This window comes from Calliopsis andreniformis, chromosome 10 (genome assembly GCF_051401765.1).
Source record: "Calliopsis andreniformis isolate RMS-2024a chromosome 10, iyCalAndr_principal, whole genome shotgun sequence".
Classification (NCBI taxonomy): Eukaryota; Metazoa; Arthropoda; class Insecta; order Hymenoptera; family Andrenidae; genus Calliopsis; species Calliopsis andreniformis.
This window is the reverse complement of record NC_135071.1, coordinates 18,755,779-19,012,342: the sequence shown is the minus strand read 5'-3', so window position 1 is coordinate 19,012,342 and position 256,564 is coordinate 18,755,779. Positions and strand designations below refer to the sequence as shown.

The 256,564-nt window shown below is 40.3% G+C and overlaps 28 protein-coding genes, 5 long non-coding RNA genes and 1 other non-coding gene across 58 annotated transcripts; 19 read left to right on the top strand and 15 right to left on the bottom strand.

The window, feature by feature from the left end:
• Positions 1–799: 799 nt before the first annotated feature.
• Muskelin (muskelin 1) lies at positions 800–5,288 on the bottom strand. The gene is made up of 12 exons (XM_076387251.1): positions 5,185–5,288; positions 4,894–4,963; positions 4,593–4,735; positions 4,319–4,523; positions 4,015–4,207; positions 3,698–3,933; positions 3,355–3,635; positions 3,118–3,292; positions 2,844–3,047; positions 2,581–2,772; positions 2,266–2,508; positions 800–2,184 (listed from the first exon to the last, which is right to left on the bottom strand). The coding sequence occupies exons 1-12, from the start codon at positions 5,271–5,273 to the stop codon at positions 1,945–1,947; spliced, it is 2,271 nt and encodes a 756-aa protein (XP_076243366.1). The 5' UTR covers positions 5,274–5,288; the 3' UTR covers positions 800–1,944.
• A 929-nt stretch (positions 5,289–6,217) lies between these two features.
• LOC143184885 (ubiquitin-protein ligase E3C) lies at positions 6,218–10,151 on the bottom strand. 3 transcript variants are annotated; one of them, XM_076387444.1, is made up of 6 exons: positions 9,889–10,151; positions 9,739–9,810; positions 9,209–9,670; positions 8,587–9,119; positions 6,459–8,506; positions 6,218–6,385 (listed from the first exon to the last, which is right to left on the bottom strand). In XM_076387444.1, exons 2-6 carry the CDS (start codon positions 9,747–9,749, stop codon positions 6,218–6,220), a joined length of 3,222 nt encoding a protein of 1,073 aa, XP_076243559.1. In that variant the 5' UTR covers positions 9,750–9,810; positions 9,889–10,151. The 3 variants fall into 3 exon arrangements, with proteins under 3 accessions (XP_076243559.1, XP_076243560.1, XP_076243558.1); XM_076387445.1 differs by having other exon boundaries at positions 9,752–9,810; XM_076387443.1 differs by having other exon boundaries at positions 9,739–10,151.
• Positions 10,152–10,811: 660 nt separating this feature from the next.
• LOC143184737 (uncharacterized) lies at positions 10,812–16,997 on the top strand. Its single transcript, XM_076387187.1, has 4 exons — positions 10,812–11,023; positions 11,508–11,691; positions 11,765–11,958; positions 13,888–16,997. The coding sequence occupies exons 1-4, from the start codon at positions 10,843–10,845 to the stop codon at positions 16,881–16,883; spliced, it is 3,555 nt and encodes a 1,184-aa protein (XP_076243302.1). The 5' UTR covers positions 10,812–10,842; the 3' UTR covers positions 16,884–16,997.
• LOC143184736 (carbohydrate sulfotransferase 9) lies at positions 11,896–13,351 on the bottom strand. The gene is made up of 4 exons (XM_076387186.1): positions 13,319–13,351; positions 12,940–13,259; positions 12,691–12,877; positions 11,896–12,617 (listed from the first exon to the last, which is right to left on the bottom strand). Exons 1-4 carry the CDS (start codon positions 13,334–13,336, stop codon positions 12,105–12,107), a joined length of 1,038 nt encoding a protein of 345 aa, XP_076243301.1. The 5' UTR covers positions 13,337–13,351; the 3' UTR covers positions 11,896–12,104.
• An 888-nt stretch (positions 16,998–17,885) lies between the features above and the next one.
• On the bottom strand, positions 17,886–20,399 carry LOC143184735 (solute carrier family 2, facilitated glucose transporter member 10). Its single transcript, XM_076387185.1, has 6 exons — positions 20,321–20,399; positions 19,669–20,073; positions 19,038–19,589; positions 18,627–18,973; positions 18,319–18,547; positions 17,886–18,252 (listed from the first exon to the last, which is right to left on the bottom strand). The coding sequence occupies exons 2-6, from the start codon at positions 20,012–20,014 to the stop codon at positions 18,005–18,007; spliced, it is 1,722 nt and encodes a 573-aa protein (XP_076243300.1). The 5' UTR covers positions 20,015–20,073; positions 20,321–20,399; the 3' UTR covers positions 17,886–18,004.
• An 829-nt stretch (positions 20,400–21,228) lies between these two features.
• On the top strand, positions 21,229–52,989 carry LOC143184866 (FERM, ARHGEF and pleckstrin domain-containing protein 1). 5 transcript variants are annotated; one of them, XM_076387413.1, is made up of 22 exons: positions 21,229–21,368; positions 22,240–22,515; positions 23,431–23,535; positions 23,606–23,828; positions 23,922–24,045; positions 24,127–24,214; positions 24,294–24,449; positions 24,518–24,678; positions 24,764–24,838; positions 26,283–26,425; positions 27,251–27,472; positions 47,109–47,317; positions 49,192–49,281; positions 49,433–49,808; positions 50,085–50,194; positions 50,270–50,410; positions 50,482–50,636; positions 50,901–51,022; positions 51,089–51,225; positions 51,307–51,566; positions 51,622–51,732; positions 51,806–52,989. In XM_076387413.1, exons 2-21 carry the CDS (start codon positions 22,330–22,332, stop codon positions 51,695–51,697), a joined length of 3,159 nt encoding a protein of 1,052 aa, XP_076243528.1. In that variant the 5' UTR covers positions 21,229–21,368; positions 22,240–22,329; the 3' UTR covers positions 51,698–51,732; positions 51,806–52,989. The 5 variants fall into 5 exon arrangements, with proteins under 5 accessions (XP_076243528.1, XP_076243529.1, XP_076243527.1 ...); XM_076387414.1 differs by having other exon boundaries at positions 51,095–51,225; positions 51,622–52,989; XM_076387412.1 differs by having other exon boundaries at positions 51,622–52,989.
• A 1,525-nt stretch (positions 52,990–54,514) lies between these two features.
• Positions 54,515–55,605, top strand: LOC143184868 (uncharacterized). Its single transcript, XR_013002835.1, has 2 exons — positions 54,515–54,960; positions 55,028–55,605. It is a non-coding gene; the product is annotated as an uncharacterized LOC143184868 (long non-coding RNA).
• LOC143184869 (uncharacterized) lies at positions 55,581–58,509 on the top strand. The gene is made up of 5 exons (XM_076387417.1): positions 55,581–55,736; positions 56,261–57,178; positions 57,263–57,883; positions 58,007–58,115; positions 58,203–58,509. Exons 1-5 carry the CDS (start codon positions 55,673–55,675, stop codon positions 58,348–58,350), a joined length of 1,860 nt encoding a protein of 619 aa, XP_076243532.1. The 5' UTR covers positions 55,581–55,672; the 3' UTR covers positions 58,351–58,509.
• Positions 58,510–60,598: 2,089 nt separating this feature from the next.
• On the top strand, positions 60,599–76,791 carry LOC143185279 (uncharacterized). Of its 4 annotated transcripts, none has more exons than XR_013002888.1 (7): positions 60,599–61,282; positions 73,431–73,500; positions 74,109–74,834; positions 74,924–75,155; positions 75,240–75,330; positions 75,401–75,722; positions 75,795–76,791. XR_013002888.1 is itself a non-coding variant. In XM_076388176.1 (6 exons), the coding sequence occupies exons 2-6, from the start codon at positions 73,449–73,451 to the stop codon at positions 75,509–75,511; spliced, it is 1,212 nt and encodes a 403-aa protein (XP_076244291.1). In that variant the 5' UTR covers positions 60,599–61,282; positions 73,431–73,448; the 3' UTR covers positions 75,512–76,791. The 4 variants fall into 4 exon arrangements, 2 of the variants coding, with proteins under 2 accessions (XP_076244291.1, XP_076244293.1); XR_013002889.1 differs by having other exon boundaries at positions 75,401–76,099; positions 76,311–76,791; XM_076388176.1 differs by having other exon boundaries at positions 75,401–76,791.
• Trnar-acg (transfer RNA arginine (anticodon ACG)) lies at positions 61,984–62,056 on the top strand. The gene has a single exon. It is a non-coding gene; the product is annotated as a tRNA-Arg (tRNA).
• Positions 72,355–77,505, bottom strand: LOC143185135 (uncharacterized). Its single transcript, XM_076387869.1, has 4 exons — positions 77,500–77,505; positions 77,045–77,430; positions 73,014–73,146; positions 72,355–72,814 (listed from the first exon to the last, which is right to left on the bottom strand). Exons 1-2 carry the CDS (start codon positions 77,503–77,505, stop codon positions 77,098–77,100), a joined length of 339 nt encoding a protein of 112 aa, XP_076243984.1. The 3' UTR covers positions 72,355–72,814; positions 73,014–73,146; positions 77,045–77,097.
• A 503-nt stretch (positions 77,506–78,008) lies between these two features.
• Rhogap19d (Rho GTPase activating protein at 19D) lies at positions 78,009–93,722 on the top strand. 6 transcript variants are annotated; one of them, XM_076388170.1, is made up of 23 exons: positions 78,009–78,139; positions 80,381–80,442; positions 81,086–81,307; positions 81,383–83,612; positions 83,778–83,864; positions 84,109–84,369; positions 84,446–84,514; positions 84,599–84,716; positions 84,871–84,978; positions 85,595–85,703; positions 85,772–85,855; positions 85,929–86,141; positions 86,224–86,619; positions 86,697–86,861; positions 86,951–87,331; positions 87,394–87,538; positions 87,626–87,753; positions 87,826–88,731; positions 88,796–88,925; positions 89,356–89,416; positions 90,381–90,790; positions 92,417–92,694; positions 92,772–93,722. In XM_076388170.1, the coding sequence occupies exons 2-23, from the start codon at positions 80,392–80,394 to the stop codon at positions 93,720–93,722; spliced, it is 7,503 nt and encodes a 2,500-aa protein (XP_076244285.1). In that variant the 5' UTR covers positions 78,009–78,139; positions 80,381–80,391. The 6 variants fall into 6 exon arrangements, with proteins under 6 accessions (XP_076244285.1, XP_076244286.1, XP_076244287.1 ...); XM_076388171.1 differs by lacking the exon at positions 83,778–83,864; XM_076388172.1 differs by lacking the exon at positions 84,871–84,978.
• Positions 93,723–95,829: 2,107 nt separating this feature from the next.
• On the top strand, positions 95,830–102,115 carry LOC143185134 (mutS protein homolog 4). Its single transcript, XM_076387868.1, has 27 exons — positions 95,830–95,843; positions 95,885–95,910; positions 96,004–96,148; positions 96,263–96,325; positions 96,437–96,447; positions 96,503–96,580; positions 96,661–96,666; positions 96,711–96,716; positions 96,768–96,934; positions 97,004–97,197; positions 97,275–97,396; positions 97,470–97,687; positions 97,830–98,027; positions 98,082–98,268; positions 98,416–98,555; positions 98,666–98,769; positions 98,847–99,066; positions 99,129–99,344; positions 99,421–99,629; positions 99,705–99,885; positions 99,964–100,772; positions 100,816–100,881; positions 100,975–101,032; positions 101,115–101,308; positions 101,356–101,410; positions 101,602–101,776; positions 101,885–102,115. Exons 1-27 carry the CDS (start codon positions 95,830–95,832, stop codon positions 102,007–102,009), a joined length of 3,987 nt encoding a protein of 1,328 aa, XP_076243983.1. The 3' UTR covers positions 102,010–102,115.
• A 10,128-nt stretch (positions 102,116–112,243) lies between these two features.
• LOC143184852 (uncharacterized) lies at positions 112,244–114,123 on the top strand. Its single transcript, XR_013002829.1, has 3 exons — positions 112,244–112,349; positions 112,614–112,703; positions 113,121–114,123. It is a non-coding gene; the product is annotated as an uncharacterized LOC143184852 (long non-coding RNA).
• A 226-nt stretch (positions 114,124–114,349) lies between these two features.
• On the bottom strand, positions 114,350–118,223 carry LOC143184854 (uncharacterized). 3 transcript variants are annotated; one of them, XR_013002831.1, is made up of 3 exons: positions 117,274–118,223; positions 115,077–115,239; positions 114,350–114,972 (listed from the first exon to the last, which is right to left on the bottom strand). It is a non-coding gene; the product is annotated as an uncharacterized LOC143184854 (long non-coding RNA). The 3 variants fall into 3 exon arrangements; XR_013002832.1 differs by having other exon boundaries at positions 114,350–114,940; XR_013002830.1 differs by having other exon boundaries at positions 114,350–115,239.
• Positions 115,115–117,773, top strand: LOC143185133 (uncharacterized). Its single transcript, XM_076387867.1, has 5 exons — positions 115,115–115,233; positions 116,948–117,095; positions 117,138–117,214; positions 117,286–117,635; positions 117,709–117,773. The coding sequence occupies exons 1-5, from the start codon at positions 115,115–115,117 to the stop codon at positions 117,717–117,719; spliced, it is 705 nt and encodes a 234-aa protein (XP_076243982.1). The 3' UTR covers positions 117,720–117,773.
• Positions 118,224–120,262: 2,039 nt separating the features above from the next.
• Positions 120,263–121,017, bottom strand: LOC143184637 (NADH dehydrogenase [ubiquinone] 1 alpha subcomplex subunit 1-like). Its single transcript, XM_076387013.1, has 3 exons — positions 120,851–121,017; positions 120,585–120,674; positions 120,263–120,376 (listed from the first exon to the last, which is right to left on the bottom strand). Exons 1-3 carry the CDS (start codon positions 120,947–120,949, stop codon positions 120,350–120,352), a joined length of 216 nt encoding a protein of 71 aa, XP_076243128.1. The 5' UTR covers positions 120,950–121,017; the 3' UTR covers positions 120,263–120,349.
• Positions 121,018–121,295: 278 nt separating this feature from the next.
• Positions 121,296–123,310, top strand: LOC143184612 (17-beta-hydroxysteroid dehydrogenase 13). The gene is made up of 7 exons (XM_076386968.1): positions 121,296–121,429; positions 121,623–121,799; positions 121,867–122,043; positions 122,125–122,274; positions 122,344–122,600; positions 122,662–122,787; positions 122,857–123,310. The coding sequence occupies exons 1-7, from the start codon at positions 121,427–121,429 to the stop codon at positions 122,921–122,923; spliced, it is 957 nt and encodes a 318-aa protein (XP_076243083.1). The 5' UTR covers positions 121,296–121,426; the 3' UTR covers positions 122,924–123,310.
• Positions 123,311–123,407: 97 nt separating this feature from the next.
• Sym (symplekin scaffold protein) lies at positions 123,408–128,723 on the bottom strand. 2 transcript variants are annotated; one of them, XM_076386964.1, is made up of 16 exons: positions 128,400–128,723; positions 127,988–128,184; positions 127,681–127,914; positions 127,315–127,601; positions 127,017–127,246; positions 126,759–126,944; positions 126,244–126,686; positions 125,905–126,177; positions 125,645–125,828; positions 125,321–125,562; positions 125,070–125,248; positions 124,835–124,995; positions 124,630–124,765; positions 124,184–124,548; positions 124,020–124,097; positions 123,408–123,937 (listed from the first exon to the last, which is right to left on the bottom strand). In XM_076386964.1, exons 1-16 carry the CDS (start codon positions 128,451–128,453, stop codon positions 123,830–123,832), a joined length of 3,357 nt encoding a protein of 1,118 aa, XP_076243079.1. In that variant the 5' UTR covers positions 128,454–128,723; the 3' UTR covers positions 123,408–123,829. The 2 variants fall into 2 exon arrangements, with proteins under 2 accessions (XP_076243079.1, XP_076243081.1); XM_076386966.1 differs by having other exon boundaries at positions 123,408–123,916.
• Positions 128,724–129,695: 972 nt separating this feature from the next.
• LOC143184611 (ketohexokinase) lies at positions 129,696–131,526 on the top strand. The gene is made up of 3 exons (XM_076386967.1): positions 129,696–129,911; positions 130,129–130,722; positions 130,801–131,526. Exons 1-3 carry the CDS (start codon positions 129,769–129,771, stop codon positions 131,207–131,209), a joined length of 1,146 nt encoding a protein of 381 aa, XP_076243082.1. The 5' UTR covers positions 129,696–129,768; the 3' UTR covers positions 131,210–131,526.
• Positions 131,527–140,110: 8,584 nt separating this feature from the next.
• Positions 140,111–147,643, bottom strand: East (enhanced adult sensory threshold). The gene is made up of 6 exons (XM_076386368.1): positions 143,300–147,643; positions 143,144–143,219; positions 142,417–142,679; positions 142,189–142,344; positions 141,792–142,105; positions 140,111–141,689 (listed from the first exon to the last, which is right to left on the bottom strand). The coding sequence occupies exons 1-6, from the start codon at positions 147,497–147,499 to the stop codon at positions 140,120–140,122; spliced, it is 6,579 nt and encodes a 2,192-aa protein (XP_076242483.1). The 5' UTR covers positions 147,500–147,643; the 3' UTR covers positions 140,111–140,119.
• Positions 147,644–148,485: 842 nt separating this feature from the next.
• On the top strand, positions 148,486–150,245 carry Mrpl49 (mitochondrial ribosomal protein L49). Its single transcript, XM_076386372.1, has 3 exons — positions 148,486–149,029; positions 149,538–149,724; positions 149,839–150,245. The coding sequence occupies exons 1-3, from the start codon at positions 148,925–148,927 to the stop codon at positions 150,111–150,113; spliced, it is 567 nt and encodes a 188-aa protein (XP_076242487.1). The 5' UTR covers positions 148,486–148,924; the 3' UTR covers positions 150,114–150,245.
• A 450-nt stretch (positions 150,246–150,695) lies between these two features.
• On the bottom strand, positions 150,696–153,384 carry Eef1gamma (elongation factor 1-gamma). The gene is made up of 8 exons (XM_076386369.1): positions 153,229–153,384; positions 152,953–153,102; positions 152,559–152,622; positions 152,344–152,486; positions 151,798–152,100; positions 151,412–151,726; positions 151,182–151,334; positions 150,696–151,105 (listed from the first exon to the last, which is right to left on the bottom strand). The coding sequence occupies exons 1-8, from the start codon at positions 153,238–153,240 to the stop codon at positions 150,950–150,952; spliced, it is 1,296 nt and encodes a 431-aa protein (XP_076242484.1). The 5' UTR covers positions 153,241–153,384; the 3' UTR covers positions 150,696–150,949.
• Positions 153,166–155,096, top strand: Rpn12 (regulatory particle non-ATPase 12). Of its 2 annotated transcripts, none has more exons than XM_076386371.1 (4): positions 153,166–153,275; positions 153,872–154,000; positions 154,241–154,313; positions 154,392–155,096. In XM_076386371.1, exons 2-4 carry the CDS (start codon positions 153,893–153,895, stop codon positions 155,033–155,035), a joined length of 825 nt encoding a protein of 274 aa, XP_076242486.1. In that variant the 5' UTR covers positions 153,166–153,275; positions 153,872–153,892; the 3' UTR covers positions 155,036–155,096. The 2 variants fall into 2 exon arrangements, with proteins under 2 accessions (XP_076242486.1, XP_076242485.1); XM_076386370.1 differs by lacking the exon at positions 153,166–153,275 and adding an exon at positions 153,285–153,416.
• A 250-nt stretch (positions 155,097–155,346) lies between these two features.
• Positions 155,347–157,067, top strand: LOC143184557 (uncharacterized). Its single transcript, XR_013002779.1, has 3 exons — positions 155,347–155,694; positions 155,776–155,934; positions 156,671–157,067. It is a non-coding gene; the product is annotated as an uncharacterized LOC143184557 (long non-coding RNA).
• Sgsh (N-sulfoglucosamine sulfohydrolase) lies at positions 156,020–158,750 on the bottom strand. 2 transcript variants are annotated; one of them, XM_076386873.1, is made up of 10 exons: positions 158,558–158,749; positions 158,336–158,465; positions 158,121–158,257; positions 157,911–158,061; positions 157,572–157,810; positions 157,234–157,353; positions 156,923–157,129; positions 156,676–156,845; positions 156,441–156,587; positions 156,020–156,372 (listed from the first exon to the last, which is right to left on the bottom strand). In XM_076386873.1, the coding sequence occupies exons 1-10, from the start codon at positions 158,670–158,672 to the stop codon at positions 156,235–156,237; spliced, it is 1,554 nt and encodes a 517-aa protein (XP_076242988.1). In that variant the 5' UTR covers positions 158,673–158,749; the 3' UTR covers positions 156,020–156,234. The 2 variants fall into 2 exon arrangements, 1 of the variants encoding a protein (XP_076242988.1); XR_013002778.1 differs by having other exon boundaries at positions 156,358–156,372; positions 156,441–156,573; positions 158,558–158,750.
• On the top strand, positions 156,730–160,575 carry Pmm2 (phosphomannomutase). Of its 4 annotated transcripts, none has more exons than XM_076386877.1 (5): positions 156,730–157,009; positions 159,368–159,456; positions 159,530–159,724; positions 159,804–160,071; positions 160,151–160,575. In XM_076386877.1, the coding sequence occupies exons 2-5, from the start codon at positions 159,397–159,399 to the stop codon at positions 160,414–160,416; spliced, it is 789 nt and encodes a 262-aa protein (XP_076242992.1). In that variant the 5' UTR covers positions 156,730–157,009; positions 159,368–159,396; the 3' UTR covers positions 160,417–160,575. The 4 variants fall into 4 exon arrangements, with proteins under 4 accessions (XP_076242992.1, XP_076242994.1, XP_076242991.1 ...); XM_076386879.1 differs by lacking the exon at positions 156,730–157,009 and adding an exon at positions 158,718–158,739; XM_076386876.1 differs by lacking the exon at positions 156,730–157,009 and adding an exon at positions 158,954–159,174.
• Positions 158,789–159,388, top strand: LOC143184558 (uncharacterized). Its single transcript, XR_013002780.1, has 2 exons — positions 158,789–158,872; positions 159,075–159,388. It is a non-coding gene; the product is annotated as an uncharacterized LOC143184558 (long non-coding RNA).
• A 146-nt stretch (positions 160,576–160,721) lies between the features above and the next one.
• LOC143184555 (methylglutaconyl-CoA hydratase, mitochondrial) lies at positions 160,722–162,656 on the bottom strand. Its single transcript, XM_076386874.1, has 3 exons — positions 162,580–162,656; positions 161,481–162,275; positions 160,722–161,383 (listed from the first exon to the last, which is right to left on the bottom strand). The coding sequence occupies exons 2-3, from the start codon at positions 162,227–162,229 to the stop codon at positions 161,224–161,226; spliced, it is 909 nt and encodes a 302-aa protein (XP_076242989.1). The 5' UTR covers positions 162,230–162,275; positions 162,580–162,656; the 3' UTR covers positions 160,722–161,223.
• Positions 162,657–165,303: 2,647 nt separating this feature from the next.
• Positions 165,304–174,337, bottom strand: LOC143184682 (uncharacterized). The gene is made up of 6 exons (XM_076387092.1): positions 174,028–174,337; positions 172,468–172,950; positions 166,389–166,681; positions 166,052–166,273; positions 165,512–165,799; positions 165,304–165,453 (listed from the first exon to the last, which is right to left on the bottom strand). Exons 1-6 carry the CDS (start codon positions 174,335–174,337, stop codon positions 165,304–165,306), a joined length of 1,746 nt encoding a protein of 581 aa, XP_076243207.1.
• A 6,514-nt stretch (positions 174,338–180,851) lies between these two features.
• Positions 180,852–183,607, top strand: LOC143184384 (X-ray repair cross-complementing protein 6). The gene is made up of 9 exons (XM_076386579.1): positions 180,852–181,268; positions 181,353–181,524; positions 181,621–182,062; positions 182,144–182,222; positions 182,337–182,574; positions 182,647–182,808; positions 182,921–183,151; positions 183,214–183,401; positions 183,474–183,607. Exons 1-9 carry the CDS (start codon positions 181,101–181,103, stop codon positions 183,582–183,584), a joined length of 1,791 nt encoding a protein of 596 aa, XP_076242694.1. The 5' UTR covers positions 180,852–181,100; the 3' UTR covers positions 183,585–183,607.
• On the bottom strand, positions 183,604–186,068 carry LOC143184386 (antichymotrypsin-2). Of its 3 annotated transcripts, none has more exons than XM_076386581.1 (8): positions 186,013–186,068; positions 185,218–185,339; positions 184,976–185,155; positions 184,695–184,905; positions 184,413–184,627; positions 184,179–184,358; positions 183,976–184,111; positions 183,604–183,890 (listed from the first exon to the last, which is right to left on the bottom strand). In XM_076386581.1, exons 2-8 carry the CDS (start codon positions 185,293–185,295, stop codon positions 183,727–183,729), a joined length of 1,164 nt encoding a protein of 387 aa, XP_076242696.1. In that variant the 5' UTR covers positions 185,296–185,339; positions 186,013–186,068; the 3' UTR covers positions 183,604–183,726. The 3 variants fall into 3 exon arrangements, with proteins under 3 accessions (XP_076242696.1, XP_076242695.1, XP_076242697.1); XM_076386580.1 differs by lacking the exon at positions 186,013–186,068 and adding an exon at positions 185,435–185,561; XM_076386582.1 differs by lacking the exons at positions 185,218–185,339; positions 186,013–186,068 and adding an exon at positions 185,670–185,727.
• Positions 186,069–186,355: 287 nt separating this feature from the next.
• Vps52 (vacuolar protein sorting 52) lies at positions 186,356–189,221 on the top strand. The gene is made up of 9 exons (XM_076386578.1): positions 186,356–186,706; positions 186,788–186,963; positions 187,045–187,429; positions 187,506–187,688; positions 187,759–187,884; positions 187,954–188,138; positions 188,219–188,303; positions 188,362–188,565; positions 188,646–189,221. The coding sequence occupies exons 1-9, from the start codon at positions 186,473–186,475 to the stop codon at positions 189,069–189,071; spliced, it is 2,004 nt and encodes a 667-aa protein (XP_076242693.1). The 5' UTR covers positions 186,356–186,472; the 3' UTR covers positions 189,072–189,221.
• Positions 189,222–189,708: 487 nt separating this feature from the next.
• On the bottom strand, positions 189,709–205,545 carry LOC143184497 (uncharacterized). Its single transcript, XM_076386772.1, has 8 exons — positions 205,426–205,545; positions 194,966–196,650; positions 194,099–194,658; positions 190,772–190,887; positions 190,571–190,708; positions 190,257–190,458; positions 189,944–190,168; positions 189,709–189,812 (listed from the first exon to the last, which is right to left on the bottom strand). The coding sequence occupies exons 1-8, from the start codon at positions 205,543–205,545 to the stop codon at positions 189,724–189,726; spliced, it is 3,135 nt and encodes a 1,044-aa protein (XP_076242887.1). The 3' UTR covers positions 189,709–189,723.
• Between the last annotated feature and the right edge of the window lie 51,019 nt (positions 205,546–256,564).

The window sequence follows — 256,564 nt, the reverse complement described above, 5'->3', positions numbered from 1 at the left end:
CAACTCTATTCAACATTGTCATCGTCGACTCTGCTGTTATAATGATTGGATTAAATCCTGAGGCAAACCTGATATTTAGGATTTCGATATACATACGCAATATCGTGGAAGTAATGTCCCTCGCTTACTATACACATTTATATCATCCCTAACGTAATATCTATTTGTATCTAACTCTTTCGTACATGAAACAGTTCTCAAATACGGCTGACAATGTCGAAATGTCTTCCCCTGTACATCTTAATCGCGTTTAACTATCCAGTTATCGGAACAATAAGTATAACAGCCTTTCTTTTAAAAATTCATCACTGCCGTTCTCGTCGACGATCCGAGAAAAACTTCGTAACGTCTACAACACGCCTGGCACTGTCCAATTAAAAAAGTTTCGTGTATTTCTTCTCAATTTCTTCACCTTAACGCCCCTCACTTCGTTCTTTTTACAATCGTTTCGCCTATGCCCTATCTTATAACCGAATTGTACAATCTCTTCGTCGTTCCTCGTTAAAGTCGCTCTATTTTTGAAGGTATATACAAAGAATACAATCTGAATACTCTTTCATACGCCTCAGTCCCTTGGCGATAATTACATGCTTATCGCTATCACCTTGCGATTATTTACAAACGAATAAACCATATAAAGCAATGCAGTATGTACAATATGTTCCGTAATGCGCGAGAATGTGCACGTGTCATCGAGTAACGCTTATAGTACATAGAAGTTAACAATAAAATAATTAGTAGCTTTAGCTATCGGTTCTTATAGTTATAGAATATATATACAGGATGGTGAAAACAAAGCTCGCGTAACAAGTTACTATTTTTTTGTGTACAAAGTTCTATATCGTAAGCAAAAGTTGTGTATCACGGTAATGAAATATATCTTAAATAGAGATACATGATTATATAACGTAACTTCTAAAATATATCGAGGGGGAAAGTATATGCACGTGTATATACATTTGTCATTTTATAGCGAGTTCGACTGAGGAAGATTAAACATAATTTTGAGTTATCGCCGTGTGTACATTTACGATTGCGTAGTATTTCTTTGTTATGATGACACCCATCAAGAGGCATTCATGGTAGACTTGCATCGTGGATACGAAACAGCGTCGCTAAATGATCTAACTATTCAGGAAAACGTACAAAGGATGCTGGCGCAACCGTGAACTGTATAAAATAGTTGAAATAGTGAACAGAGCGAAGCTAGCAAAATAGAAGAATATACAATCTCTATCGCATATCCGTCACATTCATCGACTCATTCTCACCGGTATAACTTTGACGAGTTTTCGTTTTGCAAAAGACTGTTCGAAAGCCTTCTGTCAATATACATGCATCAAACGAAAAAAATCTCTTAAAAAATAGTCCCTTTGTAGTCGTCATCTTTCTTTCTCCAAAACAGTAATACAAATTTATATATGTACTCTAGCTTTTCTTCTTATTTTTCTTTCAAATAAAAAGACAGTTGTAGCGATATATAACAGCACTTGGCATGAGTAAGCAAACTATCTCTTAGCAGCAAACTACGAAATAAAATGTATAAATTTAAAGAATCTAGGAAACAAAAACTCAATATGACCGTACAATGTACACGTTTATCTATCGCGCTAACTTTTTATCTAAGTGTATCACAATGAAGTTATATATTAGTATTATTTTTCTTTTTACACGCTAGCTATTTGCAAAGGAAATTAAATTGTATATATATATATATACATATATATATATGTATATATGTATGTCTCTCTGTGTGTAAATCCTCCTGCTTCTTTTAAAACGATACAAACAATTACGCTATATAAAAATAACATTTCCCCTTTTAAAGATAAAATCACATTTTCAATGTTATAGTAAATATCTTCTGCAACAAAAGAAAAGAAAATCAATCTCTTCGTTTCGTAGCTGCAGGCATTACTTTATCGTGTTCTAGTCGATGTCAGATCATAAAGGTAAAAGATCGATCAAGTTAGCGCGCGGTTGCGTCAATGATTCAGGAAAGAATTCCGTCAGCTTATCGTACAACTCAGTTCTCAGGGTGTGAATATCGCGGATGGTTGGATAGTATAACGACGTGCTCGTATTAACTAAATTTCCTAAAACGCCCTCCGAATCGTTCGAATTCGTGGATTCTCCTAATAACGAGTTTTGTTCTCTGAATAGAATAGACGTTAACAATTGAAACTGTAACGAAGAAATGCATAAAGTTCAAAATGCAAAATCAATAAAATGTAGTCACCCGTTACTGATAAAAGATATCAATACCTCTTTCGTCTGTTCCGCATCGTTATGATCGATAATCTCCGACACTTTGGTCTGTAAATATTCAAGTGCTTCGACGCTGTCGTTCAATGCCAGCTCTTCGAACTTGTGCTTCCTTATAAGTAACTTGCACCTTTTTAGAACCTGTTCGTGAGAGGGTCTGCATAATTTCAGTTGCCAGAAATCATCTAGTCGTAAATTTGGAAGACAGGATCTTCCAGGATTTCCTCCAAACAGAAAGTGAACCTAAAAAGATAACGCAATTATTAAAAAATACATACTAATAGGGAAGTTTCTCATAAAAAATACTCGACAAACCTTTTTCACGTGATCATAGACTAATTGATGAGCGAATCGTGGACATGGTTCGAAGTCTTGCATTTTGCTCCAATATTTTTGTCCACCGTTCTCATTTCGATAAATGCAAGACCACTTGTTCTTCTTAATATTATAAACCCAGAAAGAGTTTTGCACGTTGTCGTCTCTTTTATCTTTATTCTTACTTAAACCCTGAACAGAAAGTTTTATGCATCGACTATTGCTATAATTATTTTCAATAATTAAAATTCTGGAATACAAACCGATAAAACATAAATTTCCCCTAAATCAGGATCAATAGTCGTTTTCTGAGTAAACCCAGGCGCCGGAATGTGGCTTGAGTCTTTTGTACCAAGATCATTAAAGTTTATGTGCTCCACTTGATTTGTATCGACTTCATATGTGAAAAAGTCGCTCAGATATTCTTTGCCTCTTTGACCAGCAAAAATGTATAGCTTTCTTGAGCCCTACGAAAGAGAAACATAATTGTAACGTAAACACTGAAAGATGATTATGCAATTATTTCAATTTATCTACCGGATGGAAAAGCATAGAATGGCCAGCCCTGGATTTAATAATTGGAATGTTAGGAGCACTTGGTCTTGCAATGTCACAGGCAAGTCTAGTCCAGGTACCAGTTGGTACATGATAGGAATAGAGTCCAGAAAAGATAGGTTCCGTCGAACTTGGTATCAAGCCGTGCTCATCAGAACTGTAAACGAAGTACACGTTTTAGGACGCTATTCGCTACAAGCATTGCACTGTTGCACTTACTTTGTCAGAGGAACAAGAATTCTGCCGCCAAAAATATAAATTGTTCGTTTTTCGACATCCATAGACATTTGATGATCGAAAATTAATCGAGGTCCTCCTACTGCTCCTGTGTCTTCCGAAATTTGGGTCCATTTGTTCGATTCGATATCATAAACAAAAAAATCGCTTTTTAAATTTCTGGGAATTCTATACTGTGTATCCAGATATCTGCCCAGAGTGAAAAGCTGTCGACGTTCTGGATCGAGGCACATTTTGTGGCAAGATCTTGCGCTTGGGCCACCCTGCAATGAGAATCCAATTGAATCCTCTATCTAATTATAGTCATTCTTCTTCGATTACTTACCACAGTTTCTGTATCTTTGCATATAACAGTCCACTTGTTAGTAGATATATTGTATGACCATAAGTCTGCAAGATCTTGATTTCCATCCCAACCTCCAAAAAGATAAAGAAGTTCCGCAGTCGGGTCGAGCACCATTTGATGACCCCCCCTCATTCCAGGTTTAGGTTCATTAGTCGTCAATTTAGTCCAGACAGCTCTATAAGTTTGAGCATTGATATAGTCGTTTAAAAGACCCACTGCAATATTAGATCAGTTTTTTTAGGATTTCGTTAATCTGTTGTACAGAATCAAATTGAAAAAATAGAAAAAAAACCCACTCATTACGGCGTTACTTATAAAACGTTCAGCTTGTAAATGATCGCCCTTTGTTACCAACAAATCATACAATCCTGTTAATCTGGGATCTTCTAATGGAACTCCAGTAACCCTTTGCAGAGTTTCTACTATTTCTGGTTGTTCAAGTCTTCTGAAGTGTTTCATGCACAGTCTTATCACTTCTTTCTGACGATACTAAAACATGAAATTAACTATTTTTACAAAAAATAAATAAATAAAATTATTGATTAACTATTTGGCATAAAGACTCATTGCATGCATGAAACTATAAAATACTTTATTTACCGCATTGAACCATTCGATACTGGGTCTGACAATTTTGGAATCATCAGTACCAGTTAATCGTACATGCCAAATACAGAAATTAAAGCCAGGACCCCATGACAGTAACGGAAGAATCTTTATGTATCTAACTGGAAAGTAGTTCTGTTCATTTCCTAGTATATGTTTTACTTCAAATGTTTCTGGTACAGAATCATTCTTTAATCCACTGTAAAAAAAATAATCATAGATTAATTATACACACATAATCTCTAAAAATCATACGTTGTAGATTTACCTTTCTAAAAGTTCCATCATATTTTCTGGTTCCAAGCCACCGTATACTTTGAACTTCTTTATATTGCAGACATGTGTTTTTTCATATTTGCCAAATGTAATTGTCTTCACGATTGCAGGGCATTGCAATTTTAATATAAGATACTGAAATATCAAAATTCAGTTACACCTTTAAAATAAATAAACTGCCCTAATAATACAAAATTTTGAATTTGTTCATTCAAATAAATATAACGACACTTTCCCTTAACGGTTCTTCGATTTTGCAAATGCGTATCATATTATTTTTGAATAATGTTTACCTGTGGATGATTGTCAATATCAGAAGACCAGCGCGACGTTTGATCCGATGGCTTATCTACGAGAATATTTCTAGAACAAGAAAACAAAGCGTTACTTTTAAGTTTCGTACGGAATCCGGCGTGATTGAAACCGTTATTTATTTTATAATTCCGTGTATAAAACGTATGTTCGTTTCATCATAACCGTTTCTGTAGGTTAGAGATTCGTTATCAACTAACAACCGTTTTCGTAGCCTCTAATTGCGAAGTTCTATTTGTAATTAAACAGCTAGGATATTGAAAAATGCTTACTCTGGTACGTAGGACGAAGAAAAGCTGGAGTACTTGTAAATTTTGAACTCCAAAACTTTCTGAAAATCGCTGTTCTCGTTGGACGCCATGTTACACAAATGACATAAGCTTTAACACTAAACGTGTGTGTGCCATTTTCATAGTATGTATGCTTAAGGATGAGCACATGTGAAAACATGACCGGGTGAACGGTGGTGGTGGATAACAATACACGACTTTCGTCACCCGTATTGGCTGTTATAGATTCTAATTCTAACGTATATTCTTAATTTTATATTTTATACGTTAATAAGGAAAGAAAAACGTAACTGTATTATAAGTCGTTCAAATTCGAATAGTATATTTACAACACATACGTCTAACATTTGAGAATTTCACTTTGTGTACACTAATTTAACGAATTCATAAATACATATTTACGTCCTCTATTCTCTCATGTATATTCAAAGTAGACATAGTTGTGTAGACATTTACCACGAATACAAAACATAAAAATATACACAATTTACAGTTATAGGCCAAGGGCAGAAAAGTTACATGGAAAAAAAATATGTCTGTTGTATACACAGATACACGCACGAATTCATGCACGTGTATAAGTTGGTATATACCGAGTAGGATAAACCAATATATTCTTACAAACAAAGTACATTTGTTCCCCATGTCGGTAGTATACTAGTTAAATTAGCCACTCCTGACAATATTACACTTCTGTTGTTTCACCCAACGGAGACTTTCTGAATTTCTTCTGCCCAGCTACACGCTCTAATATCAGTTTATCGGCGGGCGTGAAATTCGCTTCAGAAAACAGCAACATGTTACTCTCGTTTACTAAATAAAAAGATATGGTACATTCAGTGTACTTAGTAAACATCAAAACAATTCAATCGCTCATCTCGTTATTAAAATATGCCAGCTTCCTTTTTTGTTTTCTTAGACACACTTGATCATGCTTGTTCTCATATTATGTACGATATCAGGTATCATTGATTCAACTAAAAGAATTCACTTGAAAGTCAAAAAGTAACAAGGTTTAACTCAATTCGAAACCTGCACCAGCTTGTATCGCGTATAAAAGTTTCTCGCGCAGAGTCTTTTCATCTGGAAACTCTGGAAGCTTCAGCAGATTCATACAGGTACTGGAAGTTGGCAATCGGTCTACGCTGCCAGCGTGTTGAATGCAGAACGGTGGATCAAGTTCCTGAAAAATTAAACGTGTTATTAATTAGATAATCTGAAAGTAAAAAAGAATGAGAATAAACAGCTAAACGAACCTTGAATCCAAGCAGAGGCGGTCGACTGCAGCTCGTCACGAATTTGAGCAATTGTCCTTTTTGCTGGTCGTTGAACTCGCTAACGACTTTCCAGAAGGCAGTGATTGTCGGATGATCGGGAGCATAGCCTCCCGTGTAGATAGTATGCAATTTCAAATCATTTACGTCGACAGGAAGTTGTGCACCCGATATTAAAACTTGCAATTCTTTGTTGTTGAACATCTGAAGCCATTCCAAGGGAATCACGTTACCAATACCTTGCTTGAAAGCGTTACATTGCGCTCTGATCTGCTTGTTCAATTTGTAATCTGCCATTAAGTGGATATACTCGATACGATTGTGATTCGTAACGGGGATACTGGCACCGTTCGGTTTTAATTCGTTGATTCGTCGTTCACCCAATTCATCTGACAATACCGTGAAATCCAGGCCAAGATCTGTAACGTCTCCCTTGTAGCTTTTCAGATACAAAAGATTCCTGTACATGACTGGGTCCAAGGAAGCTAGGTAATGAACATCGACGTCCGATTGACGGCCAATGATTTTCGATAGGAAAAATTCAGCGAAGGGAATCTCGATTAGTAGGTTTTCGTACAGAGCCTTGCCTAGGATTCTACCGATAAAGTAATAATGCTTTGGGAAATCTTCAACTAACAATTGTACTGTAGGATTCGGATATAACATATTGTCCTTAGTGAGTCTGAAAAAGCCTCTGTTAGGGTCGAAGCACGTTTTCAATAGTTCTGATAAAAACTCTCTAAATAGTCCACCACCGTCTACCCCAGCCTCTTCCAGTCCAGCTGTATTGACTAGCTGCACGCGCATTTTTAATCGCAATTTTGGTTCATTTTCTGGTGATAACTTCTCGAATGCATCCTCATAGAGGTAGTTTCTTCTTACAGATATTCGTATCGACGGCCCTTGCAGGAAGTGCGTCAGCTCTCCTTGCTGTTCTGTTTTATCTCTATAAATTAATGATTGAAATACCACTACTCTATCGTTAAAGGGTACAATAAACGGTATCTCGCGAAGAAGAGTCAATGTTCGAATCTCCTTTGCAGACAGAGGAGGCTCTTCTTCCTGTTCTTCTCGTGTAAACGCTCGAAGCCCTTGAAAGGGAACATATCCTCTGAGTCTACGTCTGCGAAATGTGAAGTTTTGAGGTTTATCTATTGGTAACACGATATTCGGAGCAATCCAGTGTCCTTCTGGACAGAATGGCCATCTTAAGTCCCGTACGTGTAGTTGACGTAGCAAAGCAACGGTTACTTTAAACAAGTGAGTCCATGTTTGCGTGTCCTGTTGAGTTTTAATAGAACAGGAAGCTCCCAGAACGGCGTCTTTGTAATCATCTCTTACAGTAAGTCGACTATCTGGAAATACAAGCTCAACCAGGCCTGAACACACACCCTTTAAATGACTGGAAAGCTGTATCAGTTCTGTAGTTGTAAATGGCATTGCTTGTTGCTCGTTAGTACCGGCTGATTGATCAGTCGACTGGATAAAAAATTCTGTATCGTGTAACGTTGCAATAAGTAGACTAAATAATGAACAGAATACAGCTAATAGTGGAACTATTTTTTTCGTGTCTTCATTCGATAATACAATGCCTCGCGATATAATCTGCAGAAGAGGCGTTGCTTCACCAAATAACGTCGTTACGCAGGCTGAAGTGATAGCGTTCCATAAATTCTTTAAAAATATCGGTTTAAAAGCGAGCATGTACAACAATTTGTATTTATGAATGGCAAGTTTGTTAGTCATCAGCAAATGATGGCAGAGTTGGCACAATGGTTGTAATACAGCAGCATCTTTTCTCAGGCTCACTGCTGATAGTATTCTCTGAACGTGTTGCTGTTCATTCAGCATTTCTATACACTGATGTAAAATATCAGCTTGTTCTTGATCAATCATGTTTGCATTAGATTCCGTGTCCGAATCATCATCTTGCTCTATATTTTCTTCGACGGTTAATGGGATTATCGTTGAACTTAGAGACGCAAGAACTTGTAGGTAATTAATAAGAAGATCCTTAGACTTGCATGTTGCTGTAATATAAAACAGATTCCATTAACTTTTGTTTGGTTGCTCTGTTTAGTTAGAACCACATTTGTTTTGTTATACTTACACAATTGATTAGATTCTAGACATAAAATTGAATACAGTAAACTTATGGTAGGCTCTACCTGGATTTTATTGATATAATCAATTAATTGAGCATAAGGGAATTCTTCGAATTCAGACAACGATGGGATAATAAACATTTGAATACGATCAGACATTCTTGGGAATAGTATACTTTTACAAAACTCCTGCAAGACGAGCGTGGAAAAATCATCTTCCTGAGGTAGAAATGAAATTAACTCCAGTGGTCGTTCTATCATGACCATTAAAAATTTCGCATACTGAGTTGGCGCGACATAGATTGGTTCCAACATAGGTGGAATCTTCTTGTCTATCAATTTTCTTAATTGATCAAAATATCTGTGTTTTATCAAATATAGAAATATGTTTTCTAAATGTTTGTAACTATTTTCGCGCAGGATCTTCTCTGTATCTTCTCGACTTGTAAATGTTTCTAAAGTTCTTAATGGTATGGCCAAAGAATAAGGTCCATCTATTAAATTTGTGTTGTGTTCTATACACATACGAAGGATCCATCTGCAAAAATATTTTTTTTTAAATTATAAATAATTCATTTACTATTCTTCAATTTTTAAAATTTTTTTATTCCCATTTTTTGAACTTACCTTAATCTCCACAACCATTCAGGATAATACACACACTTTTGTGTAATTTCTTGTTGATGCTTTAAGAAATGTTGTAGCATCCACACTAATCTATTAGCATCTACATTACAATCATAGAAGAATAATAACTTTCGAAAATATATTATCAGGTCATCTAGATTTAAATTTCCACGACCAGCTATTTGTTGCTCTTCATCAAATTCTTTCCTTTTACTTATTTTGAAATGTTTCCTAACAATAAAGCCACGCACAACTGCCTGAATTTTTAACACGGCATTGCTCCTTTTACGCTGTTGTTCCCTTTTTAAACGTTCTAATTGTGCATGTTGCAACAGAACAGATTTCTCATCCCTCTTGCTAACACCAGCTAAATTCTGTTGAGGTTTACGTCTATAATCTCCTTCGAAACTATACATGATGTATCGACTTCTTTTCAGTAAAACAACATCCCTATGTCTAGCTCTGAAAGTAATATAGTTTTTAATTGTCAGTCAATTAATTCAAAGCAACCAGTGCTCTTAATTACATACCGGATGAACATACCGTGTTTTATGTGACAATAATTTTGAATGCTGATTCACAAGCCTAATATGTATTAAATTCTGCAAACAGTTTACACTGAAGTGTCATATCTTCAGAATCACGATATCTTACGTGTACTTCACTGTTTATTTCCATACCTTTCGGGACTCACGCCATTTCACGCAATTCGAAAAGTAATGGCATCACCAACATTATTTAAAATTTCAATTTCCTTCAATGCAAGGTCTAAAGTTTTTTTTCAACATCAGCAAGGTTAACATTTAGTACAATTACGTTTCCCTTAATTAATGTTTCGATGCCTTTCTCATCGAAGAAAGCATCTCAAATATATCTACGGTACGTAGTTTATTTCCTAAGGTATGTCAGCAAAATACAACTGGTTGTAACACTAGATCGTACGTATACGTCCAGTCATCAAATGCTCGCCATATTTTATTTCACAGTCATATTAAGTGTACATGCGTGTGAGTACATAGGTGTGTAATAATTCCATGTGTTTGTGTATAATTATCTTTTTCTTTTTTAAAGGGCAGAAAAAATCTTACACTAATCTGCGTCGGTATTAAAAGAATTAAAATACAATTTTAATTTTGGAGGTTTTTATTTCATTTGAATTTTAATTATAATCAAACAATAATACTAATTTATATTTTACAAATGTTATGAAATACTTCGCTTACAAGCAACACGCGATTAATCGTATAAAAAAATTTGAGGGTAGCATAAAAAATGAATTAAATGAATCGTCAAAACAAACTAATATTTTATGCGAGCCACAAGAATGATTTAGAAATAGGTAAAGTATTTTCAATTGGAACGTATAATTTGAAATTGAAAATTCGGATTAGGGATTGGTTGTATTTGGTGTTCGCGACGGTAATCGCGATCGTGAGATTTTTTTTGTAAGTTATTGAGCTATTTAGTTTTCGAAAGAATGGAATTCTTATTTATTGGTTGATCACATTATATATTTGATAGAAAAATGGGTAAATGAGATTTCTGTTGAGAAATACTATAGAGGAAAAGAATGGGAAACAGACGAATGATTTTGGAACGCGTTCTTTAGTCTATTGTGTAAAATTAAATCAAGAATGGCCGGGAAGATGGCGGCGGCAGAGTTAAAACACGATGATGTATCGTGCTACGAAACTGTGAAAAGAAATGCATCCACAATAACATTGCACAGGGAAATAGAATGTTACCGGTTCCGATTATTAGACTTCATTTATTACTTGATCTCTGTCAGTTTTTTTTTCATCGATATAGCAACAGGTGAACAAAGAATAAAAGTATACTATGTATTTTTTGTACCGCGCTAAAAAACATTTATGATATATAACGAGAAAATTGATCAAATCGTACTGGAGTGAATATAAAAAATGGTGATAAGTTTACAGACTTATAGTTCGTCTACTATAAAAAGTGAAATATAAATATTTTTACAACTTTTTACACATTGTTTATGTTTATACATGTTTTTCTTGTATTGTGATGACAGTTAAAAAAAAAAAAGATTTACTCATTATTTCTCTATGATTCTAATGTGTCTAGTGTAGTATATAATAAATAAAGTTTTATTAAATGATATCCTCTAAGATTACATGATATAACTTAAGTTATAGCTATAAACTTTTTACATGAATTATAAGTATTGTAAGATGAGGCCATAATTTAAAAAATGTTTGAGAATATTGTACATGATGCACATATTTAAGAATTGTATGAATATTATGCAATGTTTTCCTTTTGTTTTTAGATAGTATCGTGTTTATACAATATTTTTTACAAGGCCAATTTGTTTGGGGATGCTTTGCTTTGAGTTTCACAGTTATACCAGCAGCTATTATTCAAACATTTAGTTTGAGATGGTATTACAGCGATGGTTCTGTTAAAACTATCCACTGGTTGTTACATTTTCTCTTCTTGGGTGTAATACACAGGTACTATTTTTTTTTCTGTTAGTTAAGAGTTAGTCCTTTCATTTTGTCTGAGGGAAGATAATTTTATTTTTAGGTATTTCATTTTACTTTGTGCTACAGTATATTCACTACGTAATAAACGTTTTGTGAAGGATAAAGATTGGGTATGTAGACAGGAAAGTGATATATGTATGTTGCAATTATTTGAATCATTCATGGGAGCTGCTCCACAGTTAATATTGCAGCTATATGTAATGGCAGTATTACGTCATACACCATTATGGACAAGTAAGAACAATTAAAATAGTTATTATCCATAAGAAATATGGAAGTAGTTCATTTCATGATAGGAATTATTATTACTCAAGTTTGAGATTAAATGCATTTGGTATCACATTTTTGTTTCTGTTGTTGATGAAAAGTATCTTAAAATATTATATTGGTAAATAAGAAAAAAGTTTAAAATCAGTTTCATAAACTTTGTTAATTCCATCGAGTATAGATCTAGGAACATCTTGCATATACTCCTTAACTAAAGCTGCAGTTGTTACTCCACGTGGGTTTATGTTTTTTAAATCATTCTTTTCATATAAATATTCATTTAAACCTAGCTCTTGTATTAGGAACTTCTGATCTCTGTCAAACGTATCAAATTTCAGAATGTAATTGTACTTAATCAAGCAGGGTTCACATGTATCAACAAATGGTGCCCAGTGTTCATCAAAGTATTTTTCTTCAATTATAAAACGAAGAAATTCTGTAAAAGTAGGCTCTAGTTTGGTTTCATTTGGTTTTCTAAATCTATGATATTTGTGTGTAATATGACGTCCAAATCTTTTATAGTAGTAATCTCTTCCTTCTATATGTTCCAACTTGTCTCTATACGCAGATACGAGACGTTCAAATGGATGACGAACAATCAGGAACTTTTTTGTTCTGTTTAACTTCTGCAAGAAAAAAATTTTTTGTAATTCTTCTTAATACTTCCATCATCTCTGGATTACAGATATTATTACAGACTTGGTATGCTTTCTTCATGTCTCGATCGCGTGGAAATGCCTTCCTAACAATGGTATTAATTTGTAAAATATTTCTGCGAATCAGTTCCATAGCTGTTTCTGTTAGAACACCTCCAAGAGTAGCAAAGTGCTTCATCCAAGTAGAACTTGCTGCTTTGTATATAGGACACCATGATATTCCATGTGTTCTGCACAGTATAAATTTTAATTGGTATTTAAAAGAAATAAAATAGACCACTTCTGTACTTACATATCAATGACCATGTTTGATAATACATTGTCTAAATTTGAGTCTTTTCTACTAATAGTTTTACAGTATTCTTCTAATTCATTCTTTCTAGTATTTAATTGAGTCCTTATGTTTGTCATTTCTTGCATTGACAAGACAGATAAATTAAATTTATTACTAATTCCATTGTTATGCTTAGAATTTTCATTATCTATATAATTTGCAGTCTTGATATATTCACTTCTATGTGAACATGAATTGTATAAGAAATTTAGTAAGAATATAATTGACATAAATACAATAATAACTAAAGTAATCAATTTCACTAATGTAAGTTGTCTCTGTAAGAAGAAAATTATTTTAACAATTGAATTTTATTACATAGAATATGAATACTTACATGTATTCCTGTGAACATGTTATCAGAAACATGAAAATACTTTTCTTTTAATGAGTATAAATTTGCTATTATTTATTCCATAAGCTTTTCCAAATTTATCATCAGCATTTTATACTGTTTATAAATAAATTACACAGCATGTTTCAAAAAGATGAGGATTTGTCCCAGAGGCAACGCAGTTTGGAGTATGTGAGAGAAAACTATAGTTGAGAGGCTACATATTTTTACTTCCTTTGACCCGCCCCCATAGATAACAGAGACAAGAATATCATTGTCAGTCTTCTGTCTTCCTACAGATGGTATTGCTGTTAAGTTGAAACTGGTTAGGTGCTCAGTTGGGGAAGTTCACAGCACTGTAACTTTAAAAATAATGTTGCCTTCCCTTGGTAGGATGGGTGTTTGCCACCCACTAGATGCTAAAAATAAAGTGACATTCAACTGTCACTATTAGCAGTTAAAAAAATTTAAAGAAGTAGTCAGTCTTTTTTTATGCCTCACAGAAATATGCACAAAAAATTTAATAAAAAATCAATCTTATTTAATTTCTTTTTAATTGGATAATTCAACAGGTTTATCCGCCATAGTGTCCTTTTGCTCTTTGAGCTGGGCTATAGGTACATACACAAAAGCAATGCACAAAATAAATACTGGTCATAATGAAGCAGCATGGGTAGCACTAACTCTTCAGGGTCTTTGGCGTGCTGGAATGCTAATATCCAGAATAGCTGTTTTAGTTTTGACAGCTATCTGTTTGCAGGAATGGTTTTTATTGTTTCTTGGTAAGTGTATGCAACTAACACACAGATGGCTCAAAATAGATTTATGTCTTTCACACAGTACGCATTCCTCTCCAAATGTTACAGGACTCCATTGGCTATTTATGACCATTTGGGTAATTCTACAAAACACAGACTTCTGTCCCACAATGTGGGAAGAGCGTATTTATAATTGTATGATAGGATTAATTTATTGCTTTGACTTCTTCAATTTGCGCGTTGGCAGATCTCGGTACAGAGTACTCATCTTTTACACTGTCCTTGTGACAGAAAACATAGTATTTTTAGTCATTTACATATTATGTTTCAAAGACACGATCAAGACTGAGGAAATAACAATAGTGACGTGTCTCATAATTGGAGGGATGATGATCGGCTTGTCGAGTATGTCGTTCTATTATGGCAAATTTCATCCGTCAAAAATCGCTGGAGGAACACCTAAGGACACCAACAAGAGGTCCGAGATGGTAGTAACCAACCAAGTTGTCACTCCCAGATCTTTTAAGCAGTATTATCCCAATTCTCCACGTTCCGTCGACCATTCTCAGGTCTCTGTATCTGAGGAAGTCACAACAGATAAACAATTATTGTTAACGAACATCGTACAAAACACCGAATGCACCGAGAACGGTATCGTCAATCAAAGCTGCAAAATCGAAAACGAATCGAAGACTGCCATTGGCGTTGCGCCGGAGAGCGAGTCGGCGCACAACGTTTCTAAAGACGAAAGCACCTCGTCAAACGTATTGTCGAAGAACCCACTGCCCACGTCGGATGCTGTCCATGAATATCTTGAAATACAAAACGATTGCAATGAGGCTACCGAGAAAGACATTCACCGTCAGAAGCGTAGAGGTATCTGCCTGTCGACTACGCAAGTCTTAGACATAGACAAAGATGTTTCCACGAAAGATTCGAATGCTTGTCTTCCATCACAGAAGAGGAGAGGCATATGCTTCTCGAATCAACTCATTCTCGAAATGGAAAAAGATGTAGATGAAAAGGTAACGATTGATAAAGAACTGGTACCAGATTCCAGCGCGAAACGCGAGAAATTGGAAGAGTGTCCTCTCAGCAAAGTTTGTGACGAATTAAATGGTATCACAGCTTTGCGGGATAGATTAAACACTCCAACGATGTTCAATGATAGCTGCGAAAAGATTACTGAAACAGAAAAATTAACGAAAGAATTGCAGCAAAGGGACGAAACGATGAGTTGTGTCACATCGATACATGATTATGAGAACGTCTGTCCCCTTGGTGTTGCTAGACCACCCTGGTGTATCCGCAGCTGGAAAGGATACACAGACATAGAGACCTACATACACGATGACAGTGTCGTCAGAGACAGGAGGAGGGATACTTTAACGAGCACAACAACTGGGACGACTTACAGTTCGGAGTTCTCCGACACTACGTGCGCTAGCTCGCTGCTGAGAGGAATTCTGAAGCAGGATGACTACCTCGATACGCTTACCTACGATCTGATCGATTCTCAGGAACTAAGGGCGCTGTACAGCGAGGATGTGACCCTGAAAAGGAGCTCTGACGTGGATGAACAGAATGCCACGCTTTATATAGCGAAACCAGTGGTAATAGACGACAAAGGCGGAATGTTTGCATTGGATACCATTTTAGAGGAGCATGACGAAGTTTCCACTGAGGTTTCTTCTGAGGAAAAGTTCGAATATACTCGACCAGGCTGCGATTCTGTTAGTACTCTAGTGAGCACGATAGATCAAATTAGGAAATACACGGCTGATAGTTCGCCGAGACACGTCTACCACACTACGGGCACTCAGTGGGAAGATTTCGACCCCAAGGACTTGATAAAGCGAGCGCAATTTACGAAGGCATTGTTCAAGAATGATCTCAGAAACCCTGCTACCTATAACAGGAATTGCATTAATCGTTTGGATGACACGGAATCGATCGTCCGTGGGAAATGCGAAATAGATGCGATTAGGGACTTGGTGAGATATTACACGATAGAGTCGATTAAGAAGACACCATTGATAGATGCAATACTCTCTGATTCTCCCATTTTGGGGAGCAAGGGGAAGCTGCAGAAACAAGTCTCTATCGCGTATGAGAAAGACAAGTCCGACTCAAAGGAGAACGACTTGTATGTCGAGATGAGTCCTTTAGTACCTGTTGAAAACGTTAAAGTTGTACATAATAATTTATCAGATCCTGTATCTCCTAAAGTCACAGATGCTGAGTCTGTGGACGTGAATAGTAAATGTAAAGACAATATCACTCCAAATGTTTCAGCGACGCAACCAGTGAATTCGAATGCCAGCGATGGAAAGAAAACAGAATCAGTATGCGATGGTAAACGTAAGAAAGCGATCAATTATTCAAAACGAAAGTTTTCTTTGTTAAAGGAAAAGTTCGAGTCTAAGTCCCAGCTGGTTTATGTTGTTACGCCAAACAACGTAATTAAAATAGGACAATCAGCTGTTTCTCCAGATCCAGATGCATCGAAGCGAAATGTTTCAGTTATTTTAAAAAAGGCGTCGGATCTTTCTGTTAGACATGATAAAGAGAATTTAGCTCCCGTAGCATCGTCTAACGTTAACTGTGCAAAAACTGTTCCGAACGATAGATCTCAAGTGAATCGAGAGAAATCTGATTCGATTTACGAGAACGATAAAACTCTGTGCAATACTGGTTTAAATTTGAAGGAGAGAAGGCACATATTTTTGGAACAGGTTCTATCGCCTCCAAAGCTATTGACCTGGAACAAACGAAAATCTTTTGCTGGGTCTGCCGTAAAAAAGTCGTAATCAAATACTCTAGAATACTTAGTTCTTAATCTGCTCGATGTACTTACTCATTCCTTTAGGAATATTTTCTACAAGAGTGATATTTAGATTTAGTTTACGATATTGAAGTCTTCCTGTATTTATTTCGTTGCAATATTTGAAACGAATGATATTTTTATAGAGTGAGAGATGACGAGCAATCGGGAGGAGTGCTATTTCTATACATAAGAAAAGAGAATTGTATTATGTACCGTATCCATTTTATTAAGTATGTAAATCAAATTACATCGTTGCCAAGTATGATATTACATTATACAGTATCATAGATATGTAATAATTATACATATGAAAATTATTTTTATATACAACAATGTTATATATAATAAAAGACTTTTTACATAATGATATATACTCTATCATGGCACCAGAAAATTACATGTGATGGTTACACGCAGAGAAACTACGAGTAAATGAGTATGATAGATGTTAGTATCTAAAAAAGTTTCCTAAAAATAGGGCAGTTATGATAAGAGAAAAAATAGTGCTATTTTTATTAAAACGTGGCATTCGAGATACACCTATTTACCTAAAACAGCTAATGCATTCGTGATGTAACTTTTCAACATAATCTTTTTTCAGTGCATTTTTTACTATACTATAAAATGTATAGTTCGTTCTTTTTTTAATTAGTAATACATCTTTTTTCTTTCTAATTATACATTGTCAGTTACATTTTTCATGGAAGTGATTGCATCATCAGATGATCAATTCAACAAAGAAATACTGAACAAGGTAAAGTGTATATTAAAGACAATATACTGGCAGTGTACACAATTATATGCATGAAAGACTAGAAGAAACTTTAACCATAAACTTACGTGAAGAATTTAAAAAATGTATGAAATTATAAAACTAGTCAGTCTTTCTTGTTGAAACTTGATTGCATATTTAACATTTTTTTCGTTACAGCAGTAGAATCAATTTTAAGTACACGTATACGCATCATTAGCGTACAATGCCTTCTGAACACAGTATTGCACAAAAAAGATGCAAATCTTTTTAATAAATTACATATAGAAAATGTGTAAAGTTGATAACATTTAAGTCGTTTTCTTACTTTAGTATTCAAAGTTGTCTCGTTTTTAAATTAAAGTACCTTGTTCATTGCTTACATTTGCATCATACTTTTTTATCCATTTGATGTAACAAATGAGCGGTAAGCTACGCAAATTATTGCATATCCTTGTACCAAGAGAAATTTTGCGCAATTCTTGAGCAACCTGACGCAGAGATTTACCTTTCGTTTCGGGAATAAATAGAAAAACATAAAATATAGTAACGAGACACATAAAACTGTAGAAGAGATACGATCCAGCTAATGTTAATGACTCTGAAAAAAAATCATATCATAAGAAAGACAAGTTATTGGTTGAAAGTAGATAAAGAAAAAACTTACTGGTCATAGCGCCAACAGATTCTGTGGCAATAATATGAGTTATCCATATTACAATGGAGACGAAACTGATACACTTTCCTCTTATCGTTACAGGAAAGACTTCTGTAAGATTTAATAATGGTACAGGGCCAAGACCTAGCGCATATGCTGCCTCATACACGAGCAAAGTTATTACTGCCAAAATACGTAAGCCACCGGTTAGACCTTCCGAAACAACGATGTTCTGCATCTAAAATTAAATCAATATTATTTCAGTCAGTTTTCTTAATTAATATTACATTCAGGATTATGAAAAAAAGCATATATACTTCGCAAGATGCTTTAACTTGAGTCCATGTCTCAGGACTGGGAGCGACTACAGCTAACGGAGTCGGTAGCAAGGGAAATGGTGGCGGAGTTCCAGCAGGCATGATATTTTGAACTTTAACATCCTCGTTACGATGGTTCTTGCAATGATTATTAACAATATCTAGATTGTCATCGCCCCTATCTATCGTAGCTAGTAAAGATAATAGCGATATTGTTGTCATGCAAATTGTGGCTGATGTGATTAGCGCTGTTCGACGGCCGCATCTTTCCACTATGACCAAAGCTAACATTGTACTGAAAACCTTTACGACTCCAAGAGATATTAAAGCTGTGATTTCAGCAACATCTGCGAAGCGAACAAACAGTAAACATTTTTTTGCACATGAAAGTTAAACGATTATAATACTTACTTGAACAAATTCCCAGTAGTGCAAACAATCTCGGCGCATAGTGCAAAACTTGACGTTTACCGGTGCCTTGTTGCAGTATCAATAAAAAAATCATAATCATTAGTGTCTTAAAGATTGTGAACCAAGCATTTTTTAATATTGCCTTTGATACATTTGGCATTCTTTTCCATAGTAAAAATGGCCGAGATCGTTGCAGAAATATTATAGTACCGATACAGGAGGCTAAAGAGGGAACCGCTGTTATGCCAATGGAAAATCGCCACTGATAGTCTATATTTTTGGCGGCGGCAGCAATGACTGAAACTAAAAATCCAGTCGCTGTGCCTAGCTGATACAATATTATATTGTGTCCACGTTTATTCGGATCAGATACTTCTGCCATGTATATGCAGTGGGCTACTGCTGAAACTGTGCCGGAATATCCGCAAATTATTCGCGCAACGAGTAATAAAATATAATGATTCGCCAGTGCCGATAATGTGGCCCCAAAAGTCAGAAAAACCATAGTCAATATCATCGTCCAGCGTCGGCCAAATGAGTCAACAAGGAAGCCTGTAATTTGTTATTAGAAATTAGTCATTCTTATTAGTAACTACAAATTAAAAGTATTTTTATGATAAATTGAACATACCACCAGTTAAGCCACCCAAAAGGGCTCCCACAAACCAAATGCTGATAACAAAATCTCTTTCAAAACAATTCAAATTAAACTCATGTTTGATTAATGGGGCTATAGGTTTTGCGACTCCCATGTCACACCCAAATGCAATACCTGCTAGAATTGCAACTGTAGAAATAACTGCACTTTGGTCTCCTGAAGTTAAGGGTGTTAAGTTATCATTTTGTTTTGGTATTGGTTTTCTTAGATTTTTTGTTGGTAAACATTGATAATCTTCGTTTGGAACTTTGCTTATAGCTGTTTCTGTAGTTCTTGTTGCACTGTTTAACAATATCGCTGTATCCTCTTCGTCTGACATTTTTCTATAATGTAATAACACTTATACAGGTTTTACATCAAAGTGGTTGTCCTTATGTCCTGAAAATTAGCAATGATCACAATAATAAATAAACAAGAAAGCATTTGTTAAACAAAGGTAGCTGGTTTCATGTCATCAATCAGTCATTGTTAGAAAAACTGTGTATACAAGTATTCTTTCATTCAGCACAAACTAGCTCCAAGAACTTTGCAGATACCAACAATAGTATTGACAAAAGTGCTCTGTATTTTCAGGATATATGACAATCTCGTATCACATAGAAACAAGTTTTAACACGATACTCACCGATCACGCAAAACACGATTACGATAACTACGATTATTGTTTATGTTGGTTTTGCTCATTTGACATTTGCGGTTTGGATTTGCAAGTACAGTAATTGACAGTTCTTGTGACGTCTAGTTCAACGCCATCTATGGTATCTTCAGAAGCAGGACTCAAGTGTGCGCAAAAGCGAGGCATCTGTTCCCTTCCTTTTTAAAATTGAAATTATTTTTCAGTATCAATAATAAGATTCTATTTCCACAAATGAAGTAGGTCGAAAAATAGCTTATATTATACCAAAAAGTCAAAGCTTTATAAATATAATATTCATAAACAATCTTCTTTTAAGAAAAGGGGATCGATCGCAATAGGGAAATAAGCTTGTTCTATTTAAAAAATACTGGCAATCTTACTATAACCTTAAAATTAGACAAATTCTCTGACAAAACAGTGATTAAACAAAATTCAGATGATCGAAGTCCTACTGTACCTACCGGCACAGACTCAAAATCAAATTGAAGTTCCCAAATTTTCCCTCAGGTGCCGCCATTCACCCTTTTCCGCGTGGCTCCGCCCTTGGATCGCGTCGCGCGCTCTACGACCAATACCACTGGCGTAGTTAGTCGGCTATTGGACTCGAGTCGCTCGAGAAGGAGGACTTCATCCGAAAGTCGAGCCCGTCCTTTTCGTGGTAATGGGCTGGCACATTCGGGCATCGCTGTAACACGGTGGGGTTCATCAATGAACAATCAGACGGCTCGTCGCTCGCTGAGAACCACTGACGTTTCCTATAATTCATGTCAAGGCGGAGACGAGCGCTCCGTAGGTGTGTAATGTGGTTCAATTCGGAGACTCGCTCGACCGTCGCTCTGGGATATCCAGAGATCGTACGCGAAATCTATGCCGGAAGTAATGGTGGTAGCGTAAACGGCTTATTAATACCACGATCATCGGGAAGACGATCGTAACGACGGGAGTGTCGGTGGAGCCAGTGTTTTAGTGATCAATGAACTCTGCGTTGCTGTATGTTTGGGGCGTGCTGCCACTGATGCCTATTAAGCCGGCAGACGTACGTACAGTAGATTTATACATCGTTTTCTATTGTTTCGTAATGCGGCTCAGTCGATCCCCTTCGATGGTATGATCCAGGGCCCCACCTTCTTTCACTCTGTCCTCCAATTTCCTCGTACTTAGGTGCTTAGAATGCTTGCATGAGCGTCGCGGATTTCTGCTCTCTTCTTGAAACGATCGTTCGGTCTGTTTATTTTCTTGGAACGTTGCTCTGTGGTAGAAATTCGTTGGGTTACGAGGAGCTAACGAGGGGACGGTTAACGGTACCATTCTATGCATTCGGGATTTGAAAATCGTTCATTGATCGACAAATCACCGTTTCAACCCTTTCAACCGCAGCCAATCTCTTAACGTATTCCATTAGCACTATTCGATAAGTAATGTAATCGGTGTAACGACGGTTTTGACGTAACGTCGCTCTTTGGAGATACGTTGAGACTGGATTGTCGAATGATAAGTAACGTTTTGCACGTAATAACGATGCAATCGATGTAAACAAATGCAGTTAATGGTTTTTTTTCTTTGGTATATAGTACGATAAAAAAGTGCATTGTTGTTTACATGGTTCTTGTCAATAAATTGTGTTCCATATTTATGGGTACAATTCATTTTTGGTTTTAGTTATTCGAAATTATGGAATACCTTGTCGGTAATTAGTTGCGATTAAAGATCATTTTTGAGAAATGACGCGTACTGCTTAGATTTACGTCCTAAAAAAATTTCTGTTCGTTATGATTTTTTAATTGAATTTTTAAATGAGTTGTTTGAATTTTTGAATTCATTATTTGTACTTTTAAATGACGGTGTATTTAAACTTCAGGAATTACATATTTTCTATGAACTGGGATGTTCTTAATCCTCTGTTACAGATGACAACATAATAGGGAATTCTAACTAAAATTATTACTAAGGAATAAAAACGAAATAGTCATTCTACGGTTGAAAGTAGATGACTGAAGATGAACGATATAGGAAGTGTAAGCATGAAGGGCAGCGGGGTATCTAAAATGCCTCATAGTCATTCGACTCCGGCAGGTGTGGATGGAGGCAGTAGAACTCCTCCTACAACACCTAGGAAAGCTGGAAAAATGCTTGCTGTTCGTGTGCAAATGTTGGATGACACGATCACAATGTTTCAAGTTCAGGTAATGGCTGCTTATAATATTAGTAGGATTTTTATGCTTTTTATATATCACTGTGAAGTTTTAAACTTAAGTTAGAATACATATATGAGTTTGTTGAGTTATTTCTACTATAAAAGTTATAAAAGTCTTACATAAACTATTTCTGAACATTGAGAAATGTTGGCCAAGTACCTTGATACATTAGCTTAATTCTGTAATGGGAAGTAATTGACTGTACTTGTACAATAGCACATGTAACAAGCACAAATGAATGTGACATATAGGAACTGATTTAGTGTGAATGTATGTGTCATGAAGGGTTTCAAATTATTAATTCTTGTAATAGTCACTTTGCTGGGTAATAATTTATCTAAAAATTTATTATGGAGAAGTAGTTTTAAATTATATTGCCCATAAAATTGTTCTGTTTCCATAAATTTGCTGTGTGAGCATATCATAATTTGAAACAGTGTATGAGAGCATTTGGTAGATAGAGGTCAAGAGTCATTGATCATAAAACTTTAAATATTACTTACAAAATTAGTTTTAGTTCTGGAAAATTTCTTAGGACAAATTTAAAAAAAAAAGAGTTGTAATTATATTTGAAGTATAATATTATACTAATTACAAAAGTAAGATTTTTTAAATATTCTAACAAATAATTGTAAAAATATCAATCATATGTGTGACTGATGTAGTAAAATCATTTACTGTATGTATACCTACTGTGTACGCGTATACATAACACTTTCAAATGAACTATTGGAGCATGTAATTGGTTCTTCTATATTGTATAAAGTACATGTATAGATGTATTGATTATTCATAAGACCTTACTTAAAGCATTTAAAACATACTCTTAGCTACTTTAAAAAGCATTTTAATATGTCATGAAAATAATATGCTGAAAAAATGACTTGTGCATTCAAATTTTAGGCAAAAGCATTAGGCAGAGTATTGTTTGATCAAGTCTGCAAACAACTACACCTTTTGGAAGCTGATTATTTTGGTCTTGAATATCAGGAACCTAATGGAACAAAAGTAAGCTATGAATAGATGTTTATTGTCAAGAATATTTTCATCTGTACTCATTAAAATTTTTCAATTGCAGTATTGGCTAGATTTAGAGAAACCTGTGTGTAGACAAGTTGGTCTGTCTTTAATTGACCCCCTCTTACGATTCTGTGTTAAATTTTATACACCTGATCCTGCACAATTAGAGGAAGAATTTACAAGATATTTATTTTGTCTTCAAATCAAACGAGATTTAGCTCAAGGTTTGTTACAATGCAATGATAATACAGCAGCACTGATGGCTAGTTACATTGTTCAGGGTAAGTTAAACAGCAACAAATAAGTTTGAAATATTGTGAAATATTAAGGTGAAGGTGTGGAATGCATTTTTAACAACTCTGTAATTATTTCAGCCGAATGTGGAGATTATGTAATAGAAGATTATCCAGATCATACATATTTGTCAACTTACAAATTTGTGCCTCATCAAGATCAAGAATTAGAACGCCGCATTATGGAGAATCATAAAAAACACGCGTAAGATACTTCAATTAATTCAATTCAATTCAGTTGAAAATCGTAATGCAATTTATTGGAAACGTTGTGCTTTTCGAACAGCGGTCAATCTCCCGCAGAAGCAGACTTGAATCTTCTGGAAACTGCGCGTCGCTGTGAACTATATGGAATGAAAATGCATCCGGCGAAAGTGAGTTTTGCAGAATTGAAATTTCGTTCAGTGCTTGCTTACTATATACTTATAATCTGTGTTCATTGTTTTATTTAAGGATCACGAAGGTGTGCCCCTGAATTTGGCAGTGGCACACATGGGAATTGTAGTGTATCAAAGGTTCACTAAAATAAATACATTCAGTTGGGCGAAGATCCGAAAAATCAGTTTCAAAAGGAAGCGTTTTTTAATCAAGCTTCATCCAGAGGGTTACGTGAGTATACTGAAACATTCCAAATACCATTATAAAATTCAATATCTAATCGTTACAAATTATTCCAGGGTTTTTACAAGGACACCGTCGAATTCTTTTTCGAGGGTCGCAACGAATGTAAAAGCTTCTGGAAGAAGTGCGTTGAAAACCACGGATTCTTCCGCTGTTCGGTTGTGAAACGAGTGGTACGGCAGAAAACGCGAGTCCTCAGTCGTGGATCTTCATTCAGGTACGTCGCATCAATGACCATATCATTGCTCAATCGACTACGAATTGAATACGCTAATGAGATTCGACCTTATCGCATTATTTAGGTATAGTGGAAAGACTCAAAAGCAAATCGTCGAATTCGTGCGGGACAATTACGTGAAGAGGCAGACATTTCAGAGGTAAGTTTAATTAGCGGCTTGACATGTGATTTGATAATTGAACGGATTCTTGGGTACATATGTCGGTAATGTGTAGATAGTGCATGCATATCGTTATGTACTGTCCCCCCTTTAATGCTGGTTTTATACCATTGAAGTATATTTTAATTAACGAGCGCACTGATCTTGCGTGGGTAAGATGGGAGGTGGCACGGTCTTGCTTTTGCCGGGACATTAATTGGTATTTATCGTGGTTGCTCCAATTTCCGTAGAATGAAGTGTTTCACTCTGTACGTTTGTCAGTGTTGCCTGCTCGGACAGGGGTGGCGGGGAGTCAGGCTCACCATCAGGCACGATAACCCGAATGATCAATGTACCCTCTTCTTGATAGTGTGGTCACTAATTCTCGTCATTGTAACACCTCTAATGATACACTGCAAAGTACCGTAACTTCACTGTCCCGACAACAATTACCAGTGAGACATACTTTCATCCATAGCCAGTAGCCTACTCTACGATAGAACATAGAATACTCTCCTTATAATATTTTCATCCTTGTACATACAATTAACAGATTTATACAATTTCTTTACATATATGCAATATCGGTGTCTAGTACGGTCAGATATGTTACTAATGCGCTGGTAGTACGAAAAAGCATTGTAATTCACCGATAAAAATTCGTGTACACAATTTGATTGGTAATCTACTTCTGTGCTTGATACGAAGCATGCGGAGATAAGAAGTACTCGTGCACCAGATAATCACACGCGATACTACATTTTTCACGGCTATTTTTGACGAAAATTTTGTACATATCTGTAACATTGTAAACACATATGAAACATTACTACTACTTTTTGATTGAATACAAAATCGTGAAAAAAAGAGGGATAAGGTATAGGGTAGAATGAAGATCTTAAGAAAGTAAAAAAATAGTTCTCGTATCGTTGCTTGTTGATATTATTTACTTTGACTCATATATTTTATACTTAATGTATCCTTTATCGTTTTGAGGGCACAATTGATTGTTCCAATTGATAGTGTATTTTACTTGTTACGTCCCCGTTTACGTTCATAAAGTGCTTGCAAGTCTTTTGTAAACTGAATAAGTCCTGGATTAGTGATCTTGGACTAATATGCTGATGGAGATCATTCTAGACCAATAATCCAGGGCAAAATCCAGTCACTAATTCGGAGAAAAGCATAGGAATTAATGTTATCGTATTTAGAAAAGAGGAATGGTCAAAGACGCGTCGATATCAAAATGTATACCTAACTATAGTAAGAAAGAACCCTTGAAACGATAACGGTTAATCGAGTAAGCACAGTGGAAAGAAGCTACCATCTTAAGAGAGGTGGTAGAAAATTTAGAAAAAGATGAGGAAATCTAAGCTAGTTCTGAACAGGCTTGGCAATTGGTAGCCTAAGTCTGATGCTGAACTTGACTCTCTCTTGCTCGCAGGTCCAATTCGTTCCGGCAGACTAGCGGTGGTAGGGCATTGCAGGGCTTGGAGGGGGGAGGCTATCGTGGGGCCACTCCAAGCAGCTCCCTTATGGGCAGCTCCAGCATCTCTGCCCACCCCCTCCTGCCCCTCGGCGATCCTGGTATGTACCATGACCGACACCAACCTCCACGAGAAACGCTTTCTTTTTCATACCCTCGCTCTCTTTGCCTCTCGTTCATTTCTATCAGTTTCTCTTGAATTACCTCCTTCGTTTCTATCGTTCTTCCGTTTCCATTCTCTTTGCGTTCTTTCTTCATCTGTTCTAGAGCGTTATCGTTTCTTTCTTTTGTTCCAAGTATCGTACTGAAGTATCGTAAGCGTAGAGTAGCTTTAGAGTATTACGAATAGAATGCTTCTGAACGATTACCTGGAGTTCAGCTTGATTACGTTTCATGAGAACTGTAAGACGCTTGGAAATACCATTCCTTGTCGCGCGGCAGACCTGTCCCCAAAGGCTTTCGGTGGTAGAATTTCCTGAAGAGCCTTTGGGAGACGGCTGTCGAGGGAAAAATGAGTAGAGTCGAATGAATGAAGTCACGTTCAAGTGATACATTTGTAGGTACGTTTACATGGTTCATTCATACATGGAAATAATTTGTGTGATCGTACTTCGGAAACAAGATGTGTTTTATTCTATATTTTAAAGAGGAAGCCTTAACAAACCAAAGTGGAGTCGCTCAAAGATCCTAATACTATGTCCTCAAGTTATCCAGTCTAAAAATTTTCAAATATTCTAGAAATCTGTACATACTTGATCTCTAAGCGATTTTACCTTGATGTGATAAGGCTTAACAAATATTTTCCAAAGGATTTGTATAGTGATATCGTTTGAACGTGGCCAAAGTCGACTAATCGACGCGTGTATGGTAGAAATGTGTGTCGAAAGCGAGGGAGGATACAAAACTGAGGGATGAAATGATTTCAGCCCTGGAAACCCCAGCTCTGTCTCTATCATACGGCTCGATGACACTGGATTCTCCGACGACTGTGACGAGTGTCTCGATGGGAGGGACGATTCACCGTCGCGAAGACACAGCTACGTCGTTTCGGACACTTACGTCCATCGACGTCCATTCCCCGGCCACACCCAGCCAGGTCCCAGCACCGCGGCAGATGCTTGTTGCCAGCCAACGGATTTCATCAGCAGGTCGTATCAGCCCCTCTAACAGCAGTCCTCCCGAATTCCCCCCACCGCGACCCATGCCCAGACATCCCTGGCAGCGATCGGCCAGTTGCCGCGAACTGTACGCCTCTAGTTTCGAGGATTCAGGGAAAGCGCGATCGAAGGACGAGAAACCTTCCGGCGAGCAAGCCACCATGCTAGAGCCTTTCCGCTTGCCCTCCCAAGGGGAGCTAGACAATCCCGTGACGCGGTACGACGAGAGCAATCGGTCGTACAGCGCGGCCAGCTCGAAATTGCCCTCGCTGGACCACGACTCGGTGCCCGAGCGTGTCTACAGCAGCTCCTATCCGGGCACTTCGTCCCTCTCCACTGAATCTGGCCACGAGGAGTCTGGCCCCGCGGGAGATCTGTCCCACGACGATCTCTCGCACGACTCCTACGAGCTTCTAGAACGCGAGCACGAATTTGAGTACCCTGAGTCGTACTCGAGTCCTCGAGACGACGAGGACGAGGAAAACGAGCCAGCGTCTGATCGCAGCGACGAAGGAATCGAGCACGAGATGTTCCAAATGGACTCTGAGACCGATTCCTTCGTGAAGCACAGGTCGATCAAGTCCTCCGACAAGCATCAGTTCAAATCCGTGCTCGCGGATCTGAAGAACGCCACCAGGACCAAGTCCATCGATCGGTACTCAGCCGTCGCCGAGAAACCGGAAGGTGAGTTCATCACCGTCGAGTCTAGGATACAGAGATCTAGCACGCAGATCGAGCGGAAGTTCGAGACTAGGCACGCGAACTCAGTGGTAGAACAACAGACTAAATCACTGCTTCCCCATCAGGACTCCGCGCGAAAAGATCCTGTGGTGTTGCAGGTGCAGAAGCAGAAGATGTCTGTGTTGAACGAATTAAAGAACTTCAAGCCGAAGCATAAGATCACACATGTAGATTCAGAGGTCCTGCGGGATGAAGGTATCATGAGGCCCAAATCGCGGATAGACGACGATCTGAGTCCAGTCGACTCGACGAACCGAACGATCGTCGATCAGAGAGCTAGGACAGTCAGGGCGCGCAGTATCGCTAGCATTGAGGATCATGTCCCTCGAGCATATGTAGAGACAGGTAGCTTAGGTAGGGATACCAGGGAGAGTAGCTCAGCTAGGGAAAAGATGACGATGTTGGAGAAGATGGTTGTCGAGCTGAGAGACAAGGAACGAAGGGGCGCAGAGCGAGAGGAGAAGAAGAGTAGCCATGATAGAGACTATTCTAGAGAGTACACGAAGAAGGAGAAGGAGCCACGCGAGCGTCGATCGATTGAAAGACTAGATTCCCGCGACAGGAAGTCTGAGACGCACAGCAGACGCAGTGTGGATCGTTTAGACAGTAGGGAACTCAGAAGCATAGAAAGGCTAGATATGGAGAGGAGCCACGAGCGATCAGATTGGAGGAGATCGAGCCGTGATCGAGGGGATCCTTACGAGCAGCGATGCAAGAGTTACGAGCGTTTGGACTCCTTGAGACGTAGCTCGGAGCAGTTGAATAGAAGCCCTAAGGAGAGGGAGCATAGGTACTCAGAGCCAAGACGGGAGAGCAGTGTTCATCTGCTGGACAAGGAAATACGAAATATAAAGAAGCTGCTTGCGACGGAGAGGATCCACGAGAGATCTGACCCGAGGGAAATGTTATACCGCGAACCGTATGAGCTTCGGTTGAAGCACTTCTTGCGTCTCGGTTCCCTAAGACGCAGCTCGGAACACCTGAACAGAAGTCCCAAGGAGAGGGAACACAGGCATTCCGACCCCAGACGCGAGAGGAGTGCAGACAGACTAGACTCGAGAGAGAAAAGGAGAAGTCCAGGGAGCAGGAGCAACACCATCGATTACAACCAAAGACACACGCTGGAGCGATTCGATTCTGGGAACAGGAGTCCCTTCGAGCCACTCAGCGCGAGGGAGCAGCGAGGAAGAAGCCTAGAGAGGCTGGACTCCCAGGAAAGACCGACCTTCGACTTCGATCCTGTCACAATCGAGCGCTTGAAGTCCTTGGAGCGTTGCAGTTCAAAGGACAGAGGGTACGATCGAAGGGAACCCAGAAGTGCCCCTGAAAGAAAGAGCTTCGAGAGGCTGGACTCTCGTGAGCGAAGGTACGCAGAGCGAGGGGAGTCCCGCGAGAGAAGATTGGAATCTCGAGGAAAGAGCCTAGAGTGCATAGAGTACGACAGTCACGAGAAGAGGAGGGGTAGTATAGAAAGGCTGGATCATAAGGAGACGAGGAAGAGTAAAGGCAGAGTTGAGAAGGGAAAGTCTGAGGAGAAGCCTAGAGAGAGGGATGATTGGAGGAGCTTGGAGAAGGCGAGGAAGGACGACGAGAAGCGCGAGAGGGAACGCCAGGCGAGGTTGTCGCTGGACTCGAGGACGGACACGGTGATAGGAGTGCCTTTGGAGATGGAGAACCTGAAATCGAAGACCGTGTTCACCGAGTACGAACCCAAGATCGTCGGGGGCGTGGTGCTAGGCTTCGACGACACGATCCCAGGCCACACCCCCGTGGAGCGCACCAAGAGCGACCCGAATCCTGCGCGACAGAGACTAGGCTCGAACAGCAAGAGGCACATACTGATGCACCAAAAATCCATTGACTTAACCCCTGCCGATTCGGGAGACGAGGACCCATTCTCGGATAGCGCCGCTTTGCAGAAGACGAACATCGAAATTCCTTACACTCTTCACAAGCGACACGTGATGAATGGTACTGCGTCTGATGAGAAATCAGAGTCCGACAGCGGCAAGGCCAGCAAGAAGACAGCCGTCGCGAAAGATCTCCCCAAGCTACCGCTAAAAATGATCGCAGATATCACTTGCTTCGATTTGTCGAAGCTTTCCTCGATAGAGAAGCCCAGTAATAAGTTATCACCTGATAAGCCAAAGAGTACATCCGTCACACCCACCAGGCCCAAATCGATTCTGAGTCCATCCGATAAGCCGAAGAGCATTTTAAGTCCAACGTCGAAGTTGTCACCGACTGATGCGAAGAATGTGATTTGTAGTTTCTCGCCAACGAATAGAAGTCCCTCCAAGACGAGCGCGAAACCGTCGCCTGATAAGAGCAAGACGGAGATCGTGATTGAAGAGCGAAGTTTTATGAAAGCATCCAGCCTTGATAAGAGATTATCACCGTTGAAATTGTCACCCATTGAGCCGAATGTTACTATAATCTCGTCGATAGAGAAACGATCTCCAAAGGTGTCTCCCACGGATCCCAACGTGACGATCGTTTCCGTGATACAGAAGAAGAAATCGCCTGATGGGTCCAAGAGTTTCCTAGGACAGCGCTCGTTGGACTCGAAAGCGAAGGCTCTGAATTTCGCTGAGGTTGTTGGATTAGAAATGAAGTTGAAGCTGGAGCGCAAGGCCAAATCAGAAATGGAGAAGGACACCCTGAAGACACCTGATGATAGTTTGGAGAAGCAAGATAGCATTGAAAAGATTCCGTTGCCTGAGATTCCAAAGCCCATTGTGGAGAAGCAGGAAGATAAGGAAGAGATTGAACAGGTTCAAAGATCGCCTATGAAAGAATCTCCACGGGTCGAGGAGTTTGATCAAGGGAAGGAACAGGAACAAAAGAAGGAAAGCAAAGAGCCTACTCCATCACCTACGAAGACTACTGTGGCATTGGAGAAGCCGAAGGTTCCTGAGAAGCCGAAGGTTCCTGAGAAGCCGAAAGTTCCTGAGAAGCCGAAGACCCTGGAGAAACCAAGCATCCCAGAGAAAACGAAACGAATTTTGGAGAAGATAGAATCAAAGTTCTCTGAGGTGAACAAGAATTCTGCGACGAAGGTCGCCAGACCGAAGATCATCGACACGGGATTCGACGACTTTGTGGACCCTGTGGCGGATCTGCCTCTGGACGAAGTGCCTGTGAAACCAGCTCTGGAGCTCGATAGTCTGAAAGTTCCTGAATTCGTTCCTTTCATGTCAAGACCTCATGGAGAACCACTGCGCTCGAAATCGCTGTCTTTGGCTGAAGAAAAGGCGCCCATCGATACCCTACTCTCACCAGAGGTTGAGAACAAGCACTTCGTTCCAGATGTGTCGCCAAAGAGAGCGAAGAAGGTTAAGTCTGAGATGAAGAAAGATTTCAAGAAGCAGTCGAAGTCCTTGGAAGGAGACAAGCCTCCCTTGAAGAAGTCTAGCTCAAAGGAGTCTCGTGTACCAACGACTACCTCGAAGATCGACAAGTCAAAGTTGAAGCTGGGAGAGATGCCCCAGGAGATCATCATAATCGACTCCACAGACGTGGCGCCAGAGGTGAGCATTGTACAGAAGGGCAGATCAAAGTCCGTCACTAGGTTACCTGAGAAGGCATACTCTGCGTCGAAGGAGGAGGAGCCGAAGGGTACTCGAGCGAAGTCTGCCTCTGTGGATGAGGAGCTAATTAAGGTAGCAGCAGCCATGAAGACTGAGAAAGCTCGACCAAAATCCCTGGGCATCTCCAAGAGTCTAGGGAGCACAGAGAAGAAGGATTCAGTAGAGAAAGTCTCTCCAAAGAGAACGAAGGCTGGTTTGAAGTCTGAATCAAAATCTAGTGAGGTAAAATCGCCCACTTCGTTGAAGGAAGTGGTGAAACAAGAACTGAAGGCATTGCAGCTGAAAACTGAGGTTACAGAAGGAGAAGAACAGGTGTCTCCTGAGCCCACTTTAGTCGCGAAGGAACAGGAAAGTAAATTGGATGAAAAGACAGTAGAGGAGCAGAGTAGCGATGCCAGTCGGGCGGCAGAGGCGAGTAAAGATGCCAAAGACGCCAAGAAGGTATCTCAGGAGTTAACACAATCGCCAATGGTCTTACGAAAACCTGGCCAAACACCTGTGCTTTTTGCACGCGCAAGGCTTGGCTTATCAGAAGGTAGTGGAATTGGAGCGTTGCAGAGACAAGGGGCGACTCAATCACCGACCGCCCAGAGGCGAGCCAAGTCTCTGGATGCCCCAGTGATAGCAGTTCACAAGCTCCCACCTGCCAACGCGTTCTCCAGCAAAGATGATACTGTAGACATGTCAGAAGATCAAGAGGATCAAGAGAACCGAGAGAACGTGACTGCTGAGGCTCCTCTTAACGTAAGTGCTGTGTCCAAACCGCAGTCGATACAGATAGAAGTATCACCTAATCATAGATCCGACAGCACTGACCACACCACAGTGCCAGAAATGTTCACAGACTCTCTGTCAGTCACTGAGACCTCGGCACAGTACCTGGAATCGCCGCTGACGGAGTGTAATGAGATCATCGCAGCAGCTGCAGATCTGATTCCCTATGAAAGAGACTCAGTGAGGGTGGATTTGGATGGCAAGGAACAGAAGACGACTCTGGACGCTGTTAAGGTAGATGACAGAACGAAATTCATTGACCAGAGTTCTGTGGAGTCTGGTGAGCAAGAAATAGCGATTGAGAGAGCCGCTAGGGCGGAGAAAATCGAGCTGCTGAGTGTTTCCAAGACTCTAAATGGTTCTATTCCTCAAAGCATAGACTTTGCCTCGTCCTCGAAGGATAGACACGCAGGATATCCAGTAATCTTGAGTGGTGTTGATACAGGGTTCATCGAAGCAGAGACTCACACGCCTTCCATCGAATGTGAAGACATTACCGTCTCGCGAACCGTGGTGGAGAACTTGAAGGGACCCACAGAGAGGGAAGATCTGCCTGATGTGACTGTGACAGTGAGCGCTGCGAAGGATGACGATATGTACCCAAAACCAATAGACATGGACGACCAGGATATGGTGAAGTCGCCGATTCAGATCTCCATCGAAGAATGCTCTGACGATGACGTCGATCAGAGTGATGATCAGGACGATCAGGATGACCAGGAGGTCCAAGAGCAAGAGGGAGATGACAATCGACCTCTAGACTCAGTGGATACCAGCGAGGACACCCTGGACGCTCTGGACACTCAAGTCCACATGAGAGGCGTCGACAGTGAGCTAAGTTCTCCAGATTATGGCGTTGATAAAATGGACGAGAAGACTCTGGTAGAAATAGAGCTGACGCCAGAGTACCTAGAGATGAGAAAGGAAGACGAGGAAGGCGCTGAGGAGCTACCAGAAGACGAGCCAGCGCAGGAAACGATGAAAGGGTCATCAGAAACTGCTGTCACTGGCAGTGCAAATCGTCTATCGATACAGAAGAAGCTCAGATTGAGCAGTGAACGATCGAGAAGCGAGGAAACGAACACTTGGACGCCAGATCGTGAAGATCCAGAGTCGAGTTCTTGTTCTATTGCCCGACCACTGGGTATAGGTCAGATCCAACCAATAGTGGATCGTCGAGAGATCGCTGCGATGAAGGATGCTCGTGGAGGAGGTTCCCTGGAGGACGAGAACAGCAGTGGGTCCCTGCCTGGGTCCAAGCCTGAGTTGAGTTCCACTTGGAAACCTTTTCCTCTTGAGAGTTCTGGAAGCTCTAGCACTGAGGATGGCTGGGTACCCCAGGACGAAAGCAATGCTGAGGACAGCAATGGGCAGAACGAGGATAGCTTCCAGGAGATCCTTGCTGACTTTGCTGGATACTTAATCTATCCAGGGCCAGATATCCTGGCTAGCTGTGGCTCCTTCGCGCTGACACGCACCCTCTCGAGGATATCAGAAAGATCAACTACCTCGGAACAGGACAAGAGTGATTTGGAAGACTCTTTCAAGCCCAGTTCAAGATCTCCAAGCCTGGACGATGAGTCTCTGATGTCTAGCGATCACCAACCTTCTCTGTCTTCTGATCCATCATCTGGAACAGCTCTTCCCTCTGTCTCTGACGATCGTCGTACCTCCTCCGAGCTGCCAGACATTCCCATAGACGTTCTAGGCGCACACGATGAAGGAGCAAAATCACCAAAATCACCGAAATCACCGAAATCACCGAAGTCACCGAAGTCACCAAAATCACCCAAATCACCCAAATCACCAAAATCGCCAAAGTCCCCGAAGTCACCCAAGTCGCCAAAGTCTCCCAAGTCGTTTGGCAGATCAAAGCTCCAAGCTCAGAGCTCAGAGGACTGGCCTTCTCCACCCAGTTCACCAGCCTTCGACCCTGCTCCAGTAGTCAGCCACGTGGAGGCGTTCTACACGGAGATCAGGCCTGAAGAGGCAGTGAAAGTGACGGTGACAGACAGCACCGAGACTCCAGGTCGAGTGGATCATGACAGCGATTCCAGTGATGAGAACAGAACCCTGCACGACGATCTGCACTCTACGTTCCAGGAAGACGGCCAGAGTTCCACTTCCGCGACCACTGTCGATGGGACAGTGAAAATGGCGGTGAAACCGAAGTCGAACTCTTATATCACTGGCTCTTCTCACAGTGAGGACACGTCCATGGGTCTCTCGATGTCTGAGTGGTCGAGCTCGAACAACACTGTGCGCCAGTTCTGTCAGTATTCAGGTACAAAATCAGACGACAATTCCTTAGCAGAGCTGGGAGCCTCTATTTCTGATTGGTCAGGCAGTACTACAGTGATTCCTCAGCAATACTACTCTCCAGTGACAGTGGAGAAGAGCCAGAGCGACACGACCACCTCAGACAAGAGTGTTACCAGCATGAGACCCAACTCCAAGTGCAGAACAGTAGACAGTCCAACACCCACTTCTTGTTCACCCCCGCTGCCTCCTCCTCCACCTTCTCCACCTTTGACCCCGCCACCCGACGAGCGTCGTTCATCATTCAGCACAGACATAGTGACTCTGTGTGATGATCGGTGTCCAGACGAAGTAACAAGGGACGAGCAATGGGACGAAGCTCGAAGACTCATTGAAAGTCAGCTCAACGAACAACGAAGACTCGCGACTCAGATGTGCGAGGAAGACGATGAGGAGCAGCAAGGTGGAGGGCGGTCCTACTCTGACATCTCGCCGCCCAGGATAACTCTGCAGAACGAGTTTGATGAAACCATCGACGAGGAGTTTAGAACAATGTCAGACGACGGAGATGCTCCACTACCGATCCTTGAAGAGGAAGAAGAGCTGGAGGATGAGGATAGATTATACGACAACGTGCCTGCCATGAAGTACTCCAACAGCGACCAGATTCGAATGGAGGTGGGTCGAGGGGACAGCTCAGAGGACATGCACGAGAAGTATGCAGATCTGGTTCGAAGCCAGGACGACGATTGGTCTTTCGAAGACGAGAGGGAGCCGCCTCCAGAGAAGAAGGAGGTCCCCACGAAGTCAACTACAGGTAAATTCGAGCGAGGCTTCTCTGAACCAGCAGAGGCGGGCAGGTACCACGAGACCAGGTCCACAGAAAGACCTGTGGTGGTCCCCATCAGGGCCAAATCCACGCCTTACTACTCTACAACAAGTCTAAGTGGCGAGTCCACCACCTCCAGTCCTCCCATGCAAATCAGGACGCAGATACGGACGAAAACGATGCCTTACTCTTCGAGCAGGAGCCCTCAGAGCGAGGGAGACACTTCCTCCAGCATGGATAGCCCAGTTCACACTCCAGTTCGGGGCCAGATAGCCGTCCGTCGACGGAGGCGGGAGAACCTGAAGAGGCGACACCGTGTGGTAGTCGATCTTGAGGTCAAGGACAGCCAGATAGTCTCTAGTACCGATTCCAGCTTCGACGTGGCGACTATTCCACCACCTTTGCTCGCTGAGAGACCTAGTCCTGACGTCGATGACGACGAGGACGATGAATACTCGGAAGCTAAGGATGAGAATCGACGACAGCACCGTTGACGAGACTATCCTTGGACGGAGCAGCCTTAACTCTTTTCTTCTCGTCGATGCGAACGAAACCAGAGGTCCTAGGAAGTGGTGGAAGAGAGCAGGTGGTAATTTAGTAGGAATTGAGGCCACTCGTCGAATTGATAGACTCTTACTTTTGTTGTGTGTTTCTAGTCAACCTCTCGCGTTCCCGAATTTCTTTCTTAGAAGAGGACAAGATATAGAAGCGAGATCGTGGTCCCTTTGGTCCGATCGAAGTCGACGGGAGGAGATGAAACATTCATGCGAACGACAGTCTAGTCTAGCGTATATCTCGTTAAGGGTATAATTAATACGTTTGTTACGCGTTTTAGGAATTCGATTACTTTGGCGTCGCTGCGTTGTGAGAAGCTACTTCTCACAGGGCGCGGACTGGCACGAAGATACGGAAGACACTGTGCATTTATCTAGTCTATAAAGAAGGAAGAATAGGAGACGGAGCACGATGAACGTATGAGATACGTGTCGTGGGTTGAATTAGGGTAGAGGAACAAAATTCTTCGTGAAAAAAATTCTGAGAGGAAGAGGAGTCGCGATGCTAATCGAGTTTAGAACGACAATCATTTGTTGGAAGTGAGGAAAAGCATCGTCGAGAGGATTAGAAGTGGTTGGTTCGAAAATCGAATCCTCGGTAAGAGCGGTCGTGTAATAATTTGGTCGTAGTTTAGTTCGTGTCTCGTTTTAGGACGGAAGACAAGTTGCTCAACGTAGATACTTATATCAGAGATAATTCACGCGTACTTTCGTTGACACGCACGCAGCCTCGTGCGTGGATTGGATGGAATTGCGATTCACGGTGCGGGTGAAGACGCCAAGACGTTCGTCGCCAAAAAATCTGAGGACAAGGTTCGTCTCTCGGTGAAGCGAGTCGGTTTCCAAGGTAGATTCTTCAAGTTAGAGGAGCTGGGATGAGTCGGTCAGTCGGAATACTGGATGGGTCCAAGTGGACCCAGTAGAGTTAGGATACACTTAGGATTCTTCATAGAGCCCTAGTTCTCAAATTACAGAAATAAATCTGAAGAAAGTTTATGGAACTTTAGGAGAGGTAAAGAATGAAACTAAGAAGAATTTTATACACCTTTTATTTTTTAAATAGTTTCATTAACAGTTCTATTTATTACTTCGATTTACTTCAATATAGAAAGTCCAAGAGAGTACCTTAAGAAGATTTCTTAGTTTGAGAACTTTGGGTCTGAAGCATGATTCCATAGATCCTCGGGAAAGTGTCTTCAACGAAGGACGAGTTCGATGGCAATGGCAGTAGCATCAGGCTCGTACATTTTTAACGCTTTGTCATCTGTTGTTTGTGAGAAACAGCTCTGTGGTCCAACGATGCAGCGTTAAGCCACTAATCATCAAGAGTAACCCTTGCCACCTTGAAAGGGGTTAAGGTAATCTCAAGTTATATTCGTCCTAGGTCGTTCAATTCCTCCTGATGTCAATTACAACACGTTGCGTCAATGAAAGTACGTCTTGTTTCACTTAAAAATATCGACGACCTCGTGGTATCGAAAAGCGTAGCCTCGACGTTATCCTCAGTGTCTTGACTCGCCCTTTGACCAAGAATAACAGTCATTCCCGACGATTCTGCAGCAGAGAAACAAAAATTTGCATCGCAAGGATAGGGAACAGTCTTCTCTGCGCAGAAATAGGCCCGCTCTTCATCTATTTCCTTCTTTCCAACCTTCGGTTTACCTCCAAGGAAAGGCCATGGTTGGGTTATTTCGGTGTTCCTCGTTGGATCACTCGGTGCTAAACATCGTCGATCGATCGACGTTAATACATTGGACCTGAAGGGAAAAAGGAGTAAATAGACGACCATTAAGGCGATATTAACGCGAGGTGTTCCATCGACCGTGTAAGGGCGTCGATTAAAAATAAATCCTCGGCTCACCGAGAGAGCGGCACGCTTCTCGCGCTTATGGATTGTAATTGAACTACACAGGCGTTGAGAGAAGAGAGAATCCTAGTCGCAAAAGTCAAAATTTCGTCCCAGTGGGCATGGATCAAGAATCGTTCGAAAGCAATAATTGAACGCGCGCTTATATTCGTAAAAAGCTCCGTCGATCGCAGAGCGATCGAGAAGGGCGCGTTGAGTCGCAAAAGAGGAAGCAAAGGCTAGTGCACTGTTAAGAAAACGCTTTTCGTCCGCACTTTCTAGGGGACAACGAAACTAGGAGTTGCCAGGAGGGTGGGGAGGCGCGTCTTTGTCGAGGGATTTGTTTGCGATACTGGTCGACGAGTTTGTTGCATAGGTCGTCGTTACGAGGTGGGTCATTCCGTTGAACCTCTGGCTGCAGCGCGTAGTAGCTCTCTGGTATCCACGAATAGTCTGACTCGTCCCTCCGATTTTACGCTTATGAACGTTTTCGTTTCTCGTAGATAGGGTAGATAGAGACACCATGGGCATATCGAAGAACCGCTCTATTTTTAATATCGCACCGGGTGTTACCTCGAGGCGAGCGCGTCTCTCGCCTTGTAACGACTCGATCGGACGGTGTTTGAAACGCGACGCCATCGCGGACATACAGTACTGCTCATAAATACTCAAACAGCTTCACAAGTTCGAGAAATCAAAAGAAAATCCCCAGGTGCAATATCATTACGAGGTTTCAAAAGAACGAATCTATTTCGTTAACCAAATTCATACACTCTTTTTTAAGTTTATATAATAAAATACAAGTATCACAACCTTCGTGTACATATGTTTGCATTAGAAAAAGGTACAGAAAACCATTTGAATACTTATGAGTGGTACTGTAAATCAGTTGTTCGTCTGAACGGAAACCGGATGCTTGACTTTGAGCGTTCTTCCAAAGTGCGACGATTCGGGCGCAGAGCTCGGTGACGTCTCCAGTACTTTGCGATCCGAAGTAAGAATTAAGAAACTCGAAACTGAGGTACATGTACACTATCGCTCAAAAGGTTTTTTCCTAAATTAACTATCATTATTTATTACCAAATGAGTACAGTAATCCCTCGTCGATTGAACTAGCTCAATGTTTAATTAACGAGAGATTCATTTAATACGAACCTCAGGTCATTATAGAGTCTCACGAATTCTTGTTTCTTTTTCGCAATTCCCATGCTTATTTATCAATAATGTATCAGGTGCTCCAAGACTTCTGAGCGGAGCTGTACGTAAACGACGGCACGTGTGGCTGGCAGGGAAAGTAGCCTAATTTTTCATCTTCGATTTTGACAAGAATTCTCTGATGCTAGATTTTAGTGTCTAGACTTCTGTCTCTAATATTCTTACAGCATCAGTGGCCTGCACACTATCATCTCGTGAAATTACGTCAAAATCGATGGAAAAACAAGTTGCTTGTTCCCCTCACGCGAGAATTGCGTAGCAAGCCGCGATAATCGTAATCGTCTAAAATCGTGAGCACAAACGATCGTTGATAATCACTTTATCGTTGAATAATCTTTAATCACACCACCGTGACCATTAATCGTCACTCCATTAGCCGTTGTTACGCTATTATCGCTACACGTAATTGATTACACGGTTACTGTTACTACATCGTAGAGCGCAGTGAAGATTACGAACGAAGCAAAACGCTAGTATCGAAAGCTATATTAAGAGGAGACTAAGAAACCAAAAAAATAAAAAAAGAAGTATAAGTTAGTGGGCGACAGCTGAGTGCCGATAACGATGGCGAGGTACAAGTTGACCTTTTCCGACGGGTCGAACCCGTTGAATCGCGATAGAACTCTGTTGGAAACGGGGCCTTTTGTTCGGTTGCTGGAATCACGATTCGGCTGACTCCTTTTTAAACGATCTTCGAGGATATTTCCCGCAATGGGAGAAAAGAAATAGTTACAGTTGGTCCAGAAATATAGTGTGGTTTAAAAATAATCAAACGATAAAATGAACTTGCTTGGGGCACCAGACAAGTCTGACAAGTGAAGTGGCAAGAATATTGAAAGATGAAATGCTTCAGCTTCTTGCAGGACCACGATTTGTTATTCTCTATTTATACTAGATGGGATTTCCATTCGATGTCTCAATTTACCACATTATATTTCTGATCAAACTGTATAGAGTCCCTCAATCGGGCCGAATCGCGCTACCTTCGTTCTTTCCTCGCGCAAGTTATCGGAGAAGATCCAAGAGGTACGGTCCTGGCGATCGACTCCAAAGCGAAACACACCCCACCCTAGATAACAGAGGAAGAGTATCGTCGTACCCTCGATCTTTCCGTACGAGTTCCTGTATCGGTCTCAATCTTCACTTTTCCTCGTCTTGCATTTGTGCATCGTCAATCCTCTGTCCTGCCATCGATATATTACATTACACACGCACGCGTCTCTTCGAGCACCGTTTTGTTTTCTGTATTTGTTTCGCTCTCCGTTTTGTCTGTGTCATCACATCATCATCATACCCCCCCTGCGCCTCGAACCCCCTCGTCTTTCTCTCACCATTTTCACCCCTCGACATATATTTTTATTTTTTTAGTATCTTCTTTTCTTCTTCATATTCTTCATCGTACGCGTGCGTGTTGCTCGACTACGCAGCGCGTATGTACCTTCGTCTGGCTCGAAGTTTTCTGTTCAGGGATCCTTTGGAAATAGTTGAATCTTTTTTAGGAATCTTTTCTCGAGAAAGGCTTAAAGGTTGAGATAGATCTTTGGTCAAGAGTCAAAACAGACGTTTGGTCAGGGGAGATCTGTGATTCAAAGAGATTTGGTACGAAGAGATCTTTGCTTCGAAGAGATTTTTGGTCAAAAGGGATCTTTGGTTCAAAGAGATCTGGTACGAAGAGATCTTTGCTTCGAAGAGACCTTTGTTTCAAGGAGATCTGTGGTTCGAAGAGATCTTTGGTTCGAAGGAACCTTTCCTTCAAAGAGATCTTTTGGTCCAGACACTTTCGATCAAGAGCAGGGATTCTTAACAAGGGCGATATTATCCTGTAGAGGTTTCAACACCGAATTTTCGAGGCCACGTGAAGAAAAGGAAAAGGGGGGCAAGAAAAGAACTGGAGATGAGTGAAAAAGAAAAGGGAAGGGGTTCATAGAGCTGATCAATAAAGGTCAATACAGACATTATCTCGAGAATAGAATTCCTTATCACAGCTAGTCCTCAAAGAATCGACAGGAGACCGGAAAACCTCGAGCCCGACGCGGGGCCACACTTGATATCTCAGTTAATATCAACATTAGCGAACGACTGAACGTGTATTCGTTATGATTGAACGCTATACCGATTGTACGCGAGCGTGCCCGCGTGCATTCCACGAGCACGCTCCCATACGATATGTATACGTATTTATACTTAATTCTAGACGTAAGAGTTAGTTATGCGAAGATCGTGATACCTGCGATAGGGATCAAGGTATTAGAGAACGTAACATATATGTAGATAACTTGTACGGTCATGCGTACCCCTTCAGTTCCCTAGGACCTCCTAGGACCCCTAGGACCTAGGAACTCTCAGTCCTCCTTTTTCGTTTCTCCATCCCATGCTCAAGCCTTCGGGAGCTTTCGAAGCGACTCGAGGATGCGTCGCCCTGGGGGCGAACCCTGTCCTCCCACGTGGAGCAGAGAGAACGAACCACCCAGCCCGCCCACGTTTCCCCTGTACTCTACGTGTGCTTTTCGACAGGTGGTGATCACAACAATCGTTGGAGCTACGCGAACGGCTATGTGAACTCGCCGGCTTGGCACGTGCCGCTCCGTGTGGCGCAGATTCGTAACGTAATGGCTCACGCAACGCCACGCACCCTCACCAATCGATTCATACCGGCATACCCACGTTGAGAACACTGCGGGACAAACAAAGAAGTACCACGCTGCTCGCTGCGAACCCAGAGAAAATCGCGAGCCGCCCTCCTTAGCACGCTAGAGAAAAGACACGCAGAGCGGACAGAAACGAGACAGTCACAGCGGAGGAGATGCTTTGGCTCTTCCAAGCGTTCGCAATTTGCGGTTTATAGACTGATGTAGACCGAGGATGAGGAGGAGGAGGAGATCTCGCCACGTGCGATTAGACTGCTCGGTAGATCGTAGGCGACGCCGACGAAGCTCGGGATCGAACCGAGAAGAGATTTTCTTTGAGGGAAATTTCCTAGATCGCGTCATGGATACTTTGTCGTGCTTCGGCGGATTCGTTTCTATCGCCTAGCTGCCCTTCCTCGTTCCGATTTCGTTAGGCACGTTTAGTTATCTACGTTCCACTCGCACTGCCACTTAGATACACAGAATGTTTGTAAAAAGATGGTTGAGATGGTTCTAGGCTTTTGTGGTACTTGGGAGAAATACCTGCTTTGTATTGACGAGGAGAGATGTTGAGAAAAGTGAAGAGGCTTCTGAAGTTTTGTAAATTAGAAATTTGAATGAATTCCCACACTCGAGAATTCTAATTTGAGGATATGAATATTAAAAAATTTCACACTATTTGTATCTCTGCAGTTATCGTTGCAGTTAATACACTTGTCGAGTTCTCCTCATCAGTCTAATGAGTACAACGAGCCTAGGAGATTCAGCCACCTTTTTTCTAACACACTGTACCCTGCAGAATATTTGACGCGCGACTAGACTCGCGTCAGATGTGCACAGGTTTCTCACGATGTTCATAACAGTATAGAACCTTTCACGCTTGCACTGCACCTTTAGAAGATAGAAGAGAACGGTAGTTGGTTAGTAGATCCGTTTTCAATATACTGATCGAGTACAGATCGTCTGCCATCGATCTTCGTAGCGATCCACATTTGTCCCTCGACTGACAAAGTACCTCCTAGAGATCCTGCATAGTATATCAAGATCCTCTCGATGTCCCTGTTTGTTCAGTTAGTTGGCTCCACTTCGATTCACCGCAAAACGTTTCTCTTGCATTTTACTAGTAAACGTCAATCAGAGTCGATGTCGAGGAACAACTTTTAAAGTGACTGAAAGTGGAAACGAATTACAGTAAACTCTCTTTATGTATTTGTTAGATTTTATTCGTTACATGTTCATTCCTCTTCTCATTGAGGGGTCCTTTTGGTACCAGTCAAGTCCTATTCTTCATTTGTCGATTATTTAAGTGATACCTCAAAGGATCTACCCTGTACACAGTACATGTGCAATTATAAAAGTCGTTTAAGTAAAAAATCCAAAAAATTGAACTTATCACTTATGTTTTAGTGTAAATCAATACAGCATCAAATAAGCGATAGATTCAACTTTTTTAGATTTTCTATTTAGATCATTTTTATAATTATCTATGCTTTTAATCGATCCCGAGCGATGAACATGTAACGAGCCTTTACTGCAGCACACCTCGCTTGCCATACGATTCACCCTGTTCTCACCTGTATGTTTCGCGCGCGGAGATGTGAATTTTTTCGAGAATATCGTCCTTCGTAGCAGCAGATCTGTTAGTTAACAGGAAGAGGCGAACAGAACCGTACTCAGAGGCAGAAGACGCCATAGAATCGTGACGCGTTGACCAAACTCACATCTCTGATTGCAGCGTGGTACTCAATCCTCCCGCATCGTACACTTACACAGTCGGGCGTCAGTTGCTCTCTTCTGCTCACCATAAGAACCTTGTGGACCATTACGTAGCGAACCCTTTCACGATTCACCGCCAACGATCTGATCTTTGTCGCCTGTCACGATCTCACCTGACACATCTGTACCGAAAACCTCTCGCAAAAGCTCTCTCACCCCTTCCTGGGGACTCGTGTCGCCGTTCACACGGTATAATGCACTCTTAAACACACCCACACTGAGAAACACTTGCAAAACCACCACACAAGCAACTTGACTAGTATCTATCTGCAAAGTATGAGAACCGTGAGATGTATGTTCTTTCTAGGGGTGGGTTGGAATCGAATTTTTAGATTCCTGGAACTGGAATTTGAAACTTTGTGAAACTTCGAGGGCCTTGAAATTCTTGAAGCTTGAAGGACTGATTTTGTTTTTTTAAGAGGAATATTTTAAGAACTGAGGTCTGAACAAAATGTTTGCATAAATCTTGATCCTAGTTAAACACAATACAAGCAAAAGTTTAGGTGACGTATAGGAAAAAGGGTAATCTAGATTTTTGTTCAGAAACAGTAAGGGTACGTGTCCACTTGAGAGTCGAACTATTGCAAGTTGCTCTCGAAAGTACTCTCAGATAGCGTATTTACTATCAGACACTGCGTTTAGAGTAACTGAGAGTACTGACCGCGATGAATACACTATCTGAGAGTACCCTTGAGAGCAACTCGCGATAGTTTAACTCTCAAGCAGACACGTACCCCAACATCTTAACTCTTTCTGGACCTTATCTAGAGTAAAAGTGCCAATCACTGTGTGTCGACTGATCACTGTGCTCCATCTTTCATTTTCCTACATAACAAGAAGCTTTTCTGGGTTTCAAGAATTTTAAATCACGAGGAAAAGGCAGTGCTTCAAATTCTCGAAACTTTCTGGTTTCGAGGGGTTTCAAGAAACCCATCCCTAGTTCTTTCTCTTTCATCCCCCTACCCTTTCAACGTTGTCTATAATGTGGCCTTCTTCCAGGTGTTCTTTTCTACATGCTCGTTAATTATCTGGATGTGTGTCCCCCTTGGTCGCGGCCACGCTTGACTAAAGTCCCGCGTTCACCGACAAGTGGGAAAGAACGAATATCCGAGTAGAATAAGACGACGAGCTTTTGGATCGAAGTATCACGATACTCTTTGCGCCGTTTCTTGGATTTGGTTTTTCAGTGCCAAATTCCTTTTCCTAGAGTCGGTACGATCGATCGCGTTCCAGTTAGGCGAACGTCTGTTCTGCCCGATGAAAAACGGTACGTTTCGTTTCTCGACGATAAATGGAGACCCTCGTCTTCCACGACACTTTAGTAGAGATACCTTTTTATATAAACTTTTTATACGGGGAGGAACTAGTCACCGTGGAGACCTACCCTCGACGATCGAATGAATTTATCCCGCGAAAACGTAGTTTCCGCGTTTGGTCAACTTTCTTCTCTCTCTTTCTCTCTTTCTCTCGTTCCTTTTTTTTGTTTCTTATTTTTCAACAGAAACGAGCAAGTTTCCCCCCGATCGGGGGACAAATACGATCGATAGGAATGGATGTTGAGGATGACGGAGGGAAAGCGAGGGTTGCTTCGATGAACAACGCGTGTCCGTCGTGTCGGTGCTCCTCCAATTTGTAATTTGTGTATCTTTTTTCGATCGTTTATCGACATACCGTACTTGTTAACTCTATATATATACATATACATACATAAACATATACATATATACATATTATACATATGAGTATATATAAATATACATACGATCCGAAAATACGCGGTGATTTCCCCCCGAGAGAAGGAAGGAGGATTCCCGATCGCTCGTGGTTCGAGGAACACACGGAGATGGGAAAGGGGGAATTATAAAAAGGGAAAAAAAAAAACAAAATAGGCGGAAGGGGAATCACGGCGTTCCGAGGGAAGGGAAGACGACACTCCAAGCGTAGGAAATCTATTGTACATTGATTATTGATACATTAATTATGATAACAATAAATTATATACAAAGTCATATTGTGGTCAGAGGTCTTCTGTGCGTATTCTCTATTTTTCGTTTCTTTGGACGTTGAGTTTCTTCAGCCCGTTTTCCAGTCGTTCGTTTTTTCTCCGGATTTTACGATTTTTTCGACGACTTTTCTTTCCATCTTATAGAGAACGATTACTGACTTTCTGTCTCTCTGTCTACCCTACAGACCCTCCCCAACCCCTTTCAGTTCGATTTCAGTTTCATTACTATTAGATATACTTATCGTATTTCCCTGTCTCCCTCGCGTCGTCCTCTTTCCGTTCTTCATTACCGTATCTTTTTATCGCACTCCCGGATTCGTTGGTCGACCGGATGACAATACCATGCGTGAGTAATCCCTAACAGTGCCTATCTTTACTGTCAATAATACTTTTTATTATTAACGTTATTATTTGCCGTTTGCTGTCTCAACAGTTATTTGTTCATTTGCTCGGTAGCAGCACCTCTCCTTTGTTACGTTCACGCGTCTGGATGTGAATCGTAGATACTTCGGACAGTCCAGGACCTAGTTCTGAACTGGTTCGCGAATTGGTGGACAGAAGATACGATTCAAATCCAGACCAGCTCGCGTGTCGTCATTTTTTTTATAGTTGTCCGAGGGCACGAGATGGAATGGCTTTCTTCGTTTACCAAAAGTTTTGCCATTTTCTGGGTGGAAACACTTCTGCGTCGGGGACACGTAGTTGCACGTCGTAGGACAGAATTGGAGAGCCGCGAGATTCTCAGCATGTCCAGAACTGTTCTGTTTAAGTTCCGACGAGCACCGAGTTGAACATGCTTAAGAGAAGAATTTCCTTTTTCTGTTGGGGGAAATGTAGAAAATCAATTTCTTTAAGATTTTTTATTAATGAAACTGTGATCTTTAAAGAGAGGCTGAGAATAACTTATTATATAGCTTCTTTGATAAAAAAGCTTAAGGAAATTGATTTTTTATCAAGAGAAAGAAATTCTTCTTTTAAAGAGCATCGTTTTGCCTGAGTTTTCGCACGGTACATTCTGTAGTAGCTGAAATTTTTTCTTTTGGGAATGTAGAAGCGTTTGTTAGCGCACACTGAAATTCGCGAAACTGCACGTGCATTCTAGATTAGCGATCTACCATCCGAATGGTCTTGTTCCCTTCAAGTTGTCAGAGATTATATGAGAAATCCTTGCTCGGCTTTTTTCTCTTCTTTGGTTCCTTTTATATTTGGATCTCACTTACATTAGTTACGGGGGTGAAAGTCGACCAAGTGAAATGTCGAGAAAGACGCTGATCCAGTGCACCACAGCATGCGACTCGAGCCTATATACTTTCTCCTCGAGCGTTTGTTTCACCATTATTTTTAAGCCATTTTCGCTGTTTATAGCGAGACGCCCAAATGAGAATTAGTTCTTACCAGTATTCATTTACAGATACCGAGACAGATAAGCAGGGCTCGCCGAAGAAACAGCAGGAGAACAATAATTCCGTTTTTGCGAACGACAAGTCGCCGTTTGAGAAATGTGCCACGAATGGAATGGTCGATACTAGCAACACGAGCATCATTAACACCCCTGATCTCAGTCCAGTGAAGAATGTGAAGAATGGGGAGGTCGAGGATGCTGAGGTTCGAAAAACTAAGGTGAGCAGAATGGCCCACAGATTACTGATTAATAAATATATGTGTTATTCTAAGCAATAGTATAAGTATTTGGATACATTTATGTTATTAGGTTTTGGAAATCCTCCTAGGAAAATTTGCAGGTGAAAAAAATCGTAGGATGCTCTTTCTGGTCTCGTTCGAAAGAGGAGGGTTCTAACTTTAATTTCCCCCTAAGAGAAGTCGCGAAAAAAATTTATCGAGTTCTTGAGAATCGTCTGAAGTTGGAAAACATTCGAGGAAAAACTACCCTCTCCCTCTCGGTGTGTCGTGGAGTCAAGAATTTTTTTCGGAGAAATTCAATTCAGGAATGTTAAAGTAGAGGCTTTGTCCTTTAGAATGAGACCAGGCTCACCTCGCTGCGATTTTTTTTGACGGAGTTACAGCAGCTCGAAGATTGGCTATTTTTTCGGACTCTAGCTGAATGCGGTATTCTGATGGTGGAGGACCACTTTTCACTCAGAGTGCGATATCTCGGCGAAAAAAAATCGCAGGTTGCTCGTTTTGGTTTCGTTCGAAGGAGGAGGGTTCCAACTTTGATATTCTCCTGAAAGAAGTCGCGGAAAAAATTTATCGGGGTCCTGAGAGTCAGCTGAAGCTGGGAAACATTTGGGGAAAAACCACCCCTTCCTTCTCGGCGTGTCGTGAAGTCAAGAATTTTTTTCGGAGAAATTCAATTCAGGGATGTTAAAGTAGAGGCTTTGTCCTTTAGAATGAGACCAGGCTCACCTCCCTGCGATTTTTTTTCGCAAAGTTACAGCAGCTCAAAAAATGGCCACTTTTTCCACCCCTGGATCACTGGAAGATTCTGAGGCTGGAGGACCACTTTTCACTCAGAGTGCGATATCTCGGCGAAAAAAAATCGCAGGTTGCTCGTTCTGGTCTCGTTCGAAGGAAGAGGGTTCCAACTTTGATATTCTCCTGAAAGAAGTCGCGGAAAAAATTTATCGGGGTCCTGAGAGTCAGCTGAAGTTGGGAAACATTTGGGGAAAAACCACCCCTTCCCTCTCGGCGTGTCGTGAAGTCAAGAATTTTTTTCGGAGAAATTCAATTCAGGGATGCTAAAGTAGAGACTTTGTCCTTTAGAATGAGACCAGGGTCACCTCCCTGCGATTTTTTTTGACGGAGTTACAGCACCTCGAAGATTGGCTATTTTTTCGGACTCTAGCTGAATGCGGTATTCTGATGGTGGAGGACCACTTTTTACTCAGAGTGCGATATCTCGGCGAAAAAAAATCGCAGGCTGCTCGTTCTGGTCTCGTTCGAGGGAGGAGGGCTCTAACTTCAATTCTTCTCCAAGAGAAGTCGCGAAAAAAATTTATCAAGTTCCTGACAGTCGTCTGATGTGGGGAAACATTTGGGGAAAAACGACCCTCTCCTTCTCGGCGTGTCATGAAGTCAGGAATTTTTTTCGGACAGATTCAATTCAGGGGTGTTAAAGTAGAGACTTTGTCCTTTAGAATGAGACCAGGGTCACCTCCCTGCGATTTTTTTTCGCAAAGTTACAGCAGCTCAAAGATGGACCATTTTTTGGTCCTCTGGATCGTTCTGATATTCTGAAGTCAGAGGACCACTTTTCCTTCAAACTGCGATAACTCGGCGAAAAAAAATCGTAAATCACTCGCCGTGGGCTTGTTGGACAGAGGAGAGTTCAGACTTGAAATCTACCGTAGAACCAGTCGTGAAAAAAATTTATTGGGCTCCGTAGAGTCGTATGAATTTAGAGAATTAAAATGCTTAAAAAAGTATACTTCTTGCATTTCCAATAATGTAAAAGTATCCAAATATCTATACACAGTAGTATATAAATATATACGTTAAAACAAATAACAATATTTTATTATATCTCCAAACAGAGGTGGCCCACCGATAAGGCGTACTATATAGCGAAGGAGCTCCTCATGACCGAACGAACTTACAAGAAGGACCTCGACGTGATAAATGTGGTAATGTATTCATCTTCGTTAGACATTTAGAGTACCTCGGTTTTTGACTAGAGCCAACGATCCAAGTGGCCAGCTCGACTCATTATCCGTAGCCTGAGGTAGGGAAGGGAAATTGCCGCGGTAATCTCATGGCCCATTTTTTCCTCGACAGTGGTTCAGAGAGGAAGTATCTCGAGAGGCGGAATTGGAGGGCGAAGCGGTGGTTTCGCTGATCGAGCTTTTAGCAGATGTCCACGGGCCTTGTCTCCAAGAGATGGAGGCGAGATTGGCACGATGGGAGAGTAACGCGCGGCACAACATCGGTGATTTTCTTTACAACACTCTGCTGAACGTGCTGCCGCTTTACGATCAATATCTCGAGAATCTAATACCCGTCCTCGAGAAGATGGAATATTACACGAGGACGTCGCGGCGCTTCGACCAACTCTGTCGAGATTTCGAGGCGCAGAAACACTGCTATCTGCCATTGACATCATTCCTGTTGAAACCATTGCAACGATTGCTGCATTACAATAATATTATCGATAGTACGTTGATCTTTGAGTAACTTTTGAGACCCAATCTGACCTAAGTCTTATTTTTTTGAAGAGCAAAAAAGTAGTTCATACTATAACATCTCTTATATTTATAATATAGTTTAAATAGATCCTTACTACTTTAATAAATAGAATAAGGGAAAAACAATAAGATGGTGCATGAAACTTAATTTTGAAAAAAATAGACTTGGGTTAGTCTGGCTCTTAAATACAAATATTATTATATAAATATACTTATTCGTGCTTTAATGGATCCTTTATTTGCAGGATTATTGGATCATTATCCAAAAGATCACACAGACTTCGAGGACTGTCTTGCAGCTAGGGACCGCCTAGGAGAGACGTTGCTTGAAGGACTTAGCATAATTAATCAAGCGGTAGATTAAACTTTCTATTACTCTAGTCCCAAATAGCAAACCTTCAATTATCTTTCTCTATCATTATAATTGCAGGAGAACTTGGTTCAACTTTGTGAAATACAAAGGGATATCAGTGGCTTCGACAATTTGGTTCAAGAAGGTCGCAGGTTCATCAGACAAGGATGCCTGCAAAAGTACAGCCGAAAGGGTTTCCAGCAAAGAATGTTCTTCCTGGTAAGCCATTAATCATCTGATAATTCAGTATTATCATAATTATTTTCAGTAACCTTGAATTTTCCTTCCAGTTTTCGGACGTACTGCTTTACACGTTCTGTACTCAACAACCCACTCAATGCTTCCGCGTTCATGGTCAACTTCCGTTAAAGGGAATGAAAATTCGCGAGGGCGACAACAAAACTGGATCAGAGTTTGCATTCATAATCGACGCCCAAGGAAATCAGTGAGTGCCATGAATAGAGTAAAATTATTAAACGTAACGAGGTGTTAAAAGGACGGTCTGAAGCATCGTTAAAAGGTCAATTGGCTTTAGCAAGTTCACTCGAAGTGCCCTCTATTCTCTGGACATAAATGCGCTCGTCAGTGAACAATTCGGCGACGAGCAATTGGCCACAAAAACTTTCTCCTCTTTCTTTATCCTCGCGCGCTATGTTGCATTGAAAACCCTCTTTTGAAACTGCGTTGATCAGCAACCTTTGCGCTTTAGGTCTCTAACAGTCGCTGCGAGCAACGAGGAAGAAAAAGAGAGATGGTTAGAAGACTTGAACATGGCTATCGCACAAGTTGACGCCGATCCAAAGATGCCATACTTGAACCTCAAATCCTGTAGTAAGTATTATCAACTACAGAACCTCAGGGAAGGCCCAACAGAATTATTATTCGTGTACCATTCAGTTTTAGGTTCGACTGACGAGGTGGGCGATGGAAGCTGCGGAAATGCCAAGACTTCTCAGAGAAGTAACACGACAGTGCACGTGTGCTGGCATAGAAACACCAGTATTAGCTACAGTGATCACTTGCGAGCGTTTCAAGTACGTGAAAGTATCATACAATATCTCATACACAGTTTTGAGCAGTGAGTAAGTACTTATTCTGTGACTCACTCGTTTCAGAACCAACTCAGTGGATTTCTATTACGGAAATTCAAGAACAGTAATGGTTGGCAAAAGCTCTGGGTCTCATTCACTAACTTCTGTCTATTCTTCTATAAATCACATCAAGACGACTTCCCCTTGGCAAGCTTGCCATTGCTAGGGTATACAGTGACCACGCCAACGGAGAAGGATGGTATTAACAAGGACTTTGTATTCAAGCTGCAGTTTAAGAGTCACGTTTACTTTTTCCGAGCTGAAAGCGATTACACTTTTGGAAGGTAAAGAGAATCGGTGACAGTAGTAACATACAAAGTACATATGAATGTTTTTCAGGTGGATTGAAGTGATTAGAAGCGCGACCCAGCAAGGCAACGTGCCAATTAGCTTTAATGGAAAGGAAGGATATTAACGCGTATCGAAGAAACGTTTGAACGATTACTTTATGTACACATTGTTTCAGACTCTTTTCGATTATCGCGACATGTAGTATTAAGTCGACGAATCTTAATGTTCTTAGGACGAAAATTCCGTACTGGGAATGAAATGCAATATAACTCTGCGGCCTTATTGGAGGACTGAAATCAAACATTCTAGGATCAAAATTTCATTTGACAATCAAGAATCAAATGGTAGAGGAAAGGAACGAGAAGACTAGACGCGGCATCTATTTTATACTAATTTTTTGGAGCATTGCTCGAGGAAGCGTCGATATCAAAAGAAATGACGGTCGTTTTCGTTTTCCCGATTCTTTGACGCGTTCCCGAAGATAGGCGTGCCAAGGGTGAGAATTAGAATGTAAATATGATTATTTACATCCAAGCATATCGCATTTGTTTCAAATTTTTATGAGTCTGACAGAGCCGAAGTGTATTCCCGTTTGTCGATAAGGATTTGTTGTCGCTGGAATGGCAAAACCGTGCGATATTGATAACGGAAGAGTTAGATGCATTAGCGTAAACCTTGGACCAATTTTATAGATAAAACTTCTTTAACGATCCATGTCTTCAAAAAAGACAATAATTTTGTTAGCGTTATAACATTGTTCTTCCATGTTATTAAATTATGTAATGCAAGACACTCGAGGAGGAGATTCTTTCTTTTCTACTATTATTACTAAAAGTAAGAACCGTCTAATAACGTTATAATATTTTTTGTTACGTATTACCGCGGACTTTTTCGAAACAGTATCCGATTCGATTGCTCGAAAGCTGTCTTAACGCGATCTTCCATCGCGAGGAGACGCTTCAGTTAAGAGAATCAACATAATGATTCAAATACGCATATCTGTGTAAACGACTTATGGAATCGAAAAAGAGAAGCAGTCAGTAACTTAATGGTTATCTGTTTTTTGGTTACTACGATTGTTTTGTTATAACATAGAATTTAATTAATATATATATATAAATATACATATATTATATATATACAGATAAAAAAACAAGAGAAAAAATTAGTTTTATACTCGAGGAATCGTAGCCACTGGCAAGTTTTAGACGCGTCGTGTTGAAGTAGTATTCTCTTGGAGATGTTTTCAAAGTAGACGCGTAGAAACTTGCAAACTATACGTACGTTTATTTAAAAAAAAGAATAAGCTGTATCGTTTTCGATTAAAATACGTTTCATAACGTAACCGAGAAATAAGTCGTTATGTAACATTATTATGTATCGATATTCCGCAATAAACGTACATTAATACTTTTAGATCCATCTTCGAATCGGATGCAAGATTCGTTGGATCGCTGCGAAATTTCGCTCCCGATTTTTCCAGCACAGTGCGCAACCGAGTATAAAAAATCCTCGATAATCGCGCTCAACCTTCGCAACGATGTTTTCATCATCCTCATTAAAATCTTTAGATATTGGTCGTGAGAATGAAGCGCTCTTAATGTATGCAGTCGTTTTCAAATCCGATGAGTTTCTGCTAATGAGTTTAATGAGTACTATGCGGCTTCACAGACGCAATTTACCATGTATAAATTAATCACTTCAGTTTTCTTTATATTTTTGTCGATTTCACCGTTCAGTGAGCCTGTTACTCATGCTCTATAAAAAAAAGTATGTATTGCGTGCGGTTCTGTTTTTTCGTTTCATTAATTGCACGTATTAAAAGATGCTGGAAATACCCATAACAAAATCGCAGCGATCGCGAACGATATCCGCTAATCGTTTCCTTGATATCACTGTAGCTGATCAATGATAGATAATTCTGAACATATTGAATACCATAAGCCGGTCAGACAGGTATTTAATGCAAACTTTATCCTTGCGAGCTGAGTGAATCCAGCTAGCTAATTGTGATATTGTATTTAACTGGAAGGATGATTAGATCATGATCTTTTGGTGGTCGTAAACTCCAACCGCTGGGAATCTGGAAAAAATGTTAGAGAGAATTGTACAATTCTGACTGTGATTTATATACAGAGCGATTCAAATCTCTGTAGAATATGTACAGGTTGTTAAAAATGATGGTACTATATGCAACTTAAAAAAAAAATGTAAGTTTTGTAATGTACACTGCTAAAAAAACCAATTATGGCATAGAAAAATTTTGAGCAAAAATTCGTCAACTTTGACTGACGATAATTCCGCGAAAAATCATCGTAGGTTCATGATCTTTTTTTTTAAATTAGAGCTTGAAATCTTTACTTTAAGATGCTATGACTCAATTTAGAGTTTAGTGCACCTCTATTACTGTAGCCCCTAAAATCTGAGGGCATGTTCGTCACATGAAAAACTGCAAAGTTTGGCGAGATGCACAGACTTGTTAAAATTTTTTTCAGGGATGCTGTTTGCAGTAGCATAAAGCTTGGACCTTCCCCTTTAATTTAAAAAAAAAGATCAAGTCGCTGCGATTTTTTTTCGCGAAGTTACAGCACTTTAAAGTCACCCTTGCATTTTTGTCACGTATTAGCACTATCCAAGGTGCTGTAAAAATGCAAAGGTTTCTTTAAAGTGTTGTAACTTTGTGAAAAAAAATCGCAGCGACTTGATCTTTTTTTTAAATTGAAGGGGAAGAATCATACTTTACACTACTGTAAATGATTTCTCCGAAAAAAATTTTTGCGAGGCCGTGCACTCGGTCAAACTTCGCCATTTTGAGTACGCCAAACATGCCCTCAGATTTCGAGAACTACAGCAGTAGGGGTGCACTAAACTCTAAATTGAGTCATAGTATCTTGAAGTAAAGATTTCAAGCTCCAATTTAAAAAAAAGATCATGAACCTACGATGATTTTTCGCGGAATTATCGTCAGTCAAAGTTGATGAATTTTTGCTCAAAATTTTTCTATGCTATAATTCTTTAGAACATTATATCTCTAAGTAGCTCATTCAACTTTTTCATATGGAAGTATATGTAGCATCTAAAGTTTATGATGTGAAGTACTGAATCATCCTGTATAATGTATAATGAAACTATAATGTTGTTTAATGCAGGTCAATGTCGAACACTTGAATCACTTGGGGTTATCGATCATTACGTCCACGAATCATTGAAGAAGCTTTTTCAGCAGTGGAATTAGAAATGCATTCATTTGTGGAAGAGTAAATAGACGATGGATCCGGGAACTCCACTCAAAACTCCTCAGCAGAACCAAAGTTCCAATGACGCAACGAACAATTAGCAGAATCTGTCAATTCTTATCATTTGGATTTTCTCTTCCGGTTAAATAGGGTGATTCCCCATTTGATAACATGTATAGCGCACTGCAACTTTGTTGTAACATTATTTTTTGTTACAGGTCAGAAGCAAACAATACAGGAATTCCCATTTAACACATAATGGATACATAGAAAGATTTATGAAAAATGCCTGAGGGTAAAGGATCCTTGAGAAAGTAGGAGGTACTTCTTTGGATTACTTAGCTTCAAGGATTTCAACTTGCGAGTACGCAGGATGATCATCGACCGCTTTTCTGTGAAAATATCCTCTTGCAAATGAGGATTATTGTTAAATTCTATACACACAATTCTCATCACAGTAAGCGAATCACTTCTCAACTGAACATTATTTCAGGAGAGCCCACCCAAGGTGAAGCATTTTTAAAGAGCAAGACGACTAAATTAAGGACCCTTTGTATCATAAAAATGAAGAAAACAGTAAATTCAAGGCCAACTTCGGAGTTCAACGACGTTTACGTCGCTGGAGGCAATCGATACGTAACAGAAATGCAAGCATGACCGGATCGAGGATTCGCGGATGATTGACGGTTACCTTAGCCTTGGCCAACGCGTGTTTTTTTGCCCCCGTTGCTGCTTCACGCTTAGATCTGCGTTCGAAGAAGCGACGGTGGTTTCAGGAAGAACTGCGGGAAATCAGAGTGGGAGGGACGATATAAATACGGGCGACTGGGAGATCTGCGGAATAGAAGAATCGATCCGACATCATGTGGCGGTATCGGACAATCGGGCAACTTGCCCTAGTGGCCCTTCTCTGCGTTCACGCTCAAGGTATGTTTCCCTTGATATCTACTTTGCTGCTTTTCTTTAGAATACCTATTCCTAAGAATACTCCTAAAGTGTGAGGAAATTTATAATTCTGCATCTTGAGAGAATCTTGAGAAAAACTAGTGATAGATATATTAATTTGAGTACCTTTGAGTGCTCACTTTATGAGCAATACTTTTCTGTACTAAGATAGGACGGAAAAGTTCTGCTCAAGAAAACCTAAGGGTAGATATTTTTCCTGATCGATTCACCATTTACAATTGAAATTTCAAGCTTCGGTTATATGAGCTCTTTAAACTTAGAACAGGTTTCTTGACAATCCTTTATCCTGACAAGCTATTAATAGTAGTTTGTATCTTTTAATATCTCAGGTCTTCCCTATGATTATCGAATCTCTTGCCACTCACTTGCATGATGAATCATCAATGGATATAGAAGTACTTTATTACCATCTGTATATATTCCTAATTACATGTACTCGCTAAACAGTTCCTAAAACCTACTGACTATTTACTCGATTCATTTAGATGCAGAAATGAGACTGAAGCGCAGCCCATTTGCGCCTAGTGAAGCACAGTTCTGGACGCAACCTCTAGCAAGCCCAGGAATTGGTGGATTAGGAGGTGGACTGGGTGGTGGATTTGGCGGAGGATTTGGTGGAGGCGGTGGCGGTGGAGGTGGTGGAGGCTATGGTGGAGGATATGGTGGTGGTGGCGGCGGAGGCGGCGGTGGTGGAGGCGGTGGAGGTGGTGGATACGGAGGAGGCAAAGGTGGTGGCTTTGGCGGCGGACTCGGTGGGGGCGGCGGTAGTTGCGGTGGAGGAAGTTGTGGAAGTGGCAGCGGCCTTGGCGGTGGTAGTGGCCTTGGAGGAGGTGGTGGTAGCGGCCTTGGAGGAGGTGGTGGTAGCGGACTTGGAGGAGGTGGTGGTAGTGGACTTGGAGGCGGCGGCGGCCTCGGTGGTGGAAGCGGACTTGGCGGCGGCCATGGCGGTGCTGGCGGCCATGGCAGTGCTGGCGGTCATGGTGGTGCTGGAGGCCATGGTGGTGCGGGCGGACTAGGCGGCGGCCAGGGAGGTGCTGGCGGTCTTGGTGGTGGTCATGGAGGTGGCCTCGGTGGTGGAGGCGGACTTGGAGGTGGCAGTGGTCTTGGTGGTGGCCATGGAGGTGGCCTCGGTGGTGGAGGCGGACTTGGAGGTGGCAGTGGTCTTGGCGGTGGTAGCGGCCTTGGTGGTGGTAATGGCCTTGGTGGAGGTCATGGAGGTGGGCTAGGCGGCGGTAGTGGCCTTGGTGGTGGCCATGGCGGCGGCAATGGGCTTGGAGGTGGTTGTGGTGGCAGAGGCTGCGGCGGAGGTCCTGGTGGATTTGGAGGGTCTGGTACCGGAGCCGGCGCTGGAGGCTATGGCGGTGCTGGTGGCCATGGAGGTGGACATGGTGGTGGTCACGGAGGTAAGTTAGAAAATAAACAAAACAATTAATACCAATTTCCTTACGAATACAAACAATAAATCTATTTCTTTCCATTACCTTCAGGCGGAGTAACCAAAACTGGTGGTTACGGTGGAGCAGGAGCTGGTAGTTATGGCGGTGCTGGCGGAGGAGCTGGCGCAGGTGGCTATGGAGGAGCTGGTAGTGGAGCTGGAGCTGGTGGTTATGGTGGTGGCGCTGGAGGCGCAGGAGCTGGTGGTTACGGTGGTGGCGCTGGAGGTGCAGGAGCTGGTGGTTACGGTGGTGGCGCTGGAGGTGCAGGAGCTGGTGGTTATGGTGGTTCTAGCGGTGGAGCAGGCGCTGGTGGCTATGGAGGAGCTGGTGGTGGAGCTGGAGCTGGTGGTTACGGCGGTGCTGGCGGTGGCGCAGGCGCTGGTGGATATGGTCCCAGTAAAGTTGGAGGTGGTGGCTACGGTGGTGGGGCTGGTGCTGGAGGTGGAGCAGGCGCTGGAGGTGGAGCGGGCGCTGGTGGATATGGTTCTGGTAAACTCGGAGGCGGCGCAGGTGGCTACGGTGGTGCAGGAAGTGGAGCAGGCGCTGGTGGATACGGTGGTGCAGGAGGAGCAGGCGCTGGTGGATACGGTGGCGCGGGAGGAGCAGGCGCTGGTGGATACGGTGGTGGCGCTGGAGGAGCAGGCTCTGGTGGATACGGTGGTGCTGGCGGTGGTAACTGCCCAGGAGGATGCGGTCCAGGTGGATTTGGAGGAGCCTCTTCGAGCGCTAACGCACAGGCAAGCGCTAATGCACAAGCAAATGCTCATGCAGTTGCAAATGCCAATGCTCTAGCAGGCGCAGGATCAGGTGCGACAGCATCTGCATCCGCGAATGCAAACGCTGGTGGCTTCGGAGGTCTAGGCGGTTATGGCGGTTATGGTGGTCACGGAGGTCATGGAATAGAGTAAGTTTGACTATGCGTACATATTAAATGAACCAAATTACTATAAATTCAATGAACAACAGATTAATTCTATAATTATTATTTTAGCCTTTTCTCTCGTATGGGAGACATCGACGAGGGCGTAAACGAGAGCGGTAAAGTAGATGGTGCGAAAGGAGTTTATAGCAGTAGCGCAGCCAATATCGATTCCTCAGGAAAAGGCACGTACAAAGTGGCGGCGGGCAAAACCACGTAAATTACTGAAAATGTAAAGGATACATAATACTTGTTCCATCTGCAATCGGTTTTATCTAAATTAAAACTGAAAGTTTAATTGTGATGGATTGCGGTATTAAACGATAGCTCCATGTATCTGATTTATATAAAATAAAGTAATATATTTATATACCACTGACTTAGTAGGCACGTGTGCTGTCGACGAGAAACATCTCACGCTAAAGATGACGCGATCTCCTAATTACGCTAATTGAACGTTTTTTCCTCCTCTTGATTATTTAACTTATATCCATAGATCTTAAAAGCGATTCTTGTTGTTGCTTCTCATTAGAAGTTTCATTTGAAATATTACCAGTGGGGATCAAATCTATGTACCCAAATAAAGTACTGTACTTTTTAAAGTAAACAATTAATTTCGCATTTACGGCAATAATGGGTCTTTAAAGTCCTGCGATTTGTAGTGCGATAAAATTGTGTTCCCGAGGCTATTGACTGCATTAGCGATACACATAGAGGTAGATGCATCTGACATGTGAATCAAAGATCTCTTCCCAACTACATCATCTATAATTCATTAGTTAGCATGTAAGTGCTAATCTTTAGATCATGCGGGTGACATAAGTGGTATTTCCATGTAGATACAACGTTATTTCTGTCTACTAAGTACACTGATATTAGCATACTGATATTTGAAGCTGATATAATTACGATAATAATTTTGACGTAATCGAAGTGCATAAACATTATTGTCATAAACAGTATAGAATCTGAATAAACCTGAATCCAATCCAACTATTTAAAATATTTACACAGCTCCTCCATAATTTATTATGTGATAATATTAAGCAATAAAAATTGTTCTTGTAAATTTATTGACTCTAGTCTAACCTAGCGGTAGCCTTTGAACTACAAAAGTTTAAAAATTCATTATTTACGAATCTACGGACAATCTAACGATGCAGAATCATTCTAGAGAATCTCTAAATCATTATGCATGGATAAAAGTCCATGGGAATTGTTTATTTATTGCAAACATAACTCAAAAAATCTAGCCGAAAAATGATACTAGTTGCGCCATCTAAAGGTAGTAGCTTAGAACTAAAAATTATACAATTCCTTTAGTTCCTAGGTTGCACCGCTAGATGGCAACAACAGTCCCGTTGTTTCCTGTCAAATTTCCAAATGCTGTTTTTGTAATAAATAAACAAATTCCATGGATTTTGATCATTGCGTAATGATATATTGGGGCTCCAGAATAATTTTAAATAATTAGATTACTTGCCGATTAATAAATATTTTATTTTTCAACTTCTAACCTATGATAAAGAACGTGAAATCAAACAAAATTGTGACTTATTGCTTTCTCAGAAAGTTTTTTAATAAAAGTTGTAAACGAGGTAATGAGGGAAGATTTATATGTCTTGCTAATTTTGCCGAGTTTGATATTTAGATTCCCAAAGCTTTCTATCGGGTATATAGAGGGCGTAACGAAGGCGATCATTTTTCCACAAAGTCGGTATTTCAGACCACGAGACACAAACTCCCATAAAACGCTAGGTTTGTCCTAGACCTTCTTTTTCAATATGATTGCAACACTATTGATTTCCAGAATTAAAAGCTAATACAATAAAGAGGGACTGCAAAAAGGAATCGCTTTCATTCCCTCTTAGCTTATTCCAGACCTCGCTTAGTTTCAGTTAAATAATCATTCAAACAATCATTCAAACATCTAAAAAATAATACATCTTTTATTATAGTCAATAAATCTACTACTTGCTCTAATTACTCTAAAAACATTACCCACATCTCTCTTCACAAAATATTTCTTATTACTTTTCGATCCAAAACACAAAGTCGTTAGAACCAGAGACGAAAAATAATTGTTTGCAAAACATAATAAAACATAAATTCAATTGAAAAGTATTTTCAACTCGTAGATAACTGTAAATCAGTTTCATCCTCGAAATATCATAAAACGCATTTAACTCTCAATATTCTGTACATTTCCGCATGTCACGTGCAATGCCCAGAAAAATTTCCTACAAACGCATATAAATCCGCAGTCCAGTTACAACAGTGCTCCAGGCTGTCGTTTCAGCAATAAAATTTGAAAAAAGAGATGAAAACAGTGCGAAATGTAGCTTTGACAGCGATGCATTGCGGACGCCACTCAACTCCCGGGCAGCCACCTGTCGCGCGCATGCGCGCGCACGCTGATACACCTCGCTGCTCGTTCCTGAGTGCCAGTACAAACCAAGATGGCGAGCGCGACGAAGGCTCGCGACAGTTCCCGCCGCGTTTCGCTCGTGTTCTTGTCATTTTGAACGGGACGCGTGTGGATATCTGTCTCAGGTAATTAATCAAACGACAACGAGTATTTCTCAATCAACAATTCATTCGTGACGAAAGACGAAACATAATTTCGACGATTATCCACCACCGCATCGACATCCTCTCTGAACAGTAGCGCGCGGGTTGACATCGATGTTGCTTTCTCTAATTCGAAGTGTCTCCCTCTAATTAATCGTGAATTCGTGAAAAGTGGAACTGAATTTTATCTAACATCGATTCCCTTACTAGTGACAGAGTAATAGAGTTCCCAGTGGAAGGTGATCCTTTTTTTTAATGTCAAAAAGAGATAGTTCGGTGTAGTGTCGATTATTGTTGTTCTGGACAAGTGTCACGAGGTGTGTACTTATTGTTTCGAAAGTCCCTCGGTGCTTGGAACGTGCACCGATTACGTTTCTGTGTTCTATAAGTTCCCGATCGTTGGGGCTGACCGCGTGTGAGTTGATTTTTAACGTTGTAACGTTTGGTCACTGTGTTGGACACAGGATGAATCGCTGGCTTCGGTCACGATGACATTAAACGTGTAGTGTTTTCACTACGATCGTGCGTCCTCATCGACATTCAACGGATATTTTCCAGTGTTCACGGGATTAAGGTCGTCGGTAAGTTAACTGTTCTGTGTTTAGAAGCGTTTAGCTTGGAGCGAAATGTCACAGCATGAGTGGCAGCGCTGGGTGAAATTTGGGTTTCGTAAGGTAAACAGTGGAGGAATTATTTTGCTTTGGAATTTCAGGGGAAACAGGATTGGAGGTTATTGAAATTAGTTTTGTATTTAGATAAATATGAAAGCAAATTGGTTTGCGATTTATCTCTTTCGTGACTGAACGAAATTTTTCTGTATCTTATTTTTTTGTTAACTCGACTTCCACTGTCATTCTAAGTGCGATAACAGAAAGAAAGTAAGTGGGACATATGTCCTACTAGTCACGGAAGGGTTAATTTGGAAATAAAAGTGCATAGTTTTGCACGATAGTATTAAAGTGAAGTAGTATTTTTTAAAACGAGATTCTGAAATTTTCCTAACTGTTGCAAATTGTATATTCTGCATAAAATGCTTGCGTCTTTAAGTAATTTCTTTCAGAAATCGTTCCAAAGAGAGAGTCATTCCTTTTTGTTTCGTTTCGAATTATCTCTTGTCGTGTAGCACCAGCAGTTTATAAATATTGTGTTTATTGCGTGCTGTGATAGCAGTAGACTTATTACCTCTTATGAAAGAGTAGGCATTTAATTTATAAACAATAGGAGCGATATAAGCACCCTTACTTTGCTACCTATTTCCGCATTAAAAGGTTCGTAACAGCACGGTCCTGTGGCGCAACGGATAACGCGTCTGACTACGGATCAGAAGATTCCAGGTTCGAATCCTGGCAGGATCGAAGGTCTTTTTTTTTCTTTCAAATTCACAAATAATCTTATCAAAAATATCATCTAGTATTTAACCAGAAAACAAATTTAAAAAATTTGTTTATCCTTCTGTGCGAAAAGCATTAAAAAATTAAAGTACAGACTTTCATTTCTTCATGCATCACAATTTTTCGTATTCCTCTTTCAGTGGTTGCAACCTAGTGTGTAAATAATGAATAATTGCGTTTACATTACTTGGCTCAGAAAACGCAAGCTTTCCAATGACATAATTTTCATTTCCATTTGCATACAGTTTCTGTAAGTGAAAATACTTTATCCTTGAATGAGTTAATTGATATGCTCGCGAGGATATCATCGCCATCGCTAGAATTGTTGTATAATTTCTGTTCTAATTACTAAATCGACCCAGTGCATCGAAATGCAGTCGAGTAATGGAAAGGGAGCGCGACCAGTAACAAGTAGTTTTTCGCGAACAAGAGCAACGCGTCCCAGAGGAGTCTCCAGGAATAGTACGCATTCCAGGCGGGCCAAGACAATGCACTTTGTTTCTCCTTTTGCATTCCCCGCCTCGAAGGCTCACCCGGAAGGTAAACAGTCGAGCGACGAGTCTCACTCCTCAGGAAATTCACTCGTAACCGTTACCTCTTCATGGCTGGGAACAGTGGGAAGAGCAGGGGAAAAAATTAGCTTCGCTTTATATTTCCTCTATGTAATACCTCCTTTATGACACCTAGCAAACCAATGTCACTCAGGGTCGTAATACTAAGATGGCCCGCCATAAGCATACCGTACATTTGCTTTAGAAAGAAATATAATTTATGTAAAACTGTTTCATAATCGTAATTTGTCGTAATTCAAAGATTAAGTTCCTTAAGTTAAGTCACTTTTGAAGCAAATGTTTGATATGACTTTCGAAATATGTCCTCCATTATTATTTGCCAGTGAATCATGAGTATCTCAAGAAAACAGTGTATTCGCGTAACGATATTAATTAATATCGAGTGAAAGCATTGAATTTTATTCCTCAAAGACTTTCTCCCTTTTCAAATGCATGCTAAAATAGTCAGCGTTTCGGAATAGAACATTTTTTCATAGTTTCCTATTCCGTCGCGCCATCTTCTTGGAATTCTAGAGCTAGGAGTGAAGACACACGTTTTGTACGCTCGTTTTCTTCAATTCCAGCACTTAATTCGAATCGACGCGTTAAAAGCGTGGTCGATCGCGATCGATCCTTCTGCTCGTCTTTCACCAGCGATTCGCCATGGCTCCTCCCAGGCGCTAATGTAACTTTACCACAGAATTATGGTAGACAAATTGACGTGGCTAATCGCCACGATTTGGCTGGACAAAATTGGAATTTGCGTTATCGATTCCTGTCGCTTGACAAATTACGCTGATCTGAATATTAGGTTTCCTGTGACTCTCAAATGAACGCAATTTATGGGGAGAATATTAAACAATAATCGTAAAGGTGTATGTCTCTTTTTTATTTCGTTTCCTATTTTCTATTCGTACACGTGCAATTTTCATGTTTTTTAATTGTATATTTGTTTCATTTATGTTCCTAAATTTTCCCCAGTCCTGCTCTTATCAAACGCGTCGAATAATCTGCGCCAGCCATCGAGAACCACACATGTATATCTCGTTCCCGGTCTCCCTCGAACTTCCGGTCCAGGCTCGTGAATTCCCATCGACAGGATGCTCCTACTCCCTTCATAGTTCAAACGAGCAGAACGAAGCTCGATTATTTCTTTCTCTATCTCCCCTTCTCCCCTGTCCCACCTCCCTCTGATCAGGGCAAACACCGTTTCCTGAGGCATTCACTTTTTCTCTTTTCGAGCGTCACGGTGTTCTCCTCGTAATTCGACACTTGCGTATACATTACGGAGGCACAGTTATCTCCCCATTGCAAATTCGTTTTCATAACTTGTTAGATTCGAGGAGGAAAGTGTGCTGGAGCGATCACTCGAGGTATCATCTTCGTGAGTATGCTGAAGTGGTTTATTTATAGTGACTTTTGTCTTATTGAGCAGTAATAGCGAGACGTTTTCTTTGTAGAAAATAAATCTTACGAACAAGTTCTGCGCTAGAAAAGTATCTATAAGGTGTTTCAGGTTAGGGGAATTTTTCGTGCATGAGATCTTGGGTTATTTTTCACTAGATTTTCATTGGATTTTGCAGACATATAGGGTCTTCTTTAGCATAGAATTTTTGTGTTCTATTGTAGTAAGAAGTTTTAAGGAATCTTAGAAAAGATGTTCCACGCTAGAGAATTGAATTTATATCTATAACGAGATTCCATTCGGAGACATTGTGTGTTAGAGAGAACTTAGGTAACTTTGCACTACCTTTTCACTAGATCTGCATAGAAGGTCTTTTCTACCACAGAATTTTTGTCTCTTTTCTATTGTGGAACTTCTTTCTCCGCAAACATAGGGGTAGAAACACAGCATGCGCCTTCCGCTGAATCTTCGCCATTATCCTCGGGATAAAGATACTTATCTAGAAGAGGAGCGAAAGTGAAAGGGAACTTCTTTCGTTCGTCTTTCCACATAGACAATAGACAATAGCGATAGAGGTGCATCGCGAAATGCCGCGGCCTTTTCTTCTCCCAGCTCCGTGGTTCCATACAATCGACTGACCAAGAGATAGCAATTACTTAATCTCGGTAATTTGCACCGTGCGTATACGGGCACACGCCACGCCACGTGTCCGACTCAGACCCCTTTATTTGCGTTCTCTTTTTGCGATCTGGAACTATATCTCGACTTCTCTCCAAGCGACCTCGCTTTTTCACCTCACTTCTCGTTTTCTGTCTCTTCTTTTTTAATCTGCCTCACCCACTCCTATCGCCCCCTTTCAGAATTATCTCGAACCAGATTATCCTCAATTCCAGTTTCCTTTCACAGGGATTTTCCACGAATTTAGCTACGCCACCCAATTCCAATTTTTAACCCTTACTCTGTAAACGCAGTTTCAGTTTTTCAATGATCTTACTCTGAAAAATAGGAGTAATTTGTATCTGATATGTATCTGAATGGGTAACAGTCTTCGAGAAAATCTGAAATAATTCTTGTAACATGTACAAATATTCCAAATTGAGATTCGAATAAAAAATTCACTGAGGGAACTAAAGGTTTGATTCATATTTGTTTTAGAAAAAGACTTCTGTTACAGAGAGTAAAGGTTAATTGAATTTCTCTGAATTTCCTCGGCTAACGATTTTAACGAACTGCTCTTCTTTCCCCGATTTCGCTTAGTTTCGCGACACAGGATGTCTCGTAATTCGTGATGCAACCGCTGCAGTGGTACAACTTGCCTCCCAAACGCAGCGGGGAGAAACGTTCTCGAATGGAAAAGAGGGAGCAGTTCGATAGAACCGAGTGAACTTTTTGGTGGTCGAAAGAGGTTTTCGCGAAAGGGTCGTACATCTGTCTTCTTCTCTCTTAAATCGCTCGACCGACTGCTGTTTGTTTGCCGCGGTAATTTTTATCGCGAGCTAAAAATACCTCTGGCCTGGTCTTTTCCAGATGGGAAAACCGTGATGCGTACAGCAAATCGCATTAATTGCGCCGAGAGAAGTTGCAGGTGGCCAGTGGGCGAGCGAGTGGTCGTACGAGCAGGAATCATTCCGATGCCCATCGTCAGTTTTTTTGGCGCCCATTCGATTGATTTATATAGATTGGAACATGCAATCCCCTCGTAAAAATAGATCGAAATAAAATGACCGAATGGCTATTACCGACGCGGTCGATATACGATTGAATTGGCGAAGACACCAGATCCAATTTAACTTTGACCATTTTTCGTTTAGCATCCTCCGCTGGTCCAAGATACGATCAGTGTTTCTATTGGTTTCTAGTAACGATTTCTACAGTGTCTACAGTGGAACATGTTTTGGTCCAGCAAGCAGAATAAATTTTTTCTCGATTCTCGTCAAGTTGCAAAAATCGAGATTTATCGTGCAAGGCGAGTCTTTTAATAAACAGCGAGGAAAGCGGGGTCCTGCTTTCTCGATGGATTTGCATGATCGCGAGCGTGACTACCAGTTGCATTAGAAGCTTTCGCTTTCAGAAACGTACGCGTTACATCTTATTAGCCAGGCACGAATCCCGCGTGTTGCAGCCGCGTGGCAAATTACGTGCGCGCTTTTATGTTTTCTCTCCGCGGTACATGAACCTAAGTAATTCGTTAGTGATACTAGGAATAATTAAGAAGGGGTTCGTTCAGGTCATCACTCGAAAGATGTTACACTCGAGAGCTATTTACCTTCTGTGAAAAATTATCGAGAAATTATTTATTGTCGTTTAAGAGTAATTTGAGGCGAAGTGGGACAATTTTTGAAGTAACAGATTTGAATACTTGAAATACTTGAAGTACTTGGAGTACTTAGAATACATGAAGTACTTTGAGTGCTTGAAGTGCTCGGAGTACTTTAAGTGTTTGAAGTTCTCGGAGTACTTGGCGTACTCACAGTACTTTGAGTGCGTAGAGTACTCAGAGTACTCAGAGTGCTCGAAGTCCTTAGAGAACTTGAACATTTCAAGCCCCAGAAATCTAAATATTTCAAACCTGAAAACTTCTCACAATGGCTTTCGACCTCATCTTGCTAAAAATTCCAAAATTAGAATAATGAATCTTTTATTGCCCCGTACAAATACATCGCAGTTAACTGAATTTACGTAGACCATGGAAGCTGAGGCGCGTTTCACGATTCTCCAGGCTCGTTAAAAGTCAGCTCGCGACCGAAGGACGCTGAAAAACGTCCCGTTGTTCGCGCGACGCGACATGGCGGTGAACCCTGGCACAGCGTGAAACAAAACGTGCAAAAGCACAGACAACAGGCGCGAGAGGTAGAGGAAACAATTAACGCCGCGGCCGCGTGTCTCGTTAGTGACGGCCAGACGATTCGTTATTATTGCGGTTACCAATTATCGCTGTTGCGTCCTCGACGCCTCGAAGAGAACAAAGTCGATTTCGCTTTTAACTAGCTGGCCATCGCGACAGTGAAATGCCTATTAAAATTGTGGAACTAGTAACGCGGCCCTATGAACACATAGTGAGACACACAGGGTGTCTTAACGATTTTTTTCTCTGCCAATTACTACAGAAAAAAGCGCAGAATCGTAAAGATAATTATGATGACGATATTGTTCGACAGCAGGGTCGAACAATATCCATGAGATTAGATAGAATGGAGATAAATCGTATCAGCGTATTTATGATCGATACTGCGAAGCGCAATTTCAAACAAATGACTCACAGTCGATGGACTGGAATTCTCATCGTTTGGTGATTTTAGGAAAACAATTATCCTAAGCGATTATTCTCTGCCTTTGATTGTCGATGTCGAGAGCTTTCAGCACCCTGAATGAAAGTACTTCACGCTTGGTCAAGATTCATCCTCAGTTTCAGAGGATGGTCCTCGTTATCGCGACTCACTAGGATGCGCAAATCTCGTTACAGGGCGTGCTGGGAAATTGGATTAATTCAGAAACGCTGCTCTGATTCGGAATTACGATTTATCGAGTTACAGCAGCGCGCAGCCCACTCGAAGAACCTCCACGAAGGCTTTCGGTCGTTGCGATCGATGGGTCGTTAGATTAGAGGGACTTTGGGATCGATACTTTCTAGGGTTTCGTAAATCGAGCTTTCCAATTCTGGGGAAACTTTATACTCTGTTAGAATCGGAAAACCGCAGATATTGGAGGCGTTCAAGAATTTTCTTGGGAGAAAGTGAAACATGCAGAGTTTGAACATTTTTCATGTTAATGTTGTTATGCTCGAGGTATTTTTCTGAGTTTCTTTTTGGTGGTAATATTTTATATTATAGTAGAATAAGTAGAAAATTAAGTGAAAGTTAGACTGTAATTGAATAATGGCTTACTAAAAATAATCAAATTACTTATTAAGAAGATATTGCAGATTTGCTATTCTTAAGCCAGTTACTCAAGCTCCAGTCTACTGTATTATGAATCTGAAGAATTCTGCGTCTCCTTAAGCACTTCTGCTACAATAATAAACGTGTTAATGGGATATACAGTAATGAGAACAATTCTGTGGCTGTAAGGCAAAGTGGCTTAAGTCACCAGTTCCTTTCTTTGGTCGAAATATCTCTCTTATGGATCTGTGTTCTCACGAACCCTTGCTTTTAATTAAAAAGATTCTTTGAATGTCCCTTATTCTTCCCCAAGATCTAAATTCTATATCCTAGGCCAAAAAATGTGGCGTAGGTCGTTCTGCCACAGCCACAGAATTCATTATCGCCCATTAAGCCGCGTTATCGCCTGCAAATGCGACAAGCCGATGGCACGAGTGCATTATTAAACCTCAACGTTGGCTTCAGCTTCCGAGGCAGCTGGCCATGAACTGATTAGCCCAGCGAGGCCGAGGCTCTCTCTTTCTGCCGTTTGTTAACAGCCAATCCGACCCGCCTCGAGCAAAGGTTAATTTTAGCGATTGACACCGCGCTCTCTAATTGCTCGTTAATCACGTTTCCCAATCGAGCTGTTGCTCTCGCTTCGACCATCCTCCCTTCTTCTGTTTTCGTCAGAGCGTCGCGTTCCTAGAATCCAGCGACGTGGGAGGACGCTTTCTCGTCGAATTTCCCAACGACTCGGGCCTCTTCCGCGCGGTTCCCTTTGCCATCGACGCCCACGCGCCTCGTCCTCTTCTCCGCGCTTCCGCTTCCGAGGAAAGACGAGTTCCGCTCGCAACAAGTGATCGTTAACGCGCCCGCGGTCATGTGGGTCAGGACGAACTCTTGCTCGCGAGTCCGTGAATCGCATCTAGGTCGTGGCTTTTTTAGGTGAAGAGACGCTGTGTTGTTTCTTTGTTGATCTAGTTGCGAGAAGAAAAGAATTAACTTGCTGCTGGTGTAGAATTTTTGTTCTTAGTCTTTGGAGATTGTTAGCACAGTGAAGACCCATGATCTCGTTGGGTCAGGGAATAATTTTCCTTGTTAGCTGAGGTGTCCTCGCAAGCCACGATAATTTGTCATTCAGTATACTTAGATTTTTCTCGATCACTGAAGACCTTGGCAAAATCCACTAATCTCGAATGAATGCAAGATAGTGATCACGATTGTTTCCATTCCTTTTGGCTTTGAATTCTCGTATTTGGCTCGGCAACGCTGCTTTTTCCCCTTATCGTGTCGATACAAGAAACACGATCGTTTCCCCACACAACTAGGACAAGAGAAAAGCGACAACCACGGATTGTTTGAATTACCGGATTGCATAATGTCACGGCTGGTCGCTCTGTCACCTCGCCTATCAGCCAGAACTGGTTTTGGAACGAGACTCTGCGATCTATTCGTTAATATAAAATTAAAGAGCCATAGTCTCGCTGGGAAAGAACTAGTGATAAAAGTATATCGGTTCTGGCACAGAGGACCATTCGCCAGATACGTGCCCACTGTCTATATTGAATTTTATTTTTATAGGACTTCGATACACCAGGGTATATAAATAAATTAAAGTCTCTCTAGTTTCATCTAATGTTTATTCAAATGTTAATAAATAAAGTTTGTGATTTGACAAGGTTTCTTTGTAGACTCTTTTATACTTCAAAGCAATGACTTCTTGGAATCGCTTCCTGCACGAAAGAAATTCTCGGTTGTGTTCGTTTCGCTGAAACATCCTTCCGTGACGAGCAACCGACGAACGATAAGCATCTTCTGAGAATCTCGGTCACGGAAGCGAGAAAACTAGGTGAGCTCCTTCTCCCCCGCAATAAAAAGTCCAAATTTCCAGCGAGAGGAGCTTCGTTTCACTTGGTCCTACGTGATCTTCTGATCGCACGTCTCGTATATCGAATTCGAGAGGGGCCCAATTGAATCGCGGCTCGTTTCACTTTCGCGCCTCGTCGCCCATCGTTCAAAATTGTCTTGGTTCAATAACCGAGCGTTTTCTTTCCTGAATTTGACCGATGCGCGCACAGAAGCGGCATCCTGCTTTCACCCGGAAAGTGATCGCATTTTTCTTTTGTTTTTTTATCTGAAATAAACGAATTTGAAATGTAGGACTTTCGACGGTAAGGGGACTAAGGATTATTTGCAGAAGAGAGATCTTTTATTACGAGTATTTGAATATTTGAATTTTTAAATCTTCGAATGTTCGAATTTTTAAATATTCGAATATTTGAATTTTTTAATTTTTGAATATTTGAATTTTTAAATCTTCGAATATTCGAAATTTTAAATATTCGAATATTTGAATTTTTAAATTTTTGAATATTTGAATTTTTAAATTTTTGAATTTTTAAATTTTTGAATATTTGAATTTTTGAACTTTTGAATTTTTAAATTTTTGAATTTTTAGATATCGAGAAATTGCTTCCTTCTTTATCCTTTCCAGCTCTTTTTTCTTGAAAGCCATTCGGAGAATTCCAGTGCAGCTGGTAGGGCATTCGCTTCCAGCAGAATTTCCAACCGAATTCTATTCAACGATCCCTGAACGCCAACAGCTCTCGCAGCATTTTACCCCATTTTGTGCCTCTCGTTGTCCCTGTCAGGATACTGGTCCATTATTCAGCGGGATAGTGCGAATATCGGACGTCAACGTGGACAGAGTGCTCGAAACGTGGCGCTGGACCAGACACGCTGCCAAGATTGATTTAGAGCTCGATCTAACGCCCGTTAAATAGCCAGGTTGGCTTTGCAATTTATCATGAAAGAATTAGATAAATTACGAGGAAAACTATTGGACAATATTCTTAAGAATAATCGAATTTCGAATTTGCCCTTAGTTCTTTTGTCTCCCACTGAATATACATGAAAAAATGTCTGAATACTGGCGGTGATGGATTGTAAATTATCCATAAATTAGGCAATTCTGTACTGCTAAAATCGCTGCTAGAATCACTGTTAGAGTCGTCATCTACTTGGGAAAGTACAGTTGCGGTCGGCTGCTCTACCACGATCACTTCATCATCCAGAAAATCGGTTTAAGTGAGTAATCGCCAGGTTGCACAATCACAGCCCTGGAGGTGACTCACTGTGTAAAGCATGAAGGAACGAAGTTTGGAAACTGCTTGGACCGATAGCTGACTATCAGTGTTTACTAGAATTCACCAGAATTTATCTCTATAAGTAGCTTTCTAGTAAACCTAAAGATCAATCAAAGTAAGTCCACTTCAGTACGATAAAAATGAAACTAGAACACAGGAATGACTCATTAATATTTCGTCAGATATTGTATTTTTCCCTGTATCTTTATTCGAAAATAAAGTAGTAACGTGTCTCCAAGAGAAACGGGGAACGAAGGGTGAAAAGCTAACCCAGTACAGTTACTCGCGAGCCAGTCACGCTCTCTTGGCTGTGACCAGTTGCACCTGGATGCACCGCGACGTCGGGGCACGTTGTGTCGCAATTTTGCCGTCTGCTTGGTCCTGCCTTAACAAAGATCCCGGAACAAACGCCAGCCGCTCCCTTTCCGCTTACTAAACGCCTCGATTCGATCCCCTGGATCGTGACGTCAATGTTACGCACTCCAAAACTCTGTGCTCACGTTTCAATGGACGTGTGCCTCACTAGATTCTCGGTAAACGTGTTTTCGTCACAGTTGGTCGCTAGAATCGACTCGACATTCGTTAGAGTTTGGTCCAGTGCCTTCGATAGGGTCAGGATAATTTTAGTTAGGCACAGTTCATCAGATTTTGATTGAATTTCTGAAGAAAAAAGTGTGTACCTGGATTTTTCTGATGGTAGTTGATTTTTTTCATTACTTTTTAGTGGAAATTTTTTTCTCTAATGATTTCGCGAAGTTTGGTGAATTTTCGAATATTTCAGATGCTCTAAATTGGAAAAAAGACGATAAATAATCGTACAGATAAGATTTACTCTTCTCTCTAGTAGTTCCAGTGTTAATAGCTCCGTGTCTGAGTGCAGTAGCGATTGGTAGATGCTGGCGATTGGATTAATGATACGTCAGGGCTTTTCAGGTGTCCGTAAAAACATGGCTAAAAGGGGCTCGTATCTGACACTGACCTGTTTCGATTCAGAAAAGGATCCTCGCTCTTGCTGGCTTTGGAGGATCAAAGTATTCTTCTTATCGGATCGCAAACACGCGAGTTATATAAAAGCGAACGTATCGATGAATCATGCGGATAAGGCATGCGATATAGGACACGCGAGAGGAATTGCGTTATTCACGATGACTGGGATGCAGAAATGGATTGCAGGAAGGTGTGCTAGCTGAAGTTTGGAAGAGTTCTGGGGTTGCTGCTTTGTGTATGTTGAACAGGGATTGGGGTCAACTCAGAGGGGAGTATTTCGATAAAACATGAAAACAGGATTCGGAGCGAATTTCTATTGAGTTTATTTTTAATGATCAATCGCGTTGCATGCATATTTTACACGTTTTTCTTCCTGAAGTATCGCGCCACTTCGTTTTTAGACCAGATACTCCTTCGCTGCACATTATTCGCTCTCATTCGCTAGATCGTTAATAGTAAACCGTGATTATTCCTTGAACATGAATCAGATGTCGAGAACTCAGTCGTTGATGGAAAACGTTGTTGCAATCTGTAGCAATTTGTTCCACTTGGTTTTCGGAGTGAATCAGAACTCATCTAAATGGAGAGTCATTTTTCAATTCTTATCTCCTGGAAGAACCTGATTTCTTCATGGTTTTACTTTTAATCTGCCATAAACATCTGCAGAAAAAGTTGAAATTTATCGTCGAGTGGTACATCCTTGTTCTTCTCTACGTTTTGACCCAATAGGATTCAAGGAAGTGAAGAGGACTCCTCTTCACAATTTCATTTCACTGTGGAAGGGTTAACGGGTTTTCAGCCGAAAGAAAAGAAAGAAGCAACGTCCTGTCGCGTCCTGTCCAGGAACAACGAAAAGGTATTTCCTGAACGACATGCAACCTCTCGAGGTGGCTCGCGACAAGAAGCATTGCGCAACTGCATCCCAGGAACTCGTTTCCTCGAGCCTTGCTTCATTCCACTTTCCATACTTACCCATTGAGGCTGACCTTCGGCTGGATTTTACTCGAACATGCTTGAAATTCGACCTCGACGAGCTTCGAAAGCTGCTGATGCGTTCCTCAAATACGAGGCGTCAGCAAGATAGGGTGCAACTCGGGGGATGATCCTATACAAAGAAAATTAAATCAAAATAAAAATAATATATTTTGTTTAAGGCTTAACTGACCTAACCCAGCTCACAATAATTTATATTCATTCAACTTTCAATCTTTAATATAAAAAGTATCGAAGAATTATGGCTCTATAAAAATGAAATAACTGAGAAAATCATGGTTCAAAGATTACAAGTATCGTTCAGCTTCCATCACTAAATACCCTGCTCACTTCCGCGATCATTGCATAAGCAGAATTGATCTATGATTCCTAACACGAGGCTGTTCTCTGTTGCAGGTAGACGCAGATGACGCGATGACGTTGCATTGGTGGATGCACTGGTTCTGGGTTACTGCTCAATTTCTCGGTGCGTTCTGAATAGTAGCCGGATAGAATGAAGGACGTCATCTCGCGCTTTTTCACACCTTTCACGCGCGTTCGCGAGCTCGTCTCGTCTATGAACGCTAAACCCCAGCTAGAGGCTTGGTGTTCACGGTCCAGATAAAATTCGTGGCGGAACCGTGGACACGCAAAGTCACGAGGGGCCTTATTCCGTGAAAGATCAAGGCCTCTTTCAGATTCAGAGTGATCCTTAATTCTTTTCACTCGTTTGAGATCCTTATATGGCGCTTGGAGTAATGTATAATTTACCGACTAGTCTTCAAGTAATGAATTATGAATACGATATGAAATTCTAAAAATAGGGGAATTTCAAAATTAGGAGAATTTTAGGTCAAGGGGAATCCTAAAAATAGGAATATTTCAGAACTAGAGTAATTCCAGAGATCTAGAAAAACTTCAGGGCTAAGGGAATTTTAAGACTAAGGGAATTCTAGAACTATGGGAACACTAGAAACATCAAAATTCTCAATTTTTCGAATCTTTTCTTTTCTCTGTGAACCTTCAGAATCGACTAAAAATGAATCATCATACAAATATGCATCTGAAACGTAATTCTTCGCCTTCTGTTAATAGTAATTTTAGGGAGCCCAGTGCCATCAAGCACAGCGGAGCCCCGAGACCAGGTGCAGGATCACCTGAGCCCTGACCCTACTTCCGAAATATCCTACGTGGACATAGGAGGAAGGCCAGAGACACATCAAAGCTTCCGCGTGGCCAAAGCCATTGGTCTTCATCCGCCCACGAACGCAGCAATGGTCCTGGACAGACAGTCGACAACCACGATAGCATCGACTGCTGTGGAGCTTCGAGGGAACATGGTGATAGGAACCAGCGCGAATCCTATAGAACAGAACTACCCCAGAAACGTTAGTAATACAACGAGCGCCGATTCAGGTAGATCTACTCCCCCAAGGGTGCTAGATAATATGGATAGGGTTCGAAATCCAGTGACGAAGAAAGACAGCAAGATCACGTGGATCCTGTCGACTAACAAGAGCAGCAGGTCGAAGTATGAGCAGGAGGAGAAAGTGGATGATAATGGGAACCGAAACAGTAGCGTGGACCAAGTCGAGGATCTCACGGTGCTGCCTCTTCAGGAAGAGGTCTCTAGAATCAGGCTGGTACTGAACAAAACGAAGTCTTCGACGTTCCTCTCCTCCTCGTCTTCGTCCTCCTCCCTTTCTTCGTCCGCTGGCAGTTCTGGTGTCAGGACGTTCAACAGATCCGACGACGATGTTGAAATAGACGAGGAATTCGTCGAGCCCCAGCTCTTCGCCACGGCTGCATCGATTCTTGAAGGTAGCTCTAGGATGCTAGTGAAAAAAGAATTTTCGAATTCCACATGCAATATCCGTGTAATACTGACTGTATAATTTTGAATATTCCAGTTGGAGTAAGCGAATCCACGCGGCTGAGCAGAGCCAGAAGCACGTTCCCTAAAGATTTCCAGAGAGACCAGGTGCAAGAGGACCACCTTTCCGATTACAACGGGAATGGCGAGAACTTGAAGCAAGAGGGGTCCTCAAAATCAACGGTAGATATCGCCGCTATTACCGGAAGCTGCTTAGCGACCGTAGTCTTGCTCAGCACAATGGGTAGCCTCGGATTCATTATGTACAGGTAATTAACTCGGCTACGACCGTTTGCTGACTCTCGAATCGAGAGGAAAAAAGAGAATCCTGATAACAAATTGGCGTGTTGCAGGCGTAGGTACTTGAATCCACCACAGACGCTGAACAGCGACAAGTGCAGCAATCCTGATAGTTCTGGTTACATTGATGATTCCACTATTCGTGTGAGTAAATTAGTAAAGACAAGATCGAGTTATCTAAGGAAATGTGCTCACGTAGTCTTTTTTTCTGCAGGATAATTCCGAGGAAATGTACAGCTTAGATAATGACTCGTTCCTAAACTCGCTGGAGGCGATGACAATACAGAATTACTGGACAGACAGTGTGAAGCATACGAAGCTATGACAAAAAAAGATAATCCAGCCGGGAAAGAGAGTCGAAACGTTTAGTATTTCCGATGGTGAAGCTCACGAGCAGATTTCATTGTTGGAGCAATAGTACTTACTCGATGGGTGTTAGGTGGTTTAAAGTGAATGAAAGAGAGCGTGGGAAGAAAGCGTTCTACCATTTTTTTTTGTCAATAGCGTGCAAAAATGAGCGAACAAAGCGTTTTTAGGTATTCTTTTAGATTTCTAGATAAAATAATCGCTATATCGCGAAGGAAATTGACGATGTATCAAAATTGCAGGACGCCCTATGCATTCCTACGTCTTTCGTGTTGTTCACCGTGCATGCGTTTAGAAAATTGCATATTGCATCGCATAAACGGTATGCAACACGAAAAAATTACGTGACAAGCCTGAATTTTGATTTCGTCATTTGCATCGTTCCCTTATATTTTTCTACCACGACTAAACATTGGCAGAAGTCAAGTTGAGGATTAGAGGAGTCGACCATCGCGCGGTCGCTTTCGTAGAAGATTAAAACTAATCGGTTAGTGCAATAAAACTGTACTTTATCGATGCGGATGATTAACGATGAATTTTTAGAACAGTAAGTACAAATAAAACCATTAACTTTTTAGCTAGAAACTATAATTAGAGATGAGAGACGCGTGTAATTTAATAAGAACGAATTCCTACGAATTTCCAGAGAATACTTCCAAGCTAAATATTATAATATAAATAATATATACTTGTACGATGAATTTCAAATTTGTACACACTGTACTTACGATATAATCTCTTTTTAATTCGTGATCAAGCTTCGACGGTTCTTACTGTCTCCGGCCTCTTTGAAACGATAACATAAGTTATTCGAAATAGGATAATTAGAAACTGACGTTCTATACTCGCTTGCATACACTGGATCTGCTTGAAAAGATATTTTTGAAACAGGATCGGACTAAAAAAAGAATCGGACCAAATACATATGTAGTTTGTAGTTCGACGCCTTTACGACATATCCAGCTAATTGAACGAGGAGATTCGATTCACGTTTTCCACTATACTTCTATATAGCTTGTATATATGTACATGTCCATGCATTGTACAATAATTATGTATCTTATGGGTGTGCAAATTTTTATGACGATCCCGCCCGTCATTCTCGAAATAACGATTTACGTTTTAGTAGAATGTTAGCTCGTGTTTGTTCACATATATTTCTATACGTGCCTCGTGCTGCGAGGAAGAGAGTTTATTGTGATAGAACGTAGCGTTTAATAAATATTAAATAACCATTGATTTTTTGTGGTCACGCATGTGAATAAACCCTCTCATATATTACTACGAATTTCGAACATCACTTGCTTCTACTAAAAGAAGAAATAATAGCAGATAACGGTACATGAGTGTAGAAAATTAGACTCTCTTTTTCTTGGAAAAAATGAAAGATAATTACAGTTAACAGGTGTTAACCCTTTTTTACCATTTTTAAGTCGATAAAGCAATTACCTAGGGTCACAAAAATCCCTAAATCGATAAGTTTGTCTCCTACCTTATCCCTAGTAGAGAACACACATTCTATTTTATCGACATCCAGTACATCAGTTAATATTCTTCCCGAGAGAGGTCGTTGTCGCATCTTCTGATAAGACACCAGACGCGACAAGTGGTGGGAGACACTTTAACCGGGAAGGGCGAGGAGGGTGGTTGTCGAACGGTATGGTGGGGCGGGAAGGATGGCCTGGAGAGAAAAGAAGTGGCGGAAAGGAGTGGAAGCACTGGAGAGGAAAGAGGAGGTGAAAGGAAGAGGAAGACTGCTCGGAGTAATGGCGGGCGCAGAAGTAACGTTCCTTGACGTTTCTTGACGTTTCTTTCCCAGTTAGTGGTCACTGAAACCCTCGAAACCGTGCAAGTGCGCGTCGCGGGCACCGAGGATAACTATCCACCAATGTCCACTGGTTATCTTCACGAACTGACTCGTCGTCGGTATGCTCGGCTCAGTTAGGCCGCCATGTTACTGTACCGTATCGCGCTGTGTCGTATTGTGTCTCGCGTGAAGTGGCACTCTCTAGAAAGGAGCGAAACGGTGGAACCTAACATGTGCAAGTTTCTTGTTTAACGAAATTCAAGAGAGAACAGAAGGTAGGAGTGGAAGCTCAAGCTGACCCGTGCAGGTGAACTGTAGCGTCGATTCGATTGACGTGAGTGTCGCCTTCGACCTGCTATTTATTCCCTCGACTTAAGCTCGAGAGTCAGGCTGGTCAAACTAGTGTCAAAGTGATCGTAGATGAGTACTTGGTTCGCGAGCGTGCTCGTTCCTCTGCACGAGCGGTTCCTTTAGGAGCCATGTGTTGTTCAAGAAAGGCTTTAGAGTAAGGATTGGCCCGATTGCTCGTTGGAAGAGCTCGTTGATTATGCTCTCGAGGGAAAGAACCAGCCGCCGAGAGACTTTATTCTACGGTGGGCGAAGGGACACGGGACGAGTATCGGGGGCAGTTTTCTTTGGCTCGTCTGGATGAATTTTCCAGGGAAGGGCGAAGGAACGAGTGGAATTTCATCAGAGTAGATCATTTGTCGCTGCATCGCGGAAGAACAGCCAACGACGGAGGCGCTGCGAACACTCGACGCGCAACACTTCCTAGCAGAGGTGTGTACCCGACGTAGCTGCAATCCCGTTTTTGCTCTTTCATTTTCTCCCACCGAGATCCTCCCTCCTTTTTCTCGTCTTTGACTTTCTTACGCGCGCGCGCGTCCGGCTTGTTTCAACGAGACCGGATGGGTCAAAATGACCCATTTGCAATTTTTTAGAAATATGTAGGATTTCAAATGGTTAAGCTGTAAAGGAAAGAGATTATAATGATAGAATAGTGATGGATGGAAGAAATGTTCGGAGTAACGAAAACCGTACGGCAGGGTTAAAATGACAGTAGTTTCATTTTTGGTAAAAACCTTGCTTCTTTTATTCAATTTATTTATTCTCGTTTTCTGTTCTTTTTGCAGTGTTGAGGGACCTTGGAGTACAGTTTTATTCGGTGAACAAATTACGGATGAAATTCGAGTCGTTCTTTGATTGCAATTCATTAATCATTCACTATTGTTCCTTATTTGTTTAGTAGACGTGATGTCAAACTACAGACTTCTTAATTTTTCAGAAGGTGTAGCACCTTGAAGGTCTAGAAGCATAGGTAAATTTATAACTTCTGTCGTATGACATTTATTGAATAAAATATCAGGATTGTTTGAGGTTACTTCAAGTAACATTCCAATCTTATTTTTTCACAGTTTTTATTACTTAAATTAACGAGATGGAAGAGTGATACATTATCCACTGCCATGTTAGGATCTTGTCAGATGGAAACCAGCAGATCCTCAAAACAGTTCATCCAACTAGCTTCACATTTGGCAGCTTTGTTTTTTATAAAATACCTCTATATTTTTTACCCAATTTCTAAATCAAATTAATAAGTAGTCCTCCCTTTTTGCCTAGGTCTCCAAAACGACGAAAACACGTGCACAGATATTGCAAACAAATTTTTCGAATTTCCTTAAAAAAAGAAATAAGATATACTGAGGATTGATTGGAGGTTTACGCTGAATTATCGTCGGCTTATCGCTGGAAGATAACGCAATTCGATCGCTGTATTTCTTGAAATTGATTCAGAGCACGGGATCAGTTTTGCTGAGGCAGGAAAAAAGGCAGAGGAATTACGTAAATCGCCTGTCGCGTGTAGCGATATCGAGACGTCTGGGAGTCGCGGTGAAACGTGATTTTCGCGATTTCGTCATCGGCGAACAACGAAGCGAACGGAAAAGCGTAGAGTCAGGTGTATTTCGGTAGCCGCGATACCGATGGTAGACGGAACCCCGTTTATATTTAGCCGTTTCAAAAGAGTCGCTATTGCGCGCAGAACTACGTAATCTTTTCCACAAGCTGTGGTAGCGGAAGAGAAACAATGACGCCTCCCCTTTCGTCCCTTCGTTATTTTCCGGCGCCGCGAAACGCGTGGAACAGAGAAAGCAAGGAGAGAGAAAGTTGAGAGCATAGGTGCTACGTGAGATGGAGATATCAGCCAACACAATTTTTTTGCTTCTGAATAGAGTAGAGTCTCGATTAACTGAGACATAATTATCCATGATATCTGATATCCACGATCTTCGATTATTCTCTGTATTAACGACAAGAGCACAGCAGAATCTTGGCTAGTACTGTTACCAGACATTTATATTCAGAAGACGATAAACGGCAGCGTTTCTTCGTATTCTATTTGCATACAAGTCGGAAAATCTATTGGAGATGTAGGAAATATTTAGGCGCATGCAAGGAACGCGTAGCTTTCCACGTTCTGTTTCTTTTTGTTTCTTCGTTGAAGCATCCGACTATTCGTGGAAACTGTTATTCAGGGAATAGAAGAGAGTTGAAGCTATCGTAGAATTCTTCTTTTCGCACGATGGCAAAAATAAATGAAACTGCAGAAAGAAATTTGGAAAATATTATCTGGAGTCGTCGCGAATATCAAGAAAGTATGTCGAGTTGCAGAGAAAGTAGAATAGTTCATTCAACCTTTCGACGGGTGTACGTATATATATATGTATTATATGTATATATATACATATACAGACACATATGGGTGTATTTAATTACAGCCATATGTATGTGTTAGACGAGACAGAAATTCGACATAACGTTATAAATATAACAGACGTTTATATATATATATTCATACAAACACTTTGCATTAGTAGGACCACTGAACGAATGTCACGAATTCGAACGCAGTGTCTCATGACACTCTAGTGGTCGAATCCAAGTCCCCAGTTCCGCCAATCGAAGGCAGACCTTTATAATAATCTTATTTTATAATTATATTAAATTATTGGTCATTTTTAGGGGATAGCACGATGGCTGAGGACCGAAATAATTCCCAAGGGTTTGTTGGGCAGGCGCACACGGTACGTAAAACTAAATGATCGTGCCAAACTTCGATTCGGTTTATTTTAGTGAACGAAACCGGGAGACCTGCTCTCTTGAGGCGAAACGGGTCGAGAGGGACGAAACCTAAATGATTGAATCAACAAGACCGCCTTGATTTCGATTTTGAAACCACCTGAACCTTTTTCCACACGATTAAAACTCTGTTACTCTCATACTTTTCCCTTAGCATCATTAAGTCGTACAGATCTGCATCAGTTTTCGTTTGCTTTCTTCCCCACTCGACTCTGTTCACCAAAAAAAGTACAGGTTCTGATTCCATTGATGTTAATCGGTACATTGCATCTAGAATAATTGAAAAGTGGAAATAAACAAGTCTGTAAATGCCATTTAAAGAAAGAATTGGTTTTTTTCCTCATAAAAAGAATGTTTATATAAAGGCCAATATCAGTAAATTGTTTTCCTCAGAACTTTAACTTTGGCACTTACAGCCTTTTTGATTTCTAACAAAAGAAAAGAAAATAATCTATTCTCGTCAATTTGTTTCATCCTTGCATCCCTTTCTGGGTACCATGAAAAAGAGAACAATCGACAAGAATAGACAAAAGAGTTCCATAGAATTGTATGAAGAGAAATATGACTGACGAGTAAAAATTGTTTCAGATAGAACACGGTTCACCTCCACCCCCAGCACCAACGACATCAACGACAACAGTAGCAAACCCAGGGGTGGGAGCGATCGGTGGAACGATAGCTCGAATCGGGAGCGGACAAAGGGACGATTCTCCGCCTCGTGGACCACGAACTTTGTTGTTACGTCGTGGCGAGACTGGATTTGGTTTCACTCTTCGTCATTTCATTGTCTATCCCCCCGAATCCTGTTGCGTAAGCGTTCGATCCAAATAACTCCAGCTATTGTTATAGGCTTCTTCTATAGACAAATATCAATTTCTCCTTTAGATGTTGCCTGGACATGAACGAACGAGGATCGAGGAACCGATGGACACAATATTCGTGAAACAGGTGCGCGCTAATTCGCCGGCAGCTGAAGCAGGATTACGCACTGGAGATCGAGTAGTCTCTGTCGATGGTAAACCAACACGAGGCGAACAGTACGCCAAAGTGGTTCAACGAATCCAGCAAGCAGGGCCTTGGTTGCGTCTCCTCGTGGTCTCCAAAGAGGACGACATTCTGCAGAAGTATTTCGGTGAAACCGCTCACAATCCCGAGACGAATCAGCGGCCGCGACTACGTTCTCCAGACAGGAGCAGTCAGAGACAACGTCGGTCCGTCAGCATGATTCCTGGTTTATCACCTAGGACAAGGCAATCTTGGGTTTGCTCTGGCTCGAGTTCCATGCCTGTTTCGAGCTCCCAAGCTGAGTTACTTGAGGATACCATCCCTTATCAGGAATTCAAGGAAAACCAGCAACTAGTACGAACAAATATGAACAAAACCCAGTCGCAATTGCAATCAGAATCGTCGACGTCGTCTTCTCCGTCGCCACCACCTTCGGCGACAGCCACGGCGACGACGACGACGCTGGCGAAGGCTACGATGCATCGATGCAAACCGTTTCAGAAGGTCCCTGGCCGCTATGAACCCATCGAGGAGAAGGTACGATTAAGGAGCCAGCAACAATCGTGTGCAAAAGATAGCTTAAGTTCACCTGGCATGCAGTGCGAGAGGTCAATGCAGTCGGATTCGAGGGCTGATAGGTACGATGTTTATGATAGGACACGTCCTGAGTCCATTTACTCAAGGACGAATAGCGAACAGATTTATGACAGAATCAAAGATCCAATATATGAGAGAGTTCGGTTTGGAGAACCGAATCGAACAAGTATTGAAGAGCACCAACGTCAACAGTATTATCAATCCCTTCAGCAGCCGTGCTTAACGCGATACCCTCTGTCCAGAGCAGAACCTCAGGTACCTATTTATCGGCCCGCGATGAGGAGAGTCACCTCGCGGCGCGCTAGTGAAGGGAGCACTGGCAGCTCGACGATAAACAATTTCGACGCAGCCAGCTATGCCAGCACGGACGCCCTGCGATCTTGCGCTCCTGGATCCAGATTTAGCATTGATTCTGGGAGGGACAGTTCTCCATTACGCACTGACGATCCTTCTGCTTATGATTCTACTTCTCTTCGATTTGGAAATGGAGGTAATGAGAACAGGAGTGAAGGAAGACGCGGAGGCTCAAATGGAAGTAGAAGCGGGAATGGGAATGGTGATGATCGTTCTAGTATCGATGATTCTGTTATCATGACGAGGCTTCGTAAGAGCTTTGAACAGAAGGAGGAATTCCTGAGAAGGCCCAGTCATCCGATTGGATGGTTTCTACCAGAGGAGAGGTCAGGGTCTCCTGTGAGGAGCAATGGATCTACTGCAATTCCTCGTGAGTTTTACGCCAGGCCACAGAAACTTCAAAAGCAGATCTGGCCACCGAATGAACTCAAGCAGGATCAACAGTCCCCTGCTTCTAGAGGAAGTCATGAGAAGAATTTTGCAGCGAAGATGGGTTTAGATAAATCATCCCCAGCTTCTAATCAGACTTTGCAGAGGCTTCAGAGTGACCCAGTTAGTGAAGCTGAATATTCTAATTCTCGAAACGATCTGCTCGAGGAGTCCACCAAGATGAATCGTTCGTTGGATGATCCACGACTGCAGCAGACTATCACTGATCGACTGTGTTCGCCTTCCCTCTACGATGATCATCGCGAGAACTCTGAAATGAAAGAAAATATTGATAGGCATCAGCAGCAATTGCATCGAAACTCTGGCAAATCAAGCTTCGTTGGAACTTTATCAAGGATACACGAGAACATCAGCAATGCAACGGCCCTGCTTTCAAGTGAACGACAGGATACAAGAAACGGAGCTTCTTCTCTTCCATCTTCTCCAGGACCCGATAAGAAGGCTAATGATAAGTTCCCAACGCTTCCCCAGGGTCTGCAGATTGTGTCCAAGCGCGCGAAGCAGTTTGAGTCAGGTCGCTTGCTCAGTGATGACGATGAACCGACTGGGGATCGAACTAATCTTTACAAGAGCGAGCTGTCGAGATTGTCGAATAAACGTAGCGTACCAAATGTTGCTGTTCGAAAGAGGGAGTTCGAGTCGAAAGCTGAAGCTCAGGAACCCAGAAGGATGCCCATTCCTGGGAGGGAGACCAAGTCTCTGGATACTGGTGAGTTTCCTCTTTTGTTTATGGGGAATTTTTCTTATACCTTTCCTCTCTATTGTACGATTCATATTAGATAGGTTCGAATAACTCAGTCCCTGTTAGAATTCTAGACTCTAGACATTCGATGGAATAGCATCTGTCCTTAATACTGTTACTCTAAACATCTAGGTAATGGATTAAAGGGAAACAGAGTAATACCCATAGGAAGCAGACGCATTCATTGTGAACCACCCACCGACTATAAGCCGATCGAAGGTAGAAAAAAAGAGAGGCGAGTTAGATAAGTGTTGTGTTTCCAGAAACGTCCCTTCCTCCCTTCTTCTTGTCCTCCTAATCTCTCGCGTTCTTTAACGTTCGCACAGCCTTTAATGTTGTAGCTTTGCTCTGGCGAAGCACGATGAACTGTCTCGTCGGCACATGTCGATATTGTCGATGTTTGTGTACATCGAACGAATTTTAAGCCAAAAGTTATTCATTGGTTTTGTGTGGCCTTTGACAGAGAACATGAGGGTCACAGACGACGAGGTCGCACGATCCAGGATTCGTAGCAATAGTGCAGAGTCTTGGGAGTCATCGAGTGTCAACTCGCAGAGTCTTAGGCACGAGTGGCTGCAGCGTCAGGAAGACAGCGAAAGGAAGCAAACTGAGAATGACAGTTCGTCGTACATTGACACTACGAGTTCTGTTGGCGATGACAAGACTATGGAGAGGGGATCTAAACGACATGATAGTTATGTGCAAGGCATTGAAACTGAAAGTGGTTAGTCTACGTTTTATCCTTCGAATTTTTGACATATTTTCTTGCAGGCCGCTAATGAGAATTTAATGATTCGAAGGTACGATGACAGACGACACTGTGCATAGTAACGGAGTTGTGTTCAGGCGCCCGAAGAACACGCAGATTGGTAAGAGTTTTTGACCAGTTATAAATCTTAAGATCTTTCTCTAAATGCTTAACTCGAAGCTTGTATTTTTTGTTCTTTTTTCAGCGGATGAGGATCGTGCGACAAGAAGGGTCTCGTATTTAAAGGCAACTTGGGGCGAGCGAATGCACGTCGACAGTGATTTAGAATTAAGCGATTCGGAGCCCATTCACGCTTCCAGAGGGTGAGTTAAAAATTATAAAGCCAAAAATGATGGTTCTCTCTAGGTGCCTCTTGTATCGCGTGCTCCCTTTCGTGTGCGGTGATGTGAGGTGAATCCGTTGTGTAGTTACTTGTCGCGAGTATACATCAAGTTCTGCCTCCATCCATATTTTCAGCATTCATAAAAGGTGGCGACTACCGCTGTTTCCAAACGATATAGCATCGCTACGACGCATCTTCGAGGACATGACTCAGTCTGCATCCTTAAACAGAAATATTTATCGGTGAGAATAGTACATATTGAGCACGAAGATGCTGCATACTATTTTTTCGAACATTTTTTTCTTGTATTCGCGTTGTTGTTACCGCCGCAATCGTTCTTCTCGTGCCACCTCGTTCTTGTCATTGTCGTCACTCTATTATTAATCAAACGATCTTCCTTCGTCTTCCTCCCCATAAACGCCAGGTTAACCGCTTCGCCTTCTCTGACTAACCGTTCGCGTTTGTAGATTCGAGTTAGTATATGTCTTCCCGTATTTCGCTGTATGTGTTTGTAACCGATAGTAAGTATCGTGGCTTCGATTGCACACTCCTGCGATTGGAGGTGTCAACGAAGGGAAAGAGTTGTCTTGAAGCTAGCGGAATGTGAGCTCCTTTCCCACTGATCATCAGTTATTTTGGTCGAACGAGGGAAGTCTCTTCGACTGATAGTGTAACTGAGTTATCACTAGAGTGCGGATATTTATGCAATTTCTTATTTTTAATGGAAACTAAACAGAACTTTTTGCGCAGATTTCAGTTCTCCATAATTGCATAAATAATCAGTCTAGTAATCACAAATAAGACACAAGATATGTGCAATTGTATTTTATATCTTCAAAATGCCTTCCATTTTTTCAGCAACAATGCTTGTGCTGGACGAGAAGGGGCGTCTGGTATGGTGAAAGATATTGAACAGGTCGAACGAGAGGGTCTTTTGCATGTTAAGTTCACAGTACTTGATGGCAAGGTAAGCAGACTTAAGAATCTCCCTCGTCTAGGCGATATGTTAATGCCTACTTTACTATTTCATTCCAGCGATCTTCTGACCGCTCGTGGAAACAGGTGTGGGGCGTTCTTCGAGGACCGATTCTCTTCTTTTACAAGGATCGTCAAAATCAGGTAAGCCACACTCCTTAATTGCTGATACGATCTTATCTGTATTTTATCGTTAATCATTGGACGTTCCTCGAAGGTTCCTTCGTTGGCTAATGATGGCGAAAACGTGACACAATGCGTGGATGTGAGATGTTCCTTAGTAGATATTGCGGAAGATTACACGAAACGTAAACACGTCCTACGATTAGCGAATCCGAGTGCAGAGGTTCTTTTACAAACCGAAGATGCTGCGTCCATGGCGCTGTGGTTGCGAGCGTTGCACGAGCATGCTTCCGCTGACAAGCCGTCGGTGAGTTTAATCTACTATTTTATTATTCGCAATCAACACTCCTTTCCTTTCTACCTTCATTCACGATCATATTTCGCTGCAGGAGAATACATACAATAGCACACTGAAACAGCAGGCTGTGCCTCAAGCTCCAGGTCCTACCAGTAGTCCCACAACCTGTCAGACAGTAACAAGTGGCACTGTGTCGGTATCGAACGGCGCAGGGCAAAGGTTGAGTCCTCTTCCAGGACACAAAGGTATCAAAAAGCTAACTTCCTTCAGGAATAGATCTCCGACTGGTCAGTCGCCGATAAACAAGACGCGCAAGCCGAGTCAAACAATTGAAAGTTTAGTTTCTCCAAAAACAAAAACGTGGAAAGGCAGAGTCGCGAAACAGCTCAGAAGAATGCATGGACAGACTGGGCCACCCTCTTCGCCAACGACGCAGCTACCGCCTGAAGGCGCCACTTTTAAGGTGCCACTGGAACTCTGTCCACCGGTAATTATAGACATGCATAATTTTATTCATGCATAGGTGAATGATGTGGTGATTTGCTATTTCTGTATTGTGTGTAGTCATCGTTTTCGGAATACGTGCCACTGATCGTTGAGATGTGTACGCGTATCGTCGAAGCTAGAGGCCTCGAAGTTGTTGGTATTTACAGAGTACCTGGTAACACTGCCGCTATTTCACACTTGACTGAAAGTGTCAATAAAGGATTTGAAAATATCGATCGTCAGGTAGAGGCCTACTTTCATCTCGTTATTTCATTCTTAAGAATTTTTTGAAATTATTCGATTCCTGAATTTTTTGTTTGACAATTTTTTAGGACTCTAGATGGAGCGATGTAAACGTGATATCATCTCTTCTAAAATCCTTTTTCCGCCAACTTCCCGATTCTCTACTTACTGCAGAATTGTACCCTATGTTCATCGACGCTGATAAAGTAGAAGATCCGCAAAGGAGGATGACAACAATACGAAAGTTGCTCAGGGACCTTCCGGAACATCATTTTGAGACTCTTAAATTTTTAATGCTACATTTGAAGAAAATAGTCGAGCATAGCGAAGTTAATAAAATGGAAGCGAAGAATCTTGCCATAGTGTTTGGCCCTACTCTGGTTCGAGCTAGCGGTTCGAGGGACAATATGGTCACTATGGTTACTGATATGTCACATCAGTGTCGGATTGTTGAGAGCTTGTTAAACAATGTACGTATGAAAGCACGGAAAGCATGAAAAACATTGATATTAATTATTGGATTGCATCGCAGGTTGATTGGTTCTTTTCGGACGATGATCTAGATGATCTGAGTAGGCTAAGCGTGAATCTTAGCCTTCCAGCTGATAATAGCGAAATCGATACAACCCCGAGCAATAATCATAATCTTTTGCTGAACAATATTCAGAAAGTTGAAGGTACGATTCAACGTTAAAATACTTTACTGATCTTCTCAAGTTGTTTCTCTATTAGTCGTTTATTTGTGTGATATCTTACTCTAACAGGAGTTCGTGAAATGGCTTCTGCCAAGGATATTGTTTCGTCCATCATATCTGCAGCTAATCGCAAAATTCAGAGGAGAAGAAAAGGGCAAGATGAAACGGATAACGAGAGTCACCACGATATCGATAAGGTTCGTAGATTATCAAATATACACTACTTGTACTTTATACAAAATCAGATTATCCATGATTCTCTAATCCAGTTGAAGGTGAAACAAGAGGCAGAAGGCTTGCCAAACCGACGAAGCATGGCCCTGAATGAGCGACAGTGTTCCGTCAGCGAAATAGTCTTAATGCACGAAAACAAGAATCAATCAGGCCGTTCTGCCGATCGATCCGATCGAGCTCCGTCCATAGATTCAGGCGTTATGGGTAACGTTTCGACTGTTGGCAACGGTGGAATCTCTAACTGTGTCAACGAGCATGCAACCGACATCAGCAGCAACGATGGCGTACTTTCGGATAGATCGAGGCAGTACGCGAATCAGCCGGCAGTCGAGTCGATTCAATCGATTCAACCGACTCATCGCTCGGCCGTCTCGTCGGCTTCTGAGTCCTCGCGACTCTCTAGCGAGACTGGCTTGAGCTTCGATGCAAGTTCGACGCTGTCCAGCGCTTCGAACGATACAAAACAGAGCAACGACGAAGTCGCGATAAGAACGTACGCTGGATTGAGTGCAACCACCCAAGAACGAATAAGAAGGTTCGAACAGGAAACTAAGGCGATGCTGCAGAGGGATCAGAATCGACAGAGGCGCGAGGCCGAAAAGAGGGAAGAGGAACGTAGAAGAATTGAAATGGAGTGGCAGCTAGCGAAACGTGAAATGGAAAATGATGATCTACTGGATAATATAGTTGACACTACTGTGACGCCGAATTATCTCTCTTCGGGTTCTAGACTTTCTGCCTTTAATGATAGGCTTGCTGATAAATCCTTCATGGATATAGGATCTCGTACGTCTACAAGACTTCCGCCTCTTTCGATAGCCGTACAGCAGCAGCCTACTAATGTTAGACGAGTTTCTCAGCTCGCGGACGAGTCTACCTCAATCCTCCCTCCAGAAAATACTACAGATACTATTATAAAGAAATTAAAGACTGATCAAGAGGTAAGTGTGAAAGCTTGTATTTAGATCTAGCTTCTTAATACATGTTTCTTATTTCCATTTGTAGTCGATAACTTCGACATTGCCACCCGTTCGTTATGGCAGCTTGGATTCCCTACACGAGACACATGACGTTTCTGAATCATCGCCAATCCAGCAACAACGAAAGCCACTTTCCAGCGATGTCTCGGATGATGGTTAGTATTTACTGATTAAATATTTTTTCTAATATTTTGATCGTCAGTGTCATCGTTCTCGTCGTCGTCGTCGTCAGTAACATTATCATTGTGTCGTCGTCGTTGTCAACGTTGTTATCGTTTTCGTTGTTGTCGTTGTCGTCGTCATCGTCATCGTCGTTATTCTCTTTTTCACTATTGCCATCGTCGTCGTCGTCATCGTCGTTGTCGTACTTTATATTTGGCCACTTTTGAGAAAAAAGTGAAGAGATTTATGTAATTTAATTATGCAAAAGTGCACGGGAAAATACTCTCCTCTAAAATGAATATTGTGTGGTCAGTTTCTAATGTTATAATTATAAAATTTATATTGTTATTCCGTCTATGTATCTATTTATTGTTTTTATATCTTTCTCTATGTAACGTCGCTTCTGACGATCGGTGAGTGTAGCCGGATCTTGTTTTCTGCAATGGACACAGAAGATTTTGACCATTAACAAAAAGCTTTCTAGGTACATTTCTTCGCTATATTATCTAAGCGATTTTTACGCGCAACTGCCCGATGTAAGATAGATTTTCTTTCGTTGACAGTCTGACAGACCGTCGTTCATTTACTTTTTCTTATCTTTTTTTCATCTGTTCTGCGATACGATTGCCAGATCGAATCAGTAATGAAACCGTAGAACGATGGAACGTTAAGCACCATATTTATTGTAGTTGAAGCACGATCTTTCTCTTCGGTTGGCACCTTCACGATGCGCAGAGAAGATCGCATGTATCAGTGGTGAAAATGCATTGATCTTCTGTTTGCATTCTCGTTTCGTGCATGTGCAATTTCATTTATGTCTGTAATTTTCAAGCTCTTCTTGGGCTAAGCTTGGATCGTACCTACACTCAGAATTTCCCGATTTTTCATATCCAAGCTCAGCCCTTCGATGTCTCCAACCCATCACTTTTATTACAATCTTTTCCGCGGCATTTGCATGTGTTTTAGTTGATTTCGCGAGAGCATTGAGTCGATAGAGTCGTTGATTAGCGTTGACCAGCTTGACACACTTGCGCTTGGATGCTCACTCTCTTAGCCTTGTTGGCGAGACTGCCTCCTGCTCTTTCTTCAAACGAGTCTTACCTGAAATCTTGATCTCTAAATCTGGGAATGTCTTCTAGAATTTAGAAGTTCACCAAAATTTCTCATATTTTATTCCTGTTTCTCCCCAACACCTCCTGCAATTTATTTCAAACATTCAAGAGACTAGATCCCTCCAGGGTAATAGTAAAACAGAAAAAGAAGGTAATAGGTGAAGAATGAAAAGGGAGAGGGCCGAGACGATGGAAAAGGGGGCAGGAGACTCGCTAATAATGTTCGTTGGATGGTTGCTCTTTTGTTCACTTGCTCGTTCGCCACTGCCAACAGTTGTTAGCACGTGTACTCTCGAGGTGTCGATTATGACGATGCGAATACGTTGACCACCTTAGGCAAACGGCAAGTCCTGGTTTCTGGTGGTACATATCGTCCCACCTACACGGTACCGCAAGCCCCACTGGCCCCGCCTCGAAGACATCGGGCCCATCGCCAATGTCGATGCCAATACCAATGCCAATGCCAATGCCAATGCCAATACCAATGCCAATGCCGATGCCAATGCCAATGCCAATGTCGATGCCAGGGCGAATGCAAGTGCCAGGGTCAGTGTCGGACACGGTCGGTGCCGATACCGTCGATTGCGCGCGACGATCACCGATACACGTCGCCTCCTCCTCGGGAGTACCGGCCTCGGAGCCCTCCGAACTCTCTGAGTCTATCGAGCCCGTCGAACAGTCATCGCGAGGCGTGTCGGGCTCAGGGGCCGGATTGTCTTCCAAGACTCTAAACAGATTCCTTCGAGGTAAATTCCTTCGTCTACAGACCGAACTACCAGTCACAAGCTGCTCGACTGCTATTAAACCATTCGAAACACGGCTGGCTCACACGAATGGCTTTACACCTTTTTCAAATTGTCGTTTTCTTTTAGGCACAATCAAAATGTAACTGGGAAAGTTATGTAATATTGAGGATTACTGAGGAGGAAAGAAGGTACAATCGTAATTCAACATTCCTCTGGAGTTCAATGCACTTGCGCCAGCAGGAAACCAGCTATCGAATGACAGAAGAAAAAACTCTTCGTTAGCTACTGAGGCATTCATGCACAGCAGGCTGAACATTCTCATCAGACTTGAAGTTGTGGCTTCGCAGAGACTCTTTTATGGATCCAAGTACTGTCTTCGAAACAAATTTTTATTGGCACCAGCTCATTTTCAGCTTTCGAAGAGTCCTTGCGAAGCCACAACATCAAGTCTGATGACTAGACTGCGGATTTTTATACATTTATAAGAAATTTATTTAATTTAATATTTGAAAGGTTATAACAAGTATTTATGAAAATAGATTGATGAGTATATTCAGTCAGCGGTGCATGAACAGGAAACAGAATTCTTTTCTTTTGACATCCAAGCGTAAGTGCACTGAACTACAGGAGTATTGTACCTCTCTTCATTTTCTTACTACACCTCAATATTGCATCACCTTTCCTGTTATCTTCTAACTGTGCCTAGTACACTAACTAGGAACACTATTTGATTACAAAATCGTACAGCTTTTCTTGTATCAATTGTGTTCCTAGCGCACGCTAGCGATACTCCCTTCCTTGATCCTCTATCCACTCGACACACTCGTCGTTCGGTCGTTACTCAATCACCCAGTTCATTGACTGGCTAACAGTTGCTCCTATCGGTTCTTCTCCCACCGAGGGTTGCACCACCTCGATGGGAGTCTCACACGAAACCCAGTTCGCTTTCTCATCGACAGTTTGTCGCGAATGCATATTATTCTTTGTTGCGTGTGTGTAATGTGCATCTCTTCTTCGTGGTGTGTTTGCTAAATGCTTTTCCTCTCCTAAAAGAGAACATATAATCACAGTTGCAAAAATCTCATCGCTCGTTGTTGCCTACATTTTTAAGCTTCTTGTTTGTTTTTCTCTCGTTCTACATTGCGTTTAATATCATACTTCTCCACACGCTCTATTTCTCTCTGTACTTCTTTCTTTCTTCACTGTTTCTTCCGCTTGCAATGAACTTTGACCTTTCTAAATACTCAACGCATTTGCAGTGGAAAGTTGAAGGGGACAAGAAGAAAGGAGTATGGTAAAGTGGCCGAGCACACGCGACAGCTCTTACCGATTTGGAGCTGCCACTGTGGCAAGAATGCGTTTTTATATTGTCATTGTTAATAGCTCTGTAGCCGCTGCCTCGCTCATCGATGCCTCTCTAACGAACATTTCAATCACACAGACAGTTTGCGTTTTCTGTTACACGATCGGCTGCAAGTTTGTCTCGAGAACGTTTGACCATCATCGATACGATGCTTTGTGTGCCTTTTGGTTAAGTCGTTCGTTTTCCAATATATTCGAACATTTCACAGACAGTTTGGGTACCCCAGAGGACGTCGATTAAAACGACTTGCTGTTCGGTTACAGGTAGCGATCTTTTAACCAGCTTGACGACCACGTTTGACCGCAAGTGGAGGTCCTTGGTGAACTCCACGAACCAGACACTTCGAGGATCCAACGTAGAGAACACTTCTCTCAGCGATGAGGACGTCTCAGTGACCCAAAATTTGAGAAACCTGCGAGGTGTGCGAGAGGACGAGCGAAAGACTGTTGGTCAATCTATGGGTCAGTCTTTGACTGAAAGTTATCGGGATCCGAGCTTGCATAAGACGCTCGAGAAACCTCAAGTCACTCGTCAGAAGGATGTAAGTGCAGTAGAAAAAGAAAGCCTCCTCGTTTCTTCTATAATATTTAATCTACTAATATTCTTGTCTTTTTCCAGGACGCTCCAGAAAAGGACACAGATTCATCAGTGACAGAGAACAGCAGCGTGGATCGACTGGACGCCAACGTACCTGATAACGACAGAAGCGCGATCGTGCGAAGGAAAATCGAGTCGAAGGAACAGTTGCGATCAAGCAAAGAAGCGATTGAATCAAACTCAGAATCAAACGAGACACAAGAATGCTGCAAGCTGCCTGAAAGGGAAGGAACCTTAACTCAGAATGGAAAACTATCAGCAGACGATTCAAAAGATTTTCGCCACGACATGGACTCAAACTATTCGAACAAGCTAGAAAAATTCGAAAGTTTAACAAGCTCCGAGGTGAGATCACGTTTAAAAAGATCAGAGTCCCTGAATAAGAAATCCGAGAACACTTCCTCGAAATTGAAAAGGTCTGAGAGCCTGAACAAACACTCGGTCGAAAGATTGTCGTCCCCCACGAGCGGCAAACTGAAAAGATCCGAGAGTCTGAACAAACATTCAGAGAGGTCCGATTCGCCGAACAGTAAACTGAAGCGATCGGAGTCGTTGACGAAAACGGAGAAGACGGAGTGTAATATTAGCAAAAGGCGGCAGTCTGTTAGGAAAGATAGCGCGACAAAATTGAAACGTAAGAATGGTATGCCAGAGCGATCGATTAAACGAAGGCATACTGTAGGTGGCACCAAGGATTTTGATAAGGTACACTGGCTAGATAACAAACTGCAAGCCGAAACCGAGAGGGTCGTGAAGAATGAGTACAGGCCCAAGAAGAGTCAGCTGCGAACCAGTTCGCCAGATCTGAGTACTGGTCGCATCGGTCTCACCGATGCTAGCTTTCTAATCGAAGTCAGCTTTCGTGGACCAAGCAACGTCGTCCTCAACGTAACCAACGCTCGTCCACAGTCCTTGCCGGACACAAGCTTGGCTTCCAAAGTCTTTAAAGTACCTCTTGAAAGTCACGTGTGAAACCAGCGGCCGAAACCTTAGAGAAAATTGATCTTTCATTCTCTAAGGGCTGAACCACGGCGCAGTCGTGTTTCTCTTTTGTACAAATCATTTGTTTCGCTACGCGTCAATTATTCGTGCGTATCATACTCGTAACTTTGCGATCGTGTGCAATCTTTTTTGTACATAGTACCCTTAGATTATACATAATCGTCGAGCGATATGGACGTTGATGTTAATAACGTGTTACTGCAACGGGGCGAGCGTTTAACGCTCGGCGTTTGTATTTTTTGAATAATCGATTATAAGAGATTTACAGTAAATAGATTAGGCTGGATCGAATGCAATCGCGACACAGGCTACGCGGCATTCATCGATCAAAGATCATTTGTCCCTTCTATATGCTTTAGCCTTATCACAAAGGTTTTTCACAGCGAATGGTTTTCTTGTTCAAGAGCTACGTCACCACTGAAGGAGCAACGAGAAAAGTATCCTTGCTGTTACTTCACTGGAGACATAGCTTAAGATTCCAATTATTGGAGTCGCTCATCACTTTCTCTTTTTCTCTTGTTTTTTGCGTACTGTGTACCGATCGAGGTAACCGTAAAATCGTTGAAATCATGACCCCGGGCCTGACAATCGATCTTTTTACGCTTGTATATGCGCGTGACAAGCATGTGTAAATGCGTATAGGTGCGTGTGCGTGTAAATGAGTGCGAAGGACCCGAACGATATAAAGCGATATTTATTTTAAACTCGTAACAATCGTGATAACGTGATTATTTATTGAATGTGTCGCAAGCCCGGCGATTACGGAACTCTGCATCATTTATTACGGACGCAGGTGTCGAATTTGTAAATAAATCTTCTATATTGCTAATTTAAAAGACCCGCCGCTACTATTCATCATTCCCGCTCTTTTTTTGAATTTCAACGAGCACACAGGTGGCGCTGCCTGTTCTGCTCCACCACTACGTAGATTCAGTTTCGAATTCGGCGTCCCTCATCCAACACGCGACGATTTATCCAGATTTATCGCGACTGAATTGCAAATATGAACGTAATGCAGAATGAAAATCTTTTCCAACCCCCGAGAGAACGGAATGAAACTAGACAGCGGGAGCAATTTACTTTGAGAAATCGTAGGTAGCAATTTTATCAAATATGCACCAAGCAATCATTCTTACCCTCTTCCTTCGTTCCTGTTCACGTACTCTCTTTAGAATTTGAACCTAATAGAAGACAGTGGAATTCAAGTTTTATGAGGAGTCCGTTTCTTCGAGGAATAGGGCGACGAGGTAGGTCCACGACCTCGTCGTCTGCTTTACCAACTTCTTCGCGTAACCAAGTCACCAGGTAAGTTGAAATAAGTTCAAATGTAATAACCTAGTATTAACTGTGAAATGGTTCTTACGAGTTCCTTAGGTCAGGCACTAGAAGCACTGCACTTGTTAGTTCGAGCGATTCTTCTGGGAACATTCTTGGTAAGCAATATTTGGTTAGTGGACAACTGCTGTGTTACTTCAACAGGTGTTGAAAAAGTTCTTTTTCTTTTCAATTCAATGCTGTCAAATCTGTATCTGATAAGCAACGTAGTCCAAGTCCATTTCTTTCGAAATAACGTTTCAGAAGTCACCTTACTGTTTTCTTTTTTTTATAAATAATAGAATAGCTGTACGGAGCTTAATGAATTTTTTTCACGACTGGTTCTACAGTAGATTTCAAGTTTAAAGACTCCCCTATCGAATGAGACCTTAAAAATTAGTCTACGATTTTTTTTCGCCGATTTATCGCAGTTTGAATAAAAAGTGTGACTTTGACATCGGAATCACGCAGTGATCCAGAGCCCGAAAAAGTAGTCAATTTTTGAGCTGCTGTAACTCTGTCAAAAAAAATCGCAGGGAGGTGAGCCTGGTCTCATTCTAAAGGGCAAAGCCTCTACTTTGACGTCCCTGAGTTGAACTTGCTCGAAAAAAATTCTTGACTTCACGTCCCGCCGAGAGAGAGAGGGTTGTTCTGCCACAAAAGTTTCCCAACTTCTGTCGTCTGTCAGGAACTTGAAAAATTTTTTTCGGGACTTCTCCTGGGAGAATATTGTAGCCTGAACCCTCCCTCTTCGAACGAGACCATGGCGAGCGTTCTGCGATTTTTTTTCGTCGAGATATCACGCTCTGAATAAAAAGTGAGCCTCCAGCCTGGGAATCACGCAGTGATCCAGAGCCCGAAAAAGTAGTCAATTTTTGAGCTGCTGTAACTCCGTCAAAAAAAATCGCAGGGAGGTGAGCCTGGTCTCATTTTAAAGGGCAAAGCCTCTACTTTAACATATCTGCATTGAACTTGTCCAAAAAAAATTCTCCACTCCACGGCAGGCCGAGCGGCAGAGGGTGGTTTTTTCTTGGATGTTCTCCAACTTCAGACAACTATCCGGAACTTGATAAATTTTTTTCGTGACTTCTCTTGCAGGAAAATCAAAATTGGAACCCTCCCCTTTCAAACAAGACCAGAACGAGCGATCTATGATTTTTTTTCGCCGAGTTATCACACTCTGAATGAAAAGTGAGCCGCAAGCCTCGAAATCACAGAGTGATCCAGGGATCGAAAAAATTGCTAATCTTTGAGCTACTGTAACTTCGCGAAAAAAAATCGTACAGCAGTGCGCCTGGTCTCATTTTAAAGGGGAAAGCCTCTACTTTCAACTCCCTGAATTGAATTTTCTCAAAAAAGTTATGTATTAGAAAGGAAGGTGGTGAATTGAAGGTGGTGTTTTTCCTAAAACATTGTACAACTTCAATCAACTCTAGGGATCTCAAAAAATTTTTCTAGCAATTCCTTTCATAGTGCATTTATAGGGAGAAGTCTTCCCTTTAAAATGAGACTAGGTAGATTGTTCTACGATTTTTTTTCACAAAGTTACAGCAGTTCAAAGATCAACAATTGTAGTGGTCTTTTACTGTAGTAGGCGAAGGTATATTTCGAAGCAAGAATATTAATAATCGCATTAAAAAAAAGAAAGAAGTAATGTAGAAACTTATATATTAATCAAATACAGTAGTATTTTAATTTAAGTCGAATTTTATCAATTAGCGATTACTACTGGCCGAGGGGAAGCTAGGACCGAAGTAGGAATGGCTGCGTTGGATATTCGATGTCCACATCTGATTCTCTGCCAAATCAGTGACTCCCAGACATATAAAAGCGCGCTGAACAAGTTGTACTTATTCGACCCCATAGAAGTAAGTTCTCCTAAATAGGTGTCTTACATCCAAACAATGGCAGAACCCAGAAAATGATAAACCTTGTAGGTTCTAATGCCAGACACGATGTGTGAACATAATGCAAGTAGAAATGTCCTGTATCGTTCCATCATGAGCAAGTTTGTCGGCCTGAGAGTGACACCCGTATCTCGAATTCATTTCAACGACGCGAATGGTCTGGAACGAGTTAAAAATCTCTGTCTAGCTGAGTATTCATCTGTGGAGCTATTCGTGAAAGAAAAGTAAAGGAAAAAGAATTGTTTGCAAAGGAAAAATAATATTTTACATCCATTTCTGTTATACTTAGAATATTTAATAGGTACTATGCACTAGCTGCTGCAGCTGCTTTGATGAAGTACGTCGAATACGTGCAACGTATACTTTACATTCCCAGATCGATGAAAATCGAATTTCAGGGATCTCCCAACGCCACTGTTATAGGTGAGTCAAGAAATGGTCGCACTTTGCATTTTTTAAGCGTCTCTTTATAAAAAGCAACTTTGGTTTAATATAGATTTGGAAAGTGCAAGGAGTCTAGAGCTAGTTCAGTCACAATGCAGTCAACGAAATATTAGTTTACTAAGCATCTTGGATACTTGTTCCACACCAATGGGTAGGAAGCTTTTACGAGCCAGTATCCTTCAGCCTTCATGCCAAGAAGGTGCCATTCTCGAGCGACAATCTTCTGTCGCTGAGTTGGTATCCAATCCCTCCTTACGAGCTATTCTTCAGGTTCTACTCTCTATTTTGTGTACAGTAGAACCTCGATTATGGGAACTAGTGACTGCAGATAATAGATGTTCCGATAATCGAAGTCCTAATATATTTTAGCTCCCAACTGTTTTCCTTCTTCATCCCTAATACTCATTTACAGACAATCGTACGGCGATTGCACGGCGCAGACAGACTCGTCGCCATGTCCACGGCTCCTGTTTTACATGAAAATACTGTGCAATGTGCAGAGCAAAACTTGAATTATATATTGCTTTTGAAGAATTTATTGGATGCTATTCCAGAACTTAAAGCAGCCCTATCCACTGGCGAGAGTAACATCCTTCAAAGAATAAGAGAGGTTTGTGTAAGCTCTCACATACCACTGTGCAATATTTCACCCTTAACATTTCAGAAATTGTACGATCCCCGATTTTCCTTGATGAAAGAACGAATTCTGGAAACGATACACCCAGATGCAAGGTCCGTGACAGGATACACGTCGTCAAACATGCAACGCTGTTTCGCCATCAAGGCAGGGATTAATGATTTACTGGACATCGCTCGACAAACGTATTGCGAGTTGATTGATGATATGAAATGTTGGTAAATCTCTGTATAAAACGTGTGAGCACTGTTACTGTTCAAGTATGGAGAAAAATAGGATAGTTGTCTTCCTCTATAGTTGGGCAGAGTTAAATTTTGCGGAAGGAATTCTTCTCAATCTTCTTCTATCTTCTTTTTTGTAGCTATGGTAGAGCATCTTGCAGCCAAGTACAAATTAACATTATCCTTGGGATGCAACGCATCGCTGGGATACCATATCCAAGCAGTATTTCCACGCAACTGGAACGCAGATAATTTCGAACCGCCAAGCGAATTCATAGAGGTACTCGTATGAATAAAAATTAGCAAGTAAAAGAATTGTTTTAAAAAGTCGAGAAGAATTTATTTATTCATATCCAATAATCTAAGTCGTATTACGTATATTCATTGCAGGTACGGAAGTACAAACGTGTCCTCACCATGACCACAAACAGGCTGGCAGCCTTGAGCCAGCAATGTAAGATCGCGTCTGAAGAGCTGCATTTAATGAGCAATGTGTAAATATAACACCATATAAACTTGCAATGTTTCTGATTTAATATATTCTAAAATATTAATGATTATTGAAACACAGGCTTCTTTGTGACTTGTTACAAAATCTTCGAGAGTACATCATCTGCTTCTTTCAACTGAGTGCCGATGTGGCAGAGTTAGACCTAATAATATCCCTTGGTCGAATCAGTTCTCTCCAGACATACGTCAGGCCAACGTTCGGGCAAAAACTGGATTTACTTGAGTCTAGGCATCCTATACTGGAAACTTGTGGCTTTGATAGTCCTGTACCCAACGACGTTGTAAGCTACTTTATTTTTCTTCTTCTCTTTACTTTGTGTTAACATTCTGTTTCGTTTTGCAGCATGCATCAGTACCTTGGAACTTCCATGTGATTACTGGACCCAACATGAGTGGTAAATCGACTTACCTTAAGCAGATAGTATTGCTCCATATAATGGCTCAGATCGGCTGTTTCGTGCCAGCTAAGAAAGCAACGTTTCGTATAACCGATCACATATTCTGCAAGATTGCTGTTCGAGACGATATCGAGTGCAATGCTTCTACTTTTACTCTGGAAGTCAGTCACCCATTTTCTCTTCTTCTGTTATACACTCTCGGAGCATCTACTAATTTTATTTCTTTTCTTTGTTCAGATGAAAGAAGCTCAACATATCTTGCAATCTGTCACACCTACATCATTAATCGTTTTGGATGAATTGTGTAAAGGTACCTCAGTTGAAGAAGGATCTTCGATCGCTTGGGCTATCTGCGAGCGACTCTTAAATACAACTGCCTTTGGATTTATCGCAACTCACTTTGTCTTTCTTACAAAACTGGCAGATGTGTACTGTAATGTAACAAAGTAAGGCGGTGGAAAATGACTAATTTACTGATACACATCGTACTTTTTTTAATCAGACAATATCTTACATTTTAGTCACTTCTTCGAAACGATAAATGCAAGAGGAGAAGAAACGGAGAATTGTCAAATAACATACACCCATAAGTTGAAACGTGGCGTGGCGCCCACCGATGATTATGGAATTGTTTTAGCTGAATTTTCAGGTCTACCGAAGTCTGTCACAGAGAAAGCTCGACAATTTGCTTCTGAACGATTGGTCCGCGCCAGTCTTTTTCTATTCACTCATATTTTAATTATAAGTACTGTCACGTAAAGATTTGCTTATTCCTGACAGGTTCTCGATCGAGTTACATCCAAGTCGAGTGCTTTGGAGAGTAAGTGCTACAGTATTGTCGTTCGAATGTACGAGCTTTTAGAAACAAACAGATTTGATAGAAAACGCATGGCCAGTCTTCTGGAGCGCATTGCGAAGCTTCAAATTCAAGAAGGAAACGAAGATGACACAGAAATGAGAAATGACAAAGAGGAAAGTACCGTGGAAGAAGAGAACGAAATCAGAGACGTGAATAATTCTATATGTAAAACAGTGACTTCTCCAGGAAGCTTAGCTACAACCATCAGCTCCCTGGAAAGCATAGTTCCTCATGATTCTAACTTTCAAAGGACCCTTACTGCCTCGTTAACTAATAATTCCTCGTTGAGCAATATCAAAATTTCAGGCGAGGTGCCCCAAACGCGAACCAGCACCATGCTCTTTGGAAATGACTTCAATTTAAATTCCACTTTAGAACATCGCGCGTCTTCCCGCCATTCACCTAATTTGTTTGATTCCTTCTCCTTCTGTTCGACGACTACGAAAAATCGTTTGAACGAACTTGAAAAACATTTATCGGGTCTCAGCAATTTGAATCCTGGATCCGCCAAAGAATCCTGTGATAATAATCTGTTACCAATAAGTGGCTCCCTGCGTGGGCAGCCAGTCACGTCTCCCTCGTTTAGTCATGAATTAGCATCGACGCAAATATCAGTTGCGACAAATCAGATAGGGACATTATATGAGTACTGTTTCTCAGAGGATGATTTTGAACCACTAGACATGTCCAATGCCTCTATTTTTACTAATGATTCGTCATTTGGCAATAAGTAAAGTTTAGGAGACATATGGTTTAATGAATCGTTTACTTAGTTTACTTGTTAATATTTTATTTCATGGAATTCATCAATCTTTTTGTAACATCATTTTGTACAATGTGTATTAAAAAACATTAAGATAGGAAACTCGGTTGATGGAAGATTTATCAACATTTAAAATACAGATTAAGTACATGTTGTGCAGACATTGAAGGTGTTATCGACTGGCAGAATATGTGATTCTCGAGTATGAGCAACGACAGATACGCCTCGTATTCCATTCTGAACAATTATAAATAATTGACTTGAATATTATTTAAAGAACCTTATTATTTTATACACTTAGCGAAATAGCTGCCATTGAGACCACAATCTCGAGTAAAATCCGTTCAAGCTCGATTTAAGTACCATAAATTACTGTTCCTTGTAAACGCAGCTTCAAAAAGTAAAAAATGTATCGAAATGATTGTACAAATATTAGGAACTAAACAGTGTCTCGTTACTATAACAAAACTCGTTGCTTCAACCGCTTCCATATATAACTCTCTGTTACACTATTCATTCGTCTTTTACTAACTTCCATTTCTTCATTGAGATACGCCTACAGTAAAAAGAAAAAGGAAAATAACAGAAAAAGAAAACAAATAGCAGTACTTTGTTAACGTTTAAAAAATGATCTTTAAAAACGAACGAAGAGGTAACAGACTTTTCTCTCATTACATATAAATAAATAATATACGATGATAATTAATACAAATACGTATTTATACGTATACTTGTGTATATAAATATAATCACACACGTACATGTATACATATATCTACAATACGATTCCATTCAGTGCACAAAGAAAGAAAGGAATACTGATTTTCGCGGTGAATTAACATCAATTATTCTTTTCCTTTCTTCTTTCCTTCTTCGACTCTTTCGCTGGCAAAGTGTCACGTTGTGCCTAGAAAAAAAGAAAACACCATCTAACAATTTATTCCCATTTCAGGTCACCTCTGGAGGAAAATGTAAGAAAAAAGGGACTCAACTTCTGAGAGGACAATTGCCCAGGTTCTCAATATAAACGAAACTCAATTAAAGGAACTTTCACTGAACTGACTAAAAGACACTAAAAGGTGCCGAAGAAAGGTTGCTCGTACCTGATACCACAACCCAGGATTCTCTTCGATCAGGCAAAGTCACTCAGTCACTCAGGTGTTCTCCGGCTGGCTCAGATTACTGTTCAACAGCTCCGTGTTAGCATTATTCGCGTTCAGCCTCTGCTCCTCTTTCAGCTTCTCTTTCCGCCGCTTGTTTCGCTTGTGCACGCAGAATAGGCCAACGAAGAGGCAGAAGAGAAACGCTGAGATCAGACAGGCAACCATTATCCAGGTGTTCCTCGCCTTCTCCGTCTCAATCCTCAACCGCAGGATTTCCGAACATCTGTCATAGAGCTCTGCAGTCCTGTTGCTAAACTCTGGCTTCGAGGAGCACCCATGTTCCAGCTCCTGGCTACAGTTGAACACAGGATACGCACGAATTCCTCGAACACTCAGCCAGTTATTGAACGTCTGACACTCGCAAGCACTTGGGTCGAACTTGATATCGTTCCTAGATAAGTCCAGGACCTGCAGAGAGCAAAAAGGGGCCAGATCCTCCGGCGAGACGGCGATAATGTTATTGTCAGAGAGGTTCAAATGCATCAGCGTGGGGACAGGACCCAGGCGAGGGACCCTGCAGAGTCTATTGTTCGACAGCTGCAGGAAACTCAACGGCGACCTGACGTTCAATCCCAGGAAGACATTGTCAGTTAAGCTGCTGTCGCAGAGGTACACTTTCCGCAGATATGGCAGCTCGAAAAGACTCCTTGGCAAACTGTCGCAGCCGTTTTTCGAGAGGTCTAAGACCTCTAAGTATTTCAGGTTGTCGAATGCTGCCTCCTCGATCTTGCGGATGAAATTGTCGCCCAGGTAGAGATAAGCGAGATTCTTGTATGGGGCCAGACTCTCGTTTGTCAACACTCGTATCCTGTTTACTGAGGCGTCTAAGATCTGTGGGAAAAGGTGAGTCGATTGTACATTTGTGAATTACTTGTTGAGGAAAGCCAAAGGAAAACGAGATATAAATTTGTAGGCTTAAATTCTGATACAGTTGTTACTCCTCAATTCTAATGACCCAGATTCACTACGCATTATTTTGAGGGTCTACGTAACCCAAATTTACTGAAACCTATTTGAACTTGAGCTTTTTCTGGAACAAAATCTCTACCTATCAATTTCAACGAGGACCCCCTATTCTACTGAACTTCAAGCCTGTACTATTACTATATCACCACCAAGGTGCAAATCCAAAGCTCACCTGAATATCAGTCTTCAAATTAGTAGGAATCTCCACCAAACCCAGATTGGTGCAGCGAACTTGCAGCATAGAGAAGGCTTTGCTGTAACGACAGGTCTTCAAGGGTATGTCCTGATCCATAACCAGCGTGGAACCAGAAGAACCGAGCACCATCGCGTCCGGCATAACAGCCATGACGAAGCCCAGGATCAGCAGACCACCATTGACAAAGAACACCATCATGTCTGCAACAGAGAAAGGAGCATTTTGCGCTGAGGACTTTCATCGTAAGAAGCCAGCTAATGAATCCGCCTGAAGCAAGACGACGATCGAAACACGACGATTCGAGACGAATCTTGAGGAACTTAACCAAAGGAGGAAATACGTAAACGCAAGTACACATAAAAAAGAAACAATTTGTTATTCGAAACGGTACACGTTTTCCAAGGCTAACGAGGTCTGAAAAACGATCCCACTGAATGTTTATTGTATCAGGTTCTGATGGACTGTAGAACTGCATCTCAACGTAAGCGAAGTTTATTCTCGTGGTAAGGAGCAGATTGACGAAACACGATACACTTTCTGCATTGTTCCTCTCTTTTCTTCTTCGCCGTGAAACTTGATCTATCAACGAATTCGTGATTGGATTAATACCTGGCCATGAGATACTAGGGGAGGCAGTAATTAGAGCTTGGTTTATTTCGAGGGGATGCAGATAAATTGGTGAAAACAGAGGAGAGGTCGTGAATCAGATTTTCAACGAACTTGAGTTTATGCCTTAATTGAAATCCACAAGATAAAATGAAGACTGTTCAAGAAAATCTCGAATAGGTAATAGTAGATCACTTGGTGGTGGATTGTAAGATGAAATCATTCAAATTTCTGAAACGTAAATTGCTAAAGTTTCCAGCCCGCCGCTGAAAGACGTTTCAGAGGAGTCTGCTGGCTAAACGAGCGAACCAAAATAGATCCTGTTATCGTGAAGGTGCATACATTACGCGGCAACAGGTCTGCGAAATGTAACAGAAGCTCGAAAGTGCGATCGGTGTTTACTTCGTGTCTGGCCACGCGTGTTAATCGTAGCTAGCGTGTATCCCGTCGTAACTCTTTTATAGAACTCTTTTTATTGTTCCCAACATTTTTCAGGTTGAACTTGGAACGCGTGGACTGCTCAGGAATAATTAAACGTCATCTATGGTAACCAGATTAGATGCAAAAAATTCCATACTTCCGATAGATCGACTCTAACAGGTTTGATTGAATGGTGTTCACAGTAGACAAAACGCAAACGAAAGTTTCCTTCTAGCCGATTGTGCGCGGCAAGTAAGTCATTAAACTGCTTGGCAATAAAAGCCTGCAGTCGTTTCGTTCCACGGTTAGAACGATTTCAGGCTGGGTGATCGCTGGATCGCGAACCTTTTCATCCGCGATTCCGCGTTTCCCTCTTTTTCCCCTCTACACCACGCGCCAGGGGGAGGAAACATGTGTGAATGCACTTTACGAGCATCGTGAGCGTACACGGTGCATCTAAACGAGCGTTGCACTTGTTCCATCTTATTCTACTTCGCTTTAGTGTATTTTCCTTCGTTCGTGACAAATTCGCGAGTACTTGAGCCTTTGTCAGTCTTGTCATCAGATGAGAGATCTCAGTTTTCGTGAAAATAAAAAAAAGTAGAATGAAAGTAATTCTCAAGTATTGGTAGTCTCAAGTTATAGAATTCTCAAGTATTGGAAGTCTCAAGTTATAGAATTACCTAGTATTAGAAGCCTTAAGTTATTGGAATTCTCAACTTATGGAACTCTCGAGTATTGGAATTCTCAAATATCCAGAGACTCAGATGGTCAAATTTTTAATATAGAATAACCAGAGAGAATAACAATGATAATGCACTCATTTCAAATATTCTTCTTCTTTGCTTCTCTTCTAATAAGAAGAGACACTAATATACTTGGCTTCTCCGTAGATAATACGTTATCTACGCCGTTTGTTTTCTGTTTCGACACAATTCCAAGAGTGCTTGACACAGTTGTAATCATCCGCCGCAGCATGTTATCACTCCCAAGTCATGATCCAAAGAATTTCCTCTTGGAAACAATTCTTCACGTAATCTGTTTGCACAGAGATCAAAGATATACTATCGTGTGCGCCTTGCACGTACTCACTCAAAAGCTTTTCTAACGTTGATTACAGATAAGGAAACATTAAAACATTTTTGAGGCAAAAGATACGAGGATCAAAACGAGAAAAACACACCTATCAGGTTCTGTCAAATTCAGCCCTCTTGGTCCTTCATCCTGAGGAAACGATAAGAGCACAGGTATTGCCCGAGCAAACAAAGTTGTAGACCTCGCAACTGGCCATTAACGATCGGCCTGGAGCAGCTTTACAGAGAAAATAAATTGCAGGAGAGCAAGGAAGCCGTCGACGTTGATATTCGCCGCGGAAACAGGACAGCCAGCAAATAACATCTGCAAAAGTTGCTGCTGTTGGAGCACGAGATCCTCCTGAATTCTCGCGATTCCTGCGCGACGTAATTCGGGCATTTTCACTACTATCGTCGTTTATCACACGGTCGAGTAGCGTCGCAATTGGTAAACCCTGTGCCTTTCACTTATTCTGCCTCCAGGGACCATTGATCTCTGTCAAGGAACGTCACTTTTCAGAGAATTGCCTTGAAGACGACAAAGGGTAGAGCTCGAAGAAGGAAAATTCTAATTACAAATAGCTATAGGGAAAAGTAGCCAGAAGTATGGCAGCCTTTCATCACAAAGTCGCGTGAACCTCTGAATAATTATTGTTCTTATTGAAAACTTGAGCCAATAACTTGGATTGGAAACCGAATTTCTCTGTTGCGTTTGAAGTTTTACCTTGTTCGATAGCTATAGATCTTGCCTCTTCCCTCGTCCCATTATCCCACGAGGAAACTCTCACGAGAAGGTAGTCAATCCCTCTTTTCTAATAATAAATAATTAAACTTTTTGATACGTTCTTGCAAACGACAAGAAATCTCCAGTCGATGTATCGCTGTGAGAGACTCCAGAAGGAGAACAGAAAATAGAGGAAAAGATACCGCGGAGATTTGTTTTTCACGTATTATATTGTTGAATATTTATGAGGATGATGGATCGATGAGTCAAAGTCTGCTTTAACTTTCAAGTTGCGCCGATTACGCATTGCTCTCAGTCAATGTAACGAATGCATAAAAAATTCAGTGGGACTGATACGCTTCTCGTGTCCGTGATCCTTGGGAGACCAATGAGAAAGAGAGTTACGATCGATCTTCGAAAAAGAGAAGAAAGGGAAGAATCGAGGGAAACGTTTAAAGATAGCTGCAAGAAGCAAAAATTCAAGGCGGCGCGTAATTGTAGCAGAGACAAAGGCAAGGTGGATTCCTGTCGTTTTCAGCGATGTGGAAAACCGAGGCGTTATGGAAAAGTGGGTAGAAACGAGGATGGAGAGGAAAGAGACAGAGGGAAAGGCAACCGCGTCTTCTGCACTCAGGGCAAACGAGTTAATGGGCAGTTATGAACTTTCTTCATCAAAGTTCCGACGACTTTTTTGCGTATAAATTGAAATTTTTATCGGACATTCTGCGCTCCTTAACGAGCATCTCTTGACACCTTGTTCGAGGGAAGTTTCGCGATCCGTGTAACCACTGGATTCCATGACACGTCGATGCGTCGAGAGAGGACGGAAATTTTCATCTTGAACTTTTCTGACCCAATCTTGACAGTTGCGAGGAGCTTCGAAAATAAAAAATCGATTGAGCTTTTAGAGTTTTTAGAGCCTAAAATGCAGAGCTTCAGGATTGGAAGACAGAAGCAGGAATAAATATATAAAAATGTTGAATATTCGAACATTTAAAAATTTGAATATTTGAATGTTTGAATATTTGAATATTTGAATATTTGAATGTTTGAATGTTTGAATATTTGAATATTTGAATGTTTGAATGTTTGAATGTTTGAATATTTGAATATTTGAATATTTGGCTATTAGAATGTTTAGTTATCTAAAAATTTGAACATTTGAAACTTTGAAAATTTTAAAATTTAAAACTTCTTACGTAGGAGCAACAGTCCTGGGCTCTCTAAGTAACTCTACCTTGGTCTAATTGTAACTTTTAATAAGGTCGCGTACTCTACTTAATTTTAATCTTCAAGCAGTCAAAAGATGGCCATTTCCTTAATGTTGTAAGCTTGCTGTAGATGCTTAAAGAGAGAAGTTGCGCAAAGGGGAATTTTCCACCTAAGGATCAGTCGCGAATTCGTCAAAGAAACCAGCTAGTGCGTCATCGTTTCGCCCCGTCATTCAGACGTCAGTTTTATTTGCTCCGTCTCGAAGGGCGCTCTTTTCCCGGCGATCGCGCTTGCTCCCCTCGGCCCGGAAACGAAACACACGCTCGAGAAACGTGCTCGCCCCGTGTATCTCTCACTAAAAATAACAACCACTTCTCCTGTACTCGCACGGACACGAGGTGGCGCGCCTCTGATTTTATTTATTTGATTCGGCCCGCGCCTGAGCGCGCGTCAAGACGTCGAGATACCTCCGCCCCTGCTCTGCCCTTCTGGGAGCTCTCGCTCTTGAAGTTACTGAAAACTCTGCTCGCAATTCGATTGCTTTTGCGTCGAATCAACCTCGCCTTCACCCTTCGCTTTACACGCCACTCTCCAACTCGATCGCGAGTGTCGGTCCTGCGTCGAGTGTTTATACCCTCGCGGATGCTCTCTCCTAGATGGTCTAGACGTACTCTGTTTTAAAATTTTGTTTCTGTGTTTTTTTAGGAGGAAAGACGGGAGAGGTTTGGAGCCCTTGGTGAGTCTTGACCTGACTCGAAATCGGTGCATGAAATTTGTGGACCACCTTGTGCGTGTTTCTGAAGACGATTGCGAAAATAGAATCCAGAGAGAAGAGGCACATTTTTCTTTTTTCGTATCGTTTCGTAAGGTAGACAGAATGGCTGTGACATCGACCGACTGCCCTCCACTTCTTCGAATAAGTTATTAGCAAACCAGGAAAGAGACAGGATATTTCAAGAGTGGGTCAAGTTTATCACACTTGACCGCTTGGCGGTTCTGTGCGCTCATGAGTAATGTCATGTTTTTAATTTTAAGTAGTTTCAAATATTTAAGTACTGAAATTTTCAAATTTTCTAATTTTTAGGTACTGAAGTTTAGGTGTCCTCAAGTTTAGAAAGCTTTTAAGTTTGAGAAGTCTCTAAGTTTAGAAATCCTTAAGTTTAGAAGGCTTTTAACATTGAGAAGCCCTCAAATTATTAAATTTTCAGTTTCCAAGTTTTCAATAATAGTAAAAAGGGACAATGCCTTTCCGAAAAAAAGTTCAGGCCTAACACTGAACGACGAAAGGTAGCATAGACTATAAATAAAAGAAAATACGCGGGGATACTTTCCGCCTGAAAGTCCAACTGAATCTTGCTGATGATTTATCGCGTCAATGGAACAAGAATCGGCAATTGCAGATCCTCGATCCCCCGCACCCTTTCATGGGCATTGTTCTAGCAACGAGAGCCGAGAGTCGTTATCGCAAACGATAACAGGCATCGTTACAAGGAAACGATGCGACCTGGTATCGACATGATCGTAGACGAGATCGTCACTTGGAAACAATTTTAACAACGACCTGATTCGAACACGACTCTCATTGAAATGCATCAACTCTCGTGCACGCTTCGTTAAACGAAAATTTTAAAGAAAAACTGCTGAAGAACTGTGAGAGCCTGTTTGTTACGAAACGAAGAAGTACCGAAGCGCAGTGGTATCCTCTTGCAGGAGAATGGATCGCTCTATTTACTCGCAGCTGCTCGATCGAATCGATGTTCCGCGAAGTATCGACCCAGAAGGAATAATCGTAAAAGGAAGTGGGTCTGTAAGGAGATCGCCTCGCGGTCGAACCAAGGCGAACGTCTAACATTACTGTGACACTGACTTTCATATCGATTGCATAACGTAACAATTAGTCAACGATTCCGGGGCAAACTAGTTTCCTGCCCTCGAGAACGAGCTGTCCTCGAATTGGGAAACTCAACACGTTCGATACGATCGGCTTCAGTTGTCTACCTCTAGCCTCCACCTTCTTGCTCTGAAATAAGTCAGCCTTAACACTTTGAGTGCTATCTTAAGTTCACTAATAATTTTTTATTCACCCTCTTAGTGCCAACATGTCGATCTAATACTCTTCTAACTCTTAACCTTTTTTACTGTAAAATCTGTGGAAGAAAATACACCTGTCTTTGGTTGATCTACTCAGAAAGGATTTGTCAACGCGTGGAAAAAATTGTATCTTTAGTAGTAGCTAAATACTAGGTAAATATTTTTTTAACAATTTTCGCTATACCTATGGCTAAGAGGCTGACAGTAAATATCATAATATCATTCATAATCGTGTGAATTAATATTATTTACAGCCCTGAAAAAATTATCACCCACCCATGGATGACATGGCAGTCAAAGTGTTAATCCTACTCATAGTAGAAGCTCTCAGATCACCTTCTTCCTTACTTTCTCAACATTGTTCGCGACAAGAGTGAAACATCGATTATCGACAAGTCGGAATTCGCTAAGACGTTCCTTCAGTCCCGTTTATAATTAGCAGCCTCGAAGAGAGGAAACGCGTGTGCGGTCGCGGCGAGCGCGAAAGAGCCGAGAGTAACAATGCCTGCTTCTTGTCAGAGTGACAGGCCCACTCTATAAATCGACGGTTAAAATAATATTTGGCGTTTCCATATTATTTCCGTCCAAGTAGCTCATCCTGCGGCTGGGATATTGCGAGCTGATGGTGCTGGTTTCCTCTTCCCACTCCTCTCAACGTGCGAGGATCTCTTCCCTGCATTTCTGATAATGGGATTTTCTATCTCAATCGCGATTACGCGAATTTCTTGTAGAAGGAAGATGCAGGAGAGACCTAGAAAGGTGTTCCAGAGCAAGAAGTGGAAGATCGTCGCGGAAATGAAGTCTGATCAGGACATGGCGGCAGGAAACATGGCTTAAGGAATCTTGAATCCATCGGAAGGATGTGTGTTTTAATATATTAAGTGTAAATAGTGGGTAATTGCTATGCGATATTAGTCGTTATATTTAAATGTTCAAAATATTTAAAAATTCAAATTTTTAAATACTGGGACTTGCACCTGTTGAAATTCCCAACGACTGGAAATTCCAAATATTCAAATTTCTCAACTTTGAGCTCTTCAAAAAACGAGAATTTCAAACATCTATTCTGAAGCAACAATTCGTGCAGTACAGTATTCGCTATATTTATTACTTCTTACAATTCGACTCGTTATAATCTCATAAAAGCGAGTAACGAGCTGTAAGAAAGCTCCCGGTGCTTCTTTAGTGCTCCGAATTACTTTCGCCTCGTGACACATCTCAAACAGATCACGACAGGGTCTTTAACTTTAACCATCTGTATAGATATATATAATAGAGTTGAAGGGTCTTAATGCAGAAAGGGCAGCCTGGAAAAGCACGGTAAAAGGGTCAAAGGAGTCTCCCGGTTCCCTTTTACGCGACAGAAACTCCCGTCTCCATCGACAGCCGCTGAGAGGAAGGGAGACACAGACGTTTTCTTGACCCTGTTCGTCAGGATGCTCTGCATCGAACGGATACGTCGCCAGTGGCAAGGTACGTCATTATAGCGTGACGAAACAACATCCCTGAAGATCGTTTGACGCGGTTCTCGATGAACCGCGGATGCCTTGCACAGAGGATCACAAAGCTTTCCGCGAGCGATTTCTCGTTCATCCACGCTGGAAGCTTCATAAATATTCGCGAGCTCCCCGTGGATATTGTACGCGGTGTATCCATTACCGCGGCTCTACCGACTTGGACAAATGAACCCGTGGAATTTCTATTACAATACCCCTTCTCCCGCCCCCGCGCCCTCTCAGCCTCCCTTTTATTCCATTTTCTACAGCCTCCTTGCACGCACTCACCGATGGGAAAATCACCCTCGACACTCGTTACCATCGCTGTTTTTCCACGCTTTTTCAAAGTCTCCGCCATTCGACAGCTGCAGCGAAAGCAGTAGGGACACGTTGCTCGAATGTGGAGTGAAGGCTTTGGGGCGAAAAATCAAATTTTTATCTTTCATAATAGTTCATGCTGTAGGATGCTAACTAAAGAGGAATATAGCGTGTGGGTATGTACATGAGTCGCCTTGGTACTTTTGGTAGTTCTAGAGTGAACAGTGTTATTTCCTTGTACAGTAATATTGTATTAACCCAGATTATTCTTGGCTATCGATGCGGTATATATGTAGACAGAGGATGTTGAAACCTCGTGCTGTCATTTGATATTAATAATGTAATGTATTCCAGATAGGAATGGAATCAATCGGATCAGGTGGACGAAGATAGAACGCAAGGTTCCTCCGCGTTGTCTTCTGCAATCGGTGTTCCCTTGAAATTACGCAAAGCAATTCCTCATTATCAAATTTCACTGATTAATTGTTATGCATCGAGTTCCTGAAATTGGTAAAAGAAGATGGAGATCTAGGACAATGAATTCTTCAAAGTGGAGGCCACAGTTTTATTAGAGGTAACCATAAGTGGTCAATCTTTTTTAAATAAATACATTAAATCGATATTTTTTATAAGAAAAGAGTTGAAAATTTACCAAAAAAGTGATGTAAGACCCAGATAAATTTGTTATCCTTTTAGGAGGGTGATTTCGAAATCATTTAATTTTAGAGATTATGTCAAAGAGTTAACAGAAGAAAGGCGATAGACTAAGAAAACTTAAGAAACGGTGATCTAAAAAGGAAGACAGTTCGAAAGAAATAGCGATCCAATTCGCCGTGCAACCTGTTCGCCGTGGGCGCAGTTTCACGAGGACAGAATGGTTTTTGGGTCAAGATGAACGAATTAAATCGAAGGACACTCGTGGGCTAAATTTAAGCAGCCTGGAAGAAATCAAACTCGTCTCGTTCTTCCGCTTATATTAACACTTTTTCCAAGTTCTTGGAAAATCTGGATTTCATTTGTTCTTCTTTCATCTGTTTCTAAGAACAAGACGATTGAAATGTTCGAAGTTAATCGAGTCCACTGAATCAATAGCTTGAATTATGCGATCACAAACGTTCCCCTATTTCATCGGCTATAAACGTAGCATTTAGAGAGAACAGAGTTTATCTAAACTTTTCAGACTCTAGTAGACTTCAATAACAGAGCTTGCGTTAGGAGAATCGATTTCAAGTCGACCCACGTGTTGCGTCCAAATAATTCAAAATCAGAGTTTTAGAAGGTACTCAATTCAAGCGATAGCGAATTTCTAAACTGTGGATTTTTGTGCATTTCAAAATGCAAAAAAGTATAAAATATTAAAAATTACATGCACCTTAGAATTAAAATATTAGGAAAGTGAAAATAATATCCAGTTAGGTCGAACTTCTTTAATTGTGTTTATAAAAATAAGAATTCGCACAAGTATCCACAGTCTAGTAAACTGAATCTACTAATTTAATTCCCCTAATGATTGAAAATACTTTTATAAAGAAATTGCTTTTAGCTTCATCAAGGAAATTGCGATTCTAAGACGGTCCTCGAGTTTCCAGTCAGGAGAAAAAGGAAAAAGAGATTCCTCCATATTTCTCTCAAGGTATTTCAAGTCCCGCCACTGTATATTAACACGTTGACTGCCACGTTAAATTCACTAATCACTTTGGCAGTAATTCAACCTTAAAAAATTCTTTTACTGTCACTAAAATTCTCTCCACCATTATCGTTTATAATTTATTCAGAATCATCTAAAAACTACCATCGACGTGCAACTGACATGGCAGTCAACGTGTTAAACGAATCGATGAATCGATTGCGAGCAAAACGGCAGTACTCAGAATTTTATTCTCGAGCGATAATTAAACAGCTGGCGAAAACGTCAGACGTCGCAGATTCTCTTTCACATTTCGCCGACCATAGATCGTCTTAGCAGAACTTATCGCTGCGTTCACGATTGCGTTCCATAGATACCACCGACAGCCTTGGAACAAGTACTAATCATATATTCATCGACTAGCAATGGTACTTCGTTCAAAAGAAGCGCAAGCGAACGAGAACACGATTTTGCAGAGAGGAGCCTCTTCCTCTAATGGCGATCTCTGTAACCAAAGCGCTCGATCCTCGCCGATCTTTAATTCCTGCCTACCTTACTTGGATATCTCTGCCGATGAAACGATAGTGCATGGTAATTCGAGGCGTGCTTCACCTCGCGAGCTACATCACGACGACAGGATGGTAATTTTAATGATGATTTGTCATTTGACCGTGAAAGGATGTACACGAGATTTCATCGAGCGCTTGTGAAACACTTGAAGACGGGATAAAACGTGCGAGAAAAAAGGGAGTTATCTGAGTGCTTGGAGATAGCGAGTCAGTCTGTTAGCAATATAATTATGCTGTATTTTTCAGAGTACAGATAAAATCTGCTGTAGGAGTGCAGACTACTTGTAGAAGACCCTCTTAAGGGGTTAAAACATACAACCAGAGGCTCGCAGGAAACTTACAAATTCAAGAATTAAGAAAAAAAATAGATAAAGAAGTCCTTGACGATTTCATGATCTTACTTTTTTCAATTTTATTTTTTATTCTGTCTAAGAACGATTTTTCACAATTTTATTGGACACTTCTGTAGCCAAGAAATGTATCTTTCAGTGAAAAAACATTCGTAACTCTCCAATCCCGAGCATACCGATTCCAAGAACGAACGAACGGTTTGGATCGCGGTTCAAACCAGAAACAGTGTTCCCAGAAGGAAAAGCATGCCTTCCAGCAGCGGCGCAAGAGACAAAAGAGTGTAGAACGCGTGCCTATCGCGTTGCACAACGAACCGAAAGCAATTATTCCCTGGCGCCCTCCGCGAATGGGAAACCGACCAACGCACAAGGATTATTGCATTTACCCGTGATGCAACGTCACTTAATTATGCGTTTAAATACGTGAACAAGGCCTGCGGCACGTGTGGTGCGTAGCAATCGCCCTCGGTGGCCCTCAGAATTTTGCTACAATCGATCTCGACGTTAGAAGGAAACTAATAGCTTCTGTCGGAATTATTTTGGTACGCTCTGCAAGTCCACTCTGTATATGGGGTTCGAATCTAGAAATCTCTGGCTGTGTCTGGCGATGAGGAAAATTCAATTCTGATATATGAATTTTCAGCTGGCTTGATGACCAGTTTCACAACGCAATATAGGATGAGATTAATAGAATTTCATTATGAAAACTGATTGAAAACAGTGTAGAAAGGATTCATAACTTCTCAGTTTATTTGTCTCTCAGAGTTATCCATGGATATTTCCTATGTACATATTAGAGTATTATTTGTTATTGGGGAATTATCAAGCAGTTCTAATGAACCACTTTGCTTAAACTCGTACGAGCTAATATTAAAATATAGAAAATTTCAATATTTATTATAGAAATATATTACATAAATTATATTGTGTTTCAGGGAAAGGGAAGAGCAACTTCGTGTAAGGATCCCAGGTGTACTGTTACTGACATATTTTTGATAATTGCTTATCACTGGAGAGTCGTTGTCTGTCTCGAATATGCGCAATCGATACAGGTCCCTTTACAATCTGCTGCAGTCCGTACAATTGGTATTGTAAAAGCCAGTCTTTGATCGACCTTTCACTCGTGACATTTCAAATACAAATGTGAAGCTGGAGAGCAAGGTAGAATCCAGAAGCGCTGATCGTTTCGACTGTTTCAGGATCAAATGCTCTTCCACCGAGGAAACTCTTTTCCTCCCCTCCTTTTAAATTGGGAAAATCCTACAGCTTGTAGAGTCGTAGTCCCAAGTAATGAGCTTATAGCGAGTCAGTGTTGTACGTCAACCTGGTTTCAGCGTTAATTCCATCAGCCTCAACCTCAGTGGCAAGCATATATTTAGACGGTAAACGGAGTTTGTTGCAATTATAACCGACCAGCGCCGTTAAACCAGTAACGAAGCTGGCCGAGCGTTCGGGCGTACCAGGATTTTGGAAAAGCCGTAAATTCGATGGGTTCTAAATGCTCGAACGCGCGATCGCTAAGCTGTACTGCTACGGTCTGTGCCATAAGCCATTGTTCATCGCTGGGAAATCCTTCAGAAGACTTAGTCCCATAACAACGTGGCGTTTGGAAAATCTGTGAACCTTCAGCATTTTAATATCCCTTGTAGTATATGAGAAAATATTTTGAAACGAAATTCGGGCCAAGGAGGCCATAAAAAGTATAGAGAGATAAGAGTAGTACCAAAGTACCTGGCTATTGTCAGGAAATATTTAAATATTCAAACTCTCAAATTAATCCAGTTCTTAAATATTTAAATTTTCATCTATCTTCTTGCGAATAATATCCTGAAAACTCAAATTAAAAACAGGCATCTCAGTACACGTATAGATATACGTACATTTTTGTATTAATTCTTTTTTAATTATCGAGGGCCATACGATTATCAGAGGATAAGGCGGATAAGCTATTAGCATCCGCGTCGGCCAATCCCATTTTCACTGCGCTCAATTCCTATACATATATTTATTTAGATGAAAAACTGTGTTTGCCTAACAAACGGCTGAAAAAAAACAACGCTGCGCTAGTACAAAACCCGCCGACAAGAGGGCAATTTATCAACGTTCTCAAGCAACGAAGATTAACGCTCTTCGAACCGATAGCACGTTGCGAGCATGATTCTCTCGCGCCGTTTCCAAGGTGAAGCAATTCGAACTCTATAATCTGATATCACCTGCTGCCCTTGCAAAAATCCGTTCCGTGAAACGTTCGCGAACATTTTGCGACGAAATTCGAACGTTTGACACGGAGGATCTTTGCAAGATGGATGAAAAGCAGGGGATAACTTTTTGCCAAGTGAGGAAAGGTAATTCGTTAATTGCGCGGCAACTGCCGAGTGACTGGCGGACTGAAACGTTTAAGAACTCGCCGACCTTGGGCCGAAAATATCAGTCAACATTTTACGCGTCGTATTCACGGTTAAAACGCATTTTTTTCATTGACGGTCGTATGCAAATGGAAGAGCGAAAAGATTGCAGGGACAGAAGTTGCTTTTGGTGGCGAAACAGGCTACATCGATGCTTGGAGGAGTCGGGCGCGATCGATTTTTCGGGAAACAAGTCGCAATTGCTTTCTGCGTCGGAACAAGACGCGTCGTTCTTCATACGGTGATCATTAATACTTGAATGCTAATATGATTTTGATTTCTAACCTAGATGTTTTGAGTAACTGTGCAAGGAACAAGGGAAATATTGCGGGAAATGAAAAATGATTGTGAGAAAATAGTAGTGTGTGTCTCAGTGATTAAATCTGTGGCTATAAAGCAAAATGATTCATGTATGTAATATTTTTGAAGAATCTGAGTTGAGATCTAAAGTATAGAATTTATAATTTCAGAAAGAGGAAAGGATTTTAAAAGAAAAATTTTCAAATATTCAAATTTTCAAATATTTAAATATTCAAATTTTCAAACATTCAAATATTTAAATATTCAAATTTTCAACATTCAAATTTTCGAATATTTAAATATTCAAATTTTCAACATTCAAATTTTCGAATATTTAAATATTCAAATTTTCAAATATTTACAAACATTTTTCACTGAAAAATAAAGCTTTGATGAAACTACAAATTCATGGTAGCCAAAGCTGAAAACTTCATACACCAATATTTCGAAAACAAAGACACGCCACTTAAGCCATTTTACCTTAGAGCAACAAAAATATAACAGTAAAGATTAATTTTCTTAGGGGTACAGTAATCTTCAGCAACATTGTTTATTCTCTAGGTCAGAAGACGATAAAGTCTCTAGGGTTTCTGACACCGAATTTTCGGGGTCACGTGAAAAATAAGAACACAGGAACAAGCAAAAAAGATGGGGGTAGGGAAAAAAGAAACAAAGAAAAGTACCATGGATATAGCCGACGTTCGAAAGGAATCCATAAACCATAAGAGGTTGAGAAACCCTGCTCTAATTTTACAAACCATAAATTTGTATAATGCAGCAATTTTCAGAAACTCAACGAGCCACTGCGTTATATAGAGATCACCTGTTCGACTACACGTAGTTCCCATGAAAAAACGAACGAGGGAAATGAACACATATCTACGATTCACGCGGTAAATGTAAAGCGTCGATCGAAAAGTAGCCAAAGTGCCAATTTTCGCCACTGACTTACCTATCTTCTCAGCACTGCATCCTTGAAAAACGGCCCAGTATCGCCGCATGGTCCGCGTCGAATTCTCGATCGTCCGCAACGTTTTCTCACTCCAAAAATGTTCTACAACGCAGAATCTTGTAAGCGTCGAATTTTCGAGTACTTTTTCATTCCATCGTTTGCAGATCGGCTCGCACAGTGCGCGACCGAACGAACGATCATCGGAGCAGCGTATCCTTTCCCTCAACAGCGAACAGGTTTCGCTACATCGTTAATACGGTTTCCCAGAAACAGTTCCTCCGAAGCTGCACGAACGGGTTTATTGTTCTCACATGACCAAGTTAACAGCAGGAGAAACTTTCGTCGATACACTCAACGTAAACGTATACACACCGAATGTTTAACTACTTTCTTTCTCTTTCTAGCGGAATTGTATTACGAATTCTCCCTTTCCAGAGAAACAATAACGCGATGCAGGAAAAGGTAGCACAGAGAGAAATGTGGTTGCGTATATTCCGAGGAACTTGTTGCGGTGCTAGAGTCACGCGTGTGTTGTTTAAGGAGCCGAAGTCCTGGCTCTCCCTCGTTCTCTTGAAGAGACGCTTACTCCCATAAGCGTGTGGTCCTCGGGAAGCTGTAGACGCGATTGTAATGCGAAACGTTTTTTTCCCGCGTGTTTAGAGTGAGGGATTCTTTGTAAGTGATGTGTGTAGGTGGTGAGGAATTGGTTTGTGTAGGATTGTGGTTTTAGATGGTTCTGTGTGGAGTGAAGAGAGAAAAGGGAAAGGAAATCGGAGAGAAATTATGACGAGCGATCGGGAGCTCATGAAACGCGACGCTGCTGCGACGATGTCTCGCACTCGACTGCGAGACCGCTTCGCCGAGACCGAAGAACGATTTAAAGCTCCGCCATGGGGTATAGGATAGAGCGATTATTCGTATGCTATCTATATTAATTCTTAATTATTGGACTGTGGATCTTTATGCATTTATAGGAAATTTTAATATGCAAATGATGTAGAATCTGTATAAGATAGAAAAATGTAGAAATTATTGAAAGATGAGTATACTTTATAACGTTTAGAACGTGAAAGAAGTATCTAATTAGGTTCTATTTTTCCGATTTTGTGTATGATAATAGGGGAATTTGCATAATAATCCGCAGGCTATTAAGTGTTCAGTTTTATTTGTTAATATCATTATTTAGGTCGGTTTTAGTTTAATCTAGTTTGTTTTATTTTGTTTTATTTTTAGTTCCCTGTTTTTTTCCTTTTATCTACATTTTTTTTCTGTCGTTTTTTATTCCAACGGGTTTTCTCATTTAATTAAAAAATTAGTGTAATATCGATTTCTCTGTTCTCTAATAGCAGGAGTTCAAATTGAGGATGCTCTCACAGATCGTAGATAATAGTTAAATTTTAGTGAATAATGGTACGTTACAGTTGGACGAAATTAAATGGTAAATACGTTACAGTTGGATGAAATTAACGTTGACGATAAATCAGTTTTTTTATATATCTATTGTGCAATATATAAGGAGTTTCACTTGTCACGATTTGGAGATATTTAATAGTTGATTATTGTGTTATCTGGGAAGTACCTACACACTGTTTCTGCTTTCAGAATTCTCGTTTAAAATGAAGTGACGCAATTTCATGTTAGCTAACTGTGCAACATAGGGGAATTAGGAAAAGGTCCACTACCTGAGGAATTATTTTTAATAATTTATGGGCTACGGTTTATTGCCTGACAGAGAATTTTTCGAAACAAAAAGGTCTCTTCGCCCCGATTGGATGGGTGCCTCAGGTAACGCTCTGAAAGGGAAGGTGAATAGCTGGATCGATAAATCCTGTTTCAGTTCAACCGGATCTGCAGTACCGGCCGCAAAGGAAACGTTTTAAGATCCGTTAGAATTTCGTGTGCATACAGGGTGTCACATTATATCCTCTCTCAAGATTCTCTTCAACTCTTCGTTACTCGAAGAAATATCTCATGTCAAGCTTACTTTATTTCAAAAAGTATTTTTTTATAAAAAAATAGAGTGAGCTTCGTTCAAAACTTACTTTTTGAATAACGATATTTAGGAAGATAATCTCGTGATAAGATCAAAATGAGACACCCTGTATTTATATACCTGGTCTTCAAAGTGTTTTTAATATACACGGTGCATTGGTATTTGAAATAGTACTTCTCTAGTATCAGCGACGATAACAATTCTCAAAGTAACAATCTCGTCGATTATTCAATAATGTCATCATCGTCAATTTTATCAAACGAAAATGATTGTTTCGATACAGTATCACCTTTCCTGTAAACATTTCATATCTAAAAAGTCTGAGATTAATTGCAATTTTATTGTGCTTTGACTCATGGCATACTCAAGAAGTTTCTACGAAATTTAAAGAAACCAGTCATTTGTGTTCCCTTCTCAATTTTTTCTCTGTGCGTATCAGACTTTTTATTAATTTCGAATCCAGTTCCTAGTTTCCCGAAATAGAGGCATGGAATTGGAAATTTAGAAAAATACCTGTACCGCCCTCACGCAACGGCTTAATTAATCCCAAGGTAATCTGTACATTAACTTCTGTCTTTTTATCAACGATTCTAAAAAGAAAGCATGCACGTGTATACCTGTAACGCCCTTTATGTTCCCTGGTTCAAAGGCCTGTCCCCCTCGGCTGCCTATTGTTCGTTATCTCCGTGTCTACGCATACGGGGCGATCTTATATATTTTCGAGGGGTTCAGAACTATAATGGCGTGAAAACAAAGAATATCACGCCATCCGGAACATCTGGAGCTCCTTTTCCTTTTAAAATGCTCCCTCTCTCTCTCTCTCTTTCTGCCTATTGCGAGTGCCGCGTGGATTTCACGTGAATGCGAATTTCGGTGCGTGAAGGTGTACGTAGAGCGTATTGGAAAATTAGGAAGAACAATGAGTACGAAAAAATTTGCGCGGAAAAAAAGAAATTTTTAACTCGAATAGACTGGGATTATTGAAAAATAATGTCATAAAGGATATTATATAGTTTTATATTTTATATATTATTTACAGTTATATGCTAATTTAGCTAGCAGTTCTTATGCAAATTGATGATTTTATTTGTCAGGAATGTTCTCCAAACCCTAGAAATAATAAATATTATAGAGAGAGTTAGATATATTTTTCCAATAATTAACTACATGTATGTAGTACAAAACGTAACAATCAGTAACCTCTTAATTGGAAAATTACTTCAATTTCAGTACAAATATGACTGAATTTAATATCTCGCCCAATTAAGGGATTAGATATGATTTCAGTTGTTTGAAAGAATTTTTGAAAGAATCTTACCACTGTTTTCCAAGGAGCACCATTAGATATTCTCTCATCTCTTTCAAACATCATTGAATCCCACGACGAATTCAAATTTCTGCGCATTGGCTATAACAAGAAAATAAAGAAAGATTCATTGTTTAGTAAACAATTAAATGACTGGAACTGAATGACCGTATAACTGACAACACAAACACAGAATGATTCTAGAAAACAGAAAAGATGGGAAGACAATTATTACGCAAACACCCGATCTTATAGGTTAGGATACAAAAAGTACTTACATTTCCAAACACCCATGAATTCCCATAATATTGAAGTATTTGTGGTAATGACAAACAAGTTGCCATTATACCTACACATGGCAGAATCTCGTACCACATTTTGAATAATTTTTGTTGGAACTAAAATACACAATTACTGTTCTCCCTTTAAAGATGTCAGCACAACTCACATGTGTATATACATATGTCGTCAAGAGATCGAAAGAGGATGATAAAGGCGGTTTACGAACTAAGATTTAGGATTTGGAACAAAAGAATTTAAAAAACTGTATTGAATTTGAAAAATTGTGTGGTAGGTATTTTTAGAACTTAGAATTTTGCTCATTTTTGTGGAATTTTGTATTCCTTAATTGTATTTCTGTTATGAAATATTGCATTGGAGCAGTACAATTTTTGAACAAATTCCTTTGGCGGTAATGCGATATGTTATCATTAAGTTCGCTGTGTTTACTTGATAGAAAATATATATCTATACTTTGATTGAATATAAAGTTCTTTCTCGCGCTTAAATGATTCAAATTGCATCGAAAAACGAGCCGGTTCGCAAGTAATTCTAATTATTTCGTTCAGAAAATAATGGTAAGCTTGTTGCAAAAAAAATGGGAATGAACACGTTAAGTAATTCTTCAACTTTTAATATCTAGTTTTGGTCAGGCTTTCCACAGAAAATTAGATTAGATTATCTTTTAGATCTAAATTCTGTAACATATTTTTTTGTAGCTTTTTAAGTATGACTTGAAAATTTAAGAGTAAATTTAAATTTATGTTTCAGGAAAGTATAAAGAAAAGTTTTAGACCTCCAAAGATGCTAATCAAACTCTATTGTTTTTTTGTTCTGATAGTAGATGTGGTAGCACTTTTAGGTGGAATTGTCTTTGCTATATTAATTGCACTATATAGAACGTTTAGACCTCCACCTTTAAAAAGTCTTCACAGAGAAGTTGCAATGGTAATAGGGTTATTTATATGAATTTAGAAATATTTTATTTTATTGACAAGATATTTCAATGTGATAGGTTGTTGGCGCAGGAAGGGGAATAGGTAGAGAATTAGCCATACATTTGTGCCAATTAGGTGCTAATGTTGCCTGTGTGGATATCGACAAAGAAAATTGTGAAACTACTGTGCAGAAGGCCTTACAAACTTGTGGAATGGCTAAAACATATACTTGTGATGTTACAGATAAAAATAAAGCAAGTATATTATTTGTGAATATTCCATTTGCATTGTCTAGCGGATAATATATTAGTCTTATTAGAAATTAAATATAATAGGTGGCTCGTACAGTGAATAATATTCGATCAGAACTAGGAGAAGTAACAATGCTTTTTCATTGCTGCAGTATACCTAGTCCTAGAGCACTGATTGAAGATAAGCAAGAAATAAGGCATACAATTGATTTAACAGTCATTAGTCACTTCTGGGTAACTTTATTGCACAATATATTTTGTATATTAGTACCTGCAAATTTGGTGAATAATATTTTCCATTAGTTATTAGAGACAGTTCAACCCTGTATGGAGCGTGCTGGTAAAGGGCACATAGTGGTTTTGTCTTCTGTAGCTGGCTTATCTGGTGGTGCCTCTGGACCAAGTAGAGTTCCTTTAACAACTGCACAATTTGCTATTCAAGGATTAGCTGAATCATTACACACTGAACTAAGGCATACAAATAGTAATATTAAAATCACCTTAGTCCATGTTTATCCATTTATCTTGGGTGCTGAAGCTCCTAAAGATATTCGCTTAAGGTGAGTGATTAAACAAAGTTCTGTTTATACAAAAAACTTTATTCTTTTACTTTTCATGAAGAATACCAAGTTACTTCGGCACAATGCCTGCCGCCGAAGCCGCTAAACGAATTTTAAATGGCGTTCGTCGCAACTATGCGGAATTCAGTGTACCTGGCTACTTACTTTATGTAGGACATGTTCTTAGGCAAGTGGATATTATTGTGTAGATAACAGTTTTGGGAGAACTGGTTTTAATCTACCTATTTGTTTATAGGATACTTCCAAAAAAGGCTTCGTTTATGTTGCGTGATTTACTAGACACGGGAGTGGATTTTGGGTGATATTTAGTTTCATTTAATTTGATTATCGTGCAATTATCGCGTAAACTACAGAACGTGTACAAAAAAAATTTCAGATTTATATGAAACTACTATTTTATATTCGACTAATTTTATTTTATGTCTGACTGACACTTGTACTTGAAGTTTAAATGTAAGACAGTCTAATACTTACTGTTTAAGGCTTATACCTGAAAGGATGACCGTAGTTTCGAGTAAAGTATTTTTTTAATAACATATGTATGCAATATAAAGCATATGTATTTTGCAAAACAAATAGAAAATATGACATTTCATATCGAAAAATGGATTATGTACATGAACTGTGAATAGTGACGCGACAAAATATTTATTTCACGTATTTAATGAAGTATACTTTCTTTCATAAACGATATTGCGTACAATTTATGTACAAATTTATGAATGTATATCAACATTTCGGTTTATATCAACAATTTTGTATATATTTCACGAACAGTATCTCGTATTCTTTTTTTATAAATATAAATCTCTGCCAATATTTTCTTCAATCTCTCGTGAAATATAAAATATTACATAAAAGAAACCAGAATCGTCTGTCTCCAAAAGTCTTGCTGTGGATCTGTGCTCTTTCACGAAAGTAACGTATGTATTTACATACTCTGACAAACGTGCAAACTTCTATTTACAAAATCATAGAATAGGTGAAGAAGTTATCAAAACGCTATAATCAAGTAAGGTTTCAATGAAGTAGTAAATAAAAAATATCTACACTTTGCACGTGACTTGATAAATACATGGATCTAACATTTCAGGTTACCACGAAATATATGAAAAAGGAAAATAATTTATGATTTACAATACGAATTCGTTAAAGTTGGGACAATCGGTAGATGACGATACAGATCCCAATACCGGGATAAGGTTATGCTAATCTAAACCAGGAGGAGCTGGCTCTGAAACATCAATATCCATTGTATCTGGTTTTTGTTCGATCGGATAGTCACCAGGTGGTGCCTGCAAGAAATTCAAGGAAAGCTGTTTGGATCAGTTCATATATTTATTTTGTTTTTACGGTAATATAAAAATCGATTCTTTATATACAAGTATTTTTACTCACAATATCAAATTCATCATGCATGTCGCAAGGTGATTTACCCTGAATAACATCCATTATCGATTGTGGAATGTGCGCTTTCTGAAATGTACCATCATTTTCTCGCATAAATAAAATTTCTCTTTTTCAAAGGAATTATTCATATTCTATAGTAATGATAAAGTTACCTGATTTTCAGCAAAGGCTTCGACATGTGCCAGTAGAGGGGCTCGCAAGTTGCTGGCCATTTTTAATGCTTCAGCCAATTGCGTCGGGGGCAGTTGCAAAATAACTGCGAAACTCTGTGGTTGTGTGCGTTCACAGCACTTCACGAAACCCTCCCAAACTTTCGGTTGCTTCCACACTTGCTTCAGGATCAACCTTTGGAGTATATTCATAACGAATCCGCTCAGCCTCGGGTACAGAGCTAAACTTTGTATCACCGTGCGCATCAGTAACGTGGGAAGTGGTGTCATTTCCATGAGGTGTTGCATTACGACAGCTACAGTTTCCTGTGTGTATACTTGCTTTTCCGCAAAGCACAAAGAAGTAGCTGCAATGTACCAAAAATCATCGAAGATATGCCTACGTCTAGCAAAAAGTTAATTCAGTTTTGCAGAATAACGCATCATACCTTTTATAATTGTCTTCAGTTCCGCTTTACTTGGATCTATATTATGTAGAGCTATTAATAATTCAGCAGGCGTGATAGGAGACGTATGAGGAACGCCACTATCGTTATTGTGAGTTCCTAACAGTCTGTTGAACACCTGTAATGAAATCATTAGATGAACGAAGGGTTGCATACTTTCGACAGAGGTTGACGAAGATGTATTTACCTCTTTGACAACAATAGGATTCAATTTTATAAGTTTTGGCAGGGCAGCTATGACTTCCTTTTTCGTTAAACCATTTAGGACTGGTATTAAGAACCGCACATCGGAAACTCTGGTTTGGTAAAGTTCTCGTACTCTTGCCACTAATTCCGCACTTGGTGCAGCTAAATAAAAATTAACAGATGCAATATATTCAGAATAGGATATGTGCAGAATAGAAAATCATAGGCGTACGTACATTTTTCTGTGAGAATATGAATAATTCTTGTAACTAATGTCTCTGCTCCTTTAGGACAATTTTCAACAAGAGCCAATAGCTGTGGGCTTCCCATTCCTAGAGATCTTACAGGCCCTTCTACTAATCTAAGGACAATACGTTTTACATCCGCGCTCATCGACGTGTAAACTCTCGCCAATCTGAAAACATACTGTTCATAATAGTTTGCGCTTTAGTATACGTTGATTGCATCTACTAGAATTGTAACTAACTCAAATATTAGATCTTGATGTTCGCTCAACAGAGCTAGGTATAATCCAAGGCAAGCTCTCGTTGTAGACTCAGTCCACTGATTTTCTATTTGTGGCCTGCCTCGGTCTTGACCAAAGACGATCTCAGGTGGAGTATGAAGTCGTAAGAAACCTAAGTAAAGAACTGCATACTCTTCTATGAGTTTACTTAACTCAGGACGACTATAAAGCTGGCAGACCAACTGTATTGCAGCTTCCCTGATCTGTTTGCCAACAAAAAATTAAGATGAGTATTGAAAAGACTTGGGTCTATTTTTTAAAAACGTCAATATATTCATCGCTCACCGCATTGATTTCATGACCAGTATGGCACAGTAACACGTTCAGGAAAACTAACTGTTTTGTCGGTCTGCGAATAACCATTTCTTTCAACAACTGTAGCGGTGCTAGGCCTCTTGTCTCATCGGAAGAGACCATTTTCAGAGCCTCGACAGCGTCTTCAGTGATTAAAGGAGCTTCTAGATATAATCTACTCAAAAATATGGAAATGGTTAATGTATATTTGCTTCGATATTGAGTGATATTTTGTTGAACTCATTGATTACCTAGATAATAATGTGTCACGATCTTTACCCTGGACCAAATCTATCGCTGACACCAAGGTACATAGCAGGAAATTATAAGCCTGATGTGGAGCTTCTTGAGGTTTTGTGCACAGCGAAGTCCGTCTTTGGAAGCCTTGAAGTAACGCGTATTCTTCGTACAACCAGCCTAAAGCTAAGTCCAAACGATTTCTCATGTCATCTGTGATATAACGTAATACTGCTTCCTTGATGTATGGATTAAATGTCGCAGCTAGAGTTGTTAGAATTTTCGACCTGGAAGTACGTAAAGATGAGCCAAATTTTAGTTACAGTGAACTCTGATTCTGATAATTTATTTACCTGATGGCTGCCACGCCACCAAAAACGGCTGTCTTCTCAGCAAGAAGAATTCTATTAACCGCCATAAGTAACATCTTTTCTTTCATTTCTTTTGGCAAAGGCTTTGTAACTTCGGATAATTTTAAAGCTTTCAAACGATTTCTAGCTTTCACGAGTGACTTCTCGTGAGCCTCCAAAGATGCTTTCGCCTCCTTTTCTTTTTCTCTGTCTTTTTCACGCTTTCGTTCTCGTTTTGCTTCTGCCACGCTAATAGTAGGATTCTTGATCAAATCTTCCATTACTGCATCTTCATCTTTAGCATCCTTTTTCTTCTTCGCTTTAGCTTGCTTTATTTGTACCGCTAATAATTTGGCAATTGTTTGGCGTTGAATGTTAATGTCAGTTGTAGAGGTAGGTTGATACTCCCTTTGGAAGATTGTAGTCATTGTGTCTGGGACCCATGCCTATTAATGACAAGTATTGAATTAATGAAAATTCGGAGTAATCTGCATGATATTCATAAAAATACAACCTACCATACTATCCATTACTAAGTCTGTAGCAATTTCTACGCTCAATCTTTCAGCGATGAAACTTTCCGATAGTTCAACTAGTTCTGGTAATTTTGGAGGAGGTACTGGAGTCGGTACAACTTCTGGATCATCTGGTATTAAAGGCGTTTCAATTTTAGCACGTTTTGCAGCAGAAGCAGCTGCTGCTTCCTAAAATTGTTGAAATTGTCGATAAATAATGTTGTCAACGGCAGACACGTGTCATCTTAATTACATATTTACCTGTTGACGCTTTTTCATCCGACGAATATCTTCTGGTTTCGGATAAGCCTTAATTATTTCCTGCTCTTTTGCTCCAAGCTGCGTCAATTGCTTGGCTATGGTAGACGCAAATTCTATACTAGCTGGATGTTTCATTAATCCTAACAGAGTTAACTTTAATTGTTTTTGTACACTAGTTACTTGCGAATCAGATAACGTCGGAGGCAAATCGTGCTGTAACCTTTGCAAAGCTGAAAATTAAAACCCTTCAGTCGTAAGTTAAGTAAAAGTATACTACTTGTTTGCAAACATTATGCACCTTGCATCACACCGGGCATAAATTGAGGCCTTGTTTTTGCAATCAATGCCAAAGACCCCATACATGTCATTAAATTTACGCTGCTAACGTGCGGAGATCCGTGAAATTTAATTAATAAATCCATCACGTCGTTCGCTTCTTCTTCCAATTTTCTCCTACGAGCTATTTTTAATGTTAGTGGAATATCTTCTAGGGAAAAATCATCCGGTTTTTTTGGTGAGTCTGGGTCAGGATATGTTTGTATCAAGACAACACCTTCGAGAAATTTCACAGCTTGTGTTCTGATACTGAAACACAAATATAATGAGTAATCTTGAAGTCAATTGATATAGGAAACTTATATGTTAATTAAGATTATTTGTTTACCCATCATTATCACTGTCAATCATATTTATGATTTGAATTTTGAGAGCACTCAGTTCACTCCAAGCCACCTCCATCTCTGGAGTAACTGTAGTGGCACTGGCTATCCATTTTAATGCTGCTCTCAGTATCCTGCCACTAGCTCTAAGAGCCCTTTTGGCTACAGCTGATGATTCATCAGAAACTAATCTTAATAATATTTGAACTACCCTTGGAATTATATCTGGTTGTTTTACTCTGCAAGGAGAATAAGACTGACATAATAAAAAATCTCATGCAATGATGAGAAGGTATGCTTTGGGATCATTACCCTGCTTCGTCTATAAAACTGGTAACAGTTTTCCTAACTTCAGCACTCCTATCTAAAGAGAATTGCAATGCTTCGTCCAAATACAATGGAAGCAACTGTGGTTCTTTATTTACTAAAATTTCCTGTACTTTACATAAATTCCCAACTTTCACATCCTCTGCAGTACTTAAGGAAGCCTCGTTCAACCATTCAACTACCTGTAAGATTGTATACGATTGCCTAATTATTCCCAATTTCTATGATAACAATCATTCAAGTGCTTACAAATAAACAAAGTTTATTTACAAGTTGCTCCAAAATACTGGAGCAACAATTGTCATAAAACTCTGTTTGTACGTCTAAAAGATACGGATGCTTGTTTTCTTTGGTCATAAAATATGTAATTTGAAATCATTAAGGTTACAACACTGACCAAATCACCCGGTCCCTTTTCTGGCTCTGTTCTTCTATGTATTCGGGGATCCATTCTATCTGATAATAAAAGAGCTAAAAACGAACGTAAACAAATACTACTGATCGAAAAAAGTCTGATAGTTATGCGCCGAAACTTCGATATGCTAACCCACGCTTATGCATACATGGGTATTTGTCTGCTCAAAAAAGCTACCTAACAATTTTCCTATAATTTAACGAAAAAATTTGCGTTTTTCTAGACGATAAATTCCCCGATATCGTGCTCGAAAATTCTAATCAACCAACAATCAAATCTATCGTAACATCCGACGAGACCGCTTGCGTTGCCATCTTGTCATCTTTCACTGTTTGCTTAGCGCTATAATCGTCTTGTATTCCAAAAGCGGGAACTTGAATACTACTCAGTATTTTTCATTAATGATAGTAAGAAATAGTAAGGAAAAGCATATTAACGAATCTTTGGAATTCCTTTCTATAACATTAACATGAAGAAACAAAGTTCAATGATGTATGTAAATTCACTAAAAAGAGAAATGAATGAAATGTTGCATTTATGCAACTTTGAGCCTCAATGGATTATAGTTCTCCTGATGCTCAGATTTATGAATATTCAAATTTTGAGTGTTCAAATATTCGAATAATTACGCAGGCCAAGTTCGAGTGATAACGAGTATTTTGAATACAGACGGATATCCGGATACTGAGGGGTTCAAATCACGCTCGCTGCCGCTCTGCAACAACGCACGATTTCTAAATTGCCAGCCATTCAGTTCACCATGAGCTGAACATGGATATCCAACGCGATAACGCGTGAGCGGTTACTTGTAGGAGAAGTGTCATCACGCGCCAACGAGTGGTCGGCAGTGAAGGTGATATATCATACATTACCGCCATTTTCATTGATAGAGTGTACGTAACCGAGTTTGAATAAATAATCCGTTTTCCATTCATGGAACGTCAAAACATTCGCCTCATTCTTTTCTTAGATATCGCCTGTTGCGGAACAAGGAAAGCTTCACACGATTAGATTCAAGAAATTAAGTAGAAACGAATGCAAAGAACTTAAGCTGTCGATAAGCTTATTTATCATTATTTTTGGCGTGAAAGGTAACAGTGGGATTAAAAGTTATCTTTTAAGACATATCTTCGATTCTAGTGTTAAAGGTCGAGTAGACTTAAACAGGAGATATACGGATATCAACATAATTCAACCGATGGCTAGTTGTGTAATCCAGACGGAAATACAGGACGTATTATCAAAATACGAAATTTCGTTGGTGAGTATGTGAACTTGATCGATTAGAATTTCTTTGCCTGTCGAAACGGAGAAACGCTATGAGACTCGACTGTTCGAGTCAGCGAGCGATATGATTTCGAGCTTTTACGGAAAGATCGTCGGTACGTCTTCTGCAAGTGGGTCGAGCCAGCAGAAAATTCTTTGCGTTGGTTTGACCTGTTTGGATATCGTGCAGACATGCAGACAATATCCGGCGGAAGATTCTGATCAAAGGTGAGATCTTCTCTCGTCTGCGATTGCGCAATGTTGTGTTTCGTTCGCTCTATTGTTGATCAACAGTGATTGATGCTTTTTTTATTTTGGTCGATGAAGCCTGAGTTTAGACTTGTCACTGTCGCTTTACTAATCACAAACCCTTCATTGAATCCATTAAAAATGAAAGCTAGTTCTATACACTTTTTTCTGTATATTTTGCTTGATTTGTTTTCAGATCCTTGGAATGCAAGTGGCAAAGGGGAGGCAATGCATCAAACACTTGCACAGTTCTTTCTTTATTGGGAAGCTCCTGCGAATTTTTTGGTACCCTGAGTGTAGAGGAGCACTTACACTTCCTGCAAAATGATATGAAGAAACATAACATTGACTTTTCTCATTGCCCTATGGTGGCTGGCATTGGATGCCCAATATCTACTATTGTTTTGAGTCTGAGCACTGGTACTCGTACAATTTTGCATCACAATCCGTGCTTACCAGAGTTAACACTGAAGAATTTTCAACAATTGCATCTGGGAGATTATAGTTGGATTCATTTTGAAGGCAGGAATTTTAAGGAAGTATTGTCAATGTTGCAGTTTGTGGAAAATTATAATCATACGTTGAATTATAGACCAGCTGAGAATAATGAAACTTGTACCAATCAAATGCCAATTACAATTAGTGTGGAACTAGAATCGCCTAAAGAAGAGCTATTAGATTTGTTGCCTTATGCTGATGTGGTTTTTATATCAAAGGATTTTGCACTATATAGAGGGTATAGCAATATGAGTGAGACATTGAGGAGTATTAGTGAGGAGGCTAAATCTGGGTAGGGATATTAATGGGAGAATAAATAAAAATTATATATGTAGTATTTATATATCATTGAGCTTGTGATTTTTTTTAGAGCAACTTTGATTTGTGCCTGGGGAGATCGAGGTGCTATGGCACGAACTCCAGATAATATTACAGTGCAGTCTCCTGCCTTTCCACCACAAAAGGTTGTGGATACTTTGGGTGCTGGAGATACTTTCAATGCAGCAGTATTACATTTTTTAAATAAAGCAAAATTTGATTTCATAAAAGCAGAAATACCAGAGACAACTGAAAAGAGTGTTGCACAAACACACGAGGAAGTAAAGCATGAGAGAAAGAATTATAATATTGAGAGTACAGAATTTAGTCATACAGAATTTATAACTCAGTCTGTTTTACAAGCAGCTGTGACTTTTGGCTGCCAAGTAGCTGGTGCTAAAGTTGGCATGAGAGGCTACACTAAACTTGATGAAATGTTTAAAAATTCATTGAGAAGTTAATATTGAAAATCTGTTTCCGAGATGTGTATATTTTATGTTTTGATAAGATTATAATGTTTTCGATAACGTTAAATATTTTTGGAGAGATTTTATCTATTGTTTTTAAACGCTTTTGATATTTATAAAATTAGTATTGTATTTTATAGAAATTTTATAATACTAACATTTTATACAAAATTGAATATTTTAAATTCTTATATACCTATTGATATTAAGCATTGTAATACTGTAAACGATTATTCATTTAATATGTTATTTAAAATTTAGAAAACGTTGCTATTGAGGCTGTAAAATTCATTCTGTAACTACATAGTACAATAAAGTTGTTTATTTATCATTATACATTAATTACGTAAGTGTTTTTACATTAATTAACATTCACAGAGACTGTATGATTTACTTTGCAATAGAATAAACGAACGAAATTTGTTTATTGCAAAAAAAGCATTCAAAGTAGTCAAAACATGGACCTCAAAATGCCTAGCCATCTAGCGGCAGCATCTAAGAACTAAAATTACCCTCTAAAGTCTAAAGCGACATACTGGCGCCATCTAGCGGCGCGATTCAGGAACTAATCCTTGAAAATGAGAATTGCTAGTGGCGCCATCTATTTTGACTTAATTTTTTGAGTTGTTCCCCGCGCGCCCCTCGCCCTAGCTCCATTACGTCGACCCCCCTCGGTTAGTTCCTATGTGTTACCGCTAGATGGCGCTGCATTCGCGGACATTTTTAGTTCCTAATTGTCACCGCTAGATGGCTAGACATTTCACTCCCCATGTTTTGACTACTTTAAAATAAGTAACAAAGCCCATGGATTCCTTCTTATTTCATTAAATTCAATTCAATTGACATAAATAATTAAGCTCTATTCTTCGATTCTATTACGAAACATATTGTTGTATCCTTATAAATGCTATAAATCCGTATATTACTTATAAATACGTAAATAAATTAAATAGAGATTATCTAATAGCGATACTTTTTGCGACTATTATATAAAAATAAGTAAACAATTTTATTTTGTTGTATTATTGGCGTGATTTGTAACGAATGGAATCAAGGAAAGTAAGGAATTGTAGACAACCTAAATAAAAAAAGCAGCATACCTGCAGAAACTGTTTTTGGTACGTTTTTTATTGAGTGTTGCGAGTATATACAAAGGATGGCGAACTAATAACTATTACATTAGAACCAAATAAACAAAGGTTATCATAATAGTATTTAACGTATGTTAATATTCGTTTAAACAACATAATCGTTCACGTAACGGGTATGTGCCGAATTTCCGCGAATAACGTTTGTGACTGCGCGCGCCAAACGTTGCGCCCTGTCATTTGTTCGTTTAATTATTCTCGCGTTTCTTTCCTTATAATTGCTCTCACGCTGCATCGACGTCGCTTCATGATCGATTGTCAAAAAAAATGAATGGTAAAAAAAAAGGTAGAGCCGAGGTCGAATTCAGGCATCAAGAAATCGGTAATGAAAGGTCTCGCGTTCGAAGAATCTTACGAATCCACCGATGTATCGAAACATTTTCCACGTGTCTCCGTAACATAACCACAACTGAATCGATAAGTTGACAAACAGTGCAAAGCATTTCAAGGTTATATCTGGACCCTAGAACAGAGGTGTTAAATCACACAGAAAACGGGTGGATTAACCCTTTACTGTCTCGTGTCTAGTGTCTCTCGAAACAGACTACGAAAATAATTATAGATCGCAAAGGATTAATATATTTTGGCTCTGGGGTCCAGATAATATGCACAGAATTACATCTTGAGATTATATATCTCAAAAAGTGGTTTCTGGACTTGCACTGTTCTTCCACTCATTGATTCAATGAAGGGTTAACCCTTTATGCACTGTTCAGGTGACAATTACGTACAAGTATAAATTAAAATCGTATAAAATAGTATAGATTATACTCTCCCCTAAGAATGTATGCTTTGAATACTGTTATTAAAAGTTAATGAGTTTTATATCAATTGAAGTGTTTTTAAAAAACTACTAGAGAATAAGTTTCGGGTTAAATTAACCCGAACAGTGCATAAAGGTTAAATCGATGGGATTAGTACGCGTTTTTGTTAGTAAAAACTATGAATCGTTCTCTTTGAAATGAAAATCGTACAGGACACGGTTTCACGTATCGCGAATCGAGACACGTTTCCATTTCGCGCACAGCGAGTGCGTGTTAAGTATTAAAAAGTGAAAAATTTCTCTCCTTCGTACAGTTCTCGTTTTCCACACTTGTGCGTTGAATGAATCGCGACTCATCGAACCCCGTTCGCGGATGTATAGAGCCTAGGAATCGAAAGTGCTCGACTTACGTAGATACAAAATCGTGTATAAAATGTGAACACGTTTTTCCTTCATCGATCGATCGGTCGATAACGCCTAAATGATCGCACGTGTCGACGCGATTATCGAAACACCGATTCGCGACTGTGAAAACGTTCGATACGATTCGAGATTGAAACGACTGAACACGTTCCGCTGCCCACCTAAAACGATGCACCGTTCCTAAACTGCCAGCCACGCAGCTCGCCGTTTACTGAACACATGTGTCTCACGCGATAGCGCGTGAGCGGCTATTTGCGCAAACGACCGCTTCACGCGGTATCGCGTGATCGGCAGCGAAAGTATCACGATTTTTTGATGGATCAAAACACATCCTTGAAGTAAGGGGAAAAGCTAATGGAACAAATCGATTTGCCTACCTTGTATTTAGTCGTACGAGTATCGATTGATTCGCGAGCGTAAGTTTACCGATGTTCAGTCGAGAAACAGCAACGATGTATCGGTGGAGAGTCGAGAAAAATACCACCGAAATTTGCGTATTGACGTCTGAAAACCTAGTGCGCGCTAGATACTTCTATTCTCTTTTTCTCGTTTTTATTGCTTCTTTTTCTGTCCTCATTGCTATTCAGCGATCGTCTCGCTCTCGTTTCACGTAATAAAATAGCATCATCTAAAGTAAACCGATCGATCGATCGGCGCGATTCAACTTCCGTCGCTTTTCGACCTAACCTTTCTTTTTCCTATCTTTCAAGCTAAACAGATGCTTTCTTATTGCAGGGAACGTCGAATGATTTTTCGTTCAAGTTAACAATTGTGAGCAAGCAGTACCGATAATTATATTTATACATGATAAGATGTAGCATGAATACTAGTAGAAGGAGAATTTAATAATTATTTCGTGGTATAGTGGCCATAGTCAAGAGTTTATAACGAGAGAATATTGAATCTGAATAATTGATTTGAGTTTTAGTTAAATATTTAAACAAATGAGATTTTAGAATATTGACCGCAAACTCGCCGAACTCTGTGTACTTGTTAAGTATTGAATAAATGTTTGGAAGAACTGATTGAAATCATTTGCATAGGTAAAGGTCTGCGCGATTGTTTGCTGCCAGTAGAATCACCACTGTGCGCTGCCAGACACTTATCCTCAGAGCATTAATGGTCTTCGGCCGTTCTTGATCATCTGGATCTACTACTGGCGCCTCGATCACAAGAGGCTGTTCGCGATTGAAGAAATTGGACTAGATTACAGTATTCTCTCTTTATAAGATTCTGTTAATTTGTCACAGTTTGAAATTATGTAGAGCTTCGATGAGACCAAAGTGGATTATCATGAACATTACTTATTTTTTCAGTATAAACTGATCGATGGGCCCTGAGTTTATATCGATGAAGTGGCATTTTTCATTGAAAAGAGAAGAAAAAACGAATTTTGGAAACATGTTACTCCTGCCAAAAATCATTAGACGATTCCTGCGTCGCTTTGACTACAATTAATTACACTTTTCCCTCTTGCTTGATCACAAAAATAGAATTCTTAAAACTTAAATTCTTCAGTCCACTCGTGGGTCTGTTTTTCCTCTCTCTCTCGCATCTGCATTCTCTCTCTCTCACTCTCTCTCTCTCCTATCATCTCATTTCCTTCGTGTTCTTTTAATTCACACAGGAGCGATCCGTTTGCCGAGAAGTGCGCAGCGTTTTGCTTCGAATTTTCGTTGAAGAAAGAATCACAGGTAATCGAATGATTCAGAGGAAAATGTATATTTTAACGCAAAACTGTAATCAACACACAAAATCTTACAATGATACGTATCGATTAAATGTTTAGTTGTCATGTTGAAAAAAGGAAAAAGAAAGAAAAGGAGAAACTTAGTGAACGTAATTAAAAATTCTCGAAGAAGGAACCTCTCGATTGGCTCTTGACATCATTGTCGCCCACAATCGCACGCGACGAAGAGGGACTGGAATAATTATTCTACAATAACGGTTCATAAGTTTGGCCTCGTTTTCGTCCTCGAGCGCGTTCCTTCGCCTCGAAAAATAAAATGACTGGACAACCTGATCATCTCAAAGCAAGTAACAATAAATAAAAGAGTAACGATCCCTCGGCTAATCGAGAAATCAACTGAGCAAAATTGCTATTACTTTTCATAGGCTATAATTCCACAATACGATCGTTCTCTGAAGAACATCAATTCTAAAAGAGGGAAAAAGTAAACGAAACATGCTTATAACGCTCTGCACACAGCTCAGTAAACATTATCGCGACCTAAAACACCATCGTTCGTCGATAACAATAATTACATTGATCATAGATATCGATATATCTATTCGGTCTGTGATTCGCTTCTTTAGTATTTCGATATACATATATTTATATTTTATAGTTTATATATAATATATAGATATATCAAAAATATCCTTAATAAAATAGAGCATTTTATATGTATAACGCGTACCGTCAAGTACTCTTTTTGTATGATAATTTTTTTTTTATCCACTATGTATATAATATATATTCATTTATAACGCTCGGTATTATATATATTCGATATACATATAATACTCGTGTCGCGACATTCTTTTGCTATCGTTCCATACGCACGCTCTCCATGTGCACGGCTACACGTCTATAGTACCCACGGGTACTTGCATATGTGTGTACGCGTGTTAACCGATGTGTGTGCACGTTTTTACGTGTCGCCACGTGAACGTTTTCCAGATTAGATTACGCGCACGTCGGGTTCTCCTGGGTTCCTTCGCTACCTCGCGTTCCATGGACACATTGGTTCATGCTGTTTCTCGACTTTCTAAAAAATTCCATCCTTCTCTGTCTACTCTCCCACCTGGGGAATCGCGCTTAAACATTAAATTAGTAGAATTGTAAACACTCTGATGACCCATTAGAATCTTGCTTCACCCTCTAACGTATGTACATCCGTCTTTCACTCATGCCATCAAAATTTATACTCCCAGAGGTGCTTAAACCTGTTTGAAATTCCTGTCTATGAGCTCTGTCCTCGTGGAAAATGATTCCAATATTTTATAAAACTCTGTAAACTCTATCATAGGATATCGTAGTTTCAGAGGATCACAATTTATCTAAAAATTGTACCACTGTCCAAGTGGTGCTAATATTTCTAGAGAGTTTAGAAACTGTACTATGATATGCTATGGTAATTATTGAATTATGAAGAATTTTGTGCATCGCAGCATTGTACTAGGTCAACAATCTGGATGCACTAATATTGTAGTATACTTTAGTATCATTAAAAGTCTAAGAACATTCCACCTACAGTATACTACAGAATCGTTTAATTACTAAAGCTCTAAGAATTGAGATACTGTAGTATACCTTAATATCATTGTATTAGCAGGTATCTAAAGTCTCTATCACAATATGTTAAAGTACCACTAGCATCCCCAGAGATTCTGAAGATCGTACTACAATTTACTACAACATCAGTGTATCCTTGATTCTTGGTACCAGCTGCAACGCATACAAAATATTCAAATCATTTAGCAGTAGGACATCGTTTACATTCAAGTCTTTTAAACAGTTTTAAGCGTTTTAATCACAAATGTTTCGTTCTGTTCTACAAGGAAATCCAGAATCTGTCGAAGAAACACGGCATGGGAAAAAGTGAGAATGACTTTCACAACCTTTTACGAATTCATTCGCCAATGATTTACAAATCAGGATAAATTACCAGGAATAGACCCGAGTAACCAGTGTTTTTCTCTGAAAATTCCTCGTTTGCCCGCAACTGGAGCAAATCTTGCTTATTCGGACCGTTATCTCGTTTCAGCACAGCCGGCAGAAAAGTTTTAAGTAGTACACATGCTCTTGAACCGATTTCGCGTGTCTATTCGAATGGAACGTTATTCAAGTATTAGAATCTTCTTCGTGAATGTGTAACTAGTGCAAAATCGTGTAACGACAATAATGATTTGAAGGGGGAAAAAAAGAGAACGAAATCTAATGAAACAATGAAACGATACATAAGAAACTTTCGAGTTTTTAACAATGATCAGCAGAGAGAAAGCAATTATCAAGTAGAAATATCGAAAATTCAACAGACTCCGTTAACAGAGCATACATATTTTTAAGAAAAACTAATATATCGGTGTCGATTTCGGTTCAAAAGTAATTGTCAAAGGATACGCTGCTCATTACCTAACTAATCCTTCTTAGAACCACTCCTCTCATCACAAGCTAATTTACAAATATTTTCCTTTTGTTCTCGAAATATATACAATCGATAACGACGCTACACCCGATAGCGTATTTCTTTTTTTAAGGCAACGATTTGAAACTCGTATTTGGAACGAGGGAAGTCTCCCTTTCCCTTAGAAAATTCTCGGGGGATCGGTGCGAAGTCTTTCGACGCGGTTCTTTTCTTTTCACGTGGCGACAGTGCAAAGACGATTACTATTACAACGATGAAGAAGAAAAAGAAGAAGAAACCGACCCTCTACGTCTGAAAAGAACCTCTCTGTTGGCTATCCACGCGATCGTGTTACACGATTCGTATAAGGAATCCTGACACGACGATTCAATTCGCCGTGAAGTGTAATGTTCGAATGATCCCGTAATGAAATAATAATATTAATAATTATAATCATCGGTTACCAACTAGGAAAAATAATAATTATCAAGTTATGTACAATGCAATATGATATATATATATGTATATATATATATATATATATAATATAGTAACATATAATAAATAAGCTCGAGGCGTAGATCTACACCTACTCAAAGTTGTATTTACCAAATTTTCACACGTTATAACACTTAATTGTATTCCGCTCGTAACAATCGCCTGTTAATTATATAATTAATTACAAGTCGTCATTATGCGCTCCTCTGGCGAGAGCAGGCCCAAAATATATATTTTCTAATATACAATTGAATAGAGGGGGAGGGTGTCAACGCACCCACATCCCTACACTAAACGTTGCCAGGTAGACAAAATATACTGGCGCGAACGGGACATACAGGCTGTTTAGTATAACTGAATCATCCAAAATATTTCTATTGTTCTCTGTGGTACGAAAATAAAAAGAAGAAGAAACCAAATATCGAAGGGACGAATATAAATATTCTCCTCGATGAATGAAATTACTATAAAAAATTCATGCGCTCTATCAGAACTAAATACCATGAATAGTGAACAAATAGCTACTACTGTACACGTATTCATTTACTATACTTTTGAACGGCTGAGACAATGCCACTTTGAATATTTTCGGCATTAGTAAAGCATCACTATTCAACGATAAAAAAATACATCTCTTCATAGTCCTCCTTTGGAGGACATCAACAACCTTCAAATTCACACATGCAATGAAAGAAAATGTTGCTTATCGTAATAACATTTGTTCCTAAAAAAAAAACAAAGAATGGCCTTTTATGAAGGCAACACGGTACCATTGAAAACAATGGAAATATTAGAAATGATTGAGTGAAATAAGACATCCCGTACATGGCGAAATACACTTGCGCCATGTGTCGCGTTTATGCTCGATCTTTTCCCTCGGACGCGGTAAAAGGAACGAACTACCGATCATTTTGATCGTTCTCCGAGCGCTCCACGATCGTCCAATCTATCTCTTGTCTCGAAGAACGTAGAACGATATGTCTAATAAACAGCAAGGCAAATCAGCTTCGTCACTCCTGGGAACCATCGACCCCGACCCTTTTTCCCAGAACGGATCGTGAAGAGTTCATCTCTAGGGTCGGCAGATCTTCTCAGGGAACTTGAACAAGGTGGAAACAAAGGGGAAACCGGACTATACCTATGATTCTTCTATCCCTTTCCTTCCTTTCCTGTTCCAAGGACCAATCGCCGTCAGAATCAACAGCTAATTCTTCTCCCTTGCGTTTAATTTATTCAACTACGTATATACTGTGTCTCGAGTCCGTTCAACATGTTATATTCTGTGTCATTAAAAACTAACGACTTCGTTTATGTCGCACTTTAGGCACTTTTCCCCGGAAATAGGATTCAGTTTCTGTCTCGTCACGTTTCATACCGATGCTTTGGTTGTTAGTGTATAATCGTTAATTAGCTCAGGTGTTGTAAGTGGAAGAAACATAAAAGCATCAAGTGCATGGTAAAGTGACCTATAAAAGGGACATCCTGGATTCTAAGAGCCATCGACTGTGCCTATCACTGGCATGCTTGGCTCTTCAATGTTCTCTCATCCGGAAAGTGTGTATATCACACCGTGGCTTCTAATCAACTTAAACCACTATATTCCTTCCACTCAAAACTCCCAAGGCTTCCATTGTTACTTGTACTTCTACCTACAAACCGTGCGTTTACACGTCTAATCAAGATCACAATTCGAGTAATCGCACATGTATTTATCTTATAGCTCGAGCTATATTGCTTCCGGAGTGCTCGAAGCACCCAACCGTGCATAAGGCAGATATCTCGCTTCTCCCTTCAATCGCTATCAAAGAATAGGCGATCATCTATTCCACGAAGTCCACGAAGAATCATCTCCGTGAAAAATCGTCCTCTCTCTCTCTTAAGAACTGTGGTAACGTGTCTGAACTACTTACTGTCCCTCCGTTCGATTGCGCAGCTCCCCGTCTCATTTTTCAGCGGGTCTGGTGACGGTTTGCGGGATCACCGTCAGCGATTTCGGTATCTTCGGCAATATCGGTATGTGATTGGACGTTTTGGTGGTCACCTGTATCGATTTTGGCAGGTTGAGATTGTGCAGCAGGTTTTGGGTGGGACTGTTCTCGTTCGCCTGTGGGCGAATGTCGCAAATGAGCGGCTCGAAATCGCCTCTGCTTTGCCTGTTCAGCATCTCTTGCTGCATCCTCAGGTGCTTTTGAAACTGCGTATGCGCGGCGAGCTGCGCTTTCTGATACTGCGCGCTGCTGGGCTTCAGACTGCTCGAGGAACCAGAATTGCCAGAGGCAGTGCCAGGATTCACCGACTGCTTTTCTGCGAGCAATTGCTTTTGCTTCTTCAAAGACTGCAGCCGTTTGAAATCTGGCTCGCTTAATTGAAATACTTTTCCGCCAGAAGAGGCCGGCGCCTTCTGACCGTCCTTCCGCTTCACGTTTCCGTTGGCGGTTGTACTAGTGGACGGCAGGTTCAATCGTTGTAGATTGGGCGGCGGTTTCTTGATAATTGACACGCCTGGGTTGAGTTTTAGGACTCTAGGAGGACTACTCTTCGATTGAGCAGCGCCTGGCGCGGTTTTCGTCGTGCTCGTGCTGGGGAGAGACATTCTGTCCCTTTCGAGGACGTAGCCGCCACTCAGGCGACGAGAATTGTGATATTCCGATGCGATTGGCTCCATAATCGGCTCATCCATTTTCTCTGGACCCTCGTACGATATTAATCTATTCTGAACGGATGTGGAGTAGTTAATCGCATTTCTGGACGCGTTTGGAGCCAACACCAGGTCACCAGACCTGTAATATTTTTCTAGGAGGATCAAGTGTCTCAGGAACGAGCTCTGATTCCCGTAAGGTCTTTGGAGCTCTTGCCAGAGGAGCTTCGTGTCCCTGTCGTACTGGATCATGGTTGCGCACTTCTCCCATCCCTGTGGCGTGATTTCACGAACATTCGTGAACTCTATGTTTGCGTGAAGGTTCATTTCCTCCTCCCCAGGGAACAGAGTGCGAACGCTGATCGAAGGATTGGCACCGAGTCGCTGCACCACGGGAGTTATGTCGTTGCTAGTCCTTGGTCTCTTTGGCAATCTGGTTAGAGTTACTTCCTTGTCCATCGCGAGGATCTCGACCACCTCGTTCGGACTGTCGCAGGATATTGTTGTGGCTGAGGGGTCTGGCGTGGGGTACGAATGCATCTCGAGCAGTTTGCGTTTCTTTAGTTTCTCTATGGTGCTTTCTATGCCGAGGAATTGCACGTCGGTGGGTACAGTCTCGTCTGTTGAGGAGGAATTTACTTTCGTTCCACGGTTATCATTGTCCATCTCGGGAATGGTACCCTCGTTTTTGCTTGGCTCTGGCGTGGATTTTTCTGATGTTGAATTGGTTGTACCGTCTGGCGATTTCGAGCTCCCGCTTTTTGGCTGTGCCTGGCACTTGGTCTTTTTCCGCTTGTCTTTGTCTTTCGATTGGTTTTGCGACGAGTCCTCATCCTCGTTTTCCAGGACTTCGATGTCGTGATAATGTAGGATTCTAAACAGAAAAAGCAGGTATTTAAACATCCTATATTTCGTGATAAAAAAAGAATGTAAATTGATTTTCTCTTAGGGTTTAGTGAAGAATATTCCTTCGTACCTCTTTCTATAACTCTTGGAAAACGACCGATGACCCGTGCTCATATTCTCCACATCCTTGTACTTCAATTGCAACTGTGTGAAGTAACGACACAGTTTGCAAACGAAGGTCCCAGCAGCTAGAACGACAGGAATGCCCTGCTGTCCAAGTATCTGATTCAGTTCTTCTGTTTCCGTACTCGCCAGATGATGAGTGTGATTCCTCGCGAGTCGGCGTTTGCAGAGGGCGCAAGTTAAAAATCGTTCTATCTTTGAGTAATGATTGACACAGAACGACATGGACGTGTGTTGACTCGACTCCCAGTCAATATCCACCTACGCTCGTGAAAAGTATTTGTTACAATCAAAGTCATTCATCGAGAATGTTTCTTCTTCAAGTGCATTTCATGTGCATTCACCTGATTTTGTAAACCAGCCTTTATCTTGAGCAACCATCGACGCTTTACGTGATGTCGTGCAGCATCCCTACAGTCTCGAGCTGAACACTTAGACACCATCAATTGTCTATGTTGTTTCTGGGGCTTCGCTTGCAAATTCGTTGGACTTGTGTTCGCCTGAAAAAGAATACAAGTGGTATTAAAAAATTGCAACTCAGAATATGATGGATTCTAAATAAAAGTGTGTACCTTTCTATCCACATGCCGGTAGCAAGCGTCACATAAACATGAGTCCTTGGTAAGGTGTCTCTCGATGTTCAGAATCTTCTTCCGTCTCTCGTCTGACTTCATTTGAGCCAAATGCATCGGTGTGTCCAAGGAACCAAACTTCCCGAAGCAGTAGCAACACACATCCGCGCACAAACGTCCTGGATGAATGGAAAATGAAGAGGACTTCTCTGGTATGACGAGGGACTGTCGGTCTTTCGGTGCCGTGTCTTCATTATCTTCGTCTGCGAAGAGAAAACACGATTGAACGATTAAGATAAAACCCTTGTAATGTGAGGAAAGTGTAAAAGATTTAGTTCGATCTTTTTGGTTGAGATGAAATAAGTTTTAATGAGACGATGATTTTGGAGTTAGAAAGAAATCGTGGTTGTCTTTAGTACTTGAAGCAATAGCACGAGATAACATGCTTGTTATAAAAACATGTAGTTGTAAGTACGAAGTGCAGGGTTGATGATTTGTGAAGGAGAATCATTTTTGTGCGCTGAAAATGGATAAAATACTTGTAGTAGTCATATTAAGAGTACCATTTACAAGTAGTAGCACATCATATTAAGCTTTGAAACGATTCTCGTCACATATTCTGAGGATTATTAAACTGTAAGGGACTCAGAGAATGTGTGTTCATTTTAATCAAGCAGAAGGATAAGGGAATGATTAAGAATGTAGTTATTCCCGCAACCAGGATTACCGCAAGAGTGTCTGTGGTTAGTAGAGAACTTTCGGTTCGCACCAGAGCTGCTATCGCCCAAACCACTGGTTCCAAACTGAAAAAAGAGAGAACAAGATAATGATTGACAATTTTCTTTAATTCTTTTACATATTTTGCCATAGTTTTGTTACTTACCTCCTTTTGAATGGTGTAAAACTCGGGAGAATCGCCTTCGCCATCCCCACGGCCTTGTTTGAGTACCATTTTCAGCGGAGACCTCGACCGCCTCTTATCCTTGTCCTTGTCCTTTTGAACACGAATCACTGTCTTCAATGTACCAGTATACTGTTCCTTCTTTGCCTTTTGATTACTCAATCTCTCAGCAGCCTTTTCCAAAGATTCTAAACCGAGCAATCTCAGGATAGATTCTTTCTTCGCCTTGTCTTCTGGTGTCTCTAAGATTTTTGGAGTCACATTCACACTGCTGGAAGATTCGCCAGATGTGGACGTCTCATCAGAGTCCTTCTGCAAAGTCTCTGGTGTCTTTCGCTTACATTCGCCATCCAGAATATCGATATTCTCCGACTGTTTGGTCATATGGTTTTCTGAGAGATTTCTGGAGAATCTGTTCTCGCGAACGATCTTGCCAGGCTCCTTTGCAATAATTAGATCATTCTCTGACTTGCTCCTGATATTATCTGTGCTGTCTTGGTGCTTTTCAACGCTGCCTCTTCCACCCTCGGAGAAACCTCTGAAATTGGCTGTGCACTCTGTCCCATTTTCATACTTGTTCAAAAACGATCTGTTATTCTCATTTATCGTAGCGACCTCGTCGTCCAACAGAGTCTCCTCCTTGTTCTGCTGATCAGATTTTCGAACTTCCCTCTTGGCTCGCTTGTTCTTCAAAGTCACCAGATCCTCCTTACGTTTCTTCATTTCTTTGCTGCGTCTGGTCCTAGCTTGAGGCTCTGCTCCATTTGCATCTACTTCGACATTGTTTTGAGTTTCGTCTATGTCCTCCGAAGTTAATACATTTTCAAATTTTTCATCCGATACATCTTGTATGTCTTCTGTCTCGTCTGTTTCCTTCGAAGTTTGTTTCTTCGGAACGCCTTCTTCTTCTGTTTTAACCTTCGAAGGAGTATCACGCTCTTTGCTGGAGGACGTTTGTCCTTTCTCAGCCTTTTTCGTCTTGTCCCGAGCTCTCAGTACCCTCTTTTTCTCTTCGCCAGGAGATTTGTGTCCTTCCGTCGCGGGATCGGTCGACACCTTTTCACCTTCTTCCTCAAATGCAGTGGATTCGCTACGTTCTATATTTTTATTCACAGCTGGTCTCTTCTCAGTGGATTCTACACATTTGGCAGTTATTGTATCATTGCATTTACTGATTTGTTTCTCTTTATCGTCTTTCACGTTGTCATTGAGACTTTTCTTAGTATTCTCAATAGGACTACAGGTATTGGTAAGATTTGAATCAGAGTTAGGAGTGACTGATGTGTCACAATTGCTTTTGCCCTTTTTTGTATCTTGCACTGTATCCAAAGCACTAGCTTCAGTTTCTTCACTGTTTTCTGTTACTTCAGATTTGTCTTCTGTATCACCTTTTTCTGAATCCTCAGTTACTTTATGAACAGTTGGTTCTTGTTCTATATTAGCTGGCAATGCAGAAGACTCTGTAGAACTTGGAGCAGTTGATTCTTCCTTAGCCATCTCATCTTCTGTAGTTATTTGTGATTGATTGTTAGACTGATTTTCTAATTCTAATCTTTCTACTTCTTTGAAAGTCTTCTCTAATGTTTTCATATCTTCGACTTCCATGGAAATATTTGAAGAGGTCTGAACTTCGTTTTCAGTAACCTGATCTGTTTTTGTTTCTTCTTCTGTAAGTTTTTCTTCTACCTGTTTACTTGCGTTTTCTGTATCATTATCTGAAGATTGAGAAACCACTGTTTTGTTTGCTAATTCGTTCCTAAGTGGTTCACTGTTTGGAGTTGTATCTTCAGTTGATTTATTTGCATCCTCTTGTGAAGCAAGCTCTGCACTGTTTTCAGGTTTCTGGGCTACCTTATTTGTTACTCTATTCAATTTTTTCACGGGTTCATTACTTGTATTCTCAGGAGAGCTTTTGTCAATTATTCTTAGCGATTTTCTAACAGTTATCGATTTTTTACTATCGTCTACCGTTTTCGTCTGATCGTCTGTTAATTGTTCTGAACATTTTTCTAACTTCTCTGTTGTACTAGAATCCCCATTTGGTTCCTCTTCTTGGTCTACAGTTTTACAATTACTTTCATTGTTTTCAATAATGTGTAAAGCTTCAGAAGCATTGTGTGTACTATTGCTTCCATCAGTATCAGGAGATTCACTTTCCTGAATATTCTGGGAATGAGTTTCTCCTGGTTCAATATCACCCATGACTAGTTTCTCAATTTCTTTGGCAGTGTCAGCCACTTTTGGTACAGAATTTTCTGAGCTGTCTGATTTGATTTCATTTTTAGAGATAGTGGACTTATCCTCGTCTGTATTTTCCTCTAGTCCCAATTTTTGAGACTCTGCACTTAATGGAGCAATTATTTCTTCAATTTTTGGTACCTCAAAATTCTTGCTTAATCCAAGACCTTTCTCTGGTCCGAAAATTTTACTTTCTATGGACTTTGCAATTGTGAGCTTGATATTTTCTATCATTTGATCTATCTGAGATTTTGGATTGCCATCTGATTTGTCTGTAGTATAAAATGAATTTACTGTCTTTTTCATGTCTATATTTAAACTACTTCTTCGACTTTTGGACTTGTCTGTGAACTTTGCTAAAATAATTTCTTTTCTAACTTGATCTAAATTGCTTAGTTTCTTTACATCCTCCTGCACTTCTGTGTTTTTAGATACTATTCTTGAATAATCGACTTTAACACTGTCATTCTTCATTTCTTCTGTACTTTTGGCTTTAGTTTTTGAACGCAAAGTGGGTCCTACTTCATTAGCTCTATCTACTCTGTCACTGTTATTATTGTTCTCTGTTTCTAATCCAGCTTGGGATCTTTCTTCACAATTTTTTACTGTTTCCTGCTTCAAACAAGATTCATCTTTGGCTGTTACCATAATTGTCTGAGAGTCATTACCACTAGATTCAGAGAAGCAGGATTCTGTGTCTGCATTACTATCTACAGTGTTATCTATTGAAACCTCCAAACCACCAGGCTCATCAGAGTTTAATCTTCGACGTTTCTTGAAATCTAAGTCAGAGGAAATACTGGAATCTGACTGTCTTAACTTTCCATTTCGTAAACTTCTTTGACTAATAGATGTACTTGACCTCTTCCTCAGCTGAATAGCATTTTGGAAGGACTCTGTTTCCAGGTTCTCTCCATCAGATACAATTTTTGTATCCTCAGTGTCAGGTTCTTTCTTAATTTCAATATCTGGAATTAAGTTTTCTTCTACCAGCATCTTCTTACTTCTTGTAACCTTTCCCTCAACCTTTTCTGTTGATACTTGTTGATTATCTATCTCTGAATCGCTCAACATTGAAGCTATCACTTCGTCTATGGTAAGATCTATAGAGCTTTTGGAATCTAAAATTGATTTAGAGAATTTTGTGTCCACAGTAGATCCTCTACTGCAGTCTATATCTTTATTGTTGCTTTTTCTTCCTTTTGTATACTTGATATCCCCTTCTGTATTTTTACTACAACTATCCCTTTCTCTGATATTGTTCCTCTTGAATCCTGGAAACTTTCCTGACTTGATGCTTTTGGATAAATCTGAACTGTCTAAGCTTTTCCCTTTCTTGTTGAATTTTGGGCTGTTCTTAGTATTAGATCCAACACCAGAATCTGTGTCTGTATCCTGAGTATCCTCAGTTTTTATCTCCACACTATTTCTTGATATAAACTTGGTCTTTTTGGTCCTGAGAGTGTTCTTGGCACTTCTATTAATTGTTTCTATCCCTGTATTTTCGCTTTCTGTGTCATGCACACGATGGTCAGAAATTCTAGAATTACTATCAGCTGTTTTAACTCCACTTTCCTCTGTTAATTTAACTCTTTTTGTCCTGACACCCTTCTTAATGTCAGATGATAGTCTGCAAAGATTCCTATTTGCTACCTTCCTTGTGACTTTGGACTTGATGAGATTCACCTTGGCTACTCTCAACTTCTGCTTACGCTTAAGGTTCCTTAGGACCTTCTTCCTTGGCAGGCTTGCCTCTAACTCCGGAGGAAGTTCACTCCCAGTTGCCACAGCTTCCAAAATATCACGCGCAAGTTGCTGTGTTTTCAAAGTTGACAGTGACTTGCCCTTTCTGCTTCTGATTTCGTTTGATGACAGACTGCAATCATTATTCGCCTTCTGTTTTGCTTTGGAAGGCACTAAGGGTTTCTTTTCCCTGGATGCCATCTCACTTCCACCCACATTGGGCTCCTGTAATTTTGTTCATAACATAAACTTACGAGCTAAATACAGTCAACTAAAAATTAATTTCTACAATTTGTCAATTGTCCTGCTAACGAAAAAACAGTACATGCTAGAAAAGCAGAAGAGAATAATTTAAAAAAAAAAACAAAAATAAAAAAACAAACTATACACAGAAAAAAAAGAAACAAAGTATTTCTATAAGGATATTCAATATAAAAGTCATTCAATTAACAGACAATTTTATTTGAAGAGAATATATCACAGTACAATAATTGAATAATACTAGGAAAAGATAATACCTTTCCTCTTACAAGCGAGACAGGAACAAATTGACTATACACCAAGTAGAAAAACTACATAATTCGTGTTTAGTTGCGAGAGTAGGCGATCGGCCGGCCGGAACAGTGGGGTTGATAGATGCGGCCCTGGCGGTCAGAAAAATTACGTGACAAACTTTGCATTTACACGGATACACACGGAGCGCCTCTTCCTCCCGTCCGTAGAATCGCTTTGAAATATTTCACGCGATATCTGCCCGATCGTACCGCCGATCCCGCGGAAACGACGCGCGAAAGAAAGCCCGTGTCACGTACTAACTACCGAACGAAGAAATTGGGGGTTGAACGGGCAGGAACTGGCGAAAATCACGCGACAAATCTCCGTGAAAAAATCGCCACGAATAAACAAAAGGTCGGGCCCTCGACTCGCGATTTACGAGGTTTAGTACAGCTCCGATCGGCCGCTACCGATGGAATTTCGTGGCTGAGTAGTCGGTCGGGCGCGTGTACTTACCTCTCGGCCGAAAAATTGCCGCCGAGAAGCGTGGCCTTTGCGGGAAAATGCGGAAAACAAACTCCGTGAAAACACGATCCCGTTGCAGGGTGTCTGTCTCTCGTACGCTGTCCCACTGTTTTGAGGCTACCGCCACCTGACGGCGGAACACACGACCTCTCCCAGGTCCATAGTCCGTTCGCGGTAATTCCCACGCGTTATTTCCCTCGGATTCAACCCCTCGCGGATCGACGCGAACCGGCGTCCGCGACACGCTCACCACCTCGAACGTTCCTGCTTGCCCCCGAGCCGAAAATCGCCGACCTAACCTACACGGGAACGCTTCGGTCCTCCGTCGAAATGAGGGGCAACGCGACACTTCGAAATCTATACAGTATTCGCGATAACTAACCCTGGCTCGGTTATTTGTCGGATTTTACGGTACTCACGATCTCACGGTGACGCGTTCGTCGTTTGGGATCGCGAGCTAGCGCGACGGAGGTTCTCCTAGGAACGGGATAACGACGGAAATACGTGCTGGTCGCGGAGAAAAAGTCGATCTGGCACGAGAACGAAAAGGAAGACGCGCCCGTGCGCACCAATGGCGGCCACCGACCCTTATTTACCCAAGTCAAAATGGCCGCCCTTCGGCTTTTCACGCGCTCCAAACTTTCAGCGGCTGTTATTCGGTCTCTCGATCGGTCTGAAACGCTGAACAGGCTCGCGCCGATCGCTAGTCAGGTAATCGTTACTCGTCGATGTTTTTCGTCTTTGAGCAGCGGAGTGATAAGCTCCAGTGGGCTCGTAATCCTGGCCTCACGAAGGGCCACGCGCTAGTGAAGTCACGCTAGGCATGTCTGTCGTTAATTTTTACTGAATTTTGGATCTCGAGACGTTTGTCTGTATTTTTCTATTTTTGCCTGTTTGTAATTTACACTAGCGATGGTTTTGTGAAAGAGAAACGGCAAACGAATAATTGAATCGCGTGGAAATGCGAATGCTGCAACGTCAATTATTAAAGTTCGAAACGTAATGCATACTTGTTACGCCATATTATTCTAATGTTAAGTAGAGAAGGCATATAGTTTTTTTTTCTTCGGTACTGTTTTATATATGTTTGCAAAGAGAAAGGAATGTTATTTTTTTTTTTTTTTTAAATGATAATTGGGTTTTGTTTGGAAATATGTATACACTAATTTTTGTAAGCATTTGGATCCTGTGAATTTTGAGTATTTTTTATTTGTGCTAGATTCAGAAAAGATGGGGATCTTACACCTCTTCTCCTGTGTACAAAGACCCTTCGAGCTATACAGATTATGAAGTGACACAGGATCCTAAGGAATGGGAATATGTAGAGCGGTTACTTAAACCTATGGTTATACCCATACCTCCTTTAGAAAATAAGGACTTACCATCTGGATGGAAACCACCTGTTGGTGAGTCACGTTCAATGTTTTAAAAAATAAGATGCAGAGGTTTATTTATTAAATTTCTGTTGAGAGTGATACAAAGTTGTCAAATTTGTATTTTATTAACTTAAATTTGTACAGCAAAACCAAGAGAATTTCCATATTATGTAATGCGCACAAGACATTACATGATTCCTGTCTACCTGATAATATCATATCGAGGAATAAGGAGATTGACCCAAATCCGTAAAATTCAAGGAGATATTTGGACATTAGAGGCTGAATTAACAAAATATTTAAAACAAGAAACAGGTAGAAAAATAGGTGTTCGTGTAAATGAACTTATAGGTGAGATTGTGTACAGAGGTGATTATGTATCTCTTGTCAAGAAATGGTTCATTGATAAGGGATTTTAAATTGTTGCAAATATGGTCATAAGTAAGGACTGAATGATTTGTAAATGTATAAAACAGTACATACATGTTTCTACCATAATTGTTAAACTACTTGTTAAAAGAAAAAACGAATAAAACAAAGTGTGTAATCTGTTTTCTAGTATTAAGTATTCACTTTTTAATATTGTCATAATAGATTTACAAAGTTTAATTTAATGGATGAATGTATAATAGCTTTATTTTACCTTTGAAACTTAAGTCTAAACTGATATGAAAAGTGATTTCTAGTATGTCATATATTTCTGTCTTTATATCCAAATATAAACCACAATATAGACTTTCCTTTTTATTAAACAGCCAGTAACAAATGAATAAAGCAACTTCATTTCTTAAATCTATTATTTGTATTTCTATACGATAGTTTAGAACAATTTATAAATTAAATAATTTAACACAAATGCTTGAAATAAAAGTTTGTAAAAGTATGTATGCCAAAGTAAATATCACACCATTTTGTTAAAAATTAAATCATTGCATGTTCATATCATGCTGTGCATTATTTAATTTTAAAATAATATCAAAGTACCACACAAAATGGAAGTATTATAGGTATATAGTGTATTAAAACTAGATGCGTAAAAGGCTTCTGTTAACTGCAATACAGTAAACTTAAAAGCAAAAGCATCAAGTGATACAACAGAGATCTATAGAGAGGAACATTATTTTCAAAAATATCCTATTAAACAGAGGATTCTAAAGGTTTCTTTTTCATGTAAAGTTCGATGGCGTTTAGTTAAGTTTTTACGTTTATTTCATACGAACAGTATTCTGTTTAATAGTAAGTATATGGCAAAATTTTACTTGAAAATCTTTCCCTGATTAAACTTTCGCCCTTCCTTATCGGTACCAGTCCAGCTGAAGTATTGTTGAACCAAATCTTTTGTCTCTGTTTTAGTTGGGTCTAACTTGGTCCAACTGTATGATTCATAGTCTACTTGCCAATCTGGACATAACTGTATGGAAAAATATCATTATATTCTATTTCTAATTAATTATAGAAATATGTATGAGCACGATAAGAAAACCAACCGTAAACGCCAGTTCCTGTCCGCGCCAAACCCAAATACCACTGATAGTACTGTCATTATCTGTTCCAAATAGACATGCACTGGCAAACGCACCCTTCCTCATTTTGTCTAGTCGTTGATACATTCCACTGATTAAATTACACGACATGAAAACCTGTGCAAAATAAAAATAATTCATTCATAACTATATTCCAATACATGTATTAAGATTAAAATATATTTTTATATTACCTTCGTTAATTCGTCGTTATATTTATATTCACCAAGCCAAATACTATAGTGTTCTGGATCGAACTTTTGCCAAAAATAGGGAATAGATTTTGCTTCATCTTCATTAGAATAGAATCTCTTAAAATCGTCAAGGTCAAAAGAACCTTTGGGTAAAGTATCAAAAGGGTTTGTAGTTTTGGGTTCTGCAGCCAGAGCGGCGTCTGCAGGGTCTAATTCTTCCGCTGCCTCTTTCTTAGATTCTTTTGGTTCCTTTGCTTCTTTTGATTCTTTTGATTCTTTTTTGGATTCCTTTTCCTTCTTCTCCTTCTTTGAAGACTAAAACAATACGAATTGTTAGTACAATGTAAAACGTACTTAAGTGTACATGAAAGTGAAGTAATACTTACTTTTCCTTGAGTCTCTGCATATTTCTTTGGATCATATTCAAGAGTTTTTTCAGCCAATTTGAAGGCACCGATTACAGCCATTGATTCAGGCTGATAAATAACAGTTTGAAACCATCGATTTACATTCTGATAGGGTTTACGTAAATTTGGTTCGAGTATGTACTGATATAAATGAAGTAATGTCATAGCTACACTAATATCAGCTAAAGTCAGTCGTTCTCCAACCAAGTAAGTACGTGTTAATAAGTGAGAGTTAAGGGCAGTCAAGGCTTTCTTTACATCATCTTTAGCATGTTCCACTGTCTGAAATTTTCATTCATTAAGTCAGTTTCAAACTTAAAAAAAAAAGAAAGATTAACAGAACACAATCTATAGTAAAAAATGTGTGTGTGCATCTTGTTAAGCACATATGTAAACTCCATATGCAGATAAACAACATGCTATTGTTCATATACCTCCTAGGGTTACAAAAATAGTTAAGGTATAAAACTACTTTTGCCTTTGTAGGAGGAATAATAAAAAAAAAGTATTAAAATTCATTCATACCTGTTTATTATATGGCATAATACCAAGTAGTGGAAATACCCATGCACAGCTAGCTGGAAGAATCTCAGAATCAGCGAATCCAAACCATTGAATAATTTCTGCACGTTCAAAATCAGTTTTACCTCTTAACTGATCATTAGCCACTAAAAAAAACAAAGATATTTTCTTAGCATATGTGAGTTATCTTACACAGACACTTTACTCATAAAGCTTACCATAGTAAGCAATGGCATTGCTCTCTGTAATACATTTTCCGTCGCATGTTTCAAATGCTGGGACCTAGAATAACAAATTACACACAGATTCATAAAGTATATGATAAAAAAAGTGATTCCTTCAACTTGATTACTTTAAAATAATTCATAAACCACATATAAAAAAATCATTTCATTCAGAGTGCACTAATCTCACTATTTTATATTAGAATCTATAAATATATAAAGCATTAAGCAAAGAAATAGTAAAGTATCTGAAGTGAAAGTCAAGTAAGACAAATCTCGTGTTCAGTGATACTTTCCAAAAAGTCATACCAGCTGGTTTGCCAATTCCCATGTAACACGTTGGAAAAAATACCGTAAATGTTTCTCTTTTGAGTAAGAATAGACTTACCTTTCCCAGCGGGAACTTCTTCAAGAAGGCTTCATTTTTGTTTGTCTCGCCGAAAACGAAATCATTCGCGATCTTGACCTGAGCGCCGGAGTATTGAGCCGCGATCAGCACCTTGTAGGCTCTGAAGTTTTCCGGGTACGTGTACAGAGTCTGAAATAAATCGTGACTCCATTAGCTAGTTTCAGCGTTAAATTCTATTTCTAACAGGATGCACGTTGTCGACAGCTTATAGTAACGCCGATGTTTAGCGGTGCAAATCGCACGAGAGAGACTTACTCCAGACGCCATTATATCCAGTTACGGGAAGAGGAAGTCGAAGGCCGGTAAAGATCGTTTCTCTTAAGTGCATAAAGTCTCTGCACACAAATAGATACGTCTCCACCGACGTAGCCTTAATACGTATAATCTCACACACACCTTAGCGAGCCGCACTTCAAATTTCTGAATCGAAAATCAATGACAAAGTAAGAAAAATCAATTTAATCTGACACTAGAGACGAACATACTATTAGAACTAACTGTAGAATTTGGAGAACACGAACTGAAAATATGGACCATTTGAAAAATACACTATTCTGATTTGCCAATCACTGTTTAATTTATCTAACGTATATGAAATACAAAAATGATATATTTTTTGTGCTATAAAATATATACCATAAAATAGATAATAACCAAAATTATTGTGTATTATTTAATGTATATTTTCTTAAAATATAAAAATATTGAATTGCAGATTAGATCATAAAGCACAGTTTACAATAAATAATTTCACTACAATATTTTATTGTTGTTGCTTGAAATCAATAAAACTGTTTACCTGTTTTTAGTTTTTAGTCTTTGGTAGAACAAATAGTCAATTTTGCATATACTTTTTTTGCAATGGGTTATCTACAATATATATGCTAAATGGTTGTAGGCTGTAGGTTTGTATCCGAAAATGGCTGCATTGGCGAATGTCTGTACCCATCTCGGAGATCTCAAAAAAGAATGGGCAAATGAGCCCATTGATTTGAAAAAATGTGGAGAGATCCTGAAGGAGTTAAAGGTAGTGTATATAATAAATTGTTAAGTGTTTGTCATTCAAAATAATTTATCCTGAGAATGATATAGAAATATAACCTCATTTACTTTGGTGGTCTGTCAAAATTTGATTGTCATCATGTTCCAAATACAAAGTTATTTTGCATTTAAAGTGCAGTGTCTTATTAATTGTGAATTCTACGTGTATTAATTCTTGAATTTAATAAATATACCAATACTTTCATTGAATAATTTATTTTTACAGAAGAGTCTTGTAAGCATGAGATTTCTTCCAACATCCAACGGTACACTAAGTAAAAAGGAATTGTTTGTAGCGCGTACGTATTAGCATGCCTAAATAAAATAAAAATTTATTCAGGTTCCACTATTAAAAAGAGATATTTTAATGATTTCAGGTCAGGTTTTAGAATATGGAGCACAATGGAGTATACTAGTAGAAGATATTCCTTCTTTTGAGCGTTATATGGCACAGTTGAAATGTTATTATTTTGATTATAAAGCAGAGCTGATGGAGTCTGCATACAAATATCATCTTCTTGGTCTAAATCTCTTGTTATTGTTATCTCAAAATCGTGTAGCTGAATTTCACACAGAATTAGAACTACTGCCTTCTGATCAGATCCAGTCAAATGTCTATATTCGACACCCCTTAAGCTTAGAACAATATTTAATGGAAGGATCTTACAACAAAATATTCTTAGCCAAAGACAATGTGCCAGATGCATCCTACAATTTCTTCACAGATATTTTATTGAATACTGTCCGCGATGAAATTGGAACGTGTATGGAAAGTGCATATGACAAGATTTCTATTCAGGATGCTGCAAGAATGTTAAATTTAACTTCAGAGGAAGACATGAAAGCATTTGCAGCAAAGAAAAACTGGACATTAGCTAAGGATGGGTACTTCTACTTCAGTACAGCTAGTGAAAAGAAAACGGAAGCCACTAATCGAAGTCAACCCTCGAGACCGATCCCGAGCGCAGACTTAGCTACATTAGCGATCGATTATGCAAGAGAACTTGAAATGATTGTTTAACAAACATGTATATCTTTCTGTATTTTATAGACTAATAAAAATTTGGATACAAATATTAAAAGGCAGAATTGGTACACTTTCCTCGCCTATAACGATGTTGTAAACGAATTCGCGTTCTCGAAATTCCCCGCAACAATGTTGATTTTCGAGAACATGCCTGCAACTTTGTTGCATTTTTGCAAATTATTGTATTGGGAATATTGTTGAGATAATAAAATATACTAAGTATGCTACATTCTGTGTGATGATATATTTAAAAAGCATATGAGTGAGAGACTCCGCCGCTGGACAGCGCTGTTTTAAATCATCATAAGCGACATATAACGCTGTTTCTTACGTGAGATACTTAATTTGATAAGTGTAGCTAGCAAGTACTTGATTCGTTAATAGAACGTGATATTTAGTTCCTACTCTTTTATATAAACACGTTCAAATAACAAATATTTTTGATACATTTTACACAACATTTTTCCGATCGCTTGAATTTCTGTATAAACATAACCTTAACGTGAGTAATGCTCATTCTGCGTGGTTTTCAAAATACAAATTCACTTGTATTACTCGGTGGTCTTTTATTGTGCCTTGTCTTTATGATACAAGTGAAACAAATTTACAATAATAATCGAAAGTACAACAGATATTTGGGATATAAAGAATACGTAAGGATTCGAAAAGAAATAATGTAGGATAATCGTATTAATAATCATCTCTTAATTTTAATCGATTAATTTATACATTAGATGAATGAAATCTCGACGGAACTGAAAGCAGTAGAAAAGTCTGCGAACAAATCGTCGATTTATGTTCGTCAATTGAACGAAATCCTTTCGAAACACCGTGAAAAAGATGCAAAGAATATTTCTAATCCACATACGATTTTTTCCATATAAACTGTTATGGCAAGTATATTTCAATAAAAATTTCTTCATTTTTAGCAAGAATAAAGTATGTGGAGTATTCAAAAAAAGATGTAAGAGTTTAGCTGCTTATACTTCTTACTAACAGAAATAAAAAATGTTTAAGTAGCATAGATTCTAAAATCAATTTTCCTAATCTAAATGTACTTTTAGTAAAAAATTTTATTTATAGAATATAAAAATTGCACACAATTCTATCATAATTAGAAATTGTATTGTCAGTATTAAATGTATATGAAAAATGATACATTACTTTTTAACAAGCTAAAATAGTTGGACCTTTTAAAAATTTTCAAGTGGCATACATGTAGAATCTTTGTTTCTTATACTTTCAAGAATGCCACCTGGTGCACAAAGCCATGGATCATCAGTCATTTCTTGCCATTTAAATAATCTTTCTTGTAAATCAGTAAAAATGTCCTAAAAATTGAAAAGTTCCTTAGATTAGTTAAATACATGAAAGATCATGACATCTTTCTTGTATTTACCTTTACAGATGGCTTAGAAGCAATATTATTTCTTTCCTCTGGGTCATATTTTAGATCATATAATTCCCATTCAGGTCTCTCATAATAAGTTTTTAATGTCTTGTACCACCGAAGTGGTTGATGATTTTTAGTTCTATTTAAAAGATCCTGTAACATATTTTATGAATTTAAACCAGAAGACTGGACAATATAACATGCCTTTTTACATTAAGAATTTTATACTTTTACAGGTCACCTGAAATGTTGGAGAGACATAAAAGTCCTGATCAATGGGAAATGGCATTTTGTAATTAATATTATGTATTAGTTTGTATCTTTTAGTTCTAATAGCACGCATGGGATAATACATAGTAATCTCATGATGTGTCTGACTGGCAAAAATAGCTGTGTTGTTTTCTGGAAGCTCTGCATACATAAATGCACAACAAAATAATGTTAAGGGTTGCCTTAATAGAGGAGATAGAGAATTAGTTTAGATTTACCTTCAACAAGAAGTGGAAGGAGTGATTTTCCTGTTAAAGGTGGAGGAGCAACTTCATTTATATCAGCAGAAGATTGATTCATATAGGGTATGTTAAACCAATCTAGTAGTGTTGGTACAATATCTAATAAAGATGTTAAACTATATGTCACACTGTTTCTCCTATGGTTGGGAACTGGTGACCTAATCATCATAGGTTCTGCTAAACCTAACATTATGGGAAATTTAATTATTTTTGTATAGTGAATATTTTTAATTCTTCTGAACATATTTAATTACTTAAATAGTTATGATTTAAAATATTTTCGATACCTGGATCATATAGATTTGTTCTACCATTTGGAAATGGTATGCCATTATCGGATGTATAGATCACTAATGTGTTATCTTTAAAACCAGCATCTTCCACTTCTTTCAAAACTAAACCTACACCTTTAAAATTGGAATATTTTGTTATTTCTTAAAACAATATTGTTATTTAATTATAATCCTAAAGTATTGTAAAATTGTATGTTGTTCCTTTAAATTATTTTATCATAGGGACACTTTTAAAGAATAACTGAAAATTGTAAGATTTGATACTATGAAATTTAATGGTGACAATATAAGAATTTTCTATACAAAAAAAAGTTTTCTATAAAAAATATTACCTTGGTCTAAGCGAGAGATAGTTGTGTACTGAGCAGCAATATCTCGTTTAGCAGCTTCTGTATATTGAACAAAGTAGGGAACTTTCACTTGATCCCACTGATAATATATTGGATGCCAATCAGGGATAGTACCCATACCAACATCTCCATTTCCAAATTTTTCACAAAAATTGCCATATTCTGGATGTGTATGACCACATCTATGGGGATCATGAAATGCAACATACAGAAAAAAGGGCCTAAAATATAGAAAATAGTTTATCTCTTATACCATGTGTATTTCATTTGATAAAAGTTCTATATTTAAAAAGGTAAATTAAAATGTAATAAAACTCATACTTTGTTCTATTCTGTGAAAGGAACTCCCTAACTAGAAGTTTAATTTTAGTAATGTTTCGACCAACTTGAAGGATAGAATTATTCTCTTCTGTTTGTGAAAAGTCAAAAGGATATACATCTACTGGTCCCACATGTTTTTTACCAATGATACCTAAGAAGTATTTCAATATAGTCAATGAATCATCATGGTTAACAATTTATTAACTATACCTGTTCGTATATTATTTTTCTTTAATATTTTTGGTAAACTTTGAACATTATCAAATGAATTAAAATGATGGATTCCATGATGGAGACCATACATTCCATTTTGGTGATTTGGTAATCCAGTAAGCAAAGAAGAACGACTAAAATTTGAAGAAATGTTATAAAAATAATTATAGTGTTTCTAACTTATACATTAACACAAATTTAAACGTTTGTACCTGGGTGAGCAACTGCTGACTGAAGTATATGCATTATTGAATAACAAGCTTTCCTTTGCCAACTTATCTAAATTAGGTGTTTGACAAATTTTGTTTAAATACGATCGCATTTCAAATCCTCCATCATCGGCTACATAAAAAAGATATTTAAATAAAAAAAATCACATTCATTTGTTACAAAATCAAAATTTTTTTGATAAGAAAGACATAATTTTTGTTTACCTAAGAGTAAGATAGCATTTTTATGCGGTGTAGCGACCGCGTTTAAATTACGCAATTCCAAAAAGATAAAAAAGGCAAAGCAATGTAATTTATTCAACCAGACTTTTTCCAACATTGTAGTTCAAATAGATAAGAACAAGACACAAAGCCCGCTAGACTGGCCACGTATCAACCACTGTGTCGTCTGTACTTTGTTTCTGTCTTATTTTATTTGTAACATCCACGTATTTTATGATCGGTGAAGACAGGGAAGACGGATTGAATAAAACTAGAATGAAATGTCCATTGTTCTTCTCGTGTTTTTTTATAAAATCTGTAAATTATTAGTGAACCATTGATTTATTTACTGTATATAGGTTATATTCAACATTCTAAGTGATAAATATACTAAAATTTATTGAACTTGCAATTTTACTGCAAGCTCTAAAATTGTTGTGTGCATTAAAAATACAAGTCGCAGCATAGTACTCTCTGTCATTCATCGATCTAAACATGTTAACATCATTTCAAATTTTAGAGACGTTTAAAATCTGTCAGGAAAAACGGGGACATTGTAAATGGAGGGGGATTGTTAATATATAATGATGGGATGTGCCTTGCACGTGACTTATTCACAAGTATATTATATTCACGTATAACTTATCGTGACTTTTTGGCATCATTCTTAAAAAATAACAGTAAAAATTCCTTAGATTAATTTTCAGCATATATTTTCGTGCTTAAACATTTTGCAGTGAACACAAAAATATTTTATTTTTATTGTATAAACTGTTCTTTTTTCAAATTGTCATGTGCATATTTCTGTTTTAGATTAGTTGAGTAAGCAAGATTCTTTTAATATGTCGAAGAAGATAATATGTTTGTTTGATGTTGATGGGACGCTGACTGAGCCTAGACAGGTAAATACTATCTAATAGCAAACTATTAAAATGTTATTACCTTGAACTACATGAATGTCTAATTTATTGTTAGCCAATCAAACCGAATATTGAGAAGTTTGTACTAGAGACTGTTAAAAAGGAGTTTGATCTAGCTGTAATTGGAGGATCAGATTTAGTTAAACTCAAGGAACAACTGGGTGGTGGAAGCATATTTGAAAAATATAAATATGTTTTTGCTGAAAATGGACTTATTGCTTTTAAAGATGGCAAACAGTTACCTGCAGAAGTAAGTAAAAAATTATATAAAGTTAAAAGAACATTTTTTTAAATTACTGATTTATTTCTGAACCAATTTTTTATTTCAGACAATCCAAAGTATGATTGGTGAAGAGGCATTACAGGATTTAATTAATTTTTGCTTACGATATATTTCTGAATTACATTTGCCATTTAAAAGAGGAACATTCATTGAATTCAGAACAGGAATGCTTAACATATCACCAGTTGGTCGTAATTGTACTAGAGAAGAACGTATTCAGTTTTATGAATATGATATTGAGCATCAGGTTCGTCAGAAATTCATTCAAGCTCTTAAGAAAGAATTTCCAGACCTTGCTTTAACATATAGTATTGGTGAGTAAAAGTTATAGCTACAATAATGTTTAAATATGTTTATATATTATATTAAATAATTATTACTTTACATGTAAAGGAGGCCAAATTTCTTTTGATGTTTTTCCTGTTGGTTGGAATAAAACATACTGTCTTAGATACATAGAAGGATATGATGAAATACATTTCTTTGGAGATAAGACAACAGAAGGTGGTAATGATTATGAAATTTATGAAAGTGATTTAACTATTGGACATCGCGTCACTTGTCCAGAAGATACAATCAAGCAGTTGAATGTTCTTATGGCAGTTATTAAAGAAAATAAAGAGAAAGAACAACTCACTGTTCCTATGCAATGTGCATAAGATGTGTATCAGATATTTCAGAAGGTACTTTACATGTGTATAAGACTACTATTTTTTGTTGTACTGTCAAGCATTCCACTTATGATGTTACTAATTGATATCATATCTCCTTAAGCTTTTATAAATTCCAATGTGCAATAAAGAGATTTATTGAATCTACTATTTCATTTTTTTGTTATGAGATAGAATAGATTTTAACTTGTTAAAGTGGTTTTATTTTTTTTATTTCTCAAGGAAAAGCGTTTTATAGAAGTACTGTTTTGGTATTAAAACTTAAGATATGTTGTTATATAGTATAGAGGTGAAAAATAAAATATATGATGTTATTACAAATGTAACAATCTTATTTTTTAATATTTTTTATGACTGTTTTTTAAACTTATGTGTATTTGTTAAATAATATATATACAACACCTATCACGTACTTATATAAATTTAAAAATATATTTTTGTAACAAAGTAATAAAATTTGATATTGTTATTTATAAACTTTATATCAACAATAACGATATAAATATTAAGCGTTTAAAGTTTTATGGAAGATAGATATAACATTATCGTTCCCCTTAAAGACTATAAAAAAGTAGTTACAAATGTAAAGTTTTAAATATTTTACATACATTCCATCTCCACTTATAAAAATATAAATTCAATTTACTTTTTACAATTAAATTAGTTAGTTATACTACATGTAAGACCTTAATAAAAATAGCTTATTTCGTGTTTACTTAATGTCAGTATAAAAATGCATTTCTCTGATATGTCAAATAAGCGTACCTAATATTAAATGTATAGTGATTTCATATATTACATGCCTTGATAAACAGGTACACGTTTTGTTACAAATGCTGCAAGACCTTCAATTCTGTCTTTTGTGTCTATAGTTTTGCTGTAACATTGTTTTTCAATTTCAAGTCCATCTGTAATAGGTACTTCAATTCCTTTCGATATTGCTACTTTTGCCACTCTAAAATAAGAATATTAATATTACTCATTAAAATTATGAATTATTAATTTTTGCCTATAGTATTTATGTTCTACCTTCTACATTATTTGCTACATACTTGACTCCAATTGGTCCATTAGGTAATATTTCTCTAGCTATAGACAAAGCAGCCTGATAAGCAGCATCACCATCTTTGTTTTGTGGCACAACTTGATTCACAAGACCAATTTCTTTGGCATCTTCACCATCCAGTATACGTGCTGTATAAATCAGTTCCTTTGCTTTAGCTGGTCCAACTAATCTTGGAAGTCTCTGTGTACCTCCAGCTCCTGGTATAATAGCCAATTTTGTTTCTACAAGGCCCATTTTAGCTTCCGATGAAGCAACCCTAATATCTGTAGCTAGTGCAAGTTCTAGTCCTCCACCTAGAGCTACACCATCTATGGCAGATATTACAGGAATGGACAGTGATTCTACATTATTCATAATATTCCTCAGTAAAGAAACAAAGTTTGAAACTTCTGAATTATCCATCTTTAATCTTTCTCTCAGGTCAGCACCAGCACAAAATATTTTTGGCACTAAACTCCGAACAATTAACACCCTCAATTTTGTATCTTCTCTGACAGAAGAAATAGTACTGCTCAGCTGATTGATTAAACTTCTTCCAAGCGCATTCTGAGCAATTGGCCTATTCAATCCTAGTACAGCAATGCCATTGTCTTTTCCATCTAAATATTTAATTATTATTTCTTTTGGATCATCCTTTGGATTCAACAATGCATTAGTAGACGCTGCTCTAATGGCAGTTATATAGAAAGAATGTAAAGCAGTGCTGAATCTAGTGCTTGTTACTAAGGAAGCCATTGTGTAAAATTATGTAAACTTTTGTTATGTTAAGTTCAAATTCCACCTAAAAGAAAAACTGTATCACTAATCCATAAGTAAGATTATACTAGATAGAATATATTACTTAAAAAAATACATGACTTATTTTTAGCAAGCAACAATATTCGATAATGTATATTAAGCTGAAATAATAGAATTAATAAACTACGAACGTATATAAATAGTATCGACGCTGTTTTTTTGCATACATTCTTTTTTATATATTTTTGTAAATATTAAATAAAACAAGATAATAAAAAAATCAACAATTGAAAAGTTGATGAAGTGAAAAATGAAGGAATGTATTCGATAAAATATGAAATACTTACAGAGAATTAAATGTTAGAAAAGAATGACACCGTATTTTTCTGAACCGTCGGGAAACGTCATATGCGGCTCCTTGGACTTTACGGACTGTATGGCACCGTAGTGTTTCGCCAATAACGTAACATCACAACATTATTCGTGGAAGGGGAAATCGACGGGGAAAGTTCAAATATAACGACGTAACCCAAACCCAACCTTTAGTACCGGCACGACATGGATAGAACTGGCTGTTTTCTGATTCCAAAGGGAAATGCATTTTACAATGTACCAGAACTTTTCATATGCGTACAGTTTAATATTATCTACTTCTACTGTATATATGAATGATAAACTTCGAGTATATACTTCGTAATATGATTACTATCGTTCATATCAGGTTACTTTATGAAGCAGAACAAATTTTGCATAATCTTCTACTAATGAAAATTCTATCAGCTGATAGTTTAAAGTTTTTTGTCGATTATATGTATAAATTATATAAATAAGTACAAATATTTTTGGTATTTACATACTCCTAAAGGAGTTCATTCACATTTCTGCTTGAAGTTGATGCATTGAGTTGTTTTATTGAATCAATGAAATCTCTGCGATAGCGTGACCTTTGATTGACCTTAACACTAAGATTTGTATTCGAATTTATGTACATATGTATGGTTGTACGTAGCATGAAAAACAATGTGTGAAAGATCGAAACATGTTTTCTAATAAAATAACCTCGATGACCTTGGGACACAGATCCTCTTTGCATCGTATTAACTTTGTACTTTCATTAAGATTACATTTGATTGTCTGGCGCATATTGTTACGTGTTAGAAACTAAATGATTTCCTTAAGAGTTAACTTTGTAGTGGTTCACCTTGCATGCAAGGTGCAACTTTCTTCTCATGCAGCACAAGTTTTACTACTGCTGGTGCGTATTTTCTTGGTTTGTAATATTTTCTTTTCTGATGCATTCTTGATCTTTACGTAATATTCATTCATTAATGAGTACGAACAGATAAAAATTTCGCAAACTATATTTCATTTTGATACGCGCGACTGTTTATAATAATCTTTTTGAATTTTTTTCTACAATTTGTAATAGAAACTTAGTAACCATTTTAGATTGTGTATGCATGTCTGACACTTAAAGATGTGTAAAATATATGTACCACATGTCTAATATTTATTCCAGTAACAGTTTTCCGTTTCTGTCCGCTGATTTCTCCACCTTCTTCGCGTTCCTATTTCTCCTACATTCGCGGCTTGAACGATACTTTTTATTCTAGTTGCAACGTAGAAACGCCTATCTTGCAAAAGTTAAGCGCGTTGCATATTCCTTTATGTACATACATGTATGTATAATCTTCTTTTTTATAACTCTTTTGTTAATATTAGTAGACTCTGGTTTTCTGTGTAAATATGTCATTGTATTTCAGTTATAAATATATTGAATTATATAATAATATTATAAATAAATATATTTTCTGTGACAAATAATACAGATATCTTACTGTATTTATACGCTTAAATAAAATATTTTTAAAATATTTGATTTATGTATGCGTAGTTGATAACAAAGTAGTAAGATAAGTCATTTATTCTATTATTTTTATGTTAAATGTAAGCTCAGTTGTCATGTATTATATAACTGATAGTATACTTTTTACATACAGTTTACATATGTAGATATGATATCGCAGCACTGAACAAGTATCAGACTTTGTGAAAAATTCATAAAATCTATTATAAATAAATAAATAAATAAATTTACTTTGTTGGTCTAGAATGAAAGCGCACGTTTTTAATGGATTTACCCTTCCCCACATAAATGTCGTAATATCACCGTTTAGATATTTTTTAAATAAAGGAATTCTTTCAGATTCACAGCACTAAATTTAACATTTTTAATAATGCTATGCATACTCCTATTATTATTTTTAAAAAATGATTAATCTTCTACTTGAGGAAGTCAAGAAATCTGAACAACATAATTTCAAGTTGTCATTCGCTGTCTATCGCTGTCATTGTTTCTTTTTTATTTAGTGAAGACACGTATCGTTATTTTTTTATCTATGTCATGACCTTGAACTTAAATACTTATTAGCAGACAGTGGAAAGTTTACGATGCAATATTAGTTTCCGTGGGTGTTTAAGTACCAAAACAGAAGAGCGCTACTTTGCAAATAGTAGGTACTCCCAAAATTAATCTTTCAATTTATCGGCAAATATTCTATCTAGATGCAATCTACTATTCATCAACGTATAAGACTAATATGTTTTCAGTTTCTGAAACACAATTCGATAGTATTTAAGAAAATAATCTGTTTCTATAGATAGTGATTGTTGGTGTACACTAATTTGATTAAAAAATTCAGTGGAGCTCTGACATTAGCCTTAAAAAGTAAATGAAAAATTGTGTGACCCATCAAAATCACTTTTGAGATCATTTTAATTCGTTTAAAAAATCACTGTGAACTTTTTGGGTGACCTAATGCTATAAGTGACCTCCCAGTAATCATTGGTATCTAATCTACGAGCTGCCTCAAAAAGCTTAAGTAGCCATAATTAATTATGTAGATACAACATAATTAAGTCTACTTAAGTTTTATGCATTCTGTTCTAGTTCATTAGACGAAACAATTGCACCATAAAAAAGAACTACTTGATGATATAATATGAATTAGTTCGTTTTCATAGTGCCATTAGGCGGTTTCATTAAGACCAACTGTAACGAGGATGAGAATTTAAGCTGCGGCGACTGCAGTGGGTGGAGGCCGAAGCATTGACCTTGTCGCAGATGATAATTTTTCCGACACTAAATGGGCAATATGTGACGATCTTTTCCACACGAATTCACGCGTTCTATCGTGATCGTCTGCGCTTTCCACTCGAACCTAATTAAGAAACAGCGAATTAACTTTAATTCAGCGATTTGAATATGAATTTACGTACTTGTTTAGGTTGCAGTACTCGAATGGAGTTTAAAGTAGCGACTCCACCATGAAGAACTCGGAGACTGAGTTTTCCAGTCATCTCAGCAGTAGTTGCAGTAGCACTTCTTAGTTCTTTCTTTGTGGCCCTGCCAAATTCTTTCTCTACTTTTAAGGTAAGAGGTCCTAAAGTGAACTTTGTTTTAATCATGGTGTTATCGCTCATCATGTTCACAGACACATCTCCTGATCTTTGGAGACTTGCTAGTCCGTAGAGAGTGGCTCGAGCTTTTGGTTTATATTTCTTGGTCTAGAAATTAAATAATATCTTATGTACTAAGATGTCTACCTTGTTTTTTTGAAAATTTTTTGTCAAAAATGTTCTGGAGCACAAAAATGATTGTACAATTTTGTTGGATCAGTTGTGTAAACCATGAGCATAAGAGAAGACACTTGTAACATGATAGCTTAGGGTAATAATATTAAGAGCAACATCGATAAGAAGCTTATTGTGAATCAGTAATCGCACGAGAGCATGTTATTTCATATAGAAGCTACGTACCTTATTTTTAGTGGTAGTAGTCTGATTTTTCGTTTTATTTTTGTTTCCAGCACGAGTTTTATTCGTTTTTTTAGTACTTGAACTGGATGTTTTACGGTTTGTGGATTTTGTGGATGTTTCTGGGGCAGATCTGCTCACAGATTCCAGTACAGAAATTGGCATTGCTTCCTTTTCCACAGTGTTCGAAGATATGGTTGCATTTTCTAGGGATGCTACGGTTTTCTGGGGATTCATTCAAGAGAGATTAACATAAATAAAATAGATCTGAATATCTTTTAAGTTGCTCTTCTAAAAATCCTCTTTTCTAAAAAATGTTTTTTCTGTCAATAACAAGTACCTGCAATTTTTCAGAATTTTCTAAAATTTCATTTGTCCTCTCAGTTGTGGTCATGGGTGATACCATACTGCTTTTTTTAACTCCATTCTTATTGCTGTTTTTCTTCAATTTGCTCTTGCTCTTCGATTTATTCGATTTCGATTTGGAATTCGGGTTGGTCAGTTTCACTGTCACTGGGTCGTAATTGCTGCGCAAGATTTTGTTAATCCTGCCAAGGATGCTGTCCACGAAACGATTGTATTTAGCCACGTAGATCGCTGATACATCGTTACTTGGCTCCGATTGCATGTCCCCTGGAATATGCATACATATTTACATATGTACTGTGAGTACACTACTTTCTTTTATTTCTTGAGAGAAGTTTCTTTTGCTTCTTGAGATACCATAGGTATATTACACTTGTTCTGTACACGTGATAATTTTATTACAAAATTATGTACAAACTTGTATCGTTCTTGCTTGACGGGTTGCCAGTTCCAGGCGCACCTCGAGACTTCTAAATGCTAATAATTATAGAAAGCTGTGATTGCAATTTTACTACTTTTGTAGCAAAAACATTACTATTACTTTTGTAGTGGAAGTTTTGTTTTGTACATCTATGCTACTTTGCAGTTTAGCCGCTAAAACGTGATATTGAAATACAAGTAATAGATTTGGAGTGTACTGTAGTATCTGATGGTAAGATATCATGCTCTGTACATGATGAAGATAGCGCATTGCATGTGACTGAAACTCGACACGAGATACACGAGCTCTTAAAGTAAACTACTTAAAGTAATTTTAGGACACAAGCGATTTAATCATTTTTTGGTGGAGGATGAAGAACTCTAAGCACTGATCAATGCACAATTGACATTATAAAATATGGAAAATGTTTCCAATTTAAAAGGAGCATTTAAAAATGCTTAAAAAAGCTTATTGAATCCCAATGATAGTAGCAAATTACTATTTGTTTAGTTATAACGTTTCAAGTCAGGACTTCAAAGCCAAAAATTGAAATTTTGACTTTAGAAGATATCTAAAAAATAGAAATTATAAAGTAAAACAATCAGTGATATCGTTAGCACGTCAAAGTATGATAACAATGTTTGTGTTGTATTTTATATGTTTGACTGTATTTTTTAAAGATACCACATTATCACTGTATGTATTGACGTCAAAGTTTTGTTTTTCTCTCGTATCGTAATAGATCTGCACCAGGTTCACGTGCGTTTCAAACTTTAAAGCCTGTATCTATATTACAGCACATCGATCATAATTATCAATACCTCATATTCTCTATAATCACCTCTTCCCATTATGAGCACAGATAATTGGTACTGATTTAAAATGAAAACCTCGATGATCACGTGAGCGTAAATCGTCGAAGGTCGTTAAGCTCATAGCTGGCGTTAACTTATGCGACGAATCTACATGAAAAACTTCCGTGTGCCGACCTCGATGATTTAAGTTCGTAAGAAAGAGCGACAATGTTAACGGTATGTTGGAATCCTTCGGTGGAGCCAAACTGGTCTCCGATCTGGGTCACGACCTGCTTCCTACTCACCTACAGACCTATCTATCTACCTGTGCACATATGTACGAGTTGCCTTACTCGTGCCCATCTAAAAACTCTCCCCGATCGTCGATCCTATTTAAGCCACTTTCTTCGAGCCGAACGGGATCGATACGTGGACAAGGTGGACGTGAAATTGGCGATATTCAGAGTCAAGGTCACGCTACGTGGCCCACTGAGTGGAGTACTATACTATACTTGATCAAAATTAATCTGAATTTTAGAGAAAATTGTTCCTACTGGAGCAGAGCATTTTTTGGTTACCTAGAAACTAGTTAGAGCTCAAGAGATACTAGGTATGTATCTAGAGTTTAAATGAAATATTGTTTCAACCCTTAATTACTTGAAAATTCTTGTATTAGTGATATTTAATACTACATAAGATAAACCTATAAGATAATAGAGTGTCTCAGTACAAAAATTTGAGAATTAAATTTAAATAGTTTAGAGTCTAGTAGTTTATGTAAAAAAAATTCTTTTAATTCCTTTTTTCTTGAAAATATAGATTCTACATTCTACATATGAATTAAAACCTCGACTTGAATGTTTTAAACACGTGACACAGGTCGTTTTGCCTTACAACCACAGTCATAACGAGAGTCTAATTTTTTTCGAAGTCCCGAAAACTGAGAGAACAGTCCCAAAATGGAGGGGAACAGTTACCGAGTTCATAACGAGATTTTATTTATAGCGAATTTAGGAACCGCTCGAGGAATGCGGCTGTGTTCGAACGTTCCGTGACTACTTCTCCCCGTGAAGGAAACGGAATCGCGATGTGTCCGTGATCGAGGACGGTCTAGCAGTGACTCTGGGTGTGGGTCAGGGTCGCGGACGAGAAGAGAACTCCGTGCGCGCGCGTTTACACTCCGGGTCAGTGGCCTCATTCTGTTTTGGATCGACCGCTCGGTGAAAGCCGAGAAAAAATTTCAACCCGGTCACACCTTTATTGGATCGAGCCTCGGAGTCACGTAGAAAGTTAATTGGCCGACGCGAAGGACTAATTAAAAGTTCTGCCGCGTTTGTGCTTGCCCTCCATTGCGCGCGCGCTGTTCGATTCAGGGGGAATTCAGGGGGATTTAAGTATTTCATTCTCAGCTATTGAGATGAGGGATGAGCTCTACAAAAATGGCGAAATAGAATTCGTGTTTGATGAATTCGACAGCCTTTTTTGAGATTCTGGCTATTTACGTATGTCTTTTTAGGTTTCTACAAGGATGTTGATGAGAATTTCTAACACAAGAAATTAGGAGAAAAGGGGACCTATGGTAGTCGAAGTGTCGACAGTGACCCATTTTTTAAGAGGATGTGTATTTGTATTCCCTAGCTATTTACATTATTTTCACTTCGTTTAGAAGTCAATTAACTTTCCACTTTGGGAAGAATTCTTGTGACTGGAACTTTTTTGTATTGGCTTTTATGTATACGAATGTTCGATAGCACTAATCTTCTGGTTACTTAGATCTTCTAATGGACTTACACCTCTCTGATAGAGTGCTTATAGCAAAATTGGCTATTTTAAATAGTCTTACCATTTCTAACTAGATACTACATGCACATCTCTAAAGATAATTAAATGTGAGCAATGCTACAGAGTGCTACTATATACAGGGTGCTACAAACTGTAAATATAGTACAGCGTTTATTCATTCTAAGAGTATATACTCTTGAATATTCACGCAGCTATTATAAAAAAGGGCTTAGTGAACATTTTGAAATATTATCAAAATCATATCTGAATATTTTGAAAGTTAAAACTACTTTCTTTTTGATCTTTGAGACAGTGATCTTCTAATACATGTTCACTAAGCATTGCTTATTTATCTTTCTTGGATTTGTTATATAATTTAAGTAATGGGTTTGTTAATTTTGCTTCTACAAGCAAAAGGAATGGAAGGATGCGAGCTGGTGCAACAGGCTAAGGTTTCGTGCTGTTGTGTATAGTCAGTCTATGGTGCACGTCAAAGTCAAGTATCGTACAGCCGCCCATCAAACACGTGCATCTACTTACCAAAGAAAAGGCAAGGAAATTGCAAGCGAGAGCTACACTACTGTTTCTACGAACGAGTGACAAGACATGCGAGATCCTCACACGGAAAGGGAAACTTTCGACAACGGTCGTTAACCCCTTGCAGCAATTCCATCAATGATCTATGGACCTTATTAAACTATATTAAATTAATATCTAGTATCTACTAATTAACTACTGACCTATACTACACTTTCTGTGTGGAGGAAGTAGGTACACTTATTGGCGATGATTTTTGCAAAATTTGTTGGTACTATTAAAAACCCTTTTGAATCTAAACTTTACCTGAATTTTCTATAAAATTTTCTTTTTAATTAAAGTGCAGATCGTCGATGGATTATAAAGATGAAAGAATCTATATGTAGATGAAGTTAATTATCCTTAGAATGACAAATAAAATTCTTCTCATTGACAAAATTTAATGAACGTTTCTAAAGGAGAAATTAATAATTCTTTTTTCTAAAATAAAAACCTAAAAAATGGTAGCTGCAAAGGGTTAAAAGAGCTAAGTGACACAACACATCACGCATTGAAGAAAGTACTTCTGAATGGATAATTGACTAGAATTCTTAGGATATAGAATTCTCAAGGTATTTTTGAAAAAGGAAGAGCTTTTTTGTTTCACGAAGGAGAAGGAAAAGAGAACTTATCCTCTGGATCACGCGTGTCACGACGGCACCTGGACGAATAAACGGAACCGGTTCAACACAGACAATGGTGACAGAAATAAAAGGCAAGACACAGTTTTTTTGTAAAAACAATAAGTTATCTGTATTTTGCAATCCAGAATGGACAATGTCTCTGTACAAGCTTCTTTCCAAACAGAAATATTTCAATATTGCAGGATAAGCGATACCGTCGTTGGTAGAAATTCGTGTCCTTTCTACCAACTAAGTCCAAGTGCTTAGCAAGCATTCAAATTACTACAAGTATCTCATTCACTAAGTAGATAAAAATATGAGAACTCAATTTCAAAAAAGGCTATCGAGTACAAAATGTCAGATAATAAAAAAAATCATAAAAAAACAGAATCTCAAGATTCAAGGATTCTATCAGAAATAAATTGGATAGCTTACGGTATCGTCCACCTTGCAAATCAGTGACATTCTCGGATATGTGGCTCTTTTTCTCTCATTCTTACGTACAAACACACGGAGCCTCTCCCTACTTCTCGTTCATTCGATGATCAGTCGACAAATAGATCGAGAAGGAAAAGAAAATACGTGACGTGAGGTCACCAAGCCAGGGCATCTTCAATGCCACTTATTTTCCTCGAAGTACCTTTCCTAATTTTCGCATAAAATTCAATAAGTATTACCTGATCCCATGGGACATTTTGGACTTCGCGCCAAATTGAAATATGCTCAAACAAATAATGTTGCGCGAATTCCAAATTATCCCACGAGAATGATATAATTTAGTTGCACAAAGAATTGTTTTTATATGTAGTCGATGAGAAATCGCAAATTTAGGTTCGAAAGGTACTTCAGAGCGTTCCGTTGCTTTCCTCCAGCCATTAGGCATATTCAGCGGTACTTACACGAGCTTCGAATACTTTAGCTATATACAATCTCCCCCTTGTGATTCACTGTGTTGCTCGTTGAACAGTTACAGTGTGATTAGAAGTCGTGCAAGCTCGGAACAACGAACGCGCAGTGAAAGCTACAAGGAGGCCGAGTATATTAATTAGCCATGCTGTTCGACGCGTGAATGACTTTAAATAGAGGTGTCCACGTTAATAAATAGAATAAATACTAATACTACAGCTACAGCTACTTGTACCACTACTAGGCGTCCCGAGAGTACGCTTCCCAGATCGAAAGCACGACAGCCCGTCAGAGAGGAAAGATATTTTCGTTCGTTTATCGAGGATCGCTTCGTCGACGCACTCGCGAGTGAAAGAATAACTTTTAAGCCATTTTCTGAGAGAGAAGTGAAGTGTGTCAAACAGTAGGTCAACGTGAGCTTCTCAGATCGCGGTCAAAATCGTACCGGAGCATCTTGCTTCAAAAACGAGTGAACAAGTTCTATGAGTCACCAAAGATTTTAACTTGGGAGTCAATGTTCTCTGGTAGGTTCTTCCCTAGTGAAATAATTGGTATTGATCAAAGAAGTCTAAAACTCGACAAAGTAAAAAATGCCTCAGAAATCTTCGAACATAAATTAAAAAAGCTATTTTCATCTACAAATCTCTCGAATCTTCTTTTCCACAATATCAAATTCTTTCCAATATAAATCCTCCTACCAAAGACTTCACAGGGCTACCAGTGTTTGGATCTACTCTCAAACGCCTCGACGCGACGCCGTTCTCTGGAGGACAATTAAAAAGAACCAGACTCCTCACAGAATTGAGCAGATAGGAATCGTTCGCGGCTTGCCACTCGTTTCCCTTTCCCCGGCTTAAACGACCTTCTTGGAAGGGGTAGTAGCACGCGCGTGAGACTTACGCGCGTGTTTGCGACCCGTACTGTATTTCTTGCTCTTTCCCTTGAACTCACGTGCTTGTCTGGCGCCAGCGATGTCGGCGATGCTATCGACATCGTCGTCATCCTCGTCGTCGTCCTCGTCGTCATCATCGTCGTCGTCGTCGTCTTCGGTATAGACCAGATCGACGTCCTCGTCGTCGTCGTCGTCGTCATCCTCGTCGTCGGTCTCAGCCTCGTTCGTGGAAACGGCGGGGACGTGGACAGGGTTTGCGACTGACTCCGACGCTTCGAGGGTCGATTCGTGGACACCAGAAGCAGCCTGGCCCTCGGGCACAGCGTTACCTTCGTCCGCTTCTTCGGCTGCTGCCTCCTCGACGGCAGTCGGGTCGTCTGCTGCCTCGGGGACGTGCGCAGCTTCCGAGGCGGCTGAGTTCAAATCTGCCTCGACAGCGGCTGGGATCGAGGGTTGCAGGGGTTGCTGCACAGCTGCGGCTGCTGCTTGTTGTTCTGCTTGGGTGGGACCTTCGTCATCGTCGTCGTCGTCTTCCTCTTCGCCTGGGATTTTTTAGCGATTTTTTTTTATTATTATTTGTGTCTGTTTTGTGGGTTAGTGAGTAGATGGATTTCGTTTCTTTTTAGGTCTCTTTTGAGGGAGGAACTAGAGGTCTTCTGGTTCAGTGTTGAGAGGGATATTCTAGCCTGCTGATTTTGTAGAAATTTGGATGTAGCTTGGATGTAATTTGGCGATTTTATAAAAATTTGTAAATTTTTCTGGAGGTCGAAGTCCAGATTGGAAGACAAATATCTTGAATTCTTGTAGATTTCGTGTGTTGTTGGAAAGGTGTTTAATTTCTACTTTCAAATACCTCTGCCTCTAACAAGTGTTGAATAATTTTGAATTATTTAATATTAAATGTTACTTAGATCGCTCGTACTGTCTCTAATAAGAGCGATAGCGAAAGAATGCGATTAGTTATAGTTAATCCGCACGAATCTGGGTCAATGTAAAAGAAGTAGCGCGTAGAAATTCTTTCCAAACTGGGATCACCGTCGATTTATGTTAATTCGGGCGAGCTTGAAGCACCTTGTACCGTTACAGGTACGTGAACGCACCTGAGTTACTGTCGAACCTGTCACCAACTTGAAACTCGATGTTTACATAACGGCGCATGCCTCAGTCTTTGCCATTGTTTCATTTAGCGGAACGTCAATGCTCCGTTGGTAACAGCGGGAAAACAAAAAGTGCTAGCGGACTTGGTGCATCAAAATCAATTACCCTAGTTTATTATCTTGGAAAGTTGCGTATGATTCTCTTGAACTCGACATAAATCGACGGAGAAAGGAGCATCGAGAGCATTCTCTTGCTATTTTCTATAAATTCTCAGTTACGTGATCAAATTTCATCCTCCAATATCTCGATAAAATATAGACTCTTCCCTCTACCAGCTTCTTAGGATTTTCTAATTATTTGCTCATCTCTCTATAAACTCGTTAGTTGGGTTGCCAAAAGAGTACCTCATACAGGATGTTCCATGAAGCCATTTACATTTAAGTTTGAGTTTACGTTGAAACATAAATGCCTTTATGGAACGCCCTGTATGTTCTGAAACCTCAAGAAAGAAAGGAAGTTACCTAATATATCTTCGATGAAACGTTCCAAGTAATCAGAATCGTCATCGTCGTCATCATCATCATCGTCATCATCATCGTCGTCGTCGTCGTCGTCCCCCGTGATATCTAAATCAAGGTCATCATCGTCATCATCATCGTCGTCGTCGTCTTCAGCGACTGCTGGCGGTGGAACCGCTGGCACCGCCGCTTGTCTTCCTGTTGCAGCGACGATCTGACTCGTCGATTTCTCCTCAGAGATCTTTGGCACTGGCGATGTCAGCGACCCGATTGCCAGACAGCACAAGACTGCCAACACTACCACTACCTTCATGGCTCTGTTAAAAAAAAACCACATATGTATCGCCTAGTAATCTTGGCTTTTTCAATTAGGACCGAGTTTCAGTTTCGGGCACTTCGAAGGGAGAAGTTGTACCATTTCCTTTGTCATTCTTCAGTCAAGTACTCTTTTCACATCTTGATTAGGACAAAATTTTGACTTATGATTCAACTTCTTGAAGGTTGCGTGTATTTCTAGGCTACAATTTTAAATAATTGAGAAAATGGCGGAATAAAGAGGGGCCTCAGTTGATGGAATTAGAGAAGTGTAATGAATGCCAAGTTTGAGAGATAGTTCATGGCAGAAGTGTTATTACTCAAACTGTACTAAGGGGAATAATGCGGAACTGAGGAACGAGCCATCGCGAGGAGTTCAACTTTCTCAGGACCTCGGAGGAATTCCCATTTGACATGCGGTATCATGACCTTCGACGAGGCATCAAGATTCCCATAGTGTTATATTCACGCACACGTACTCGCCTACATTTAACCATCCTGTGTAGCTAACGGTAGAGAAGCAAACGTTACTTTGGCCATTTTCCAAGGAAACACACCATGAAACTTTTTCCCTGATCTTTAGAACGTTTTATTAAACTCTGTTTTCAGTAAGAATTTACTTTTATACAAATTTGATATTCTAGAAAAAATAATTTATTCACTCATTAAAGTGGCTCTCATAGAAGATCCACGAAGACGTATGTCCACTTTAAAAGCAATCAGTTACTTTGTACAAAAATACCTATAACAAATTCCAAAGCGATTCTTGCATGAATTTTTCCAAGATATTGGCAAACAGATAAAAAAATATAATTTCAAGATTCTTCTACATAAAATTCATAGTAATTTTCACAAGTTCCAAGGACTCTTCCAAGCCCTCAAGTAACTCAAAGTTGCAAAACCCAAAAGAATCGATAGATGTGCGAAGTCCTAAGTAGAATTGACCCGTCGTGGTCAGACAGTGCCTTCTAGCAGTCGAACGAGAAATATACTCAACAGAAATCGAATTGCAGATCAACCACAGGAAAATTGTCGAGTAGACACACGATCTAAGGCTACCCCACTGTCGTAGCACACAGCATCACTGAAAGCCCGCGCAAACTAAACGGTTCGATCGATCCCGTAGGAAGTTCTCCGTGGATCCATCGTTGCAATTCGACTCTTCTCGAATCCCGGAAGAAGGGTATCGCCGCTGCCCACTAATCCGATCAGAATATCCACGAATATCCAGAATGGGGTTGGACAACTTGGGTTCCTTCGACTCACCTCTCTCTCTTCCTCTCTTTCCCTCTTCCTATCGATTATCGAACGTCCCCCTCGGGTAAAAGCACAGACTTGACCCGTGTCTATGTGATCGAGAGGATCGACGTGTCGCGTCTGATCCACGGAGCGACCCGGTGAGAGTGTTAAAACAGACGAGGCGCCTCGCTACGACCCTTTTATACCGAGCTACCTCCACCTCCTTCGTTCTCCTTCGTCGTCCTCTTTCTCGACCGAGTATTACACCTTCTTCGTGCTCTCCACGTGGCTCGTTGCGTTTTCTCCCTTTCTTAAGAACGTGCATTGTACCTTCGCTAAAAGGACCACGGACGTTCGGCTCTTTATCAGGGGCGTGCACATTTTTTTAAGCCTTCTTTTGCACGATTTGAAAGTCGCCGGTGATTTGTATAGTATTTCTGTCTGATACTGTAGCCTAAATAATTTTAATTTACGTCAATTGTTTAGGTATTTGGTATATAGTTTTTTAAATGTGATGTAATAGTTTTAGATGTGTTATTCTTGGGGGACCACTATCTCTGGATCCGCCACTGGAGTTTATGGACTGAAGACATCCGGGATGCGACAGGATATCGAGAGATCTGCTGCATGGGTGTCTTTCATTCAAATTTATACTCTTGCTCCAATTTTCTTCACTCGTTTCTGCGATCGGGTTCCTGTGTTTGAAGATTCCTGGCATACATTTTGGGGCTTCAGGAAAAAACTTTCGTCTGATTATTTTGCTTTCCTTTGATGAGTTTACAGGGACTTTTTGAAAATTTATTTTAAGATCCTGTGCCTACGTTTTACCCTCGTGCAATTCACGAGTGATTAATTATTGCTCTGGAATCTGTTCGCAACAAGCATAATACTCACTTTAATCTACTGCTTGTGTACTAATTACTGAGGCTATCAGAGGATTTCCTGGCTATTGATGGAAATATTAAAAATAAAGTGGCGCGCTTCGATGAGATTGTATGTTAAGTGAAGCTTTCCAATTATTCTCATTTCTGAAAGTCGTCATTCATACGTGGATGTAATCTACTGCTAACGATTCTAACTATCGAATTCATTTTTGAAACGTCGAATTATTTAACGGTAACTGGCTTCTGTAACTTTTATGGCTAATATGCCGTTATAATAAGCATGGTATTATGGGTGCAGATCCATTGTATTTTAGCGTCATACTTTATGATCCTGAAAACACATTTGATTTGATACGTGTTTGAGTTGTTTACAGGCCTAAGATTTTCACTTTTCCAATTCATTCACATTTTAGCGCCAAAGCACTTGATTGGTACTTAACTATTCATATTTAAAATAAATATAAATATTCTTGATTTGTAGAGTTAATCGATTTGGCAAATCAGTAGTTCATTTATTTTGCACGATAATTATAATTCCAATATCCAGGAATATATCGATACATGATACACTAGAAATCGAAAATATTATCGTTATTAGTCTAAAAAAGTGATTGTACTGCCAGTGCTGAAGATTGTTTTATCAGCATAGAACTGAGTAGAATTATCAGTCTTGAACAGTGTGTACTGTAGCTGTTTGCTTTCGAAGGCGGGAAAAAATTGATAGAAATCGATGGTTTCAATCGAAAGTACGTAAAGGTATGCAACCAGCCGGGAATGGTGTGATTTAAGCCGAACGAAAATCCGGAATTCTGTTTGAGGACGAGGAGCGAAAGCAATGGCTGATTGCTGGAGCGATCGTCTAACTGTAAATACTGGGCAGCTTCCTCTTTGGTCTAGCTACTGATAGATCATACTCCTTGCATTCGTCGATTCGATTTTTGTTATAACATATCCCAGTTTATCAATCGACATCACGTTACGATTTCACAACTGGATTTTTTAATGCCTTATATGAATGGCAAAAATTGATTGCTTAAAGGTCCCCCTATTGATTTACAATTTATCTGAGATTAATTATTAAAGCGATCGTTTGATCATTAAAACAGTTTCTCTAATAAAATTCTAAAGTGTCGTGGAATTGAGTAAAAGGTATCATGACTTGCACCTTAACGAATGTGGTCAATTAAAAGACGTGTAAGCGTGTTCTGAAACTGAATTAAATTCATTTTCTCCAACACTTGTTTAGAAAATAGTTGTGTCTTCGTATTGCAGTTTAGTAAATTGATATATTGAAACAACATGAAACGAGCAAATTTCCTTACAAAAATGGTATTCTTAAATTAAAAAAAACCAGGTTCCTTGCCTCAACTAAGTGCCTCTGAATTACACTAATGCTTCAAGACTATGCACCAAAGCTCGATAGAAGTGTATTATGCTGGAGTTGCAGACTTCTGACAAATACTGAGACATTTCAGACATACTAATAAGACACCAGTGTCATCACCTCTACAATAAATTCTGTAGCTATGATCTTCAAAAATTCGACCAATATATCTGTACCTGAGAGCCAACTGACCCAAGTTCTTTCTTCTCATTTTTCACAAAACTTAATTTTAAAAAAAATGACCTAGCTTAGCCTGACTCTCAGATACAGAATTTACCAAGTTATCCAGGTATTCATATGACTCGAATACTAGGGGACAGAAAAACCCTCGATCGGTTCATGTTGTACCAGTTCCTGTCTCATTATTCGCACAATCGATCGGCCAGCATTTTATGCGATGCGCGAGTCCGTCAGAATCACCGTGTCCGTCTCGAATCTCCATTCGGTCGGAATATAGGATTTGGTGTCACAACGCGCCAAGGAAGTAGTCCGCGGCTTCGTGAATTAGTAATCAGGATGTGTGTCTGCGACTGGGGAACACATTTTCGTGTACGCTCAGCCACAGGTGGTGGGAGGATAGAGAATGAGAGAAAGAAACAAGCATGGTGGGGGAGCGAGAGAAATGATGGGCAGAGTAACAGCGACAGGTGAAGGGGACGAGGGGTGGGGAGGCGTGACGAAGGAAAAAGAAAACGAGATGAGCGGGAAAGAAGAGGAGAGAGAAGGAATCGGATGAGAGACGATGACGGGATGAAAAATTGAAAGAGAAAGTAAAAAGGAGAAACAGAGAAGAATGAACGGGAGAGAACTAATTGGAAGAGGAATTCGTGTGAGAGAAAAGTGGTCAGAAACTCAAAAGCGGTCAGATGTGGTGAAAGAGTAACAGGACATAAAAAATAATTTAAAAAGGGTAGGAGAACTTAACATTTGTTCAAGCTACGAAGCAAAAAATAGTAAAATAGACTCAAGAATCAATGAAAATATTGTAAGAAATGTTTTACAGAAATTGTAAACGATGAGAAAACGCGGGGATAGGAAGAAATTTAAACGGCAAGTATATCTGCTTTCAAAAAAAAGGAGGGGCTTGATAAAAGCCAATACTCGTGAATCGTTCGATAGAAGACTCACACTGGCATTCTTCGGTGTGTCGTTCGCCTCGGGAATGTCATTTATTATTCATGGATTGAGCGAGAATGTGCTGCTCCCGAATTCCCCTGTTCAAGAATTCAAATTCGTAGTCCCCGCGGTGTTTTAAACGCGAAAAGTCGACAATGAACGCCAGCGAGATTTTTTACTTCGATTATGCAAGTTTATTCGAGAGGATGGTGTAACTGCTTAAGTGTTCCCATTTTAAGAGATCAATTTATGAATGCTGAGAAGTATGGAAAAGTTGAGAAATCTATTTTGGGAGCCAGAGGAATTTGTCAGAAACGTTAGAATATCACTATTATATTGTAAGTGATAGTTTAGAAGAACTGAGGTCGTTTACATTATTCTAAATCAGAGATTAGTAATCAGAAGCCCGTACAAATTATTTGTGCGACCTACTTTCAATCATTTTTGTGATTAATATGGTATATATATATGATCTCACAAAAAATACTTTAAAAAAGAAAATGTATCATATTAGACTGATTATTTTGACGACTGCCACTTGTTGCACAGAAGAGAGTTATGTCATGATTCATGATGTCTGAAATACCGACTTTGTAATATATTGCGCCATCTGTACAAAGGAGTGGTGGTTTTATGAACTATTAACCCAGCTACCAAAGTCGGTAAAGCACCTGTTTTATCGACATAACAATTCAAGAGTGATTACAGAGACCTCTGTCCATAAATGACAGTCAAATGAATTTTTTTGAGACGCGTTTGCAAAATGATTAACTTTCAATTACTGTGCTGATGAAAAACAAAAAGAACTCACTCAGAGAAAGCTAAAAATTAATATACCTTAATTTAAGAAATTTAAGTAAGTAAGAAAAATAAGAATTCATACAGCAGCCACAAAGGGCGCAAAAAGGCAGCCACAAAGGGCGCAAAAAGGCAGCCAAATGGGGCGCCATATAATTCACTATATTATTTCATCAAATAGTATTTAAAACCTAATAAAATGTTAATATTTGTGTAATTATGAGACTCTAGTATGGCGTGGTCAAACAATCTAAAGAACCAGCGTATAAATGAGAGCTCTAGCAATTATTAAAAGATCCTTTTAATTTACACGAAATTAAATATCAGAATATCAATACTGCTATACGCTCTCATATACGATTGTATTCTGTGATAATAATTACATTTAGTACACCAAAAATATGTATAATAGCAGAGTGCATGTGAGAAATTCTTAAAGCAAAAAAACTACGGTCACACTCACTCACTGGTGTTTCCTTCGGAGTCTCTTTCAGCGAATAACAATCACAGTTTGTACACAAAATCAGAAAATATCGAAGCCAGAGGCTAAAGAAATCGAAACTGAACATGATGAAAAAGAATTAAACTTCTGTTTTAGGAAAAAGCTAAACTGAAATCGCGACACGATCTCGACGTCTGAACAGGCGCGAAGAAACTGAAGCGGCGCTACAGCATATGCGCAATAGCATTTTCGTGGCGCTGATCATGCGCGGTACCAATCACGTGACTGTGCACATGCGCCGTAGTAATCATAAGGTTACGATACAAATACTTTTAGATTATTTACACAAATATCATTTATTTATGATACGATAATATCGTTTAATTATGATAACCAGTGAAAATATGAACGATTCACACACGTGACTCTTACTGTGTCCATAAATGAAATGATGCGCGTAATTTAAACATCCAAGTATTTCTACTAATTTTTTATATTAATGGCGGGAAAGTATTTGCGAAGTACGTGTGACAAAAAAATTTGTCGAGTGATAGATCTATTCTACATTTTATTGATGACGACACTAAGTAGCATAGGATGATTAATCTACCTTATATGTTGTCTATGGTTGCGCAGGAGTAGTATCATACTGTGCAGTCTGTAAGATTCAGCCGCCAATTTAATAGTTTTGATATGACACCTTGTATTGAACTTAGTGATTAGTTGTTATTGGTTATCACCTTTTGATATTAACTAGTCGAGAAAGTACAATAATAAAAAAAGTAACACACGTACATACGTATTGTGAAGTATACAGTACCTAGATAAATAAAGACGAAAGAGAAGTCGCACATAGTAAGGAAAGCTTTAAAATATAAAAGATTTATTATATTACAAAATGACATCTTTTATGGACGACGAATTTGAGAGTCAGGAAGATATTGAAGAGGATCCTAAAGAATTATATGGTATTCGAGATGGTATACTTTTCATAATTGATGCCACACCTCCAATGTTTGAAAATGATCCAAAGGAGGGAATTCCATACTTTTTGCAATGCATAAGGGTACTGTAATTTAAGGTCTTCGATGTTGTTTTTCCTATGCATCACATTGTTTCTTGTTATATCAATTTATTATCTGTGGTTTAGAAATACAAAGATATTCTGAAAGAAAAATTGGTTTGGAACAGACAAGACTGGATGGGCTTGATATTATTTGGTACTGAAAAATGGGATACAGATTCAGAAACAAAATATGTAAAGACTCTACAAAAATTAAAACTTGTTGCTATAGATGATTTAAAAGAAATAATGAAAATAGGTAATTTTAAAGATAGTTTACTAAATTTTTTGCTATTTACTATACTAAAGTACTTTAGAAAGAATTGAATAAACTGTTACTGTGTTTCATGTTTAGATGAAGGAAAAAAGTGGGAATATTATAAGGATAATGCTTCTTCTATGGTTTATCCATTACATGATGTGTTATGGTATGCTGCTAGAGCATTTTCTTCCATTAATATAACTATGCCAATGCGAAAAGTACTTCTCTTTACATGTCAAGACAATCCTCCTTTGACAAATAAGGATGAACAGCATAGAATACGAGTACAGGTAGCAAGTTACAGTGATACAGGACTTCAATTGTCTATTATTGGTTTGGGCAAAAATTGGAATCATGATATATTTTACAAAGACTTGGAAATCTTGTCTGAAAAAGTTGACTCTGAAGATTATGAAAGGGAATCACTGGAAGACTTATTGGCACAAGTAAAGTTACCATCTAGAAATATGGCAAGACTACCTTGGAGGCTTGGAGGAAATGTGATTGTAGATGTAGCTATTCGTAATATTTCTGTGTAAGAAATGAAGTTATTCTGTGTTTCTCTATATTAATCAAGTTTCTGTTAGTATTGTAACACATTCCATTTCATTTATAGTAAAACTCAGTCTGTAAAAAAAGTGTCCATGAGCAAAGCAAGCAATGTTCCATTGACTCCATATAGATACTTAGTACAGGTTGGTGACAATATAGTAAAAGTACAAATTTGGAAATTTTTGCAGTACTTAACATTTAATTTAACAGGTTCAAATTTGTATTATTTGATATCTTTCTTTACATAAATATTTTAGAAGGAAGAGGAAAATGAAGAAAATAGTCTTTCAGTAACACCAATTTTTGAGACTGACATAAAAAAGTGTCAAAAATTTGGTGGTAGAGAAATATATTTTACACAAGATGAAGTGAAAACTTTCAAAAAAACACGATCACCAGGCATTGATTTAATTTGCGTGAAACCTATTTTTTGTTCGCCATTATATCATTTTGGATCTCCTTATTTTGTCACACCTAGTAAAAGCAATCGCCAGGGTAACTATCTACGTATACCGAAAATAGTATCCTATAAAATTATATTGAAATATGTATAATTTTTCGTTTCAGATAATAAATTACTGTTTGGTGCATTGCTTAATAAATGTGACTCAAGGGATTTAATGATAGTATGTGCAGTAACAATAAGAGAGTGTTCTGCAACAAATCTGTTTGCTATGATACCAAGTGCAAAGACAGGAGGATTTTATTTATATAAAATACCATTTAAAGGTACATATTCATACATTATGCTTAGTATTTACAAGAACCTTTTTAGGCTCCCCATATTTTTTGCAAAAAAATTGATATTGAATAATAATAAAAATGAGCAATTCTTTTGTAGAAAACGTTCGACAAATCAACGAAAAGTGTAAAGAATACATATATGACCAAGATAATCATAAACCTCCAAGTGATCCAAATGGAATTGAAGTGTTAGAAAAAATAATTGAGAAATTAACAATTGAGTATAATCCAGATCTGTTTCCAAATCCCAAACTTCAAGTACAACTTCAAAATATAGAAACCCTGGCTTTAGACTTTGAGCCACAAGATCCTCCACCTGACAATACTTGTGAGTTAAATTTTTTAAGTATGAGCTAAAAAATATAATATAATTATAAATCTTATTTTTAGTACGAGATCCTAACGAAATGCGTGAGCTCATAAAGGATCTGTTAATTAAATATCATGAGATATTTCAAGTAACCGAATGCACTGACGCGCCACCAAAAAAGAAAGCTAAAAAAGCTGATGACACAGGTAGAGCTCCTATAGTATTTTACACTGAAGAAAAGATTAGAAATATTGCAGAAAAAAGAGAGGTACGTTGATAAAAAAATACGGACTAATAAAACTGTGATTAAATAAATTTCACAAATTCATCTTTTCAACAGCTCAACAGTTACACTGCGCTACAGTTGAAAGAAATGTTAAAAACTTTGAGTTTGAAAATGTCGGGAAAGAAAGACGAGTTGGTCAATAGGATTCTTGATTATTATAAGTAAAAATTATTAAGACAAAGAATGCAGTTTACTGCTCACAGTGTTTTAATGTTTGTAACTAAATTTTATATTAATTTGTATGTGTAAAATAAATGCTTAAGGTATTAAAATATTTATATAAATGTAAATATTATTTTTTATAAATTTATAACTCATCTTTTTCAAAAGTAACGTTGTGTTTTATGTCTTTTACACTTCCGATAAAAAGTGGTATATTATTTGGTTCATATTTAATTATAAACATAAAAGGCCGATCGACTACAAATTGCTCTGGCATGTCTATCATGCGTCGAAGCCTCATATGTACAGCTGAAAGAAAAGGCATTGTACAATAAATGTAAATAAAATCTATATCGAGTGTATACATATACGTGCCCATAAAAATTAAAATCACCTGTTGCAGCTGCAGCTTCAGTGCCTTCTTCATTAACTTCTATCATTGCTTTATGCAAAACTTTGCTGACTTTCAGCGGTACATTAGAGAGGCGATTAAAATTTGCTTTGTCTTCGAACATTGTGTTTAGACCAAGCTAAAAAATATAAGCGAGATTAATTAAATTTTTTAAATGTTTTATGTATGAAATGTGTCATTAATACCTTGCGTAAAATGTTTTCCAAATCTACTGTGAATTCTATTTTAAATTTTGGAAGATACAATTCAATCTCAGTCTCAAATTTCGATGTATTTGCAAGTATTTCCCAAGAAAAATGAGTTTGTATATGTGAAAGACCATCCACTTCATTTGGTAATATTATAATCATTACAATATCCTTGTTCTGTAATACATTCATTAAGCTTTTGACATAATAGATTCATACATCTAAACATACCATATATGGAATTTCAATAAACTTTGCTCTCAGTGATGGTATTTCACCATGATCATATTTAGACTTGTTGAACATTGTTGGTATTAGCCTTTTCTCATGTTTTGTTACATAAAATGCTTTCTTTTGTGTATTCTTTGTATCAAATTTGTTTAACCATGCACCATTAAAATAAATTGCATTTACAAGTACTAATCTTGTGTTTTCATCAAAGTCACCTGTAATCATTAAATAACGTTAACATCATTGTTATTATTAATCTTAAATATTTAGATAAAAACTCACCTGAGGATATAAGATTGTCTATCTTGTTATTTGTTGTCTCTTTAATCCAAGTATTAATTTGCTCAGCTGCATGTACATTATTTTTAAAATTTAATGTTGAAATCATAGATTGATACATGTCTGTTCCTACAGCTGAAAATTCTGTTAGCATCTTAAATCCTTCTTGAAGGTACATTGCATTTGCAATGTGTAATTTAACATTTTCCAATTCCTTATAAATACATAAGTTTTTATGTTATATTATATTCAATTTTATTTTAACTCTAGTTTGGTAGTCTTACATTTAATGCAGCTATTAAAGATGCATAATGATTTTTTATGGCATTTTTTTCACGATGACAGAGACCACTGACAAGTTCATCTAAAGTTTCTGATTCTGCTCCATGAGAAAGTAATGATAATATCATATGCACACTTAATGGTGAACTAACAATATTTTCATCACTGGTAAAACATAATTCCTAAAATTAACAGTGAAATGGTTAATGTGTTAAAAAATCTATTAGCATATGTTTTCACTTACTTTGTAAAAAGCTTTTGCGAAATCATTGCAAGATGCAGTCAAATCTGTATGAACTATACCTTTGCTGCTTGAAGTCATGTTAGATGATTGTGTCTTTGTTATGACAATAAATATATTTAAAACTAGAAAATGAGATTAAGATTGTTAACATCCGATTATTAACATTTGATGAATTTTAACAATCTACATATTTTAAAGCATGTAACAGAAATATCACCTATGAATACAGCAAACAACATCATTGCTGTCGTGAGATATCGATATTAAATAAATTAATAACAGAGCTTATAATTATTGTAATTACGAATAAACTACAACATTGAAATACATAATATGAGAATACATGTTCAATAATTTACGAAACTGTCAAATGCAGTCAAATGACAGCTTTGAGAAGGGGTTATGTTTTGACGTTCTCAAATCAAGAAGAGAAAAACAGGATCACTACTTGCCAAAAATAAAATAGCTGTTAAAACGTCGAAGCAAAGCGCGCGATAATATTTAAATTTGTATAGATCACTAAAAGCAATATATTCTGTTAATTTTATATATTTGTATGATTAATATTTTTCCATACTATTTTTAAACTATGACGAATTGTCCACGTCTACACATACGTTCATAAATTCTCAAAAACGAATAAAAAGAATTGAAAATTATTAGAAAATTATATGATTGATTCGAAAAATTTTGCTACTGTAAATTACAATTACTTATGTAAAACATTGCATGAAAATAGAAATTATAATAAAGCTGATAAAGAAATATTAAATAATAAATGTTATTCAATAATACCTTTTCCTAATGTATCTAACAGATTTGAGATTTTATGATCTGTAGAATTTCTAGAATAGCTGCAACTTATTTACAATGAGATTAAGTGAGGCAAGTTGTTTATTTAGTGCTCTAATCGTATTTATAAATTGTAAAAAATTTGATTAACCCGCGGTTATTGAAACACTATAGTCATCTGAAGGTGATAACCTCAAACTAATGGAACTAACCCCTATGGCCATCTAACGACGATAACTGTGAACTATCGAGCATTAATCGGTATCGCCATCTAACGATGACACTAAAAAAAAGATGGCAGCATTAATTTTGCAGTACAAGATGGCTGAAAACTGTTTCACGATGACGTTTCGTAGTTTCAGCTCCGTCCTTTAGGTTTATGAGTTACAATATGCAACGAGGAAGGTTTTGCTAAAATATATATAATAAATAAATTATTTGAGAATCGAAACAAGTTCGAAAAATGTCGGGTGAAATTGATATCTTCGATGATAATGAGGTAGCCTTGCCTCAGGATCTCGGAGATGATGTTGTTCAAGAAGTTTTGAAAACTGGCACAGATTTACGTCAGTATTCTAGGCAGATCGAAAAAGAATTGAAGGAGGTTGAAAATAAGTCTATTCAGGATTATATCAAGGAGAGTGAAAATATAGCTAGCCTTCATAATCAAATCGCTGCGTGCGATAATATTTTAGAGGTTAGTCATTATTTGTCAACTGCTTGTCAACTGCTTGTCATACATACTGTCATCCTGATTGTCAAACATATTTTTTTGCAGAAAATGGAATCAATGTTAATGAGTTTTCAATTAGATTTAGGAAGTATAAGTTCAGAAATACTTTATCTTCAACGTAAATCTGTAGCAATGAGCCAGCAACTATCTAATAGACAATTAATTAGAGGTCCTATTAGTCAATTTATTGAAGATATGACAGTTTCAGAAGCTCTAATTGCGTAAGTATTGGATTGGTAATTGGTGGTTGAAGTATTCTAATTTTTCATTTAAAAAAGAAAGAAAAATGTTCACCTTTGCAGCGGAATTATGGACTGTCCTGTAACAGAAAAAGAATTTCTGACACAATTGCAAACACTGAATCACAAGATAAATTTTGTAAAAGAGCAAACCTTTAAAGAAGCAAAATCATGCTTAGATGTGAAAGACATATTAGAAAAATTGAAAGTAAAAGCAATGGCAAAAATTAGAACATACCTTTTGGAACAGATTTATAAATTCAGGAAACCAATGACTAATTATCAAGTGCCCCAGAATAATATGTTAAAGTATAAGTTCTTTTTTGAATTCATCTTAGCAAATGAAAGAAATGTAGCAGAAGAAATTTGTGGAGAGTACGTTAGCACAATGAGTAAAATATATTACTCTTACTTTAAATCGTATTCTTCAAGACTGATGAAATTGCAGGTAATATAAAAGTTATTCAGAAACTGATAATTAGGAATAGACTTTGAATTCATTTAAAGCTTCATAAATTATACAGTTTGAGGAAGGAGCTACTAAAGATGATTTAATGGGAGTGGAAGATACTGCAGGAAGAGGCATCTTCCATAAGACTACATTAAAACACAGAGGTACTGTGTTTTCTATAGGCAATAGAGGTGAGGTCTTAACTTCACAGTTAGAAGCACCCATAATTGTACCACATACTGCCTCTAAAACAAGGGTGAGCACAAGAATTAGTACTACAGTAATGAAATAAATATAAAATTCTAATTATACCTCTTTTGCTATAGTATCATTATGAAGCCTTGTTCAGAAGTGAACAGTATGCCCTTGTAGATAATGCTTGTCGCGAATATTTATTTTTAACCGAATTTTTTAAAGTACGTGGTGCGCAAGCGATGGATATTTTTAATCAGGTAAGTATCCTTATATTTTACTTTTAAAAGAGATAAAAATGAATGCCGTAAATACATGTACCTTTGCAGGTAATGGGAAAGACATTAAATTTAATGGTAAAGAACCTCCAGTCTTTTGTGGATGATTGCTACGACACAATTGCCTTATTTCTCTGCTTACATCTAGTAATGCGTTATCAACTCACCTGTCATAAAAGGGCAGTGCCTGCTTTGGACAGATATTGGGACAATTTGACATCTGTGATTTGGCCTAGGTATTAATAAAACACTATTATTAGTAGTATACTAATTACTCCCTTAATTTAGTAGTTTGCTTAAAATATGTTTGTTCCAGATTTGAATGCGTTTTTCAATTAAACATTCAAAGCATAAAGGACTGCGATCCGCTGAAACTCAGTAAAGAAACTGGCCCACATTATGTAAGTTTTACTCCCAAAAAAAAATAATTTTAGATATGTCTAAAATATTTGCTTGCAGATTACACGAAGGTATGCAGAATTTAGTGCTGCAATGGTTAGTGTAGTCGAAGGATTTCCTTGTGAAGGCGCAACACAGTTATTGGCGGAGTTGCGAGAAGCTGTTCAGTGCTTCCTACTGCGAATGGCAACTATATTTCCTAATAGAATTGAGCAATTAGTTTTTCTGATCAATAACTACGATTTAGTTCTTGGTGTTCTAATGGTAAGGGAATATATTTAAAGTTAGTATAAAAATTGTGTCTCCGTATCAACATTATAGTTAATTATGATTTCATATTTTAGGAAAGAACACGGGATAACTCAAAGGAAGCAGAAAGTTTCAGAGATCAATTAAACGCACGTTCCGCGGAATATGTCGAAGAAGTTTTAAGTCCACACTTTGGTGGCATGATACAGTTAGTCAAGGAATCAGAAGTTTTGATCGAAAAAGGTCAAACAGATGATTTAAAGAGACAAGAAGGAAAAGCTTTAGCTCTTGTACAGGCTTTTACAAATAATTGGAAACGAGCATTAGAAGAAATTAATCGTGAAGTGTTGAAATCTTTTCCTAGTTTGGTACTCGGTACAGCATTGGTACAACGTGCAATGACACAATTAGTGCAATATTATCACAGACTTCATAAAATTCTACCACCGAATGCGCGTGCTCAGTTGACAAATATTCATCATATAATGGTCGAAATTAAAAAATACAAGGCGAATTATTAGAAATTCTAGAATTACTATATTGTATGCAATTATAAATAAATATGTTCTATTTGTAAACTATTCATTAGCTGAAAATAAAGATAATTTTATTATAAATGTAACTGTACCATTTGTATCTTTCCTATGTGACTGGAAAATTGATAATTTATGAAAAACTGTACATTTATTTATAAAATAATACATGCTACAATAATACTATATCATAGTAATGTATAATCATTTTATACAATGATAATTAATTTTAATTAAATTAGTATTTATACGAGTATATCTCAAAGTATGTTTTTCTTATACAATTTCGTAGTACCTATGGCAAATCTCATTGATTTGTTAATTATTGAATCCGTAATAATCCTAGAGTTCCATTCCTATTTTTCTGAAAATAAGCTAGCAACTTTTTAAGATTCCAAAAAATTGTATCAAATCCATAATTACACTGAACACACGAATTTACAAAATACTTAAAAATAACAAAGCAATAACTTATTACAGTTCACAATTTAGTAAGTTAGTATTTAATATATATACACGAGAAATTAAACGCGACAGAGAAGTGCAAAGATCTAATTACTTTAATTGGCCTGCGACTCAAGTACTTATTTGCTCAAACTCGTAACTTTTCAGAACTAATGATCTAGCCGCATTTGTACATTTATAGAATACCGTCAATTGCGTGTAGAACTCCATTTGTTGCTGGCACATTATGCGTTATGACATGTGCCTCGTTTACTTTCACTCGACCTAAAATATAATAGAAAATAGAAAGATAAAATTGCATAGATAAAGCAGAGGTCCATTATCCCTTAATTCATCTGCATATGGAGGTATTAATTGCTATTCGAAGAAGGAGGAAATCTTGTAAAACATCTTACCAGCATTTTTGTGAATGTGAACAGGCGACTGAGGGCGAAGGGTGTCCTTCTGCAAATAATACCTCATTCCCGCTGTGTAGAGGGTGGATGGCAGGATATGCCTGGAGATGATGGTCTTTGCAGCTTCGGGTCCATCTTCTTCGGTCCATATTGGTGCTCCATCTTTCGAGGTAGCTGTATCGAAAGCGGAGTCCGTTGGAGCGAAGACAGTAAAAGTTTTGGGCCCTGGAAAGATATTAAAGTGATAAAAAATAGTACATTCATTCCAGGAATTCTTCTGACAGTCTTAAAAAAATTGTCTTCACGATTTTACCTGATAGAGTGTCTTGGAGACCAGAAATGTAAAGCATTTTTAAGAATGTGGTGAATCTTCTCTCCCGATCAGCTTGCAAAGTTTGCACCAAATCGCCCACTGGGAGAGGGAACATGACTCTGTCCACAGCGTGGGCGATGCCTTGAGGAATCTCGATATCGCGTTTATTTGGCGCGACTTTTGCACCATTTATAGTTGTTACCTGCTTATGGGGGTAAAATGATAGAGAAATCAGTGTCTCTTGAAATTTTATATCTTAGGTTGATCTACATCGGATTGTAGAATTATGAAGTCGCTGTGTGATGGGAGCATACCTTTATATCGTTCCACTCATGATCATGCATGGCATATTCGTTTACTCTTAATTGGGTGCCAGCTAGACTAACTCCAGTCATCTCATCTTGCAGAGAATCGATTCGGAATGCTCCAGGTATTACATGGTGCAGGAGAAGCTGCATTTTGAGATACACAATATTATCAATTATGCAAAATTATCAAAGGATCTTTTTACCTACCCCGCTGAGAAGTCTTGGATTATCTCTGAATTTCTGTTCTGCCTTTTCTGGGCCACCAAGCTGTACTAGAAGTGTCCTAAATGCTTTGTCAGTGGGGACGAATATTGTGTATGGACCTAAAATATTACAAAATATGTAAAATACATACATTTCGCAGCAAAATTAAAGATTTTCCAAACTTGAACATTTTCTAAGTTTAAATTTCTGTACAGAGCTTAATAATTTTTTTTCGCGATCCAATTCAAGGAGAAGTTAAAGCTAGAAGCCTCTCCTTTCGAATGAGACCTTAGCGAGTGCTCTGCGATTTTTTTTCGCCGAGTTATCAAGGTCTGAATGAGAGATGAGCCTACAGCCATTGAAACACGCAATGGTCCAGAGCCCGAAAAAGTAGTCAATCTTTGAGCTGCTGTAACTCCGCCAAAAAAAATCGCAGGAGAGTGAGCCTGGTCTCATTCTAAAGGGCGAAGCCTCTACTATAACATCCCTGAGTTGAATTTGTTCGAAAAAAATTCTTTACTTCACGTCCTGTCGAGAAAGAGAGGGTAGTTTTTCGCCAAAAGTTTTCCAAATTCAGTCGACTGTCAAGAACTTGATAAATTTTTTTTGCGATCTTTCGCGGTGGTAGATTAAAGTCTGAACCCTCCCCTCTCGTACGAGACTTGGGTGAGCTCTCTGCGATTTTTTTTCGCCGAGATACAGCAGATCAAAGGTTGACTACTTTCTCGGGGTCTGGATCACTGCGTGATTCAGAGGCTGCAGGCTCATTTTCCATTCAGACTTCGATATCTCAGTGAAAAAAAATCGCAGAGCACTCGCTGAGGTCTCGTTCGAAAGAAAATGGTCCAAGCTTTGATCTCCCACTGAAAAAGATTGCAGAAAAAATTTATCAAGGTCCTGGCAGCGCTGTGAATTTGGAAAAGATTTGGAGAAAAACCACTCTCCCTTTCTCGATGTGTCATGTAATCAAGAATATTTTTCGAGTAAGTTCTGTCGAGGAGTGTAAAAGTAGAGGCTTTACGCTTTAGAATGAGTCCAGGCTGACGTCTCTGCGATTTTTTTTGACGGAGTTATAGCAGCTCAAAGATTGCCTACTTTTTCGGGGTCTGGAGCAGTGCGTGATTCCGAGGCTATAGGCTCACTTTTCATTCAGAGCGCGATATCTCGGCGAAAAAAAATCGCAGAGAGCTCACCGAGGTCTTGTTCGAGAGGGGAGAGTTCAGGCTTCAATCTCCCTGAAGAAAACGTCGCGAAAAAAATTTAACAAGTTCCTGACAGATGACTGAATTTGGAAAACTTTCGGCGAAAAACCACCCTCTATTTCTCGACAGGACGTGAAGTAAAGGATTTTTTTCGAACAAATTCAACTCAGGGATGTTATAGTAGAAGCTTTGCTCTTTAGAATGAGACCAGGCTCACCTCCCTACGATTTTTTTTGGCGGAGATACAGTAGTTCAAAAATTGACTACTTTTTCGGATTCTGGAACAGTGAGTGAATCCAGGGCTACAGGTTCACTTTACATTCAGAGCGCGATATCTCGGCGAAAAAAAATCGCAGAGAGTTCGCCGAGGTCTCGTTCGAGAGGAGAGGGTTCAGACTTCAATATACCATCGAAAAAGATTGCAAAAAAAATTTATGAAGTACCTGGCAGCACTCTGAATTTGGATAAGATTCGGGGAAAAATCAGCGTCTCTTTCTCGACGGGTGGTAGGGTGGAGAATTTTTTTCGGGCAAGTTCAATTCAGGGATGTTATAATAGAGGCTTTGCCCTTTAGAATGAGACCAGGCTCACCTCCCTACGATTTTTTTTGGCGGAGATACAGCAGCTCAAAAATTGACTACTTTTTCGGGTCCTGGAGCAGTGGCTGATTCCAGAGCTACAGGTTCACTTTTCATTCAGAGCGCGATATCTCGGTGAAAAAAAATCGCAGAGAGTTCGCCGAGGTCTCGTTCGAGAGGAGAGGGTTCAGACTTCAATATACCATCGAAAAAGATTGCAAAAAAAATTTATGAAGTTCTTGGCAGCACTCTGAAGTTGGAGAAGATTCGGGGAAAAATCAGCGTCTCCCCTTTTGGCATGTGATGGAATGAAGAATTTTTTTCGAGCAAGTTCAATTCAGGGATGTTAAACTAGAGGCTTTGCTGTTTAGAATGAGACCAGGCTCACTGCTCTACTACTTTTTTTCGCAAAGTTACAATAGCTCAAATTTCGTCAATTTTCGGGTCCACAATTAGTGGTCCTTTAATTTTACTACAAAGTGTAGAATATCAAATCGAGTAATTATATGGCCCTATTGATTCAGATAATGGATGCAACGCACTAATCCTGCAAGTTACGTGAAGAGACAGCCAAATTGAATCAATAAGACACATAATAGAACAGATCTATTATAAATGTTGCAATAAATGCATGTTTCCCAATCGTTGTAATACGTAATTGCTATCCGGCCAATCCTTGGACAAGAAGGGACACCGTTACGCTTCTTTGCCCTGTAATTGACGGAAGTGCGCGACTTTTTTATACAGGGGAAAAGTACGTACTATCTAACTAGGTCATTTACAGATGTCCTTAATTGATACTCAGAGAAAAAACGGTACAAACGCCATCTTTATGGGATAGAACATAAATTAGATATAAAATGGAACATCAATCAGTAGCATCGTTCCCATTAGAGCCAGTCCTTTGATGGACTGCGATAGTCAATTAATTAATTGTCACTATATTCGCTGATTGCAAAAGTGACAACTGGTTTATGATAGACACAGGATGCAACGTTCATTTAGGTCAGTGAATTATGTATATGGGTCAATTATAGTGATAGTGAACGAAGTATCACACATCGATAATCCTACAGTGCAATTAAGTAGCCTTTGCGATTTAAAGATTCGGAGTGACGAGGAACGAACGTCATTGTTCCTAAGAAGAAGTAACTGTGTCGAAACCTTCGGCTATTCGTGAGAACATTTTTCAAACGAATGTTGGATTGCTAAAAGGGGCTGGTGGAAAGGAGCAGGCACTCGTGTGAAGAATAGAACACTGTTGATGCAACCAGTAATTGTCATAAGTGTATCATGTTTCCTTCTAAGCTTTGACAAGTTTGTAGAAAGTGTTCGCCTTGTTGTGTAGGAGAATCAGCGCAAATAGGAATGTTCTCGCAACCCAATGATTCAAATATTAAGGGATTTGTGAAGTTGAGAAGTTGAGAGACAGAGATTGAGAGTTTGTAAAATTGAGAAATTGAGAATTTTAGACATTGAGAGACTGAGAGGTTGAGATGTCGAGAGATTGAGAGTTACAGAACTTGAGAATTTATCCAAAATCTACTCACCAGTTTCATTTAACACATTATCAAGGCCTGACTGTCTCAAATACTTCGCCATAGCAAAAAGTCCTTCTCTCCTCAGCAACGTGGTCAGGCTTTCTTGTCCCTGATTCTTCGTCGCAGACAGTACCGTCGAGGGAGGTGAACTCGGCCTTTCAAAGCTATCCTGATAGATAATATTTTCATTATGTAAGGTGGTCACTGGTCTTGCAGTGGTAGGAATTGATTTGAACGTTGCAGGAGTTTCGCTGGGCGGCTTGACGGTGAAGTGAGCGTAAGAATTGCTTGAATGATGAGAGAAAGTGGTTGGCACCGACGAAGGAGTCGTCGTGATGATTTCGTTAACTGGAGCCATGGTTGGGATAAAGTGACTTCTGGTCACAGTAGGATATCTTGTAGTCACCCTACTATCTTGACTCGCCGATGTCAATTTTGGCGTTGTGTTAGGGATTCCTAAAGAGTTGAACACGTGACTGGCAACACTTGATGCTGATGATAGATATTTGTCGGTCGTAGAGACAGAGTTGGGAGAGACGGTGACGTGAGAGAAGTACTCTGTGGGTTTGCTATAAAACACAGAGAACAGACCATAGTTTAATGGTAAGTAGGAACCTAGCTGTCCCATAAAAGGACTTTCTCAAGAAATTCTTAAAATTTTAGAAATATCTTAATACACTCGAGACCAGTGTATTTTGCCAAGACAGCCATCTGAAGATAGTAGTCTTCTAAGCATAAAAATGACTCAAATACTCTGGCCTCGACTAATGAGGAAACTTATCCTCTAGTCATGGTCTCTAATATGTTGATACAAGTGTCACCTGTACCTGGATATAATTTTAAGATATTTTTTCCATAGCGATTCTTCATGCTTACCTCTCAGTATATCTGGACGAAATAGTGGACCTCACAGTGGTAGGTTTGAAGGTAGTATGCCCAACAGTTGACACTGTTGCATGCTTCGTAGATATCGAATTAGGATCAGGGCCAGACTCAAGACCCTGCAGCGAGGAAGCTGTAGTTGGACCTGAAGACCTCGGTGGTAGTTTCAGTTCTCCTTTCTTAATCTTCTCCACAATGGAATCCACATCGCTTCCCTCTTTATCTGTATTCCCTTTCACCCCTTGAACCTTGTAGCTCCCGTCTGGCTGCTCCTCCAGGACAACAAATGTAACTTTTTTAGCTGGCAGACTCTGGATCGGTGCTTTTCCAATTTCTTCTAACTTCCCATCGCTCTTCTGCCTGATCACCTCAAAGTCTGCTCCAGGAGGAAGCACTCCCTTCGTCAATTCTTCAAGAATAGCCTTCGGTGGTTTGATAGTAGTCGTCGAGGTAGTTAACGCTAAAGTAGAAGTCGACACAGTGGAACTGCCAGTGGGTACAATGGAAGACAGCCCACTTGGAGCGTTTATCACCTGGATCTTCTTCCCATTGGGAAGAACGATGTCTCTGGTACTAACATTCCTAATATCATCGTCTACACTCTGAGCCAAGGCTAACTTCAGCTGCTTCAGAAGCACGTCCCTCTCTGAGCCCAAGGAAGCCGATCTCCCCTTGTTATTCGAACTTTTCTCAGTCGCTGGTTTCTCAGTCTGATATATCACCTTAATCTGTGGCTTCGGCTTCCCTTGCTGAATAAACTGATTCTCCTGGTCCTGAATCAGACTCAGAAGATTCTCTGGGATGTTTGAGGTAGTCACTACCTTTTCTTGATAAACTTTGGAGGAAGCAGTCGCAATAGTAGATGGCCTACTAGTCGTCGTAGTACTAGTGGCTGCACTTGAGATGGGTGTCGTGGTGTACTTCTTCTGATGAGTGGCGATGGCTTTCAGGAAGAGATCAGTTTCTGATGGAGTGATCTTCCTGGCTGTTGGCAGCGACACAAGAAGAGGAGACAAAGTAGTGGTGACAGGGATAGTGCTTGCCGAAATCACAGGAGTCGTCTGCGTCGTCGAAGTCAACTTCTGAAGCTGCTGGATCCTCAGAAGCTCCTGCTGTCTCTTCAATTCCTGCTGTTCTAACAACAATTGCTGTCTCTGTTTCTGCAACAACTCTAGCTCGCGTTGCTTCTGTAAATATTCCTGCAGCTGCACCGTCTGCTGGTCGCTGAACAAAGGCTGTGACAGGTCTTGTTGAATGTTCTGGAAGTGGCTATTGGTGCTTTGGTACTGGCTGCTGAACTGAGGCTGAAACTGCTGTTGCTTCGATGACGGCGATGGAAACTGTGCCTGGACATTCGCGATGTAGTTAGTGTTGCTGAGTTGTTGCGCTATTTTTTGTTGTTGCTGCTGAATCAGCTGCTGCACTTGTTGCTGCTGCTGCACTAGTTGCTGGAGCTGTTGCTGCTTCGCTCGATCCACTTTGTATTTTGCTAGAGATGGATAGGAGGTGCTGGTTTGCTGTTTGGAGTCGACGTGGTCGAAGCTCGAGAAAGGAGAACCACGAGAGGGAAGGTCCTGCTGGGGACGTCGGTAACGTTGCTGATGTTGCTGGACGTCGCTGAGTATTTGGGCCTGCTGGGAAGCCGACAGACGAGGTCGTGGATCGAGAGATGGCCGACCCTGAGGAAAATTGTGTAACTTGTAAATTGGTCTACTTTCTAACATTGTTCCTGTGGTCTGCGTTCATGACCAGCAAGTGGAGCAGAGACTAGCATTCTTTTTACGCGGTGTCAGCAGATTTCGTCGGCCTTTTATTGTTCTGACAAATTTTCGTGCCTGCTCATTGCGCAACAGAAGTAGTAACAATTAGGCATCCACTGAAAATAGTGTGCAAAGGCTTGAGAAATTAGGGTAGGAATTTCTTAGTAGTTCAGTTTGAATTTCTTGTAAAGAATTATTTGCAAAGAAAGGAAAGCAAAGCACGAATAATATTCAATAATCGGTAGCTAGAGATTGAGTAATTATTGCAGAAAAGTCTTGTGCATTAACCGCGGCCAAAATGAATGATTCACTCTGCTCGAGAAAGAGAGTCCGAAGCAATTAAGATCATCGTAATTAACCGAGGCATTGTTCCCCTTCCATAGTGAGTCTGCCGAGGCTGTGAGACAATCTCCTCGGCTTTAAGAAAGCATACCACCTCGTGGTTTTCATTTCGCAGCGCCTTCCCGTAATAATTTGTTCGACGATTTAAAATGTAAATTAAACTTTGTTGTACTATCTTTCGAGTCTCCTTTTAATACAGCCTCTTCTATCTTCCGCTTGGAACTAGGTATTTTCATTATTCTAATAAAACTGAATATTTATACTTGATCAAATTCGATAGTGAGAGTAAAATCGCTTTTCTAATAGTCTCGTGTTCACGTAATAGCGATAAAAATGCAGGAAATAAGAATCTGCAATTGCAATACGATGCACCACGTAGATAAAAGTTGCCAGTAGGATCATTAACACAAATTACAAACTAATGAAAGTCACGCTACTTAGTTCCTCGAATTTGCTACAGTTTGTTTCTGAGAAAAACTCATAAAACAGATGTTTCGTTCATGGTACATACATGTACATTGTTTAAAGATTAAAACGTCAGCCATATGATAGTGTTCGCTACTGACTCCGTCGTCTAGCGAGCAACCAAATTAATGCGGCATGACGTCTCACTCTCTTTCGTCTCGTAATAATGACCATGAATTCACGCATAGTAAATACAAGATAAGGACAACATTTAACAACGAAAAAAATTAATTTTTTATCACGCGAGATGCTACAAAGCGATGCCTTCGTGTAAAGTAAAACCCTTGATAAGTATCTGAAAATGATACCAGCCACTTTTTTGTACCTAATCGTTAGGTCTGACCTCGAACTTGTTCTACTGCTAGTCTGCAGTAGCTTATTCAGGCACAGAGAAATCAGTAGAATAAGTCTTAAGTCAGACACAGATCAGCCAGTAGAATATGCCCCTAGTCAGACACAGAAATACCAATAGAAAAAGTCCCTATCCAGGTACAGAAAAGTCAGTAGAATAAGTCCCAAATCAGTCATAGAAAAATCAGTGGAATAAGCCTCAAGTCAGACACATTTCACGCGAATTTAAAAGATTTCTCCAATAATTAATAACTCTGACACAAAACTCTAAAGGCAATTTTGTCATTCTTCATTTTCGTCCTATTTTGACATCTAAAATCGCTCTTTAGAACTTCTGACACCTGCTGTCAAGCACCCTGCATAGTTTCCAACGTGCACCTGCTCTCAAAGCTTAATCTTGTCCCATTGGTTTGCCACAAATATTCACGCCAGAGGGCAACCACCAAATCACAAAGTAGCAATGCCTTCGAGCGCATTCTCTGATATAATTAAAACACGTGGAGCTATTGCAATTGCTGCAGCGATTGCGGATCAGTGGCCACGGGTTTCCCACAGCTGATGTGAAAAACTCGCCGTTTATTCTGGGTGCGGCTTCCTATCTCTTTCCCTTTGACGATCTCACAGGCACGTAACAACTATCTCGTGTCCAGACAGATCCTATAGCCCGATGGCGATCGTGGATTTCCTTCGTCTGGTATCAGGAGAAGGCCTTAAGCGGTTATGCACGCGGCAGTGGAGATCACACCGATAAGTTCAACAGCAGTGCTCGATGAAGTTACGTTGCATGTGATCAGGAACGAGAAAGTTGTGCTTGAATTACAATGTAGGGGAAGGAGGGTAACTGCTATTAGCGAAACGTAATACAATGAAAAGTTAGCTTGGCTGTTGAATAGAAAAGTGCAGTTAATTATGACTGCAGCCACATTTGCATTAGTCAAGTTACTCGACTGCAATTAGATTTATTTTATTCACCTACAAGTATAGGGTACAGGATGTAGTAAACGATGCTGACCCAGTCATCGATACTTTCTATCAACTTAATTTAGAATGAAGGATCTAATTTGAAATTTACAGATGCACTTATTGTTAGTAACAAAAAAAAAGTTCATTAAAAAAAATGTTTCAGCGCATTGCAATACTAGACAAAATGTTGCACAACCTATGAAAGTTCGATTTGAAATTTCTGCATTCCCCTTGTCAGTTATAAAATCATAGGAGTTGCAATATGGAATGCACTAAGTATGCAGCACGAATGAAGAAAAAATTCGAGGCAGTTTCAAAATCCTACAGAATGTTATCTTTGGCCAGAAAAGGGGATAATTATTTGTGCACCTCTGACAGCTTCTCTCGATAATGTTGTGACTCGATAGTGACGCAATAAAGAGTACTTAAACTTTTTTGTCGAACATAAAAAGTGGCGACTTTCTAATTTGCAGGCAGATTCTTCCGTGTTACAATTTTTTTTCTAATAAGAAATTCCGACACATTCATGGCAAGTATGCAGCCATCGCGCCACCCTTATTATACTGGTTGCATAATAGTCGGCGTGCACCATCAAACGCGTGCATTCACTGCAAGACGCGCGGTGCAGTTCCCGTTATATAACGGGTGCTCCTTCACTTTTACGCTCAGCAGGCCATTGAGTTTCTGGCATTTGCCCAGACGGAGGATTTTTGCCACCTTTCGCTTCCACTCTGTTCCAAAGAAAACTTTTATTTCTGCGAGCAGTGAGTTGCTCAAAGTGGACGTCGACGTCCTTGCTATTGATATTGCTGCAACTCGTTCCACATCCATTCTCAATTATAATATTAGTGATCCTTTGCCTTCATGAAATTCATATTACGACTTAAGACAAGTTTTGATCACGTAAGTATAATTTACGTGATCAAAATGTCCCTGACCAAGGAGGATCCATTGAAGTGCAGAGAAAGTTGGTAATATTTTTAAACTGAACCATCTGTTCCTCTTCCCATGACTTTCGAAACTAGCATTGCTACTTGATTAATTTCAAATCGCTTCTTACGCGGGGAAACGAACCTCTTAATGAGAATTGAAATTAAGACTATCATTGCAGCGCCGTCTATTTAGAAAGAAACGATATAATTCTTCTGTTTGCTAGAAATTAGAAGAAAATTTAATTACACCTAAGATTTCTATTTCCATGGAAGAAGCTAACAAATACAATAGGACTTTAATAGGTGAAAAAAGATTTGAGAAATTATGTTTGTACATACTTCGATTAAGCTTATCTAGCATGAAAAGCAGTAGCTAATTGCAAAGCATACCATTTAAATTCTAAGCGCAAACTGTTTTCAGCTCATTATCTCTACGAGCAATTATTCAAGAAGGAAATGTGATTTAAAGAGTCTCTAAATATCATGATCATAATAATCGGACCGAAAGTATCTTCCTACTTTTATCCTTTATATTTTCTAGAAAGTATTTTACCGCTTGATCGCTTTTACTTTCCATCGCATGCAGGATCGTTCGGTTACAGTGAAAGGATGATCTGTAAGGTGAAGCCTTTAACTATATAAGATCCTTTACATGCTATAAATTTTTATATGTCACACGCCTTCATTCAAGTTGCTTAGAATTAGGTACCTCACTGGCAAAGAATTCTATCAGAAGTGTTTAGACAATGCTATAAATAGCGGACGTTGCACTATAAGCCTCGACACACACGAGCGATATCTATGGCATGACAAAATCAATGCCATGCGTGAGCTACCGCGTAATTAAGTGTTACGTGATAGTTGTTTGGTTTACTTTGTACTGTATGCATGTAGTGCAATGGGTAATAGAACGATTTCAGGGTGAAAGGTGCATACTAATGAGAAAGGTAGCGAGTCATCGACTTCCTTCGCTGAAAAAACTGGAACTAGTGTAATTTTCATATAATTTTGCATGTTAAGGCGTGAAGGACAGATTGCATAGGAGGAAATTCTTGTCGCCTTTTTCTGTTCTACTTATTAGACGTACTGCATAGGCACTTCTATTGACTAGACTACTAGATCTTAATCAGGTACGCTTTTATATTACTAGTTATGAATCCTTAAGTGTTGCAGGTTAAATACTCTTACAATTAGTCTCAGTCTGCACCTGAAAGGTACGTATTTCAACGATACTTTGCTGGTACAGAATTTATTGCAGAGATCGCTAGCGTTAGAAGTGAAGGATGTGCAGCTCCCTCAGTTTTATCACTGCAAGAGAAATTTCACCCACGGGTCACACAGAAGTTACACTTTCGATTTCACAGCTGTGAACTGTGAGGCATCTTCTTTCGCGATAGATATAGTTTCTTCGCAAAGAATGCGATCCGAAAGCTGCATAATTTGTTGTACAATATAAATTTTCCACGGTACTGTAGTACAGTAATTTCATTTATTTAATGTATTCCACTAATACAATGTAACGACTGAATATAATAAATATTTTGAATTTTGCAACACCGATTTCTCCGTTTTATAAGAATAAATTTCTCCAACCTTTCACAGAAGCATGCAAATAGGAAGAAGTCTCTTGACCTTTGGTATACGCCTACGAAAAAAGAAATTGATTAATGAGCGAATAGGCTGCATCAATATTTGCACAGTATTCTTCCTAATTTCACGCGGAGGATTGAAAAATTGATGTGTCTATATTTTACACGAGAATTAAGTTGATAATTCTGTGGACCTGGTGGGTTTCAAATTTGGCCAATTTTTTAGAATTATAAATTCAATTTCTAAAGTGATAAAGTGGACATTTCTAACGATGAGCCATCTTGTATTCATTTCTGAATAGGACGAGTTAATCGCTAAGGTTTCTGGAGAAAGTGAGAGAGTATAGAGCATTCTTCACCTTCACCTATTGTCCTGTATTCTCGCCTTGATCTTGCGTCGCGTCCTCGAGAAAGGCAAATCGATATGTCGACCTGAAGAAGACTCGAGATTCTAAGGATTCAATAAAAAAATCGAAAGAGAAAAAACAAATAGAACTCTTAAGTAGAAAATGCCTGTGCAGTTCAGACCAGAGGCTTCAAAATTACAAATACAATTCTACTTCAAATTTTTCTTATCTCTAAAAAGGGATGAAATGTACAGTAACAATAAAAATGTGTATTCTACACAGAAATGATATTTAAAGTACACGTGCCATGTGCATTGAAAATAATTAGTAGAATTTGCAGTCTGCCTTCCACTCGTCCCCGACACGCTCTGAATGAAATATCTCTACAGATAAAAACCTTCCAGCGACCTACGAATAACAAGCACAGTTTTCATCGATAAACAACGAGAGGAAAGTTCCTTCGCGCCTTCTTCGGAGCGCGTGCATCGTTCATTAAATTGCAACCACATGAAACGTTCGCATAATTACATAATTACTGTACCGTAAAATCGTGTCAGTTGAAAACACGTTCGTAATCCAATGAGAAATATTCTGTATTTGTCATTTACGATCGATCGTATGTAATAATTACCACGCGAGGATATTCGAAGTATTGTAAGTAAGAGTAGTTATTACTGCCTTGCAAAATTTGTGAAGTATTAAAGTACAACAATTTTTTGCTTTACTTTCATCGATACTGATGTTTCTCTCGTGCGAATATGCAATTACGGTATTATGCATCGAAATCCTTCAGCGGAAAAAATAGGCGTTCCATAGATTATGCTGCCCTGGATATTAGTACTTCTTTTTATAAGACTAAGTCCTGTATGAGTTTCTTAGAAAATTCTGTATAATTTACTCTCTGGAAAAGCTACTGTGATTTTACAAAAGATGAAGTTGAGTGAAAATTTAATTACTGTGTTAATAGTCAAATCTTCAATAAAATCTGCGGAAATAGGATTTTCTTCTGTTTCTTTCGCTTTCATACTGTCACAGGCTTTTTTGCTAACGTCTTCCCACTATCTACCTCCAGCTATTCATCTTCTTCTATAATTGAATGAAATGTGATCGCAAACACGACGATAAACTGCAGACGTTTCTCCTCGGCGTGACACCAAGGAACAAGAACCGTGTTTTCGAACAATTTCTCCTACGAACGTTTTCATAGGTCGCTCGTGAGCATCCGTGAAATCGAAAGTCGACAGATACCACGTAGGCAGCCGTAGGGAAAAGAAAAACCGGAAGTGGTGTCGATAGGATGTCACTAATACTTCCGTTTCTACGCACGGAATACTCTTCCCATTTGAGACGGCATTGCCCTCGGTTTTTTTCGACCCAAGTAAACGAGAGTGAAAGGATCTTCGACTGACTAGCATCGATATTGCGAATCCTCGATGGGTCCCTCGCTTTCGATCCTCGATTACTGGCGATTAGCTTGAGAACGCTTATTAGTGCGATTTTTCTTAAGGCGAGTGAAACAGGTCTGAAGGACTTTACTGTCTTACAGGTTTGTAGAGTTTGCATGACATGTCGTTCAAGAAAGTCTGAGGAAAGAGGAAGCAATTAAATGTAATAAAATGAAAGAAACTGTTTACTGGTCATTTGTAGGTTTTTAGGTAATAGTTCGTCTTGTGATTTTTTTAGAGAAGAAAAGAGAAAATTTCTGAATTCCTGAATCCCTATACTTCTGAATTCTTAAATTCCTGAGTCTCTGAATTTATATCCAAAATTCCCGAATTTCAAAATCCTTGAATCTCTTAATTTTCAAATTTGGAAAAAAATGGTTGTTAATTTATTTAATAGAACGATTACACCTTTTCTTCGCTTTTTATACCTTCCCAGTTTCAAAAGAAACATGTTTTAGAGCATGTTCAAACAAGAAATAGGAGAATCACAGTACAGCAAGGTGAATTATAGTAACATACGTGTATGAAAGTAGAACCAAGATGTTCACCCACTAACAGACTGACCCCTGACTCCTCTGCCTGTCTTCTCTCGCGAAATTCTGCTTAGTGTTACGTCTCCCTATCTCTGTCTCGTGCAACATCAATTTTCAGTATCTGCCTCGCTCTATCTCTTTCTAATTACCACTAGATTTCTCTCGGGAATAGAACAACTGCTGGATGGAGAATGCGATGATAATCAAAGTGTTTTATATCGTCGTCAATCTTTATACCAAACTTCCTCAGTGATCTTTAATTTGAAGCGAGAAAAAATTAAGGAGAAGTGAGGGAAGAAACTGCTCCATAAAATACTTGAAACTTTCTTAACACACAAAAAATTATAAAGAATAAAAATCTGTATAGTTTCACTGTCAAATGTCTACTCATTTGCAAAAATATTCTATTTTCAAGATGATACGAATTTTTTGGGCCTATGTCTGCAAAAGTAAATGCTATTTCTATGGAAAATTTCTTCCAATTCAATCCTGAATAAAGAGAGTAACTTGCGTCATAGAAACTCCCATAAGCTGATGGAGGTATTCTATACTTTGCTCGTGGTAAAAGTCAGAGAATGCGTGTACCTAAATGGTGTTATGTACTAAAATCGCGCGTGACTATACAAGTGAAATCGAAAACACAGAAGGATCGCGAACGATGCAGATGAATACTGGCGAGGAAGTCGCGCGTTAACAGAGCGAGCATAATTAAGCGTAGGCTATACTTTTTTCGCGGGCTTAGCACTTCACCAGTGAAACTTGCTCACGATTGTCGGGAAAGATAGCGAGACCGCGACGCAAAAGGGTGCATTGTGGCCTGGTTACGTCAGGAGCGAGAGCAACTGGAGTAATTTCATCAAATCTGCATACCTATTGCCAATACGCTTCACGCTGCGCATATTACTGAGATGAGAGAAATCTAGAAACAGATTTAATTGCCCCTTGGTACACGATTCCTTTCAGAAAGATCTTTAATATTTCATTATATACTTACGAGAAAGTAATTACTATTCTATTGCTTCACAGTGTTTACATGAGATGTAATAAAATTTTATTTCTGGCACGGATCACTAGGTAAGAGTCACTCCGATTTTTTTTGTCGCTTAGTTTCTTGAACACTACAGTAAGGATACATGAAATCGAAAAAAATCGGAAGGGAATATTAATTTAGTGTTCCTTAATAGAAAGAAAATTTTATTGTATCTCATATAAACCCCCTGTAAAGAAATAAAAAAATAATTACTTTCTTGTAAAGAAATAATGAAATTAGTGCCCACTGATGCTTGTTGTAAGAGGTAATTAATGAAACGGTGTTCATAATTTCACTGCTTGTGTATGAGAAAAATTGCCTTTTTTATAGATGTATAAATAGAGCTGAGAAATAAAAATTATTTTATCCACCAATTCGAACACAGCGAAGAAATGTAGTTAGAAAATTACAGAGAGATCTCCAACGATATCGCGATTCCAGTTCACACGGTCTCTGTTAGTGTGACGTTCGAATCATTAGGGAATTTCTTTCTAGAATGATTTCTGACTCGAGATAATTTTGCATCTAGAACTCTTGATTGTTCAATACCGCAGTTTCATGTTTTATTCAAATTTTAGCGCGATATTTTCACGTTCGCGAGTGACGCTCAGCGTTCTCGCGTCTACCTATATTAATCTTATGTTTAGTTCCACACAATAGTGAGAAAGTCTAACAAGAAAGCCAGTGTTTCCCTTACCTGCTGAAAATGAGTTAAATCAGTTCCTGGTAGGATCGCTGGATCACCTTCAGCAGCAACAAAAGCCTCTATCTTCAGGATCAGGACGATCCACAGGTAGCACAGGCTCTTCCGTTTCATTGCGTCAGCGATCTTCCTCTTCGACTCTCGATCAATGCTTGCACTTAAAGGCCAAACACCTGTTGCTCTCTTCCGTAAACTTCACCACTGGTACATCGAACCCCACTGCGATCCCTTGTCAACTATCGAGGCGAAACTACTTTCTATCTCTTCTCTTTAAGAAATAATTGCACTGTTCCTCGACTCGACCAAATATACCGAACGAAGTTAGGGAAAGATATCTTCAAGTATTTTTGTGAGTTTTGTGAGTTAGCCTGTTTTAGTAAAAAGGGAATACAGAGGGTAAATTACTTTCTGATGGTTCGTGTTCTCAGAGAAAAGAAAACAGGAGGACAATAGGAGGACAATAGTGGAGACGTGGCAGGCTAGTTGACTAACAAGTTCACACGTTGCCGAGGACGAGTTCGAAACTGTTGGAGATCGGAAAACGTCTGAGAGTTTTGCTCCTCCAGACGGGGAAGAGTTCCTCCGCGACCAGGTGGGAGAGGAACAGGTAGGACGGTGAATGTGGCGAACGAATCCACTTGGGCCTTTTCTTATAGTATGCTGTTGGCTTTTATACCTGAAGAATATTTGTACGTATACTGTTGGTACTTTTATTGCTCGATTTATGAATTTTCGTAGTGGCCTGGGTTCAGATACTGGGTCACTAAGGAAGGGGCTGAGAGGATTAAGTTCTCGTGAGAAATTATTTGAAGCCCCAGTCACTGAATTATATAACATCATGGAGTTATTTATGAGGGAAAAAGTTTATTTCTTCATCAGGTATCCAGGTATTTTCAAGGAAAAACACTTCAAAAACACCCTTCCCTTTCAGGCCTTGTATCCGAGTACTAAAATATTTTCGGAAAAATTTAATTTAGGGATAAAAATGTAGAGGCTTTACGCTTTAGAATGAGTCCAGGCTGACGTCTCTGCGATTCTTTTTGACGGAGTTACAGCAGCTCAAAGATTGACTACTTTTTCGGGGTCTGAAGCAGTGGGTGATTCCGAGGCTACGGGCTCACTTTTCATTCAGAGCGCGATATCTCAGCGAAAAAAAATCGTAGAGAGCTCACTCAGGTCTCGTTCGAAAGAGGAGGGTTCAGACTTTAATCTACCACCGCGAAAGATCGCAAAAAAAATTTATCAAGTTCTTGACAATGCTCTGAAGTTAGAAAAGATTCGGAGACAAACCTGCCTCTCTTTCTCGACGGGTGGTAGGGTGGAGAATTTTTTTCGGGCAAGTTCAATTCAGGGATGTTATAATAGAGGCTTTACGCTTTAGAATGAGACCAGGCTCACCTCCCTACGATTTTTTTTGGCGGAGATACAGCAGTTCAAAAATTGACTACTTTTTCGGATTCTGGAACAGTGAGTGAATCCAGGGCTACAGGTTCACTTTTCATTCAGAGAGCGATATCTCGGCGAAAAAAAATCGCAGAGAGCTCGCCGAGGTCTTGTTCGAGAGGGGAGGGTTCAGGCTTCAATCTCCTTGAAGAAAACGTCGCGAAAAAAATTTATCAAATTCCTGACAGATGACTGAAGTTGGAAAAGTTTCGGCGAAAAACCACTCTCCCTTTCTCGACGGGACGGGAAGGCAAGAATTTTTTTAGAACAAATTCAACAGAGGGATGTTATAGTACAGGCTTTGTCCTTTAGAATGAAACCAGGCTCACTTTCCTGCGATTTTTTTTGGCGGAGTTACAGCAGCTCAAATATTGGCATTTTTTTCGGGTTCTGGAACAGTGAGTGATTCCAGGGCTATAGGTTCACTTTCCATTCAGAGCGCGATATCTCGGCGAAAAAAAATCGCAGAAAGCTCGCCGAGGTCTCGTTCGAAAGGGGAGGGTTCAGGCTTTAATCTCCCATCGTAAAAGATTGCAAAAAAAATTTATCAAGTTCCTGGCAGCACTCTGAAGTTGGAGAAGATTCGGGGAAAAATCAGCGTCTCCCCTTTTGGCATGTGATGGAATGAAGAATTTTTTTCGAGCAAGTTCAATTCAGGGATGTTAAACTAGAGGCTTTGCTCTTTAGAATGAGACCAGGCTCACTTCCCTGCGATTTTTTTTGGCGGAGTTACAGTAGATCAAATATCGGCGATTTTTCGGCCCACCAGCTATCTTCAAAAAAACAAACCTGTGTTATCAGGAGTTCAGTTTATCTCAGAAACGTGTCTCTCACAGCATTGCAATATTATAATCTCATTTAAGATTGATATCTGCGAGCTGCGTGTCTATAATGAAAACATTTGAGATAACAAGTACATCGATTCTGTAGGAATATTAACTTACTAATACTGATGGCCTGTGAGACTGCAAAGACAAGAACAAAGATTGCATGACCATTTTCTAGGAGGGATAAAAAGATAATCGGCACACAGTAGTTATTCAATGCTGTCGGGATGAATGGAAACGCTTGAACGAGTACCAAGTTACTCTAATTCCGCTGGAACGTTCCAAGGAACGCGTAAAAGCGCATCGTACCGTTTTATAGGCCTTTTGGACACTCACTTCCGATATTAAATCGTTTTTGCTTGGACTGTATTATGACCACGGAAATACACCACTTGAAACAGTCTTATACGAAGATTATTGAATTTTATCTTAAGAAATGTTTTTAATTTTACTTTCAACAATAAGATAAATAAGGATCAAATAAAGAGAGAAGTGTGTATTAATAAATTACTTCATATTTACATAACTAGCATCTAATCTTAAGATCTGTTCGAACAGAAAAATATATGCAGTGAGTCTTGAAGTTATTGTGGAGAAAATGCACTTAAAAAGCGTGGTAAACTTTTACAAATAACTCAGTTAAATAACAAATTTTCCATGACATAACAGCTACACGCAACTCAAATCTGATCTCCCGTTCTAAGTGAATGACTTTCCGATTTAGAGAATCCTCCTCAAATCGCTCGAGGCAACGAAAACGCGATCAGCATTCGTCCTTTCTCTTCATCGAAAACGAGTTTTAATTTACTCTGGTTGAGTCAACTCAAACAAAATCGTGCGAAAGTGAAAGATACATACTTTGGCTTGCAAAAAATCTTGATATTACTTATTATTGAGCAATATTTGCTTGATATAAGGTTATAATTTCATTTTTTTTGCTTTTAATAACATAAGGACGAGTTATCAATGCATTAAGTGATTTATCTCTTGAAAGATATCTCTTAGCTTTTATAGATTCATGATTATTATTATTATCATGTATTTAGAAATGGGGAAATAGCCCATTGTATACACGAATAAAAAATGCCAAAGTGACCATACAAAAATAGAGTTTCTTTTTCTTTATTACTATGTTTATTTATATTCATTACGTGTAAGTCGAGTTTATAGCGGAATCTGTCGAAATAGCCCACTTACTTTTGACCAGGAAATTTCTAATTACACATGAACTCTCTTCGTTCTTTCTAACAATGAGATGATACACGAAAATAGTGAAAGGAAGCATTCTCTTATATTCAAGGTTTTACTTTTGGCCCTTTCGTCACTATGATTAATTGCTTCCCTTTCGAGGTGCACAAGTAGGACTAGAGTAAGCAGTTTTACCAATGAATGCCTCTTTATAATGCTCAGAACAAACTTTCTTCTTTCGTACAGTATCGTTCACAAGTTTGAGGTCATTATCTCGCATTTCACTTGATTAAAGAATGTTTCAGTGCTCTAATCGAAAAATTTCTACAATCCTCTTCCTGGTTATTTCTTGTAAACGATTTCATTAATTTTTTTAGATGCTACTGTTTAATAAAGACTTTCTTCTATATTATAGCTACAAGAACTACTTTACAGTCGCAGTAAAAAGTTTAAAAAATCCAAAGATATAATTCTTGCAGTCCACTTTATAACTTCTTGATGTCTTAATTAAGAGATTACAATAGGAACTGTTTTTGTGTTTTACATTAGAGGAATTAGAGTCCAATTATACCAGAACTGTTCTCTTCCTGCAATTGTTTTTAGAAGTATGAAGTGATACATGATCTCAGACTTACGAATGAATGTATGAAATGTATGAATGTATCTATTACCTTCCTGATTACACGTAACTAGGTTCGAGAGATATTGAAATAACTTTTTAATCGAGATCAAGTTTCGTATAATATTGGAATAAAAATTACGAATAAAATAAATCGTGCAAAATATTTGGAAGATCGAGTATACCGAGGAGACTTGCGCAGATATTTCTGCACGTCAGTATGTCCCAGCGTTGAAATCTCTCGATCAAGAAAAGACACTTCGAAGATTAAGAACGATTATTACGTAAAGAAAGAATGCAGCGTTCTTGTAGTTATCAAGAATGAGACATCTCATGGCTGCTAAAAAGAATTGTGTACAGGAACCACTTGGATGGGAAAAAAGTCTTTCCTTCTGTAAACCTAGTCGCGTGAATCTCATTAAAAAGCGTTTCACCTGTCTATAAGAAACAGAGCGGAAGGGAATCTTAACGAAAATATTCCAGCGATTGCAATTCTCCTTTGGCCAGTCTTAATAATACCCACGTAACGCTATTGTTAATACTATACTTAGGTGCTGCAGTTTTGGTAGGAAGTGTAATGTCGTGACATTTATAATAGTGTTACGACATTGATGAGCGAAGATAATGCGTGTATCGAGCATCCCCATATCTATAGAATTGCTTTTCGTCTCGTAGTAATTAAACGTATAGGTATAGGTACACGAGGTACGCTTTCACCTTTTGTTGAGAACTAATAACGGAAGTCTCTACGTAAGTTCTTACACGCGTACTTCCTTCGGCATTCTTCCCTGTCTCGCGAATACCTCGATTCACAGGGACCGTAATTGTACTTACGCTACTACAGCCTGAACAATTCGACAGAAGTGATGTAACGTGGTGCGAATTTATACGCTTGCATACGTATTTCTATAAAATTATGGTATTAGAGGGATCATAAAATTGTCAATTGGATCGCAAAATTGTCAATCTTTGAGCTACTGTAACTCTGTACAGAAAAATCGCAGAGGGGTGAGTCTGGTCTCATTCTAAAGACCAAAGCGTCTACTTTAACATCCCTGAATTGAACTTGATCGAAAAAAATTCTTCATTCCACCACATGCCGAAAGGAGAGAGGCTGGTTTGCCCCCGAATCCTTTCCGACTTCAGAGTGCTGCCAGGAACTTGATAAATTTTTTTTGGAATCTTTTTCGATGGAAGATTAAAGCCTGGACCCTCCCCTTTAGAATGAGACCTTAGCGAGTACTCTGCGATTTTTTTTCGCCGAGTTATTGAGGTCTGAATGAGAAGTGGGCCTACAGCCTCTGAATCATTCAGGGGTCCAGCGCCTGAAAAAATGGGCAATATTTGAGCTGCTGTATCTCCGTCAAAAAAAATCGCAGAGAGGTGAGCTTAGTCTCATTCTAAAGTATAAAGCTTCTACTTTAACTCTCCTGTGTTGAACCTGTCCGAAAAAAATTGTCTATTCCATGGCATGCCGAGAGAGAGAGGGTGGTTTTTCTTCGAATGTTTTCCAACTTCAGACGACTCTCAGGAATTTTAAAAATTTTTTGATTGTCTTCTCTTGTGGAGAAATTAAAGGTAGAACTCTTGCCTTTTGAATGAGACTAGAACGAGCATTCTGCAATTTTTTTTCGCTGAGTTATCGCACTTTGAAGAGAAAGTGTGATTCTGACACCAAAAAATCGCAATGATCTAAAGATCGAAAAATGCTCATTGTTTGAGCTGCTGTAACTTTGCGAAAAAAAGTCGTACGGCAATGAGCCTAGACTCATTTTAAAGGGCAAAGCCTCTACTTTTTCATCACTTGATTGAACCTTTCCGAAAATGTTTTAGTATTTACATGAGAGGCGTAAAAGTGAAAGTGGTATTTCCCACAAAATTTTCAAAACGTAGAACAGCCGCAGCCTAGTTACAATTAATAAAAATTGTTACTGATTCATTCGGGTGTTTTTCGTTGAGTCGGTTCATCATCGACATAAATTTGCGTTGTTTCGCTAACTGAACATTATTTCCCACAAGTACAAATGGGACTTGCAGCAATCGTGCGAACTTGATGACATTATGACGGTATATTTTACCGAAATTATGTAGGTACACGTTTATACCAAGGTTCAGTAGCCAGAGACCAATGCGAAAATAGTTTACAAAACCACAATCAGCTGATTGCTTCTTTGTAAGTGGTTCTTTTGTAATCACCCCTACATTTTACACTTATTAGAAGTTTTTCATAGTTATTTTCAGAGTTAGAAAAGAGAAGTAGTCAAGGTAAACGGTATGGAGAAGCGTGCAATATGTCTGAAAGGTTGTTGCAATACTTGGAAAGGTCTTGAAAAATTATAAATATCGAAGGACAAAAAAATAACTACAGTTCACCAGAAATATTCAATGTTAATAAATATTTCTACTGAAAATATAGAAAATGATTGATCATTGCGAGTAAAGTCATACTGATCAGAGAAATGATCCCAAAATTAATTATGAGTTATAAATCTTAATAGTTTATATAATCCATGATGTGATATTGTTGTTAACAATATGTAGAGCAAAAATTGTTGCTGAGAAATATTAATTTTATGCAAGCTATTGGTTCTTAGATCAATCTCGTAATTCTTATCAACTGAAAGACTTCTCTGATTAGTTCCCCCTCTTCTTTGAGGAAATATAAATACCCCTGCAGGAATACGAGTGCCTCACTCGCCTCGGGTCCTCCGGCGGGTGCGGACCCTCCTCAGGATCCTGAGGGAACTCCTTGGATCTCTCTGGACCCACCTGGACCTCGGACCACCCTTGTCAGTGGACATCCTTGACCATTGGACATCCTTGACCACTGGTCATCCCTTGACCACTGGTCATCCCTTGACCACTGGTCATCCCTTGACCACTGGTCATCCCTTGACCACTGGTCATCCCTTGACCACTGGTCATCCCTTGACCACTGGTCATCCTTTGACCACTGGTCATCCCTTGACCATTGGTCATCCCTTGACCACTGGTAAGTTTTGCTCAAATTTTAAATTTACTTTGTTTTTTGCTCCCATTTTGCATATCCCTTACTTACGATAACAAAGAATTTATTTCGATGAATTAACAAACAATAATAATTTCCCTACAGATGGTAACATTCCACATGATAATGTACTAAAAGCTGATAAAGTAGAAAACTTGAAAGAGTGTACTTTATTAAATGGTAAATCTACTTTTACCATCGCACACCATGGTGCTATTTTATCGACTGTCGTTACGATTGATCTCTTCATAAATATTTAACAGCTCCATCAGAAACTTTCCACTTCCGTCTGCAGGTGGTTCAGAGGGGTCAAAGGCTGCCATTACGCGACTCTACAGAGGTTATTAAGGCGCAATTCTTTAAATATTGATTTGAAAGTGGGTTGAAGTCGACGGGTAGGAAGAGGAGAACGGAGGGTAGGAAAAGGAAGACGGAGGTTAGACGAACTAGCGAAATGAGATGAGAAGGTAGACGGAAAGGGAAGATCGTCTATTATGTATGATGGGCGCGGTCGCTCTCTATGGATTTTTCTCCCATTAGACATGCGGCCGATTTCGAAGATATCAATTTTTAATTATCGACTCGCTTAAAACTTTCATGAAAAAGCATTCTCTTATTCCCAACATTGAAAATTTTCAAGCTGGACTCTTCTTCAATTCTCGACCACTAAGTCCGAGTTTTCAAATTTTAATTTCCTACACGTTTGGAAGGGAAAAACCTTTTAAATGATCACGCTCCTGATTTCTCTATCGATCATTGTAGAATATTTAACAGATATTTTTCAGACAGCATACGAATTCGAGCGTATGGTAGGAAAAAGAGAAACGTAGCTTTTTCGACCACAAGCATGATCGAAATTTCTCATTACCTTAGGGTAATAGAAACATGTTTATTCCATCAAAAATATTCAAACTGAGTCTTTTGCAGTATCTACTATACACATTACTTGAGGAACAACCTGACACTTGCTGATCATTTTACTTTAGTACACAAATCTAATTTTGAGATACTGTATTATTTCTAGAAAGACTCTTGCATTTAAGGGTTGAAGCATTCAGATCGCCAGACCTCGAGGGCTTACGAAAGCGGCCATGTTTTCGAAGGCGTCCAAGAATGTCGCCAGGCTTTTGTTTTGCCTTTAGCCGTGGCCACCACCGCCATCAGTGCCACCCTTGCAGAATTTCGTTTCTCCGTTCGAGCTGTACACCCCCCGTCTTTCGCACTACCCGCACCGCTGTGCCTCTTTTTCCAGGCTGAAAAGCTGGGGGTGAGTGAGAGAGAAAGTCAGGCACCCCTATGGATTTTTTTTTCGTACCGCGAGCCTAACCCTCCCCTCTGACGGTGTTTTCCCCTCCACCCCTTGTTAGGACCGATCCACGATGTTTTAAGGACTCGAGCAACCCCTGTTGGAGGCTCTAAAAAATTCAACCCCCAATTTGTTGGGTTGGCGGCCTGTTTAATTGCGATATCCACTACCTTCTCGCGATTCATCTTTTTTTTTTCCCTTCTCCTACCACAGAGGGTTTTTTTCGACCGCTATCCTTCTTCCTCCGCTCTGTGGCTTTACACTTCTGTCTCTCCTGATTTTCGAGGCGTCGAGGTGGCTCATGAGGGCTCGTTGCTCGTTAATCTTGTCGAAATTCTTTTTTTTCTGCCACGATATCGAGGCTACTCGGGAATAATAATGAGACTAATTCGTCTGACGCAATCTATATATTAATTCCTTGTGTAAAATCCTGGATCCCCTTTGAAAGTCGTACTGATACTACTTGTGCGTGTTCGAAATAAATTGCTAAATAAATAAATTATTCTAAGACATTCGCATACTAACTTGTAACAAAACTGAGAAGACTTAGAAAACTAGCCCCTGAATATGACCATCACCTACAACCCAGTGTTTCTGTACACGCCGCTGCTAGAACGTCCGCCAACTCAATAACCACATAAAGTAATTACCCACATACTTTATCTCTCAGCGTTCCCAAAAAACCGTGACCAACGCGCGTCGAAAATCGCCACGCTCGAAGCCCCGTAACGCGCTAATCGACGTGCTCCAGAGTTCCCGTGAATCAAAGTCGGTCCAGCGAAAAAAGCCGCGTGAAAAAAAGAAGCCAGCACCCGCCACACTCTGTGTCTATCCATTAGCCCCCACGAGCCCGCTAACGCACGAACATAATGCGGAGTTTACAGTCCCGTCGCGCCACCCCTTTCGCCACGCTGTGGGATACTGTGCGCCCCTGTAACCAGTCTAATTGCGATATCGCCTTTTTTGCACCGTCAGTTTTTTCTTTCCCTCTGGAATCGCTTCTCTCCAGGCCGCTCCTCGTCCGCTGTTTTTTGCCCGTTATTTTCCCGCCACCCGGTAATTATGTGGGCGCGGTGGACCAAACAAGGGAAGGAGCCGTGCAAAGCGTGGAGCCGCGATAGCGGAGGAAAAAAGTCGCTTTGCATATTTAAATCGCGCGGAGAGGGACGGAGAATCGGGGGCTAGGTCGGCGGGAGAGAGAGAGCGTAAGGGGTTGCTCGAATTATTCGTCGGCCGGAAGAGAGAGAAAGGCAGAGGCAAGGGCGCGTGCGCCGGGACAATGGGTCGTGTTTGCACATCCGAAAATTGGCCGACGCGGAGAAACAGGCGGCTGTCTCTCGGCATCGGCCAAAAAAACAGCGGCCCATGTAAGGGAGAAATGGGGAGAGTCTGGTCGGAGGACATGCGTTAAATATATTTAACGTTTAAGCATGTCATTTTGGTATGCACGATGTGCATACCGAAAGAGTTTCGCGATTCTGGATGGCCTGTTAAGGCGCGAGTACACGAGAGTTCGCGAACTGTTTACGAACAGTATAGAAATTAAATTTTCTAGAAATTGCCTGAACGCGTATCTGTTTGTGTACTGTTCTTGGTGTTTGCTGAGCTATATTTTCACGCATGATCTCTTAGATTTTGCTTCAGGTGGTTTATACCACTAATTCTTTTCACTTCGATTCAGAAATAAACTAAAGCTTGTTAAAAATGTGATTGCCATTGCATCTATAGATTCACAAACATATCCCCTTGAAGCTCACCCTAAAAGGCTAAGTGAATCTTTCTTAATTGTAGAGAGGAATGAATCGTGAGGAAAAACAATCGTGGAGCCCCTTCCATTCAGGTGGCCCGATACAATCGTGCATCATCCTCATCGACGTGCCGTTCTGGATACGTGAACGTAGACGAGCATCGATCGTAGGGATTAGTCGGATCCAATTTTCTGCGGACGATAAATTAGAATTTATGAAATGAGCGTGGAAGGCAACGCGCGAGTCTTTCGAGGGTGAAACCTTACGAGGGAGGTCCACGTCCACCTCCCGCCTTGGAAACTCGTGACGACCCTCCTCTCACCCCCGCGTATAAAAAGCGCACCCCCTCGTGCACCGGAACTAATAGTTTTTTTCCTCCTTCTTTTACTCGTGTTCTACCCCCCGCCGTTTGACGGTATCAAGTCTCCCCGATTATGAAAATTGTTCATTTCCACGAGATATCATTGTACGAGGGTGTATTTGTGACAATGATTATTCTGTGGTTGTTACATGTGACTGTAGTATTTATAGAAGTAGTTTTCTTTTAAATAATACCTATATGAAGTAGTAGAATTTACTAATATTATCCCCAGACGAGTGCACACATTTTCTGTCGGGCATTTCATACACTTTTCTACTTATTTTAAATGTTACAATGTGTAAGTGTAATGTAATTAATATTTTATTAGATAAAAATGAAAGAAGATGTCATACTACTCATTCTAGTACATGTAGGTTGATAAAGCACGTTGTAGTTTCATAAATTCTTGATGGTATTTAATAATGATTTATTTGCTCAGATAATATAAGTATCTTTAACTAATAATAATTCAAGTGATGGTTATTTTTGTATAACTTTTAGACAGGAACATGCCAGTGAATGTCGATATTCAGTAAAATGGGTCGAACCGTTCGATAGACATCGAGGACCGACAGATGTTTCCCATTTTTTTCACACTCTTTTCTCCATCGATAGAATACCGTTATTTTCGCAAAAAATTTCCCGAAAACGATCGGCTGCTTCGCTCACATGTGATCATGTCCCTTTTCATGTACAAACGTCTCATTGAACCGACCGTTTTCTTCCAGAGGGTTCTCGTTTTTCACAAAGCAATTGCATTACGTAAGTACTCGAATCAAGAAACTCTAAATTTCTAGTTGGGCGAAGAATAATTTTAGTGTAAAATTTTTAAGTAAAGTACTCTCTCCATACTTTTCTCAGCAATATATAATTAAGGTCATTTAGAATATTTTTCATTTTCTATATTTATAAAGGAAGAGGGAGGCTAAATAAATTCCTGAAAAATTCTTAAGTAGAATACTCATCATCTGAACATCGAATAAATAAAATACATATTCTAAGCTGAGATAGTAAACGCCACACAAAAATCCTACACTCGTAAAATGTTGGAATTTTACTGTCCCCTTAGAAATACGAGGATTACGAGAGTCCGATATGTAAATGTTTGATCTCGAGTGCGATCACCCTGATCGCTAATTTTTTCACCGAAGATTAGACGAATGCTGGTCATTTTCTGGCGAGCTGGTCGTGTAATCCTATCGAGATACACTTCGATATAGGACTTTTTCCACGAGAAAAAATCCTGAAAATCCCCTAATCCCGGATGGACAGAAATAACGAGTGTGTGATGCCGGCCAGTGTGGTGCTTCGTGGAACCACCCAGCGGCTCGTAAATTCTGAGGGGGGTAGCCACGTGAGAATAAAAAAACGTGGGGCACGCGCTTTTCGAGGGTACTGCTTCCTACCCCACAATCGCTGAGCCTGGGCTCAGATCTACGACTAAAAAAATTCTTGCCGTGTCGATTATGGTCGGACAGAACAAGTACTTATGCACAGTCCTTTGCATAATGCAGATAAGTACTTAAGCATATAATAAATTTTACAATATGTTAGAATTGAAAGTTATTATTCAATATCTTTTAAAAAGAGATCTGTCGTACATTTTCAAAATACCTCTGAATATCTCTACGTAAAAATATAAATTTCACTAGAGAGATCATTTTGAAAATCACAGATTCAATTACTGAAAATAAATTTTACTAGATATCATTCGAATTAATTCATTTCTTATTTTTTAGTCTTCTGTTGTCTCTGGTATTCGACGATTATTTTTCACGATTATCAAAGAGGAGAAAATGAAATGAATTCAGCGATAAAAATCTTTCAGAGAAGAAGTTTTCACATCGTTGTAATAAATAATTTTATCGAACGCTGCTGAAAATTTCGTGAACACCTCGTAGCCTCACGCTACCCAGGTTGGGTAGGTGAGTGACCCCCTTCGGTTTTTATACAAGGGTTTTCCTGGGAGGGGAGCGTTTTTTATTTCAGGGGCACCCGTGCCTGGGGTGGAGATCTTTTTTTATAGACCAGCATCTGTACCCCTGTAGCTAGGAAAGCAAAATTTTTCAGTCAGTCACTCACCTGGCTCACTTCAGTACAGTGAGCCTTTGGAAAACCTACTCTCGGCTTCAGTCGCTCTAATCTGTGTTTCTCCTATGTGGATCGTCAACGATTTCGTCGATTTGTGTTTTAACCCTGCTAAAATTACGTGCGAGCAAGTGTCAAGTGTGGTGCAGGAAAAAGTGAAGAAGAATGGAGTTCATTGGTGAAGACGAAAATTTGGTATGTATTTTTGTATTTTCTACCCTTTTATTTCTAATCACAATTAGCTTGACAAGGTTGATTTGTAGAAAAGTACATTATAGAATACTATAAGTATACTAGAGTCTTTTTAGACTGTAAAATATTATTTTGAACTATTTTGAAGACCTCAAGTACAGTTTCATGTTTTTTCCAAAATTGTGAATCTCTTCCTAGTGGCTCCAAAAAGTGTTACAATTTTCTACCATTCTAACAAATGCAACGAAACCCTAATATTTCCAGAGCCTGTTCAATTTTCAACACTATCGTGCCACCTAAAACGAAATGAAGAATTAGAAGAAAGAGAATCGCAGATTCGCCGCTTCTCCTCCCCCTTCTCGCCCTTTCATTAAAAAGAAAATGTTCTCCCCCTCCACGGTCTCCCGAGATTAAAATATTCGCGAACGAGTCGTGAACTCGTTTGTCGTTTATACTCCTCCTCCGTCCACTGTGCTCCCACGTCAATTTTCCTTTCTCCACGCCACTGTTGGCCCCGTCTCTTTGGTCGACGTGCCTTCCCCGTGACAAGATGAGTCAGATAACGAAGCGAGCTCATCATAGAACTAATTTTCCGTAATTTCTCAAGAAAAAAGGGGGGTTGGCAGGGGGTTGACGAAGGAGAAAGAGAGCCAGGGAGAGGCGAGGAGTCAGGCTCGAGCTTTCCTGGACATTACCCCCCCGCGAGACTCATCCCCTTGATACGCTTTCAGAGACTTGCTGGCACGTCGACGTGGCCTCCAGGAGGAAAAAGACGGAGGAGAGAAGAAAGGTAAACACGAAGGAGAAGAGAGTGGAAGAGGGAGGGGTGGTCGGGGACGAGGGGAGGGCGAGAGAAAAGAAAAATAATCTCTTATATACGACGCCCACGGTGTAATGGAGGGTATTTCGCACTGCAAAACACCCGGACCACCCCCTCGCCAACCCTCTCCTTTGCGCTGCTCATCCCAGCCTGTGCCACGACGTTGAAAATAATATCTATCTCTCGCGAGCAGCGAGCGAGAACGCCGCCGAGGAGGATCCGACCGAGAATAGAAAAAGAGGAGGCAAAGGAGAGGGGGTGTATATATGTGTATGTTTGATATATCCGCGTTATATCCTTCAGTAGGAAATGCAATTTCTAGGATATCATCGAGACCAGGAGAACCCGAGGCAATTTCATTAAGTCGATGATAATTGGAGTGGGTGTTCATTGGCGTTCTGTCGTTGCTCGAATGATGTCCGATGCGAATAAGAGAGTGCATTTATTCGTTCGCTCTGAATGACAGGGGAGATTGCATTAGGAGTGCGAATCGTTTTAGTGGAAACCTTCTGAATTTAGTGGAATTTTATATCTTCCAGCTGATTAAGTAATAAACGCTTCTTTGTATGCTACCTGAGCAGATGCAGAATGCAATCGAGAATAGTAGCTTGCATTGGTACACAGGAAAGGCGTTCTCTTCTTTCAAGGTAGCGCAATGTCACATGCAGTAACATGAACTCGGGGAAAAATTTCTGATCTTGGATGGAGGCTACAGTTTATCCGCCATGTTCATTGAACTCCTTTACGCGATATTCCCATCGGCTTTACCAATTTTATTCTAGCAAAAAGCCTTCCATAATAATAATAATACATGAAACTAAAGTTAACGAGGCCAAATCGTCGAAATTAATCATTTTTTAGACTTCATTAAACTTTTTTCGAATCCGTGAAGAAGTTAGACTACATTTTTTTGCAGAAGATGAATTTCGTTTGAGCCTCGTTTCGCGTAATTCAATGAATCCATGAATACGATGAAGTCGCGATGCCACGAATATTTATGAGATATTGACTTTAGAGCAGGACTCGTGAATTATTTTGCTGGAAGACTTAAGCGCATACGTTTCGTGTTCGAAAAAAAGGTCTGAATTGTCGAAAAAGGGAGAAGAGAGAGAGCAGATTGTCACGGGGAAATAATAGATCTCAAACGGGGCATAAAAACAGGAATAATAGACGTAAGTTTCGAGAAGATAAATCAGGCGGAATCGTACAGCGATAAATAAAAGTAAATAACAGTAGTGATTCATAATTAAGGAGCCGAAGAGTCGATTGGCAGCGAAACGAATAGAACGAAGAAGGAACCAGTGGAAAGAGGAAAGAAATCGTGATATTTTTTCCGCTATCTAAACATTGCAAGACCCTCTCAACTATAAATATTAAGTGGATAATCACAAAATATTGTGTGCTTCGACTGAAATATTTTGAATTTATATTAATTATATTAATTCAAATTTAAAAAATTAGATGTAAAAGATCTACGAATATATACAATAAATTATTCTACCGTGAGTTCTAAATATTCTGGCTTTTCCACTCGCAAAGGCACTCTTGTGAACGATAACGAACAGGATCCTACCCCAAGAAACGTTTCAAAAGAAAAGATTACTACGCGCGGCCTCTTGGCTACGAGAAGAATCTTTCTTCGACTGCTCGGAATATATTCATGTCTAGAATCGAGTCCCGTAGAAGCAATTATTCTGGGAAGCCGACTTTGCGTCCGCAGGAGGAATGCCTAGCTGCAACTCGAAAGAATGAGTAGGAGAAAGAAAGGCAAATAGGATCGAGAGAGGTAACTAAAAAGAAAAATTAAAAATCTGAAACTGGATGGTCCTTTCTAAGGATGACCAATAATAAGGGTCCCTTGATCTTTATTGTAATACCACCACTCGATTATTCCTAAGATAAAGAACTCATGATATCATATCCACTCAATTAAAAGTCCGAAATCAGGAAATTACATAAATTGAAAACTGAATGGAGGTCCGATCGATATTCGAGTTAACGTCTCGGGGGCGAGGAGTGGCCAGGAAATAAACTTCCCTCTCAAAGGCGCTTTAGATACGGCAGTATCCACTGTAGCAATTATCTCAAGCAGCTCCATTGATTTTGCATTCGCATGAGGGAATACTTGGACCTTCAGACAAAGGCTGGATGCGGAAAGAAGGAAGGGAGGAAGAAAGGAGGAAGACAAAAGGGAATCCTGGAAAAGGATGCACTTTGCAGCGGCGACGGAGTATAAGCGGGTTCCATTTTGTCCTGGGGGCCCTTAAGCGCCTCCACGCTTACCAACATACCAGCATCCATGGTGCACACATTCATTAGGAACGAACACGCATGCACCACGCCGTGGCGCACACCGATGCACACTTTTCCTCTCCTTTTCCCTTCCACCCGCCCGCCTACCACCCTCTCGCTCCCCCACGTCCGCTCTGTCTCGTTTCCTTCCCTCTGCCTGTTTCTACATGCGAACCTTGAGGGTTCGTCGGAAGGGATGCTGGATGGTGCGCAGGCGCAGCTCGCGAGATATTGATAAAAATACGCGAAGGTCCACCCCCACCCACACACCCCAGTCGAGCCAGCCCCATCGGAGGGAACTAAGGAGATATTCTGACGTCGAGGGCCACCCCTTCCCTTCGACGTCTTTCACTCCGAGTTCTGCATTACGACATTAACATAATTATTAATATTTTTTGCATTCTTGTATTCCCTTTCACGGCCCTCTTCTTGCGCCTGCACTTCAATGGATCCTCCTCGTGCGTTCCTTTCGCGAGGAGAAATTTCAGTCTCTTGATTATGATTCAATACATTTTTAACTTGTCTTTTATGTAGACATTCTTGGTTTTCGAGAGGTCCAAATATTGGAGATTCATCTTCTCGCATTGATCTAGTATCTCATGATGAGCTATTATGGATCTTGTTTTTAGACTTGAAGTTGCTTGTAGATTTTCAAAAGTATACTCAATGAATTTTACCTCCCCGAAATTCATTTCCAAGCTCACTTTTATTTTCATCGCTATGCTCCTAATATATAACCTCAGCACCCCTGTTTCCAAATTTACAGTATCCTCATCTGCATATTTATGAGGCAAGTTTCCACTGCCCAAAAGTGTCAAGCGACCTACATTAAATTTATCGATTAAAAATGAACCTCCCGCGAGGAAGCAGAGAAACGACTCGGTAGGTAGAAGAAGTTGGATGATTAAAAAGTAGTCCAGCGAGGGTGGAGGCACACGAACCCACGCATATAATTATCGTCGCGTAATCAGGGAGCGTGTCAGGTTTCTCCATTTTTCGAGATTTTAAGGAGCATTTTCTTCCTATTTCCCTGCCTCTATCGGGGCACGGTGTTCACAGGCCAAGTGGAAACAGTGAGATCGCTGCGGGCCTCGCAATTAAAACGTTCTGGTTCAAGTGTTCCCTTTGAGGATGCCGGGGAATCCCGGAGGAAGGCCGGGGGCGGAAAGGTCAGAGAAGGAGGTCGATCAAAGGAGATTATTTCATTAAATCGACTAATCATTCGCATGGCCAACCGGAACAGAGGATCCCCGATAGATTAACATGGACGAACACTTAAACAGTGGAGATCGATATCGGCCATTTCAACTTGTTTGCAAGAATTAAGTATGTAAAAAGTGGCACCTGATGCGAACCTCCAGTAAAAATTATTCTGTATTTTTTTAAATTACACTCGCTAATAGTGTGAGTGACATTTAAAAAAAATTGCAAGCAAATCGACAAGCTAATATTCTTGAGCAATGGAGTATTATCGAGTAGGTATTCAGAAAAGAGAGAAAACAAAATCCTTGATAATTAAGAATGATCTAAAATTATACTGAAAGTATTATTCTACATCTTCTCCACCTATTAGAATTACACACCAACCTATATATTATCGTATTTCGAAGTTCTCGCCCGAAATATCGGCAGTTTTAGACAGCAGTCAGTATAGCACATAACACCTCTAGCAGTCTGCGAGTATCGAGCTCTCGACAGAACTCGTCTAATCCTCAATCCTAGGAGACTACGGAAAGGGGTGACGGCGGCGGGGGTGGACGGCGTTCAGGCGAAATTATATTTTTTGTCGTCAGGACACGTTCTAGGCGACCAGGACACTCGCATCCCGAGGGTATTTAAAGACTCCTCGTCCTTCGCGAGGCAGCACGGTAGGAGAGGGCGGCTCCTAAGGCAGTAATCCTTCGAGCTCTCACGCACGAGTATTAGTCTCCTCTATAAGATGAACACACCGACGTGAACGGTGTCGTTGTAGGTGTGACGCTCACACAGCGTCACGCGGGAGAAACCGAAAACCGCGATCAAGTAGGATTACTTCGGAGCAATATGCTCCCTCTCTCTTTTTCTTTTCCCCCCTAACATTGACCCTCCTACTTCGTTGCCGAAGACACCCCCGAGGTGGACACGGCTCTGCCCACGTGGCTGTACCACACGCGGAATATACAGGCGCGATCTTCTATCTTCCGAGCAATGCCCGTTATCTGGAAAAGCAGCCTGAAATGAGAGCCTGCGAGCTGTATCGGTGTCCTGCTGTTACGTTCCGCTGTTAAATGCTGACTGTAAAGCTGCGGGATAAGCTCCTAGAGGTTTTCGACCTCGCCGTGAATTTTTCTATTCTTTCGATTGGATTCTTTTTCAATTATTCATTAAAGGTGATGTTAGGCTCTATATTTTGGGTGACCATCGAGGATGATTTATCTATTGTGGAAAATGTAAAGATTGTTTTCATCAGCTTACATCCTCTAGTATCCAAACCATCAACCATTACTAGAATACCATTATTAGAGGCATTGATTACAGAAATGGAGCAAGCCATGTTTCCTCCAACATCGAGTTTGTACCATTAATTTATCACAAAGGAGCCCTCTATTTCAGAATGCCTATTTTTTCGAATTTCTCGAGCAGCGGTGTCACTCCGTCGACGCTCTCAGTGTCTCATACGTAACCCTTTCGGACCAATATCATCCAAAGACTATTTTCACATTCCCTCCACCCCCATCGACTCTCCTCAGCACCTGTTCCAGCCACCCCTGTCCACCTCCGCCGCAACAATAATCATCCCAGCGTGCCACTTAAAACGTCATCTTGATTTTCCGCGTAAATTCCCTTGGAAGCGTGATTCAGTCTCTCCTTGGAATTTCGAAGCCGCGTTCCCGGGAAAGTAACATGAAATCCGAGAGACGTCGAGCAGTCAGCCTTAAAGCGAGTTAAGGATGGTTACACAGTCACCCTGGCGAGGTGCAAGCATAATATTCCCGAGGCGGGCAAAGTAGATGCCGCGGTGCGATGAGACGACGAGGTGAAACCGGATGAGAGGGAGAGAGGGTGGCTGTAGGGTCTGCAGGGCGGAGGGGGAGGGAGGGGACGAGAAAATTCAAAGAAGGAAGAGGAACGCGGCGAGACGAACGAGACCCGAAGGAAGAAGCTGTAGAAGAAAGCGCGGAGAGATAGCGTACGAAGAAAAAGGGGGGTGGTTCGGGTCGCGAGGGGGCGCGAGGGGGAGCGAGGGGGCGAGAGGAGAGAGACACAGGGAGAAAAAGATAGAGTCAGCGGGGAAAGAGTAGAGCGAAAGGGGCGGGGGTGTAATGCGGGGTAAAAGTCCGCGAACCATTTTTCCCCATATAATTATAAGAGAGGGACTGGGCGTTTCCATGGAAACCGCACACCACCCTTCACCCGACCACCCCCTTCCCGCTCCTCCTCATACACTCTGCACCCCGTTTACTTATATGCCGGAGGACGCGCATTGGCACACGTGCACGTATGCGCCTGTCCGTGTGCGTGTGCCACGCTGATGGAGGTGGTGGCTCGGCCTCCGCTTGTGTGCGTCCCCCAACACGCACGGGGCTCTTCCGTATGCGTGCATGCACACACGTCGAGGGGTGGAGGAGAGGACAGAGGGGTGGCTCGCGCTTATGTGCCACGGCAGGGAGGGTCGGAGAGGGTGGGGGAGTGAAATTAATGTATTTGTTCTGCGGCCACCCTCGTATGCCCCCAGTAAAGACTCGCTCTCGCGAAAAGGTCTGATGGCGAGGCGGATGGCCGAGACAACGGAGCTCGGTGCCCGCGTAGAATATCAGCCCCGTTATTGCTTTCGTGTGCAAAGGACCTTCCTCCCCGAACCGACCGCCCACACCCCCCTAAGACCACCCTTGTTTCTTGACGCTTCTTTGAGCCGAGCACACCTCCGCCTCGCACTTCCGCGTGTTTCGTTATAGATCGCCCCAAACGATGCATAGAATACAGTGTCCCTGTAGTTTCCCCTTTTTCGTTTATGCTCGAACCGAGCTGGTAGAATTGCGTATCAATTAATGACTCGTAACGCGATTTTATGGAACGATAAATTCGTGGATTTTCTGTGTTTTCTTGTATCGATGGGGGATGGTTTAAAGGAGAAGTAGATAAATTGTTAGACAGAATCTTCTACTTGGTTTACTTGTTAGTAGAAGGAGATCGTTCTAATTCAGCCAGGGTATCTTGTATTATTTGGCAGTATAAAATTAAAGTATAAAAGTGAAGTAATTTTGTCACTATGTTGGAGTCGTTCATGGAAAATATTTCCATTTAACAACTCCATGCGAAGAAAATGGCGGTGTTTCCGCTAGTTGCATAATTTAGACTTAGGAAGGGTCCCGGGGAATTCGGAGTAACTAGCGCATTGCTCCGAAATGGAGGAAGCTAAGAGGGTGGGGTTCATTCGAACTCCCCTTGGAAAAAAGCTATTTAAATAGGTACGATTCGGGGTGGGTGGGGTTGCCTTGATGGTGGGTCGGTTCTCCATGGCTTTATCTCAACGTGAAAGCACTCGCCCATAGGAATACGTAACATGGCAGATTCCGAAGTAGTATTTTTTTAAATATAGAAATTACGCGGATTAACCAAACTATCTTAAATTTCATAAGAAAATTGCATATCGAATGAGGATTTAAAAATCTCTGAATAATAATTTCCTTAAATTATAATTTCCTCTAAGTAGTGACAAGAGAAAGTTGGTAATCAAGGCACACTCTACTAAGTAGTCAAGTAGTATAAGTAAAGGATTCTATAATTGACAACTTTCCTATTCACAATTCACTGTGAATATCAAAAAATTCTCGATGCCTACTAAAGTTCTACCAAAGACTAAAGCTGCTTCTAAGAAGATTGATGCTACAATATCTACCATATTTCTATCTATTTAAGAATATCGACAGTGCTGAACCATTGGCAACGACGACTGTCTGAGCGCTCCATAACGCCTCAGCAATCATCGAACACGGAACACTATGAATTTTAAAGCGAATCTACGTAGCCAGCTCGAAAAACCTTCAACCTGTGCATCGTGTCCTCGCGTTAAAGGGCCTAGGGATTCTGAAAAACGAAACGGGACATCCATGTCTTAAACAGAGGCGCAGGAGATTCCCGTGAATAATTGAGCCGCGTAATTTATTGCAAGGAATGCAGCCGGTGGCTTCCTTTCCCGGGTCCTCAGGGTTTCCCGAATGGAGAGAAGGAAGTGAAAGAAGAAGGGAACAGAGGGTGGCGTACAGAAGAAGTGGGGTGGTAGGTGAGAGGGGTAGCCCGGTGGAAATTGAATTTCGATCGAACACCGCCACGGCAGAGGAGCGAGAGCGTTGAATGAGGCAGAAGGAGATGGCGAAGGAGAAGGAGAAGGAGGAAAGGAAAGAGGAGGAGGCGAAGAGGAGGAAGAGGGAGATAGAGTAGGAGGAGGAGAAGGTAGAAGGAGGCTGTAGGACATTACAGGGCATCCTCCGGCCCCGTCACTATGGCGAACAAATGAGCAATTCTCTCAACCCCCGTGTCCTATGATGTCCTGCACGTAGAACCTGGCGATGGGCGTCTTCTGGGTCGATCTCGAGCCATACAAACCCCCCTCAACCCCCTGCCTCTTTTCTATGTACCGCCATCGGGTTACCCTCGAGGTGATCGTAGTTTAAAATTTCTCACACGGAGCCCGGAAACCACCCGCGCCCTTCCACCAAGATAACCAGCTCATCCACCAATCCGTCCACTCCTGGTGACTGCGGCCTGACATCCTTGCTGGCGAATTATTTCTCGCGATTATGATACCCAACTTGAATAAACAACCCCCGTGTCTTTAGATGACGACCCACGCAGAGACGAGACGAACAGGGGGTGAAGGTTCAAGCGGTGAATTTTGAAATGGAAAAGAAGCTATCCAGTGGATTGGAAAGCACGGAAGTCGAAAGATGGTCGTTGACCCCGGCTGATGCGTGAATGGGAGAACCTCACCACCGAATCTCCCCGCGCGAGCCTCGAGTACAGATATTTTCAATTATCACCGAAAGGGCTCGTGCATGTTTAATCAGCCGACCTCCGGCGTGTCTCTTGATTGGCCGCGGCTGGACCAGAGCGATGCACTGGCGCAAGTGGGCGTGCAGCAGACACGTTAATCAGCCGGCGGAATTCTCAAGGAACGTCAAGTCAGACGAAGGACCGGACGCAGAGAAAAGAAAATGGCCGGCCCGCCATTAATTAATAATAGAGCCGAGCGTGGTCGTAGCTCGCAAAGCGAGAAAGAGGACGTAAAAGGGGGAAGCTGGGGTGAAAGAGAGACGGGAAAGCGCGGGGGTTGTTCTCTCCTCCGCGATCCCCGTCTCTTCCTCTTCTTCTCTCCCTTTCCTCCCGAGCTCGAAGGGGGTGAGAAGGCAGCAGAGGTGGATAGGTGGTCGGGGGAACGGGGAATGGATTTTATGCCCAGAGCGAGATATATGGCGGCCGCTACGCCCGGGCAAAAATAATATTAACATCGGAAAGGAAGGGAGGGAAAGTTTCGCAGGCTGGCTGGCTGGCTGGCTGGCCCTGCTTTGGGCAGGGGATATCAAGTATAATCATAATAATAAACGCCCGTGCGGGGCGCCATTGCTGGCTCTGCCACCCTCTCCCGATCCACGTCTTCCTTCTGCCACCCACCCTCTCGCCCCCCTGTCTACGCCACCCTCATCACGCGCGCACACACACGTATAACAGTGCTCTCAGGACCCACACGCGCGAGCGCGAGTAAACCTCTCTCAGGTATTACACAAACGTCTTCTCTCCACTTTTGTGTCTCCTAGGCGCGCGATACTCGCGCGTGTGTGCCCCGATGCGCGCTTGTAGCCGCGCTGAGCTGACTATACACTCGAGGATTAGATTAGCTTCCACTGGCTTCGCTGCAAAGACTTATATTCACAGGGAATAAGCGGCAAACAAAAATGGCTCCTGCGTCGAAAAACTGGCGGGGAAAATCGCGAGGAATTTTTCACCGCGGCTGACCCTCCTCCTCTGCCCCGCCTGCAACGTCACCCTCGCTCGCCCCGATCCGGCTGGAATGTCGCGACGTTAGATTTATACCGGGATCAGAGCGCAAAAGCGACGGTGATTGTTGAATCTTTGGTTCAGATTGGTTCCTCTGTGGCCGCGCGTATTGCTCGAATTTCCGTATTGTTGAAGTATATATTGATTTACGTTCGGAATTGCTTCTCGCCGCGAGAATAGACGACGCCTTCGACACTGATATTGCCACGGATTTATCAAAATTTTTCGTTTAGCTCTGGACCCCTATCAGGAATGGTCACGGATCGCTGTGGAAAATCATCCACTTGGAGGATGGAAATTTAATTTTCGGATGCTCGAACACTATTTTATGTCTAGACTGAGAAGATTGATGCATTTATGAGAATTGTGAGTGTCTAAAAAATAAATTTCTATTCAGATTTTAATGCTTTATTTGCGTTCGTAAAGAATGCATTTGAAGAGAAATCTCTGGTCTATTATTTTCTGAATTTTTTAACAAGTTCCCAGAGTATCCTCAGAGTAAACAGAATGTTGTTTCTGCGAATGAGAAAATCCATAATCCCTGGGTCTTCTAATTAATCCATATAGCGGATAGACGGACCCTTCTGCTCGAGCAGAGATGTCCTTCGACTTTCCTCTAATCTTCCTTGGTCCACCCCATAGGAATCCCTGCTCCTTCCATCCAACATCCACTCCTCCTCTTCTCTCTTAAGTTTCGTAAAAGTTACGATCAGCACAGATGCATTTATATCGAATTGCAACCGGCTCGTATATTGGCTCTTCCCAAATGGAGGCTTTTGTCTTGGCGTTCCTCATAAGCGTGGATTTGCCCTTATCCTTGCTCTTTTCCACCCCCTGTCCTCCCTTCCTCTGCCACTCTAGTCATTCTGTGGACCACGCTCGACCACCCCCGAAGTCAACACCCCACGTCTAGTTGGCAGAAAATGGGAAGGGCGCCACTATCATCCTCCCGTCTCTCTTTCTCTATTTCCCTGTTTCTTCGTTTGTTTCGGGAGAAGTTAACGCGGGCGCACGTGCTGGCTACGTTTCTTTCATTATCATACTATTATTTTTTGCCCGACGCCATAAATTGCCTTTTTCCGTAGATTTCCCGTGCTTTATGCGTCCCACTTCTGCCATTAACGTCACAAGTCACTAAACCCTCCCTACGAGCCACTCCTGCCCACCTCTTCCTGACCATTTATTCCGTATACGTGACTTTTCTTGCCAAAAACACATTTCGTCCTGACCAGTTATTAATGAACGCAGATCTTTCAAGATTCCCTCCTTCGTCCTTCGTCAGAATGTTTTTTTTCTTCGATTTTTTTCCGTTTTTTGTTTCAGAGGCAAAGGCTAATCGAGATCTAGCCGAGTGTTGGCAGGACGAATTGGGCGGTCGATACAAGAGGAACTTTCAGGATGAAGTATTTTATGAGAGAATGATGGGAAAAATACGTAAGTGGTGGTAGACAAAATTATGCATTAGCTGAAATGGATCCTATCTTCTGAGAAGTTGTAGCAATAAAGAAGCAGTTCCACTTTCCAGTAATTTGAGGAATCCAAGGAAAGCCAATTAAAAAGCAAGGACGTTTCCAAACGTACCATAAATTCACAGTCAACTGATACAGTAACAAGCAGACTTCTGCGCTGAATAAGAAACTGCTTTCTTATCGCTACAAGCTCTACGATTCAAAAAAATTCTCATTAATTATTCCGAGCTACTCAGCAGCGTAGTCCTCTAATTCGTACAATGCAAGAAAGTAATCTGAAGAACCGAGGAGCTTGGAAAACCCTCCACTAGAGCCGCGAGAAGCTGGCATGAAAAATCCAAGGAGCATAAAACTTAACATTTCAAAGGAGCTCGTCAAATGATTGAACCGTGCGGTAAATGCACATTGTAAGGATCTCCATCGGCAAATGAAGACGTGGCCTGCATATCGTTCTAGAGACAAAAGTGCACGGAATGGTCCCGAGGCACTTTCATATTTCCCTGAAGAACGGCGCATTGAGGAGCGAGCATCGTGCCGAGGGAGGATACTCGAGCGAACAGCGACTTCCTTTTTGTCTCGAAGAATTTGCACGACAGGGGTGAGTCGCGGGACAAAATACTGTCGCATGGGTTACCAGGCGTTTGACCCGAACGGCCAGAGGAGCACGAGTAGAAAGGGCTGCACTTCTGGTGATTAAAGTAAAGCCGGGAATTAGAGTGAAGGAAGCTCCTGTTGAAGAAGACAGCCAAGGAGGAGCGGTGGCAATCAATGAAATGGCGGTGAAAATAAATGAATGGAAATCGAGTCTGTCTTCCTCGGCTGTGTCGGGCAGGACAAGCGGCTGATAGGGCCACGCCAGCGCAGTCGAACAACCTATGTCGGCTCCTCGAATAAGAACAAATCGTCGAGTTAACTCGAAGCCACATTTGTGATTGTAAGAAGCCCGACTCGCGAATCCTGTTCTCGGGACGCTTCTTTCGCGACAACGCGTATTCGTCTGGCAGCGATGATTGAAAAGCCATCGATTCATTTCAGGAACGTATATCGACGAGGATATGTAGGATAAGTGGGTGTGGCGATCATCGGTGATTCAAATTTTTTTCGACCTCCGGAATTATGTGACAAGGCTGTGAGTATTTGAAAATTTGAAAGCTTTGAGTGTTTGAAAAATCTGAAAATTTGGTTGATAATTGCTCATTGCGACAAATTAATATTCAAGTCAAGTTCTACCCCTTTACACAAATGGACAGTGCATACATTGCTATAGTAAATAATTCTATTCTGTGTTCATGATACATCTGTGACAAAATCGAGGCCAAACGATCGGCAGCAACAACCCCGATAACGATTCCATTTTAACGAAGACAATTTCGATGCCTAGCGTAGCCAGATCCCATGACAAATCTTTCGAGACTGAAGCAATCCTAGGATGAGCAGAAGAGCATATTACAGAGGCAGAGTCCTTGACTGTGTTTCGCGTGGAATCCCTAAACCAAACTATACCTCATCCCTATCGGAGAACAACCATCCCTACCCTTAGGAAAGCAAGCTTAATGCCTCGGAAAAAATAACACACGCACACACACGCGTCCTTTCACCATCCCCACGAGCATCGAGGACCCGTGCGTGTCTCCCGTGTCCTTTTTTTGCCTGGCAAGAGGGTGGACATTTAGGGCGACAAAAAAGGACACTCTGTCTGCCACAGGAAGCCCCCAGAACACGCTGGAATTTCGACCTCCTACGCGATCGATCGAATCTGCATGTTTTTCTTCCTCGGGGAAAACGATATTGCCTTCGTACTATTGCTGAAGCGGCAATTGTTCAGGGGTTCGACGAGACCTCCATCCTTCCTCATACCCACCCCACCCGTCTTCCTACCCCTTCGTCTCGTCAAACGAAACTTCCTCCACATCGTTCGAGTTTGAGGAAAGCGCGATTTAAGTTTGGCCGCGTTGTTTGTTGCTGACAGTCCGCCGAATGACGTCTGTATAGGATTTTCATTACATAAACGGCGAAGCCTTCCCCGCACGGGGAGATTCTGCGTGGTTTTTGCTAACAATTCCATCAACGCAATGGGATTCGTAAATACAGTCTTTTCTGGGTATGAGTATCTTTTGGTTTCGTTAAAGAAAGTGGAACCAATCTTATAAGTACATTTTTTCTGACATTCGTTAAAAAAATCTATCTTTAGGAACAAAACTGATGAAATATATAATTCAGGAAAAATACGCTTGTTCAATAGACACAAAACAAAAAGGTATTAACGTGTCTACAGTTCCACCCACATATGAACAAGGTGACCACTCTGCCCTTTCCCAGCAGCCATTTCCCCGCCTCCAATTAGCATTTAATTAATTAGCCTGGCTAATTAATCGATTTAATTGCACCAGTAAACGAGCCACACCTTTCGAGTGGTGCATGGGTATGCTCAGAACTGTATCCTCCCACTCGATATCCCCGGGGTTACATCGTGACCGACGTGTATCGCACACCATCGTCGCTCCACGCACACACAGGTTCATCGACCGCACACACATCCATTCACCCGCGCCGTTCTCCCCGCGCACGTGTGTCGCTTCGTGTGTAATCCCCCACTAGACAGAGTTCCCCTGAATCGCCCCCACTCCGCGGATTGTGGGTGCGGCTTCGGCCATTTTGGTACCACCTACCCCTCGCGCGCAGGTCTGCCACCCTTCTAGGGGATTTGACACACGTACAGGCAGGGACAGGAGCAAGGTGAGTCGGTGTGGGTGTACACACGCGTGTGCTCTCGTGTGGAAAGGTGCTCGAAGTCGCTGAAACTGGAAGGAGGGAGGACGAGAGAGAGAGAGTGAGAGAGAGGAGGGAGAAGGGGGCGAGTTTATTTCAGAATCCAGCGTACGACAAGGAGAAGAGGAAGAAGCGGTGGAAGAAGAAGAGGAGGAAAAAGAGGTGTCGTTTCGAGGAACGCCGAAGTGGGGAACCGACTTAATTTCTGCCACCCTCTCCGACACATTTCCCTCCTCGGCCACCTTCCACCCCCTAGCCCTCCAGCCTCCGCCTACCCTCGGGCCAGCTCGTTACGCGCTCCGCGCCCGGTACGGGGTAACTTCTTCTTCGTCGAGCTTTTTCAAAGGGATTCAAAGATCTCAAAAGTTCGCCGATTATTTCTCCCGTTAATTTCTCGAGACGTGAATGGCGGTGAAGAGGGATCGCTGAACGAGGTCGTTAGGAGAGGATTCTTGAGAGAATATGGAGACACCTGTGCTACAGCTGAGAGATGTCTAATGTTCATTCCTTGTGCTACTGGTTCGCGGTTTTTTTTTTATAGAGTGTTGTATAATGGCTTGGTGTTCAAGGGAATGTAGCGAATGCATGAATGTTCGAGTATTGATTTCTATAGTCGTCAGGATTAAGGAAACTTCTCATTCCCGCGATCAACGCTGGAGAACGGTCGTCACACTCGGAGACGAGGAGAGAAACCAGCGCAGCGTTCTTGCTCATGGATGGCGCCACGTGTATTTCTTTGCCCATTTACCACCATTTCGCGTTTACTATCAAATTTACGTGGCCCGTAAAATGCAATACATTCCTACAATATAGTATAGAATTGCTTGGAAAATACTATTATGCGTTCGATAATGGGAACATTAAAATTTTAGCAATACTTAGGTAATAAATCAAGCATATACCAACAGCTTTATCTTAACTTACTTATATTTATAATTTCACTCTTTAACAGTGGGAAGGTACATTAAGTTCTGAGAACAATTCACTTGGTATAATTGAAATTCAAAAAGTTCAAAATTCGAAACATCGCATCCCTCTTCCTCTGATATGTGAAAGAGGGTGTTTAGATTTAGTATATAAAATGATTTTCCCATTATCGAAACAGCAGTGTAGAGTTCGATCGTCGAACGTCTACGAAGCTTGCAAAATTTTCCACGGGATTCAATATAAATTCTCCTCCTTCCTTTCAACCTTTCTGTCCTCGTCCGGCGCGAAACATGTTTCCAAGAGGGTGGACAGGTTATAGCAGGGGACGAGGAAGCGTAAGTGCTTTTTGTCGGAAAAATTATATGATAGCTGGCAACGCGAGCTTTTCCCTCCTGTGCCCACCATTCTCTCCACTTTCAGCGCTGGATTAGAAAATATGATTAGCTTCGTGCTGGGAGTTTATTCGAGGCTGCGGGGGGAAGGGGTAGCTGTCGCTCGTACCCTTCGGGTTTTATGGATGACCATGGTCCCCTATGTGTCTCGTCGGGAGAACTTTTCTGAAAAGCGTTTCTACCCTCTCGTGACTAATTCCTACAACGTGCTACTGTTGTGTCATTCCTACGTAAACTTCCCTGTTAGTGGATGAGGAACGTGTGTGGTCTGGCAACTCGTGCCATTCGGTAGTCTCGAATTATTTGGACTGGATAGAAGGTGGGACATAGGAGTGTGATCTACGAGAAGTTATTTTTATAAATGTGGTATTAAAGCTCTATTATACTACTTGGGTTGTGATGCTGATACTACTTAAGCTGAAAATTAGTAGGTACCTAAGATTCAGAGAACGTAGTTTTTCTAAAAATTAGTCAGCTATGTTTAGCTGAAGAGGAATGTAACATTATCAATTTCCAGAGGGAAAACATCTTGCATCCATGATTGAGGAGTTGATATGTAGAGCAGCAGACGTCACGTCTAGAACAAGGGGTTGCTGGAGTTTACTTGGGGTAAGATACGCAACGCACGTTTCGCCATCGTTTTGCTTTCATAAACCTCTCTAGCTTCGCCTGCTTCGTTTCGTTGCTCTTACAAGAACCCTCTTCGCTCTGCTTTCCATCTTCCTAGCCATCGCGAAAACCATCCCCTTGTTTCTTCGGCGAAACGACCGAGCAACTTTGCTAGGATACCGTAGGTATCATATACCTGAATTGAGCGGCTAATTTTTCGAATCAAAAGTCACTGCCTGAGCAGAGTGTGCAATGGAAGATGCTGTGGTACAAAAAACTATAGAAAAAGTTTACAATATGATTCAAGAAACTTATGACTTTTTAAACACTACTCTATAGCATATTTGTGTGTTTGCACCTATTCAATCAAATGCAAATAATTATCAAATAATTCCAAGCACGTGAAAAGCTGAGCATCGTTGAGAAGACAAAGGACAGCATATTACAGAGAAAGCAACTGATATAAGAGCATGGAGAAACAAGGGGCGAAGATGAGTATTTCCCAGAGGAGCTCCGAGTCGACTCATCAGATGGTCTGCAGGCATCTCGAGCCCTTGGACTGCGTAATAAAACCATGCCAATTTTTATTGAGCATCGTGACGCCATTGCTCTGCTCACGACTATTGGATTCTCGGTGTTCCACGTTCATCCGATTTCTAGTATTCCCGTCGCGATGCCTCGCGACAGTTCGATGAAAACTTTCGAAATGCCACGAACCGCGGACGTGTGTGGAAAAAAGGATCAGTGTTAGCGTGGAAAACTGCCTGGGTGTTGCGATGATCGCTGAATCAGTCGAAAGATGGGTAATCAGTATGTTACAGACAACTGAAGACAGTAATACATTATAATATTATAATATACTGTGTTCAAATCCGAATATAATACTAGCAGCTAGTGTTGCAAGGGGGTGATAAAAATGGTAGTTTTAACTAAGATGATTGAAAGTGTCAGAGATCTGGCTAATCGGTAGCAATGGTCAATACTTCGTTGGAACAAAACAGGAATTATTAAAAGGGAAGTATCGACGTTACGTCACATTTTCTTGATATACTTTCAACGTTCCGCCGGTAAAATTAGATTCCAGAGACGCGAGTGGCAAGCGATGCATCGGGCGGGAAGGGTGATCGATGAAAAAAAAAGGGCGATCGGTTTCAACCCCATCCATGAAGCGTGTTTGCGACCCCAGCGGATGAGAAACGATCCCCTCTCCCGCCGTCGAATTTATATCGAGATCGAATTATTGATCTTTGCTGGCAACCGATTGCGACGACCCCATGTGTCGATTTTACGGTTTTAACGATCTCTGCCCTCTCGTATGGCCGTTCCTTTTTCGCATTACCCTCCGCCGTAACGGTTTCGGTAGCCAGGCCACGATTTATCTCGTTTCTGCCAGAGTGACGCGGGCACCGAGTAATTAATCTGGATCTAGAAATCTCGTTAGCCCCCGACAACTAGATATCCAACTCGGCCAGGAACGATCGGTCAGTGTCCAGTTCTGTTTTAACTGGGGATTACACTCGGACTGGGCTAACTACTCGCGCTGCAACTATGTTGACAGAAGGCATTAGCAATGTTGATGGCTTTCATAGGTGACGGGTGTAATCTGGTTCGACAGCTGCTCATAAGCCAGTTTTAAAGACTCTAGTCTCAAGTATCTTCGTCCCATAATTTTCTCTTCTCTGAATAAAACCTTGCAGTATATCCCCTCTGGAAACTACTTCCCCTATCCCTGTCAACCCTCCATTCCCAACTTCAAGATACAATAATATTTCCAAAGCGACAATTCCTCCATAAAAGTTCTCTTGTAGAACTCCAGGAAGACTACAAGTCTATCTAACATTTCACGCCACATTGCCTCGAATTTAAACCCCCTCCCAAACTCCCGCCATAAACATCAAACCTACACCGATCTCAATTATCCGCAGTCACATGTACGTCCTTGAAGGTACACTCCCCCACCCCGTTGTCAATATCGAACGGCTGGAAGTTCCATAAATTACGTACAGCCATTCTTTCCCAGCAGTACGCGAGCGATATTACAGCGCCTTCGTCATTATTGCTCCTCGAAAGGGAAAAGAAAAAATGGTCCAGTGACGAGTGTCCGGTCGAAGACGTACCCGAACTCCTTTGAGCGACTGGACCGAACCCCTCCCCGAGTTTCCAGCGGGCGCGTGATCTTTAAGGGGATGTATGTAAGTTGTGGGCGGTGGAGGTGTGGGCGAGGGAGAAGCAGAGAGGTTGGTGGACTAGCGAAATAAGCGAAGGCGGCGTGACGGTGTCGGAGGCGGCGGCGGTGGTGGCGTCCCTGCTGGTGGGGCTGAGATGAAACTGCCGGTAGTGGTGGTGTAAAATATGGATTTACTTCTCCTCCAGGACCTCGGCTTTTCCTCCGAGCTCTATGCCCGCGGACGTGGGACGCCTGTCCCTGTGTGGGTCGCCCTCCGTGTGAGCGTACGTGTTCCTGGGCTCCTTGTAACGTCACACGCACCACTATCACCCCCATTATGCGAGCTGGAGGACGGTGGGAGGGCAGGGCGCCACGACTCGTTTGTTAGACGGGGGCTTGGAAATCCACGGGGTGTTTTGTTACTGTTTTCTTTGCACCGCCGCACGAGACGCCCGCCGTTTTGTCTCCCCGCGAAGGGAAGAAGTTAGAGAACTAACGGGGCCGAAGGATGGCTGGGCTCAAGTGGAAACCGGTCGGAGGTAATGCTTTGGTTAAGCGCGAGCCCCGCCGCGGCGTGCTTTCTTGCACCCTTAAACGATGCTCTCAATTTGGTTCTTGCGACACTCGCCGGGATAAATCGTCGCTGCGAGGCAGGAGACGTTTGGATCGGGGAGATGGCTGTCTCTGCTTCTCGTGCATCTTCGGGGAGCGTGCCTTCGGAGAGAAATTATGGACGCGCTTTTAAACTTCAGCTATGGCTTTATAATTCCAGTCCCTTGGTGGAATGATGTCAATGAACGGTTGCTTGGAGATCAAGACGTAGATACATTTTACAGAGTCTCTAAATGAACTTTAATATCTGGTTAAGTAAATATTCAGAAATATACAGAAATTACACTCCCACAATAACTATTACCTAATAATTATTTTCCACGCAGAAATCACAGGGATTGCATAATGTATTGCAGTACTAACATCATGCCAATTGAGATGCTAATTGGATTTACAAACGACGCATTTCTGAGATCAATTTTCGCTCGTGGTAGGCCACTTTGCTGTTATCAGAAGCATGAGTGACAATTCACGGGAGTAACACTGTGCCGTTTTAGACAATTCCAAGGTACATAGAGTATGACCACGTGCTTATAACGAGGAAATAGTGCATTCGCGATACATAGCTCGCGATAACCCAGATGGCTATTTCCAAGGCACATCGCGATTCGTACGTGTCTATAGCGGATCGCTGCCTACGCTGACATTCGATCTTCCGCCGACTATTTCCATCTTACATGCCCGAGTGTATATGCGCCTATGTACACTCCTGTATACCTATGGGTAATTTAAAATGCGATTACTCGAAGGGTGTCCTCCGTAGGGGTAGCATTCGTCGTGGACATAAGAATAGCTAATATGGAAATGGCGAAGGAAAGCTCGATGGTGAAGGGAAGGGGGTGAGGTGACCGACGAAGGAGAAAGAAGGGGGAGCGGTTGGATGGCTGCCATTAAAAGATTTCATCCCTTCCCTCTCTCGCCCGCGGCACCCATATATAAGGGTGAGTAATCTGAGAGCCAACCCTCCTTCCTTATTTTCCTTCCTTCTTTTTCTCACTCTCCTCCTTCCCCTACATGCTCGCATCCGGTCTTCGTAGCGTACGTTCACGAATACACTCAGAACGCTCGGGAACTCGCAGAAAGGCAGAGTGTCTCTTGTATGTAACTGTTACTGGGAAGACCATGGCTGAAATGGGAGAAACCCTGCATAGCTTTTGGTTTCCATGCTTTCAACATGAGATAGTGCATGCAATAGTATTTTTCAGAATTTTTTTTATGAACGTCAGTGCAAGAGAAATTATTTTTTAAGATGTTAGGCTTGAACTCTCGTGTCTTCGAAATTTCAGTGTAAATAAATGAACGAAATTTTACAAATCTACTGTCCACTGTTTGAACAAAGTGTACCTAATGTTTGTAATTACACAAATTCTTCAGCTTGCCTTCAAGGTATTACCAGATCAATTTCCCTGAAACATAATCCCCACAACACTTCATCCAATCACACTGCCCACGAGTAGTTCAGATAATCGAGGATAGTTAAAGTAACAATGAAAAACACCTAACACGCGACTGTATGTGTGTGTGTAGTTGGAGGAAGGCTCCAGCTATATCCCGGCGGTACTTACATCAGCGCAGCAAGATGACACAGGCTCGCATAAGTTGAAGAAACGAGAACGGGAGAGCGCAGACACTGGCTGCACCTAAGGGATACGTAAGACCAACACACACGTACGGATTACAGAGGGTAGGATTGGCAGCTCTGATCAATATTCGATTTTTGAAATATCTTCCTTACCTCTCGGCCGACGTCCTCGCCCGCCCCTGAGCGCCCACCCGCCCCCAGCCGCCACCGAGCACCGCCACCCCTCGCGGAACGTTCCTCGAAAGCTCGATACTCCATTTGTATTTTTAAACTGGAATCCCTATACACACACATCGGCGTGCACGTACGCGCGCACACGTGCAGGGGGCACGTACACATCGGCAGCAGGAAAGCGTCCTGCCACCACCATCGCCATTCGCCATCACCATTACCACCGGCGGCGGCGTCGTCCTCTCGTCTCCTTAACCCTCTTCCTCCTCTTCTTCATCTTCTTCTTGCTCCTCTCTTCCTTCGTCCCCCCCTTCGCCCCCCTTCGCCCCCTTCGCCCTCCTCCCCCCTGTCTCTCTCCCCTGCGCCCACCTCTCGCGAGACCTCTCTTTCTTTTTTGCCCTGTGTGCGCCACTCACACATGCCTAACGAGCCGAGCCGAGCGTGTGGATGGGAGTCCGTGTGCGGGGCTGCGTTCGCCAGCGTGCGCGCGCGAGCGAGCGGAGCACACTCCGAGGCCAGGGGCATACGATCCATCGGAATTTTACGGAAATAGAAGGACACTCGATGCATACCATCGGTATGTAGTAACGCGCTCGTGGCTGTGCATGTCCCTGTGCGCGTGCACGTTAACCTGTGTACGTGTTGCAGGGCCGGCGCTGCATCCTCGGGAACATTTGGAGGTGACAGAATCCTGTTTAGCTTTGTTGCGAGGAATCGCTACGTTCTTCGGAGGACGCGTCGGGCTCTCTCGTTTCGACTTGCAGTATTTCGATTTAAGCTTATTTATGTAGGCGCGGATTCACTGTTTCCTCGTTATAAGTTCACGGCTCACTGACGAGTTTATGGGCAGGAATACGATTCTGAGATCGACATATATCGTGGTGGATCCTTGAGGTCATATTTTCCTATTGGAAGAGGTTTATTTGGGGCTGGTACCTAGTGCATTGTTAGTCACGTGTATGCAAATTTCTGTTTTCGGAGTTCAGAAGGTTATCAATATTTTCTATGTACAATTGTATAATTTTTTTATTGCATCGTGTAGCTGATGTAAAAATACATTGAAGCATGTACATTACATGGCCCTCAAACCATTCAAATAGCACACAAAATATTTGTTGTACCCCCACAATTGAAGGAGATATTTAGGTGGACCACCCTGTAGATTCTTCATATTTTTGCACACTGAAATTTCCTATAAACTCACAAAGCTCCGCAGTCTAGACATACATCTAATAAGAAGAAAGGCGAGCTTTCAACGCAAGAGTCGATTTCAGAACCTTCTCCATCAGCATTTAGTTAAGAAGTCCTGAGATAGTAACGAGGCGGATCCATATTTCTGTATTTCCACCGCGCATAGCGTTAATCTAAAATTCATCTCCTGGGCGATGCTATCCACCATCGCGGCTCCTGGCGCGAGGAGGATCGTAAACCTTCAACCATTACAAGATCTAAAGTCATCGATGAGACCCCCGGGAATGCGCGAGCATTACCGGCGCCGGATATTAATTTATTTTATTGCGGAATGCAATTTCAGACATTACGTTTATAAGGGTTACTGGTGTATATCGCGAACACAGAGGGGGTGCTGTTGGATCAATTTTCAGTTTGCCTGGGACAGGAAAGTAGATTTCACCGGTCCTGTGGATCTTTATACACGTCAAACTGACGCACACTCGGCCACGTTCCGATACACACAAGGCCCAGGCGGCGTCGTGTGTTCGCGTTTCGTCGGGGATGAAGGGATGCAGGTACCTATACTCATTCCTCTTTGCCCGACGAATTGGAGTTTCTCGCCGCGGATAGAATTCTTTTGCGAGAATCACGCAACGCCCACGATATACAAGACGCAGGTGTCGGGTTGCACGAGCTTACAAGCACACACGCAAGCCCGCGCTCTTCTGCGTTAAATGAAAGGGATAACGATTCTGAATATTAGTTAGGTAGACGTTTGCGCCGGGCGAAACGGGATACACTTCGGGCGAAGATCAATTCCTGGATTTTTAGCAGCCCCCGCGGGTTTAGAGAGTAAAACCTACCGCGACTCTCGACGCGTTGCGAATCTATTCTCGGAGATGGTATTTTTAAGTAGATTAGGAAAGCCAAGGCGTGACGTTTCCGCTGTCTACTAGGCTTCAGACCTGAGCTGAGGAAAGTGAGTCCAACTAAGATTTTGAAACTCCTGAATATTGTAACATCCACAGAATATAAATCTGTACAAAAAAAAAATCTGTATATTTCTGAACAGTGTAAGTACTTAAAAAAAAGTTTCAGCTTTGAAGGGTTAATCCTATCCTCCAGTTCTACTTGTCCTGGCTCCTGCATCGTCAATAGGAACTCTCTAAAATTTCCCAGGCCGCAGAAAATGGTTCGAGAGTGTGTATCCAGCGAGAGCTGCGTGCCATCGCCGTCAGTGGATGCATTTTGCGCAACTGCGGATCGAGCCTACCGGTGCAGCACCGCGTGCAATTAATTAAACTGCGGCGCAGCGGTGCTCATTAGCGGGCGTCGATTGGCTGCCGGCCGGTCACGTGACACTGGTGCCGGCGGAACAAGGGGTATAGAAGGGTAGGAGGACGCGAAAGGGGGGTGTTGGTTTGTTGGTACGGGGAGAGAAAGGGGACCAGGATGGTTGGGGAGCGCGGACAGGGGGGTCACTGGGGCAGAGAAGGCAGCACTGCACTCGCTCAGTTGTTTCTACTGGAGAGCCACGCCCTGCCCCTTTCGCGCCGAGCCACCAAAGGCGGATACTCGGGGATTAATTAAGACGCCCACCAACAAATGATATCACGCTGCTCCCTCCGACACCCCTCACCCCCGACCCGCCGACCGAGGTATTAATTAGGAGAGCCGAAGGCGGACGGTCTGATTGGAGGCCCCTTTGGGGTTTCCTCCATCGTTGCCTCTGAGTGGAAACTCTGGAGAAGTGTCTTGGCCCTCTCGGACCTTCACCCCCTATCGACGGAATGTCCTTCATTTTTTTTTATCGCCGAATGTGCACAGCAATTGATCTGTCTTGATTAAAATTTGGTGGGGACAAGGGTGGCTGAAGTAAATTCGTAATGATACTAATGGTTGGAGTATTTGAAGTGAGATGGTATGAAAATGCTTTTCTTTATTTGCGAGATAGGTAGGACTCATTTTGAATGTAATAAAATTACTTTGGTGGTAAATTATTTTCAGCTAGGGTTTTGGAGCTGGGAAATTCGAGGGTGATTTTTGAGATAAAAAGGGATGCTGAAAGAATGGGCTAGGAAAATTCTATGATTCCAATAACAGATGTCTCTATAGATCGAAAAATTTATCGAGCATGACAGTGGTTTAGGAACTCACTGACGTCAGATAATATATGTACCGTGGATCACTGTGCAAGAAAAGAACGCATTAGGGAACAGGGGAATCTGTTTTTCCTGCTAATTTCCATCGCTAACTTAATTTTAATATACCGAACAAGAATATAAATAGAAGCAAAAAGCTGTTTAACGAACATTCTGAATGAAACATGAGGCGCACTCCACATACATAAAAGTTACTAAAAGTTAACATCGTCCCAGTGACATTCCAGATAACATCGCGCAAGGATTTCCTTTGTTGCAATCGAATCGACATGTAGATTCCATGCAAATTGCTCGAATGCGCCTTCAAGAGGATCCCCGATTAGCCACACGGTAAATCTGCAGATTGGATCGCGATACCAGACAGCTAATCACGCAATTACTCTGCCCGCTTTAATTTTATCCTTAATTAAATCCAATCTCGCGTGATAAACGTGTGCCGTGTGCAGTTGCCTCGACCACTGGGGTTGAGAATTGAAATCTTAAAAGGATGAAGCCAATGGGCGACGAACTCTTCAAACCAGATTAAGCAAATTTAATAACGCGTAATATCTTTTCTAATAAAAAGTGCGAATAAAATTTTCGCTTGGTTAAACACTGCTCGAGTCTCCATCAACGAGACTAATCACACGGGGAATCGAATTTGCATGCTCTGACTCATGCAACCAGCATCCTCCACTTCCCATTGTTTTATTCGACGTTGAAAATTTCGGGTGGTAGAATGTAGATGGTCGATAAAGAAAAAGCCAGACTCGGTTGACAAAGTATCACATTTGGCCGACAATGCTCTTTTTCTTTTTCTAACTAACATAATCCGTTTCTCCCCTGTCAGACTATCGCACTTTGCACGGAGTTGACGAACGACCCTGTTGACGTTCGCCCTCTCCACCGACGGGATAAAACGAAAGGAACCGAACTCGGCCCTCGCCTCGTTGTTGCCACTATATTTCACATTTCAAACACCTACAAACCGATGCTCTTTTAAGTTTCCCCCTCGACAAATGCACGTACTCTGCGAAACACTGCAGAAGATTAATCTCCGAACTACGGAGGCTCGCGTTATTTGGCGTCAGTTGCGCAGTGAAAGAGGACAGTTTTGGACAGACTGTTCGGCCGAGAGCTCCAACTAGAATTCCGAAATGTTAGTGGAGTATTGGCTCATAGAATTTTGTATCAGATCTCTTTCTCAGCTTGAGATTAAATTATTCATCTTCCTTTATATATTTAAGGATTAAAAAATATTGGGAAATTGTTGCAATAATTATTACACTCACTTACAATTTTGTTGTCACAGGAATAAAATTCAGTGAAAGAATTTTAATGAAATTTCTATCTACACTGTACATTTATTTTGATGTGTAGGTAGATAATAGGCTTTCTGAATCACTGAAGATTGAACGAAATTATTTATCAGCGAAAGAACAGAAGATTATGCTGTACCGAGTCTCAGAGGAAAGTAAGTGGAAGGGTATCAGAAAATTCACTGGAAGCAAGGTGGGGGCGGATTTCTGGTATAATATCACGGACAATCGCCCTGATTCGAAAATTAGCTGGAGATTCATGGTCGCGCGAGGCAAGCGAGCGGAGAAAAGCGGCGCCTCGTTTCTTCCCCGCTTAATTTATCCAGCGCGGAGCGCGAAGGTAATTTTGTTTAAATTATTAAAACCTGGGGGCCACGTCTGCCTGCCGCCTAATGACGTAATCCTCTAAAAAGTTATAAAGTTACCGAGTTCATTTTTAAAAGCGCAGATCCCCCTCTAAGCCCGAGTCTGCTCCTGTTTCTGTCGCCCGCTCCTAGCCAACGCAGGATCCCGCTGAAAATACTTACGGTACTTTTTATTACGCCATATTTCACGTCTCGCGCGAGCTACCTCTGCATATTTATACAGGTAAATAACTAGGTACGTGTCCCTAGTTACGGACCACTTTTCGAAGTACAGAAACGCTGGATAGGGGAAAAGGGCAGGGCTTAATGAAAATGGATGATTGTCGTTGAAGGAACATATCTGGCTTAGATGAATATGAAGATGAAGATTTGAAAAAGTTGTAGGATTCAAACGAAGAAAGTGCAGGGGATTCACAGCTTCTATTTATAATTTTTGGAAGTTTTAGAAAAGGAATTCGATATTATTTTAGGAAGATTACCTTTCCAGGGAAAAATACGAACTGCAAGTGATTCTAATTTCAGATGGAATCAGGCGAAAGAATTTTTCCAGGCGGATTGCGTCGTGCAAGTCCGCTGATGCACGGGACAGGCATACTTTTCACAGGAATGCTAACATTATCCACGGCCATAGAGCAGTTGCGAAATCATATTTTTTCTCCTCTGACAGAATTCGAAGCAGCCAGCGGAATTTTACTACCAAATTGGCCTTTTCATATTTTAAAAATATTGACTCCCAGCGGCAGTCGCGGTGAAAAATCATTCGTCCAATCGACGCGCACGCCAGGCCCGATACCGTGCGGATTTCAAATTCAAATTTCCCTGCAATCGAATTAGCTTGCAAAAGAGCCGTTTGATCCGTCCCATCGAGCGTAGAACGGCGCACAAAGTGCCGGTTCCAATTATGAATAATTCCGAATATAAATTCGCTTAATTCCTCTCGCCAAATCAACAGAGGCAGCATCAAACGAACCGGCAGAAAACTGGCGTGCAGAGCCACTGGCTATTCTCTCAGCTTTTCACCTTTTTTTAGAACATCGAAATATATGAATACGCAAAGGAATGGTCAAAATTATATTGTGAAAGCAATTGCAAGTTTTGATAATACCTAGATATCCTAGTCTCTTAAAATTTTCACCTACTATATAACCAGTGGTTTGAGAGTAAATTCAGTTCGGTAATTATATGAAAATAAATTTTTCTAACCTTCTGTAAAGATCTACTTAAGGTGTCTATAAAATAAAATTTCGTCTAATTCGAGTAATTTTAGAATCCTACATAAGCAAGGTGGAATACTCCAACCTTACAATTTCGAGGAGAAATCCTGTACCAAGCCAAGCACCTGCAACTATCGTGCACTGCACCGTCTAGACGAAGTAATAAATAGGAACTGTTTCGCATAGAAGTAGCCCCATTTAAGCGTTCTTAATTAACCGTCGATCCAGGGGATGTAACAGATGCGTGCGCTTAAATTTAAATTTATTCCAATCGAACTCGACAGCGGGAAGGGAGGAGGCAAAGGGATGAGCAAGGTAGACAGCGTCACCTGCTACCCGCGCTACCAAGATCCTCCCGATCCCGATCTCCACCTTTTGCCATTCCGCCATTATTCCATTATTCCGGCGTGGACGTCCGCATAAAACCCGTGGACGGCAGTCGAGCGATCAAACTTTAATTCAATTAGGAAGAATCGGAGCGGATCGTCATCCAGGCCGCCTGCTCCTCTGTCTACATGGTAAATAGATAAGTGAGACGGCCTGAAAAATTGCCTCGGCCAGATTCCACCTGGATACCGCCTCGCCCCACCCCCGTTCGCTTTGCATCTCGTCAGGCCTCTCTCTAGTAATTACCGTAATCAAATTATCATAAGACACGGCGAAACGTCCAGCCAGTCGGCGAGGCCTCGGAGCTGTTGCTGACGGATTCGCGCGGATATCGGGTTGCCGCGGCATGTCTTAATGACGCTCGAATTTTAATGTTAATCCCCATGGCGGAGCAGGCAATCGGGGCAGAATACAAAGTATCGGTGGGCCGTTTTGATTAGGGTGCTGCGACTGGAGCACCGCTGCCAGGAATTCGCCGGAGCGTCCGCCAAGGTGAGCGTTTTTTCCCCGGTTTGATTGACTAACGTCAGTCACCGAGATCCAGCGACTCGCCATGGTGAATCCCCATTTGGTATGCCATGTAGATAAGTACAGTCGAAGGGAGAAGGCCGAGGCGCGCGGAGGCCGCGGGACCGCTCCAGAGCGAGGAGGACCGCGCGAAGGACACGGGACTGTACGCTCAGACCCGTCGCTCGTCCTATGCCTTTCTCGGAGCTCATTTTTTCCCTGCCGAGGAGCAACAGCGGCGATAATATTCCTGTTCGACAGCTCGAGTGAGAAAGGGATTCTATAACGCGTTTTATCCATTATTTATTAGACTCGCTTTCGGGAAAACTCGACGGCCTGGATTTCAGCAGGGTACATTGTGTATCGAGGAATGGCTAAAGTTAAAGAAGCTGACTTCTTTGGTCTATGGATCTGCCATCAACAGTAGGTGTCTATGTATTTAGATGACCTTAGTGTGCTTAGAATCTTCTCCTGAAGCTTCAACTAAGTAAAATACTACAGTCGTGGAATAAGAGCAAGTATGATGGACGAATATTTTAATTTACAATTTTCTTGCATTTTTATTATTTATAATTCCCACGATTCCTCGGCTGTGGAGTTAGTTACAGAAAAGAGAGCACAGCGTTCGTCTTCTAAAATCTAGAATATCCCAGGCTGTTCGAAAGTTGTACGTAACAGGATTTGCGTTCAAACGACTCAATTATGCAGCGCTGTCACGAGGAGCGATGCTTTCGACCGGAAGATTTTGGATCGTTGAAAATTCGAAATTTGCGCGGTCGGTTGCCGAGGCACGTCGAAACAAAGCGGCAAGGGAATACGTGGAATGGTCTGTCTGAATCTCCATAAAAGGAAGCTGGGAATCAGCGGCGACGAAATGCAGATCCATCAGTCTATTTATTCTGCGAGCAACGACTCTGGCGAGTGTTAAATGTGAAAAAGTGAAGCGCACGCTCATGAGCCAGTGCGCCGAAGCGAAGGTATAACAAATCAGAAGTACATCGATATATGCTGGTATATGTAAGCAGGGACGAGTGCGACAGAGAGACAGAGAGAGAGAGAGAGAGAGAGAGAGAGAGAGAGAGAGCAGCGAAGGAGAGCGAGAAAGGGAGGAGAGGCAGCTCGAGAAGAGAGACGGAGAGGATAGGTATAGGAAGGCGAGCTGGCGACCATCACCAAGTCAAATCGTCTCGCAACGCGCCAGCGAATAATCTTAAATTCAAATTAAGAGTGGGTCTACAAATTTAAACAATAAACGATCAGATTCCCCGCGATTCAAATTTAAACGTAGCGGACAATGGGGCCGAGGAGTGCGCATTTGTGGTATTCTCCATCTTTACCTCGAACTTGCACCACGTGTACAATCGCTTGTATCTCTCGATCCCGGTATTTATGGCTTCGTTAAGTGTAAAGCTTCCACGGGGCCGCTGATTCCCGCGAAACGTATGCGCCTCGCCGTTAATGGCGTCCGTGATAATTCATTGGGAGACTAGCATCTTCTAATGACAATTAACGATGTCTCGCCAGGAGGCGATTGTTAGTCTCCTTTGACAATGACTGAGAGCTGCTGGAGCGTCAGAAGTTATTGATCGCCGTGTTACCACAAGCGAAATATAGGAATAGTTAAAACATTTCATGAAATATTGAAATCACAAATCTAATTAAAATAGAAGAGATGTATATTTTTAGGAGTAGATGAGATTTAACTCGAGGATTAGGTATAACAGTACAAGTGAACTTCTTCTATAAACTAACAATTATAGAGTTAAAACAAGTATCTACACAACAAGACTTCAAAAATTTCCAGCTAAAAAATCTGAATATCCGAAAATGTTCAGAGTCAGAAATTCGAGTGTTCGAAGATTTGAAAACTTGAATTGGATTCTATAGGGGTCCCAGAGCGACCCTAGCTCCGTACGCTAAGGGTTACCAATTCTCTCTGACTTCAGAACCACTCTGCACACGTTATCAGCTCGAGCTTCCTCCACAAACTACACACCACGATTCCTTCGTATCGCGACGAAAGCTCCTTTAAAAAACTTTCCCCCGATCGCCTTCCCCGTCTAGGAAAATTCCCGCTCATTACGAGTCGGCGCTGGGTGGCGAAAGGAGGCTGGAGAAAAAATTGAGGCAGCCGACCACCAAAAACCGAGCTCCTAATTCGGTGGACCGAATCGGAGGCAAGGCAGTGACGGTGAAGCGGTGAGGTGGAACGGTGTCGAGAGAAAAACTCGACGACGACGGCGATCTGGATGGAGCGAGACGGGGGATAAATGGGCGAGAAGAGGAGGCAGGGAGCTAGACGCGAGACGGCCTGGTCGGAAAGAGAGAAAGAGGAGCCAGGGGACAAGAAGCGATCGGGATGTCAGATCGGATCTCGTTGGTGAATCAAATTTGGCCAAATAAACGAAGAGACGGGTGGGAGGCGGGGTGGGACGCGGGAGAGGGAACGGAGGGCCGCGAGAACAGTTGCGCTTCGTGCGTGCATTAGCATGCGGGAGGGCAGCGAAAAAGAGCGTAAGAGCGAAAGAAGGAGCGCGGGGATGTATAAAGGGGGAAGAAACGGGACCGAGGACGAGCATTCGCTCCTTCGAGCGGCGAAGTCGAGGAGCGAGCTGAACGGGGGGAGGGCAAAAAGGTTGGCAAGAAGGGACTTTTCGAACTTTCTTTGTGTGCTAAGCAGCCTCCCGGGTTCTCCGGTACGCGGGAGACGAGGCTTCCTCTCCTGCTCCGTGTCCTTCTTCAAATGTTGTGGCCGAGGGAGAAACGAACGACCATGTAACAGCATGGGTTCTTTCACTGATTTCGAGGATTCGTAATCGGTCAGCAGCAGGCGCGAGGATAACCGTGAGGAACGCTTAATCGTTTCGTTTGCAATCAGAAGTGGCAACAGTCGGCGCTGAGTAGCTAGTATTTTAGGAAATTTGAGAAAAACTGCCTCTTAAAGTAAATCGGAATTTTGTACCAAAATGATAGAAATTTTGAGAGAATTATTTTTTAATGTATTAAAAAAAGATTCTGGGAACTAAAGATTAAAATAGGATAGTTTTGGTAATTTTGTCTACAATAATTTGAGTCACTGAGAGAGAAATTTACTGTCACGTGTGGCTTGGGATCGACGCCTGACTTTAGGCAGCCGTCGCGACGCAGACGCTTAAAGTGCATCATTGCATTGTGGCTGGCGGAATAGAAACCATGTTTCAACGAAGATAGAAGTGGAAATCTTCTAGAAAAAATGTAATTTCTTAGTCTTATTTATTTCTCTAATTTTTATACCTACTTAGGTAAACAACCACATAATAATGCACTTTATATGAAATTTTCATTGCTCAAAAACCTACTTTCCTCTTCGCTTCACTAACGTACGCTTTAAGCTGGTTAAGATCGCCTTTATAGACATAAAACATTCTCTATATCATAACAGTCAACGAAATAGACATTTATATCTCCAGAACATACACATGAACATACATTTCTTAACGTACTCGTATAAGATCGTCTCCTCGATATTTTCTCGCGAGTAAAAGAGAGTCGATATAAAGCCCACATTGAGAAAACTATTACAGATGTATGTGCGTCGCGTGGTGGAGCACGTTATCATTTATCACAGCATGAAATTTTGCTTACTTTAAAGTAAAAGCTGCTTGTACGTTACCGACAATAACGTGATATTACTCCTATCAATCTGTTTGCCATTAAGTACCTTTACCACATACCGATAAAAATTGTTCCTTGGATGTCTAGAAAACACAAGATTCTGGCATCGAATTCTCTGCTTATTGTATCGCAGAATTGAACCTATATTAAAAAAAATTATGATTCGTAATACCCCGAAGATGGGAAAAATTTATAAGTCCCAAATATGCCCACATATTCTCATCAGATTTTAACGATACGAACCCAGTCTCATTCGCATGACATATTTATCGTAAACGAGCTAGTCCTCCTGAATGACACGCAGACAATCGTTCGTTCGTTGGTTTCGTTTCGCCCCTTTCGCTCGTTGTACAAGGAGAACCGTTTCCGACCACTTTTAACCAGAGCCCCTGTACGTGCACACGTAACCATACCGACGAGTCTACAAGTCCCCAAGAGAAATGTGTCCGAGTACGTGAGCGAGATCCTCCCGCTAGACAACCGGCGCCCTCGTTTAAGAGGACAATTTAAATTCACGCGGTGTCGGCCTTACTCGGCATTCCCCCGGCCTGGACACATGCGTTTCCGCGCATTAATAAGATCTTTGTAAATTAGTCCGCGAGTGTCCCGCAGCGCCTATCGCCGCGCAAACTTGCACCTCTCCGCGGGGAATGCGTCTTTCGCGACGTCGAAAAGCATCCAGCCGATTGTTGCTCGACTTGTGGAGCCAGGATTTAATGGCAATTTATATTTCGGTTTGAGCATTTGTAGAGATACAGGCGTGCGAGTTACAGGCGGCGTTGGACAACCTGAACGCATGTTACTGGTACTGGTAGTGTGTTACAAGGACTCTAGCTTATTGCTCCTGTGTTATGATAACGTGTTTAATGTACGATTGTAGAAACTGTCTACTGGTTTGCCAGGTTGCATGAGTCGTGGTTCGTGGGGTTCACGTGTTACATGTTCTACTGTCGAATTTTTCACAGATAGGTTTATAGATCTATTTGAAAGAAACTGAGAAAAGAAGTAAAATCTTCTAAATATCTATTCCTTGTTTAAAAAATGATGCCACCGAAAGCTTCGAAATCTTTGATAATATAATACAGTCTTAGCGTATCAACGATGATTCACGATAATCTGAAACATCTTTAAACTGCTAGCAACACGTTCCTCCACTCTCGAACACGTGAACGCACTGGTAAAGTGGCCTGCTAGAAAAAAGGGATACGAAGATCGACTGATATTTTTAAATACCGAGCATCGTGACCAAAAACAGTGCACGTGAAACAAAACGTGCTCTTAGTGTGGTCGCAACAACACGCCAGTGCTGTTATTAATGCACGAGAAGAAAAACGAGAAGAGATCTTCATCGCTCTTCGAACGGCGACCGAGCATGGCAACCAATTATTACGGGGGCGAGAATGTTACAGCCAAGGTGTGTTATTAGCGCAAGGCGTTTGCTGCTCTTCTTTTCGGCCCTGTATCGGATCGAGAATATCGCCGGCGTTGATCACTGCTATCGATGAATGTATGCCACCTCTTTCTTAGGTTTGGTGTCACATCCAGTGATCATTAGCATGCATCGGCACCGGAGGCGAACACTGCTCGGTTGAAGGGTATCAGACATAATAAGACGTAAATAGCGATTAATATTTTTTTATCTGGATATAGGCAAGTGTATCTTTAACGTGTCTTGTGCTGTTTTTACTTTATTATGTCTTGAAAAGTGGGAGACATGTCTTTTTCTAAAATTAGATATGAAATAAGATAATTTTGTGAAGCAAACCTAAGCAAAAGGAAATGAAACTTAACTTTACAATGCTGCCTCCGTCCCTACAAGCCAATTAGAAATTCCCATTAATTTAAATCACAAATGAACATAAGTACTAGTATTATTCATTGTGCTGTGTATAGTATGTGTCGTAAGTGGGCAATGAATTTATTAAGTGTGGCATAAATGACTGAAAGCAGTCGTAATTTCCTGTATGGTATCTATAGACGTGTGGGTATAATGTCCTTTCTTGAGCCATGAATCGTAATCACCCCGAAATTTTCCAGGCGACGCGTTCCTGTACCTCTGTAATGCATTCCGAAAAAAAAGAGCAATAAAGAGCAGCCAAGGCGCTTCTAGGCGATCTCATTATTGCCGTAATGTCCTAGAGGCGCTCTATGGGGGCAGCTATTTCTTCCCAAACTTCTTATATGGTCGTGTACGACAGAGGTACCCATCGTGTCTCTCGGCGTGGAATACGAAGAAAAGTGTATCGCCCACGCCGAATTAGAGATGACCGCGTCGATAGAAAACGAAACATGGTGCTTAACGGGTACCACCGCTAACCGACGCGTACCTCTCTCATTTATTATGCATACCTCACCGATACGTGTTGGAGATTGGTGCACGTGGAGGAGTATGCCCATAGCCGCGCACAGTAGTTACACGGCACACGTGTGTAACGAGACGTAAGATCTCCACGAGTGAAGCGGTTCGGCTGACGAGAAGAGATTCGAGAACCCATCTCCTCCTGCCCTCTTCCTACGACCACTATCGATTATGCTTGCGGAATTGTACCGAGCTCGAGAAACTGCTTTATTAGGAAAACTGATTCCCCTTCGGATTCGACGAATTAAAAATACGAGAACTATTCTTAACCACAGGGTCTGGGAATATTTTATGAGATGTGGGGAAGAAAATTTGGTCAAAGAAGAATATAGCGAAAATTTGAAAATGTAAGTATTGGAATTTCTGAAAATTTAAATATTTGAATATTTGAAAATTTGAATATTTGAATATTTGAAAATTTGAATATTTGAAAATTTGAATATTTGAAAATTTAAATATTTGAATATTTGAATATTTGAAAATTTGAAAATTTGAAAACTTAAATATTTAAATATTTGAAAATTTGAAAATTTGAATATTTGAAACTTCAAAAATGGGAATGTGTGAACATTTGAAAATCAGAAGACAGTGAAGAATACATTAACAAATTGCATATGCTGTCTACTAATGTAGAAATATCTTTATCTAGAGAAGTATGCGTAATATTACAGAGGATTTTGAGGAAACATGAGGCCTCTGGCTTATACGAAGCTCCTAACGTATGTATGTATGTATATACATCATGGAATGTACAGAAAAAATTCGATTCATCTTTATGACTGTACCACTGGAGGGCATCTGTCAATCACCATTAACATCTTCATGAAGACTCTACTTCCAGGTTGAACATTCATCATGATCCTACGGTCTATAGTCTGTCACAAAACGCAGGTGGGTCGAAGGAACGACGCCAACAGAACGACAGGGTGGAAGAGCGATGCACAATCTGTTTTCTGAGGCAGTCCTGTCGACAATGGCCATGCATTCCGATGAAACGTTTATTTTAAACAATTGCAAATGTATGAATCCAATACCACAGTAGAACGGACTTTGAAGCAAGACAATTCTGTGCCGCAAAATGAGACAAAACGATACAATAAATTTTGTTTATACACAATCCTGTTTTACAGTCTGAATAATTCATAATACAGGGAAAGAAGAAGATCGTACCGAAAGCAGTTCACTCTTCCTAAATTAAACAAGATACCAAAGAAACTCATATAATATTAAACTTAACGAAAATCAAGACTCACATATCACATACTTTCTCCCAACTAAGAAAACTAAAAACGTTCGTCTCTTCTATCCCAACTAAAAGTTGAATTTCCCGATACATCGATACAGAATTCCCCATATCTCACAGCAGCGGCGAGAAGTCAAAAATATGAATCCTCGGTCCGAAACCGGCCACGTACCAGCGCGCTATTGGAAACAAATTCTTAAGCGCAAGCGGTGCGGCGGATTGAAACATCATCTTTCTTACGCAAACGTTTTTGTTCAGTCGGTGGAACGATTTCAGTGCGCGTGACAGGAATTCCCAGTGACCAGTAAAGTCCACGGTAGTTGAGCAGCTTAGGGCTACATCGCACCTGGCGCTAAGTGTTCCTCCGCTTTCGAATGAGGAAAAGGACATCGGGATTCCCGGCGAAGTTTCAGTCTGCTCCATTTGACGCGACGTCGCGGCCGGTGGTCGCAGCAGGCCGCGTCGTTTCGAGGCGATAAACGTTCCTATCGACGCAATCGCTCGATTGCCAATGCAGCTCGATCCGCGGCCAGCCGAGGGATTTTCTAATGAGCGCGTTACCTCGTTAACCACGTCCCGGGGGGTTCGGTCGTTGGAAAAACACCACGTCTGGCCTCCCAGAATTCTTCTGTCTACGCGGCCGCACGGAATGCGCCTGTTACCATAAAAAACGGTACACTTGCATTCGCACGTACTACGACGTACGTACGCGCCACTGAGCGTAATATGGTGACGAGATGCATGGGATACTTTCACGCGGTACGCCCGCGTTATATTACGCCTGGCGAACGTTAAATGTTCGTGGCTCTTTCTTGTCGCGGGAGTTTGCGCTGCGAGGAGGAAGAGATTTCGCATTCACGCGGCGATGCTTGCGTGTTTTCTTTTTAGAGTTTTAGGATAGCGGGTTTAGGAGACAGGCTGCTCTGAGTTGAAATAAAGAGCTCGGTAGGGGATAGTTCAGGCTTAGCTGTGGGTTTTTCAACGATTTCGTCAGGTTTTTACATCTGGAGTAACAGACGACAGTATTCACAGGGAGTAAGAGTGTCGATTCTAATTACTGTGTTGATCGATTACTGTGCACCCCTGGTCCTCTTATTTTTACATTATAACAAAGTGTCACAGTTTTAAAGTGAAACTACTCTCATGAAAAAAGAGTTGAATTGCATCCTCTAAACTAGCTGCATGTCAGCTGCATGTCACACTTACTTTTTTTGATAAATCGCAATTCCTGGAAACTTGACTACCGCCAATCAGAACAGCAACAGGAATCGATAACGTCTAAGAATCAAAGCGGCGCAAAATAAAGGGCAAGCAGAGTCAACGCATTACGAGCGATCTCCTCCGCTCGAAGCCATCCGAAATGGAAGATTCCGGAATACGTACGAATACGTAGGAATCTCTCGCAAGGAGATATGGGAAGGGTAATACGGCGTTACCATAAAAGCGGGCACTTTTTATTCCCCGTGTCTGTACGAAACGTGAAATTGGGCACGCATGTAACGGGCACGGTTACGAGAAGCGAACAGGGGGGGTTCGCTAATAGTGGGAGCCTGTAACATGCGCGGGCAGAGAGAGCCGAGAAAGCCGAGCGAAATATCGGGCGGAAAGGAAAAGGCCTGCAGGGGGGCAGAGAGGGCACAGGAGGGCAGGGGACAGTGAGGGGGAGTGGAGAGATGGTAAAGACAGTTCCGAAGGGGAACGAGGGTACCAGCTCGCCTAATGAATTCAAATATTTGAATTACAAGAGTCGCGCTCGGTCCCATTCATGGCGGCGCCGCGTTAGAAGGCGGTCAACTTAGGAGGTGGAGAGGAAGACCGAACTGGAGGAGCTGGTCCAGGCGCGCAATCGGTTGGTACGATCAGAAAAAAAGGCGGGAGCGAGAAAAGAAGAGCGAGGCGCGTCGCGCGAATACAGAGAGGGAAGCGAAGGTGGAAGAGGCTAGGCGAGAGAGGAAATATATGTAAAAGGAGAGAATCACGTACGACCGCGGCCGGAACCATCTGTCATCCGCGAGGGAATTTCATAAACCTGAATGCGACAAGGCACCGCAGACACCGGTCTGAAATTAAGATGAAATTATGGATAAAAGCAGGGCCACGGTGAGTGGAAGGCCCCGACACGACCTGGCTCGTACAGCGCCGACTCAGGAGCGGTTCCATTCAAAAATTCTTGAATTAAAGAGTCGGCTCGCGTTAGGCCTCGACGAAGATCCGCGCGCCTCTACGCGGCCACTTCCGGACCGCGGGCAGACTTTTCGCGTGTATCAGTGGCTGTTATGACGGGTAGCCGACCGGTTAATTTCGAGTGGCTGGTCAGGAGAGGACCACTCTCTTGTCTCGCGAGATCACTCTTCAGAGGCACTCTCTGTCAAGGACTTTTTCCAGGAAGGATTTCGATAAGAACATGTGGACGTAGCTGGCCAAAAAGTCGTTAGCTCGTTTCAGATTTCCCTTGCACGCCGGCTGCGACTGCTCTTTGTTAGCCTGATTAGATCAATCTCGCAGCCAGGTACCTGGCAAAAATTTTAACGACACTTCTTCTTGTAAGGGCAACGAGCTCGGTGACGGAATCGTCACCTGGGTTATGAGGATCCTTTAGATAAAATTGTTGCAAAGTGTTGGATTCTTTTGTAACCAAAGTCTTTATGAGTAAGTTTCAGAAATTTGTATTTTGATGTAGGAAGTGAAAACAAGAGCTACTACTAGTGCTTATCGATAACTCAGGGCTAATAGAAGGTTAGTTACAAACAAAAGATATAAGAAGGAGGATCCGCTAAATTCCCTAGTTATATTCGTTTTCTTTGTTACCATCTCTGTAGAACAGAAAACGCTATGTACACAATTCGAATGTTAAAATAGGGTGCAGTAGAACCTCGCCACCTTTGAATAAAAATCTACGTTCAGCCTTTTGATAGCTATCGCTTTATAAACACTGTTTAATGGAATGCAATGGAAAAGTTTGCCTCGCGAATAGCTCGACTCTAGATCGAAATGAAGCAAGTCACTTTTTGACTTCAAAACTATCAATACTATCTTCCGTACGCATAAGAAAGCTTTTTGGGTTTGAAATGAATACTACACAAGAGCTGTCGCTCAAAGTTCGAGACGAATGAATTCTGAAAATATCTGGATTATAAAGGATATCGA

Bases quoted from the DNA above. Each gene is read 5' to 3' on its own strand.
- Muskelin (XM_076387251.1), bottom strand. From the start codon at position 5,273: ATGGCGTCCAACGAGAACAGCGATTTTCAGAAAGTTTTGGAGTTCAAA. The intron at 4,208-4,318 runs GTAAATAAAGTA...TTCATGTTTTAG, and splicing joins GTATCGAATGGTTCAATGCG to TATCGTCAGAAAGAAGTGAT. The intron at 3,636-3,697 runs GTAAGTAATCGA...TTCTCATTGCAG, and splicing joins GCAAAGATACAGAAACTGTG to GGTGGCCCAAGCGCAAGATC.
- LOC143184885 (XM_076387443.1), bottom strand. The intron at 9,120-9,208 runs GTAAGTTCAAAA...ATATTTTTGCAG, and splicing joins GAATGGTTGTGGAGATTAAG to ATGGATCCTTCGTATGTGTA. The intron at 6,386-6,458 runs GTTCGTTTAGCT...TTAATTTTTCAG, and splicing joins CGCCTCTGCTTGGATTCAAG to GAACTTGATCCACCGTTCTG.
- LOC143184737 (XM_076387187.1), top strand. From the start codon at position 10,843: ATGGCCGGGAAGATGGCGGCGGCAGAGTTAAAACACGATGATGTATCG. The intron at 11,024-11,507 runs GTGAACAAAGAA...TTTTGTTTTTAG, and splicing joins TTTCATCGATATAGCAACAG to ATAGTATCGTGTTTATACAA. The intron at 11,692-11,764 runs GTACTATTTTTT...TTTTATTTTTAG, and splicing joins TTCTTGGGTGTAATACACAG to GTATTTCATTTTACTTTGTG.
- LOC143184736 (XM_076387186.1), bottom strand. The intron at 12,878-12,939 runs GTAAGTACAGAA...TATACTGTGCAG, and splicing joins TCAAACATGGTCATTGATAT to AACACATGGAATATCATGGT. The intron at 12,618-12,690 runs GTCTGTAATAAT...TTTTTCTTGCAG, and splicing joins ACATGAAGAAAGCATACCAA to AAGTTAAACAGAACAAAAAA.
- LOC143184735 (XM_076387185.1), bottom strand. From the start codon at position 20,014: ATGTCAGACGAAGAGGATACAGCGATATTGTTAAACAGTGCAACAAGA. The intron at 19,590-19,668 runs GTATGTTCAATT...AACAAATTACAG, and splicing joins TTTGGGTGGCTTAACTGGTG to GCTTCCTTGTTGACTCATTT. The intron at 18,253-18,318 runs GTAAGTTTTTTC...ATTTTTTTTCAG, and splicing joins ATCTGTTGGCGCTATGACCA to AGTCATTAACATTAGCTGGA.
- LOC143184866 (XM_076387416.1), top strand. From the start codon at position 22,330: ATGAACGATATAGGAAGTGTAAGCATGAAGGGCAGCGGGGTATCTAAA. The intron at 24,046-24,126 runs GTAAGATACTTC...CTTTTCGAACAG, and splicing joins GAGAATCATAAAAAACACGC to CGGTCAATCTCCCGCAGAAG. The intron at 26,426-27,250 runs GTATGTACCATG...AAATGATTTCAG, and splicing joins CCTGCCCCTCGGCGATCCTG to CCCTGGAAACCCCAGCTCTG.
- LOC143184869 (XM_076387417.1), top strand. From the start codon at position 55,673: ATGTGGCGGTATCGGACAATCGGGCAACTTGCCCTAGTGGCCCTTCTC. The intron at 57,884-58,006 runs GTAACTGCCCAG...ATGCTCTAGCAG, and splicing joins ATACGGTGGTGCTGGCGGTG to GCGCAGGATCAGGTGCGACA. The intron at 58,116-58,202 runs GTAAGTTTGACT...TTATTATTTTAG, and splicing joins CACGGAGGTCATGGAATAGA to CCTTTTCTCTCGTATGGGAG.
- LOC143185279 (XM_076388176.1), top strand. From the start codon at position 73,449: ATGACGTTGCATTGGTGGATGCACTGGTTCTGGGTTACTGCTCAATTT. The intron at 75,156-75,239 runs GTAATTAACTCG...GGCGTGTTGCAG, and splicing joins CTCGGATTCATTATGTACAG to GCGTAGGTACTTGAATCCAC. The intron at 75,331-75,400 runs GTGAGTAAATTA...TTTTTTCTGCAG, and splicing joins TTGATGATTCCACTATTCGT to GATAATTCCGAGGAAATGTA.
- Rhogap19d (XM_076388170.1), top strand. From the start codon at position 80,392: ATGGCTGAGGACCGAAATAATTCCCAAGGGTTTGTTGGGCAGGCGCAC. The intron at 87,332-87,393 runs GTACGTATGAAA...ATTGCATCGCAG, and splicing joins TTGAGAGCTTGTTAAACAAT to GTTGATTGGTTCTTTTCGGA. The intron at 88,926-89,355 runs GTTAGTATTTAC...CGGTGAGTGTAG, and splicing joins CAGCGATGTCTCGGATGATG to CCGGATCTTGTTTTCTGCAA.
- LOC143185134 (XM_076387868.1), top strand. The intron at 95,911-96,003 runs GTGATCCAGAGC...CTCATTTTAAAG, and splicing joins TCCAGCCTGGGAATCACGCA to GGCAAAGCCTCTACTTTAAC. The intron at 101,777-101,884 runs GTAAGAAAAAAG...AGACACTAAAAG, and splicing joins GGTCACCTCTGGAGGAAAAT to GTGCCGAAGAAAGGTTGCTC.
- LOC143185133 (XM_076387867.1), top strand. From the start codon at position 115,115: ATGCTCGAACGCGCGATCGCTAAGCTGTACTGCTACGGTCTGTGCCAT. The intron at 117,096-117,137 runs GCAGCAATTTTC...TGCGTTATATAG, and splicing joins AAACCATAAATTTGTATAAT to AGATCACCTGTTCGACTACA. The intron at 117,215-117,285 runs GTAAATGTAAAG...CTATCTTCTCAG, and splicing joins ACATATCTACGATTCACGCG to CACTGCATCCTTGAAAAACG.
- LOC143184637 (XM_076387013.1), bottom strand. From the start codon at position 120,949: ATGTGGTACGAGATTCTGCCATGTGTAGGTATAATGGCAACTTGTTTG. The intron at 120,675-120,850 runs GTAAGTACTTTT...TTCTTGTTATAG, and splicing joins ATTCATGGGTGTTTGGAAAT to CCAATGCGCAGAAATTTGAA. The intron at 120,377-120,584 runs GTAAGATTCTTT...TATTATTTCTAG, and splicing joins GTGCTCCTTGGAAAACAGTG to GGTTTGGAGAACATTCCTGA.
- LOC143184612 (XM_076386968.1), top strand. The intron at 121,800-121,866 runs GTAATAGGGTTA...TCAATGTGATAG, and splicing joins TTCACAGAGAAGTTGCAATG to GTTGTTGGCGCAGGAAGGGG. The intron at 122,788-122,856 runs GCAAGTGGATAT...ATTTGTTTATAG, and splicing joins TATGTAGGACATGTTCTTAG to GATACTTCCAAAAAAGGCTT.
- Sym (XM_076386964.1), bottom strand. From the start codon at position 128,453: ATGGATCCCCGAATACATAGAAGAACAGAGCCAGAAAAGGGACCGGGT. The intron at 124,766-124,834 runs GTAAATACATCT...ATTTCATTACAG, and splicing joins ATCCTATTGTTGTCAAAGAG to GTGTTCAACAGACTGTTAGG. The intron at 124,549-124,629 runs GTATGATGCGTT...GGTACATTGCAG, and splicing joins ACTGAAGACAATTATAAAAG to CTACTTCTTTGTGCTTTGCG.
- LOC143184611 (XM_076386967.1), top strand. From the start codon at position 129,769: ATGATTTCGAGCTTTTACGGAAAGATCGTCGGTACGTCTTCTGCAAGT. The intron at 129,912-130,128 runs GTGAGATCTTCT...ATTTGTTTTCAG, and splicing joins GCGGAAGATTCTGATCAAAG to ATCCTTGGAATGCAAGTGGC. The intron at 130,723-130,800 runs GTAGGGATATTA...GATTTTTTTTAG, and splicing joins AGTGAGGAGGCTAAATCTGG to AGCAACTTTGATTTGTGCCT.
- East (XM_076386368.1), bottom strand. From the start codon at position 147,499: ATGGCATCCAGGGAAAAGAAACCCTTAGTGCCTTCCAAAGCAAAACAG. The intron at 143,220-143,299 runs GTAAGTAACAAA...CTCTTTTTTCAG, and splicing joins TTTACACCATTCAAAAGGAG to TTTGGAACCAGTGGTTTGGG. The intron at 141,690-141,791 runs GTACGAAGGAAT...TTTTCTGTTTAG, and splicing joins TCCAAGAGTTATAGAAAGAG to AATCCTACATTATCACGACA.
- Mrpl49 (XM_076386372.1), top strand. From the start codon at position 148,925: ATGGCCGCCCTTCGGCTTTTCACGCGCTCCAAACTTTCAGCGGCTGTT. The intron at 149,030-149,537 runs GTAATCGTTACT...TATTTGTGCTAG, and splicing joins TCGCGCCGATCGCTAGTCAG to ATTCAGAAAAGATGGGGATC. The intron at 149,725-149,838 runs GTGAGTCACGTT...AAATTTGTACAG, and splicing joins TGGATGGAAACCACCTGTTG to CAAAACCAAGAGAATTTCCA.
- Eef1gamma (XM_076386369.1), bottom strand. The intron at 152,101-152,343 runs GTATGAATGAAT...TGAAAATTTCAG, and splicing joins TTATGCCATATAATAAACAG to ACAGTGGAACATGCTAAAGA. The intron at 151,727-151,797 runs GTAAGTATTACT...GTATTGTTTTAG, and splicing joins ATGCAGAGACTCAAGGAAAA to TCTTCAAAGAAGGAGAAGAA.
- Rpn12 (XM_076386371.1), top strand. From the start codon at position 153,893: ATGGCTGCATTGGCGAATGTCTGTACCCATCTCGGAGATCTCAAAAAA. The intron at 154,001-154,240 runs GTAGTGTATATA...TTATTTTTACAG, and splicing joins AGATCCTGAAGGAGTTAAAG to AAGAGTCTTGTAAGCATGAG. The intron at 154,314-154,391 runs GTACGTATTAGC...TAATGATTTCAG, and splicing joins AAAGGAATTGTTTGTAGCGC to GTCAGGTTTTAGAATATGGA.
- Sgsh (XM_076386873.1), bottom strand. From the start codon at position 158,672: ATGTTGGAAAAAGTCTGGTTGAATAAATTACATTGCTTTGCCTTTTTT. The intron at 158,258-158,335 runs GTACAAACGTTT...TTCAAATTTTAG, and splicing joins GTCAGCAGTTGCTCACCCAG to TCGTTCTTCTTTGCTTACTG. The intron at 156,373-156,440 runs GTAAATACAAGA...TTCAATTTTTAG, and splicing joins CTTCTAAGCCATCTGTAAAG to GACATTTTTACTGATTTACA.
- Pmm2 (XM_076386877.1), top strand. From the start codon at position 159,397: ATGTCGAAGAAGATAATATGTTTGTTTGATGTTGATGGGACGCTGACT. The intron at 159,725-159,803 runs GTAAGTAAAAAA...TTTTTATTTCAG, and splicing joins GCAAACAGTTACCTGCAGAA to ACAATCCAAAGTATGATTGG. The intron at 160,072-160,150 runs GTGAGTAAAAGT...TTACATGTAAAG, and splicing joins TGCTTTAACATATAGTATTG to GAGGCCAAATTTCTTTTGAT.
- LOC143184555 (XM_076386874.1), bottom strand. From the start codon at position 162,229: ATGGCTTCCTTAGTAACAAGCACTAGATTCAGCACTGCTTTACATTCT. The intron at 161,384-161,480 runs GTATGTAGCAAA...TTCTTATTTTAG, and splicing joins AATGGACCAATTGGAGTCAA to AGTGGCAAAAGTAGCAATAT.
- LOC143184682 (XM_076387092.1), bottom strand. From the start codon at position 174,337: ATGAAGGTAGTGGTAGTGTTGGCAGTCTTGTGCTGTCTGGCAATCGGG. The intron at 172,951-174,027 runs GTAACTTCCTTT...AAAAAATCCCAG, and splicing joins TTTCATCGAAGATATATTAG to GCGAAGAGGAAGACGACGAC. The intron at 166,682-172,467 runs GTGAGTTCAAGG...TGCATATTCCAG, and splicing joins CGCTGGCGCCAGACAAGCAC to GGGACATGCAATCGGAGCCA.
- LOC143184384 (XM_076386579.1), top strand. From the start codon at position 181,101: ATGACATCTTTTATGGACGACGAATTTGAGAGTCAGGAAGATATTGAA. The intron at 181,269-181,352 runs GTACTGTAATTT...TCTGTGGTTTAG, and splicing joins ACTTTTTGCAATGCATAAGG to AAATACAAAGATATTCTGAA. The intron at 182,063-182,143 runs GTAAGAAATGAA...TTTCATTTATAG, and splicing joins GCTATTCGTAATATTTCTGT to TAAAACTCAGTCTGTAAAAA.
- LOC143184386 (XM_076386580.1), bottom strand. From the start codon at position 185,459: ATGATGTTGTTTGCTGTATTCATAG. The intron at 185,156-185,217 runs GTAAGTGAAAAC...TGTTAATTTTAG, and splicing joins TCGCAAAAGCTTTTTACAAA to GAATTATGTTTTACCAGTGA. The intron at 184,906-184,975 runs GTAAGACTACCA...TGTATTTATAAG, and splicing joins CTTTAATAGCTGCATTAAAT to GAATTGGAAAATGTTAAATT.
- Vps52 (XM_076386578.1), top strand. From the start codon at position 186,473: ATGTCGGGTGAAATTGATATCTTCGATGATAATGAGGTAGCCTTGCCT. The intron at 187,689-187,758 runs GTGAGCACAAGA...CTTTTGCTATAG, and splicing joins ATACTGCCTCTAAAACAAGG to TATCATTATGAAGCCTTGTT. The intron at 188,304-188,361 runs GTAAGTTTTACT...ATTTGCTTGCAG, and splicing joins AAGAAACTGGCCCACATTAT to ATTACACGAAGGTATGCAGA.
- LOC143184497 (XM_076386772.1), bottom strand. From the start codon at position 205,545: ATGAAACGGAAGAGCCTGTGCTACCTGTGGATCGTCCTGATCCTGAAG. The intron at 196,651-205,425 runs GTAAGGGAAACA...AATTTTCCTCAG, and splicing joins ATTTAACTCATTTTCAGCAG to GGTCGGCCATCTCTCGATCC. The intron at 190,888-194,098 runs GTGAGTAGATTT...GTAATATTTTAG, and splicing joins TAATGTGTTAAATGAAACTG to GTCCATACACAATATTCGTC.